The sequence below is a fragment of the Manis pentadactyla genome, chromosome 6 (genome assembly GCF_030020395.1).
Source record: "Manis pentadactyla isolate mManPen7 chromosome 6, mManPen7.hap1, whole genome shotgun sequence".
Lineage (NCBI taxonomy): Eukaryota > Metazoa > Chordata > Mammalia > Pholidota > Manidae > Manis > Manis pentadactyla.
Genome location: NC_080024.1, coordinates 12,547,572 through 12,835,929, shown reverse-complemented (window position 1 = coordinate 12,835,929; position 288,358 = coordinate 12,547,572). Strand labels below are relative to the sequence as shown.

General features: G+C 39.5%; 2 protein-coding genes across 2 annotated transcripts; both read right to left on the bottom strand.

The window, feature by feature from the left end:
- Positions 1–47,128: 47,128 nt before the first annotated feature.
- Positions 47,129–57,239, bottom strand: CCDC195 (coiled-coil domain containing 195). Its single transcript, XM_036913694.2, has 3 exons — positions 56,893–57,239; positions 52,078–52,324; positions 47,129–47,537 (listed from the first exon to the last, which is right to left on the bottom strand). Exons 1-3 carry the CDS (start codon positions 57,149–57,151, stop codon positions 47,414–47,416), a joined length of 630 nt encoding a protein of 209 aa, XP_036769589.2. The 5' UTR covers positions 57,152–57,239; the 3' UTR covers positions 47,129–47,413.
- Positions 57,240–86,019: 28,780 nt separating this feature from the next.
- DOCK10 (dedicator of cytokinesis 10) lies at positions 86,020–269,936 on the bottom strand. Its single transcript, XM_036913661.2, has 56 exons — positions 269,629–269,936; positions 221,873–221,992; positions 210,632–210,721; positions 194,631–194,713; positions 184,198–184,270; positions 183,782–183,904; positions 183,388–183,522; positions 174,594–174,777; positions 173,295–173,380; positions 172,951–173,034; positions 172,688–172,843; positions 166,890–167,111; positions 166,576–166,698; positions 165,236–165,318; positions 160,413–160,535; positions 157,350–157,429; positions 155,393–155,580; positions 154,822–154,887; positions 153,008–153,100; positions 149,144–149,267; positions 148,831–148,952; positions 148,378–148,464; positions 145,707–145,799; positions 145,162–145,280; positions 143,183–143,252; positions 139,740–139,853; positions 136,284–136,355; positions 130,963–131,109; positions 129,262–129,345; positions 126,967–127,063; positions 125,007–125,051; positions 123,043–123,218; positions 122,802–122,918; positions 121,638–121,749; positions 120,806–120,927; positions 120,599–120,713; positions 120,436–120,502; positions 120,170–120,217; positions 119,506–119,607; positions 117,244–117,356; positions 115,844–115,956; positions 114,122–114,259; positions 113,377–113,559; positions 112,737–112,847; positions 110,782–110,997; positions 109,183–109,240; positions 108,755–108,853; positions 106,267–106,373; positions 104,434–104,556; positions 104,181–104,294; positions 96,591–96,737; positions 94,236–94,446; positions 92,824–93,014; positions 90,826–90,926; positions 90,511–90,649; positions 86,020–86,769 (listed from the first exon to the last, which is right to left on the bottom strand). Exons 1-56 carry the CDS (start codon positions 269,926–269,928, stop codon positions 86,653–86,655), a joined length of 6,726 nt encoding a protein of 2,241 aa, XP_036769556.2. The 5' UTR covers positions 269,929–269,936; the 3' UTR covers positions 86,020–86,652.
- Positions 269,937–288,358: the final 18,422 nt, after the last annotated feature.

The window sequence follows — 288,358 nt, the reverse complement described above, 5'->3', positions numbered from 1 at the left end:
GCAGAAATAACTTGATTGAAAAATCAAGCCAAGAAGCCAAGAGCCATTCTACAAGAGCAAACAACAGCAACAATAGCTAATATTTATCAGGCTTCTTCTGTGGGTTCTTTGTGTGAATGGAACAGGGTAGGTGACTGAAGAATTTTAGTCACTATTTAGTGAACATTACCGTTCTCTTTCAATATTACCCTTCTCTTTCAAGACCTAGAATCACTGAATCTTAGAGTTGCAAGGCCGTTGACCTTCACGACATGGACAGGTTCCTGTAAATAATATTTACCTGTTACCAGAGTCTACCTGTTCACTAACCAAATCAGAATTTTTTTAAGCCCATATTACACAGCACTCCGAGTTTGAGGACTGGACAGGCAGTTCCAAGCACAGAGGTTCATTGGCTTGGGTCATGTATTTTTGGACTGAGAGTCCACATTAGAACATCAGAATGTTTTATAAATTACATGTCTCTGTAGAGAATACAAATTTACCCTAGCATTTCATAAGCCTGATTCTTGTTTCAAATTTAATGCTAATGGTAAACTGAAAAAGATTTCTAGTGACAGATAATTAGTGATAATGGTGCTTACTGGCCTTTATATATTCTTTCACCCAAACAGATGGTAAAGACCTTAAAAAAATGAACACTTTGAGGCATAATTTCTTCCCCCTCTTAAATAAAAGCTCCTCTAGGGTCAATGATAGTTTGTATTTAAGACACTGCATTACATTACCCATATTAAATGATTTCTGGGCAATTCAGTTAGTCTGTTATTTTGCCTAGCAATTAGCTTTGAATGGATTTCTACCCTGAATACATTACAAATGTATGAATACAAGTATGCCTTACTTATTTTTCTTGTTCACTTCTTTAAATTTTATAAGCCTCTGTGGTTAGCATGACAGAGATGAATCCCAGGTCATAGTAGGCTCTGGTCCCATAACCAGGCCTCTCTCAGCAGTCGTGCAGCCCCTATCTCCAGGAAAGAAGCTAGTAGCCTCCTGCAGTGCACAGGGAAAGAGCCAGGTTTGAGATATGCAGATATTCCTGGACCCCTCCACCCCCAGACCCTATATCAGGATGAATTTTCTGGGTGTCTTCTTTCTCTTTTTATGTAGAGTTTTTAAGACATATTATTAAAAAGCATCAATGATCAAAATTGATCAAACTATGAAAGAGAACATTGAGAATGTTCCCTCCTTCTCCTCAACTCCCTTCCCTTCCCTTGCCTCCTCTCTTGGGAAAGGTGATTTGGGCCTTGTATTGTTCACTGTTTGGTTTGTAAGTGATGCTGCATGACATGGTCTGGAGAAGAGGCAAGGTGAATGGTTTCTAGGCCTAATAAGACTAGGATATTAATTTGCAAGAAATAATGCCAAAGTTTGGCAAAGGGGAATGGATTTCTACTTTAGACCTCCAGACCAAGTTTCAGAATGTGTTTGGTTTTGCTTCTCAACAAGGGAGGTATAGGAGAGGATAGTTGAAGTGGGGGCGCTACAGCTTGGAAGAAAGACTCCCACTTCCCTCCCTCTCTTCAGCATCCCCCGCCAGGCCCCAGTCCTTCCCTCTCTGAGGCAGCCTTTGACAGTCTGAGTTGGAGCCCAGCTCTCTCCCTTTGCAGCAGAAGGTTCTGGATGTCTGGGGGAGAAAGCAGAAGAGGTGTGGTGGTTGAGGGCCCAGGGCAGTGGTCTGGGTTGGAATCCCACATGCTGTGGCACCAGTAACATCATTCAATACCTTTCCAGCTTCTCCAGATATAAAGTAGCGTTAATAATTCTCTTGAGCTAATAGAAAATACTAAAACACATAGTGTACACTCTAACCATGCTAACTATTTTTATTATAATCTTTGGCACTCACTGGATTATGGATTTACCTGCTTATTTCTTAGGGAGGGCTGAAAGTACTGGGAAAAGGTAAGGGGATGGGGTAATAGGGGTGGAGGGTTAAAGGGAGAAATTGCTGATGGGAAGCAAGGGGGACCCCATGGAAACCCCCCTGAATGCTTGAAATGTTTCCACATAGGGTTAATCCCCCTGCCCAGGACAGTGAGACCTGTAATCTCAGTCACAAAGAGGCTTAAAAGAATTGAGCGTCCAACTCAGACAGGGTTTGACTCCACGGTTTCCCCCTACACTCCCTGTTCAGGGCAGCTTTGCAATCAACAGCTGTGACCTGGCGGTAAGGACCTGCTTCCAAATTCAAATGTCTTCAGGGACCACAGAGGCGACACAAACATCACAGGCACCCAAGGGTAAGAAAGCTGGGGGTTGTGGCATGTGTCTTGCCTAAAGGTCCTTAGTTTCAAATCAGAAAAAAATAAATTGTCCTCCGCACCAAATGGTTCTGCAAATCTTCGTTCTGTTTGCAAGTATGGGATGCACTCTTCAAGCAGACCTCTGCAGAATCCCCAGCCTAGGGAGTAAGGCAGTGTCTGCAGGAGGGGGAAGCGCGGCTCTTTTTCCCCTTGACAGCCACTGTCTGGACACACAGAGCCCTCATCATGGGATCCAGAAGAACCATCCTGCAGACGGTCCCTCAGAAGGACCAAGGGAGGTAAAACGGTTCCTCCGTGGGTTACATTCACTGGGAAGAATATCATCAGTATGTCTTGGAACTGCACCGAGGGTAATGCATGCGATGAAGTGAATAACCAGGAAAAGCAGAACCTTTATGAGACATGGAAGAGAGGTGGTGTGTTGCCCTGATTTGGAATCAAGGATTCTAAAATTACTGGTGTCTCCAAGCCTCACATTTCTTATTTGTAAAACAAGACCATTACTATTACATCATGGAGATACAAGTGTCAAATGAAACTACATAGAGGAAAGTATTTTGCTAAAATTTCCACCATCCATTTATTTGCATATGTACTCACTGTCCGCATATGTTTCCATTAGACTTTACCACCAAATCATTACTTTTTCTGAAAGTTGAAGTTCAGCTCTTAATCTCCCCCTGAAAAAAAATGGCCTGTTTCCCAGATAATTTCATATGTCTTTGGCTTTTTTCATGTGATAAGGAAACTCCTTTCAATAATAACCCTTACGTTCCCTCACTCCCATGTCAGGAGTGTATATAAATTCTGAGAGTTTTATTAAAAACCTTTGAAATTGAGCAAAGACAGCTGCCAGTCCTGTTACATCTACCTCCACTGCTGCTTGACTGGTATTTTTGTCTGCAACTCACCTGCAAAAAAATGCCTGTATTGTCCACTGTCGTTGCAGTTACCTGCTATGGCTGGAAGGATGTGTGTTAGAATTCAGTTCCTTTTCATGGCCTAGCAAATTCATTTACTTATAAGCAAACCTTTATAACACAATTTGTATTTGTCCGTACACACCAGATGGAAGGAAACAGAGTAAACAGCAGCTACTATTTTATATGAAAAATTTGAACTTTACTTAAGAATATGTGAAACAAATACAAAAAAGGAGCTGGCATAGGTTTCTCAGTATTGTTTCTAGTAAAAGTGTTACAGCACATGACTAACCCATTTTCCCAGCCCTTCGACAGTTTTCTATCAGGAGAGGCCACTTCTAAGAGTTGATAAAAAGCATAATTTGGATTTCTCAGCTTCTCCGGGATCATATGTCCTTGAATCTGGTATGTGTGAGTGTCGTCCAAGCAATAGCACCAGTGGGATAGATACCTAAATGTGTGTATGTAGGTATGTACCTAAAATATGTATGTATTTCCTTAAGAAGATGATGTATTAGAAACAGAAAGTAAGTAATAAATAATATAAGAAATTTATCATAAAAAATTGGCTCATGTGATTATGGAGGCTGACAGGTCCCAGGGTCTGTGGTCAGCAAGCTGGAGACTCAAGAAAGCCAATGATGGTCCCTTCTGAAGACCCACAGGCTCAAAACCAAGCAAGAAACAATGTTTAAGTGCAAAAAAAAAAAAAAATGATATCCTAGTATGACGGCATCAGGCAAGAAGAAATCCCTCTTACTCAGGTGCCCAGCCATTTGGTCAAACAGTATGAGTGTTGCTGAAAGTATATTTTTGGGTGAGATTAACTTTTAAATCAGTAGACTGAGTAAACAGATTGCCCTCCCTAATGTGAGTGAGCCTCATCCAATCAGCTGAAAACCTGAATAGAATAAAAGGCTGACTCATCCCAGTAGTTGTCCTTAGAGGTATTTTTCATGCATAGATGTGCCTGTGTATATATCCTGTTAGTGTTTTACAGAAATGGGATCCTACAGTACATATTGGTTTATACCTTATATTTCTAACTTAATCTTATGTCTTGGAGGTCTGAGTCTTTTTAATGAGTGCACAATATTCTGTCATTTGGAGGCATCCTGCTTTAACTTAACCAGTGAGAATTGATGGATGTATTGGTTGTGTCCAGTTACTGGCTCTTTCCATCAGTGCAACAATGAATACAATTGTAAATACCAGTTTGTGTATCCGTGAGAGTGTGTAAGTAGGATAAATTCCTGAATAAATTCTTATTATCAGTTTTATTTAGTTTTTATTTATCTGATAAACTTTTCTGGTCATTGACAGTTTTTCTTTGTCTGATGCTAAAAAAAGTGGGAATTTATTATATAGGCAAAAGAAGATATGCTCCAATGTTTTAACAGATCACTTTCTATCAAATGGATGGTATCAGGGAAGACCGAAGTCTGCGTGTATTGGATGGCCTTTTATTATACTTTAATTAGTATGTTAAGAATCAGGTGAAATTACGATAGCTATACACATGATAGATTGAAACTTCTATGCTTTTTATGAAAAGATTTTATTAATGCAAAAATTGTGTTAACAAAAATATTCTATCTGCTTAAGAATAAACTCAAAAATCATCTGCTGTTTGCAAACAATGTTCTAATTATACATTATTCTTAAAATACCAGTTTGAACTGAGAAATAAAGCATTTCTCCAAAAATATTCTATAATTTAGACTGAGTCCCTAATGACCATCAAAATGAAAAAGGAAAGATCTAGTCAAGCAATATAAATGACTTAACAAGTTTCTATTTTTGAAAGGACTCACTTTATATGTACCCTGTTTAGCCTGACCAAATTGCCCTTGTTTTATATGGAACTTTTATCAATCTTCCTAAAATTGTAGAGAAGCTGGCCTTGTGTTGGAGAGCATCTTTTGATAAAACTGAACTAAAATAATAACAATTTACAAATAACTCCTTTTCTCTTATTTTAAAGCTACTTCATCTTTTATTACATCTTTATTACAGAAAAGTCAGAAAATACTGATGAGCACAAAGAAGCTAAGACCAGCCACCATTCTCTACTCAGGACAGCTACTATTAATAGCTCTCCATCTCCTCTTCTTTTTAAGTTTATTCACTAAAAATGATGAGAATGGGAACATCTTACATGTGTTGCTTTTTAATGTTTTCATTTTTATGTGTATACTTTTGCTCTAAAAGACATTTTAAAAAATACATTTTGCATGTATTACTCCATGCCATTCCTTTGGGTGATAAAATATAATAATCAATACAACAACAAATTAATTCTTTATGAAACTTATATTGTGTTCTTACTGAATATATTGTTTGATACGATGTATATTCTTTAGTTGTTTTTCCAAGATGACCAACTTGAATAAAGTTACATTCCCTTTTGTTTGAAAATAATTTGTGGATAGGAAATAAATATTAAGCCACATTTGGGGTTATGATATCATATAACTTTAGTGAAAGTTTTAAGATTATATTTTTTATCATTCCTCTTGTACTGGCCAATTATTTTTTAAAACAGTTATTCAGAATTTGGAGGAATTGAGAAACATTCTTCAAAAACATGTGAAATGCTAAGAATTTGGTGAAGTTAGTTGCAGGGTGACAGCCCTGGTCAAATTGTGCTGTGCCTTCACATTTTTCCCTTACATTCACATACACACACACACACATGCTTACACACAAATTTTTACCCAAGTGAAATTATTGGCTCAAAATAGGTACTAAGTGCAACTTGGAGTCAGAAGTGATGTCACAACATGTGTCTCCTCTGAGAGCATTGTATTAGTACAAGATTCTGCTTCTTTTCTTCATTACATTCAACTTAGAGAGGAAAAAGGAGTTCTTGTCATATGTGGTTATGCTTATGAGCTCCAACCTGTCTGCCCACCCGTGCTTTCTTTCTTTCTTTTTTTATTTAATCAATGTATCATTGATAACTTATGAAGATTTCATATGAACAACATTGTGGTTTCAACATTCACCCATATTATCAAGTAACCCCCAACCACCCCATTGTGATCACTGCGTAGTAGGATGCTATAGAGTCACTACTTGTCGTTTCTGCACTGTACTGCCTTCCCCATGACCTACTACATTGTAAGCGCTAATTATAATGACCCTTAATCCCCTTCTGCATCCCTCCCTCCCTCCCATTCCCAATTCCTTCCTTTTGATAGCCACTAGTTCCTTCTCAGAGTCTGTGAGTCTGCTGCTATTTTGTTCTTTCAGTTTTGCCTTGTTATTATACTCCACAAATGAGTGAAATCATTTGGTACTTGTCTTTCTCTGCCTGGCTTATTTCACTTATCATAATACCCTCCAGCTCCATCCATATTGTTGCAAACGGTAGGATTTGTTTTCTTTTATGGCTGAATAATATTCCATTGTGTATATGTACCACATCTTCTTTCATCTACTGATGGACACTTAGGTTGCTTCCATATCTTGGCTATTGTGAATAGTGCTGCAATAAACATAGGGATGCATATGTCATTTTGAATCAGGCATCTTGTTTTCTTCAGGTAAATTCCTAAGAGTGAAATTACTGGGTCGAATGCTTTTTCTATTTTTAGTTTTTTGAGGACCCTCCATATTGCTTTCCACAATGGTTGAACTAATTTACTTTCCCACCAACAGTGTAGGAGGGTTCCCCTTTTCCACATTCTCGCCAGCATTTGTTGTTGCTTGTCATTTGGATGTTGGCCACCTGAACTGGTGTGAGGTGATGTCTCCTTGTGGTTTTAATTTGCATTTTCCTGATGATTAGCGATGTGAAGCATCTTTTCATGTGCCTGTTGGCCACCTGAATTTCTTTGGAGAATTGTACCCTTGCTTTCTTTTAAGTATCAATTGCTTTCTCAGTTACTGTCCAGAAGTGTGGTAGGGCACCTCAGTATTTTAAAAAGAGATTTTAAGAGGGGGAAAAAAAGAACTATAGTATATTCTTAGGGAAGGAACCCTAATCTGGAATAAAGAGACTCTTGAATAATCATAATAGTAATTAAATATTTATATATCTTATTTGTATAATTAGCAAAATTGAGATATAATTAATGTACCGTAAACTTACCCTTTGAAAGTATACAATTCCGTAGTTTCTGGTGTATTCATAGAGTTGTGCAGCCATCACCATGATCTAATTTAAAATAATTTTCATTAGGCCTCTTCTCCCCTGCCCCTGCAACCACTAATCTACTTCCTGTCTTTGTGCATTTACCTAGTCGGGCCATATCACATAAATGTGGCATTTTATGTCTGGTTACTATCTCTTAGCAAAAAGTTTTCAAAGTTCATCCATGTTGTAACATACCAGAATTTCATCCCTTTTTATGGCCAAATAATATCCCATTGTATCACTATGCTACTTTTGTTTATCCACTCATCTGTTGATGGACATTTGAGTTAGGTATATTCACTTTTTGGCTACTATGAATAATGCTGCTGTGAACATTCATATACAAGTTTTTGTTTGTATATCATATTTTAGTATTTATGCTGTAATTTCAGATCTGATTTGGACCTCACAAATTCTTTGTGAGATAAGGCAAGTCTGGCTATTTCCATTTCAAGGTCAGAAAAGCAGATAATTGCCTAGTACCTGCTACAATCAGCACTCAAAATCCAATTCTATTCTTAAGAATATCTTAAAGAATGTCAAAAGAAGCACACTATTCCCAAATAAATAAATAATTTGTTGATCTTCTTTGTTTTGTGAAGATGTGAATGTACTTACCCATTGGAAAAACAATACTGAGACCAATTTACAGATTCCAGAAGCAAATGTTTCCTTAACAAACTATCAGAATTTCTTAAAACAGAATTAAAACAAAATGATACCTGAGCTGTTGTATAAGTACAGGCAGTTTTGCTCTTTGTTACATTGTGATTTTACTTTCAAGGAAAATGCAAAGACAGATTGTAGCTGTTCAAAGTTCTAATGATTTATAGAAAGAAACAGCTCCAGATTATTTTTTCTCCTAATTATCATGCATCTTATCTTGGAGACATGTTTATGACTAGATTTAAATCTCATCACAGTCTATTAATATTTCCATTTTGGCATCAGACACATGGAATAGTATTATTCATGCAAACCTTGCCAAAAGCGTTCTGAGTCAAAACTTGTCCAAATTAATATAGTCCTTTTTTGATCCTTTGAGTCATTATATATCAAAGTTTTGCAAGGGACTTTGGAAACAGTTTCACCTAAACTCCTTGCCCGATGCATATATTCTGGTATATGAATTAAACCCTCCCTTCCCCCAACACCTGCCCTCTTACTTTCAAAAGCAGCATCCATTACTAAGAAAAAACAGAAGCTTAACAATGAACAAAAAAGTCCTGTTCAATTTTTCCTTGCTTGGGCTGTCTTTCCCCCACTCTGTATTCTTGATTAATTCTGACTTTCCCTTGCCATTCTCTGGCTTGCCAGGGTTAATTACTCTCATCTTGTGTCAATTCTCATATTTCACGTATCATACTCTATTGCAATTATTTGTCTAAATAACTGTGTTCTCTATCAGACATTGTGTGTTATGAGAATCACATATTTTGGTTTCTTCAGCATCCAGTAGAATTCCAGCCATAGTCATGCAATAAAGATTTGTTGAATGGATTGACTTTTTAACAGGATCTCAAGAACTCCGAGTCCTGACTTTGACTACAGATTGTGAAGTCACTACTTGCATGATCATCAACCGACACTAACTGAGCTCTCAGAGCTAGAAGAACTGAACTTGACCTATAAGACTTACAAAGTATCTTGCACATGGTCCCTGCACTTGGGAAGTCAATAACATCTATACAAAGTAGACATCAAGCCAGACAAAAGTATATTCCAAATGAATATCTAGAATGACTACCCACACATATGCATGTAATTCGTGGGGTATCAATGTATGGGATTTGTAAAGGGACTAGATATATTGGGATTAGATCATAATATTTAAGTGGGTTTGGGTTATGTTATTAGACAGTTTCACAAGGATCCATCAGCCCTCTTTCAACATGAAATTACTGAGCAATTATCTTAAAGGTAGAACCTAAAGGACTTTCTGACTGATTGGATGTGGGTGTAACAGATAAAAAGGTCAAGGATGCCTCCAATGTTTTTGACCTGGGCCACTGGGAGGATAGAGTTGCCATCGACTGAGATGGTCTGTGGTGAAACAGGCTGTGGGAGATGATCAGGAGGAGCCAGTCCCATGTTCTAGGTAGGCATCTGGGACAACTCAGTGAACAAAACAGGCAAGGGTTCAGCCCTTGCCATTACATGCTCATGGAGGGTGGGGGATGAAAACATGATACATAAGAAAATTGCATATGTGTTACAAGGGATGCAAGCTAGGAGAAAGTACAGAGCAGGGTACAGGGATCGGAATGCTGGGCTGGCGGTGGGGGAATTCCTGGAAGAAGAGTGTTTCAAGCAAAAGAAACAGTTCAAATGCACTAAGACAGACAGCTCTTTCTAGGCCCTCCTGGGAGCATTGGACAGAGAAGAGTGTGTAGAACAGAGTAATTCTTGGGGTGGAGAAGAGATCCGATGGGCCAAGGGGCCAGGTCTTATAGGGCCTGGTAGGCCAATATAAGAACTTTGGTTTGTACTACTCTGGCTTAAATAAGGAGTCTTCAGTGCATTTCCAGGATAGTGGTGACATGATCTGACTTATGTATTTAAGGGATTTGTCTGGAGGCTGAGTTGAGAGTAGACCCCAGGAAGGTAGAATAGACTCAGATGAAAGCAGGGGGATTTTAAAAAATGCTATTGCAGTAATCTAGGCAAGAGATGATAGTGGATCAATAGGGGTGGTGAGAAGAGGTTGTATTCTGAGTATACTTTGAAAGTAAAGCCAACAGGATTTCCCTGCAGGTTGAATGTGGAGTATCACAGAAAAGGGAGTCAAGAGTGACTCCAAGGATTCTGACCTCTGAACAACTGGAAGGGTGGAGTTGTCACTAATCAAATAAGGAAGTCTGTAGTGGGGGAGTTTTATGGAGGAAGATCATGAAATGTTTTGCACATGTCAGCCTTGATATACCTATTAGATATCTAAATGATACAAGGCCTGTGGGAAAAGAGAGGTCCACTGGCTGAAAGGCTGCAGGGGAAACAGCATTCTCAGGGGAGATCCAGGTTACAGTGAAACTGAAAAAAAGAGGGCAATAGTTATAGACAACTTGCAGATTTTGAAATTATACAAAGGATGGGCTATGAATTGCAGAGGGCAGTGTGGGAAGATTTCCAAGAGTTGAGAGGAGTATAAGGTGGAGTTGAATAGGGCCTGGGCAGAGCTTTATAGGGCTTAGAGTGAGGAATATTCCAGATGACCTGAGAATCTGGGTTTTATGAAGGTATTGATATGCACAAATATATGGGATATAACGAGATTGGTCTTGGGGGATTCAAGACAGTGGTAACGAGGCTTTGAATGTTTGGGACTGGGCAAAGGGGGGGTATCTGGGGCTTCCTTTTGTCCCCATTGGAGGTGGGGATGATGCTTCCCTTTGATGCCTGCTGATGTGTTTAAGAACCTCTGGGGGAGATGGAAGTTGCTCCAAGCAGGTGTCCTTCCTTGACTCTTGTTTATGTAAGCAGCAGGCACAGGACACCCTATTATATGTAAAGCACTGAGCTAAGCAATGTGGGGCAAGAGAAATCATGTGGGTGTTGCCCTTCAATATTTGTGACTATTATGTTAAAATCGAAATAACAGTTTCATTATAGTCTAAAATAATGGCGACCTAAATTAATCAGTAACACAGTCTGTGTCCCTTGGACGTTCCTCAGAGGAATCCCTCAAAGGGGGCACTCTGTCGGTGATGCTCTTTCAGATGGCCAGCATTTTCACAAGCACATTATTTTTGAAGACACTGATTGGCTGTCAGAAAACTTGAGCTCAAGTTCCATTTTTTAAATTTACCAACGTTGAATTTTCATGCTCTGCATATTCCCTTTCCCTACCTTTTAATAGTGACGTCATGAAACCTACCTCACAAGACAAGTGAAAAATGAAATATGGTAATGATAATACAAAGAAAGTGTTACAAACAAACAGACAAAAGTATCCTAGAAATACAAGGTGGTATCATTACAGTGGAAATGTTGAGTATTTTCTTATTTAATCTGTGAGTATTATGAAAGACTTGAAAGCACAGTTTAAAAATACTCAGCGACCTTGTGTCCCATCAACAGCAGCTAAAGGCACCAGCAATGGTACTTCACAAATGGTGATCTCTTCTTGGATTTAGAAATATAATAGAGAAAAAGAAATTCTAAATGGAACTGTCAGCCTTTGCTTTATTTAGCAACATAGACTACAGAGAATGAGTTAAAGTTAAATATTTTTGCCTACATTAGAAGTGGATATTGAAGTATTTTCTTTTCAAAGGAAGATCATAAACATTACAGGGTTTTATCCTTAGTGCATTGTAATAAAACACTTCAGAAATTTTTTAAAAAGGTTTTTAAATTTTGACATTTTGTTGCTCCATTTTATCTACTGGCTCTATTCTCTTAATGTCCTGCAGTCACTGTTCCAAATGGATGGTAGATGTGTGTTGAAGACCCCAAGCCTTCTATTCCCTTTTTTTAGTTTGGAAACTTATCTGGTTGCTCACAATGAAGGGCCAGCAAAGTTAAAAAGGCCAGTATGGAATGGCATGTTATCCTGTTATTCCCATTTAATCCCTGTGTGGGTCTGGAACCAAACACAATTTTCCTTAAGTCAGTTCTGGAATATTTTCTCTGTTACCCCTCCCTCCCAAGTTTGAATCTATGATGGTTTATGCACAGAATAACATTCTTTAGAGCTGAGATCTAAATACTAATGAGTGAGAAACCAGAGCCACAGCTAGTTCAAGATGAGCAGATACTCGACATTAGATTAGGCACATGAGCGATGGGTCCCCATCCACCAACTGAGCCACCCTATGCCCCCTTCTTTGTTCAATTTCAGCCCTTTTCTACTGAGCGTAACAATGAGTACAGCTCAGCAACATTTCTGTTTTGCTTGCTATATAAAAAGCCATGCTTCACAGGTTTCTGGGGCTAGAACCATTTGAGAGATTGTCTAGTCTATTTGTGCCCACTCTTAGGGCCTGGCTTCAGCCGAATTATCCTTAAATAATGTCATATAAATGCAACCTAGTTCTAATTTACAATGCATTTTTACCGAGAAAAACTTTGATAGTTGAAAATACACCTGTAGAAACAATCTTATTTTGAGAAACTTTCCTTTGCCTACTTTAAATTTCTTAGGTTGTAGATTAGGTTAAATTAGCTGGGACTAAGGGAAGCCCTGCAGATACAAGGGAAAAGAGAGAGGACAATGTCCAATAAAGTCAAGTGTCTTGATGGAGACGCAGAAGCACAGTTAATGTAAGTGTCATGAAATGTTTGTGGTATTACATGTCACTATCATCACTGACAAAAAATGCATCTTTTTATGGGAGGAACTGTTGGTAAAAGCATATCAAATGATTTTATTTGCAACCTCAGAGAAACCCAGCTCAAACTGGCTTAGGTGACAAAGAAATCCATTGGCTTCCAGAACTGGAAGTCTAGACACAGTAGGACAGATTTTCAGTTGTCGTAACCCATCGACTCTGGCTCCATTTCCCTGTGACTTTCTCAGCGGTGTATCTCCATGTGGGTCAGCCCCATGCTCAGGCTGGTAGTGAACTGGATGCAGGAGTTCCAGACATGTAATCCATAAACAGTATCATCAGTGAAGGACCAAAAAAAAAAAAGCTTCCAGAAGCTCATTCTGAAGAGCATGGAATCAGCCCCCAGCATCCCTTTTCTCCTGACCCATTGGTAAGAGGTTTACCAATCCAATCACCGATGAGAGGAATTGATTTGCCCTGCAGCCAGAGTTGTCTGGAAGGCCTAAGGGGAGAATACACATTAGACAGACAATCACCAGTCTACCGCCTCTGTATCTTTTTGCTGGATTTTGCTGAGGGTGAGCACCAAGTGTTACTTTTCCTTTTATTTCCAGTATCTTACTGTGGTTGTTAATACTAAGTAGTAGTTCAATAAATGCCACTGAATAAATAAATTCATAAATGAGTATACAGAAAGGTGGCCAATCCGATCTGTACTTGTTCTGTAGTTAAAAAAAATAAAGTCCAAAAAATCCCTGGTTCCCTGAAATGAAAAAGGAAGGCATTTGTAAGAGCATTCTATTTGGAGGGGCAGAGGAAGATAGTGATGTGAGGGTTCTTGTTCACGGAGCCAAAGAATGAACTTCGTGAACAGTCAAGGTAGGAGAGCAAGGCAGAGGCTTTTATTTAGAGAGAAAGCGAAAAGACAGAGCCCCTGGCTCAGGCCAGGAGGGGACAAGAGAGCCCCGGGGTGGTGCGTTGTCTAGGGGATTTATAGGCAGTTGAGAGACAAAGGGCTAGGGATGTACACCTGCTAAGTGGTCTCAAATACTTTTGAAGAAATACTAAGTTTCTTATTAGTCTTTCTGGTTGTTTACAAGAATTTTACTGCTCTGATTTCCTCCCGGGATAACAGCTTCCTGGTCTGGGAGCTATCACTCAAGGCTGCCTGCTTTGCTCACAAGGTGGGCTGAGTTACTGTGTTTGTTAAGAAACTTTTTTTTAACGAATTGGGTTTTAAGATGGAATCCTTCCTGTTTTTACTGTGTTGTTTTGGGCTTGCTTGCTACATTGCCCAAGTTGCAACATATCATTTGTTTAGGGCTGGAGGAAGAAAAGCAGCACTTGGGTGAAGTCAGAAAAATAAGCTGGGCCCCCCTACTGAGGGTGGCAAAGTCAATACCCACAGAGGCTAGGCAGGTAATGTAAATGGGTGGGTCCAATAGGAGGTAGTGAGGCTCATGGTAAACCCAAGAGCATACCTCATCTCAGTCATTCAAACCCAAATATAGAAAGAAAGAAAATTTGTAAGCAAATCCACAATGGATTAATTTGCATTTGTAAGCAAATCTCACAGTGGATTAACTTGCTTTTGTTTTTTTTTCCAGAGGCCCTCACCCTGCTCTGTCTAAGCCCATGGTCCGTGTCTCAGTAGGATAATATAATCAAGACTCAAATTATGTAGGATTTTATAATAGACCAGATGTCAACCATTTGAATGACATTTAGCAGTAAACAGATATAAGTGCTACATTTTTTTAATGAACAATTTGGATCTTGAATCAAATGAGCTTCTGAATTTCACACAGTGGAAGCTTCCAGATTTTCAGGCTGCATTAATAGATTGAGAATTATTTTGCTTGCAAAATGAGGGGATGGACTCATGTGTTGGCAATTTGCAGGTATCTCTAATAGATACTGTGATTGTTGGGGTGTAGAACTACAGCGCTCCGCAGAAACTCAGCCGACAGCCACTGGTACCAGCTTTTAGGAACCACTCCCTGTTGAGGCAAGTTTTCTTCTGGTTTACTCTAAATCTATCCAGAAAAATATAAATGCTACAATTACTGGCATTGGATTACTGTGAGTGGGAAGGAACAGGATATTCACCAATGTTCTGCAGCCATCTTTTGGACCCTAATGTGCTCAATTTACTACTGCTGTGTTTCAGGGTCCTGGCCTATTTCATTCCATCTGTGGGTTTCATGCCAAACTGTTTTTAAAAACAGTTCAATCTGTGGGGGTGCCTTTGGGAGGAGGCATCGGTATGTCAGGGCAACAAATTGAGCACTTCCTTATTATGGCTGCCTCCTCACCCTGATTCAAAAGAAAACAAACAAGCCTGGCCTGCAACTCAGGACTGAACACCTGCAAGATTGTTTACCAAGGTGAGTGGTAACTGTTGCTCTGGGCTCTGGTGGTTACAAATTTGCTGGGCTGGTACAATGTGTGTGTTTTTTCTTTCTTTCTATATTTGGGTTTGAATGACTGAGATGAGGTATGTTCTTGTGTTTACCCTGAGCCTCACTACCTCCTATTGGATGCACCCATTTACATTACCTGCCTAGCCTCTGTGGGTGTTGACTTTGGCACCCCAGACTAAACTGCAGAAGGAAATAGACATTAAGACTGAGCTTATTTACGTTAAGTAAGGAAAAGAAAACAGATGCTTTTCTACCATCCTGGAATATAACCATTAGGATTTTCCATGATTGCATCCAGAACTGTGTTGAAACTAGTGACGGGAGGACCCTCAAAGCCTGGTTATCTTTACATCTGTCTATACAGAACTGTGACTTTGGGTTGACTTGGAACTCAAAGGAATTTCCTGGAACTGCCCCAAGAATGTGGTTCATCTCAATAATCTCTGTTAGATGGTCTGATTTTGGAGAGGACAGTTCTTGGTATGTGCACAAAGCCCAGTGGTGTTACGTGAGAAACATTCTCCAGAATTTATTCTCTAGCATTACAAGTTGTTTCATTTATTATTTTTCTTTCCACATTTCCCATGTAGGTTGCCTTGGTGATTTGTCATCTTATATACTTATTACCATCCACTCATTCATGCACTCACTCAACCAACGTTTGTTGATTAACTACCCCGTCCTTGGCCCTCACTGAACCCGGGGGCACCACCCTTTGTCCTACTAATGAAAACTGACTTGGGGGAGAACCTCTGAAAAATGAGAGCTGTTGTTGATAAGTCAGTGATTTAGGGGAAACTTTGTTCAGGTTATTTGTGAAGACAGAAACTTTTAAGTGATAGACTGTAAATCCTTATACTGATATGAAATTTTAGTTATTCTAATTACAGGAAAGTGGTCTCCTTCATACCAGCCATTTCCTAGAGACCCAGAGTGACTTACATATGCAGTCTAAAAAACATTTTTTTAAGTTATAATAGATTCCTAGGAAGTTGCAAAGACAGTACATTGAATTCTTTTATACATATCATTTAGTTGTCCCCAAAGGTTGCATCTTACATAATGAGAGTACAATATCAGATCCAGGAAACTGACACTGGTTCAGTGTGTGTGTGTAGTTCTATGTCATTTTATTACATGTGCAGATTTGTGTAACTACCACTGCAATCTAGGTGCAGACTATTCCAACACCACAAAGATTTCTCTCTTGCTACCTGCCCCTACCCAAAACATAATTAAACTCTGGCAACCACTGGTTCTGTTTCCATTTCTGTAATTTTGTCATTTTGAGGTAGTTATGTAAGTGCAATCATATTGCATGTGACCTTTTGAGACTGGCCTTTGCACTCAGCATAATACCCTGGGACTCATCCAAGTTGTTGCATGTATCAATGATACATTCCTTTGTATTACTGAGTAATCATGTCCATGATATGAATATACCACAGTCTGTGCCTATTTCAATTCAAGTTGTTATAAACAATCGTGGCCAGGTTTATGTGCACATGTTTTTATTTCTCTGTGATCAATGCAATTGTTGGGTTATATGGTAAGAATATGTTTATTTTTATAAAGATACTACCTAACTATGTTTTGGAATGGCTGGGCCATTTTACATACCCAGCATGCTGTTTTTTATTTTTTAAAAGTATAGCATCAATTCCTTAGGAAACTGATTCTCGATATAAATTCTCCAAATGGGAAAAGCCCATTGTGCACAGGTTTGTAATCATTATGTCTGACCATGTTATGTTTCTTTTGCAAGGCATCCTAATTGATGGGGAAAACTGAGATCCTAGTACGTGGCCTACCAGAGACCAGCAGGTACAGAAGCTAAGTGGGATGGGTATGAGTGGCAGTGGACACATCAGGCCTTCAATTGTTGACCTCACTTTATCAACGTGTTGCAATTCATTCTGGCATTCTAGATAATCAAAAGGCACTTTCATCAAAGAGTGCTCTTCTTCCAAGATGCTGAAACGATTTTTGAGCATTACCATCTTGCTTGGACCATGTTCCTAGTAGCAATCAAGTGAACTTGATGTGTTGGAGGAGCAAAGAAGGTCAGGATTCCTCACGTTTATGTAGTAGATGAGAGAGAGTGTAGGAGACGAAGGTGGAGAAATGGGCTTTCTAGGACCCGGCAGGAAGTTTGGATTTTATTCTAAATATGATGGGTAGGTTTTGAACGTTGGAATGCCATGATCTGATTCATGTTTTATAAGGAGTATTTATTCTGCTATTCGGAAAGTGGATCAGAGGGGTGAGGGTGGGAAGGGAGCATGCAAAGGAATGAGCTAGAGGCCTTGCAGTAATCCAGGTGAGAGATGACTGTGGTCTGAGCAAGCGTTTTAGCAGTTGAGAGGGAGAGAAGGGAATGGATTTGGGGTAAGTTTTGGAGAACAGCTGATAGGGATCGGACATGGGAAGTGAAAGACAGGGAGGGATCAAGAGGACGCCTAGGCTTCTGGCTGAGCATCTGTTGGGAGATCTGGGGCTCTCTCCACTGCTCCACTGTGGTTTTAAAGGAAGCAACTTCTTGGGTTGTAGGAGATGAGCTCGTTGCTGTCTATGGGCGCTGTATTCCATGAGTACCAAGACTGGCCTATAGATTTGGTAGAACTGGAGAGATGTTGACCACGTCCCAAATCCTTTAGGTTTTGTCCTGTCTCTGTACCTGTGGTGGATTACTTTGTAACTTTTGCTTCAATTATCCCCCAAATGGCCCAGTTTCTACCCGAGTACTCCAGGCTCCCACTTCTGTGGCTTCCTCTGCACCTCAGCAGAACAGGAACTGCCATGCAGGGCACGGAAAGTTCAGCCGACTTGGCTTGGACCCTGGTGGATGAGTCCTGCCCTTGGCACCATGCGGCCTCCTGGCTTGGCAAATCAGAAATGCTTTCCTGGTTCCCAACTTTCAGAGTTAGTATCAGAACTGACTTAATCTGAGAGGCAGCAGAGAGCCAAGGCACCTTGGCTTGGAGTCAGGCCTTCCAGGCTCTTACCCATTGGGATTCTGACTTTGGAACAAGTTTCTTAACCTCCCTGTGCCTCAGAGTCCTTGTCTCCAATAAGGGGATAATAATGGTGCCTCCTGCAAATGCTTACTGTGAGAATAAGATGAAATGTTTCAGGTCAAGTGCTTCAGACTGGGACATATGCAATTACAACACTTAAAAATAGCACTTGAGAAGAGGCACTGGGTGACTTTCTTATGAAAAAATGATATTTATGAAAAGGGCATTAATAGCATTAAAATGTTGGTTATTGTTTTTAATTTGATCACATCCTCCATTAGCCTTGCAGATTCCATTTCCCAGAAATAAGTACAGTTTTTGCATGTGAATCTCTGGGATTCAGATGAGAGGCTTACACACTCAGAAGCCTATGGGCCGAAGCAGGTAACACAAATAAAGGAGGGAGGCAGCCTGGGGTGAGGCAGGGAGCGCACACTCGGATCTCTCTGCGCAGGCTGGCTATGGCTGAACCACAGCGGAATGGTCCAAAGCCAGCAGAGACACGTACAAGTACTTCAAGAGAAAATAAGATCTGCAACTTTACGATAAAATTCCTGGGTTTATAATGGTGGCAGTTAAAGAGCTTAAAAACAACTTGCTGGCTGAAGAAATAGACGTTTTAAGGGGCAGACCCATGGGCCACCAGTTTAGAAGCTGACCTAGGTTATTGAAGATTACTTTGTGAGGTCAACAACGAATGTGATCCAGGAAAGGTACATTTAAAATGGTTTAAGCTGCAGAAAGCAGCCAGGCAGACAAGCCCAGTGGGTGATGTCCCAGAAGCTCCTCTGGGGTAGGAGACAGGTTGGACTTGTGGTGAAGGAGGATGCTGGAGAGATGAAGCAGTGACCCAAGGTGAGCTGGGAATGCTCCAGAACGTGCTGCAGGGCTGTCCCCAATGCCGCGGATGTCTGGGCCTTGAATGTACAGGTTGTTATTACTTCCTTGGCAGTCAGGGTACACAGGAGCCGTATTGTTCAATCCCCACTGCTTCCTGGGGCCTGGACTGCACTTGCTCTGCATAGCTATGGCATCATCCATAGTTAGGTCACTGCTTGCCTTTATGTTGAGGCTCCTGTGGGTCTGATACAGGCATTGCGAAGGGAGCAGAAACAGGAAGCCTGCTCGAATCCGATCAGGTCGGCCAGTACACAAAGCTCAACTGCAGAACAGGTGCACAGAGGATGCTAGAGTTTAGTTTCACTTCAATGACCTGGACTATCGCACAGTGATTTGGTTATAGTTTTCATAAAACCCAAAAATGCCGACTTAAGTCTTTATATTTATAGAATGTTCCTCCATCTGCTGGCAGAGAAAACAAACTGCCAAAACCTTAATAATCAAACATCTCATGCTATTTAAGCATTATAGGACAAAGCTAGTTGATCAGTGGTCCTTCACAAGATCAGTTTTTGCCTCCAGGGGACATCAAACAATGCCTGAGGACAGTTTGGATTGTCCCAGCTGAGGGAGGGGTTTGCTACTGGCGTCTAGTGGATAGATGCCAGGGATGCTTTAAAACATCCTACTTTACATAGGATAGTCCCCTGCCACAAAGAATTACTGGGCCCAACGGGTCAATAGTGACAAGGCTCAGAAACCTGCAATAGCTTGAAAGAAAAAAAAAAATTCATGAGTGTTAATGAGGGAAGGTAAGTTTAGAAATGAAATTAGGGGCATAAATTAAAAGCTGCCATGTACTGGGTTAAAGGTGTGTATATATGTGATTATAGCAAATTGCTCTCTTCATGAACTCTTAGCTGGATTAATCAAACCAATTATGCATTTTATATATGTATATACATACCTTACATATTTATGAAGCAACCTACCTCCTCTTATAATAAGGTTTTCACTATAAAGGAGCTTAGAGCTGCACATAGAACACCACCCCTCTCAGGCCCCGCCTCCCTCCAGGATGAATAGGCTGGTGTCTGGAGCAATAATCGTACAAACGTGTAGAGCCTGAAGAGCAAGACCGAAGGACCTTGATCCTTCCAAGTGGACCCGCCAGTTTTGTCTTCTCTTCCCACTGTTCCCAGGAGCTGGTAGATTTTAACTCCTTTGACTTCTTGCTTCACTGACTGATGTTCTCATTATAAAGGAAATCCAAAGGCAAGTAAATAGAGGCTGAGGAGTTTGTGCAATAAATGGGCAGTGGATTCATCACCCTTGTCGAGTAGAGTATTTGCTAGGCGGTACCCCCAAATTGAAGATGCAGGCCATTATTTCCAAAGGAGAGGCTCTATCCTGAAGTTCAGACTGAGCTCTTGAGGACAGAGGGTAACATGAAGTGGATGGAAGGGCTCAGGTATTGAGATGAAACACTGAATTTTGCAAAATGTCTGATGGAAAGGAAGTAAGATTGGTATAACTGATTTCTTTTCTTTTTCTGCAAGGATGGCTTTGGTTTCTGACATTTTCTCAAAGAGATAAGGCATTTCAGTTTCACTGCAAAGGGGCAGGGGCAGAGTCTGGCATTTGGAGGGAAGGATGCAAATAGCCAGTTAAACTAGGTGGCTTTTTCCCCTTGCCTAGAAACAAGCTCATTCTGCAACTGTGGGAGTCATCCCACAAATGAACCAAACAGAAACCAAAACCAAACTGGGTTTTGGTTTACATGGGGCCATTAAAAGTTTTATTAGTTCAGCTTCAGGGATGTACACATCCTTTTATGTTTTTTTCAGGTTGGTAGTCCTCTCTCTTAGTTCCCATTAATAAACCTCTTTCTCCTTTGACCTTAAACAAAAATACGAAGACTTTGTACTTCCTGTGTATTTACCAGACATTATTGTAAGCACTTCATGTAGATTCATTTATATAAACCCCATTTGTGAAGTATATTTATTACCCAGTTTCCAAAGGAGGAAACAGACCCTGAAGAGTTAAATAATTTGTTAAAAGTAATTCAGCGAGGAATTGAGGGGCTAAAATTTCAATTTAGTCTGTCTGGCTCCAGAACTTGCAATGCGAACATACTTCACTATAGTCTGAAATCAGGATTTAGATTTTTCAAAGCCATATGAGTCAGTTTGGCCAGGGGAGGAGATATTGAGAAAATCAATTCCTTGTTCATCTGAGATTTCTTTTAATTCTCCTTACTATCCTTGAAAAAAAAGGAGCACATAGGAATTTATAGATTTGGAGACATTTTAAGGCAGTCTTCTCAGATTGATGAGGTAGGAGTAGACAAGAAAATTGACTGTTAGTGGTTTGAATTCTAGTTAGACCTACTAGCTGAGTGATGTTGGGCAAGTTATTTACCATCTCTGAGCCTTGGGTTCCTCATTTGTAAAGTGGATAATAGCACATCTTTGAATTGTTGTAAGGAAAAAAATGATATAATTCAGGTGAAGTGCATAATGCAGTGCTTGGCACATAGAAGGTTAGTTCTTGTTTTTGTAGGGATTCCAGTTATGGATTTATAGAATGTGGGTGGATTAGCAAGCAGATCTCAGATAAACATTTTAAAACTGTGAGATTAAATTCTGGCCCTGCCACTGAGAAATAAGGTGACCATTAGATGACTATTTGACTTTTTGGAAACTTTAATTTAAAAGGGACACATACATATTAAATATTACATGAGTCCACGATATATGGCTATCTCTATCACTTGCTAGCTGTCACATTTCTACTCTTCAAAATAGTGTCAGGCAAAACAAATAAAACCCAGGAAGAGGAAGCTAGAGATGGGATGTGTAATGTGTCAACACTTTGTTACAGAGAAAACAAACAAGTGTTTGCTACCTTGGTGGCAAGAAGTAAAATCACACACACTAGGACTATGGTGAGATGTGTAGAGCTGAAATAGGTTTTTAGGGATTATTTAACTTGACATAACTCAAGCATGAGGGAATAAAAAATAAAAATAAAAGACTGGGCTGGTTGGTGTGTCCCAGGAAACGTGAAAGCAGCGATGCCCCCTCCCACTCCCACTGAGAGTCTTCAGAGAGAGAGATACCTCCCAATTCTGTGATTTGATTAGCTTTTCAGCTTTTTCCCACAGAATCATAAGCTTTTAAAATTAGGAAGGATCGCCCTCTAGAGGTCAAACTACAGCGAGAAGAACTGCAAAATGGACTAGATTTCTGCAGATGAGATTCCCACTCATGAGGATTTGGGAGCTGCTAAAGCAACTTCTTATTCATTGAGACCCCTCATTTGAGATGGCTTTAAGTTTTGCAGATGGGAGGAGACTTTACCATGTGGGATTCATTAGTATGATTCAGGTAATTAGGTAATCCAGTTTACCTCCCTTCTGATGCTTTCCCATTACACTAATTAAATAAGCAACAATCTTAAATGACAAATCCCTTTCATAAACAGGAAGTTCAAGAAAAGCAAATGAAAGACACAACAGTTAATCAGCAATACATAGCCTGCTTCTATTTATTCACTCCCATCACTGCTTTAACTAACTTTATATTCATAATTTGGTTGAATTGTTGACTGGACAGAGTGTATTAAGATAGATTCTGGCTGTGATCCTCTTATAGTGTGTGTTCATGAAAGTCATGAAATAAATTAATGAAGTGTGCTAATGGAGTTAAAGGTGAGAAAGGCTGTGGCACTTGGCTGGAGCACAGAATAAATCTTTTTGAAAATATAATTATGGTGATACTTAATAAAATATATTTATGAATGCTTAAGTAGAGTTAAAACTGGCATCCAAATTTAAGCTGCATATTTTTATTCAAAATTTCCTTCGCTTTGATTTCATCAAAGATATCTGAATGGGTCTACTTTGACCACTGAAGATCCAGTGCATTGATTTCAATATTAGTGACCTTTCAGCACTCTAATGCCATTTTCAGAGTGGTATAATTTACATCTAGTCAGCAACCTGGCAATCAAATGTTGAATTCATTTCATCTTTTTATATATGTGACTGCAAGTCTGTGGAAAGGAAATCCCGGGGCAAAATACCTCTAAAAACCAAAATCAGTCAAAGGGAGAAATAAAGTTTAAAACCCATTTATTGATTACAAAACTGCAGTCCAGCAGTCTTTCTTCTCTGCTCAAGCAGCAACCACACCCGCCATCCCCCTCACCTTTCAGATAAGCATAAGCCCTCCGTTGCCCAGGTAATTACCCATTGATATGGAGATAAACTTCTCTCCACCCCTGAGGAAAGATGCAATTACACTAAAGCCATACTTCTTTCCACCTCTGAATGCCTGTTGATATGCAGATGTACCAAAGCCAGGAGAGATACTCTGGAAATGTTACAATTTTACCCACAATCCACCCCTCCAGAAATCTCACCTTACAATTTACTCCATCCCCCTCTTCTGACCAATCTAGTAACATGCAATAGCAACAGCAATAAAATCTTGATAATCCTCAAGCCAGAGGATTCAGCCTATGCAGATTAAGCAAATGTACTTCACAGCACAATCTCTCACTAAGCACAAAATACGTTTCTACACTTGTTTACTCATTCCTAACAACCATGCTAGATTGCTCACAAAACTTTTACCAAACATTAGACAAAGTCAAGCCTCTCTTTAAACATTATTTTCTTAACAACAGCAACACAATCATAATTCTCAAGCTAGAGGATTCAGCTAGGTTCAAAGTCCCATGCAGATTAAGTCCAAAGCTCGTCCATTCCAGCCATCACATGGCAGCTGGAGCCAGGGGCGCATCCAGGACACAAAGACCGTAGAAGCAAATAACCGTGATTGTCAGGGGCCAATTTGCTGTTATTACAGGAATACACAGAAGGCCAGCTTCCAGGCCTTTTCCCCAAGGTGCCAGAAGAGCCAGCCATCATTGGTCCATGTGTTGAAATGTCCAGGGCCACGTCCATTTTATTCCTAATTGCTGCACCCATCCTTGCAACACATGTCCAATAAAGTGGGTACCTCGATCACTCTCAGTAACCAGCGACTGACCATAGGCTGCAGAGAGACACTCTAGGCTCCTCTTCGTGGTTTGCTGATCTGCACAACGTGCAGGGCCCTGCTTCTGGGCTCGGCTGACTTCTTCAAAGGTGAAAAACAAGCCACACCTATGGGCCCACATTGTCTTTTGAGGTGTCTGTGCCAGGGCACTCCATGGCCTTTTGGTCCAGTCTTGCATCCTCCCCGTGATGAGATAGGTGGTTATTACCTTGGTCAGAGCTGTTCCGGCGATGGGCTCTGTAGCCAGCAAGGCGTGGTACACAGCAGCCAGTTGCTTCAAGGTGACCCGGACCTCTGCTCCTTTCCATGGTTGTGGTCAGGCTCCAGCAGCAAGAGCAACAACAATGGCAGAAGCAGTAGCCTTAGGCTCGGGCCATGAGCCGGGGTCATCGTGGCCAGCAGCGGTGGTGGTGCCTCCACGACCACACAAGTGTAGACACATGTCCCTCGGTGCAAGTGCCTCTTCTCCCCATCATTTCTAGGGGCAGCCCTCCCAAAGGTCGCACCCATTATGACAGATTTCGGGTTCACAGGAACCCTGCCGACTTTTGCCAATTGTAAGTCTGGAGAAAGGAAATCCCGGGGCAAAATACCTCTAAAAACCAGAATCAGTCAAAGGGGGAAATGAAGTTTAAAACCCGTTTATTGCTTACAAAACTGCAGCCCAGCTGTCTTTCTTCTCTGCTCAAGTAGCAACCACACCGGCCCTCCCCATCCCCTCTCAGGTACAGATAAGCCCTCTGTTGCCCAGGTAATCACCCATTGATATGGAGATGAACTTCTCTCCACCCCTGAGGAAAGATGTAAATGCACTAAAGCCATACTTCTTTCCACTTCTGAATGCCTGTTGATATGCAGATGTACCAAAGCCAGGCGAGATTATTCTGGAAATGTTACAATTTTACCCACAGTGATTCTAATAAATTGGTAATAGATAAATAATAGAACTTGCAGACAGTGTCATTTAGTTCTATGCTGTTTACCAACAATCAGTTTAGAAAATTGTATTTAAGAAAAAGAAAAAGTATCACCTTTTTAAAAGATGTTACATTTCTGAATGGCTTTTCAGATTTTCATTGACAGTGAGCTGAAAGCTGATTGGATCTTAACTGAGAGCTCTTTTAAGACCATAAATTTTAGAACTCAGGCATAAAATCAGTAACAAGAGTTAAAGCTTCAGCAGTATAACTCAGAGAGCCTAGAGGCAGCATGTGAAATTGACTTGAAAGATACAGCACTTAAAACTCAGGGTACAGATGTAGATAACCAGGAGGAAAAGAAAATCATTGGCTAAGTACAAAATGTTGGACTACTGACTTAAATTTAACAAGATGCACAGAGAATACTTTTTGCATCAAGTATCTGATTTGTGTATAGTTTTAGGGAACTAAATATGACTGCAACTTAAATGGCATGTTGACAAATAATTTTCCCCGTTACATTCTTTATAAGGCCATGTAAATAAAGGCAAGTATAAAGTATCACTCAAAAATTACCTGGAATTGTCTTTGTTGATTTTAAGGAATGTTGTGTCAAGTGATTATTAACTTGAAATTTGTACACTTTTTTGGGTGATGAAATTGCTTAGCATTTGTGGGTAAAGTTGCAACATTTTCAAAAGAATATCTCTCCTGACTTTTAGTGTATTTGCATATCCTCAGGGATGGAGAGAAGTTCATCTCCATGTCAATGGGTAATTACCTAGGCAACCGAGGCATGTCTGAACCTGAGAGATTAAGGGGAGGGGCTGGTGTGCTAGCTTGTTGGCTTCTTCTGGAGCAGAGGAGAGAGATGGCCTTGGACTGTAGTTTGTAAGCAATAAATGGGTTTTAAACTTTATTTCTCCCTTTGACTAATTTCAGTTTTTAGAGATATTTTGCCCAGAATCTCCTCTCACTAGACTTACAGCATTTGTTAAGTGTTTGAAATTATGAATGATCCAATGGGTTGCATTTTGATATTTCTTTTAGAAAAGAAAGGATAAGTTATAGATTTAGTATTTGTACTTATGAAAGGACTGGGACACATTTTTTGAAAAATTAAGCTTAAGAAGCAAATTAATACACACACACACACAATACCCTTCATGTTACAATTGGACATTATTTTTTCTCTAAAACAACTCAACTAATCTAGGTTGCATATGTGATATTGATTGGGCAACCAAACAATAGTTTAAGATAAAAATACATGATGTCATAAATATGCATTCCCCAAATTTAAAAAAATATCTTTTTTCTTATTGTATAGGCTGTAGCCTTGGAAGAACTGTAGGGCTCTGAAATCAATAACAACAATTTAGTATGTTCTTATGACTAAAGTGGCACTCTATCATAATGGATAGCAACATCTGTACCAAACCAGAATATTTTATGTTGTAAAGACCTTTATTTTACAGGGCAGACTAGGGTCATATCCTGGTCTGATTGAGTTTGAGTTTCCTGCTCCTGGCATTGAACCCAGTGGTCAACCAGCTGCATTTTTCCTGAGGTTTGCATTCAGCCACAGTTTGGTTGAAAAATGATTTTCTTCTGGCTGTGTTTTTAGAGTTGCTCATAAGGTCAAGCTGGTAGTTTTAAGCTTGAGGGGCATATTGTAATGCTCCCCAGGATATGAGGAATGAATGCAGACCCCTTAATGATGGCTTAATCAATTCAGCATTGTGCTCAGAACAGCTCCTAAAATGCTACGGTTCAATTTCAAATTGCTAATTACTGTGGTTTGCACCAAGAAAACACATGCAAACCAAGTGACATTTAGTTATGGCCAGCAACTACAGGGATAGATAGATAGACAGATAGATAGATAGATAGATAGATAGATAGATAGATAGATAGATAGATAGATAGATAGATAGATAGATATAGATAGCTATGTAATTACACACCCTTTTATTTTAGGTAAAACAAATGAGAAAAGCATTTTAAATTTCTCTTGGATGCTTAAGAATCTGTTGATGTTTGCTCAGTAGTGGTGCAGTGAAGGTAGGAGTTTAGGAAGAAACAGTTAGTGAAAGCTAAAGAAATCAGGAAATAATGGAAAACTGTGACTTGCATGAAAGTGAGAATTAGCATGAATGTTTCCTAGAGTACCAACTGTGGGTAAAATTGAAACATTTCCAGAATATCTCGCCTGGCTTTAGTATATCTGAATATCAATAGGTGTTCAGAGGGGGAAAGAAGTAGGGCTTTGGTGCATTTGCATCTTTCCTCAGGGGTGGAGAAGCTCATCTCCTTATCAGTGGGTGATTACCTGGGCAAGAGAGGGCTAATCTGTACCTGAGAGGGGAGGGGGAGGGCCGGTGTGGTGGCTGCTGGAGCAGGAGAAGAAAGATGGCCTGAGACTGCAGTTTGTGAGCAATAAACGGGTTTTAAACTTCATTTCTCTCTTTGACTGATTTTGGTTTTTAGGGGTATTTTGCCCTGGGATTTTCCGTTCCCTGGACTTACACTTGGTGTAGTCGGCAGGGTTCCTCTGAACCTGAAATCTGTTATAATGGGTGCGACCTTGGGGAGGGCCGCCCCTAGAAATGATAGATGATGGGGAGAAGTGGCGCTCGCGCCGAGGGACATGTGTCTACACTCGTGTGGTTGTGGAGGCGCCACCAACGCTGCTGGCCACGCTGACCCCGGCCCGTGGCGCGAGCCTAAGGCTACTGCTTCTGCCACTGCTGCTGCTCCTGCTGCCGGCCGGAGCCTGTCACAACCATGAAAGGAGCAGAGGTCCGGGTCACCTTGAAGCAACTGGCTGCTGTGTACCATGCCTTGCTGGCTACAGAGGCCATCGCCGGAACAGCTCCGACCAAGGTAATAACCTCCTATCCCATCGCGTGGGGGTGCGAGACTGGACCACCCACTTTATTGGACATGCCTTGCAAGGATGGGTGCAGCAATTAGGAGTAAAATGGACGTGGCCCTGGACATTTCAACACATGGACCAATGATGGCTGGCTCTTCTGGCACCTTGGGGAAAAGGCCTGGAAGCTGGCCTTCTGTGTATTCCTGTAATAACAGCAAATTGGCCCCTGACAATCACGGTTATTTGCTTCTACGGTCTTTGTGTCCTGGATGCACCCCCTGGCTCCAGCTGCCGTGTGATGGCTGGAATGGACGAGCTTTGGACTTAATCTGCATGGGACTTTGAACCTAGCTGAATCCTCTAGCTTGAGAATTATGATTGTGTTGCTGTTGTTAAGAAAATAATGTTTAAAGAGAGGCTTGACTTTGTCTAATGTTTGGTAAAAGTTTTGTGAGCAATCTAGCATGGTTGTTAGGAATGAGTAAACAAGTGTAGAAACGTATTTTGTGCTTAGTGAGAGATTGTGCTGTGAAGTACATTTGCTTAATCTGCATAGGCTGAATCCTCTGGCTTGAGGATTATCAAGATTTTATTGCTGTTGCTATTGCATGTTACTAGATTGGTCAGAAGAGGGGGATGGAGTAAATTGTAAGGTGAGATTTCTGGAGGGGTGGATTGTGGGTAAAATTGTAACATTTCCAGAGTATCTCTCCTGGCTTTGGTACATCTGCATATCAAAGGCATTCAGAGGTGGAAAGAAGTATGGCTTTAGTGCATTTGCATCTTTCCTCAGGGGTGGAGAAGTTCATCTCCTTATCAGTGGGTGATTACCTGGGCAAGAGAGGGCTTATCTGTACCTGAGAGGGGAGGGGGAGGGCCGGTGTGGTGGCTGCTAGAGCAGGAGAAGAAAGATGGCCTGAGACTGCAGTTTGTGAGCAATAAACGGGTTTTAAACTTTATTTCTCCCTTTGACTGATTTTGGTTTTTAGAGGTATTTTTCTCCGGGATTGATTTTCCATTCCCCAGACTTACACAACTTTTTTATTAAAAGACTTTTTGGTTCCCAAGAAGGGAAGATCGCTCACCTATTGGCCTCCAACTGAAGTGTTGTGGCAGCAGATTTGTCTTTTAATAATACTGTTTTATTGACATAAAAAGCTGTGATTGTGTATGTAAAAGAGAAAGTAAGAAAGACAAAAATTGTGTTGGTATTCAGGGAATACTGTAATTGTCTTTTTTCTGGGAGAGAATCCCTTAAAAATCCTCTGTAAGTTTTAGAACAAACGGTCCATTAATCCTGAGTTTTGTTTGCAAATAAAGATTCATTCGTGTTACTATTGTGAGACTTCAACCTTAATTTCTATATTCCACAAATACCAATGCTTAACCAGTTGGCGAAAGAATACTGAGTGATATCTGAGACCCTAATTTGGTATCTGCTCTATATCCCGGCAAATGTATTTCCTTCCTCTCTTCACTTTAAGGAATCAGACTGCCATCTACTTGCCTCCTTTCATTCAAGAAAGATTTATCTAGAGAAAAGCTTTTTAAAAGAAGACATAAGATTTCTGCATGGTTGTGCCAGTCTAGCTCTGCCATAGACTATAAAGACTGAAAGCTGGATCTTTGCTAAAGTGTAAAGGATGTGCTCTTGAGGAGGAGAGACTCACAGGTCAGAATACTCCTACAAATCTGATAGCATTTTTTATCAGTTTTCTCCTATTTTCAGATGGTTATAACTTGGTAGCAGTGATTCACAGGCTCTGTAACATGTTAAAAGACTGGAAAATCTCTTAGGCATTATTTCAGTGGCTGAAAATATGCAGGGAAATTTTTGGTAAATCAAGGATATAGTCAATCTTTCTAATATTATGTCTTGAGAGAACTGAGAAAGAAGTATGATAAATAAGCTAACAAAAATTCATTGAATGTGGATGATTTTATATTAATACCTCGACATCATGGACAATAGACCAAACATGGCAATTATATAATGTTAGTACTTACCAGCTATTCCTAGAAGATGAGTGTGTGTTTAAATATACAAATGCAGATGTCCCCGACTTATGATGGTTTGGTTTATGATTTTTTTTTTTTTTTTACTTTGTAATGGTGCAAGAGTGACTCATTCTGTAGAAACTATACTTTGAATTTTGAATTTTGATGTTTTCCAAGGCTGGTGAAAAGATCTCTTGTTTTGCCTCGTGGTGGCAGCCAGCTGCAGCCACCCGTCAGCCATGCGATCAGGAGGGAACCACCGATAACTTACAACCATTGTTTTTCCCTTTCAGTACCGTAGTCAATAAATTACATGACATTTCACCACTGTCCTATAAAATAGGCTTTGTCTCAGATGATTTTGCCCAACTGTAGGCTAATGTAAATGTTCTGAGCATGTTTAAGGTGGGCTAGGCTAAAAGCTCTGATGTTTGACAGGTTAAGAATATTTAATGCATTTTCAACTTATGATGAGTCTGTTGGGATACAACCCTGTCCTAAATCAAGGAAGACTGGTACACACATTTATGTATCCCACACCAGATCATTATCGAGCATGACTATAGACTTAAAATATGCTCATCACCTAACATCACCATTAATGTGTCTCTCAGTTCCGGGTTTATGTTGGCTTCATTTTTAGGTAGGTTCCCCCTGTGGTGACAGATGGCATCATGCTGGCTTAGCACTGTCTGGAAAAACAGCTTCTTTTACTCAACAATTCTAATAAAGAGGCTAGAGCCAATTCCCTTTGAAACATCTTGAGTCACCAGTCCACCCCTGAATCAATAACTGTGGCCTGGAAAATGGAATGCTCCTGTTGGCTAACTTGAGTCACATGCCCAGGGTGGGGGTGGGGGTGTGGGGATGGGTCAGCTCATCAAAGCATGTGGCCTAGGAATTGGGCAAAGGATAGTTCCCTAGAAGAAGACCAGGTCTTGACTTACAGAGGGGTGGCTGGATGTCGGCCAGGCTAAAACAGTAGATGTCTCCTATAAGATTTCAAAATTTAATGGGCTTTAGAGCCTGTTTTTTAAAGGAAGGGACAATAAAATGGGCCTTACCTTACTTCATGGGATCAAATTCAATCCCTTGAATGAACTTCTTTGAGACTTGCAAAAAGGCAGATACTGACCATATGCTGGTGTCCCTAGCTGGAAATTTCTATAACTTCATGGAAACCTTAAATGCATTACATTTACCTGTCTCGGCCATACTAGCCAAGAAATGACATATTTTGAGAGCTTTCAGACTTTTGCAAAAAGTCACTGGAGAGGTAATGGTAGAGCAAGAATCTTAGCTTCACTCACCCTCTTTGACAAAGCATTTTAAATTTTAGCAGATAATCTGCAAAGTGGGTAATTTGCAGGGAGATATTGAGAGTAGACACTGTTACTCTGAGAATTTCTCTTATACAAGTTGACTTACTTTTTAGTGGGTCTTTTCTTTGTTAGGAGTACCACATTATAGGAGGACATGGAGAATCTAATTATTAAGTTAAACAATAAACTCTTTAAATTACTTTAATTTCCAAGGAAGTCAACAATTCCATTAGTGGAGGTACAAATAAGCAAATAAAACCTCAAAACAATCAGAAAACCCTGTACAAAAGGCAAAAGATTAGAAAAGACTTGGAACCCCAGGAGCATAAGTAATATAATTAAAAGCAGCGTTTAAAAAAAGAAATTGTCTCATAAAGCAGAAGGCACCAAGGGAGTTGCGCTGTTTCCCAGAGGCTTTGTGACCTTGAATGTATTAGGATGATTAGCATAGTTGTTATATTTTCTCATATTCCGTGAAAGATAGAAAACATATCAGATCATCTATCTAGCATATAAAAAAACATTTTGAAAAGGCCAATGCTCTTGTTTAAATGATATTTATATGTCACAACCTATAGTAAAGGTAGGAAGGGAACACAGTATTATGGGAGAAAATGGAATAAAATAATAGATAGTTGTGATCACTTTTTAGGGCTTATAAATGCCGGACATTGTGCTAAATATGTTTCCCACATTTTTCTTCTTAAAACCTCAGTGCAACCTTGAGAGATGTATCCTTGTTACAGGTTGAATCGTGTTGCTCAAAAATTCATATGTTGAAGTCCTAGCCCCAATACTTCAGATTGCAAAATTTCTTTGGAAATAGGGTTGTCATAGATGACATTTGATAATATGAAGTCATAATGGAGTAGCACTAGTCCCTACTCCTCTATGACTGGGGTCCTTAGAAAAGGGGGAATTTGGACCCAGGCACTCACACAGGGAGAACACCGTGTGGAGGTGAAGGCGGAGCTCTGGAAAACAAGGAACACCACAGATGGTCATCAACGGCTAGGGGAGCAGCATGGAACCTCACAGCCCTCTGAAGGGCCCAAGACTGTTGACACCTTGATCTGAGACTAGCAGTCTCCAGAATCGTGAGACATTTAACATTTCTGTTGTTAAACTCTCCAGTTTGTGGCACTTTATTATAGCAGCTCTACAAACTGAGACAGTGCTATTATTATCCCCATTTCATAGATGAAGAGGCTCAGAGAGATAAACTTGCCCGAGTCAAACAGTCAGCAAAGGGCAGAGCTGGGGCTGGCTTCAGCTTGCTCCAACACTGTTTTTAAACTCTTCCAGTGTTTTCCAGAAACAGACCCAAGGACCGCTTCCCTAAGAATCACTTGGGATGCTTGTTCAAGGTGCAGATTCAGGGTTTCACCCTAGACCCACGGAGCATGAAACTGGGGAAATGGGACAAGAAACTGAACTCTAAATAAGTACCCTTAATAGTTATTTTGTTTCTGAAATTAGAGCCCTTCAACCTCCTCCCTATGACCTATTGAACTTGGAATAATTCAAGTACTAACCCAGGGTTACTCATCATCAGATGTGGCACAAGTTTTTCTCTGGACTTAAGATACGGCTTTTTTTTTTTTTTTTAAGTGAGAACAATACAGTCTTTCCTGTCTTACCTCCCAGGTTCAAATCAAATCTCTTGAAAATAAAAGTTAAAAAATTATAAAGGGTTTTAGATAAGGCAAGGTAATATAAGGTATCCTTTTAGGTCACCTGATTGAGAGACTGTGGAGGAAGTACTACTTCAATGCAAATCCTACCCATTTCCCTTGAAAGAGTACATGCTAAATTAGTGGTTATGATCTGGGAAGATCTGCTTCCTTTTTACCACAACCAATGCTCTACCTATCTGTGGTGGGGAATTCCTTTTTTCTGTGGCGCACGATCATGTACTATGCTTCTAAGAAAGCTTTGCTCATATCTTCTAAGTTTAAGGTGAACCTAGAAAAGCAGACAGTCTTTTCCTTGATTATGTTAGTGTTGTTTATTCCTTCAAACATGGAATAATTAATGATGCCTTTTTTTTTTTAGATGAGTGCACTTTCTTTTTGAGCAAAGAAGAATGAGGACGGGCCTCTGTATTGTGCCAGTTCCCACTGATGGGGATCCTGACGTGGGGTTGCAGGTACTGTTGCTGAGAGGTGCTTCTACATTATTATTTTTGCCCTAATTATGGATTCTCAGAATCCTCCCTTACCCAGATTCACTGAAACATGCAGATGGCTGTATTGATTCAATTGTTGCTGCTAACAAAACACCCCAACACGTAGTGGCTTAAACACAATGATTTATTATTTCTCACATTTTTAAGGGTTGGCTGCGTCGGACCTCTACTGCTTTTGCCTGGGCTCACTCATGCAATGACATTCAGCTAGAGGTCGGCTCGGCTCAAAGTTCCAGGTGGCCTTTCTTTCACATCTGGCAGGTGCAGGCTCTTGGCTGGGGTGCCTTGATTCTCCGTGGCCTCTCATTCATCACGAGGCTAAATTATCTTCCTCACATGGCAATTTCAGGACAGTTTTCCAAAAGGGCAAATGTGGAAGCTGCAAGGCCTTCGAGACCTGGGGGCTGGGACTTGCATGACATCACTTCCTATTGGTTAAAGCAAGTCACCAGGCCAGCTCAAGTTCAGGAAGTTGAAGAGGTCTGAATCCAAGTAACTTATTGATAATTGTTACTCATATTTACCTGTTTCTACTATATATTTAAGAATCAATAATTGGAGATGTTATATTATTTGTACTAATTTGGGATTGGCAGCATTGCACAGGATTGTTTCAAGAGGGCACCTTATAAACAACCAGGTGTATTGAGCTTCGTGAGCATATGTAGAGCTCATCTTGCTTAAAGAAAAACAAACCGAACCTGGCAAAAATCCAACCATATAGCGTTATGCTTTTGAAAGGAGCTTCATGGCAGACAGCTGTCTTTGTTTATTTTCTAAAGGAAGGGATTTAGGCTTGCTCACAAAAATAAACACGGTATTGTTATTATTATTAATTATTATGTAGAGTCTGTTTTTTCTTCGAAGTAATGAAGAGTTCACTTATTAAAGTAAGGAAGACTTATCACAGCCAAGAATGTCCCTAGAAAAATAATTTTGTGACGAGATAATTATGGCGTTAATGGTAATAGCTAATTTTATCAGAAAATTCTTGAGAGGATCATCGTTAATTAAGGATCTGTATCCTTATTTTAAAGTGAGGTGTTTTTCTCTGATTTATACTTAGTTTTTCAGATACTGTTGCAAGTTCCTGTGATGTCCATTGTAAGTTCCAGCCCAACCCTGTCAAAATGTAATTTTTCACTCATCATCCAACTATTTGTAGGCTGTCTCTCCTCAAATATAGAACCATTGAGTATGACACCAGGCTGCATAGAGTTAACTTTCATTTAGCAAACGAATGGAGTTTGAAGATAATTTTTGATTTTTGACAAAGCTGAAATGGTAGACTCCATGGCAAATTGAAACAACACCTTGCCTCGAGCTTTTGTAGGTCCTCCCATCCAGAGGTGGAGTCAGTTTGTCCTCCAGCTGACTCTAGGCCGGCCTTGTGACTTGCTTTGACCAAGAGAATGCAGCGAAGTGACGTTGTATGAGTTCTGATGTCTAAATCTCAGAGACCTTGCAGCTTTCCCTTTGTTCTCCCTGAATACTGCCCTGAGGTCACTATAAGGGCAAGAAGTTCTGTCCTACTAGAGGGTGAGAGGCCATGGGGGAAAGAGAGGGCCTTGACAGACAGTCAGAGAAATCCACTCATCTGAGTGAGGTCATCTTGGACCTTCCATCCAACCAGCCTTGCAGGTTGAGTTCCGAGCATGAAGAGCCTGGGTAAAAAGTCAGAAGGACCACCCAGGCATCTCACAGCATTGTGAAAAATAGCACATTACTGCTATTTTAAGCCACGCAATTTTGAGATGGTTTGTTATGCAACAATAGGTGACTGAGACATAATCTTTGATGCTGTGATCACCTTTCCAGTCTCCTTCCTTCCCCAACATTTCTTTGAGCAGACAAAAAGATTTGCCTTTCCTTCTTTGCCCAGATACCTTGGGAGGGTGGCATTTCTTCACCTTTCACAGAACTCTTTCTCCTCATTTCTTACCCAGTTTTCCAGAGACATCTCCTCCATCTTCCTTGAATAATTTATCCTGGAGATACTTCTCAAGTTTTACTTCCAGTTCACATCTTACCATCAAATTCTCCTTGGATTTCAGTTTCAACAGGAATTTGGACAAGAATTGCAACTACCTTGGTTGGATTGATTCATGACAGTTGGTTCCCTTCTTGGATAATGATTTCTGCTTTCTCTCCCTCTTCCTCAGTCCTGTTCTCTTGAGTTTTCCCTTGTTACCCTACACTGATTCTGGCTGAGATTCAGTCCCCTTCCTAAGAGCTAATGGAAGAGACTAAGATTTGCAAATACATTTGACCCAGAATGATTTCATTTCCAGTGATCAAATGGTAAAGAAGGCACGCTATTAAGAAAATGTGTGCTGTACAGCCTGGGGTAGGAGGGAGAAATACCCAATGTGGACATCAGCACATTTTTCGATCCTGTCTATAAAAATTTGTTTTAAGTGTGGAAAGTTTCACTTTCTAGTCACATCTTTCTATTTCACCAGGTATTAAAGCAGCGACCTTGTGTGTACTTTTTCAACATGAAAATTTGTGTGGAAATTGTAAGCAGGAAAATGAAAGAAAGAACAGGACCAAAGAAACATTTTATTTTTCAAGACTCAAAGGCTCATCTTGTCTTTCAAAAGAAAACCAAAATACCTTCCATAACCCAATAGCTGACTGGAGGTAAATTGGATTATTTTATCTTCTTATCATTCCACTTTTCCGTTACAAAACCAATATACTCTTCAGTAACACTTCATTTTTAAACATCTAAAATGTTAGAAAGTTGCAATTGAGAGAGAGGGTATAGATAACCCGTCTAAGAAGCCCGTTTTTGTAGCTGCAAGAGCAGGAACCCTGAGGGGTCAGCTAACTTGCCTGGGCAGTAGAATTTCTGCCACCAGAGGTTGTGACTCTGGCCCACTTTTGTGGACTGACTGTGATTGAATTCAACGGGGATCTCGGCTGAGGCTTCCATATCCAAGATGGCCTCTTTTCCGGGGCCCTATCTGTGCGGTGCCTCCTGATTCAGTAGTCTAGCCAAAGCTGCTTTGCCACATGGTGGCTGGCCTCCAAGAAGGAGCATTCCAAGAGGTCAAACCCAAGTGTGCAAACACTTACAGAACCTCTGCTTGCATCATCCTTGCTTATTTCCCACTGGCTAAAGCAAGTCATATGGTCAAGGCTGGAGGTGATGTGGAAGGGACTTACTTCATAATGGCATGAGCACCAGTGGGTAAAGATCCTTGGGGGCCACCAATGCAGCAATCTATGGCACCTACACTGTGTCTTCTTTTTCCATAGCACCTGTGATCTTTGAATGTTCTCTATAGTCTATACTCTCTTGTTTTTCTGCTGTCCATTGTCTGACTCTCTTCATTAGAATGCAAGTTTCATGAGATGAGGAGCTTTATTTTGCTGTGTTTTGAATGAATGCATGTTGGAAGACGTTATAAAAATGATGTAAAATAAGAATGAAAAAGTCCACTCATAAATTAGAACTTTTTCTATTAGCACCTCAAAGTATATAAAAGATGGTGGGCTCAATACTGTGCTAATCCTCCTTCTTGTGAGATAATAACAATCATCTAACAAGGGTGTAGAAATCATGCACCCTTCACCCATTTAGTATTTGTTGAACCCTGCTCTGTCCTAGGAACCAGCAAAACAGGGCAGAGAACAAAATAGACACAGTGCCTGCCCTCCTGGAGCTTAGGTACTAATGCCAAGCCAGAGAAAAACAAGTGAACAGACAAAAGGATTATATGTTAGCATGACTGTCACAAAGTAAACAAAGAAAGGACTGAGAATAATGGGGGTGGGGGATGTACCTACTTTGTATCTGGGGTCAGAGCAGATACAAAAAAAAATTTTTTCCTGCAGAATGGCATTCAAACTGAGATCCAAAGCCTAAGAATAAATTAGCTACACAAACAGTGTAGGAGGAGAGTTCCCAGGAGAGAGAAGAGCTGGTGTGAAGGCCATGGGACAGGACAGCACTTGGGGCTGTCAGTGAGGGGAATAAGTGTGCTGGCTCTAGAGTCAAGAGTTCAAATCCTCCTTCTGTCCCTCACTAACCATGCAGCCTTCGTGGCGAGTTTCTTGACCTCTTTGTGCCTCAGTCTCCTTATCTGTAAAGAAGGGTACTCCATGAAATTTAATGCAGGCATTGGTAGGCCACAGCAAGCCGTTTGGGATTTCCCCCTTCCTCAAAGTATAATGAGAACCCATTCAAAAGCTTTTAAGAAGAGAGCAATATCATTTGTTTTTTATTTTGGAAGATCATTTTTTGCTGTTATACAGAAAGGGATGGGAGGAGGCAGGTAAGGAACAGGCAGACCAGGTGGGAAAGAGTTCAGGTAAGAGGAGGAGGCAGATTTGGACAATTGACGACATTTGTGGAGGGCTGGGTGGGGAAAGGTGGGAAAGTGAGGCATCTAAAATGACCCTAAGGTTTTGGGTTTTAACAACTGGGTGAATTAAGGGGACATTTACCTGGCTTGAGGATCATGGGCCAGGTCTGCGCCCTCCAGGACACCTCAGGCTTAGCCTCTGTGCTGAAGTGTGCACTCCTCGAGTCTGGCAATGACTCCGGTCATCTTTTGTATATATGGGAATTATATTTAAATACTGCCCTCTATGAACCTGGCGTTGTTTAGGGGCTATATAGGTGGTAACTCTTAATACTCAGACAACCCTCTGAGGTAGGTACTGTCATCATTACCATTTTATAGCTGAGGAAAGTCATGCAGCAGTAAAATAAGGGAACCCTAACAGAGTCCAGGGACTCAAGCTCCAGAGAATGCACCCTTAACCACTTAATTACCTGTGTAGATTGTGATACTAAGTAAAATATGAGGAGCATTTGTGGCTTTTTAATTAATGAACTTTAAGTTAAAATAAGCACACATAAGAGGAAGTATACAAATCCTATGTCTGGGGCTGGGTGAGTTATCAAGGTGGACACGCCTGTGTATAACACTGTGGTCAAGCAGTGGGACATTTTTAGTACCTAGAAGCCCATTTCATGCCTCCTCCCAGTAACTACCTTCCCTTCTCCAAAAGTAATCACTCACCTGACTTCCAACACTATAGCTAAGTTTTTCTTGCTTTTGACTTAATATAAATGGATTATAAGGTTTGCCTTTCTTAGAACAAAAATCATCCCTGTTTTGGAACAGTTGGGTTGTTCAGTGGGAATAGAACAAATTGCCTCTAAATGCTGCAGAGAAACCACTGTGCCCAGGCAGTGTACCTGGAAGCCAGGCTTGGAATAAACTTCCTTAGAGTCATCTAGCAACAGATGGTATAGTCTATTTGCAGATAAAAGAAAATGATGTAAAAGGGAATTCTAAAGACGACATCTTGAGCATACATAGACAAAAATGAGGGTGAGGGGAGGGAAATAGCCAGATGGAATTAATAATGTGGGAAAATGGGAGGTCAACTCATTACTAAGGACAAATTATAATGGGCAAGTGCAAGAGGTACATTCGTGGAAAACTCTTTTACTTGGTTGGGATGTTTGAGGTGAGGGACCATTTGGAGGGGACCCGTATTTCATTCATTGTGAAAAACCACAAAGGCAAGCTCTTAAACACCAGTAATAGAGAATAAAACTATGTAATATGGTATGGTTTATGTGATGCAATAAAAAAGATTAAGGGATGGTATAGGCTTGCAATTGTTAGTTAATGACAAGTTGCGTGAGTAATGAAAGGGACTTTGTAATCCGACGCCTGCAGTTTTTAGAAGCCCAGACTAGTTATGTGAATGGAGACACAGTTAACCAGGACACACCCTGAGGAAGGACAGAGAAAGCCAAGGCCAGAGCCTGGGTTTTGTGGATATTCAGGTCTTCACACTGTACCGAACTGTCTTCCACATGAGGTCAGGATGTCTATATGAGGGTGGTGTTGTCAGATCTTAAAAAGGGGAGCTGGAATCATATTCAGGGGTCATTTTGCTTACCATGTTTTTCTCCCTTCATGAAAGACCAAGGGGCACTGTTAGTAGAAAATGGTTCCTGTAGGTTTGAGGGCGCGATGACTGCTTGTACCAGGAACAGAAATGATTTTTTCCTCTCCCTGGATATTCTTCTCCCATTTCTTCAAAAGCTGGCTCCATCTCATCCTTCAATCTCAGGTCCTAAAAGGTGAACCTGATTATACTTTATTCAGCACTTAGTGGATTTACTTCTCAGTGCTTATTACAATAAGCGTTTATTTGATATGATGTCTGTGATATTCTTCTTACCTGGAAAGCTCAGATGTTCAGATTTAGTGTTGTTCTTAATAAGTGGAGAAGCAATACCACTTTTAATGAAAGATTATGGTACAATGTTTGGTATTTATTTTATGGGTTATTTTTATTTTTTGATTGCTTGCTTGGCTGGTAAAATCTCTGTGCCTACTTGCCTAACTATATTGTAAACACCAGCCCATGGGGAACCAGTGTGCAGAGATCACTGCAGTAATCCCAGTCCTGGCACAGTACTTCACCCATAGTGGGTGTTGAGTTAGATTGTCTGAATAAATGAGTGAACTTTGTGGAAGAGAGAGGTGGCAACCACCTGTCCCTGAATGGCAGACTCTTGTAGAAGCAAGTTGCTCTTGATATAAAGTGATACCATACCTTTGGGAACTTGAAAGCTGTGTCTCTATGAGCAGGTTAGAGTACTCTTGATACCTTTCACTGTACATGGGCCCCAAGTTTGGAAAGCCAGAGAAGCTGCAGGGGAATGAATCATTTTGATTCTATTTTTCAACCCTTCTTAAAGTCTGTCCAGTACAAAAGAGTTGACTTTCCCCATGTGTTCAACATCTAGGATATTTTCCTGAGTAGGCTCACACTGTGGAAATTAAGTATGCTTTTCTAGTGGGATTTTGTTTCTATTTTCTGGATCATCCCAGTGAATCTGGGGTGCTATATAATTGCCTCACTGGCTGGTTTACCTAAGTGTGCACTGGAAATTCTGGAGACACATGCAACTTCTTAGAGCTGAAGTCAGTCTGTGGTTGGACCCTCGCTGGCGTTTTGAGATGTCATCAAGCCCTGGGAACACTGGGCTCCTTCTCCCTGACTGGCCTACACATGCAGAGTTGGGGGTACACTTATTTTAAGGTGTATGTTCACATGGCCATGATTTCTGCAGCTCGGGAGGTGCAGAATAGTGCAGTGAATGGTATGAATGGTGGTTAATCCCAAGGGAGTCAGACTGTCTGGATTCAAACTGTGTTGCTTAGTGGTAGTGTGACTTTGTCCTATCTTGGTGACCGCCTACCAATATTTGTGCCTGGGTTTTTGCCTGTAAGGGCTAAATTCTTGCCTATAAAGGTCCCTTCTTCCTTGGAGTTCTGAAACCAACAGACATTTCCTATGCTCAGTCATGGTGAGAAGTCACCTGCAAAGTGGTATACGTGGATATTCTCCTTGCCTGGGAAATGCCAATGTCATGCTTAGTATTGTTTCTAATCAGTGGAGAAGCAATACTGCTTCTTGTGAAAGGTATTTGGCACCATATCCAGGCTTACGGGCATGCTGGAACCAAGATTCCCAGGTCTGTAGCAGGGCAGCAGGTGCACAGGTAAGCAGGATTAGGTAGGCAGATGGCCAGAGGTGTGGCTTTTCATTTTACATGTCTTTTTTTTTTTTAAGCTTACTGAGATGGATTCTTTTTCTTAAGCAAATGTTATAATACATGTTGGCAAAATAGTGCAAACATAAATGAGACCATATGTTGGAGTATTTATTTTCTTATTAGGCAAACACTGTTAATTTAAATAGTGAGTATCTGTTGTGAATATATTTTAATGTGAATACAGCAATAGCTAAAATACCTTAAAAAATAAGGCCCATACTACTTAAAAAAAATCTTTTTCATGGTTTTGCCACCATCTAACATTTGTGCATTTCAAAAACATTTCAGTTTCACAAACTCTTCAATCAGTTGCAGATTCAAGTAAGAGGCTCAAAAGAAAAACCCTCAAGACTGGGGTAATAATTTATCCCTTGGCTTGTTTATCTGGTTAAAAGTCAAAGTTAACTGGAAATTAAATGGTCCATACCATCAACTAACAGTTAATAGTCTCTTAGGTTAGTTAGGATACAAGGTAAAAGATAAACACAGATAAATTTGTTCTTAGGCTGCATGACCTATTTGTACACTGTATTATACTTTAAGTAGATTTTATGTATGTCCTTCAGCTAAATCAAAACATAAGCTCGGGCATTTGATTTACCCAATTTACCTAACTTGGACTGGTTATTTACATTAGACTAACAAGTGAGCTATGAAATAATGTTTAGTAGTTTGGCTTCTGTCCTAAATCTTGACAAACTGCTTCATAGACCTGACATTCTTAGTGTTTTTGTTTTTGTTTTTCATAATCATTTTTATGTAGAAATCTTAAGGTGAACACACATTAGGCCCAACTACCCTTAAGAAATGGGAAAAAAAAAAATAAAGAAATGGGAACAAAATAGCTTTGGGATGAACAGAACCAGAATGTTTGGAGTCTGAACTGGGCCAAGGGAAGTGGAAGAGATATGCTAAATTGGGGGTTGCAAATTTTGTGCCAACTGGTTTCAGGTATATAACTACATAGGTAATGAGGGCTGGTTGTGAAGGGATAAATCATGACTGATTCAGCCCCCTTGTGAGGGTACAGCACGGAGAAGTGGGGGCCGGAACAGCCTAGAGAGCTCAGTCCCAGCGGAGGCGGGGCCTGTCCAGCCATGTCACCACTCAGGTCTGCAGGAACAGGCTGCCAGACCTTCGGACTCTTGGAGACAGACAGGATGTATAGGATACACAGACAGGTGTATATGCTGTCTTGCCAATGAGTTTCAGCCCCAAACAAGTTCACTATGGATTCAGTGAGACCAAAGAAATGACAGTGGAATGTTCTTGGAGTGAACGGGCTCATACCCAACCCATTCTTAGTGTTTTTAATCAAGGTTTCTGCCCGATTTTTTTTCTATTCTTGGAAAACTTTTTAAAAAAATTAAGGTATAATTTATACCCAAGTAAACGCACACATCTTAACCACTGTGGTAGACAGAATAATAATGGACTGCCGAAGATATCCACACCCTCATCCCTGAACAAAGTGATTTGTTACCTTATATGGCAAAAGAGACTTGACAGAGGTACTTCCATGAAGGTCCTTGGGATGGGGAGATCGCTCTGGATTATCTATGTGGGCACAGTGAAATCACAAGAGTTCTTTACAGTGGAAGAAAGAGGTCAGGCTGATACAATGTGAGAAGGACTTGACCTCCATAGGTTGCTTTCAAGGGAGGGAACCATGAGCCAAGGAACACGGGTGGCAACTAGAAACAGCAGTTGGCAAGAAAACTATTCCCCCTGGAAGTATTCAGAAAGGAACACAACCCTGCTGGAACTTTGATTTTAGCCCAGTGAGACTGTTTCTGGCTTACAGACTATAGAACTGTAAGAGTAAATTTGTGTTGCTTTAAGCCACCAAGTTTGTGATAATATGTTATTGCAGCAATGAGAAACTAATACAACAGCTAAGTGAATTTTTACGTATGCATAAATCTGTGTGACCACTACCCAGAACAACACATAAAACATTTCCACCATTCTAGAAAGTTTCCTCCTGTCCTTTCCCAGACAAAATAACCCATCAGAGGTAGCCGCTATTTTGATTTCTAACTTCATAGATTAGTTTTACCTGTCCAACCTTCTTATAAATGGAATCACCATATGTTCTTTTGTGTCTGGCTTCTTTCTTTTAACATAATATTTTTGATGTTCATCAAGTATTACCATTCATTTTTGTTGCCATGTAGCCTTCCATTGTATGGGTATATCACAATTTATTCTTTTACTCTTTTTTCTTTGTTTTTAATTTTGCCTATTAGTAATGCTCTCTGAACACTCTGAACCAGGCTTTTAATGGGCATATGCAATTATTTTTGCCATAGATATACTGGGAGTAGAATTGCTCGGTCTTAGATAGGTGTATATTTAACTCTAATAAAACCTGTCAACAGTTCTCCCAAATGGCTGTACTATTGCAGAATAGTTTTGCACAGATTTTAACTAGCTGCCTATTAGACTCTCTCGGGAGGGACATTTAAAACATTCTGTAGTGGGCTGCCTTTTGTCATAGTTACTGAAGAAAAGGGTGTATTTTGTGGCACCATATTGCACAGGGCTCATTCCTAGTTAACTTGGAGGAGGGCAAAGAGCTACGTGAGCCCAGGGCTGGGATTCTGTGCTTTAGACCTTCACCTGCCATTTCTTTATGAAACCTAATGTAGCACTAATAATGTGTTAACCACTATTTGAAAAAAAATTTGGGTGGCAGATGCAAAAAAAGACCACAGGAAGAGGAGAAAAAAGACAGATGGTTGGGATGAGATGCAGCCATGTTGCTGCACAGCACAGCGTGTGCAATAGGGTGCTGGCCCCGAGTCAGGCAGTGCAGGCGTCCTAACAGCAACCCTAACACCAACTTCTAGAGACACCGAGGAGACATGTACCTGATGATCAAAATACATCTATTCAAAAATCTCAAAGTTCGCCAATTCTCTACTCCCCTAGATTTCATTCATCATCCTTCTCATCTAATGTTTCACTTGGTGATGAGATGACAGGTACAGCCGATCCTCATTATTCACAGCCTCTGTGACTGTGAATTCATCATCTCACTAAAATTGCCCATAACTCCCAAATCAATACTCACGGAGCCTTCATAGTCATTTGCAGACATGCACAGAACGACAGAACATTTGGGTTCCCCATAGCCCACGTTGTCTGCTGACCCTGAACTTGCTGTTGCTCTGCCTTCTTGTTTCAACAATCAGGTCAATTCTGAGGTTTGTTGGTGCCAGTATGTTTGCATTTTTGCTGGCGATTTTGATATTTAAAATGACCCCTAAGCAAGTAGTGCTGAAATACTGCCTAGTGCCCCTCAGTGCAGGAAAGCTGTGATGTGGAGAAAGCATGTGTTAGGTATTACCTTAGGGCATGACTTACAGTGCTATTGGCTGTGAGCTTGTTATGGAATAGCAAAGTATGCTAAATAAGGTGTCTTTAAACAGAGACACACATAACACAAGCTTATGTATGGACTCACTGATGAAAATTTTGTGATCAAAGGCTCACAGGAACCCAACTGTGTATTTCCCTCAGAAGCAATTGTTCAGTATTCACTCATTCAGTGTTTATAATGACTTTATAGAACATAGGGACCAGGAGCAGTGAGAATCCACTGTATATTGAACATAAACCCTCAATTCTATTAATATCCTTGAGCAATTCCCAGTGGTAAAACATCAAACCAACTTACCCAAGAGAAAATCAAAAGCTAGAAAATACAGAAGCTAGAAAATTTACATAAACATATTTATCAATTTAACACATTGATTAACAATTAGACAAATGTTAGGAGTCTTTGTTTTGAATGGAAAAAAACAAGTGTCTTGTATTTGTTTGGTGTCTTACGTAACATATTCACATACATGGTCTCATTTGATCCCTAGATACCCTGGACATTGAGAACATCGAGATCATCTTCACTTGTTGAGAATGCCTCACCTCAACTTACAAACATTTTTAAATTTAATGGCTGGCTTAGTGTAACAAATTTAGGGGGCATCATGGAACTTCTATATGTGGGTTCTGGCTCTGGCTTTGATACAAACCCTGTCAACTTCAGATTGTTGGAGTAACTTCCCTGAGATCCACTTGGTTTTTGAAATTATGGCCTGGAACCAGAATTGTGCTGGAAAATTCTATGATCTTCAGACTTCAGAATCTTCTGAAGGGAAAAATGTCAGGCAGATTGTTTGCTTTTGTGTATGTCTTATCTCCCACCCCCAAGACTTTTATACAAGTAAAAATGTAAAATAGGTTAAAGTAGATAATGAAAAGTTTTAAAACAAAACTCAGCTCATGCTTTCTCACATTATGTTTTGGTTCTCAAAGCAAATGTGTATTGGCTCTAGATTAAAGTACATTTTTGTGAGGATACAAACTTCAGCCTTTCAATCTACATAGACTTCACTTTTCGTACCACCTTATTCTCTTTTCCCAACTTCAAACTTCCTTCTCCTCTTTCCAGTCTCCAAATGGTAGCTTCCCAGACCCATCTTCTTGTTCCGGCTCTCTATTAAGCAACTGCACTTCAGTCAAAGGTTGAAATCTGGTATCTTAAACCTATGTGTTTGGTGTTCACAATGTTTTAGAAATTGAACCCATTGCCAGTATTTACGAATTAGGAGATTTTGCACAAAGATCCAGATCTTAACATCTCTTGAAAGACAGACCAAGTGACAGTACAGTGTCTGCTTTCTCCCATACCATCATGAAGGTGAGTGGCTGTGGCACCCTTTGGATGGGGCATGGCGTGTCTGTTCTGCCAAGTCCCCACTTATTTGTGTTAACTTCCCTGTCCCTGGCAGGCATCTGAGTTCCCAATGTACGAATGTTTGGGGCATAGAAGAAGACAAATATAACCAGCGGAGCAGAGCATGACTGAGGTACATTTCATGTTCTTTGTAGTTCATTTTATTTAAAAATATGCTCAGAGGGTTTACTATCAAACACAACAGGGAATAGAGGTGGGGCTTTGTGTTTTTCATCATAATATTAAATGTGACTTCACAGTTTAAATTTGATGGGGCCTAGTTTTTCCTGGGTAGTATTAGACTCTTGTTATTGTTAATTCAGTGTAATTCATGGACATATACGAAAAGCCTATTGCACACTTGGCGCTGAGCTCGGCCTTGGGGGTGATTTGCCATTATATAACTTTGTCAGTTATGACATTGTAATCTGGGTGGTTGTCATTTACTGCCTTTTTTTTTTAATGTTTGGGAAATGTTTCTTTAAATCAATGTTGACACAAAATTCTCTATTTTGAGAATATAATTGTGCATAAATGAAACAGGTCAGTCATCTCATAGGTTAATATTTTAGTTGTCTACTTGGTGTGTGTCTTTATTCCCAGGCCAGTGCATTTTGACATCTCATTTCTATCTTTCCCCTCCAGTTGTAACCTTACCTTATTGTATATTTGTTACAATGTTGAGAATATTATTAATCTTAAGTGAGTATCATAAATAAAAGAAGAATTTGACCCATGATGTGGCTTCTACCTCAAGATATTCATTGATTTATTCATCTCCCTTCTATAAGTCTGTCTCATCCACTTTCTTAAAAATGGGGGGACTATTCCTCCCATTTTCTTGCCTCACTATTTTCACTTCAACTTGGTGCCAGATTTTGGGAGCCCTGGACTATGTTTCTTAGTATTTGCAATAGCAGGTTGCAAGCACAGTTGCATGGTAGAAATCACCTGGGAAGGCCTGTTTAAAGTGTGAATTTCTGGTCTTCTCCCTGCCCACCTCCAACCTCTCCAGCCAGGTCAGTTGGTCTGTGGTGGAACCAAAGGATCTACATTTTAGCACTCTGGAGATTTTAATATGACATTTGTTTAAAAAGGGTGTTGGTATTAGAACATGATTGCTGTAAACCAGGGAGGGGAGATGCTCTCTTGTCTAGAAGTTCAGGAATTGAGGGAGTTCTGAGATTTCCAACTCCTAAGGAATGATCATCTGCACCTTATTTTTTTCTCTCCTACCAACCAGGTTTAGTGTCTTTGCCATCCCATAATTACTCTGAGCCCACTGTGTACGCTATGGGAGTCTGCTGTGTTTGTTCTACATACCAGACACAGGATATTAAAAGACCAAATGAGATAGTATCAGTGAAATAGCTCCACAATTAACTCTAAGGATAATCACTGTTGCTTCTATGCCATTAATAAAAATAAAATAGACCTTTTCTCCTAGATTTGTTATCATTTCATCTGGAAAGTGACACTTATAATGTAAACAGTAGCATTTCCTAATGGCATAACACTGATACTGAACCCTTAGCACAGAGTTTAATTTAATTATAGCTAATAGCTCACATGTAGCACAGAGAGACTACAATAGCCACTGTACTCACATCAACACTCATATTCAACAAGAACATAAAGTAATTGCTTCCATTTATTGGCCAAGTTCACTGACCCAGTGCTGGGTGTTTCACACATCTTCCTGGGCATCTTGCCACGGCTCTTTGCAGGGGAGGACACTGACCCAGGGAGGTCTCAGTGTTCCCATCTCTTCAAAATCAGCTCTTTCTTAAATTTCTCCACCTCACACATCCTATTCTGCAATGGTGTTTAGCTGGTTTGTAGTCTGATTTGGTGAGTATTTCAAAGAACTTGAATTTTTGGAATATGAAGACATATCCATGGGTAACAGGAAACTGACTGCCTTTATCTTGTCCCTAAAGAAAGCAGAAGATAAATACGACACTTTAGGGAGCCTCTATACAAAACATTTATTACTTTCCCAAGTAATAAATACTGCCAAATACTGCCTCAAGTAGTAAAATATATCATATTAATATTTCACATTAAATATAGCAATACTTTCTTTATTAAGTGGTTCACCAATAATGCAAGAAAATATATTGGAATTGGCTTTTAATTAAGCCCGATGAATAGTGCTGATAAAATGGCCATTTGAGACTACTGAGGGAGAATCTGTGTGTCTGAGGATTATTAGTTTGATGTTTAGAGTGGAAGGATGTCATGCTGTCTCAGGCAAAGGATCTTTCACACCAAAGCTTTTCGGTTGCAATGAAGTAGAAATTTGAGGCAATTAATTTATGACCTAGATCAATCTGCAGTTATGGACTTTAAATTAACTGAATATCAATCACGCCTAAACAATAAAGGGGAGAGGAGCAAAAGCAATGATGCATCTTGTCTGAGGGCTGAAACCTTTTCATTGTGTGCACTGCCTTCCCCTGTTATATAGAATTCTGACATAAACAAGGATAAACTGCTCCCAGGAATAAGTCTAAAGAATAGTGTTTCAGATTATTGCCTTTTCTCTAACTCTATTCTTCCTCTGTTTTGTTATTAGATAAGGCTCTAATGTCACTGATGGCATTTAGTGGTGCATCTAGGGGAATGCATCTGCACCCTCCCTTGGAAGGCCAGGGGTTCCATGTATTGAGAACAATAAAACAGTGATTACTGTGCCACTTGGTAGCACTCCCTTCATGGTCTCAATTATTCTTCCCAAGATGGTGAAGTAACTGCTGTTATGAGTCCCTTTTTACAAAAGAGTAAACTATGCCCAGGACAGACTAGTGACTTTTCCAAGGCCGTGTTGTTTGTAAATGAAGGACTTGGGATTTTAGCCATCTGGTTCCAGAGACTGCCTTCTTAACTACTTTGCTGTAGAAAAAGTAAGGAATTTACTTATTTTAATGTCTCTGGTTTTTCCTATCAGTAAAATGAATAAAACAGCATTTCTAATTTTAATTGTCTATATGGACACTTTTCCCTGATCTTCTCAACTGCCTGAGATTTTTTTTTCTCAAAGGCAACAGGAAAAAATTGGATTTCTATGTAAAAATTAAGGAAAAATTAAAATTCTATCTCTAGTTTCTGGAGAGAATGTTTCTTAGAAATATTTCCATTGGCATTATTCTGTAAAATATTTTCTTGGTAAAATGATGGAAAAGTTCACAAGCAAATTAGATATGATGTCTGATCAATTCAAAAGCAATTCAAACAACTGGTTCTTAAAAGATCTTTGTAAAATTCTTTGAAAGCTGTTAGAAAGTAAATGAATTTACTAAACATCAGAGGAATAGTGTGATGATATGTTACTTTACTAGTTAATTTCTGAGGAAGTAAAAGACAAAATAAAAAAGGATTTCAACAAAAAAATACATGCTTAATTCCTTCTCCCAACAGTTTTCTCTATCTATAGGATTTTATGCCAACCTAGCTATTGAATTTAAGCTGGTGTGGACTTGTGGTACAACAATCCTGCAAATGGCTCAATCTTTCACATTATTGTAGATTTTAAGTTAGAAATGGATTTGTTCTAAGTAGTTTACATCTATAGTGTTCTAAATAGTTTATTCTTTGGCAGCATGGAAATGGAAAGAGATTTCTGTTTCAGAGAAGTAATACATTAATTATAAACATCGGCTAGGTTCCCAAACTATCACGGAAAATAATATAAATCAAAATAGGAAAATTAGTAATACTATGTTTCTTAGTTAATATTGTTGGTCTATGAGAATACAATGGTTTAAGTGCAAAAAATAAAACATTAAAATATATGTACTGTCCAATGTCAAAATATGTAGATACAAGTCTGGAAAGATCTCCATCAAAATCTAAATAGTTATTCAGTTGGTGGAATTATGGAATATTTTCCTTCTTATACTTTTTACTTTATATATTACATTTATTTTTGTGATTTGTAACTTTTTTTCCAGTGGACATTCATTGGCTCTTATATATATATATATGTAAAATTTTTTTTTTAAGAAAAGGACACTTCTCTGCCTTTCTTGCATCAATATACCCATTGAAACACAATGGTTGGGGCACACTTCTTGTTTCCATATCCCACATCTGTGCTGTCAGAAAATCTTACTGACTTTATCTTCAAAACCTATCCAGAAACCACATCCACTGTTATTACTCCCATCCAAGAAATGATCATCTCTTGTCTACGTGATTATTATAGTCTTAAACCTGGTCTCCTTGTTTTCTTTATTGTTTCCTACAGTCTTTTCAAAACAGGGCTCCCAACATGATCTTTCTTTTTAAATGAAAAGAGTTTGTTATGGCCCCAATTCCCTTTGGAATAAATGCAGAGTGGCTGGAAGCAAGTGGAAGGCCACCCCTTGGCGCTCTGCCTGCAGCCTCGGCTCTCTCACTTGCTCACCCCATTGTATTCTCACCAGCTGCCTTGCCTTGCCTCAAACGCCAGCCATGCGCCCACCGGGATCTCTTGCATGTGCTGTTCTCAATGCTGGGAAAGCTTCCCCACCAAGTATCTGCCTTCTTTACCCAAGTGGCAAGGCGTTTTCTGGCCACGATATAGAAATTTTCAATGATGCTTCTCCTCTAATCCTTTGTCTTTCCTTCTAATTGGTTTACTTTTCTTTTTAGTATTTATTAAACTAAACTAATATAATATAATATAATATAATATAATATAATATAATATAATATAATATAATATAATATAATTAATACAATATATAATATAATATAATATACTCTTTATGCATTTTCATGATTAGTGATGATCATGTTATTCTGAAGGCAAATGCTTCCCATGGGCAGCACTTGTGACAATTTTGTTTCTCTGTGTCTCTCAGGGCATAGAATCCTGCCCAGCAGAGAGGGCACCCCCTGGGATTCATTTGTTGAATGAATGAACGAATGTAATGAAAATATAAACTGTAGACTGAAAGGATAGAAACAAACTCCACGATAACACTTGCCCCTAGGCAGGACCAGGGAAGAGAGAGGAGCTTTCTCTTTATTAGTAACACTTTTTCCTTTTATATATAAAAATACCTGAACAAAATATGGCAAAATTCTTGCAGGTGAATACACTGGTATTTGTTATGCTAGTTTCTGAATACACTTGCTTTTTAAGACTTTTCATGAAGAAGTTTTTTTACTAACATCCCAGTAATTACAGGGTAAAGCACACGGCTTTCCGAAGAAGGCCTTTTGTAATGGATCTGCTCGTTTTCTCTGTCCTTATTCACTTCACTTCTTTTGGATTCCTCACAGACACGGTTTCTTCTCTCGTCTTCTTTGCTTTACCTGGGATAACCTTTCCCTTTTAATTTGCCTGCCAAAATCCAGTTGTCCTTCATGATTCAGTCTATTTACTCTCTCTGTCCTATAATACAACTTTCTATAAGCGAAACACAGTTTTTCATCCTGTCTTGTAAAAGTCAAGTAAAACTGGCTCAACCTTTATATCCTGCATCCTGTGGGAAGTCCAGTGCTCTTTCCATTATTTATGAGAATTCCTGCAAGCCTATTACTTATGGTTGTCCCTTGATTGGATGACTCACTTTTCCTCTCTCTAGCCATATTTGTTCCATTTTCTTTTCCCTGTGATAAGCTGATCATGAAACCCAGGCCTCTTCGTGATTTTCGTCCTCCTCATAGGAGACAAAGGCGAAGAGACTTTTCCTAAAGCATCAGGGCCTACCTGGGAATGGGAAAGCAGGAATGCAGACTGTCTGGTAGGGGAGGTCATGCTCCAGCAACATGAGCGGAGAAATTATGCTGGATCTTGACAATCCTGTTCTGGAAGAGCCTCGTCTCTGCCCTCTGCTGTGGCCCCTGGCCAACTTTCCTCTGGAAGATTCCCAGCCTGCCTCACAAATGTTTTCTCAAATCTCTCTCATTCTCAGGCTCTTCCTAACTCCCTAAACACCAACTCAAGTATTTTGCAGAACAGGTTACTTTTCTTTTTGTCTCTTGGTCCTCTCAGATCATGCCTTTCTTGTATCCTAAAGAGTCCATGGAGGCACTTTTCTCTACAAGAACAATTCTCTCTCATAGAGAAATTCTGCGCTCAGCTCCTAAAGTAACTGTGTCTTCTCCCTGAGACACACTCTCTTCAGAGGGCAATTTTACTTGTGTGTCTTTGCCATTAAATAAAAGTTTCAATGTAACATTTGCTTACCCTGAGTCATGTATCTCCAGTGCCTCGCTCACAGTGAGATCATTAGTGCTGGGTGAGTGAAGACTAAGTGCGTTTCACTGATAAGAAGCGTCTATTACAGTGTCTTTTGATCTCAAATAAATTAGTTTCTTTTGATTCCTGACACTGGAACAAGTGAAATGGAAATGATTTTGGCCTACTAGCCAATTTGGTTTTGTTTCCTCCACTAGGTGAGATCTTGCTTATCCAGAAGAAAGTGTCAGTAGCGCTCACAGTAAGCACCTGTTCTTAGCTTGAGGCAGATGGTACATTACCTGCCACCCAAAACAGGCTCAGGAAAAGCTCTTTGGTTGGAATTGTTGCTGGCAAAAGAATCTGCTGCAAACATCTCTTCTTCATTGTCTGCCTTCTTAATTGAAGCACATGCCAGTGATTTTACTGTTCCCTGAGATTCTAGAATTCCATGATTTGGATGTCTTTTCCCAGCTTTCCAGGGATCATTTGCAGCAAATGAATGAACTGGTGAGGAAATGGAATAGCGTCTAACAATCATGACATTGCCTGTACAGGAGACACAAAATTCAAGTTTAAAAATCCTACCTTTGATGATGTCCACAATGGAAAATTATGTTGAAAGTGCTTTATCAAAATGAACCTAAACAAAATTATTGTTTTTGATTAGTTTTTTCACATAAAAATATTTATTCATTGGTTTATTTTACAAATAATTGAGTGCTGACCATATGCCAGGCACTTTTTTAAGAGAAAGGGATGTGGTAGAAAATAATACGAAAGTCTTGCCTGTCTAGAACTCACCTTATATGGCATACAGATGGTAAAAAATATATGTATGTAAAATTCAAGTAGTGATAGGTCTAGGAAGTCAAATTAGGCTGATGAAGGCAAGTAGATAGAGATGGATGAAGGAGGGGTCTGGAGGCTATTTAGATGGTGTGGAGAGGGAAGACCTTTAAGGATGCATCCTGTGAAAAGAGACCTGGACATAAAGAGATAATAAAACAAGGCTTTCAAATGGCCAGAACATGGATCTTCTGGAGATGCCAGTTCTGGACAGCTTCCTCACTGCTGATTCTAGAAGAACCTGCTTCTCACACTTCCTCATTACCTGAATGGTCATAAATAAGTGAACCAGCGGCTGCTGCTAACTGGCCTATAATTGTGTGTCTTGGCTTGAGTTGAGATGGTTATTATGAGGAAGCCTGTAGAACAAAAGATGAAAGAGAAGTGGACTTGTGGAACGAAGCAAAGATGCCTTGTGTGGGAAACTGGAGTGTTCCTGAGAGATGGAGAGATTTATGGTCTTAGTTTCTGAGGGCTTCCAATTTAATTTCTGTTCATAAGCGTCTTCTAACAAATTGTTTTCTTGAGGTGAAACAAATCTCTGTTCCTTGTAGCTAAAGCACCTTGATTAAAGAAGTTTTAGGGAGTCTAACTTGGTCTAAATGCCAGCTCTGACCCTGTAATACTCTGACCTGGGGTCTGTCTGACATCTACTTAAACATCCAATTATTACCAGTGGAGCTAACAACACTGACCTTGTGGGTTGGTTCCTATTTTCTGGAGCACTTAATAAATGTTGAATCTTTATTCTTTCTCCTCACAGCTTTGCCATTAACTAGCATAGAAGTATAAGAAAGGCTTGCATTGCATTTAAGTTTTGAGAGTGCCTGAAATACAACTACTTATTTAAGTTTGCTGTCCAGCTCTGCAGAACACAGACTACAAATTATTATGGCCATTGTAGAGTGGAGGCTGCCTCAGCTTTTTGTAGTTTGGAAGAGAGGAAGATGACATTTTAGTCAGGCAGAGTTTAAGTTCAAATCTAATTGCAAATAATGTTCATAGATTTTCTTTTAACACTTCCTTTGGTAATGATATAGAACTTCTATGAATTGTCTAAAAACAGGTTTATGACTGTTGACCAGCATAAATGATTCTGCTTAAAAGGATTATAAAACACTCTATACTGGATGGTAGGGAGACATAACAGAGGAAATCATGCTTTTGATAGCAAAGTTAATTTTATTCTTATTTGGGACCGACACTTCAGTTTGACTGATTAGCAAATAGGCTCCTTGTTCATTTCTCAGGTCACAAATGACCGGTGTCCATTCATTTCTTATCAATAAAGGGAAAAGATATTCAACACTGCATCTCAGGGGTATTAGCACAACTTCAAAGATCACTGCTGAGTGCAGTTTATTTGCCAGCAAAGGAGACGAGCAGATGGAAGAGAGTCAGGTGACCAACAGTGCTGGGGGCTCCCAGTAAGGAGTGGTTTCTTTGGTCTCCTGTGCACCAAATCCCCCCTTGCTGAATACTACCACAGTGAGATTGCGCAGTGGGGGAGGGGGAAGGCAACAGCCCTGAAATGCTGGTTGGATTTCCATCTACCAAATGCTTATACACGATTGCAGGTGTTTCCACAAATAATTTATCCAACAAAGATTCATTCTGAGTAGTTGTTCTGTATTCTCATTGTAATGTCTATATATATATTTCATATATAAAATGTATATATATCACCAAGGAGCTCTGTCCCTGAGCTATGATGTAACTCTGGTGATGCAATGCCCTCAGGTTAGTGATGGGCAAGCAGGCTTCTCCACTCATGAAATCTTATTTTGTGTCACTGCACATACCATAGAACCAATTGAGGACTTTTAGTTCCAAGTTATTTGCTCCCAGGTCCTCTTTAATTGTTCCCTTTCTTAAAATGAGACTTATACTCCCTATTTCACATGGTTCCTTCTCAAAGAATATGTTTCTATTATTCTGTTTTCAAGAAAGGATTGAAAACAATCTCCCTGAGTCCTATATCCTCAACCATAAAATAAGAAAATATCTCTATAGTTCCTCTCTAGTTGCAAATGTCCATGATTTGGTGGCAAATTTGAATTTTAATTGATATTGTCAAGATCTTATTAAAACTGCTGATAAAAAGCTTCTACTCAAGGCAAGTGATATTTTTCTGACATAGCCAGTGGTATTAAGACAACCACTACTAATCAGCTCATGTTGAGTCTTGTGTACGTCATATAATCCTTTCAACGGTCCAATGAGATAGATTCTATCACCATCTTCGTTTTACAGAAGAGGAGAGTGATCATAAAAGCATATTACATTCACAGAAGCACAGAATTTTACAGTTGGAATAGGCCATGGAAGGCTTCTAATCCAATCCATTCATTTTCACATGAGGATGCTAAGATCAGAAATTTTACCCGGCATTGACCAACTATTACAAAACTGGGACTACAAACCCAGGTGTCTCCATACTCAGGTCAGTGTTCTTTCCTCTAATGACACTTGCTTTCCTAATAACACATCACATATAAGATACAGATAAATATCATTTAAAGTAACTCCACTGGGCTTCCACGCACACATTTAAATCATATTTCTTTTTACACTTTATTGGTGCAACTGGCAAGAATTCCCAGAATTTCATCAACAGTTTTTTCATACTCAATGCTAATATTCTTATTGGAAGTTACCATCTATGTGCTGAAGAAGTATGAGATCAACTGTGTGCTTGATTCTTACTCAAACCTCCTCTCAGCTTGATGGCATTCAGGTCCTGAGATTTTAAAGGGTAATATTCTTTGTTCTTTGAACAGTGTAATATTTATTTTAGAATAATAGCATAAGATATGCTAAAACCCAGCTTATTTTTTCATTAAGATCAGCATCATAGAAAATAAATTTCAAGGAGTGCTGCCTTTGGAATAAGGCAATTTTTTTCAACTGGGGGAAAGTCCGTCCTCTAGGTGACATTTGGAAAGTCTAAAGACGTTTTTGATGGTCATGACTGGAGGGGGAGAACCAGGTGCTACTGACATCTAGTGTTTAGAAACTAGGAAAGCTTCTCAATGCACTGCAGTTATAAAACTAGTTCAAAATGCCGAGAGTGCAGAGGTCGAGTAACCCCAGAATGAGGATATATTACGGATGTCAATATCTTTTTTTCACTAGGAGCAGGGCTTAACCTCCTTATAGGTTTTATTGTTCAGTTTTATTAAATAACTAGCAGACAGGACCATTCAGATCCAGAACTGTACTTAAGAAACAGGAAAAGACTCTGGGATCTGTTCCCCACTTTGAAATATAGGGTCCCATATTAGAGAGAGAAACCTCTGTCACAGAGAAAACCAGCTGGTAAATATAACATGTTCCATTGCCAAGCTGTTCAGAACCTCTAAACAGCATCGCCTGAAGCCTTTGACAGATGATATTAAGAGCTTTGAGTACTTAATTATGTATATCAATTTTATTTGAATATGCAGTGTGTAGGCAAGCATGGACAAATATAGAATGCACTTTTCACCCTGCTGATTTCTGACTTAATGTATAGTATTCACAGTCAAAATTCCCATAAACACGAGAGATTTGATTTTTAGACTATATCAGACATTGACCATGCATCTTGAAGTCTTCAATGTATATAGGAGTTTGAATTATGTGCAACATATATTTCATGTGGGACAGTAAAGCTCTTTGTAAAACATGGACAAGAAATGGTATTTGCCATGTCTTGGGTATTTGTTAGGTGTTATATTCAGCACTTAGTCACAACCATGTGAGATAGGTACTTCAATATTTCTGAATGAAGAAAACAAAGAGTAAAGATTTCTAATAACTAGTTCTGAGTCAGGTGGCTAATGAGTGACAAATCATTGGCAACCATATTTGTCTGACTTTGCTAGCCATATACTGAGCTATCGTGCAACATCATTCTAGCTTAATAAGTGAGCCTGCCATTTGACCCATGCCCAGTCAGTGTTCAGTTACGTAGCATTTGAGTGCTTGAAGTCAAAAAGGAAAAAAACACATTGTTTTTAATGTGACTGATTCCCACAAACCTACCATGTTTATCTTTCCAGGAATATCTGGAAATAGCTTTAATGTTGCTAAAATATGTTGCTTGAAGAAGCTAGGAAATTTTTGCCTTGGGATTCAAGGCTAGTCTACCTTAAAAAAAAAAAAGGATGGAACTCACCACTGTTAATACCAAAAACATTGCGGTTATGGAAGAACAAAATAAACCTACTAGTAGGAGATACTTGCAAAGATGTGCCCCGCCCAGGAACGCTACAGGTGTTCGGTACCTTGGTGTCCCTGCACAGGGGCTGGATCAGTGGAAACACCGCCGTGAAGGGTTGCTGGAGATTGTCCAGGTGCTTTTCCGAGGTTACCAAGGTCTGTGACTTCTTCTTCCCCTTCGTCTCCTGATTCTGCCCCTGAGCCCAGGGTTCTCTGACTACTTGAGGACAGCTTCATCCGGAGGGCCTGATTCTCTTTCTCCAGCTTGTCCATCTCTGCCCGCATTTCCTGGATGACCCTCAAGAGCTGGGTGTTAGCTTCCATAGCCTCTTCTCAGGTGGCCCTGGTTTGCTTTCCAGGGAGACAGGTCCACGTTTGCTCACGAACCAGATGCACAGTCTACTCAGCAGAACTGGTTGATCCCGCCCATAATCCTTCCTGAACAATACCTGTCACTCTTTGTGCCATCTCTCAGCACCTGGGGAATTAGGCTGTCACAGGAAGTAAAGAATCTCCATGACTTATTCATTCTGGGTTTTGCTTTTCAGAACAGAGCTTTTCTTTATTATCTTTCATTTCATATCAATCCACAGTTCTGGAATATTGCTTTGTATCTGAAGAGAAGAGGACACTTCAAAAATTACCAGGGACGAACCGAGTTCCTTGTTTCTGTCATGGACTCACCGACCGACCAGCCCCTCAGTTTTTTCTCTGTTGCTCCTTCTGGGATCAAATATTTCATAGAATCACCGACTATCTCAAGTACATCAAAACTGGTGCCTAAAATTATGTTTTGTCTCTGTGTCTATGTCACAATTCTGCATTCTTTGGGTAAATTATTAATTTTGACATTTGTTGATTAAGGGTAATAGTAATCTTGGGGAGGAAGTCATATGAGTTGCAGTGATATTGTTTAAATAAGATGTTGATAATTATACTTACATCCCTCAAGGTCAAGAACCATATAATCACTTCTCATTGGGTTTATACCTCGCAAGCATTTTTGCTGTTACTTGGTTTTAGAACATTTGCTTGGGCAAACGCTGCCCAGGGATATTTTGGGAATGTAAAAAGATACAGGTTGGGCATTAAACTTGAATGAGAGGGGCATGCAGCACTTAACAGCTTTCATTACCTATTTCCTGAAGAGGTTTCTTTGTTGGGAATGAAAGGTCGTCATCTTAAATAGCATATCCTCTGATATCAGTATCTGTTTTGAAATTCAATTACTGTTTAAACATAAATGCTCTTATGCAACAGGGCAAAAGTAATTAGAAAATTTTTCATAGTGGTAGTTTTCCTACACATTCATTTCCTTCTGTTTTCTATGTATATGATATTTTTTGCCTATCCCAATAAATATTTATTGATTGATCCAAAGCTGTATATGGAAGGAGTGACTGGAGAAACTATTATTCCCTTTTTATTCACAAAATTTATTGTATCTATTTAATTAGGATTTACTTACTAAAAAGTCCATCTAAAAAAATAATGAGGCTGTTTTGATATACTACTTCTGTTCGTATCTAAATGAACTGCAGTAAACACTTCTTTGCCAGGCATTCTAGAAGCTTTAGATGTGGGTTGTGGAAATACGGAAGATAGAGTAAGATGGATCTTAAAGGTCGTCCAGTCTAACCACCTGTCAGAAATTCAAATCCGTTCTGAAACATCTCTGTAACAGATCATTGGCCCTATATTTGAGGGTTTCCCCTGTAGGATGTATGCTACCTACCTACCTAGATATGTGTGCTACTCACTTTTTAGTTTAAACTATTTACATTGACCAAAAACTGGTCTCCATGCAGCTTGTTTCTAGTTCTTCTCTTTAGAGAGGTTATGTATTATGTAACGTCTAATCGTTGCTTTAATGAAGACTCCTCCTGTTCCTTCATGTTCTAAAGAGTGGCGACCCTCCAGAATGAGCACCCCCTAACACACTTCCTTCAATTGTTCATCATCTAATGTGGCTTTAAGTGCCTTAAGCCCATCGTGGACACTTTCTTTTGAACGTGTTTCTGTTTGTCTGTAGGTCTCTGGAACTAGGATGGCCATGTCTAAAGGCCTTCTGAACGCATCTGACTAGAGCACACTGCTGCAGTTTCTGTAAAGAGTTTTGTGGGAAAACCATAAAAAAGAATAGTATTTGAAACCTGAAAACATTGAGTGAAAAAGTAATATAGCCAGCTGTATATAGAGGAAAATCAAAACCATGTAAAAAGAGTTGGGAAGAAACACACCAAAAGTAGGCAGTAAAAATCATTTTTGAAAGTGTATTCAGTGAAACAAAGCTAGAAATAAAAATAACTTGTGTAACTGTTTGAAACGACAAGATAGTTTTTATTATTTATATATATATATATATCATTATTTACATACAGACACTGTATATCTAGAAACTCAAGAAAATGAATAAAAAATTTTACTTTGCAATCCACCTTTATGTTATAAAATAAGCATTTAAAAATCAGTAGTTCTGTAAAGCACTATTAATAACTATTAATAACAGTATATAGAAAAAGGTAACTGAAAAGTATTCTACCGATAATAGGCACCCACATTTAAAAAACTCAGAAATTATCTTTAAAAAAGTTTGTAAGATTTATAATGAAGAAAATCTAGCATTTTACTGTGACAGAAAATGTAGGAGACTATTATCCTGGTGAGAGGACAATGTATTTTAAAGAAGTTTTAATTGAATTTGTAATTTATAGGTTTAGTGAAAGCCCAACCAAAATCTCTATGGGAATTTTTAAAAAAAGAAATCGATGGAATTATTCTAAAGATCCTCTGGAGACAATAGTTTTGAAGTGTGTGAAGATGAAGACTTGGGTCTTTGTCTTATTAAATTTTTCAATGTAGTATGAAACTGTTACAATAAAAGAAAGCAAATATTGGTCAATTTGTAGAAGGACAAAATTTCAGGCAATTGCAAGAAGGAATACAAATGGCAAAAAATTTGAGAAAACCCCAACTTCATTAGTAATTTTGCAAATTAAAACAATGAAATTATTTTTTTGGAAGGTCCCAACAAGTTACAAAGATTTTGAAAAATGAATAAAATTAATGCAAAGAATATTAATAACTAACAAGTCTTTTCCATAAGCAACTGAACAATAAATATCAAGGATATTTAAAAAGTTCTTAACTGTAGACCTTTAAATTTTACCTGCTAGTCTCTACCTAAGAAAGTATTTATATTTAGAAATTTTTATAAAAGGATGCTCATTGCATATCATTTTAATAACAAAACATTAGAAATAATCTAAATGTTCAAAAGAGGAAAATGAATGAACAAAATCCCAAATAGCTATAAAAAAGAATAGTATTTGAAACCTGAAAACATTGAGTGAAAAAGTAATATAGCCAGCTGTATATAGAGGAAAATCAAAACCATATAAAAAGGGTTGGGAAGAAACACACCAAAAGGAAAATAGTTTCTCTCTCTGTGTGGTAAGATTCTGGATTTTGATTTACCTCTGTAAGTTATCTGAATTCTAAAAAATTCTACAATTACACAAAAGACTTCCATAACTAAAAAATTAAGTAGTAAAAATAAAATAGATAATATGAATGAAATTGAATAAAAAGAACTGATATTACATTTTCTGTTGACTTTCTTACTGACTTCTGAATAAGTCAAATTGTGACTAAGACAAATGGCTAGTGAGAATTGGAATTTTTCCTTACTAAATTAATTTTAACCATTAATAGTTGTCATAAAATTAAAAAGTTTGATACATGAGCGAAAGCTGTTTAGAATTAGTATATTTGTGTATAAAGGCTAGGCCTGATGGTTCTATAATTATTTGTGATTTATCTTCAAGGACCTGGACATCTTAATGTGATAGAACATGCTGGGCTTAGAGAGTGCTGCTGTGGGAACTAACCTGTTCAGAGAGTAGACAGGGTATTGGGTCCAATGAGAAGCAGGGAGCAATGGTGGGTAGGGTTGATGGGTAACAATTCCAATGGCCAGATCTGAGAAGCTCAATCTCTGGTAGGTGGAAACTGGTATCGGCAGATCATGGCGATAGCTGACAGTTAACAGTCCAGGCCAGGACAGTCTTGGGGATCCAGCTTAAAGGATGGCATAGCAGGTGGTTGGCGGCATACAGCAAAGCTATGGTCACTGTCACTGTGATTCCTTGATGGGGCTTTGGGTCTTTTGCTTGAATTAGCAGAAGCAGCACAGCAGGACCTACTTCTAAAGCAGGGTCCTCAGGCCCTTCACCATCACCTGGCAGTGCTCGCTTAAACTGCATGTCCGTGGGCCCAGTCCTAGACTTATTGTAGACTCTCTCGCAGTAGATTCAGAAAATTGCATTGTAAGAAGCTACTCGGGTTATTTTTATGCATATTAAAATTTTACAATTGTTTTAGATCAACACCATCCAACAGAAATATACCGTAAGCCACACATATGCCATTACAAATTTTCTAGTATCACTTGAGAAAGTAAAAGAAACTGATTGAATTAATTTAATATGGTTTAACACAGTGGATGCAGAATATCATCATTTCAACATGCAAATTAAGTATACAAATTGCTTAGGAGATCTTTTACATAGTTTTTCTCTTGTTAAGTCTTTAAAATCTAATGTGCATTTTACACTTAAAGCCCATTTCCAAGCAGGCACTACATTTTCATTGGAAGTACTTGATCTGTATTTAGATTTCATAAAATTGAAAGTTGAAAAAGTGCATTTGCATGCCATGGGGGTTTCGAACATATTTAGATGCACATATGCATCAGTTAATTGTCTACACAGTAGCCTCCAGTGGTCTTCCAGCTTCACAGGAGCAGAAGGCAAGTCTCCAGAGTGACCCACAAGGTCTCCTGTTGTCCTATCTTGGGTCCTCTCTGATGTCATCTGCCACCCTCCCCGCTCCCTCACTCCATTCCGCCCCAGCACACGGGCCTTCTCCATTCCGTGAACATTCCAGCCTTAGGCCTCTGATCCTGGTGTCCCTGTGGTGGCAAGTATTGCCTGCAGATATCCACATGGCTAGTTCCCTCATCTTCTACATCAGCTATAAGTCTCATGCCTCCAGTCTTTGGCATCTGTGGGAATGTCTTTTGCTCTTCTCCCATCCGAGGGCAAGGTTTTAAAAATGAGATTAGCTGCATTAGGATGTCTGCTTTCCAGACAACAGAGATTCGACACCAAATGCCTTTGTTCGATCTTCCTCAAGTAATGATGACACAGCACGTCCTTTTCCTGGACGTACGATAATGCCTTGCTAGAATATCATATGTAGGGTTGACATGTGGTTTCCTTGTCTGCCAGAACCTTCAGTTTCAGTCCGTGACAGAGGATGAGCTAGGGGAGGATACAACTCCGATTTTGACGGAATCATCACCCCTCGACCAAGGGTCCTTCTGTGGTGGTGATACCCAACTCGAGAAACATGTCACAAGAAATCTATGCCTCACTCTTCAGGAAGGCATATGTCCTGCTGTTGCAAATTACTTAAACAGCTGCAGAGAAATTCTACTTTTGCAGCATTTGCTGGGAATTCATTTTGATCTTGAACTCGAAATGTAGCTATTGTCAGAGTGATTTCCCAGATGACCAGAAGTACCTGGTGCTTCAATGAGTCCAGACTCAGGAGCAGATATGACAGTCTGCCATTTCACCATTGTTTTGACATTTGAGTGCCACACAGTGGCAGAGCCGTCATGTGGAAAGGAATGAGAAGGTGAGAAGTTTCTGACGGGAAGAGCATCCACGAAATGTTGATAAGCCTGTGAGAGGGGTGTTTAAGAATGCCTTGAGTCAGCTCACATGCAAGGCATTTTGGCTGCCTTTCTGAGCAGCCAGATGTGAGATGATCTTGGCTTGGCCAGCTTTGTGTGCATGAAGAGACTTTCAGGGAGAAACAGGTATGAGAAGGAGCATGTACCACCTGATAGGCCATCACTGACCTGGGAGAGTTTCCAATGAGAATAAGAGTTTCAAGGCCTCCCTGAGACTGGTATGTGTGCAAAAAACTCAAACTGATATAATGGGCGGGGCCAAGACTCTGGGTCCTAAGGCCCTAACTTCTGCTCTGTCACTAACTCATTCTGAAATCCTACTCATAAAACAGGGTCTTTGCAGGAATTAGAAATCAAATATCTTGCACAGAGAGACTGGTAAAATGGATGAAGGAAGATGCCAAATTTGGCAACTCGTAGCTGCAGTCATTTGCTGCCGTGAAGGGATGTAACTCTAGTGTTTCTTGTTCTTTAGACTTTCCAGAAGAAGCTGGGAATCCAGATTTTATATGAGATTGCCACATTTTTTACGATGGGCATCTAATTCAACCTTTCAAATTTACCATGGAAATCCAACAGAACAAGTCAGAGGGCTGGATAAATTCTCTTAGTTTCCAGTGTGGGTGGCTTCCAGGAGTCAGAGTCCCTTCTTTTTCCCATGAGAAAGTAAGGACTAGAAAAGTAGGGAGCTTTCCAAGATCAACTTGCTTTAGTGAACATGTACGGAAGGCCAAGTTTAAGGCTTCAGGCAAGATATCCTGGAAAGATCTGGCTGCATCTAATTTCACCTGTAAGACCACGTCATTCCTCTTGTCAGAGCCTGTATCTTTATCTGTAACGGGAACATAAGGACAGTTATCTCCATATCAGATTGAACTACCAGATCAATCTGGTAGTTGATCCATAGAAGTCTTCCTCTTATTTTATTATGTGATACTTTGATACTTTCAACATTTAGCTCTAAATATTTTGTAATTTCTATTGTGCTCATCTCATTCATTGATCTTGCAAATATTTATTTGCTTCTTACCATGTGCCAAGCCCTGTTCAAGGCACTGGGCATTTACTAGTGCACAGGCAACAGAACTCCTCACTTCATGGAATTTATAGTCTCGGCAGGAAGACTGCAAAGAGACCCAAAAAATAAGCAACAGGTAAAGCATGTGAGGAGGGATACGGCTATAAAAACGAGTGCAGGACCAAGGGACGCAGAAGACCAGGTGAGGGCAGTGAGAGTTCAATTTTAAACTCATTTTAAAATAGAGCAGCTGGAAATGTGCCACCGTCAAGGTGACCTGAAGTGAGGGAGGGAGAAAACTGACGGGAAAACAATGTTTCCGCCATAGTGAGTGGGAAGAAGAACAGCGCTGTAGGAGGCTTATTCTTGTTATTTGTGAGTGTCAAAGAGGTGAGTCTGGTTTGAATGGAATGAGGAATGAAGGAAGTGCAATGGGAGTCAGGAAACAGGGAGCCAGATCACGTGGGCGGCCCCTGGGCAGACTGAATTGTGTTTCCAGATAATAAACTTATAAAATCCATTTATATTCACAGTTACTGCTGACATATTCGGACTTCTTTCTATTTTATCCTCTATTTGCAATTCTTATTTTCTTGGCTTCCGTTTCTTCCTCTACCCCTGTCATCAGATGGGCTTACTAACAGCACAGATGTTAAAGATCTCAGCAGCCTCTGAGAGCACGCTCTCTGGGCTTGAATTCTGGCTCTACCGCGTCCCAGTAATGTGACCTTGGGTCAGTTAACTTCACTAACTGCATGAGATAAAAATGGTGACTAGCCACAGTTATCTCCTGGGGTGCTTGTAAGGATGGCATCAAGTATTTCAGTGGTGGCTGGCATACAGTAAGTACTCAAAATATGTTTGCTATTCTTCTCTGGTTTGGCAAAAGTAACCAGGGCCTGCTCACCTCTCAACTTCAACATCATGTCACCTTTTCCTCATCACTATATTCCCATAATCTAGTCCTTAAACAAATAGAGGTAACCTCTTTACACATCTTGCTGGTTTTGGCCTGAAAACTCCCATCTGTATCATCACCTGCAAACTCCAACTCATCTCTCAGGTCCCTAGTGAAATGCCCCTTCCTTGGAGATGCCTGCCCTGAACCCCTGATCAGCTTAAGAGACCACAGCACATTGCCTCAAGGAACTCCACACCTTTCTTTGGCTTTTGTCAAAATGGTCAAGAAAAATGATCTCTTGTGTGTCTGCTTCTGGCCCTCTCATCTGAGCTCCATCAAGGCAGGGGCTGGGCTTAACCTGTTCACCACTGCATTCCCAGGACATGACTGTGCCAACCTGGTTCTCCCAAGAAACAGATGTGAAGACAGGTTAGATGTGCAAGAGATTTCTCAAGGGAAATGCTTGTGGAAGATAAAGGGGTAAGGGGACAGAAATCGACAGGGAGAGCCAGGCAACAGGGAGGTAAGGGTTGGAACAGAAGAGTGTCAGGATGCAGCACAATTTGGAGAAAATCTTGGCCAGGCCAATGTGGAGTTCTTAAGGAAAACTTGCTCCTTAGAGCAATCCTGTGTTGGGCAAGAATCTCCAGCACTAGTAACCCTGCTGGGCTGAGCACTGTCCGTGAACAGTCCAGGGAAGTAGGGCTTGGGCATGTTCCCCACAGTGGATCTGGAGGTGCAGTGGCTCAGCTGGGGCTGTGGGGCAACAACGTTCCCCCCCAAAGGTCCTTTTAGGAGAGGTCTGTGCGGGTCCTGTGTGCACCAGTCCAGAGTGGCACCTGGAATGGGTTAAATGGTGACCCCTCAAAAGATGTGTCTGCCTCTCAATTCTGGTCCCTGCCACTGTGACCTTATTTGGAAAAAGGGCTTTTGCTGATATAATTAAGAATCTTAAGGTCAGATCGATAGCTGCATGTGGCTAGTCCTGCTGCATGGGCAGTGCAGCTATAGGAAGAACATATCCATCATTGAAGTTCCTCTGGGCAATGACTTTCTAGGGTATGTTATTTATATTAGGTGACATGATATGTAGGTGTGTGTGTGCATGTGTGTGTGTGCACATGTGTGTGTGTGTACACTCACATCAATTAAACCATATTAAAAGAATGTCAGAAAAATGCAAAATTATTGCATCTGGCAGCAGTTGGCAGGGCTGGCCAGGCCGGCCCCCACAGCACGCAGTTCTCTCTCCCTGACCTGCACAGCTCTCCCCCTCTCCTCCCACCTCCCTTGCTAATTAAAAATCCTATAAGAAGATCAAACAATTCATCAAAGAGAGAAGGAACTCTCACCGACTGTTGAATTCCCTTCCTGATTCCATATTTTTAATGTCCTTTTTTGAAGAAAACTTCATTTCTCTGAACAGTGACTCTCAGTTTAGGCTGTGTGTGTGTGTGCTGGTGTTGTTAAGCTTTCTCTCCTCTCAGACTCGTTGCCACAAGGCGTCACTGTGACCAGTGGGAACCAATAGAGAGTCCTATTTGAACTCTCAGGTGTGTTGGGCTAGAAAAACCCTGAAAACAGTCTGTGGACATCGATGTTCTTTCTTAAGATCACATGATAATGAATGATCTTATGAGGCTCCACCCTCCTGCTCTGCGAGATTACTCATAGAGTCCGTGGAATGCTGTATCTTTCCAGGAGGCCATTACTCAGAAGTTCTATTCCTGAGAGGAAAGCTGCTATGGAAATACTGAAAAAAAAAAAAAAAAAAAAGTTACCCATTTAGAAATGCTCTGCTTTAGGGAGCCAATTTGCCAGATATGTGTCTGGTTTTCTATTGCCTATCCTATTTTATTAGATGAAGAGAAATCTGTGTATTGTGGCTTTGCTGAACTTTGGTTACTATTAATTATTAATGAAAAAGGACTTGAAAAGTTTCCAGTCTCCCTTTAGAGTCTTGCACAGCACAATGCTTCTGCTTTGGCCTCCTTTAGTCGAATAGTGTTAAACGGACTAAAATGTCTGTATCAGGCTGTCCTTACTTTTGAAAAGATGTTCTTTCTTTTCCCAGGGGTCAAGTTCCATTGGCTCATGTTTTACAATATTACCTGGTTTCCTTTAGGGCGAGCTTCTGCAATTTGAAGCAGTAAGGAGGGTAGTGTCACCTCAAGGGTATATGTCTGCTACCAGCAAAAGGCATTGCTTCAAAAAGCCTTTTGCTTCTATTTCCTGTAGGGAAAGATGGAGGCTGCTCTGTTGATCTATGTCCCCTCTGAGTATTGTCATGCTTCTCGTTGGCCAACATTTTGGACAGGAATATTTTTTGACGTTGAAGAGAAGAGAAAAGAAGGCAGGACCCCCCAAAGACAAAGAAAGAAGAAAAGACAGTGGCAACAAAGGTTTTTGAGGCAAGGAATCAGGTAAAAAAAGTGTTAACTGACCTGGCCAACCAGAGAAAGTGGGAGCCTGGGTAGATTCCCTGAAGTGGCTGATTTCGTCACTCCAAACCTGAGAGTTGGGAAGGAGCAGGTACCTGTACATGTGCAGAACAAGGAGAATTGGCTGAAGCCATTGGATTCCTAGTTGCTCTCTTTCCTCACCCCACATATCCTGTTGACTTACCCAAGTATTAATATAAAATTGGAGATATATTCTCTGGAGAGGATGAAGCAAAGAGTTTCGGAACTGGGCACCCCAAGTTGGAAATGTGAACGTCATAGGACAACAGAAGATTAAATGAACATTTAATTGAATGCTACCCACTGAATGGTGAAAACGCTACAACTGTTTTTTGGCAAAACAGGCTTATGACTCTTAGTTAAAATTTTCTCTGGTTTCTGGCGCAATGACCAGCACAATCAGAAAGAGCTATACATATTGTCAATTTCCATGTTGATGTTTCCACCCATGGAGAGGCAATATCCCTCTTTTTCTTTCTCTCATGACGCACACACACTCTCACGCATGCGCACACACATTGAGTTTATGTCAACTTGCAGCAGTTCCTCACTTTAGTATGAATGGGTAGTAAAAAATTAACAGACAATGGAGGAAATGATCTAACATGAAAGACAAAAGCCAAAACAAACAGAGTAAAGGTGTTTGAGGAAATAGATGATGTAGGGAGAGAAAATTCAAACAAATAATTATATTCTTGGAAAAGAATATGAAGAATAGCATTCGTGAGAATGTGTATAAAAAGAGAACATTTAGAGAAATACAGAACCCTTCAAAATTAAAAATAAGATAGCAGAAATGTATGGGTCATTGTTTTTGAAGACTATTAATAGTAACAAAAGGAGACCATCTCTAGTCCCACCCCCAAGATACTGACTTTACAGAAATTAAAAAAATATTTTCCTACAAAGGAAATTAAAACTATTAAAAATAAATGGCAAATCTGTGGAGTTGATTATAACTATCTTCAGTTGATATATCAATATAAAATAATCCAAATCTATTTTATTTTTCCTCCTGGGCTCACAATCTACATTTTCCAGCTTTCCCTGCAATTAGGTGGGACCAGGTGACTGACTTCTGGCCAGTGGAGGAAGTAATTGTGCTACATCCAGGCCTGATCAACTGTTCTCTAAAGCCCCATACTCATTCTCTCTCACTCTTTTTTTATTTTTCATGGACTGACCAGTCACAAGTGCCAGTAGATATTACCCACACTTCTGCTCTGCTTACCCATCCCTCTGTGTGGAGGTGTCTTTTATCTCTGGTTATTCAGTGCTTTTAAATCAGGCTGATGATAACAAGGAGCTTAGCATAAAGTGAACAAAGGTGCATTAGCTTGGAAAGATTTGTTTCACACAAGTTGAAACCCTCCTTGTGTGCACATGTATGATTCCTTTTGAGAAGTTGAAGCCACTCATTCAGTTATTCATTTTTTCTCTTATTTATGTATGCATCAAATACTTTTTAAGCATCTACCTATATAATGTACTATACCAGGCATGGAGACAGATAGGTTTCAAATAAGGGAGACAACCAAATAAACACAAAATAATCAAAACATAAATTGTAATTGGTATTATAATATGATTAGTATTAGACAGAAGCCACCCAGGGGACTCTTCTTTAAAAATGGTGATCAAGGGAGGCCTCCTCTTACAGCAGAAAGGTTGCCCTGCATGAAGCAGAGATCTGCCAGGTTATGCAAGGCCTTGCAGACCCCATGGAGGAATTTGGCTTTCATTGTAAGTCTTTAAATTTTAAAAAGATCTTTTGGGCTTTGGGTGGAGAATGGATTAGAGCAAATATTAAGTAACTGGTAATAATATGAAGAATGATTTATGAGAAAATCTTTGTAATCTATTGATAAGTAATGTGGTAAGGAATTTCTCCTACCCATGTTATTTTAGTAAGATAGTTTTCAATCCCAAGCTTGACAACAATGATCTTATTATGAGCTGTCTGGAAGAGTCCTGCTTTCTGAGTGACAGCTTTGCTCCTGGTAGAAAAAATAATTTTATTTATCCAGAAATATTATTTACTGTGTCTGAGTATTTTAAATGGCAGGACATTTCTTGGATTTATCTGGGGATGAAATGTCTTACTGAAATTTGTGATCTGTGAGCTGGTGAGGAAGTCGTATTCCAAAGAGGAGAATAATTGAATGATTACTTTTTGTTCTTTTATTAGTTTCTCCTAGAGACTGTTCAAAATAAACTGTGCTATTTTGACTACTGCCGTTGTGTCAGAACAAAGAGCGTCCTTTGTTCCTTATGCTATTAAGGCATGTTTGGTAGAGGAAAGAATGAACAGTAATTTTCTCTGAATATATTTTAAAAATAAATAGAAGGCACTCTGCTAATAGAAAGAGAACTAAGAATGCCTGTTCACTTAGTTCTTAAAAAAAAAAAAGGGTTAGTGTCCTTCCAGATGGGCCACGTGGCTGGTTCTTTTGTCAACATGAGTAATGCAAATGATGGGACTCTGACTAGGGATGGAACCTCTGTGAAGTCATTGGCATGTGGTTTTGTGCAGTCTGGCTGGGTCGGGAGGTATTGAAATAGGGTTCCCATGACCCATTCTATTCCCCAACTCCACTGCCATTACTGTGGACTGAGGTGAACCTCCTATTCATGGTAGCAATTCACATGCCAGTCATGGAAATGGGCTCACAGGGCAGAAGAGACAATTGTCTAGGGGTCTGTTACATACAATGATGGGGAGGGGCTGAGTTTTAATTCTTTGCAGATTTTTCCAGGATTTTTTAACTGAGAATCCAAACTATGGATTGTTTAATCTATAAGGAGCTTATTACATATAACAGTTGTTCAGTATCTTATTTGATAATGTAATCAAATTTGAAGGGCAAATTAATACTACTATTGACATCAAATACATTCTATGCTAAAAAATAACTTTATACCTATAGATGAAGTTATATGTATTTCTGATAGTAGCATAGTAGTAATAAAATATATAAATAAGGCATTTTTAAAATCACAAAGTGATTTTATGTACACATACAGCTACATTCATTTAATAAATGTGGCTGACACCACAAAATTTTGACACTTGATTATATGCTGTCATGCATTTTCTGGAATCATGTAAATAGCATTTATCTCCTTAACTAAGATGCAAATTTCTTGAGAGAAGGGACTAGTTCTCTTTTTTTTTTTCCTTCCTCATCCCCAGTGTCCCTTCTCCAAAACTCAGAACATTTATAAGAGTATTGTCATATCACAGTAATGTTTGTGGGAATGGTTAAGGTACAAGACAGAGATAGCAACTGTGATGCCTCCATAATTTTCCAACAAGTCTGTAGTTTGTATTTTAAGGATGGCCTAGCCCTAGAGCAATAAACTAATCTGTTTCCTGGATAGATCCCAGTTTCCATTTCATAGACCTGAACATTTACTATTTATAGCTCAATGGTATCCATAGAGAAGAGTAGTTCTAAGAGAGGAGCCAAATTAAATTTCTCCAGCGAACCAAACTCAGCCTATGAGTTACATTTGGAGCACTTGACAGAGTGGTTATTTCCTTGGCAGTCTTTAGAGACATTGGCAGTGTGGAAAGCTGGTGAGGTAAAATGATGTGCACACCACCCGCTTACAGGTGCCATCATTCAACAGACAAGAAGAGATCAACAGCTAGGAGTTTATTAGAGGGTGGTTTGCACTAAGGCTGTCTTTTGGGATACTGACACTGATCCTGCCTTTCATCAATGATTGATGACCCTATGGAGACAGAACTATTACAATAGGAGTAGCTAATTGTGTCCTGGCCATTAATTCCAGGAACAATTGATCTCTAGGATTAGTGAATAGGAATAATTAATCTATACCAAGAAAAGTAGTAAAATCCCAAAGTACACTGGTATATCCCAAAATAAGGATGGGTTAAATGCCACAAAATATATTTTCCACTCTCTCTATTTTACTTTTATTTATTTATTTATAGCAGTTCAATTTCTCACTTTTTTATATTACTTTTTAGAGTCAATTTGAAGCATATTAAATGAAAAAAAATTGTTTTTTTTGGAATGAGATAAAATTCTAACCTGAAAATTGATCAGCTCCAGCTCTAAACAACATTCTGTTCTTTATCATTTCAAGAGGGTCTTTTTTTTAAGACTGACTTTGTCTTTGAACTTGCTTAGCCGTGATGTGAAAGGAAGGTCTCTCCTCTCAAGTAGTATCAGTTCAGTCAGCCTCTACAACATAATATATTTCAACTTTGGATCCTACCATTATAACCTTTGAAATAATTGCACGAAATACCCTAAAACCTAGCAGATTTGATTAAGAAATTCCTTTTTCAAAAATTATTTCTTAGTGGGGTAAAAAATAGCATGAAATTTACCATCTTTACCTTAAATCAATGTACCATTGATATACAATCTTATGAAGGTTTCACATGAGCAATCTTGTGGTTACAACATTCACCCATATTATCAAGTACCTCCCTACAACACCATTGTAGTCACTGTCCATCAACATAGTAAGATGCTATAAAGTCACTACTTGTCTCTCCATGCTATACTGCCTTCTCCGTTACCCACCTACATTGTGAGTGATAATTATAATACCCCTTAATCCCCTTCTCCCTCCCTCCCCTCTCATCCTCCCCAACCTCTTCCCTTTGGTAACTGCTAGTCCCTTCTTGGAGTCTGTGAGTCTCCTGCTGTTTTGTTCCTTCAGTTTTCCTTTGTTGTTATACTCCACAAATGAGTAAGTCATTTGGTACTTGTCTTTCTCCGCTTGGCTTATTTCACTGAGCATAATACCCTCTAGCTCCATCCATGTTGTTGCAAATGGTAGGATTTATTTTCTTCTTATGGCTGAATAATATTACATTTTATATATGTACCACATCTTCTTTATCCATTCATTTACTGATGAACACTTAGGCTGCTTCCATATCTTGGCTATTGTGAATAGTGCTGCAGTAAACATAGGGGTGCATATGTCATTTTGAATCAGGGAACTTGTTTTCTTTGGATAAATTCCTAGGAGTGGAATGACTGGGTCAAATGGTATTTCTATTTTTAGTTTTTTGAGGAACCTCCATATTGCTTTCCGCAATGGTTAAACTAATTTACATTCCCACTGACAGTGTAGGAGGGTTCCATTTTCTCCACATCCTCACCAGCATTTGTTGTTTTCTTTGTTTTTTGGATGCTGGCCATCCTAACTGGTGTGAGGTGGTATCTCATTGTTGTTCCATCTTAACTATTTTTTAAGTGTACAATTCAGTAATGTTGAGTATAGTCACATTATTGTATAAATAAACTTTTTCATCTTACAAAAAATCTCTTTGCCTATTAAACAACTCCCTGTTTTCCCCTCCCCCAGTAATAGGCAACCACCATTCTACTTTCTGTTTCTGTGGTTTGACTCCTCTAGACACCTCATACAAGTGGAATCACGCAAATTTGTCTTTTTTTGACTTATTTCACTTGGTATAGTGTCCTCAATATTCATCCATGTTGTAGCATGTCTCAGAATTGCCTTCCTTTTTAAAATTGAATAATACTCCACTGTATTCATATACTGCATTAAAAAAAACCTATTCATCTGTTGATGGACACCTGGGTTGCTTTCAACTCTTGGCTACTGTGAATGGTGCTGCTATGATCACAGGTGTGAAAATATCTCTCTGAGAGTCTGATTTCAATTCTTTTGGATATTTACTGAGATGTGGAATTGCTGGGTCATATGGTAGTGCTATTTTTTATTTTTTGAGGAACTGCCATACTATTTTCTATGGTGGCTGCATCATTTTGCATTCCTACCAATAGTGTACAAGGACTTCAATTTCTCTACATCCTTGCTGACACTGGTTATTTTCTGTTTTTTTTTAAATAGTTCATCCCAATGAGTGTGATGTATAAAAACTACTTTTTAATGGAAAAAAATCACTTTCTTGCTAAAGAATTTGAAAATATTTGAGGTTACAAAATCCAAATATGATTCATTCCACACTAAACTTGTTGTGTGTGTCATTTCTTACATTACTCATGAATTTGATTTCCACCAAGTTTCTGAAATTAGCCGTATACAGCAATGAGCCACCTGCCTCAGCATTGGCTGAGCAGAATTTGAATAGTGAGCTTTTGCAATCCCATTTTCCTTGGTGAATAAAAGTCCTTAAGAGAAACTACTTTCTAGAATTGTGAAAAACTGACAAGGCAGACTTGGTCTGTTGCTGAAGAGACAATGTGAATTAAAGTTGGTTATCAGCATGAACTTCAGGGTTCTCATTGCTAAAACCAAGGAGTTTGTGCAGATGAGAGGTGGTAAACCTCATTACCTACAGGACCCAGGCAGGTCCTGTACATGAGTCAAGCAGGCTAGTTGTAAAACAACAGAGTGGAGTGTCTGCTTCAAATTGGGAAAGAGGAGCACATTCTCTTTGAAAGGAGGAGGCCACACTCAACTCTGCCTTCCTGTGCCATGAGGGAACACAGACTTTTGTCCACATTGTGTGCTGTTAGATCTTCCAACCTGTCAGAAAAAATGGAAAAGTTTTAAATATGGGAATAATTTTAATTAAAAGGAAAACACTGTTGCGCAGGATAAATGAAATACACTTCAGGTGGAAATGTAGTCCATTGTCTAGAACTGTTTGATTCCAGATTTGAAGAACAGATTGAAAATAGTGGCAGTTGCCAGGGTCTATGATTCTATTTTGTATCTTGAATCACTAAAAACTATAGGCTGCTGTCTTGGTTTCACTAGAATGGATCACAATGACTCAACTGTTCGATATCAAGCACTATATTTATCTGCAGTGAATTATACTAAAAAAGATTTGTGTGACAGCTCATGTCACATTTGAAATGATACATGGCTCTCAGTAGCCAAAAATACTCTTTGATTTGATTCCTCAGATCTGTATTGAATTTCAGCAAAATTGTAGAGACAAGAAAATCAGTTCATGTCTCAATCAATATCACGAACTGAAAGACAGATGAGATTTCTCTGTGGACTCCAGATTTCCCTGTACTTGCAGAATTGTTGGAGAGTTCGGTGGTGGCCTGATGTCTTCCATCAGAACTTTTTTCTTTTAATAAGAATGCAACTGTGACTGACAACTGCTCCCTGCCTACATCCTTTTCTTTCCTTCTTTTGATAATAGCATGTTCATTTCCCAATTAGCCACTCCTGTCATACTCTTAGCCTGGAAAGTGATTCTCAGAGTATGTTCCCCAGACCAGCATTGTTAGCATCACCTAGGAACTTGATAGAAATGCACATTCTCAGGCTCTGCCCTACTGGCTTTACCTAATTCTGATGTTGCTGACTGCCCCCCATCCCACCCCCACCACAGCTCCAGGACTGAGTATTTATGCACCTTGATTGATTTAAGGATGGGCATATGATCTAGGTCAGTGTTTTTTAAACTTTATGGTAAACCTGAATCATTTCAAGGGCTTGTTAGAACAAAAATTGCTGGTCCCCACCCTCAGAGTTTATGATTCTGTAGGTCTGGGGAGGGATCTGTGAATTTTTAAGAAGTTCCCAAGTGATGTTGGTCGTGCTCCTTGGAGGTGCTGATGACCTCACTTTGAGAACTACTGATCATCTGAACTAATGAGATTAAAACCTGAGAATTTTGTTGGAATGCCACATGCATCAGTTAGTGGATGCCTCATAAAAGCTATGCGAAAAACTATCCCAAACCTTAGTTTCGTCCAAGAATAAGTATTTATTTCTCTTTCACTTGTGTGATGATTGGTGGGTATCGACTGAGTCTGGGTTTGACTGGACTTGGCTCCAAGCTGCAGCTTCAGTCCAGCTCTGCTCCATGTGTCTTTCATCCTCCCTGAGCCAGTGGCTACTCAACTCAAAGCATAGTCCTCTAATAATGAAAGGAAATGTGCAAGAGACCAGGTCCTACTGTGCAAGCTTATTACAGCTCTAACTTGTGTCAATTACATCTACTAATATTTCATCTGCCAAAGCAAGTCACATGGCTAATACCAACATCGAAAGCTCTCATGAAAGTGAAAGATAATGAATATTTACTGAATGGCAATCTAATAATCTAATGGTAATCTAATATACATGAGAGAAAGTGTTTTCTTTCCACTGGTTTTGAACTGGTAAACTCTCATCTTGGGTATGTAAGTGCCTGACTTTGCAGCCGTATAGAAAAAGATTGCCTCAGAACACAGCCGATAAAAAGAAAGTCAGAGCTGAAAGCTGAAGACAGAATCCCAGAAATCCAGCCATTTTAGAAACCACATCTGTCATTGACATTTTTTGTTAGATTAAACCAATACTTCTGTTTTTCTTAGCTATTTCTTTCACTCAATGTCCTTAAGCCCATAGGCATCAGCCAAATATTTAATAGTTGTCTTTCAGTTTATAGATCTTCCTCAGTCCTTGAGGAGCATTTCAATAAATACTGTATGTAAGTTTTGTGTTGAAATATTTATTTGCCAAATTTTTTAGTTATTGGTTTTCTAGAAGTTTGATTCAAATTTACTTCAATAGAATTTGTCTTTAAGCAGCCTTTCAATATCCTATAACATTTCACTTGGTCACACATCAAAGGATTAGATAAAAGTTAAGTAGTTAAGTGCCTTTGGTGACCAAAGAGGACTCTATATTTTCAGGGGAGCAAATTTCTTAGAAGTTTGTTAGTAACTACAATGCAGGTTTAAATCAGATGAACTTTTAAGCTATCTTTTTCACTCTAGAAATAGATAATCTAAGACTGGCATGCCACTCCACCATCATCTTGGAACCTGAATCTTTTCATTTTTCTGCCCTGCCATCTTTAATGTGTTGCTACCAATCTCTTCTCATGATCCAAATTTGCAACCAGAACTCAGACTCATATACTAGGCTGGAGGAAGGAATCAAATAAGACCAAAAAAGGTTCGGGCCAGCTGTCTGTTTTAAATTAATTAAAAAAAATTTTACCCTTATAAAGACTTTTCCAGATGTGTCTCCCAACATCTTCCACATATATGTCATTGACCAGACCTTAATCACATTAGTGCAGCAAGGTTGGCTGAGAAACAGTCTTCTGGCTCAGTACCTACATCCCATGCATAAAGTCATGGTTGTGCTCCTGAGAAAGAACTGACCATCTTTGCTATCAATGTGGATTAAAGCAGTTAACAAGAATAAAGCATCTCTGATGGAAATAAACATAAAAGCAAAGACTCACAGGAGACAGACTGAAACAGCTATAGAAATTGAATGTGAACATATCTCAAAAGAGAACTGGAAAATGAAATGCAAATAGAAATGGGTTGGGAATGCAAATCAGCATGGTCACTAGAACTCCAGGAAAAAGGAAGGTGGTAAAAAAGATTTTCTTTCAGGGTTTAAAGTACACAGTTCTTGGAAGAGAAGTAAATGTGAATAGTTGGGTTTTTAGAAAAGTGTACCATTGAGAGGGAAAAGAACTTTTCAGATAAAACAAGTCAAAGTGCTTTTCAACAGACTTTGTCAGACTCAGCTTGAATGAAATATCTTAAAAAAAAATCCATTTTTGTTATACTGGACTCCAAGTCTAATATGAAGGCTTCTGCTGATAAATTCACCCTTCAGAGTAGACTTCCTCACCCAGCAAGGGTATATAACAAAGGCAATGCTAACATTTAAGTCTACTTAGAAGATATTTCTTACTATAGAACACCATTGGAATTTAGGTTGAAAAACATCTTTATGTGAATTTACCTAGAGTGAGGGAGGGGAGACAACAGCATCTCCTTAATCTCACTTGGTATCAAGGACCCTCGTACTTCAGGACATTGAGAATCTCCTCAGAAAGGGCTTCTGATGACATGGTGGGCAGTGGCGGCTAAGCATGACCAGAGCAGGTGGGCTCCTGGGGACCAGATTTTGTTTTTGATTCAATAAAATGCAAAAAGAGGTAACTGGCAGAACTGCAGCGGGCAGACAGATCGGATCACAATCGAGTTCTACTTCTTACTATACTGTATGGTGATGTTGAACCAGTTTCTTCACTTCTGTGGACTTGCATTTCTTCATCTATGAAATGCCGATCAGGATGTCCAGTCACAACGGTGTTGAGAAGATTAGTGAGACCATGTAGGAAAAGTTGCTTAGCATGGTGCAAACAGTGGGCGCTCAGTTAATGCAACCCCTGCCTCTGTCTACAGCTCAGCCCGTTGCCCTTCTTTTCCTTTCCATTCTTCTTTCCCCTCACACATCAAAATCTCCTAAAAGCACTGCAAGGAGACATAGCTTGAACATCAGCCTTGTGTAAAAGTAGATTCCATACGCTCACGGAGTCCCCAGGGGTGGCTGCTGAGTCACACTGGGCTATGGTAGAAGGCCTCCTGGCTGGAAATTCTGCCATTATTCTGGCTAGATTACATGTATGCAGAACCACATAGTGTCAATTCATTTACTTCAATTTGTTTTTAAAATTTTTTTAATTTAAAAATGTGATTTTTTTGATTATAGTTGATTACAGTATTTAATTGGTTTCAAATATAGAAGATAATGATTCAACAGTTATATACATTATTAAATACTCACCCCAATTAGTGTATTTACTTTCAACACAGAAAGAGGGTACAGAACTATTGACTATATTCTCTATTCTGTACTTACATGCCCATGACTAATTTATATCATGATTGAATTTTGTGCCTCTTTATCTCCTTCACCTGTTTCACCATCCATCCCAACCCTTCCTCCGTGGTAACTACCAGTCACTTCACAGTGTCTATAGTCTATTGCTGTTATGTTTTGTTTTGTGTTTAGATTCCATATGTAAGTGAAATCATTTGATATTTGTCTTTCTCTGCCTGGCTTATTTCACTTAGAATAACACCCTCTAAGTCCATCCATGTTGTTGCACATGTCAAGATTTCTTTCTTTTTTTATGGCTGAATAATATCCTATTGTGTGTGCCACATCTTCTTTATCCATTCATCTATTGACAGACACTTCGGTTGCTTCCATATCTTGGCTGACCTGAATAGACATTTTTCCAAAGAAGACATAGGGATGGCAAACAGGCACATTACACTCCACATTGCTAATCACCAGGGAAATGCACATCAAAACCACAATGAGATATCACCTCACATGAGTCAGAATGGCCACTATCCAAAAGACAAGAAGTTACAAGTGTTGGTGAGGATGTGAAGAAAAGGGAACCCTCCTACACTGCTGGTGGGAATGTAAATTGGTGCAGCTACTATGGAAAGCAGTATTTACGTTCTTCAAAAAACTAAAAAATCCCCCCAAAAACCATATGACCCAGTAATTCCTATTCAAGGAATTTACCTGAAGAAAACAAAACCTCTGATTTGAAAAGATACATGCACCCCTGTTTATTACTCCAATTAGTTTAATCTGGAAACAAATGTAGAATATGAGGCAGGTTTGAACAGTTTGTCATTTTTCGATTAATTTCTTCTGTTTTCCATTCATTGTGATTTGCATAAGTTCTTTCACTCTCAAAATTATCATACTGCTCCGTGCGTGTGTGTGTGCATCCCTGACTAGAAAATGAGCGGTTTAATTCAGGTTTCCCCTACTGTCATTTCCCTACATCCTTCCGCAGTTGGATTTTGTTTTACATTTCTTTAACAATATTATGTGTATAATTACATATATATCTACTTAATTATTTCACAGCATTGCTCTGAAAAGCTGTTAATTCCATCTTTTGTCATATTTTGAGCCAGTTTTTTGGTGCTAATGACAGTAAATAATTCCTGAGAACATTAATCGATTCAATGGGCTTTGAATCTCAACTTCTAAAACACATAGAAGGTCAGGGTTTCACATCACATTTCCTAGTTTCACATCAGTCTTCTTTTCTACATAGGGTCTAGGCATTTTTTTGAAACTATCAAACCTCACATCTTCTTAATGTTTTCCTTTCGCTAAGGAAGATCAAGTTGATTCTGTAACACATAAAGCAAATTCTATGCTAAGTTATTTAACATCACTGATAAAAAAAGGAAATGTCTGTGCAAATAATTATTTCATCCAGCTGGACGTTAGAAACAATGCCTTCTTTGTAATTGTTTTCTTTGTCGGCATTATGCTAATTTCATTTTCACCTTTTATGAGCAATTTCAGAGGGTTTATCCAAAGCCATGCTGATACATAACATCTTTCCTTAGGGTTACATGCAGATAGTAAGTGGTGTCTGTGTCCTTTCAACAATGTTTTCTGAGCACTTAAATGCAGTGTGCACTATGCCATAGTCTCTGAAAAGAGTAGGTATGTTCATTAGCGACCATGCAGGGAGGCAACATGAATTACTCATTTCCTAGTTTATGCCTTCATTAATTGTTCATTTATTTTAGGCATTCTCTTAATAAATATTATTTAAAGAGAATTTAAAACCGTAACTCCCAACTTCTCACTTGGGTTCTATTTGTTTGGTATGATAATTAAAAACTATAGCTCACAGATATTGAGTGCTTTGTGTTGCCAGGCTGTGTGGTATGTATTTTCTGTTCTTTATTTCATTTAACCCTAACAACCCTGTGAAATCAGTGTATGTATTGTTGCCACTTTACAGATGATGAGACTGAGGCTTGGTGAGGGTGTTTATTCCGCATCACACAGGTCATTAGTAGTGGAGCTGAGCTCTGTATCTGCTCCAGACTCCATGCTAACAACCACTACGCTCTTCCAGTTTAATACATTCCACCTTCACTGGTATGCTTTGGGAAATTAAAGAGTCATTTGTCAGTATGAAATTGCTCAAGAAAGTCTCACCTTGATAGCTTTTTTGATTCATTTTCTTGATCATTCACCCTATTACCCAGTGAGTGTTGATTGAGACCCTTCCCTATGCCCTGCATTTTTTTGCCAGGTCTCTGTGGAGTACAAAGGCACAAAGATGCAACCTTTGCCTTCAAGGAGTTACATGCTTGGAATCAACTATTTGTTTTCTGTTCCCCCCTGTGGATTTCTCTCTTCATTACTCTTGAGCCATGCAAATTCTTAGCTGTGTGAGGCCAGGAGCAGGTGCTGGTCACTCAGGCTTGGCAATGGACTGCTATAGGAAATCCTTCACATCTGATTTGAATTGCATATTCACATGTCAACATTCCACAGAATAGAAAATACAGGTGGGGAATTATGATAAGGAAAATGTTCCTTCCTAATTCTCAAAAAGAGGATATGCTCACATTTAAATTTCAAAAAGCACATAGTGTGATATGATAAACAGATTCGCTAAGAAGCTGCTAATTCCAATAAAGAGATGAAACTGACTAGAAGAAAAAGGATAGCTTTCACCCAAGATGAGCACTACATTCAAGGCCATTTCTGAGGTGAAGGGATGGGGCACTTTTCCATAATTCCAGCTAAGAGCTATTTCTATGGCCTCCAGAAGAGGAAGAAGAATTGCAGCGACACCGTCCTACAGTGGCCCTGCATTTTTGTCAAAGTCACTCTTTCTAAATTCTGTTGAGAGAAGTAGATAACGCTGCACACTTGATGAGAGTGGAAAAATTGAGAGTGGCCAAAATATTAAGACCTAATACTCAAATTTAAGGCGTCCTGTTATCTTATTGATAAATTGATATGAAAACCCGACTTTTCATGGTGTACATATAAATAAAGCCAAATGGAAGCCATGTTGAGAGGTGTAAGATAATGTTGCCATGACAACCTCCAGAAACAAGCAGATGCCTCATCATATGGAGCTTTTGCAAACGGGAAACCTCAGGCTCCCCAGGGCTGCTGATCTGTCTGGGAGTCAGGAAAGTGTTGGTTGACATTGCTGGGCTTGACTCATTTGTGTTTCATGCGTTTTTTAAACATCTCATTTCATTCTTGCCAAATATATGATAGGAAATCCCCACTTCCGGGGTGTGGCCCCTACCCATCCCCTCTTGGGGACCTGACTCATTCCTGGCAGGACTGACAGTAAGATGGGGAAGAAAGATGTGGAAAAAAGCTCTGCTTCTTTTAACAGATTCTCTGATTCCATTAGCATAGTCATACACCCAAATTATACTATAGAAAGCAGTGAATACGGGTTCATAAAAGGCTTTTATTGTGCTTTCTCAATTTTTCCTAGTAGTAGCTATAAATATCCATATTATCTGAACCAGGGTCCCTTAAAGTATAAAGATTGTTTTACATCATAATCTGAAAGTCTTGGGTTTGAAAATAGAATAGAAACAGTTTATTTCTGGAAAGGACTCTTATTTCCAGCCCTTCTAAATGTTAAAGTCTAAGTAAGGGGCCACACACCTCCCAAATCCTTCAGCTTAGGAACAACTCACTTATTAAACTCAGGGAGCTCATGTCTTTTTTGCTCCACTGTTCAGAAGGAAGAGGCTAAAAATTGGAAACCATTGCGAGGATACGATGGGTCCATTTGGCCCTAGCAGTCCAAAGGAGTGCTTCTGAACGGAGGTAGTGAAAGGCCTCTGCCCTGGTCTGGGGTGGCTGCTTGGAAATGTTTCCGTGGAACACCCCAGAGCCTTTCAGGATAGATTTTCAGTTTACTTGACTTTCATTGAAAAGTAAGGAGTCCTATTTATTTATTTAATTTTTGTTAAATTGATTTAAGTTGATTTCTAGAACTTTACTATTATCCTTTATTTCTGTTTTTGAAATTGTTCACCGAAAGGGAAAAATACCATTGTAGAAAATAAGTCCTTTCAAAATCCAAAGGAACTCACTAATCTTCATACAAGTTTTATGAAACAAACTTCCTCTGTTAACAGGCCATTCTGTTCAATAAAATATCCTGCAAATACCACTATCTTATTTATTGCTTAAAGAAAGTCGGTCTACTCTGGATTTAGTAGTTACAGTTGTATTGTTTTTGATAAAATACAAGGAAAGCCATCAACTTCAAAAGTAAATATCCTTTATATATTGGGAATATATCCAGGGAACAATGACTTTATAGCTGGGTATTAATGTTAAAGATGTCAGAAAATTGTAAGCAGATTCCTCTGGAGAATCCTTGACATTAGTGTTGCTTAAAACTTTTCTTTGTAAACCTTTGCTCAATTACTCAGGTTCGGTCACCATTACCTTCTCCAAATGACCTTCATGAACCACATTTGGGCATGTTTTGATCTATCCTCTAAGATCAAACTCTGTGAGCTTAGAGTAGTGTCTCTCTTGAGACTTGTGATTTATGATCTCGCCATCAAATTATTCTCTTACCTCCCATCCCCAACCCCAGGCATTCCTTACAGGAATATTAAGTGGTGAGGGAAAGGCAAAGGAGTTTAGAGCTTTCCTGGGAATTTCTTTCTTTTGCTGATGTATCCCCATCTCCAAAAATCACCTGGAGCGCTTTAATTCCCCGTGTTCTGAACCCAAACTTGTTTATCTGCCTATCTGTCCTTTATCTACAGCAGCTCCTCTCATGGGTCCGTAGGTGAATCAACACTTACTGTGTTCCATCTCAGGCCAATGAACTCCTGGCCAGCATGGAACTGTGTTCTCTAAGCAGACCAGGGATCTTGTTAAGTTTCAGGCTGAAGCCAGGGTAGAGCTGCAGAGGACATGCCATGTATGTTCTCAGATGCCAACTCTTACCATTCCTTAAGCTCATTTTCTCTTAAGTTCAAGATCCCACATACATTTTCACAAGTTTTCAAACTTCTTTTGTTGGCATTATATGCACATGGCTCTTTCAGCAGCCATCAGACCTTGAAAGTTGTCTGAGAATCAGGAGAATCAGATAGTGATTCCTTTACGATGATGTGGATAGAGAGAGTGGCCAGGATTGCTAATCAAAAATTTTCAATTAACAACTGATGTATGACATACATATACATAATTCTACAAAGTACCCACACATCTCTTCTCCTCATTTAATTCTCATAATAGTGGTTCAGTAGCAATCCTGTCTCTCTCTTAAAGAATTTAAGTGACTGGCCCAAGAACAAACCTGTTTGAGTTTTCAGACCAATACCAAGTATGGCTCTTTGTAACTCATTTATTAACTAACTATTTCATGTAGTTATGATTTCACTGAATATGTTCAGGAATGACTTTAGGCCTAGATGGAGGAGATGATTGCTTATTCAGTGAGATAGTGGAGAGGGGTGTGGTGGGATGAAGGGGAACTTGTGTGGCAGAATACCCAAAGACCTACAGTTCTAACAATTGAAATTCACCCTCCTGGGTTAAAGATTGTCCCTTGAAGATACTAATTTTCCCAGGGAAGCATAGAGCTCTTTCCCATAATCAGTTATTAGCACTATAGTTTGAGGTACACTGATGTGAGCCATTCAACAGGGTCTGTACAGGAGTGGCAAAGACCCAGCAGACAGGCTGCCACTCCTAACTCCCCTCCCAACTAGCAAAGACACTGCTAGTTGCTCATACCTTCTGGGAACAGGGGTGGCCTCACGTAATCCTTCCAACCCAGTATCCAAGGCAACATCTTATCTTTGATTGGAGTTGGCATTTGGATTGGAATCCATTTGGAAGCAGGGCACAGATGGAGAAAGTATAGGGGCTCTGCTTAAGGAAGACAGGACTGGATGGGGGGCTCCCATGGGGACTCTGGTGAGGCTACATTAGGGACCTGGGTGATGGGAAGGGCATGTGAATTTAAAGAGGCTGGGAACAAAGAAAAGGTGAGAAGCTTCCAAATGAAAAGATCATGTTGTTAATAGCTCCACCTAAGTCTGTTCCTGCAGATATACATATCCAGTGCTAAATATGTTAGTGGCGAAGTCCGGCTAAAGGCTGAGAACCACAAAGAAACCAAAAAGCAGCAAACTCTGATATTTTAAAAAATATCCCCTTACAAAAGAGATCCCAGAACACGAGTTCATACAATGACGTCTGACCAAAAACTCATCTTCCCACAGACTTATCTTTCTCCCAAGACTCCCTATTGCTTCTGGAGCTGCTCCATTCCCACAGAACTTTGAGACTCGATTCCAAAACTCTTGATGTGCAAGGTAACCATTTGAACTTCCATTTGAATGTATTGGGGATCCACCTCAAAGGATAACTGGGCAGAGGGTGCAGTTGCCCTGTGATGTAGTTTCAAGAGGCTTCTCAGCAGGAGCTGGGAGCCCAAGGGCTCTTCAGAGTTGCCCTGAATTGGGGCAGTGAGGCCAGGCCTTTGTATTTCCCACCATGATCCACTCATTGAATGTGAGCTTCCTTTGGGCTGGCATGTGACCTTCAGCGCTAGGGACTCAGTTGAGAGCCATCAGCTGCCGGGAGTGCCAGCAATTGGGGGAATGGGCGTGGTCTCTGGATCTGGATGTGGTCTCATAACATGTACCACAGGGATGGATTCAGCTGGGCCCTGATTTACATCAGTTGGATTTACATGGCTGAGAAAAGGGAAAGGGACCTTTCTGTCACGAGGACGCCCAAGGTAGGCTTTTTAAAAAAGTGAGCAGAACGTTGTAGCTCTAATAATGGGTATGTGAAGGCAAGCAGGCAGGATATGAAATGAGGAGGAGAAGGGGCTTCCTGCAGAGAATCCTGAATGCTAGGCATGCTGCACTTCATCATTTTCTGCATTTCATCATTATATATATATAATCTTTCACTTATACAAATGTGTAGGGTGGAGGATATGGGGGCCTCTTGTAATATGAGATTTAAATTTTGATTTAGGATCATTTTGTCACATTTTCTCTCAAATTTGTTTCATGTCCTAACTGCTCATAAGAATACTGAAGCTATATATATACACATGTATATGTAACTATATAATTGTTTTTTTCTTTCTAGATTTGACTAATATAAAAAAAATCGTCAGTCTGCAAACATGGTGAAATCCTGCAGAACGAAGTTCTGAGAACTGATACTTCCCTGAAACTCTCTCTCCAGCTTTTCAGATTTTGAAGGAAACAGGCTGATTGGTCCATTTGTATTGGTTTGTAAATGAATGAGAACATGGTTAGAATACAAGCAGACTTCATGACATTTGGGTAATGAGTACTTGTTTGTAAGGTAATTACAAATGAAGGCCCACATTCATTTTTTTTTTTACAATCTTGGTATTTCACACTTGGAAATAATGGAAACAGAGGTTGCTGCTAAGCGGATGATGAGTACAGACGGTAGGCAGAGCCAGGACTGACAGCTTAGGTCCCAGACACACTTACTCTGTCTTGGACACCCTCCAAGGTAAATTAGGGAAATAATGCCACTTGTCCTAATTTCAGTCTTTCCATTTACAGAACTGAGAGATTTACTACCATATTTTACTAAGCTCAATTTGAGGAGTTATTAATTTAAGTAAAATGCTGTAGATAGTTTTGAGAAGGTAATATAAAGAGAAAAAGAATATAAAGTAGGAATTCATGTCTTGGCAATTCAAAGTGAGGTCACTGATTTACAAGGCATTGTCTTTTGCAATGCAAATTTTTAGGGGGAGTTAATCAGCAGAGGACTCGGTGAAGCTTTTATACTCTTGTATGTCTAAGAATCTCATGAAGCTGGGAACCTCTCCTAGGGATTTCTGTTTCAGAAGGTTTGATGGATTTCAGAAATACGTATTTTAACATGTGTCCTGACTGATTCTGAAGAACGTGTTCTGCTGTCCCCATCTAGCGATCCACTTAGATCTATGTAAAAAGTTTGACTAAACGGGTCTGCACATGCCTTTGGATCTAGATAGGAAATATGAATAAGAGGGTGCCAACCTGCTGTGAGTCAACTAGGGCCCATTGCAGACTGTGGCATTTTGGAAAGCACATGTAAAGAACAGTTATGTGAGTCTTGATCAGAATTCCCATCTAGAATATCCTTTTATCAATTCTGTAGAAAATTGCAATCCTACCGCAAGTTTACAGAGTGTAGAGGTGGAGTATTTGTGAATAGTCCTAATAATTACCACAACCCTCAAAACTCTGACTTGTTATGTCTTCCCCAAATCTTTCTACTAATCTCCTAGGTTTGGAAACTCCTGGCTTGTCTAGCTAAACTTTGGAGGAGCTGCCCAGCAGAGGTTCAAATCCTTTCCTTGACTTATTGGTAAGGCATCCAAGTGAGTGTAGGACTGTATTCAGTAGGCATGCAGTCCAACGAACTACTGTTAGTAGCAACTCACCCAACTCTTCAAGAGGGAACCAAGTGCAAAGTAACTGTATTTTTTATTTCTATGAACAACAAAATACTTTCATAATTTCCCATTCCCATTGCTTTAAAGAGCACATATATTACAAATAAAAGAACTCCACAAACTTTAAAGATTAGTTTTTATCAACACTTTTGTACACATACACAAATATTTTAACATAACAGTATCTGAAATGTTATTCATATAATTTTAGCACTGTCATAAGTATTAACTAAAAAGGTTCTTTTAAATTTGGTAAAAACCGTATTTTTTTTTACAATCTTCTATTTACATTGGAAATGTGCTTAAATGTTACAAAAACATTCACTTTGACCTTTAAAATATGTGTACTAGGACTTGGTTTTGAACATATTGTAACTGACAGCAAATTTAGGGTTTGTTTTTGAGCTACACATCGGGATTTCATGGCAAATATTCAGCTTGGCTTAATCAACGCTACTCGAAGGAAAAAAACAAACTAAGAAATGTGCAAATCCGAAGGCTGGCAAAATTTTCAAGCTAGTGAGGTAAAAAAAAAAACATATTAACACCATAAAAACTTCAAATAAATTAAAACTTTCACTTCCCCGAGATTAGGTGCAAATTCTGATAGTTCTCTTAGAGGTGTGTCGGACATGGCGGATCTTCCCTCAAACTTCCGCACCAGGTGAGACCGAGATGGTGGGCGGAGCTGGGGTCACCCTGCTAATTGCTCGAGGGCAGGTGCGCTCCACTCCGCGCTTTGAAGGGTCTTCCCTGCAGGTAATCTTAAACCAGGACAAAACAAAGACATCACAGAGAGGTTCATGTTAACATCTCCAAACACAAAATTAAAACCGCAAACAGTGATTTTTAAAAAAATTCCCCAAAGGGGATCTGCAGATTTTGAAAATGCACTTAATCAAAGTAGATCTGAAGAATTTTTTCCCCAAACCGATGTCATAGCCATTTTGGCAAGATTGAGACCTTCACGATATTTTTCAACTATCAGATATAAATTTATAAATGTTTGAATGAACCTTATGAATGTATCTGGGTAATTTCAGAATTTCATTTTATTCTAAAAGTTTGTAATTTTACTGTCAAAATCTACAAAAAAGGGAAACATCTGAAGTCTTGTTTAAATGTTTGCATTAATGGAAATATAAAAAAAAAGACCCTTGACCTGATTTTCCTTTTGAAAGTAATATTAATATGCCTAAATAATACTCAGCTGTCAGATCTGTTTGAATAATAATATGCAAACACAGTTAGCAGAAACCCAAGACTCCTCTAAAATCTATCTCTGTATAAAAGGGACTTAAAGAATATTTTAAATTTCTAGTTATGAAGATTGTCCCACTAACTTCACAAGTGACCATGCTTTAAATCTTCCAAGATAGAATTGCCTCTTCTGTCCCCACAGAGCATCCAGTCCCCAAGTCTCCTATACTACCAATAAATTCTCTTTATGCTCAGTGTCACAAGTTCTGCTTAAATATTTGGCAAATAATGTTTCCAAAGAGTATCTAAAACTCTAAGGGCCTATGCTTTTGCATCTTGTCTAACTGGCACCATTAACAGAGTAGATTGGTTAAATTCTCTGTATTTTGTATATGATATCCATTACTGCCCTTGACTTGACTATGCTGTCATTCCTGTAAATATGTTGAAAGAGCCCAAAATAAGCATCTTATATTTATATTTTATCCAGACACTTATATGTATTACTTTTATCTCCATCAAGGATGCTTTTCTGTTTTTTGTCTGTTTATAAAACAGTGCAGCATTCTGGCTGCCTATGAAGGTATTTATTTCCTGCCTGTCACTTTAGCAACTCAAACTGCTTCACCTCAGCATCTCCATTAGCACCCACTTTATCCTGTTCCATCTCCTTCCTTATCCTGAAGGGTCTTTCACTAAGTATGGGGCTAAAAAGATACCCTTTTAGCTGAGACTTGCTGGCCACTCTTGGAATGATTGCATAATTAATTCTATTTCTATTTCTCTCTATCCATTGTAACTTTATTTCTATTTTAGTGGTAGAACTTTTCTTTACACTGTAATTACATATATGCCTATTTCCAGAATGTACGAGTGAGTATATAGGTATGTGCAGATATTCATGCAATATAGGTCATGGTTCATTCACATATTACAGGATTATGCTAAAATTTGACTACCCCTCCTTCCACTAGAGTTCAAACCCAAAGATTAGGGTTATACATCTTTTTATTTAAAAAAATTTGAGAAAAGAAGAAAAACTTTTTTGTTATAAATCTGAACTGAGAGAAATACTTACATTTTAAATATTTTATAGACCTTTATCCTTTGCTAGCTATTCCTAATTTCAAGAAAATTGTTATTACAACTCAGAACTCTTACCAATGGTTGTCATGAAAATAACTTACTTTGCTGTTGATAAGGTTTTGCTACAGACAATTATAATTGATAATTATCAGTTAAGTAGTTCCACCTCTAGATTCTCCTCTATGAAGTCAGAAGTTAATGTTTTGTCCTTATTTTAAGGTGGAAATGTGGAATGGCCATATAATAAATTCTTTTTAACGAAAACTTTTTCTGAAGATACCATGTATGTTGTGGTCACTGTCTATATATAAAGACTTGTGTGACAAAATTCCATAGACTCTCAGGACCAGCAGAAAGTACCTTTCCTGCCAACAGATCTATTTCTTTCACTGAATAGTAAGACCTGCACAATCCATCAGTTTCTTTTCCTTGCATCAGTTTCCAGGGAGCATAGAGCCCAATTTTGCTTCTCGTTAGCAAAGGTTTTCTGGGAAAGAAATTATTTTTCTCTCCCCTGAATCACCTGGGGAGATTGTCCTTGTACTTTTGTATTAGACTTCAGTACATAGTCAGTCTTAGTTTTGGATCATAATGAGCTCAAATACATTTTAGAAGTTGTAGAGTATAAATATTCTTTTTAAAAGCTAAGTTGTTAACTTTTGAACTTCAGGCTCTTTTCCCCCCCCTATATCAACCTACCTCGAAATGGAAATAAAGTTGTTCTAATTAAGTAAACACTTAGAGAACAGTAGCCACTATGGAGGTGTCTGGGGACAATGAACAGCTAGGAAGAGGTGGGTAGACTAGAAGGCCACAAAGGACAGAGCAGACAGACATAAGGAAAGAAGCACATACCGCTTTTGCCTATAGTACTGAGGGAAATACTAGACACAGAAGGACAGAAGCTGTATAAACATGGACCTCGACAGAGCTGCCAGGAAAAAAAAGAGAAAAGCATTTTTTGCACAAAGTTTCAAAGTCAGATACAATTTACAGTTGTAAACAAGCATTTCTTCACCACCTTCTCCAATTTTCAGGTCCACTGTTCTTTTGGTTTCACTCTCAGATTTATGATTTCCCCCCGCTTCTGAGCCATCACTCCTGGGCATTTAATTCCCATCAGTCCTTAATAATCCCAAACCAGCATTTCCCCTAGGAATCCCATCCAGGGAGATGAATTCTTTCCAACATAAGTCAATTAATCATTTCTTTCTCCAGCTACTATGGAGAGTTTAAAATGTGCGTAGAAGGAGATGGAAAAGAAGAAAAAAAGAAACATATGTGGGTAATGCAGTTAGAATAAATTATGTGTATGACAAATTTCGTGCTTTGTGAGTAGTTTTGACAGTGCTGGGCCATTTTAGGCAAGAAAGGGGAGCTAATATTTAATGAGTGGCCACTATGCATGAAGCACTATTAGGAGACTAATTCAAGTTCTCCCCCTCAATTATTCTGTAAAGAACACATTTAACCCTCCTGGAGGAGATCATGGGTGATGAGATGTCCAGCTAGAATGTGGGGGTTGATGGTGGGTAAGAAGCCAAAAAAACAGCTCCTGGCTTTGAACTATTTGATTCTCAGCACCTCAAAAAATACTGTGATTAGTGAATGTTCAGATTCTGTGCACAGCCTTATAGAACGTGCTGGATCTATGCCAGAAATCATGGATGACTTGCTTGTGGGGTGGTGGATTGAGTTTTATCCCGATTCTGCAAGTCTTCAGGAGGCCCAGCCTCTTCAGAAGCAGCCCCTTAGAAGGCCAAGGCCCAGTCCTGGTGTTCGTCCTGAGTTCAGTGCGGAGACCCCTAGGGCAGGATTGTGGAACCCCACGTCACAGCCCACAACACAGGGTTGTGAGGTCCTGAATCAGGGCCGGCAGGTGGCATCAAGCCCCAGCGGGAACGTCACCCAGTGTTCCTATGTGTTCTAATAGAGCCATTTGTTCTAAAAAGCCAACAGTTTGTATGGCTTGGGTAAACATCTCTGAAAACTGTGGAAAATATCTGGGTTCTCATTTTTTACATATTTTCCCCAATTCCTCTCCGTTTTGAGGCAAGGGATGCAGTGTGGGGGAGAGGGCAACTCAGTAACATGGTGTTCATGTAAGGTACAGTGATTTTAGCAGCAAGAATAGAGATCTCTCTAGTCCTTCTGGTATGGGGAATAGAATGGACTCTTTCCACGAACTGACAGCCAGGGCACCCCGAGGGAATCCTCACCTGCTCGTTCATGATGGCAGAGAGCTCGCCGAGCATGTCCTTATAATGGGACCTCAGCTCCTCCTGGTACTCCAGCTGGTCCTCTTTGATGAGGCGCTCATTCACATCAAGGGCCTGCCCACACGCGTCTGCAAATTGCCTTTAGTGACAGCAATAAGAAAATCAACAACCAGCCATAGCAAGTGACAACTCAAAGTCAGGCTGTTGATAGACTCTGCCCCCTGGAAGAGGGTTGGTCAGGTGGCTTCCTGGGGAAGTCATGACTCCCTGTCCAAAGGCGGCCAAGGAAGAACTTTCTAGCAAAGAGAAGCTTACCTGAAGATTTCCTTCAAAAGTTTTACTTGGTTGTCAGGGTATTTCTTTGCATTGGTTTCTTCCAGAAAAGCTCGTGCATAGGCCATTGGCCCAGCATTAACCTGTTGGGGAGAGGACAGGTGGTTGAGGATGACCCTGTCTCCTCTGTAGAGCCTGGTCCACAGCCAGGTGAGTAGCACCAATCACATGGTAGCCCAATTCCCCCACATTGTCTTGTAGTCTACTGATCTGATATCTGTCTTGTCTGCCCAACCAGTTGATCAGCTACTAAAGGATACATCTGAACTCCGTCCTTCAAGGCCATTCTTCCCAAACTGTATGTCATTTGCTCCCCAGTTCATGTTTTTGCCACATCCACATTCTGCTTGCACTATCATTTTCTAAATATCTTGGAAAACTAGACTGACTTTTATTTACTTAAACAAATTCAATATCTGTGAAATCAAATTTTTGATGTGTTAGTTTTTTTTTTCTACTAACATTAAAGTAAACACACAACTATGAATAAAAGACATTCCACAGTGGTAGTGGTGTAGGAACCATCCGGGGAATCACTATTTTACTGTATTCAACTTGACAGGTTGGCTGAGATTCTGGCCCAAGGAGGCGTGTATCAGATTTGTCAAATGAACGCACAACGCCAGGTCCTATCGACGCTCACACACGAGAAGGCTCACCCTAGTCAAGGGGTCCATGTTCTTTATAGTCCTTTAATGTGACCATGGCGCTTGGAAGGAAAAAGCTAAAGAAGAAGGAAGCTAATACTGCAGCGGAACTGTCTTCAGGTAGCTATGCCCGCCAGGTATTGCCAGCATGGAAGAATGAATAAATGATATTGGATGCTTTCCTTTGCTTCATTAGATCCAGTCTGCACTCCCCCTTACACAACTATGTGCTAGGGAAGCTGTCCCATTTGGAGTATAACAATGGTTCTCTTGCCTTCTGGCTTTTACAAGTTTCTTACGATAATTGTTTTATCGTAAGATAAAACTGACACTGACAAGAGGTGGGTGGGGTCGAGGGGAGCCAGCTCAGTATCAGCATCGAGATTGCTCATTTTTCCTTTTGCCCCAAGCTCCAAAATAGCTCCTCATGGCTCTGTTACTGTTGTACCTTTATTTAAAATGTTAGTTATTTGTTCATTATGGGTTTTTGGAGTTATTTCTGATGTTAAAAAATACGGCATTAAATATTATCTGATCTCGATTACTGAGTTTTTTGATGCTCCCTTGAATTTTGTGCCCGGGGTGAGTACCTGACTCGCCTCACCCTAGCTTCAGCCCTGTTAGGGTATTTAGCCCCAGGGCTTCCTCCTTGCAGTCCTTTTACAAAGGCCACCTTGTCCTTGGTCTGGGTCTGTCTGTCTGTCTGTCATCAGCTGGCTGTCCTAGCTCTCTCCCTGCTTCCATTAGCTTTTCCTTCCCTGAGCATCAGGTCTACAGAGGGTGAGAGCCTCTCAGTGTTGCTACATCCTGTGCCTGCCTATGTTGTTTTCCCTAAATACTGCTGATGCTTTTACAAATAGCCTATTTATTACACTGCCCTTAATCATCCACTGTGAGCAGGCCGTCTACTTCCTATCAGGACCCTGACAGTCAGATAAATAATGGTGCATGCTTTATGAGCTAATATACATTTAAAAATTGTTTTTGAACAGGCTTATAAGGCTCTTAATGAGAGATATTTATGAGAGAGTCATGTTTACTCATTCATTCATTCATGTGTTAGGATATAAAATATAGAACACAGCTTATCCAGGTGGGAAAGGAGGGCAGAGGAAGAAATTTCATTTCAGTTAAACTTAAGAAAGGCTTATCTCCAGGTATTTGGCACCATCAACGTGCATTTACAACAAGACAAAATTTTAAGAGTCTGTAAGTGTGTTGGTATCACAAACAGAACACATATCTCTTAAACCTTTTATAAAAAAATTTCAAGGGCATTTATTTATGCCAGGCTCCACTGGCCATGTGCATCTCAGCTCTGGACAATGCTTACTTTCACGCTGACACTGCCTTGGAGTTTCAGCTGCAGTCTGATCATGTCCACCTCTTCCATTGTGCAAAGCTGATTAAGCTCAGCAACTTTCTTGGACATCTCATCAATTGCCACTTCAATAGGATTCAGTTCTGTGCTCGACTGGCTTACGACTTGGATTCTTTTCTTCACATATGGGAACAAGTGACTCGCTGCACAAAAGCAATACCAGAGGGTTGAGGCTGAGGGTTAGTGAAGAGTCAAGCGCTCCCCTGAAGGTCCAGATGATATTGCATCATTTTTTTGCACATACGTCCCATCCTGCATGTTCTTCGTATACGTGAGTTATTCTTTCTCCTACATGCCGCACACTCTCTCCTCTCTTAGCTTTCGCCTCAGCTACGTTCGCCTGGCATGCTCTGCCACACCTCACCAGCAATGTGTCCTCATGCTCTGGGTTAGATTAAGACCTTTATAGTCTCTAAAGCCTGGAAAGATAATAGCTTCTACCACAACTTGTAATTCCATTAAGAACTACACTCAGCACAACAAAGAATGCTGCAGTGGGTACTAAATAGCATATGTTCTAATAGCTTTGTTCTAATTTTTCTTTTTATTACAAAAGTTCTGGAGGAGTTTACTGAAGATGAATGTTTCCTATCATCAGATGTCACTGCTCTTCATAGAGCTTTTGCGTAATACAGGACAGCTCATCTCTCCAAGCAGTTTTGTTATCACCCGTCCAGAATGCCTTTGCTCAGCTTTTCCCCCCAGATGCTGCCATTTCCTTTCTCATGCTGTGCTCGCCTGAAATGCTTGCTTTGCCTGATGCTTTCTCTTACCAGCCCGTGAGCCCCTTGAGGGCAAGAATCATGTTTGGTTTATCTGAATTGCTAAAACAGTGCCCAGTACCTAGCAGACACTCATTAAATGTTTGTTCAATGAATGAAAGGACAACCAGCTCATAGCAGAGATCCAGATGGTTCTAGGGGTGGTGCTGGAGGTCACCCTCTGCCTTCACTTCCCAGATGAGGAACCTGAATTCCTGAGGGATTTAGAATCTCATCCCAAAGCACACAGTTCTGAGAGCTGCTGGCCTAGTGGCAACTGACGGAGGGTTCAGGGAGAGAGGACAGGTAAGTTCAGAGTCCCTTTCCCAAGACACGGACACCACCACCTATATGACTCAAGATCTAAAGGGAAGAGTAAAGTAACTCCACTGGCCATGTCTCTTCTGGGCGACCTTGCAAGGGTATCCCTCTTGATAGAGCTAAAGGAGGAGACATCTGCTCTTCCTGGCAGACCTTTCCAAGTGAGGACATTTTGGGTTCTGTCTGCGGGACGGAACCGTGTTGGTCCCCACGACTCCCGCCTAACGAAGGGGCCTGCCCTGGAACGAGCGCCCCCCTCGGCCGCCGTACCCCTGCACCTACTTGTCAGCACAGTTCGCCGCTTGCACTGCTCCTCCACCCCACCGTGCTTCTTGCCCGACAGCGTGAAGGGCGTCTCAAAGACAAAGCGGTTGATGTTGTGGTGCATTTCGAAATCTGTCCTCCGGTCCTCTATTTCCTTTTCCTCAAAGAACGGCGTGACATAGGTGACCTGGATGTAGGCATATTTGGGGTCCAAGTCCTTGGGGTTCACCTGTGTTAACACATCATGGTGAGAGAAAGGGTGGCGAGCCATAAGGTGCTCCGGAAAAAAAGGTTAACTTGTGACTTGCATATTGTAACTGCATCATTCCCTCAGCAGGCATCCTGAGGGGGCTGCCCCTCTCCCCTGGGGGAAAAATGGGCATCATCATTTCAGAGCTGGGTGTAGCTGGAACCACAGAAAGAGCACCTGGCTCGTCTGGGGTCAAGCACCCTGATGGCGGCAGAGGTGGGATTGGAGCCAGCTCACCAAGTGGCTGAGGCACTTTGAAAAGTAAGTATCTGGTTGTGGCCTATTATTTTATCATTTATTTTCTTTCTCTTCTGTAATGAATAACCTCACCTCTGTCTAGAATACAAGCTTCTTAAGGGTGGAAATTTATTTCTTTGTCCCTCTAGGATATGGGCATGTACTTAGATTGGGCTGTCGGCTCTGGGATTGTGTGTAGAAGGAGGTTCCTGGTCTGCTTAGCAGACGATTAGCCTGTCACACGATTGTGAATATTTCTATTTTTCAATTTGTCTCATTCCTTCTATTACCACTCCACATAATTTCTTTACTAACTGCTTTTGCGAACAGGCTTGACAAATAGCAAGAAAGTCAGGTTGGGGGTCAGAAAAGCCAGGGAATTACTCTTGCTGTCCTTCAAGGTTGAAAGAGATGATTCTCAGCTAATGATTCTTTTTAGAATTTTCAAACTTTTCCTAACTTTCTCCCTCTGTCTACAAATCCTCTGCTGAACCCATTTCAGAGATTCTAAGAAGCTCCTAAACTTATTCGTAATGCTCCTTATAATTAAACGGTAAGATGAGTGTAAGTGTAGCTATTTTATGTATTAAAAAAAATGGAGATTCAGAGCGGCCATGTAATTTCACAAGATGGATCGCCAGCTGCTCGGTGGTACATGGTGGAATGAAGAAGCAGTCGCTCTGACACCAGATTGACATCTTTGTCATCCCCCTGGGAACCCCGTCTGTACTTCCTGTGTAGGAGAGGTGCCATGACAGCAGCTCCAGTTCTGTCCACTTTTGCAGGGAAGGGGGTTGTACTTTTCAAGCTAAGTGGAGAACGATGAACACACTTACAACAACTTCTGCCCAGACCCAGGAATCTCATGCTCAGACCCCTCCATACCAGCTTTGGAAAAGAGGACAGGGAGAAAGACAGAGGCTTATATGTTGGGTGCAAACCAGGTTTTCCAGCCCCATCTTCTGCCCCCCTCTTCTACTCAACCTGTGTTTCAAAGATCTGCCACTCTCTAAACACACCTCCCCCTCTCATTGCACCCTGGCATTCCATGTGCTGGGCTTCTGCCAGTGCCTCTGCTCCAAGCAAATGCCTTCTCGTCGCACAGTTCCCATCTCCAACATCGACCCTCTGTGAAGCATTGCCCAGCCAAGAACAAGGTGTTCAGGGAGTCCCCAGCCCTGAGTTCTCCCTGTGTGACTTATGACATGTCACCCATGGTACCTTATTGCACTCTATTTAATGAGCTGTCTGCATGCATCCTTCTTTCCTTTGCCTCAAGTGAACAGTTAGCTCTGCAAGGAGAAGACTGCACTAGGTCCTAGTTCTGGGCCTGACATGCAGTAGGTGCTTAATAGAGTTTGGCTAAATGAAAGTGTTACCAGCAGATTCTGATTAATCTAATCAGAGGATGTAAGCATTTGCTTTCTGGAGTCATGAGGAGGTAATTGGATGTTCACAGGTTAATACAATGTAATTGGCAAGTCTACTCTCACAGAGGATAGGTTTCAAAATTGGCATGACTCAGGAAGACCTCCATGACTGAATCAATAATGTTTTACTCTTTCCTCCAAGTCCACCACTGGCGCTGATCATTTTAACCCTTTAATTGCTTTTCAAATGCAAATAACCTATGGGAGCAAGATGGAGAATTTAGTGGATTGTTTTTAAGATTACCTAAAAGTTAACTCAAATACACACATATAATGCCTTTGACCAACAAATAAAATAAAATCACCAATTGACCAACCCATAAGCATATAAGCAAAAGAGCTAAGTGTAGGTGGTTTACTTTGTGTAATCTGGCATAAAACAAAAAATAAGTATAACTTAAAAATACAAACTTAAATCAGTTCTTCCTGTTTGCATGAATACTAAATCCCCTCTACCTTGTTGGAATCCTGGATTATCTTCACATTGTCTACTCCAAATTTATCTGCATATAGCTTGAGCAGTCTTTGGGAAATCTCAGAGAGACCCGTCAGCTTAGGCTCTTTATAAATATACTCTTTACCTTCTTCTTCTTCAAAAAAACCCTATGGAAGACACATAAGGAACCAACAGTTTTGTTAGAGGACTCTAATTGCAAAACACAAACAAGACAAAAGCCATTTACATAAACAATATATCCAGTCTTGGTTGTCCATCCACTGACAAGCATCCTATAAAATTCGAAACCAGGGAAAAATATCCTGTTAGAAACAATCATTAATGTAAGCACATTCATGTAAACAAAGAACCTCATGAGCAGTTTTACACACTTTCTCCATTTGTAGAAATTAGGGCTAATACCTGCCTGCATATATTTTGGGGAAAGAATGCCCTCCTGTGGCCGCGGGGGGTAGAGCACAGGGTCTGGAGTAATTTTTGGCATTTTTCAAAAAGCAGTTGTCATTTCTAAAAAGGCCTTCCACAATTTTTGAAACTCTCAAAGGAAACGCTGTATGGCATGGGAAGGCATCTAAATGGGTTGCTATGCAACCTACATCATGTTAGGTGAAAAGCCATAATACTTTGTTATCATTGTCATAATAAAATTATATTTGGCATGCTCCCCAGTACTGCAATTTAAAAAATAACTTTAATATACAGTCAGGGCCTTGATGCCACTTGGCTATATGCAACTTCATCATTCAATTTACTTTAATAGATCTTTTACATTCTTGCAAAGCTACAGCATATAGGACTGAAAATAGTAATCATGCCATCACTTTTATGCTGCAGGAGCAAGTAGGTTTTAGACTCTTCATTATTTGTTCGGTTTGAAATAGGAGAATGGAAGACTCCACTATGTGAGGATAACTAAGAGAGGCAATCTTGCTAATTTCTTTCTTTGAAGAGACACAAGCATTTTTCTTATGGGGTACATGTGGTCTCAGAATACCAGATTCATTCAGGAATTGAGAACTCTAGTTTCAATTATAAACTCTAATTACAAAACACAAGAATGTTAATTCTTAATATTTTGTTTCTTCTGATGGCAGAGTTTACATCAAAGAAACGGCTTTTAAGGGTCAAGTGAAGGTACTGGAGACCACATAGAATCTTAGCTGAACTTTTTTTGCTTTATCAGTTTTGACTAAAGAAAATATTCATGATAGCTAAAAAACATGCATAAAAGTTTCCAATGCTGTGTTTACCACAGCTAAGATGAGGTGATCTGAGAGTAAGGATCAAAACTCCCATCTATGTGGTGCTTTATACTTGTAAAGCATGTTCATCCACATAAATCTGACCATCCTGAACAGCATACTTTGTATTATAAATAGGCTGTAACTGAAGACATGGAATAAGGCACGTATCCCAGCACAATTCTTACAACTGCATGTTTCCTTGGGCCTCTCCCTAATTGACTATGAGCTTTTTAAAGGCTGGTAAGTGTCTTGTTCAATAATGTTTGTTCAATGCTTAGCACAGTGCATGGTTTTTAGAGGGACATCACCCTATATATGTTGAATGAATAAGTAAATGAATGACAGTTCTTGGCACACATTTTAAAAAGGCACATCCGCATCATGTATAACTGGAAAAGATTCCATTTCTTTAATAAAGATGCCTTTATTGAACAATTTCTTTAAGAAACCTTTGAAAGACCAAACACAGCTGATTACGAGTACCTTGATCCGTATGATGTTGGAAGCATGAAAAGCACTCCCTACTTCCTCCAGACTTAGTAGGGGTAGTGAGGCCTGGCCCCATTCCCACGTGACTTCCAGCCTGCTCTATTTTTTCTGTCGCTGTCCTTGTGAAATTTTGTCTGATTCAAGGTCAGAAGTTGGTGGCTAAAATCGACAGACTGACACATCAGAGAGATCAGGCTTCTGAAGCCGTCAAGCAGAATCCTCACTGGGCAGCAGCTAAAGCAACATTTACAACTTCCATTTCAATGAGAAACTGTCTCGGAGTTCTGGGAGAAGATTTTCTCACTAATGTGTGAAAACCAGCGCCAAGAGACCTTTTCACTGGGAACTTTTCCTCTAACAAGTTCCTGAGTCCAGCATTAGCACAGAAGGAGTGGTGGGAAGCAGGGGTTTATTGTCATTATCATGATCTTTGTGGCCTTTGTCCTGACCTGTGACTTTCTTTCATCCCTCCTTCTTGATCTGGAGGATGGGAAATACTAGGCTCGGAAATCTTTCAGGAGGCCCTAAGGACAGGGGCGCACAGCAGGCCCTTGGTGAGCGTTGGCTGTGATGAGGATGATGACAATAATACAAACAATTCCTTGTCAGTAGAGCAGTTTGAGTTCTGGCTAATATGGAGCGGAACAGCTTGACTGAGTTTTCAGTGGTTGAAAATAGATACCGTCAGCTTCTCGCATGGAAACTACAATTTTCTTAAAGATAAGAGGTCTATTGATGCTGATTTCAATATTTTGGTAAATGATCGGTCAGAAAGAAATTATGAATGTAGATATTTATTTTTATAGTTTGGAAATGTAAACCTATTGAGACTGTTTCATACTTAATTTTATAAAATCTGTTGAGAGTATTTTAAACATACTATTTTATGAGTAAAAAAGGAGTTGAAATAGCAGAATAAAGAATTTAATCTGCTGTCTGCCTGGGGTTGCATAAGGGCTTTTGGAGCCAGAAAAATGGCAGCTCTGAACATGTTTGGAACACACACTTACCTTTTACCCAGGGAAATCATAAAAACAATGCTCACTGAGCCACAGGACGCTATCTAAGGAGGTTTCAATTTCAGCACTGTCTACGAAATGATTTCTAAATAGGGACATCTAAATGATGAAAAAACCCAGGGACAGTTTCTCTTTTGCTTTAGCCTCAGGTTTTAAGTAGCCAGCATTTCAAGGCAATGGTAAGTGTGACCTTTGCATTTCTCTTGCTAGTTTAATTTTTTGAAGTGTCATTTTACAATTCAGTAAATGCTCTGATCTGTTAGGAAAGAGCACATATTCTAGTTAACAGAAAGTTGAGCCAACAGAGTTAACATGCATGGATCATGAAACTTTAAGGCAACAGATTATGATTGAAATATGCTTCAAGAAATTGTTAACTACAATCATTGATTCCTTAGATGTGTTTGCAGGTACTTCAGAACCCAGTGCCCCTGGGTCATTATTGGGATGTCAAATGTAAGTGCCCCTGCTATTATATTCAACTGATTTGCAGTTCACAAAGGAATGCATTCAAAGAGAAATCTAGTGCATAAAAACATGGGTCAGAAAATATTAAGAATTGATAAATGCTAAGAGAAAAGAAGATACACGAATGGAGAGAAATGGTTTTATATAAATATGATATGAGATACATATCAATGACTTCCATGCAGGTGGGGGCCAGAAGCATGTACCACATTCCCAAGTGGAGATGGTGGTTCACACTACACCTGTACCTTCTCTCTTCTCCCAATCACTTTTCTATTAAGATTCTGAGATGCATCTACATCCAAGCAGGCATAATTGAGAATCACGAAATCTACAGCCTTTGGTGAGCAGAATAAAATTCCCCCATAGGCCTTCACTTAATTTATTCCAGAGGCATCTGATGTTTTAAGTCATGCAGTGGGTATCCACTTGATTGCTTTCATGCTAAGTACCAGAGCCTAAGGTTGTCCTTGACTATAGCTGACGTTTGATCACTACTGCTCTTTCCCCGCTCTGGAAATAAGTGCTTCAGAGACAATCTGGGGATGCTTTATCTAGGCTGCTCTGTGTAAAATTTCTGTGGTCAGTGGTGTCAGGTGCTGCATTAGAAAATTCATGCTACTCAAGACTTGTGTTTTTAAAGCTCCTACCATGAAAGAAAGATTTCCAACTGGTGTTCTCATGTTTGGCTCATTGCAGGCATAATAATAACTATTCTAGTCAATGCTATATAATGAAAGCGCTGGTCTACATGAGACACTAAAATATTTACCCAAAGACATGCAGAAGCAAAGAGCCTACTGAATATTATATTTTTATAATCTCTGTAACATGATTGTAAGACATGTCAGTTTGGATATTACAAGGTGGATTTGACAGGAACATAAAGTCCCATTATGGAAAGGAAATTATTTATGACCCTGGAGGTTATGCTAATCAAGCAGTCAAGACTTTATCTGGGATCTTTGGAACCTTCATTCTGTACACGTGTGGGGAAATGTTCAAATCTGGTATTTCTTTGTAAGCAGGAAGTGATGTGCACTGTCTGCTCCTGTTGAATACAAAAGCTCACATTCTTCATTGGTGTCTCGGGATAGTTTTGAATGTTGTTTGGACAATGATGATGAGGCTCTAAACTATTGTGTATCAGGATGACCTCCGTTAGTTCTCCTTGTTCAATGGCAGCTGGGGTTTGTGCTTCTAGAAGATTTAACAAAAAGCTTTGCCTTTTAAGATCAGGTTGGCGTTTTCAATAAAAGACAATTGAGAATAGCGGCAGCATTAAAAAAAAAAGTACAAAAACTAGCACATGCTACTGAGGAATCTGCAAAAAGAACAAAGTTAGGTCATTGAAACAGCTCTCCCCAAATCTCGCCCATTGCCCCTCAGTCTATTTAGTACCAGGTTTTCAAGTATTCTTTTAGTGGGTGAGTTAAGGACCCAGGACCCGAAATTTATAAATGAAAGTAGAAAATACTGGTATGGTATGGCTGTGGGAAGGGATTTAAAGAATTACAAAAAAGTATGTACTGGTCAGACAAGGAGACCTGACTGGACAGACAACGTGTGGAAACGGGAAGTTTGTCTGTCTGGCTTAGCTCTAGGTACAGGCGTGTTATTTTTGCCATGGCTTATTTTCCAAAATTTCTTACATTACTTCTTTCTGCATCTCAGGAGACTTAATCTGCCCTACTGGGTGTGGATAAAGTGGAGTTCCTGTAGCCAGGATTCTCACCTGGCCCTGGATGGCTAGCTCACTGCACACATGTGGGCAATACGTCGTTATTGACTCCATTTAAAGAGCCCTTCCCAGTGCTTTGGGCGACATGGTGGCACGGCTGCAAGGCTGCAGGAGAGCAGAGACTGGAGTGGTGGCAGCACTGAGGACAGGGACTGAGACGGCTGCAGGGGCAGAGAGGCCCAGAGGGAGAGACCCGCTAGCTGAATGAAGACTTGCTCTGGGTGGATGGGAATCAATCTAGTGACTGACCTGCCACCATGGGAATGAAGTTGCGTATAACTCATTTACCCCAAGACTGTTCCACTGTCATTCTTTGGTCACATTGAATCCATAGTGAACTTGCCCAGGGCTGACACCCATTGGCAAGACACTGGGTAAAGATGTCATTCACTGTACATCTTTGGTGTTGGGAATTAATACCATCACCTCTGAGAATACTTAGAGCTTACCACTAAAGAGCACCCTATTTCCCCAAGATCCTCATTTGGACAAGAGTAGGATTCCTTCAGCAACTGCCCCAACTTCAGAAAATCTGATCACCATACTCTTCTTAATCAGCTGTAACTCACAGTAGCCTGAAACGAGCAGGCAATCTCCAATACTAAGTCTCCTGCACATATATTACAAATACGTAGTGCTCATTTTTATCTGTGTGTGTATGTCTGTGTAGGTTTTCAAACTACACCTATCTTTGTGCAGAAAGATATATGAAAAATGAAGGATACATTTTTGTAATTCAGATCACTGGAATAAATGCAATTTAGTTGAAGAAATGCAGGATGACTCCAAAATGAATGGAAGCAGGATTATCCCACCTTTGTACCAAATATTGACTTGCAGAAAAAAGTTAAGGTTCAGTAAAACCATACGGAGGGAAGTGTGAGGATTATTAGAGCATGCAAATGGAGAGAGAGAGAAAAAACTTACCACAGCCTGGGACAATCAAGACCAAAAGAAGAAAAGAGTAAACACCTGCATTAAAATCTAGTTAGCGAGGAGCATGATCCCCTTCCACCTGGTTAGTAGCTCCTAACTTAGATATTGGTTGAAGAAACCATCTGGTAGGTAATCTGGTTCTCATAACCAGAGTATTAATGGCAGTTCATTACTCTTCCATTGGAAAGATTGCCTGAAGGACTGCAGACTCAGATCTTGGTTAGCTGAACGCTAACCTCTTTGTGTCCTTTCTGTGCTGCTCAGCTAGTCCATGGCCATTCCCCGGAACCCTGCCTTTCCCCTATAATCCCTCAATGCCCACATTCTCTTCCTGATGGGGTTTTCTGTCATTTTTCTTGCTCCTGTTTCACCAAGGTCAAAAATTGCTTATTTTCCTCATGATGGTCAAGATACCATTTCCTTTTCTTTATCCTCCTGTTCTGCTGATTCCCACATTTCTGCCTCCCCAATATACACCATCATTTCAAATAGTTACAGTACTTTTCTAGAGATCCCAAAAAAGTCTAAATTTAGTCTCTTTCTGCAGACTGTCACTCCATGTATCTGTTCTTCACGCCACTAGCTTTCTCCATCTCCACCCTCCTGATGTGCTGTGCAGGGAGGGAAATCTGGATTGGATGAATTTGTTCACACTAAGTGGCTATGTGGTGACACTCTTCTTTCCAGAGAGTTGGCAGTGATCTTTACTAATTCAGAAGTTAGTTTTTAAGCTGTATTTGGTGATTAGAGGAAGTTATGATTTTCAAAAGACTCCCAGGGGAAATTATCTAGAATGACCACACTGGACTTGACTCCTTCAGCTGCAGCCTTAAAAGATTCTGAGAAGAACAAGAAGCTCTGGGCAACAGTGAAGGGACAAGAAAAAGAAATGAGAGCTGAGGAGTCAGTCCAACTGTGGAAATTAGAGAATGGAATTTTATCCACCAGAGTAATAGTCTGAAATATGTCTGCTGAAACAAAATAGTGTCAGAAGCCTTCCTGAAAAGAGATAGGATAGTGCCTGTGTTTGACCCACCAAAAGCACTGCCCAGAGACATTCAAATTAATACATAATATGTTCACTTTACTTTCAGGCCAATGCTTTGGCCAACATTTTAAATCTTATCCATTGCTCATGTGGGAAGCTGAGGAAGATGACTTTAAAGTTATGTGGACCTGCAATATAGGTAACAAATAACCATAGTGTGTTGTGCCTAGGAGCAGTGATAGTTTGAAAGTAGGAGAAAAGGAAATGCATGACTGTCAAGTCAAATCAGGGCTTTGATATAGCAGCCCCTAGGAATTCTTATTTCCTAGAATGCTACAGATTTCATGTCTTAAATATGTTCAATTTAATTTCACTTTAACATATGATGCAAAACTATAAGTAGTTATTTTGGGGTTAACTGAGAAGAAGAAGATGCAGGAAAGTTAAGTGCCCTCCTGCTCCAAGATCACTGGTCTAGATCCATCTGGATTTCTCTGCCCATTTGTTTCCCAATTTTTTACATTCCTATGGACAAGCACATAGACCCTTACATCCAGGGGAGCAACTCAAATGTACCCAGACACACCCACACTCACACCCCTTCAGTCTTTCGGCAGAGGCAGTTAGATGTCTCTTAAAATGTGAAAGATAAGACTCAATTGTTCATCAGAATTTATAGGCCACATGGCTTCTAGTGAACTTACTTGCCCATAAAATGCCACACGATAGTAACGGCCAAACAGCCGTTTCTCTGAATTCACCACCTCTGCAACTTTTAGGTATGACCGATGAATGTCGTAGTAGAGATCGGATAATTTCTGAAACCATAATAAACAAAGGGTTTCATGAAGACAATGTTGACATAAAAAACAGAGAATTTATACTTTTGGAATTAATAAGTAATTCACCAAATTAAAGTAGGACATTTTAACTAAAGTCTGGGTTTAGAAAACATACTTTGAAGTCTCTCTGCTTCTCAAAGACAGCGATGATAGGTTTGTTGACATCAGCGATGAGTTCATATCTCTCAGACTTCCAAAGGAACTCCACACACATGTACAGCTGCTCCACCAGGATATTCTGCAGTCCCCCAAATAGAAATAACATTTTACACCATTACCAGGTGGTTCATCCCTGAAACCTGGTTGCAAAACTGTTGTGCTGTCAATTTTTTTTTCATAATGGGATTTCTGTGTTCCCTATCTTGTTATTGGTGTTTACATTCATTCCCGAGGGAGTGGTGGTGTCTTCTTGGATTCTTCTCTTTCCATCACCTAATCAGTCCCTCAAACTTGCTAACTTAAGTCTATGAAATGCCTTCCAATCTATCTGGTTCTTTTCACTTCCACACTGTCACTGATGTAGATCAAACCCTTGTTTCTTCATTCCCAGTCCCCTGTCGTACTCTCCTAGCAATCTGTTTTCCCCACCAGTTGGTCTTATTTGTTGTTCTCCAGTAATCTTTCTAAAACAAGAATCTCATCATGAGACCTCCACTGCCCTAAACCTCTTTAGGAGCTCCAATGTCTGATCTCTTGCCCACACTCTCTGTCGTGGCATTGAAGGTGCCCCATAATGAGGCACTAGCCTCCCTTCCAGCACCTGCCATTGACTTGCCTTTGGCTACCCCAAAACATACCACTCCATCCTTAAGAGTACTTCCTCACCTTCACACCTTTGCCTAGGTTGTTTCTGCATTTCTAAGAACCTTGTTTTCTCATTTTATACCTTCAAGTCCTATCAAATGTCAAGACCCAGGGCAAACGTCTGGAGAGATTTCATTTGTGTCCCATCCATCTCTATTCCAGTCATTTTCATAGAAAAAATTGCTCCCCTTTTCATTGCAGCCATATATGATGCCTAGATTTATAGTTACTGGGTCTTAGACTGGTTGCCCACGACTATGAGGAGAAGATTCTAAACTCTTTGAAAGCCAGAATTATGTCTTATTGTTTTTGTCTTCCATTCTTAACTTAGTGCTTGACATATGCTAGTGGTTTAATATATGTTCAGTTGAACCAAATTACAGACTCTCTAAAGCAAGTGGATAACATCACTGGATTCTTTTCAACAATGTCTTTTCAGAAAAGATTCTTAAACATTTTTTGAAACAGTTAATATAAATATGCAGTTGCCTTTACTGTTTACTTGCAATGTGCATTAAGTTAATGTAGAACCATGTGTAAAATTTCAATAAAATCCACCCTAAAATTTGCTTCCTGTAACTTTATTTCAATGTGTGTAATATTAAGAATTAAAAAAAAATGAGCTTATGAAATACATTATTTACTTGATGAGAGGAGCTCTATTTTTTTCACCAAAAGTGTTGCCAAGGAATTCTTGGTCGAAAGCTTCTTTTTTATTAATGAAAAATAACAATGGCTTTCATGCTGAAGGTTTTTTGCAGAAACTAGTGAGCCTTTCTGTACAAATATGTTTGTAAATAAACTTTCTAATGCATTAAAAAAAAAGTTATGACCAGCTCACAAAATTTTCAGCATCCCTTACCACATTTAAGATTTTGTATCTTACAGAAGAGCTGATCATATACTTGCGTCCATCCTAGAGAAGTAAGGTTTAGTTTAAGTTTTCATTCAAAATTATGCTTTATCAATGGAATTGGTATCTATTAATCTTCACTTTAGCCTGCATTTCATTTTGCTTGAAGTCATATTATAGTGTAACATTATATGATTTCTGAATAAGATTTTATCCCTCCCTTCTTGCTTAATATTACAATTCAAGGCGTTTTTTACTCAATTACTGTACACTAGATTATTTTGATCTCACCTCATTGTATGGTGTGTCTTGCATTCCTGAATCTTCTTTCATTGCTCCTTCTTCTTTAATGTTCGGTGTAATGCTCAGAAAAGCTGGCCAGCCCATAGAGAACATGCCTTGAGAGGAACAGGGAAAATGCAGCAGTATTATTAGAGCCAAATCTTGGGTTAGATAATGCCTTTCTTCCTGACGCTACAAGTGGTAATGTTATAAAGCTCATACACAATGAGATGGTTAGATTATGACTGTTGATCAACACTCTCTCCCAGGCATACAATGTTCCCCTTTTATAATTTTGTATCAATTTTTCACTGTGACACACTTTTCTATAAGAAACTGGCATGGGGTTATGGACACAACACAGGATTTGTAGACAGCTCCAATACTCTGGTTCAGTTAACCTCTTTGAGCCTGTTTCTTTTATTAAAATGATATCTATCTCAAAGGATGGTTGAAGGGATCTAAAACAGTAATATTTGAGAAAACATCTGATAAAGGTTTGGTCAGTGCATTATAAAGACAATGCTCAATACTTGCTAGTTTTTACTCTTTTGCATTGTCTGGAAACCTTCTCATTTTTTTTAGTACCTTGGCCGCCAAGATAAAAAAAAAAAGGTCCGGCTCTGCAGATTATATGAAAACAGTTGAATGGATACTGTCCCTAAAGGAGGGATAGGATGTGAATGGTGGAATATGAGCAGTTAGGAGCACAGCCCTGAGTGACAGATCAGCCCTTGAACTTTGGCCCCATCACAAATGAACGGTAAGCTCTGGGGTGGGTTTGTTTCACGTCTCTTGGTTCTCTCACTTGTACTCAGGAGGTGACAATAGCACATAACTTACAGACTCACCTAACTAACTGAGGTAGTGTCAATATAGAGTCCAGTGCAGTGCCTTGCAAGGAACAAGTGCTTTTTGTTATAGCCAATGCTTTTGTAGGATGTTTCCATTTTTAATGGTCAGCTCATTGACTATGTAACTAGAATATTATAGAAATTATAATAATTATTGCAATCTAATCCTTACATTCAAATTTTACTTTTCTACTTTTTGAATAATATTCCTTGTGTAATTAAACATGTATTAAAATATATGAAAACTGACTGTAGCAGGGACAGTCATGACATATTCTATCAGGATGTTATCATCATTAGAGCTGTATTTTCTGGAGTTGCCTATTTTTGCCGATATTCTTGTCATGTGCACATTATAGAAAGGGATAGTTCACTCCTCTGACTTGGAAGCATCGTAACATAAAAGTATACTGAGGACTTCAAATACATGCCAATGAACTTCACATATATATGCCAATGGATATGAAGTTTCACACATTTTGGGGTATAAGTTTTCACAACTCCTCAAACTGACACTTAGTTTTATCAGGTTTCTTCAATTTTGTTTTCAGTTAGAGTTTGAAATAGCTTTTCTGGAAGTATATGGTGTCTGATTATGATGAAAAGCATTTGGAGGGGAAAGGCAGAGTCAATAAAAAATGATGCTTTGATGACTTGCATATAAAAATAAAGCTAAATAGGAAGTGTGAAGCCAAGGAAGAAGCTCCCTGAATTTTAGGGTGGACCTGAGCATGATGCCAGGTCTGGTCCCTTCTCCAAGGTCCTTAACAAGTGACCTCACGGTCTCACAGTTCACTGTGGTCATCTGATTCAAATATCCTATTTGAAACGTCCACCGAGATTCTTTAGACAATATATACATCTTTAAAAGGGAAAGGGACCAACTATATTTCCAAAATATTATAACTCAAGTCCATTTACCTTTTGTTTTTCCACTGCATTTTGAACGTTAAAATGTGTTAGGAAATAGATTGCAGTTTATAAACTTTGGGTTTGAACAAACTTTTGCAAGAGAACATTGATTAAATATGTTACCTACACTGCCAAATTTTTTACAGAGGGTAATTCCTTAGTTATTGTTACAAAACCCTTTTGCACTGGATAGTGAAGATGGAATTTTTTAGTTAAAGGAAATCAACACTGTAAATTATCGTATGTTGTAAATTGTTAGAATCAGTGTATGCTTTTTAAAAAGCATGTTGATTATATAGTCCTGCATACAAACTATATTTCTGGCACCCCTTATTTTGAATTGATAGATTTATTACATTTCAAAATGAAAATGAATTTCTTTTGAAAGTTTGAACAATTCATCAATTTCAGAATAAAATCCCAAGGGCCGATTAGCATGCAAGTTAGTAGCTAATATGGCCATAAGTCATAATCCTGAACATTGGGTAAGATGTCGTTCTATTTGCTGAGAACTTTTCAGTAATCTAAACTTCATAAATTTAGGTGGACTTCTGAATGGTACGAGTTTCAGGGTTTTCTAGAGTAAGTTACGTAGCTCTGAGATAGTTTTGGTTTTTAGGAATACATTTAATTTAAGAGTGTGGCTGAAGTAAAATGTAAGCAGCAATCTGATTGCCTCTGCACTGTTACATGGGGGCACAGGAGCTTTACTGGGCAGTTAGACCACTCACTTCCTCCACCAGGACTTGTTAGTAATGGGTTGCTATCACGGGGGTGGATATCTTCCGGAAGCAGGGATGCTGTGCAAATCTTTTCCATTTTCCAGTAACCTATGGTAGTGCAAGATGAGGTTAGGACATCGCTACACGTTTGTGTTAATACAAGCTTACGAAACTATAAATTGTTAACTAGTGAAGCATTCCCATTTGAACTAAGAAGCTGACCAGTTAGCCCTGTCGTATATAAAATAAACATAACAACGGCATGAAAGAGAGAGTTAACATTTAACAGTACAGTAATTAGAAATATCTGTGAAGATTAATGTTACTTAATAGCATAATGAATTAATAAAATAATAAAAACTGATAATAAATAAATTAATTTTAACTTAGGTTTCAACATGTTAGTTGGGTTTTTTCCCCCCAAATGGTCATCTTACCCTTTCTTTTTAGGTATTCTGCAATGAGGGCAGCTATATGGATGTAGCACATAGCAGCCTGCAATAATAAAAATGAAAACTGTTTCAGAAGAAGGCACACTGTAGATTTTACTACTTATCTAATTAGGACTAATCTCCAAGGTGAATCAGTATTCCATGTCAGAATATGCGGAGGAATTCTTTTCATTGCAGACTTGAAGATGAGATGCAATTAGATTTCCAAAATGTTCACAATCAAGAATAAAACATGTATTTTTGGTAGTTTCTGTTTGTTTTTCTTGAAGTAGTTTTCAGGTGGGAGAATGAGCTGACCAGAAGAATTTTTCCATAGCATTCTTTCCTCCTTAATATCTATCTATCTATCTATCTATTATCTATCTATCTATCTATCTATCTATCTATCTAATCTATCTGTCTATGATATGCATTATGTTAAGTCCACATTTCTCTTTTCTTGCTAAAACTATCAACTATAGCATCTGGATCTAAATTGGAAGTAAAAATAAGCTGTCTTCTTACATTTTCTACCTTCAGTAATGACCCCCCTTTGATTTTCTATTGCTTTAAAATGGTAACCTCACAAGGTGGCAACTGATTAAATAGTGTGGTCGAATGTAACATGCGGTCCTCACAAACTAGAGTGTATGGATGATATATATTTTTTTCTAGTATCTTCTGTAAAGCCTTGGACATTGCTGAACACATACTAGGCCCAGACCTGCTAAAGATTCTGAACAACTTCAGTTTTTCCCTTTTAAAGTTTTATGTGATAATTTCACTATTTTCAGGGCAGTCCGAGGGACCCTGGGTTTCTCATTCCTGTCTTCAGCAAACTGCTTTAAAATGAGGCCTCTGGTAGGCTTTATTTCCATTCCCAAGTCTTTATCATATGTGTTTAGAAAAGCTTCAGATTTTCAGACTATCCTAGATCAATTAATTTCTTCCCCCAAGGGGTGTATTTCTGGGCATAAGGCAGAACCGCCCCACTTAGTGTATAGAAGCCACTTGGGTCCCGTGATTTGCTGTGTAGAAATCCACTCAGTGTTTAAACTGATGTAAGGAAGTTGACTATTGATTTAGATCTTTCACACAGAGGATTCTCCTTATGTGGCTCTCATGGGTGTTAAATTTTTCTATTGCCAGTTCAGGGTAGCTGCATATGAGGACGGATTACCCCGACTTGCCTTTACTTACCTTAGCGGCGAGCTGCCCTGTTTAATTCCAACTGGAGGGAAGAAGTTTCAAAACAGAACATTAACTTAAATAACTCTCCATTTCCAGACACCCTTACAACCAGGCTTAGGCTTGGTCAAGGCCAAGGCTCTCCCTCAGCCTCAGGCTTTTAACATTCAGCGTTTCAATGATATCCTCAATACAGGTGCCTCCACTAAGTCTGGCCTTCATTTGATGTCACCTATGTGGAGTCAGACATCCTGGAATCCCACTTGCGAATTTGACACACACATTATATAATTAGGTCATAACTCTATTAGTGGGAAACTATGGTAACTTTTTATATGCCTGTTGTAAATGAAAATCCAAGTGTCCTGATAAAGAAGACAGTGCCACTGCAGAATGCCTGAGCCTTTTGCTAATCACCTCGGATAAATCCCCATTTCTTGCATGAATCTTGGCCATGCTTTCCAGCCAGGTCCTCCGTAGCTCAGGGGTGCTTGCGTAGGAGTTCGCCAGGCTGTACTGGAGATCCACAAGCATCTCAGGGTCCTTCTCATGCTCCTTCATCTGAGCTGTGGCCATCAAAACAGTCCTTATACGTTTAGTCAGATCTTTCACCTCTGCTGGGAAGTTGCTGTTCTTTGGACAAGAGAGAGCCTGGGTCATTATCTGTTTAGAATTCATAAGTCTACTTAGTTCAAGTTATGCTATTAATTATGGCTTGACATCACACTTTGGTACATTCTGTGTACTGCCCATAAATACAAACTTTCTTTATATATGCCTTCTATGTGTTGTGATTATGGTTGTGTATATTTGAAGATCAGAATTGTAGTAGATGCCATTCTTTTGCCTTCCAGCCTATCTTCTGTTTATAGTGTTCTGGTTGTCCTCTGAAATGCTCTCTGCCCTGGCTCTAGTTCACATGATTTGAATGTTTTTACTTCATTCTCAGGCACTAGCAGGGGCATGTGACACTGGCCTGGCCAATCATATTCTTTGATTCCCCCATGCCCCAGTGATTGATTTAGGGATGGGCATAAGATGTAAGGTTGGATCAAAGAGATTCAATTCTAGGACTTTAACTGGCACTATAGAATCAGGTGCTTTTTACAGTTTAAGAATACTACCAGGATCCTCAGAATTTCTGAGAAAGTAAGTTCATGGAATGATGTAAACAAAGAGGAAAACTGAACTTAGAGATAGAGAGGCAAAAACAGTGGCCATAGTTGGAGGGGATCTGAAAACATTATTATTAATATTTTTTTTATTAAACAAGTTTTTACTTGGAAATCTCTTTGAGTTTTATTGAGCACTGACACATATCACTATATGGTTTAAGGCATACACTATGATGGTTTGAGTTATATATATTGTTAAATGATCACCCCAATATGTTTAGTTAGCATCCATCTTCTCGACACAAAGTAAAAAAGAAAAAAGGAAAAAACAATGTTCTCCCTGTGATGGGAACTCACAGGATTTACTCTCAACAACTTGTTAAATATCACATAGCAACAGTAGGCATCATGTTGTACTTTATATCCCCTGTACTAATTTATCTTATAACTGGAAGTTTGTCCCTTTAGACCACCTTCCCCCAATTCTCCCTCTCCCAACTCCCTGGCTCTGCTAAGTACAAGTCTGATCTCTTTTTCTATGAATTTGTTTTTTTTAGATTCTACATATAAGTGAGATCCTACAATATTTGTCTTTGACATATTTCACTTAGCATAGTGCCTTCAAGGTCTATCTATGCTGTCACAGGGTAGGATTTCCTCATTTTTTATGGTTGAACAATATCCCATTGTATATATGTATCCAAACTCCTCTATCCATTCATCCTTTGATGGACACTTAGGTTGTTTCCATGTCTTGGCTACTGTAAATAATGTTGCTATGAATATAGGGGTGCAGATATCTTTTTGAGTTGGTGTGAAAACATTATTTTCCCTGGGTTCAGCTGGGCCTGATGCCATGCTCTTCCCCTGGACTCTGCCTGGAATGACTTAAGGGGAAGTCTTCAGAAAGTTCTAAAAGAAAGATAAAATGAATTTGACCAAGAATGGGATTATGGGAGAATTACTGTATTTCTGGATGTTTGTGGTCAGTTTTCTTGTTACGTATTATTCAATCACACATCTTGGAAATTCCACTGGACAGATTATATGCTGAAGGTGTAAAAGCTGATTATTAATTCAAACAAGCAAGTTTATGTAAGTACTCAGCTAAAGTCTCAACAAACAAAACACAGAATTTGTATTTTTATTATTTTGCTATATCACAAAAAAGAATCCAGCTTAGTTCTTAGTTTATTTCTAACTCTTTAAAAGAAGCCCTTCAAATTATTAAGAAGTTCTTTACAATGCATTTCTTACTTTCATTTGCTTGTCTCCATTAGCAAAATTATTGGTAATTGCAAGGGAATGTTGAAACCTAGAACCTCCGATCCCAGCATCAGCTATTAGCTGGCTTACGGCCTTGATGAGCTGGAAGAGAAAAGGAAAATGAAATCTCACAAGAAAGTAACTCAGAAATAATAGTTTTAAAGAAATCCCTTGGGTTGTATGAATATATCATTCATTTTGCCTGCAGGCCCAATGAATAACATCCTTATGTATTAAATCTTCATGTCTTTTAGGGCTTTTCCTATAACCCTAAATACTTGAGGGATGTTGTAGGAATCAGTTGTGGGATGCCTTGAACAAAAAATTATTTATGCATTTAGAATCTGGTGGGATTTGGCATCCTTCAGAGAGCCATGGATTCCCGGATTGCGTATTCTGTATCCTCATATTACCTGGCAGAAGAAAGGAAAGGCACAGAGTTATGGGCTCTGCTCACTTCTGCCCAGCTGCCCTCCAGCCTGTGAATCAGAATGGAGTGCGATGGGCATCTTTAAGCAGGAATCTGGTGGAGGAGCCGCGAACTGTTGCCCTGAGGCCAGTAGACTTTTATCAGTGCTGAAACAGAGGAGTGGTTTTAACAGCAGCATTAATGAAAATTGGTAGCACTTACTTGTAAGTGGGACCGGACAATTGACTTCTGCTTGTTAAATTCAAAGTTCTTCCTCATGAAAAAATAGAGAAGTGCTGAAGCTTCTGTCTGAGTTGACCGTGACCTGTGGTTACAGCATTTTAGGACTTCATAGCAGAATGAGCCACACAGGTCGGCAGGCCCTTGAAAGAACGCTGAAGGAAACTATGGAAATGAAAGCGCTGGTGAAATGAGCAACACTCCCTCTTTGAGCTCTGTTCATGCTCATATTTTAAAATTCCTCAGAACAAAATCATTCTTCTTTCTTTTTAACTTATTCTCTATGGTGTAAGTATCCCAGCATCAATAACTGATAACCCCGACCAAGTGAATGAGAGCTTTGAGATGTTTCCTTTTCGCCCAACCCTGGAAAACCACAGGGGTCCTCAAAGGTGATAACTGTGTCTACTTCAACGAGGAACCTTTAACTCCACAGGAATGGGCATCACCGTTGATGGTATGTTACCTAACTCTCTGCTGCACACACTGAAAACCCAAAAGAATTGGTGGCTTGATGCTATTTTTCCCCCCTTGATAACCAAGCAGATAGTCAGTCAAGGCTATAAACTTATTTGTAGACCATGAGCCAAATAGTTTAATAAAACCCAATAAATAGTCTGATAAAACCAAACTAACCAAAATAGAAGACAATAAACCTTCTTCCCCCCATATTGAGAGAGATAAGGATTAATACGTGAGCTTTCAGTAGAATCTGGAGGACCCTTACCTTGCATACAAACAGTCTCAAGGAGGCAAACACATGCTTTAGGGCTGTGGCAGACTGATTTACTTGGAAAAAGAGCATGTAGGTATCAAAGATTCTTTTCATCATTGAATTCTGACATTCAGATTGTTGGAGTTGTCTCTGGAAATTTAACACAGAAATTATTTAGGATGAGTGAAAGACACCTGTATTCTTTCAAAAGATACTAATTGTGGATCTACTCTGTGGTAGGCACAATTCTGGGTGCTGGAAATGTTGAAGAAGATAAGCTCTAGGCTCCCAATGAAAGTTACATAGCAGTGATTAACAATACTAATAAACAAGAAAATGCAGGGGAATGATGATATAACAGAAAGTGATTGTTTTGGAAGTGGGGACACTTTAGCAGGTGTAGTTAGTTAAGACCTCTTTAGTGGATGAATTAGCATGCGAGCTGAAGGAGCCTGCCAGATCTGGGAAAAACAGCCAGGACCAGGGATTTGAGTCAGAAAGGAGGTTGTGAGTTCCAAGTTCAGAAAAAGAACAGAGAAGCTGAGCATGGTGACTAGGGTGGGATTGGAAGAGAGGTAGAAAATGAGGTCACAGACAGGCAGGTCCTCATAGGCATTAGCAGTACCTGTGAGACGTATGGGATTTGATTAACATTTCCATTGAGCAATAGTTTTAAAATATGGCTTTTGCTTTTTCAACCCCCATGCTGACATTTCACCTGAAAGCAGGGTTTTACTGGTGTAATCATCCTGTTTGGCGTAGACTTTATTCAAGGGATCGAACTTTTCCTAGTTTAACCAGTAATATCTATAAGCTCATTAGGTTGAGCTAATGGTTTTAATAGCTTTATTGAGTATAACTGATGTATACTTTCTATAGTTTGCATTTTATAAAATTTTATATAAAAGGAACTGTACAGTATATATATATATATATATATATATATATATATTTTTTTTTTTTTTTTGGCTTCTTTCACTAAGAATAACTGAAAAGTACTCTTTGCTATGGATACAGCATTATTAAAAAAATCCTTTCACCTGTTGATGTACTTTTGAGTTATTTTCAGTGTCTAATTATTAATTACTAAAAATACTGTGCCAATGAATATTTGGGTACAAATCTTTGTGTGAACAAATGCTTTTATTTCTCTTCGATAAATTTCTGGTATTGGAATGGCTAGTTGCATGATAGATGTATGGTTAACTGTTTAGACTGCCATATTGTTTTCCAAAGCAATGGTACCATTCTGCATTCCCTCCACCAGTGAATGAGAGTTCCAGTTTCTACATATCTTTACTAAAACTTAGTATGGTCAGTCTTTTTAACTGTAGCCATTCTAACAGTATGTAGGAGAATCACTTCACCAAAGATTTACAGATAGCAAATTAGCACACAAAAAGATGCTCAACATTGTTAGTCTGTTGGATCAAGCTGTCATTTGTCTTTTACTTTGAGACTGAAGAGTAGAGTCATATTCTCACTCAGCCCAGCCTGCCTGACAGTGAAGGAGGAGAAATAAGGAAGAAAGAACATTTATGATTTGACAGTATGAAATACGCATGTATGTGCATCAATCAAGCATTAGTCAACTTCTGATAAATTTTGAATCTCATTTTCAAAATGTTTTCCACTCATACTGATTTATATAAGGTTAATGGATTTCATAAAATATCTTGAAAACATGTTCTTAGTTACCTCCCATCATGTTGCAGATGTTAAGATCATACTCACCTGGTGAATCTGAGTAAAGAGGGATAGCAGGTCTAGAATAGTCAGGCAAACCTCTGTCGCTATATTGGCCTCTGTGTCCACATGATGCACTATGTCTATTTCATTGGAGCTGCCTACAAATGACAAAGTGGAACACGCATAAATGTCTACAAACACTCTTTGTACCCTATAAAGGACTACCTTCTGTTATGACATATTTAATATTTACTGGTGTTATGATGAATCATTTATTAAACCACAGTACTTTTGCTTGTTCAGGTTCCTTACTGGCTGAATCAAAGCACTAGAGTGGTTTGAGTGGGTGCTATACATTGAATATTTGTGTCCTCCTCAAACGCCCATGTTGAAGCCCTAACCCCCAGTGTGATGGTGTTTGAATGTGGGGTCTCTGAGAGGTAATTAGACCTTGAGGGTGGCGCCCTTGTAAGTGGGGTTAGTGCTCTTACAAAAAGAATCACCAGAGACATCCTCTCTCCTGCCATCATGTGAATGCACAAGAAGGTGGCCATCTGCAAACCAGGAAGTGGGTCCTTACCAGACACCATGTCAGATGGCACCTTGATCTTGGGCCTCCCTGCCTCCAGAACTATGAGAAATGTTTGTTGAGCTGCCCACTCTATGGCATCTTGTTGCCCTGGCTCAAACTGCCTAAGACAGTGGTGTGTCCTTTTTCACGTCAGTTGGAGAGTGTCCCAAGGACCACAGTGGTCTGTTTTCCATTATTTCTTACTTTTCCATTGACTCAGCCACGGGTCTAAGTCACATTTTATACTCCCAGGCTAGTAAACCAAATGTACTATCTCAGTGAACAGTTTCCATTAATGACCTCCACAGAAAGGCACTAAATGTATTTCTAGGTTAAGGAATAGATCTTCACATGGTTAACTGTGGTCGCATGTCATGTCCCTGAAGCACAAACATTTACATGATATAAAACACTGGGTTGCATTTTTAACTCATTCACTAGCTGGAATGTGTGACTCCCTGGATTTAAGATGTTACACTTGCTACTGCTTCCAGGACATGGACAGCTTTCTCCTCTTCTCAAAGAACAGGCAGTAATAATCTGGTTGAGAGAACAACCCCTGTCCCACACCCCCGTCCATAACCTCACAAAACCAAAGTCACTTATTTCCAGTAGAGCTACATGGAGCATATTGTACTGAGAGCTTTGCTTTTCCTCCTTTCTCCTCATAAAGACACTATATTGTTTTAACCACTCCCTGGAGATTCTCTTCTCTCAGAAACATGCCCTGGGCTATGGGCAGCCTGAAAAGCAGAGGTCTCAGTGGCACAACATTCCTTACATTTCTGAAACATTATAATGCAATTTATGTCCTCCATACAGCAAGAGGAAAAAGTGATAACTATCTTGTTCCTATTATCTGTGGTTTACTTACTGGTCATGGTATTGTCTAACATCTGTAAGAGTTTGGGGTTAGAAAGCGCATTTTTGCCTCGAATTATGGGTAAAGTTTGTGATTTGTGCTGCTTATGTCCTTCATGACTGGACCTGAAAATTAGATAAGAGAAATGGTTAAAATAATAGGATGTGATATCTGAATACTCTTGATTGAGTCAAATGTAAAAAAAAATTTGAATACTTTAATTTAAAATATTAATTACAGGTGTCATGATGAAAGGGACTTTTAAAAGTACTTTTGGAGAGATTTTATTTAAGCCAAAAAAGGGTTCAGAAGGGTAAGAGATATTAAAGGATAACAGAAGAATAACAGATATTGAATTTAAATCTTTACTAGCATATTCATTATTATTAAATAAAAATCTGGGGTTCTGTGGATGTTAAGTTGGGTATTGGTTGATCAGGAAGGTGCAGTGCTAAACATTACAAAATTACAGTACTGTACAGGTCAATAGTGTGAAGTTACTTTTAGGAGATAAAATGTCAAGACATAAAATCTGGTCTAAAACCACCCTTGGTTTCCTACTTATCTGTATTTGGAAATGCTTCATAATTTGTTGTTCTGTTTGTGTCATGCCCACGAGGGCTGACATATGACCCTTGCCGGGGAGGGAGGTGAGGGGACCTCTGTGCAGCTCCTTTCCCAGGGCCATGCCAGTGGTTACAACGGCTCTCATTCAACGCCTCTTTGGCACTTCCAACCGGGGAATGAGCCAGTGTTGTAGTGGAAGGAGGAACACTTCCCAGTCTTGACTTTCATGACACTATCAGCTGGGGCCAAGGTCGTAGAACATGTATTTATTTGAGAAAAGCAGGCAATCGAAAACACGCTAAAGAGTCAAGCCAAAAAAAAGGCAATGTTTTCTCTTTGTCATTCCCCTCCAGGCTTACTTGGTTCTGGCTGAATCAAATGCTCTGGATGGATCGAGACCCAGGAGATCTGACTCTGACTTTCAGTAGCCAGGGAAGTCTGGGTCGTTCCTGAAGCTACATGGAATAGGGGGTTCTGGACTGTATACCTTGGACCTCTGGGACTGACTTCTTTCCAGGTTTTGAGTCTACATTAGTCTGCAACTCCTGGAGGGAAAACCCTGGCTTCTAAGAGAAGAGCAGGCATGGCTAGGATCTGTCCAAAGGGTGCAGGAGAAGCCTGAAATCTAATACACCAAAATTCTACACAACTACAGTGACCTCAGGTGAGTACTACTGTCATTTAACATGGAAAGTAATTGTTTATAGTGCTCTATCCATTACCATTAGTAAAATATGCCCATTACATTTTCTCATTTACTTTCTCACAAGGGGGCAATTTCAAGGAGTCTCCAAAGACAGAGAAGCAAAACTTACTCTATGATTTATTGGCTATATACCACTTTCATATTTCTTTCTAAAACTCTGTCTAAAATATAGCCATTTTCATATTATATATTATTATAGTACCTCTGGGAAGAATAAATCAAACAAGAAAATTTTAGTAAAGAGTTCTTATTTGCTAGATCTAGAGGAGGTTTAAAGTAGGATTCCAAGCAAATGTTTCCCACAGGGTAGGTTAACCAAGGATGGCTCCAGGTCCTATATGCTAATCAAATCAATGTAGTGACTAGAGAGTCTAATGTGAGTTTACGGGGCTATCCATGCCTCCTCACTGCCTTTGATCCTTTAAAAAACAATGTCAGCTCTAAGAACACTGCTAAAATATTGCAATTACTGAAAGAAATGGGGAGATATGATCTCGTATTTTACTTTGTCACTAGGAGATTAGCAAACATTAAAAGAGGCATTTATTGGAATTATGTCTTTTCAGGTTCACTTAAGGATAATCCCTGCCTCTTAGGTCTTTATAAACGGATAGGGCAGATAGGTAAAGTACCTAAGAAGTTTCTTTAGAGAAAAATACACAGTTGTTTAAAAATCTTCATTTGGCTTGAAATACATATATACATATATTTAAAATATTAATTACAGGTGACATGATGAAAAGGACTTTTAAAAGTACTTTTGGAGAGATTTTATTTAAGCCAAAAAAGGGTTCAGAAGGGTAGTAGCTATTAAAGGATAATAGAAGAAAAAACAGATACTGAATTTAAATCTGTACAAGCATGTTCATTATTATTTAATAAAAATCTGGGGTTCTGTGGATTCACATGCATTTATACCAACCCCCCACATATACATTCATATATACACATAGATGTACATGCACAGTGTAATCTTAAATATCCAGTAAATGTGACAGTACCATTGTGACAGGAGACCTGAGGACTGGCAGGAAGGGTTAGATCCTTTGAGAGTTCCATTGTTCTGGGTGGACTGCACAAATTTAAATGCAGCAGCAATTTTTCTGCAAGGAAAACTGATGTTTTAATCATAGTTCAGTATTTCTAATTCATGTGTAAATAAAGAATGACAACTGAAAAAGTGACTACTGAAAATGAAACAATCACTGCACTCTGAAAATCAAAAATCACGTTTTCTTCTGGAAATGGGAAATTGGGAGTTTAGAGAAGGTGCCGGGGGCTTTGCGGTCTCTTCTGAGAAAAGGATTACAGCACAAATTTTTTCCAGATTAATTATTTTTAGTTTACTGGCAATATTTGCTGACATAGGTATCTTTCAAGTTATATCCATATAAAGACAGATAAGTTAGTTCAGAAGATATGTGAAATGTGGATTCCTTTTAGAAATGTGTGTTTTGTGCTTTTCTCCCTAGACAGTTTTCCTGGACCTACTCGGTGGAGTGCCCCTGTCACACTTCTACATTTAACCTGAGGCTAATTTTGCAATCCTTATTTTCATCTAAAGATTTCTAACATATATGTATGTAAGTCCCACCTGATACATTAGTATATGTCATAATTCTTTTTAAAAGATCATGCTAACCTATTGGAATTTCATATTATTACCTTATGATGTTACGTTTTCCTAGGTATCTGAAATTTTGAAGACAAACACTAGAAAGGAAAAAAATTACACATTCTGATTATTCATGCCCTTCTACTTATACAAACTATTTAAGTACACTGAAAGAAAAGTGTTAAATTTTCTTTAAGTATTTCATGCATTATTATTAATAGATAATTCACCATATGGGTACTTAGAATGAAGGCTTGGATACTGAACTGTTCTGAAGGTTCCAGAAAAGTGTTAATCAATCAACTCCATAACTTACTCCAAGATGCTGAAGAAGTCAGACACCTCTGGACTGGGCGCTCTTTGCCAATAGGCAATCAGAGTCTCTGAAAGGAAACGCCACGTAACATGAGAGGTTTTTCAATTCAATCTTTTTCTTCTTTTTTTTTTAAAAAAATTGAATCTCAAAGAGCTTTCTTTACCTTCTGAAATTGTCTTCATGATGTGAAGAAAGCACATAAGAAGACTCCTGGTTTCTGCTTGATCTAACTTGTCAAATCGAAGAGTTGAGCCTATCAAAGACAAGGGTCGTGGGATCTAGGAATCAAAGAACCAACAAGGACCGAGTAAGAGACAGAGAATTTTTTGGACTCAGATGATGCTAAGTAATTCTGGGAGTGGCATCGTACCTTCTCACAGTTGTCGGTCTTCTCACTGCTCTTCTCATTGGTACTTGGGTTGGAGTCAAGACTTGCCAATGAGGCTCTGGAATCAGCATGGTTTACTGTAGAAATAGCTATTGATGAAAATGCTGTAAACACAAGCCACAGCACACAGATGATAATGAGATGTATGGGCACACACACAGAAACGGCTAAATTGATGAACCAAAAAAGTGTTGACCGTGAGATGGCAGTAGCATTGTGAAAGGTTGACATAATAAAGTCTGGGATTGGCATTAAAGATATGCCACATTTTAAGCATTACTACAGTGGCCATGCCAGCATTAAGGATGTAGGATAATTTAGACCATTATAAATGGGAAAAAAAGTGAAGCTTGTTCATTTGATTTCTTAAAAAGCTTTTAAAATAATAGTTTCTGTTTTAAAAATGCTTTGATAAAAGTTCATAATAAAGCTTTTGGGGAAGAAAGCTTTCAATTTTTGACAGCTTAGAAGAAATGAAGATGACATTTCCAAATGGTCTTTAAAAATAAACTTTGAAGTTGAAGGGCTATTACATTTTAAAAAGCTTATGCAATGAAAACTTAAAGACTGTTTCCAGACTGAAGCAATTTGATAACATCCAAGTAGATTGCTCCTTGAGCTAAGTAAATATGAATGCTAAGTGGGAGAAGGAGCCTCAGATGACATTCACAGAAATATGTAAAAAGACTCGTTAGCTGTATAAATGTAGTATACTCTGACATACAGATTACATGTCATGAATTATGGAGTGGGTAAAAAGCACAATGATACACCATGTAAACACAGACAAGTGTTCTTGGAAGGACTCAAGTACCTGCTATGGAATTTAAAACATCTTTAGAAAATGATGTGTCCACAGAGTTTGCATGCTTCATAGTTGACTGGGTGTGAAATCCCCCATTGGTGCTGAGGTCATCTCTAGACCCCTGTTTTCAAAGCATAGGAGAAATTAACATTGTAAACCTACATATGCCTTCTTTGTTACACTTTCAGTTAGAAGATATTTGATTTGATCGTTTGTATTTCAGCAAAGCTCTCTGCTGAAATGGGCAGTGAAAATGAATATAGTCAAAACCATACTCTTCATCCCCATTTAATTTCTTACATGATTTTTAGAAAACCTAGTGGAGACTGACTTTTCGATATAGACTAAGTGGCTAGCATGGTTATTGATATATTCATGGATTATATTATAGATATATATCATTACTATCATGGGTTATCTGAGGCATGTTACTATTACTAAAAACTAGATTTTAAGTACTATGTGCTAGTCTTATGATTAGTGTTTTCTATTACACAATTAAGTACCCCTAAGAATCCAGTGATGGAGGTATTCTATACCATTTTATAAAGAAGGAAATGGAAGCTTAAAGAGGTTGGATCACTTAATTTAAGGTTACATAGATAATAACTGATACTGCTGGGATTTGAACAGGTCCTCTCTCCAAAAAAAAATTCCTAAGGCATAACTTCTAACTTGTAGATGGCAACATCTTGCATAGCTACTGGGTTCAGCAGCGTGTTAATTCATCTGGGATTTGAACACAGGCAACAGGTCTCAGCCGGGTGGTTGTGCAGTTGCTGTGATTGCTCAGGGGAGGAAGGATGGTAAACAGGCCGCTCCTGGGCTGTGACTATAAATAAGGCACTTGGCTATATTAACCCCAGGTGGTCATAAGGCTGATGCAGAAAGGTGGGGCAGCGAGGTTGGGCTATGAGTGCGACAGAATTGGAAGGCACTGCAAAATAGAGGAAAATGAAAAAAAAAAACAAAACGCTGAAGATACGAACTGGTGGGAGACTTCTGGTACCAATCAGGATAAGAGGACACTGATGCAAACGTCTGAAACTACCTAGCAAGGAGTGCTGCTTGGTCCTCAGTTTGCTCGCAGCTGGGGGAAAATGGTGATCCAGGGCAAAGATAGAAAAAAGGCAAACTACTTAAATGGACATTTGAAATCTCATGCAAATGTACCTGGTTAGATGTATTGATGGTAAAAGGATACAGGTCCTTCAGGTAAATCCTTGGCATATTGTCCAGAAGCATGCCGTACAGGGGCATGTATAGACTTGCTATCTGGGCCTGCTTTCCCTAGGTGGAAAGAGACAAAAGAAATGATTCACACAAAAATCAATACGCTCTTAGGTTAGATATGCATTTAATGCAGTAAGCCATTAAACAGCGTTTGGGGATGAGAGAAACGAAGGTCACTCACTGGTTCTTTGTATCGATCATCAAATGAATGCTTAGCCATTAGATTTTTCAGGACAGCTAAAGCTAAGTGCCTGATATCTTGGTCTTCTTGCAGAGCAAAGCCAACTTCTCGGAGCAGAATTCCGATTAAGAAATGTTTTCGGCAAAATTCGTTCGTGACGGAATATTCAGGCATATCTTCATGAGGAAAGTAAAGAGATCATGTTACTGAAAATTAAGTGATGTACTCGAGAGAGATTTTCACACAACTATCAAGTCCTCTCACTGTGAGGAGGAATTCAGTAATACAGTCTTGCTACGGAGATAGGAAATGTGAGAGGAGCATTCAGTGAGCATTCTGTCTACCAATACGAATAATGCTCAATGTCGAATGTCAAAATCCAGAAAAGTGGCTTGTCTGTAGGAGAAGAGAGGAGAAAAATTTACTTTCTATCTGGAGGAATTAGGAGATATTATGGATAGGAGGATGTGTAAGGTTTGGAGATGCAGAAAGCCGGGAGCAGATGGAAGCAGTGCAGCGAAGGGGAGGAGATTGGAAGCGAAGCAATATGGTCTCCATGGCACAGACTTCTGCAAGCACAGGTATGTGGGAAGCACAGGGGTTGGGGGCGGCCAGTAAGCACAGCAGCCAAAGAAGAGTGGCAAGAACTGAGATTTCAATAACAGATCGAGATAGATGGTAGAGAAACTTTCGTACAAATTTCTTAGCTTGCATTTAGGTTTCCCCACCATTTGCACTCAATTCATGTTAAGTCACTATGGTTCAGAGATCAGGGAACTGACCAGACCTGTGCTTTACTGCTTATTAACATGGTGTCAGGATATAATGAATTAGACAGTAGGGAGAGAAAGGGAAAGGGCTACAATACAGGAAACTGTAGCAATAGGTGCAGACGGAGAGAAGCAAGCCACCAGCATCCTGGCCTGGGGTGGCAGGACTCAAGAAGTCAAAGTAAAATCCCCAGGATGAGGTGGCTGAAGGATGTGAAGGAGCAAGGAGAGAGGAAAACCAAAGGAGACTGCACAATTTTGAGCCTGAATTATGGAGAAAGGAATGTTAACATTTCCAGTAGTAAGGCATTTATTCAGAATTGTACAATGTGCTTCCTAAATGTAAATGTTAATAACAGCACTAGTGCCCACTTACAGAACACACACTGTGTGCCAGCAGCAGGTGAAGTACTTTGTGGGCGATATTTGATTGAATCCTCAGGACTACCTGTTAGGCACAAAGAGCTACTGGAATGTTCCAGTTCATAATTGACCAGGAGCAAATTAAACACAGTGAGTGTTTGAGTCCATGAAGATGCCACTGGGGATGCATAACAGGGACTGTGGAAATTCAGAAAACTAAGATCAAAGGTCTTAGGTCAAATAAATTTCTCTGTGATGTAGTGAGTAATAATGAGGGGCCAGAAATAGGAAAACACTTTTAAATTCCCAACCTATGGCTAAAAAAAAAGTTTTGCCCAATCTTTTGTAAGTTATCAGGTACAAATAGATTTATATGATTCTAATAATCTCAGTCTTCAGAAAATAGCTAAAACCAGGCTGAGGTTCATTGACAGAAACATATCACATAAAGCTAGTTACATTGAACATGCATGTTATTATATATATATTTGGGAATTTTATTTATGATACGGTCTAAGAAACCTTGAGATACTTTGGGAAATTAAAAAAATTAAATTAAAAGGTTTATATTTAAAATAAAGTTTTTAAAAAAATTTCAAGCTCTGAAGAATAAAATATGAAAGAATTCAAGTTGGGGAAGCATTTAATTATCTGTGACAAGAGAAAAGCTTGGTCACTTTTTTGAATCTTTTGATTACATAATATTAAATATAATAAATTAAAAATAAACCTGGAAGCTGGAAATGTATAGTATCTATACCAATCAACATTATCAGATTTTGATGTGGTTATTTATACTTAGATAATGCAACATAAAATATTATCATTTACCTGATGCATGTAACTCCTGAGTTGATTCTGAAGGTGTCAAAGGATCTGGAATTAATATAAATAAACAAAAAGATTCAGATATATACATACTTAGATACACATTATATTCATTAACAATGTGTAATTTACAGTGAAAAATTAAAATACATTGTCTTAAAATATAAGTGAATCTCTTCAATAAAGCTTTGTTTTTCAAGACAAATACCTTAGGTTGTTTGTTTCCTTAGAAAAGAATGACATGAACAGAATTATCTTAATTCTTAGAAAAACAGGTGTCCAAGTAAAAGGCTATCAGAAATCTGTATGCCATGATACATATATATTTTTTCTTAGTATTTATTAAAACAATTTTTTTATTAAGGTATCAATGATATACACTCTTATGAAGGTTTCACAAGAAAAACAATGTGGTTATTACATTTACCCGGTTATCGAGTCTCCCCCACATACCCCATTGCAGTCACTGTCCATCAGTGTAGTAAGATGCCAAAGAGTCCCTGTTTGTTTTCTCTGAGCTACACCATCTTTCCTGTGACCCCCCCACACCATGTACAACAATCCATGATACATATATTTTTATGGTTACTGTTGATAATTTCAGATCTACAAAGAGACTATCAGGCCTTTTTCTGAGCTACTGACAAATAGGAAACAACTAGAATCAAAATGACAGAAAAGGTTTGTTGTTTAAGCAAGATAACCACCTTGCTTAACCTAGTAATAACTTGGCATGAGTTTATAAAACAAAAACAAACACAAAACTAAAAAGGCTAAAAATGTTATTGCCCAAAATAACATTTCTACCCTTTTTACTATGAAAACATTTAGATTAAATTAGAATGGAATAATGTATATAGCTTATATTCAAGATTAAAATGACAAAACTTTTATTTTTTGAAATTTGTATTTACTCTCTTTTCCCTCCAAAATATTAGTGCAAATTATAATACATATAGGGAGGTTCTTTACTATCTTAGTTTCTGTTTTCCAGGAATATCAAAACTGTGCCTGTGATTTACTCACTGCTTTGAAATAAAGTGGTATGTATTTATTTATTTGAGTTATTTGTTTTATTGAGGTACAACTAACGTATAACACTAATTTAGTCTCAGGTACAAGATAACGGTTCAATATTCGCACACACTGTGAAAGAGAAGTAAGTCCCTACATCACTTCAGTATTGTCTTTGCATCTTGATGTTTGATTAGTTTCTGATATCTGCATGGGTGATGCTTAGTCTCTACCATGATCATCGTGGTGTGTGTGTGTGTGTGTGTGTGTGTGTGTGTGTGTGTATGTGTGTGTGTGTATGTAATTTTTTAAACAAAACTAATAAATGAAAACAATTTCTGCAGACCATGTACATTATAGCAATTACAGTGACAACATGTGAAGCCCCATTCTTACCTGCAAGTCCGTCTCTGCCTCTTTCTTGACCCAGAGATGTCAAATATTTACAAAGTTGACCTCCTGCCTGCCTTCCTCCCTTTCAAGGTAACTCACACACGTTTTCTTTGTGTAAGATTTGTTTTTTGAGGAATTGCATTGTAACATAATTACATATGTTAATTGATCATGTTAAATGAATTTCTACTCACAAAATATGACTTCTCCTCCCTGTAATTTTATGTCTTTCGAAATCAAAGGAAAACTGTGTTTTGGGGCCAGTATGATGAAAAATAGTATATCCCTAGGTAAAAATTCTTTGATTTATAATCACCAGTTTTTGTAGTTTTGTTGTCCTTCTCTTTTAATGGAAAAGGAAACAGACAGTAACTGAGAAATATAGACCTATGTTCTTTACCACATGCCACTAACTTTTTTTTGCATTTTAATCTGATTACCTGGATCTAATGTTCCTGTGACAACTTCAGACAAAACCAAAACTGTGGAAACAGGAGAAAACAACAACAAAAATGTTCACTTTGTAGGAACTGATAAAAATTCTGGGAATTATTACCTGGAATGTTTGCTGACCTTATGGGGAGACACAAAGGAATAAAGTGCTCATGCTGGCATACTTCTTGAAGAAAATCAAATTTATACTGACATAAGGTCTGAAAAAGAGGCAAATTGAATAACTATTATTTGCACACCAGAAAGTTAATGAGAAACATACACCTGAATCTTACACCTGCCAAGAAGATGTAGTTCCTTTTGAGTGATCACCAGGGTATTGTAAAGTTGAAAGGATTTTATCCCCTCTGAAGGGGGAAATGGAGTTAGGCACCCTATTTTTGGAGATTGGTCAAAGCCGCCCTCGTGAAACGATCCCGTTTGTAATCTGTGTGGAGCTTCTAGGAGATATGATCTTACTGAGTCATATTTCTCACTTCTTTTAACTCATTCTGGGAGAAATAGTGCCTCATCACATGTACAGAGCTCTAACACTACACTCAGCTCATAAAACAGACCCCTACAATCAACTCCTGTGAGCCAGTGCTAAGGAAGACAGCAGAGTGGATGACCTCAAGTTAGAGTGAATCTCTCTCTGTTGCCATTTGTTCTAAGAGTACATAATTTAATTCCACCTCTCTCCTGCCCTGGCAAACTGGTCTGTTTCTTCAATAATGTTTTGATTAAGACAGTGATAAATGGAGTCAGACATGGTCTGAGACGACTTAACACATGTTAGAAACAACCACATCAGGAAGAACACTTAGCACGTTCATAACTGTTCAATTTTCACTGTCATGCAGACTAAATAACCAATTTTTAAGACTTGGATCATTTTCACTGTATTCACTGAGATCAGCTATCAAAATAAAACATATTCCATTTATTCACATGTATTAGAATTATGGTCTTTGGCAATTTTAGTCAATAATTTAAAAATACTGCTGTTTTAAGCAAGGATAGTAATTGCCTTAAACCTTTGAATATCAAAGCAAACAGGAACATCATTAAACTATATGTTTATTATTCTTCATTGAGTATGTTCTGTTTGGTCTTTGAAAAAATATAATTTAGGTCTATTGGAATTATATCTAAAAGGATATTCTGCAAATTTTATGCATAATTGGAGCTAAAGAAGAATATTCTCTCAAAAAAAATTTACAGAGAATTGGATTCTTAAAACAAAATGACATAGTCATGCCACTCCCTTAGTCAAAAACAAATCTCTACTGTTAAAAAAGTAATGTTCAGATTCCTAAGCATGACATGAAAGGCAATAGGAAGATCACTACGCTCATTTTTCTTTCCCAATACCTAGATAATTTCCTCTTGGGGACTAACCTTCTTCCCAATGGGTGAAGGTTAATGGGAAACTATTAATTCAGGAGCCCTGTCTTTCTTCCTCAAGAGGCAGGCATGTGACTCATGGAGGGCTGGTCCCACACTTCCTCTCTGGAATGTAAATCTTAAGCAGAGTGTTAAAAGGGAAAAATGGCTCCGGTTGATTTATTGAAGCAGCAGCACACGTTGGCCACATACTCTCTCTTTTGCTATTATTCTTGTGTCCTGGAAGCACCTTGGCCCCTGCTCTTTTCCAAACCTAGTTTTCCTGCTCTTTCATTGAGCCTATTTACTCTCAATAACCTTCTAATAAATTGCCTTCTGTCAAACTGGAGTAAATTTCTGTTGCTGGCAATCCAAAGAAACTTAACTGATACAACTTTCATAATGTGGCTCATTTCCAGTGTTATTCCTCTGGCAGATGCCATACTTTAGCTCAGTGGTTCTCAAACTTGGAAGTCAGAACAATCACCTGAAATTCTTGTTCCAGTACAGGTTTCTGGGTCCCACCTGCGGCGGGTCAGTTCTGAGATCCCCGGTCTAGGAACCAGACTTTGAGACCCACTGCTCTCTAGACAGCATTGTTTCCTGTCTATCTCCCAACACATAAACCCTTATTTAGGTAGGATGATCAACCATCCCATTTTGCCCAAGACTGAAGGTTTCTAAGGAAAAGACACTTTCATTGTTAAAATCAAGACAGTCCGGGAACAAACTAGGGTGTTCTCAGCTACGAGAACTGCCCCTGACGGGAATCCCTCCTTTCCCCAGGCACAGGAAACACAAGTGAAATGCAAACACTTTCCTTCCACACTCCTCGTTCCCCACTGAGGAAGGGCTTGGAAAATTCCCTCGGCAGAGGAACCATCTTAAAAGGCTCCCTCTCAACTGTATAGAAATTAGTTTTTGATGCGGAGGACAGATAGGTTAGTGTTTTAGGCAGATAAACACAGACACCAGTTTATTTATTTATAATGCAATTGTTTAGAAGGCAAACACTCTTGCTCTTGGTTCTTACCTTTAGGTCCCCGGAGGAGAACATGCTGATGTAACTGTTGACCATCTTAAACACAAAGCCCCGGTCCATAAACGTAAAGCAGCGCTAAAAACGATACGATGCTAAATTCAGACTTTTACTCTGATGATCTTCAGGTAGTTTAGAAAAGATGATTAAGTACATTGAAATAAAATAACATTTAACCAAATATGTGGTATAATAAATGTTTTAAAAATCTCAACAATGTGTTTATGCATTCACCCACATATGGCAACCAATTAAAATACTAAATAAAGTACACATACCGGAAAGTTATAAACTCATATTTATTGATTTTACAAAACATCATCTGGAGCCTTGCAATTAAATATTATAGCCCTTTCCTTTTTATATAGAAAATTTTAGCTTTTACTTGTGAAACTTCTCAAGAAAGAGCAAGAGAGCCCTGGGGGTGTCTTGGTGAAGACCCAGGGGCCTTCTGATTCGATGCAGGAGGGGCCGGTGAGTCCTGTCATTGAACCACAGTAGTGGCAACTGCCATTTCCCAGGGCAGCTATGATCCTTGGCAGAGCAGATCTGTGAACTTCTGAAGGAGGCCAGATCAGCATTCATGAATGGGGAAGATGGAGAGAAGTCGGCCTGCCCTGGGGATCTACAAAAAAAGCCTCCTGGGGTTTCTTGAATCATTTTTCTAGAGTAATTTCTTTTTTCTCCTTTACCCTGTTCCTCCTTTAACCCTGACCATCCATTCTCTCTCTGGAAGTAAGGAAAAAGCAAAAATAAGGGGAAAAACATTGAAAGAAAGTAAATTCGAGAAGAAAAATATAGTGTATCATTTGAAATAGTGTTTAACACATTGAAAAACAAATTAGACTGAGTTAAAACTCACCAAAGACAACTTGAGTTAACTTTATGTCTACCTCTATAGCTTCTTAACTGTATATTATTAGTATTTATTTCTCACACCTATCCACCTGCTGTCTACCATAAAGAAACAAGAGAAGTGGCTTCATCGAGGTTATAATAATTAATAGTTGGGCAAAATAAAGAATTGAAGAAAAACATTATCTTTCTAGTTGAATGTATTATCTGTTAAGTGATACAATGTCACTCTATGTTAGCTTTTTTTTGACTAAGAATTATTTTCTTCTCAATTCAGTGTGAATGTCTGTAATCCAAAGAAATGTAAGTATAAATGTATGTCCAGTTTAGTATGTAACTACTCAGTACTTTAATTGATAACAATTCATTTGTGGGATTAGTGCATAATATTTTCATTATGTAAAAAAGAGTCTGTAGGTAATATAACAAAAATTATAAGTTCCCAAAAGTTTTGCCAAAGTGGCTGTTTAGCATCAATGTTAGAGCTGCAGGCAGGCCAGGACATCACTTCAAGCGCAAAAATACCTGACAGAATAATACTGCCACAATGCAGCTTCTTTAAAAATCTCATTTTTCTCTTTAAAAATATTTAGAAGCCCTATGATTTGGCAACACTCAAATGGATACTTGAATCATGGTTTTTGTTTTATGTGACTCCAAATTGGAAAAAATGTCAGAAAGTATTTCAGGCAGAAAAGATGTATAGATGGAAGAATTCCTCTAATAGTGCTAGTTGGGGCTCTTCATCGTAAATGAAGATGCGACTTGATTAGCATTTAGAACATCTCATATCCACTATCATGGGGGCTTGAACAGAATCGTGACCTCGCATAACTGTACCTTAAGAAATCTGGCAACGCTGTGATTTGCCCTTCTTGTTTCTTCAAATGCGTCTTTGTATTTGCAAGTCACATGGTCAGACAGGACCATTACAAGATTGTCCAGTTCACTGTGGTAAGACTCAGGAAATCTTTGAGCCCGAGAAAGCTAGGGAAAGAATGGATCATTTTTTTTATAAAGTGGCATGTGAAATACTAAGCCTGGAAAAAATAAGCTGAAAGACTTACTTCATTTTATATATCATTAAACAAAAAGAGTCCCTTTGAAAACTTGAAAACCGTAATAAAACAGAAACCCTTTTAATTTCAAGGTCATGAATTCCATCATTTCCGTTTCACGTTCCTTCTATTTTGGTCAACAAATTTTTCACTTTTTCATGAAAAAGTAAATTATACTGTATATTATTCAAATATTCAAATAATGGAGAAATGCAACATTTTCTATGACCTTTTGCATCTTAATTTCCCTCCCTTCCTTCTCAGGAATAACTACTGTTAATGGTTTAATGAACATTATTCTAGATTTTCTTTGACACATAGTTTTCTATTTAAGTTAAAAATCAATTAGTTTGACTTTTTTAAAGTAGGAATCCCTCCATAAACAATTACAAGGAATCAGTGAATGGGTAATTGAATGAGCACAGATATTGCTTTGAAATGTCCACTAATAAGGAGTAAGTCCCAGAGAGCCTTTTTCTTTTTAATTTATTTCAGGCTTATTGAGATATTACTGACATATAAAATTATAAGATATTTAAAATGCACATTGTGATGTCTTTGTATATGTATACGTTGTGAAAGGATTCGGCCCATTCAGTTAATGAACACATCTGGTACCTCATGTATTTGTCCTTTTTGTGAAAAAATTTAAGTTCTACTCTCCTAGCAAATTTCAATTATACAACACAGTGTTCTCAACTATAATCACTGTATTTTACATTAGATCCTCAGACTTTATTTCATCTTACAGCTGCAAGTTTGTACCAGCCAGTCTTAACTCCCTGGTGCCAGAATGGGGCACAGTAGGTCCTGGTGGGACCTCACAGTCAAGGCCACAAGATACAAAATGACTTGGCTATGGCTACGAGATTACATAATATACACTGGCTACAGTAAAACCCTAAGGGTCCCTACAAACCACCCTCAAAGTCCAGGAAACCACTTCGGTTTGAACTCCTGCACATGAGGGAAAAGTTTCAGGCAGCTGAGTTCTGTAACTCAGTCTCTACTTCACAAATTTACACAGCCCCTTTGCATGAGACAGCTATATGTGTTCATCTTTACAAGCTGGCTTTAAAATTAGACTCACATTTTCACTATAGATAGAAACACAAGATTTAGAGTTAACCTGAGCACCTCTTTCCAAAATTCTAGCATCTAGTCTTCCCTGCAGCAAGAATAAAAACCACGCAAGATGAACAGTGATTAACTGTGGGAATGATGAAGCTCGCTTGGACTGGGATTTTTTTTTATGCCCACTTCTCAGGACACCAATGTATAGATATCTTGAGGATTGCATGGTTACACCTTTGCATATATTTAAAGCTTATTGCTGGAGTCATTTTAACAACAAATAAACCTAATTTAATCACATACATGATTTTTCATTCTGCTCCATATACCTTGGGAAATAAGAATAAATGATTCACCTACATGAAAGCAACAATCACTTTTTCAATAATGACAGCACGTTTGTAGTTTTCCTTTACATTTTGTTAGTCCCCCAGTATGCATTAAACCTATCAGTGCCATAGAAGTGCATTAACCCCTTGGGCCTTGATAATCTCTCTGTTCTCCCTCTTTCTGCCTTCCTCTCAAACTCTCCCTGTGGCCATTCCCCTTCTTAGCCTAAATGTGTGCTGACTGATAAATACAGGAGTGATATTTTTAATTGTTCTCTGGAAGTACATCCCAAAGGCTTGAGGTGGGAGAATTCCTGTACTGGGGATTTGATTGTCTTTTTCAGGATAAGGGAGAAAGTCAGGGGAGGTGATAGCATAGTGGGGTCCCAGGCTACAGAGCCATAACCCACTGGAAAACCTGGGCTGTGGTTTGGCACAAGTCATGAGGAGCAGGCCCAGAATGCAAAGGATGACTTTCAGGCATTTGTTAAGAACAAGGGCATGATGGGGGAAATAAAGGTTTACCAGTACAATGAACCTTTTGCAACTAGAGATAAGCACTGAGAAGACATCCAGTTCTTAACAAACAGAAACTCACCTTGGTCAAGAGAGCAGGGGTCAGATGGAGGTGCTATCTACCTCTCAGAGGACTAAACCAGACGTCTTTCCTGATGTCCTCACATCTCCCACCCTCATTGATAATAGAAATTTCTTTAGTGACAGAGAAAGCTAGTCACTTAATAATTCAAAAGAAAAGATGAGAAAAGGGAGAAACTTGGGAGACTTTTACTATGAGTTTTTGATTTAAGTGATGGTATCTGGTCTTTTTCAACTATGACAAATAGAGGTGTGAGAAAATTGCAAAGTTATGGGCCCCTGACAGAAAGCTGGAGTGTGAGAATTGCCCGTGGAGTGGGGTAATGAAAAAGAATTTGAATCAGTGAGGATAAACTGTTAGACAAAAGGGTGTCCGTGCCATGCGGAGTTCCTTTATTCTTAGGCTGCTCATAAGGATGCTTTGTGACCAGCCTATTTGAGTAGATACATACTGATGGGAAACAAAGGATTTTAAGTCCAATCCACTCTTTACAGATGAGAAAACAGGGCTCTGAGATGCTAAGTGTCTTTTTATCATCTCACATGTTAGTGGCAAAGCAAGGATTATAGTGAGGTTTCTTGACTAACACAGCTGAATAACAGTTATGAATCATTCTTATAGTGTTAGATTTTCTCTTCCTCTTAAAGAGGAAGCTCTTACCTCTATAGGGAGAGTAGACACAAGCTGAAAAGCAAACAACTGAAGAATTGAGAGTTCTGGCCCTCCAGAGATGATTAAATGTCCAGCTAAGACAGGTTTGTTACACTTAAGCCAAGGACATGGTTAGGGAGACCTGGGGTATCTGGAAGCATGGATGGGGTCATTGGTGGATGACCCGAGGATGGTGGCTCTGCACACTTCCCTGAACTTTGAGTGCTGGAAGAAGTGTCCTATGCATCCCTATTAAGGGTCACTACTTCTCCCATGGGAGAGGACCATGCCAAGGCCTCTCCCTGCAAGGTAACAGGCAAAAGCTTCAGGAGATGTCCCTCCCCCTCTCCTGGAATTCAGCCTGGTAACCGGGGTCAAGTTCCAGTTTAATCCAGCTGTGAACTTGCTGGGCCTAATAAGGTAGGAAAGAAAGCACACCCCAAGGAGCTGTAAAAATTAGCTAGCACGCACCAGTAGGGGCCACGGGAGTATCTCTGAGATTGGATGTGGAGAACGTTTGATCAAGGGGGCCAGAACATAAGAGTAAGTTAAAATTCATTGACATGGGGGTGCTTTATCAGGACATGGGTTAGAAAAGACTTCAAGGATGAACCCTTCACTGTTAGAGTGGCTCTTAAAATCCTGGAGATGGCCCATATTAAGCAGAGTGAAAATGCTTGATTTGCCCTGGCAGATGACAGGGGAAGGGGACTGGGCACGTAGCAATGCATACATGTAGAGAAGACCCATCGGGGGATCAAGTTCTACAGGAGGGCCCAGAGGACATGCCACCCACAAAAACCATCAAGAAAGTGCCAGAACCAATATCCCTAAGCAGTTCAGTGGTGTCCCGTGTCTGTAGGCGGGAGAGGCAGCCAGTGTCGGCTCACTACAGCCGCGGGGATGATGGTCACCAAAAGCACAGAGGCCGTATGATTGTATTTAATCTTCCAGAACCAGAGGGCTGTGATTATCACAACAAAAGGCAAGGCTGGAGGGCAGCCAGGGGGCTTGACTCTCAGAGAGTGGTATAGCTCGTTAACAAGGCCTGGGGGGCCTAGGGAGAGGAGAGGAGAATATTCCCATATTTCAAGCACTATTGGACACAAGATCTGAATTGATACTGATTTCTGGAGACCAAAAGCATCATCCTGTCCATCGTGGTAGAGGGGGACTTACAGGGTTAATAAAGGAGTCTTGACTAAAGGTCTGTTAACAGTGGGTCCACTGGGCTCGATAACCTACTCAATAGTCACTTACCTGCTGCAAACATATTGTTTGTATTCACATAATTGGCATTTAGAGGAACCTCAAGCTGGGTGAGTGGCTTGTGCAGCTATCCCAGGGGCGAAGACGCTCTGACACTGCCCCTTCCCCACCAAGAGTGTAAATCAAGACAATATCGCTATTTACTGCTAGCCCCCACATGTGGTATTGTTTTGATTTACTCTCTTTATCTTTATTGTTCTGATTTAACACTTGGTGGGGGAGGGTCAGTGTCAGAGGCTCCTCCTTGGTCTCACCCACAATGGGACAGAGAAAAATATATGTGGAGCTCAGGGGATCCACTTGGTGATTCTTGGTTTTTCTTACTCAATATAACTAAAAATGGCCTGACTGGAATATGATTACCAGAGGCTGAGACCATTCCGGACCACTCTAGAGGGAGGATTTGAGCCACACCACAGGTAAGTCATCAAGAGCTGACAGGGTGGGGGGACTCTAGAATGGATAGTGGAGGAGTTGATGGTGAGAACCATGTAGGGACCTGAGGCCAACCGCAGTTACAGGGTCTCCCGTTAATCCCACTGGCCTCCCTCTTGTAAATTCCCTTTGAGGAAGGGAGGCCCATGGGAATGATGGAAGAGCAGATTCACAAACATGTGCCACACATGGTGCAAGCTGGGGACTGTAGCAGCCATGGACATATATAGCTCAGATGTCCCTTTAAGACAATATAAATTATACATACATTCTGGGAAGAATATAAATAGCAACTAAATCTTCAGGATCCACTCAGGCATTCATGCCAAGGCCACACTGTCCCCAGGCTGCTCATAACTGAGTGTGCAAAGGTCCTGAGCCAGACCCTCTGCCCAGAAGTGCCCATGAACATTCCTTGCTTTCAAACTACCCACCACCCCAGCTGAAAGTTTCTTACTGCAAAGCTCTTTCTGGTCAATCCTCCTTCCTTCCCAACCTCCTTTCACAGGTGTCAGACCTTCCTAGTCCTTCTGTCTGTCCCCCATGTCCTTTGTAACCACTTTGCACTTCTAATTCTGTTCTGGCATCTGCTTCTTAGGAACTTCTCTGAAACACAGAGTCATTTCTCTCACTTAAAAAGCAATTAACATAAATTGCTAAGGCTTACAAATTTAAAAAAAATGGAACTAATGAGAGGATATTTATTAGCATAATTGTTGGATAATACTTTATTACCAATGATCTTACCTGAATTTTATTTGTGTCGATCAAGTGCTGTGCCATTGATTTTAGGATAATTGCAAAGAAGAACCAAGAATGCTATTAGAAAAGGAAAAGACAATAAGAATTTTATTATCCTATATGAAAATATAATGATTCTGTTCTTTAGAACATGTGATATTATAAAATCTTTACCTTAAAATGCATTATTTGAAATTAAATGTATCAAAGCAAGACTATATTCTCCATTATGTTAAGATGATCTTTATCAAAGTTCTGAGGTTAAAGTAAATGTCAGACATTTCAGTGGCTCAACCATCTCACAGAATGTTCAAACTAAAGCAAGACATGAGTTTGCTCAACATGGCTGATTAGACAGTAATCGTCTGAAATATTTATTCATGGGTGTTCTATCTGTTTCACTTAGTTAAACAAAACCAAAATATATCATAGCAGGCCCACCCCTAACATTTCCAGGACTAGAGGCGAGAACAAAATGGAAACCATATGTCTAAATAGCTAACAAAATATTGAGTAAAATATGTTTGATCCTCCTACCTTGACAAATATTACTTCATGACCTCTTGGAAGGCAGTACCAGAATGTGGGGAGAGCAGGACCCTGGCTAACCTCCTCTTCTACCCTAAGGCTCTGTCCTACACCTTGAGGGGCCTGGTGCTCATGGGTGGTACCCAATCTACACATCCAAGGTCTGTCTGCAAACCAGTTCTCTCCCACTGCGAATGTGCGCTCATTGGGTCTAGGGTTGCATGAAGGCCTCAAGATTTTCCCTCTGAAGGATGGACTTAGGAAAGAGGTCTAAGCAGGCCCAAGAATAAGCCCATTGGCTCTTAAGGTAGGAGTTTCTGGGAGTCCTTTTAGGCCCAGAGGGGGAGGTATGGGCTCCCAATGAGCATTTCTCTGGGCTGCGCTCATACCTTTTCCTACGGGGAGGGGTGCAGTTGAAGACCGAAGCACATCCCAGTGTGCAGGCTCCTCTTTCTTGAGGCTCAGAGACAACTTATCCCAAGTATATCGTATACGTGGAGTTTAAAGAATACACTTCCCAAGGCCTCTTTTCTTCCCATCCCTGCCACCACAGATAAGAATTTTTCATTTTGTGCTAATCATTCCCTTACTTCCTAATTTTGTGACCAATATAGTCTTTAATTTTGCCTGTCAGTAAACTTCATATAAATGGAATCATCCTGTGTGCATTCTCCTGCAATTGCTTTTTTCATTCAGTAGATTCTGTTCTGAGGTTCACTTGAGTCATGTAGCTGGGGGTCCTGTACTGTCACCACATCACATATATAATCACTATTTATCTGCTCTACTGTTGATGGCATTTGAATCATATCCAATTTTAGGCTGCTACACACCATATTGCTAGGAACTTTGGAATACATAGTCCTACTCCAGAAGACTGACTGGGATGAGGAAGAGAGAAAGTTTAAGTTCTAAAGAGGCAGCTCTGGCTTAATGAAGGGATCACTGCTTGGTAAACTTGATATTGGCAATGAAATTCGTGTTGTTGAAAATAATTAATCCAAGGGACATTTAAAATCCTCTTTCCCTGGCTTGTCCAAAATGGTTAATTTTAATCGTCATGCTAAATGTTCCAACATTTAACATGCCTCTTAATTCGGCCAACACCTACACTGTCCACCCCTTAGCTCTCTGGCCTGTGTGTTGTTTACCTTGCATCCACCAGGAATAATCAAATTCAGCCTTTGTCTCTGCTCACGTCTGGAAACAGAAGAAGCCCCCACTCCTCTCCTGCCCTCTAACTCTCTTTAGACATGGCACATTCCCATTTGTACCCTCATCCACTGCTTCCTATCTCAGAAACCCACCCACCATACCTTCTAGAACGAGTAGCTCATCTGCAGCAAAATCTCCTGAAGATAAAATTTCTGCACCAAATACTCCCTTCCCTTGGGTTTTAATTGAGCACCGACTCTCTCCAGAGGACTCGGCAACTCCAGTAGGCCACCCTCTACCGCGGTCCCTATCCCCACCCTCCCCGTTACAGTCTACCATCACACAGCCGTCGGCGTGGTCCTCATCACCAAGGCCAGCTCATATCACTCCTCTGCTCCAAACCCTCTAATGGCTCCCAGTTTCACTCTGGGTGGAAGCCAAAGCCCTTTTGATGGGCCACAGGCCTTATGCTACCTGCCGAACCTCCCGTTGCTTCTCTGACGTTTCCTGTCACTGCTCTTACCCTCTCACTTGGCTCCAGCCACGTTCAAGTGCATCAGGCTTGCTGCTGCCCCCCGAGTCTATGCAGGTCTCTCCCCTCCTCCTCTAAGCATCCACATGACCAGCTCCCTCACTTCCTTCACAGGTTTTGCACAAGTATTATCTTCTTCATGAGCTCTGTTCTGACCACTCTATTTAAAACTGCACACCTCACCCTGCACCTGCAGAGTGCTCAATTCCCCTTACCTGCTTGATATTTTCTTTCTCATGCCTTCCAACATACAATCTAATTAATTTTGTTATTATGTCTGTGGTGTATTATTTTTAATCCCTCAGTAGAATATAAGCTTCCCAAGGGCAGAGAGTTTTATTTCTCTGATGCATGCCAAGTGCTGAGGATGGTGCCTGCTGCCTGGGAGACACTCAGAACATATTTGTGGAAAAAACTGAATGAATATACTCAGAAAACTAATTTAAACAAATTGCTTGGCCCAGGATAATTTGATTTTAGTGAAAAAATGTTGACCCTTAGTGATCCCACCTTCTCTTTCTAGCTACTTATTAATTGATTGGCCATCTGTCAAGTCATATAGATAATTAATTTCACTGAGGACTATAAGTTCACTCTTTTATAATAATTAAGAATTATCTTTTTATAAGCATCTTACCATTTCTTCTATATGTTCCTATAAATGCATGTGTTACAACTTTTGGGGGTCAAAGAGTGGTTGTTTCTCTGCTTCCTCTCTGTTAGTATATTCATTAATACACTGTTAACTCTTTTGTTGGTATATTTCTTCTTACTGTGCCTAAAACCCCAACAAAATTTATTTTTTGCTACACTTAGCATTTTTGAGGGTTTTGGATTATTCTTAATGGGTCTATTCTATTTCTTAAGGTGATCTTGACATAGAACTCTTTGGCTTAATATTTTCATATGGTACAATTTCATTCTGTTGATGGTGTCCTTTGCTGTACAGAAGCTTTTCAGCTTGATATAGTTCCACTTATTCATTTTTGCTGTTGTTTCCCTTGCCTGGGGAGATACATTCGAGAAGAGGTCACTGATGTTTATGTCTAAGAGATTTTTGCCTATTTTTTTTTTCTAAGAGTTTTATGGTTTCATGACTTACATATGGTACAATTTCAATATGAAGCTTCTGCTAGCAACCGTAAGAGAAATGATCTATGATACTCAATGAATCCTGTCATCTTCTGGAGATGAGAGGGAGCCATCGTTTAGACTAACAATTAAAGGGCTGTCTTTCAATTCTTTACCTTCAGGACATGCTTTATTGTCGTGAAGTCATTTGATTTCAAAAGACCAGTCACATTTTTAGCCAGTTCCTCATGTATAGTTCTCTCTTTGCACGCCTTTGTTTTGAACACGAACTGAAGAAAATCCAAAAAGTGAAAAAGTTAAATACTTAAAAAAGCCACAAAACTTTGAAAATAATATTTGCATGAATAACTTATATCTCAAAATTATCTGCTCATGCCAGATTTTGTCATGAAATAAATGAGGGCCCAATGGTAAGAGTCGTGCACACCTGTTCCTACTTAGGGCTTTGTACAGGAAGGGCCTGACTCACCTACACTCTCCTTGAAACTCTTTGTAGAAATCAAAAGAAGGAGTCAGAGAGCAATGTAGCAGGTTCAAGGAAACATGGAGGGCTTTGACCCACCTACTTAGGATACATTTCCCCTTCTCCTTCCTTCCACTGGTAACAGGTGGCATGGTAGTATTTCTTCATCCTGAAAGGGTAGAGCACCCACTCAAATAGCCAAGTGGGGAAGCAGGTGCTTTGTGAAGGCCACTAGGTGAGCTCCCACATGCCCGGGGTCTACCGTCTCGTGCTTGCACACAGCTAAAAGGCTTCATAAACACTGGCTGTCAGTAAGATAACATGCTGCTTATTATTTTCTCTCGAGAGATTGGTTTGGGCATGCACCACTGAGCACAGGTAATGGCTTTAGTTTTTGGTATGTCTTCATGTATTTTAAGGATATAAGTATTAATTTATGTATATATATGTCAAATATAAAATACTTATTAATGAAGTATAATATTTTACTTATGAGTTGGGTTTGTTGCAAGGAAGGTCATTTTCTGGATAATGTTCACAATTCAGACTTCACTATCATCAAGAGTGAAGGTAGGCAAGAAACTCAAATCACAGGCACATTCCCATTTGGATCTATAATCACTTCTTTGAATTTTGTAGCTCATGGACACCTAAGTTGTCCTGATGGGGCCTGACTTCAGGAAGCTCATCAGAGAGAAGAAAGAGAAAGCTAAGAGATGCATGAAACTGGCTAAAATCCAGCTATAGACTATGACTCATATGAAGGCAATATCATCAATTACCTAATCCCATGCATATTTAACCCCAAAGACAACTAGCTCTGAAATATTCTTATTTTAAAATTTTGGCTGGAACACATCAGTGCCGTGGATTGCTGTAAACCACAGCATTTAATTAGATTGGCTTTAGACATACAACTTTGAAAAAGACATGGTGTATGTGTACATTTTGAATATTGTAGATGGGGTGAGTTAGCAGCATTTAGCACCACTGAACTTGAAATGGTGTTTAGTTTGCTTCTAAATAAATATAAATTCCATTGAACATCACATCTTCTAAAGACATCAAAACACATATTGGGTACCAGCCTATTAGTTTTCATGTTTCTATGTATGAGGCTTAATATCTACCTATATGCTAAAAAATAATTTTTTCCATTGTGAGTTAAAAAAAAAAAAGACTCCTTGGTGAAGGTCAGAGTCAACCATGTACTGTGACAGCGGTCCAGGCACAGACTTACAGGGCTGGGTGTTTATCTGGTCCATCTCACCTTGCTTCACAGAGGAGAAACACGAGGTTGAATGAGTCTGATTGCTCAAGCGAACTGTTTAACCTTGACTAGCACCTAGTTTCCCACTTACTAGTCGAGTGTTCTTTCCAGAGTAAAATTCCAGTTAGTTCTATTCATTAGTCTGTGTTTTCTTTAGATATGTTTAAATATACAACATCTTTAGGAATTGTTATCAGCTTGAAACTCCACAGAGGTGTAATCCTGGATTTGAGCCATTTCAAAGGAAACTGACCAAGCAATCTCTTCTATTATAAAATCAAATGGTCTCAGGATATTTTGAACATCCTGGTGAACAATAAAGACCACGCCAGGATGCACCTCTGCAAAGACATCATAGACAGTCTGAGAACTGTTTAAGGTCCCCAGGAGGAAATAGCCTTGGTTGTCACAAATGTAGTCACAGGATCAGTGGGTTCTGAAGGTAATTCTCAGTGAAGCCACTGGGGCAAGATGAATAATGCTTGTGTTGATGGCTCTGTGTGATATGGATTGGGGAATTTTTTTCTTCTCAACCCCTCTGGAGATTGAAATAGAAAATTTACAGTAAGTGTTGAGAGTGCAAGTTCTGTAGATGACTGTTGAATGTAAACCCATCAGTACTCTAGTAAGAGTAAGCGGTGACTCTACCTTAAACACAGAGCAAACCAAAAAAGGCATTTGTAGCTGGAATTGGCTTTCTGAAATGGAAAGATAGATCTCACTGGGAAAAATTATACCATAGGGACCTTACTGTGAAGTAACAGACTATTTTTGGCAAATGGACCCTTTTAAGGAAGGGCACACATTCATACCTAGGTATTTGGGAAGACATCTAACATTGCTGGCTGGTAGAAAAATATGTAGATATAAAAATATAATGAAAAAATTCCTTGCTGATGGTATTTCAGAGAGGCTCACTCTGGAATGAAATTTCTAGTCTTTTCTTTTACAAGAGTTTTTTTTGTTTTTTACAAGTTTCTAGCACAAAAGACCTTGAATTCTTCTCTAGTCACCATTCTAGACATAGAAAATATATGGGTATATGTGTACCCATATATGTGTTAATGGAGAGATTCTTTTAACTAAAATAGATCCGTTTCTCAAAAAGATTTAATCTATGAATAGAAAAAAATAAAAATTTATATCTTCTAAGCGCTATAAAGTAATCTAAGGTACTGCTCTTTACAGCCAGATGGTTTTTTTCTTTACATTTAAGAAGAGGACATTCAGGCGGCAACTGCAATGTGCAAACATCATCACAAGTTCACTGGCATTAATTCACAGGCCAGTTGGAAATGAGACTATAAACACGTCCAAGTGAACACTGGACAAAGGACACTGGCAGAAGCAGAGCACACTGATGGGATGGGCTAGTGGTTCATGCCAGAGGATAAAGGGCTTAACATACCAGAAGCAGGTACAAATATACAGTAACTGGGAAAATGAAATAATGCCTGAGAAAACAATAAAAAGAGCTAAGAAAACATTACAGAAGAAACATAGAGCATTCAACAATCCAACAGGAAAAATCTTCTTAAAATTTACACAGGAATTTCATTTATTTGTAATGTTGACTTCAAAAAGACAATACGTTAATGTTATCCTCTATCTCTTTCTTTGCTCTTTCTCCCCATTAATATTCATTTGCACATGTACATACTATTTACACGTTTATATATTTAAATAATACATCCAGCCCATCAATGCAACGAGATGCCATTCTAAGTAGCTAAGGGGAATGTTTGATATTACTGTGGTGGGCGGGCACCATCCAGCTAAAGGGAGAAACTTCCCACTTGTTGCAGACAGGAAATGAGACAAGCCACACGGTGTGAGGGGGTATGACCAACGCCCACATTTCATACCTTAATGTACGACTGGACGGAGTGGTCCAGCTTCTCCTCATGGCACTTGGCCACAATGTCGGTCAGAACCCTGGAAAAACAAAGTTGTTCAGTGGCCTTTCTGGAGAAGACAGAAAAATACCACTTGATGTGTCACTGGAGTGTATGGTAAACTGAGTCCTAAATAGTTACTGAATGAATAAATGAACCAATTTCAGGCTCCCCCAGCCACTGCATATTTAATATCTGTATTCCTGTTAGCCATTTCCAACCTTGAAATGTCTAAACACTAAGATACAAGTAATGCCTTAGGGCTGCAGTATGACTGGAAGCCTTTGCTTGAGTTGAATATGATATTTTGGTCCACGTGTGTGCTGACATTGTCTTTTTGGAAAAGGGATCATTTAGTATTTGATTGAAACTCAGATCTTTAACCTCTAATTAATTGTCACATTCCATTTTAAACAGGTTCTGCTTCCAACCCAGAAGCACCCTATATCTTTTTGGGAAAAGTAATTAGGTCCAGATGTAGGTCTTGGGTCTTTTTCCCCCTTAGCTGGGGTAGGGTTTCTAGCTACCCCAGCTGTGGGTTGACATTTTCACATTAACACTTCCAGTTGCTCCATGGCTGTAGTGCTTAGGAATATCTCAGAATTTCAACAGATCTATCAGCTGAAATATTTAGGAGTCTTGTCACAGACCCATATATTCATGCTAAATAGATCATCAGTTGAAGGCACAGTTGGGTATTTTAATCTGGGTCTGGAACTGGCTGGTTGTGGAACTATTTAGGATACTTTAATTTTCCAGAGCTTTAGAGTTCCACTTTAAAGATGAGGCTATAGACTCTCATTTAGAAATAGGCTAATAATATGCTTGTGAATTAGGAAGATACTGGAAACATTTTAACACCAAAATTAGTTTTTTCCATAATTCTATAACTAATAATTAAAAAAATGAACATTAGGCATAGATGATTCAATAATTAATTCAAAACACTACCGCTATAAAGAGGAAACTGTGATTGCCCAAGTTACCAGACAGATTAGCGATGTTGGGAAAATGGAGGATAGACAAATATAAAATGAGAACAGTTAAAAAAAAAAACCCTGGATATTAAAGAAAAAGCTTTAATAGGAATCTGAAATGGACAGCCACTCTGGAAAACAATTTGGCGTTTTCTTAAAACCCCACATGCAACTATCATATGACCCCACGATTGCACTGGGCATTTATCTCCAAGAAATGAAAACTAGGGCTCACCCAAAATCTATCAAAAACTGGAACTAACCCAGATGTCCCTCAACAGTGAACTGTTAACTATAGTGTGGTATGAAATACTAGTCAGAAATAAAAAGGAATGAACAATTGATAGATGCCATAACCTGGATGACTCTCCAGAGAATCATGCTGAGTGAAAAAAGCAAGTCCTAAAAGGTGACCTTCTGTCATACTGTTTGAGTCCATATATATAAGTGATTATATATTCTTAAAGTAACACAGTTTTAGAGATGTGAACAGATTAGTGTTTACCCAGGATAAGGGATGGGGGTGGTGATGAGAGGGAAGAGGCTGTAGCTATAAAAGGGCACCTTTGGGGGTCTTTGGGGGGTTGGAAATGTTCTGTGTCCTGATTCTATCCATGTCAATATCCTAGAAGGGATATTGTACTATAATCTTGAAAGATGTTGCCACTGGGGTAAAGTGGGTAAAGAGAACGTGGGATCTCTTTGCATTATGTCTTACTACTGTATGTGAATCTAAATTATATCCAAATAAACAGTTTAATTAAAACCACAAAGAAAAAGTTAAACAGAAGGTCTAAACTTTACTCGAATGATCATAACAGATGATTAGGAGGTAAGAACTCTAGAATGAGGAATAATTAAACTTGAGATAGTGTCCAAATGAAATGCAAGCATACACAATTAGGTTGCCATTCAGTTATAATCAAAATTTTGTGTAGCCACAGATGATGAAACCTCCTCTGTTCTGGGTACCTGGTCACAGCTGCACTTATTTCATCTTCCTCATTCTGTACCAGAACCTTGAAGAGCTGATTCAAGATTATAGGCAGAAAACTCATGATTGCATGAATCTTTTCCACATTCAATAAGTTCTGCAGTAAATTGGCAGGAAAAAAAGGCAGTGATTATATTTAAAACACAGTCTGCTGAAGTGCTCAGAACCCGAATACCAACACCGTAGCTCACCTCATCTGGCTTTATTCTTCCTGGCATTGAGCATGGCTTATGGGCACGGGGGTCAGGTTGCGAGGACACTGCATTTAATTAACTAATTTAAAATCAATTGATTATGATTTTCAATCATTTTTATTTTGGAGAAACTGATTGCTTGTTTTTAAACAAACTTTTTAAGAATTGTGAAATAAAATCATTTACTCTGTGAATTAGGAAGGCATTTAAAAAACAGCGTCAGTGATGATTACCTCTTAGTTTGCTACTCAGTGAGAGATGTAAAGGGCTTTTGTGCTTTACTTCATTTCTACTCTGGACTCCCTGAACCCATCTGCCTGTCATGTTACCTTACAGGAGTGGACGAAATTCGAGGTAGGTGACCGAGACATATCTTTCTGCCTTTTTTGGCACTGTCGGAAGAATGCGTTCACATGCGCATCCTGAAACAGCAAAAAAAGAGAGTTTATGTCTGAAGACACATAAACCGTTTAACGACCCTGGTGATGAGAGGTGAGCATTTCTGAAGGGCAGCTGCCCCAGTGTGAAGCTCTATCAGGGAGTCAGGGAGCTGCTTACAATATCACTGGACATCCCGGCTCACTGAAGACCTGAATGAACAAGGCCCACTCAGCAACCCAGTCTCATAGGCTTGTTTTCTTTCTTGGCCACATGACAATGGCTGGGGAATTACTCCCCTTGCCTCTGTCTTTTTTTTTCTAAAATTATCTTCTTTTATCTTCCCACTCCTGCCTCTTCCACTGACTTCCAATATTTCTTCCATATTCCTCAACACACATGAGAATGTGTGGTCTTTATATCTCAGAAGTATTTTCAGATTTAAATGCCCGAGTTAGTAAAACATTAGGAAGTTCACACTAACCTTATGAGATAAGATTGACTCTTACCCTTTATTATGGGTTGAATATTGTCCCCTCCTTCTCCAAATCTAGATGTTGAAGTCCTAACTCCCAGTACCTCAGAATGCAACCGTACTTGAGATAAGGTCTTCAAAGAGGTAGGTGGGTTAAAGCAAGGCAGTTGGACTGGCCCTTACAAGAGAGCAAACTGGGACACAGAGGCAGATACTGGCCACATGTACGCACAGAGGAAACATGGTCTGAGGACTCGGCAAAGAGGCGGCAGCTACAAGCCACGGAGAGACACCTTAGAAGAAACCAAACTCGCTGACACATTGAGCTTAGATTTCTAGCCTCTAGAACTGTGAACAAGTAAATTTCTGTTGTTAAGTCCCCCAGCCTGCGGGACTCATATGCCCTTGAAAGCTCTTTCCTGAGAGGGCAGCACCTTGAGGGTTTTCTAAGTTCTCTGCTGACGGTCACGAAGAGAGATATAGAATTTTGGTGAAGATACACATTATGGATGTTTTTCTGGAATCTGTTGATGCTAGAAGGGCACCTGTGGTTTGGGTTCTGTGTGTGTGTGTGAGCTATCTTCAGTTTCTCTTCATTTATTCATCTATTTGACAATTATTCATGGAAAGCTGACTAACTGCCAGGTCCTTGGCAGGCATGAGGACACAGTAGAGGCAAGAAATACCCAGTCCCTTCCTTTGTGGGCCTCCTATTATGCCAGGGAGACAGGCACTATGCCAGCATTTCCACACATACCTACTTCATCACGATTAGATAAGTGCTTTGAAGAACAGCAGGTGCTGTATGGTGTATGACATGGCCCGGAGTGTCTGAAGGGTCAGGGAACAAGGAGGGCTTCCTTGAGGAAGTGACATTTGAGGGATGTGGAGGAAGAGGGGGAGCGACTCCCTTCCTCTCTGAAGAAGGGCTGAGTGTCCAGAGGATCACTGGGTCTTGGCGGAACCAAGCAGAAGGAGGGCGCGGTGCAAGAGAGAGCCTTAGCTTTGGAAACTCAGGTAAATAACGAGATGGAGGAAGGAAGAATGGATGACCCCGGGGGTGGAGTGGGTGGGAAGGGGAAGCAGATGTAGAGAAAAGTGATAGGTGGTGAGTCAGAGAGACCTGGGCTGTTGGAGGAAAGCAGCTGGAGTGTGAGAAAAAGAAAGTCAGGACATTCTGAGATACACAAAAGCAGGACTGGGCGGACGGTGACCATTTTGTGGGACTGAGGCTGATGGCATCAAAGAATAGACGGATTGCAGGAGTTATGCGCATAGGACTGGGGAAGAGGTTACATTTGGCTTGAGGCCCCAGAGGTTCCTGAGAGAAATTCTGATTCAATACATGCACGATACCTGGATTATTTCATTTTTCTTAGCAACCAAGTGTGGCTAGAGATAAAGCAGCATAAAGCAGAAGCTGAAAAGCAGGCACACACTGAATGTAAGAAAGGAGGAATACACAAGCCATGTACTTACAACAATTCGCTCTGTAGTTTATATTTGGTACCATAAAAGTCCTCAAAATGGTAAAAATAAGCTGTCTTGCTACAGAAGGGGTTTGTGGTAATTTAACAATGACAATAATTACATGTGTGCAGCATTTTATAATTCGAGAGATATTTTCACATGCAGTTTCTTGTTTTGATCCTCCCCACAACCTTAGGTAGAGAGATTTTATTGTTACCATCTCCCTGATGAGGAAATAAAACTATGGGGATGAGGTGACTTGGCTGGGGCCACTGAGGCAGGATTTGGCCGAGGTGGCTCAACCTCTTGACCTTCCACTTAAGGTCATCACTTAGTTTGGAGGTGAAGGTCCGAAGTCGTTATTTTTAACTTTTCAAGTTTTTAACACCTGGACGTTGTCAGGGAAAGCAAACAATACTTCAAAGGGGAGTGTCATCCTGATAAACACACTTGTGGCATTTCAGCCTGCACTTTCCTGGCACCTGAGTTTAAGGGTTAAGACAGGCTGTGTCTCCTGGGAGAATATATACAATTATGCAGCAAACACCTTCTTTTGCTATTTTCGATCACTGGCTCTTCTGACACCTTGTGAAATGGTGTCTCCTCCTGTAAATACAGGAGACACCTCATGCTTCTGTACCTTAGAGAAGGTGGGTATTTCAGGACAACAGGCTCACCTGAGTATTCACTGTTGATACAACAAATGTTGATACTTTGAAAAGTGGCTTGCCTCCGTCAACCCATTTCACGTCACTCCCACCATGCTGCAAAAAAGAGTTCATTACTCTCATATCACTATGGCAATTTGAGAGAAAGAAAATCAGTAGGTTATTTAGTTTATGTTAATTTGCCATCCTGATCCATTCATCTTGCATTACTATAGAGATAGAAAATAAGAAATGCAAATACATTTGCCATGTTGGTATATGAGACCAATGTGATATCAGGGATCATTTTTAATAGGTCATTTCTACTGGCCACAAACTAAACAAGACATTTGAAATATTGCAGGTACCCTCAATTCATAACTACACTATGGTCTTTGGGCTGATATAAATAGCACAAAGAAGATAACCTCATGCCACTTAGCTCATGTGTTTTTTTGTCTTAAATTATGTATCACTCAATACCTTTCCACTTGCAGAATCTTGAAAGTTTAAATAATTAGGAGGCAGGCTTGTTGCTATTGGGATATTGTACTCTTGAGAAGCTATCTGATCATGTTTCATCAGAGGAAGCCAAGCATATCCAACTGCGTAAAAGAAAAACAAAGAGGTAACTCTTGACTACAAACCTCTATGGTGAGGGGTAAAAATAAAGCTGTCATTTATGAATACAAAACTTCACTTAAAAATTTCAATAAATCTCAGCTTTTAAAATACTTTTCAGTTCAAGTCTAAAGGATGACACCTACAGATATCTCAGAATGCTTCTTGTCAGTACCTGATGTTTCCAGAAGCTCTTTCTTTTTTGCATTAGCTTTTGCATTTATGTCACAAGTGACATGATAAAAAGAAAACAAAATATGGTGTTTCTCACTGAGTTGCGTGGGTAGCTCAATTTTCACCTGCAATGAAAGAAATAATAGCTGGACTGAGTTTAAAATCATTTGCCCAGGACCAGAACAAGATGAGGCATAGGCCCTTTAGCCACTTAAAAAAAATTCTTTCATTGAAATCTAGGTCCACATTTAATAGTTAAGTGTTGGATGTACCGATTTAACACTCAATAGGTATCCATCTTGCTAGCAGTAATGGGTTAAGTTGTTGCTATTTTTACTTCTTTATCCTGGTGGATGATGATAATTCAGAATACCTAGTATTCCTCATCAGATAATTTATGCTACCAGAGTCTGAATTAAACACACACACACACACACACACACACACACAGGTAGGCACACATAGGCATGCCCATGCAGATATAACTGTAGAATATAAATAAAACACAGATAGAGGACTTACCATCAAGGGACACAAACTGAGTGAACAGTAAGCCCTCGCTTCCCAAAGCACATGCACGGACCAGTTGCATGAGCATCACTTGTGAGCTCATTAGAAATGCAGAATCTTAGACACTACTCCAGACATACGGAATCAGAATCTGCATTTTAATAAGATCCTCAGCTAATTCGTAACATTGTTTGAGAAACATGAGAGTCATATCACGTTTTATGAAGAGGCCATGCTGTAGCTATATAAATTCTTCTGAATAAACATAACACATAAAACTGATAGATACTAAGAATACACTTAATGAAGAGGATACTCCATATTCCTGGGATGAAATGTTTTGAAACCGTTTACATTTTATAGTGCTTTTCAAGTCCCAAACCTCTGCCATTTAATTCCCCAATAGCCCTCTGAAGGAGAACATATAGAGAGTTAGGAACTGAGATGAGAGATGTTACGGGGGCATTGAGTCACTAGGAGTATAGCCTAGTCAGTAATAGGATCTTCTGGGACAAGAACCCACATTTTCTGATAGTTATCTCATGCTGGAATCCCAAGATCCTGTGCATGTGAGCTGCTTTTAACTCATTGTCAGCAAACAGGTCATTTTTAGAATAATCAAGCAATAAGGTGATAAAGAGCCAAAAAAATTATCTACCAGCTTATTTATGACTCTGCATCAATCTAGCAATTTATTTTCATGTCGCTCAGGAAAGGCATGATCAAATCAGGAAAATATAATATTACATTGATTTTCAAAGTGTTGTCTCCGAACTGCAGCCTCAGCATCACCTGCAAACCTGTTAAAAATGCAAATTCTTGAGCTCCATTCCAGGCATATCGAATCCAAAAATCTGGGGTGGGTTACAGTAATCTGTGGTAACCAGCCTTCCAGGTGATCTTAAAGGTAAAGTTTGTACAAGTTTGCATATTCCTTATATGCAAATATACATTTCAAAATATACCATAACAATGCAACAGAAAGGAAGTTGCTTTTGTTAGCCAACAAAAAGAGCACATGGGAACACAACAAATACTCAAGAGCTGCATTGATTAAGTGCTAATGCAAATATCCATCACTTAACAAATAATATAAATATTACATTATTTTATAACAGCTCCTTGAAAGAATTTATTATCTGTTTTTTTTTGTAAAGAATGTAATCATTTTTGGCAATAAAAAAGAAGAAAATAAAACCTAGTTTTGAATCTGCTCGGGGGAGTTTATCAAGCTGTTCATTATGTACATGTTCTCCTGTGGAAAAGCTCATGGCTTTTACAAGGAATCTGGGAAGCATGTGGGAATGAGAGAGGTTAAAAGCCAGAGTTAACAGTGAGGACATCCTTTATTTTTCTTGAATCTTATATGTCTACAGATAATACATCTTTCACATGGGCTTTGCCAAGGGGTCAACCAACATAGGATATATTCTACGATGTAATAGCTCTTTCTCCTATGTTTTTTTTAAACTTCTGTCCTGCAGTTACAGGGAAAAAAACAGGACCATTAAATGGTTATGGAGGAAGGAGATAGTTAGGCAGGTCTGTGATTTCACCAATGTTCCTTTAATTAGCTTTAAAGTGTAATGTGTAACAAGGTGAGGTAGGCAAAATAACAGCCCCGCAAAAAGTCCTCCATGTCCTCATCCCCAGAATCTGTGAGTGTGCTACCCTACAGGTAATAGGGACTTTGCAGGTATGATTAATTTAAGGATTTTGCGATGGGGAGATTATACTGAATTATCCAGATGGGTCAATGTCATCACAAAGTCCTTATCTGAGCAGAGATGTGATGAGGGAAGGAGAGGACACAGCTGTAAGAATTCCAGAAAGGGGGGTCACAAGTCAACAATATGGGCTGCTTCTAGAAGCTGGAGAAGGCAGGGCGAGGATTCTCCCCTAGGCCCTCCGACACCTTGATCAGCCCCATGAGACCCATATCAGAGTTCTGGCCCCCAGAACTGTAAGACAATGAATGTGTGTTGTTAAAGCCACTAAACTGTGGTATTTTGTTGCAGCAGCAAATAGGAAACTAATACAGAAGATGTGACATTTTTAATCTCAGGCAAATCAGCAGGCTGCATTAGTTCAGACCTTTGCTTCATGTTTAGAAATTAAATTAAGTCGCTGACATTTGTTAGTCTGAAGCTGTTTGTAATACAAGCTAACATGTGTATAGTGATTTACCATTGACCCAGTGAGTATTTTACATGTGTTATAGCAGAGTGGCGAAGCTTTGGACCCTGGGAGTTGCATGGCCTCATTTGCATCTTATTACTCTTTTACTTGTGTGGTTCAGCAAAGGTTCTTGTCTGAGCCCCAGTTTCCTTATCTATGGAATAGGTAGGTGTGCAGCTTAATTGTTTGTGTCACCTTGACTGGGCCACAGGATGTCCAGAGAGCTGGTGAAACATTATTTCTGGGTGTGTCTATAAGGATGTTTCTGAAAGAGATTAGCACTTGAATTGGTGGACTGAGTAAAGCAGGTGGCCCTCCCCAGTGTGGAGGGGTATCCTCTAATCTGTTGAGGACCTGAATAGAACAAGAAAGCAGGGGAAGGTTGAATGCCTTCCCCCCCACCCCCGCCTGGAACACTGATCTTCTCCTTCCCTTGGTGATCCTGGTTCTCAGGTCTTCAGACCTGGACTGCAGTCTACACCACAGGCTTTCTTGCCTTCCAACTACACTGCCAGCTTTCCAAAGTCTCCAGCACGAAGATGGCAGACTGTGGGACTCCTCAGCCTCTATCGTGATGTGAGCCATACCTTATTATAAATCCATTAGAACACACACACACACACACACACTCATTAGCTCTTTTTCTCTGGAGAACCCTGTGGGGATTAAGTGACTGACATGTTGCATATATAGAGTATAGCATGGTGCCTGGCACATAATAAGAGGGTCTTGAGAGTTGGCCAGAGTGTCTTGCTCCATGCCACATTCAGAGATGAGAGGGTCCAAGGTCACTCAAGTTCATGCAGGTTGTAAGTATTCGTGTTGGCTCATATTCCATCTATTCCTTTGTTCTTTCCATTATGATATGAAATGTTGCTATTGATTGGTGAGAGCTATCTAACACAATCTTTACTGACTGGTGAAATAAAAGAAAAAACAATGACTCCCACTTGAAAAGAATGATAGCATAAAAACACCACATTTTAAAAGAGCAATTCTATTCTGAAATATCTGAATGTGCAACACTTTCCTGTAGCAACTGTCAGTGAATGTAGCTTCTAAATCTTGGTTAAGTAGACATCTGCCAAGGCGTCTCCTTAGTCTGAGGTGTGATCCGGAGAGAGTGCTAATCACTATGCGTTTTCTAACCCACTCATCCATCTTTTTAGGGGCTTACCTCATCTGAGAAATCTGGATTCTGGGAATGGTGCAGAACTGCTGTGTAGGCCGCTGAGGTGAAGAGGGGCCCTCCAGGTTTTCCATAAATACACTGTTTAAAAAGTTATGAGTTGAAAAATGATGAGTGTGTAAAATTCACCCTGAGCATAAAAAGGCCACAACTCTTCCGTTACCAGTCCTGGGACAAAGATGAATTTTGTTATACTTGCCGGCCTTAGCCGACATCTAATTAACCTTGAATTTCTTTGACCTGCTGCCCTTTATTTATTATATTATGGGGCACTGCTGACGAGAATTTGAAGGCTTTAATGCATCATGTAGTCATTACAGCAACACTGAATACCTGAACCAGTTCTACTGCCTGCTTTTGATTACTAGGAGAAAAGAGCCAATTCGTTTAATTCTGATTCTGGCAGGATGGCCTTTTGAAGGGACCCATGATATTCAGCTCTGGTCGAGAGTTTAAGACGATCAGTCCTCGGTGACCATAAGGCCTGGTGGGACCCCAGCCCCTGACATGCCAGCCCTCAAGCAAGAATGCTGGAAGGCCAGGTTGGGTTCCAGGCCCTATATACTGTATGACTAGTCTATGCCAGCCCCTACTCAGCCCAGGGGCTATGATAGGGCACTTCCTATCATGCAAACTAAAATCTTCCTCAGCCCAAGGCTCAGGGTCTCTCATCTGGAGCCTGCTTTTCTCTGTGTGATGCAATGAAATAGGGACTCATACACCTGTGATTGTGTCTCCTTCCTAGAATTCTCCCCGCAAACACTGCCCTAGCAGGACCGGTATGCTTCATCATAGCCTTTATTTGCCTGATAATTTCATTTCACTTCATTTTCTCTCCTGATGCTAATGATATTGTACAATTTGGACCCTGTGGATGCTGAGAAGGGCTCAAGACTATTTTAAAGAACTTTCTCCTCTGCATGATTCATTCCATCACTGAAATTGATTGTCATTCTTCCAAAAAATGCTACAAACCTTCTTAGCATAGAGAATACAATTGGTACCTGGCAGAGTGCTTTATCTCAGATACTTGTGGGGGTTACTCAGAAATTAGTTTTGATCTTTACTATCTCATTCCTCTGATTCACTGAAACTGGGAAGATCTGGCCACCGGTCCATTAAAAATAATTGTCCTCTCTATTTTTATAGTTTTTTTTTAATGTTGTTAGAACTTCCTAAAATAAAAACAATATGTATCAAATAGGAACTCTGAAAAATGTAATCCAGTTGCAGTTTTATAGGTTAAAGCAGCACAGTTCACACAAACTTCATAGTTTATTGGTCTTATTAAATCGTGTGATCAACAAAGAGGACCAGTTTCCCGGAACCACTTTCCAGCTCCTCAGGCAGCTGGCCACATGCACCGCCCCCCCACCCATAAATGTGAGGGTCCCACGGGCCCACGGCATTAGCCATCAGGCCAGTATGCAGCGGCCCTTCTGGACAGGCCACACAAAGGCCAGCTGGGAAGTGGCATTTTAAATCAGGCATGCTGAATTGAGACGCAGGCTAATCTTTGAAAAGAGCAAAGTCTTCCTGGGGGGCATCTTTGCATTTATTTCACGCTAGAATTGTTTCCTTTTTTTCCAAATCATGAAAAGCTAAGCAGAGCCACAAGACTGGCATTTCTAATAGATCTGCTTAATGAAGGCTAGTCAATCAGGTACGTTTTAGGAAATCTACAACAAATGTATCGAATTGTTCCTCTTTCCACCACACTCAAAGAAGAAGCCCCTCAGTGGGGGAGATAACCCTGCCTGTCTCCCACTTTTATGCCATGTCCCCCTGTGGACTGGGCTCACCTTCACGGGCTTGGCACCTTCTTCATCCGAATTTTTGAATTCAATGCATACGGTTATATTACGTGCCTGAAATTATAGGGAGGGAAAATCAAAATTGTAATTTTTTGTTAAGTAACACCAAAAAAGAAATCCCATTAAAAAACCCCAAATGCCTAAAATAAGTAGCTTCTAATTAAATATGAAAAATGTAGACTGTCCAACATTTTCTTGTGACATATCCAAGTGCTCAGAAATAGCAGAAATAATTTTAGAGAGATTATTTGAAAAGGTGGAAAAAAAACTCATCTTGAAAGAGTCCAGGCATGCTATTTGCAGAGAATCTTGAAGTCTAAAGCAAAATGATTTAGGGCTGTTTTCAGAAAAGATTATTAATACGTTACAAAACTGTGTATCCTTAAATACTTTTAAGCTGAAACTCATGACTTCCCCCTTTTAAGTATTTTCTTCAAGTGGTTTTTTTTATTCCAAAGTGCTGTCCTATGGCAATTTGTAGTTGAACTTCCACGAAAACATCTTAATATCATCTAAAAAGGGTGTAGAGAGAGGATGGTATCTCAGAAACACACCATACCTTGTTGAAACATTTCTGGCTATCGTACTTGAGGTGTCTGGGGTAAATGTAAGCCTGGTTTTTGTATACTCTGTAAGGACGGCAGTACTTTGTGGAGTCATAGACGAATTCTTCCACCTCCACTGTGGGTTCTGGTTGAGCCGTCACGTTGAAAGGCTTGACAGGGATAAAGGACGATGTTACACAGTCTTTAAAAATCAGAAAATAAGAGTTTGTCATTTCATATGATTGTTTTTAAGTGAACAATGCTTAATACAGTTTAGAATGAATGCACTTTAAATAGAAACTCCACCCTTGTATACCCACTTGCGTTCAGTTACACTAACATGAAAAATTTGCAGGTGGTAGGCATCAGAGATAACCAAGCTATAGAGTTAATATCAGAATTGATGCCTCAAAAAACTGGTAAATCTTTTGGATGGATTAACATCTATTTTCTTTTTGTATAAAGAGTCATATAAAAAGTCACATTAGCTAAAGATCTTCTGAACTGACCTTTACTATGACACTATAAAAATAATACAGATATTGATATATGGCAGAAGAAAACTTTGCCTAATGGGTCTATTACTGATATTACCAAAGGATTAATAGTAATTTTTCCCTATGGAATGATTTCACAACATAGGCTTTAAGCCCCCTTTGTATGTAGTTTATTTTTATCTTTAGTTTTTACAATCCTTTATGATTAACCTTATAAGAACAGCCTAAGGGGGAAAAAAAAGACCACTATGAATTTATAAATCCAAAGTTCTGTCACTAAACAGTTCAGTGGCTGAAGCAGTGGTACTGATTGATAGCAAGACTTTTACCCCTTCTGGAATCATCCTTTGTTCAAAAAGCAACATGGTTAGCTAAATAAGCTTAGGAATCAGATTACAGGTTACTTTTCAAAAATCAGTTATAATAATTTTGTTATATGCTCAGATTTCTCTAATGTCCTACAGTCCTTTCAGAAAGACTGTTTCAGCATTTTCTTTTGTAATTTTTATTTGCCATAGGTAATAAGAACCACATCCCACAAATCAGGTAGAGGAAATGCCTTTGTTTTTCCTCTGCTTTTTCACACCAATCAATAGAAAAGTGATTTGGAGCCATTGCTTACAGCAGAATGTTCATTTTTTTTTCATATTGAAATGTTTTGTGGAAAAACTGTAAGAATGAAAAACCTAACAGTGTTATTGGTAATTCAAATATCCTGTGGTAATGGTCCTCTCCTGTTCGTAACCCATTTTAGGATGTCTGTATCATTCTTTACATCATTGAGAAAGCCACTAAAAGGCATAATCAGAAGTGACAAAACAAAACAAAAATAAACCAATCTGACCACGAAAGAAATAAATTTTGAACTCTTATTCATAAGTTAATTAAAGCTCCTTCTGACATTCAAATTTCCACTGAGAGAAATGGGACTTTTGACCATATTCTCAAAAAGATGTATGGTCTCTGCATAATAAGACTCAAAATATTCCAGCTTTAATTACTGTGTGGCCATTTGAGTGCCTATGCAGAGTGTTCAAAGTAACCCTTTGCCAGCACAGAGTGCTAGAATCAGCCCTCTATTTTGAGTCAGAGGAACTGGATAGAATATAAATTCTCCCACTATGGGTTACTGGTTTAGCAATCTATCGGAACCTGACCTTCTTTATTTGCAACCCTCCAGGGTTTTGAAGATTAAATGATAGGATTTAATACTTTGTTAGGTGCACAGGTTACCCTGAATACAGTTCCTGTCCTACAATCCTTTGGACACATGGCAGTAAGACCATATGTCTGTCTTAATGGGAAAATAAGCCACGCCTTTCTATAGGATAACGAATTTCATTTATCCCCAGATCCAAGGAAACAAAGCCCAAACAAACCTTTGGAACAAACTAACTATGCAACCAAACAATCAGCCAAAAAACCCAACTAATGCTCAATACTCTGTAAGTAAACCATGACGTCATCATCATACTTGGATGCTCCAGAGGAATGTTGTCAACAGCAACATCTAGGCTTCCAGGGATGGTCTGCATTTTGCTTATTCTCTCAGCTCTGTGAAAATAGGCAGCATAGAAACACACACACACACACACACACACACACACACACACTGAATTATTCTAGTTGTCAAGAAAAAAAGCTGTCAACTGTAATTCTCAGCTTTGATAAGTTAAGCAGTAAGACCCTAAACAAGCTTGTGAGTGATTTCATTTAGCTAGTTTTAATTTGAAAACTAAAATTAAGTGATATTGCAAATAAAAATCATGGAGGGGTCAAGTTACAGATATTCTGAAGAACGTTTTAAATTTATTTGCACCTATGTCAGATAGCATTTATATAAATGGCAAAATAAGTACGATAGTGAATATACAGTTTTTGTTAATAAAGAGTACTAGTATTTGAATTGGTTTAAGTGATTCATTTTCTTTTTTTTTTATTAAGGTATCATTGGTATACACTCTTATGAAGGTTTTGCAAGGAAAACAATGTGGTTGTTACATTCACCCATATTATCAAGTCCCCCCCGCCATATCCCACTGCAGTCACTGTCCATCAGTGTAGTAAGATGCCACCGAGTCCCTATTTGTCTTCTCTGTGCTACACTGTCTTCCCATGTCCCCACACACACCATGTGCACTAATCACAATACCCCACAATCCCCTTCTCCTTCCCTCCTCCCCCACCCTCCCCCACCCCTCCCCTCTGGTAACCACTAGCCTGTTCTTGGAGTCTGTGAGTCTGCTGCTATTTTGTTCCTTCAGTTTTGCTTCATTGTTATGCTCCACAAATGAGGGAAATTATTTGGTATTTGTCTTTCTCTGCTTGACTTAATTCACTGAGCATATACCCTCTAGCTCCACCCATGTTGTTGCAAATGGTAAGTGATTTATTTTCATGAGGAGTTTTAAGAAGCTTTGAGTGCCAGGCTGGTCTCTGTTGCCATTGCTAAGTGGACAGCCTGCTTTCTCCCTCTTTATCAACAGTCAAGAGGACAAGGAGCCTATCCTTGATCTTGGTGTTCCTGCTTTCTCCCACTGTTGTAAGTGTAAGGTGAGAGCCGCTGATAACAGTTTCAAGTGTTGTATCTCCCAGGAAATCTACTTCAAATGGTGGAAGAATTGCAGGGCTGGATCAGAGCCAGCTCTTCCCAGCTCATGAGAGCTGCCTGTTAAATATTCAGTTATTTTGCCTGCCAGTTGTTAGAAACAGTCATTATTAACAAAGAAATTATAAAAACTTACCATTAAATGAGTTATACTAAAACCAGGAAGTACTCAAAATTCTTCACTTACTAATTATTTTACTACATGGTAAGATTATCCATGCTTCTCTACAGCAGAAATGTTATATAATGTTGTGTACATTTCCTCCCAGCTCCATGTTTAATGAAGCTACATTGGTAGCTTGAAATCAGAAACAGTAGGAAAGTTTATACCATAGAGACTGGCCATCAGTACGAATCATTTTTTCCCCTAATGGGTCAATTCATAAATGTTTATCAACACACTCCTGAGAATAAATGTCAAGAGGTGACCTTGAAATAATTTAATGTCTCATCAGTATTCTATGTGCCCACTAACTGGCACATAATAACTTTCTTTGCTAAACACTGATAACGTGGGTTTTGTGAGAATGTGGTCTTCTGTTTATGTCGGATTAACCCAAATCCTCCTGCCCATTCCCTTCTGCTCAGCATTATACCTTTTCATGCTTTTGTACTCTGGCAAAAAAGAAAAGAGGAAAGGTGCTCCTAGTTTCCACTTAGGGGCTGTAAAAACCTTGGGGAAGACTGGCAGGGGTTTGGCCACAAGTGGGATGAAGTCAACAAGGGGTATGCCCATGTAAGGAGGGCATTTGCAGGCTCACAGAGAAGTATTATTGATCCAGGGACTTCTCACCTGTATTTTGCTTGTTAAGGTTTATATTTACCCAGAACAAAAAAGAACACTGGGAAAACTTCCCTTCTAGTTAAATAAAAGCATATCTTCTATTGAAGATACAGAAAATATTACTCATGCTGGTTCACAGTAATACATTATTTTTTTTTTGGGTCAGCAAAGTTAATTGGTAAGAGATTACTGATTCTTAGATGAGAGAGGCAGAGAGTTAACATTTGGGAAAGGGGCAAAGGGTGTGAATTTGTCATGAAAGACCTTATCACCATCAGATGTTGAATGCACGGTGATTCCTTTAAAAATGTTGCGGCTTTTATGTTTTCCTTTTAGCACTAATCTCTATCATTTTCTCCAATTGAATGACAGAAATATTTTAAATTATTATATTCACAGCAATGAATTGCTTTTTGGAGGTTCAAAACATAGTTCTAAAATTCCTTAACACTCCTCCACGTCCTGTAGGGGTGTTCAGGTCCTCTTCCTTAGAATCTGGGCTCTGAGACAACTTGGCAGTGTGTCACGGCCCAAATGGCCCTGTTTCAGGGCCCCCATTTTAAGAAACTGACAACGATAATTTTCTGCCCCTTGGGACTTTTACCCCCAGGACCCAGCCCCCACGCCATTAGGAAGCCATGCTGTGTCACGGAGGGGCTCCCGGGGAGAAGACCCACTGCCTGTCCCCCACAGCTCTAGCTCAGTTCCCAGTCAACAGCCTGGACCAGCTGTTTGTTGTTACATGAACCACCCTGAAAGGGGGTCCTCTGGCTCCGCCTGACCTCTCCCTGCCAATACCATGTGCAGAGGAGATAAGCTCTCCTCACCAGCCATGCTCAAAATATGGACCCAAGAGTAAATAAGTGATACTGTTATTTTAACTAAGTTTAAGTAGGTTTTGGGGTGATTTGTTATGTAATGACAGGTATGCAACTGCTTTAGATTTTATACTTCTCCCATATAATCCTGGCAAATTTACTCTTGTGGCATCTTTTGGGCATGTGTGAAGTCATTGGCAAAGCATTTGGAAGAGTTTGGACATTTGAGAATCAGCAAATCAAGTATTATTTATGCAGAGATAACAAATCAATAGTAGCAATATAACTGATTTATGTTCATTTCAAAAGTATCCAGAAAAACCCTACCTTCTATAATCTGACACTAGTTTCAGTAGGTCCTCAGTTGAAATCTTGCTACTCTCTTGTCTATACAATGGTGAAAATCTTGAGTCTCTGTCCACATTTCCCTGGTTGTCCTTAAATACAGATCTGAAAGAAAATAACATTTGCTCAAGTTGGTATTTGGATATTGTTTCCAGAGTTATGTTTTTAAGGTAACTGAAATGATTCAATTTCCCATTTACAATGGAAGAAACTCCAGGAACTTAAAAAATAAAAAGATAAGAAGAAAATGCATTGGATGAAAGTTTCATTTATGTACTGTGTTTATCTTTAAGTTCTTATTTTCAACTTGGCATCTAAAGTGACAGCAGCCCATACCACACCTACATTTATTTATGATACAGTAACATCACAATCTTGATGTATGAAGGGAGTGGAGAGGAACAGGAACACGTTGTTGTTTTTTCATTATTTAGTGGACAAGGCAGGGTCACTTCAGATTGGGTGGTGCCATTAAATTTTACAAGTAGCAGAAAACAGATACAGTTGTGTATGTGGGTGTAGAGAACCAGACATATGGACCATTTTCATGGAGATAAATGTGCCCGTGTTCAAAATTTTAGGATAAAGACAAAAATGGGGAATGCTTGAGTGGGAATTTTATATTAAAGAGAATACCACAAACCTGAGCCCTTTATTTCCTTACTTGATCCCTTTCATTGGAATTATATAAATTTAGTTAAAATACATAAATTGTTTTCATCCAAATAATGTAAAAATGTCCTGCAATACTTGGTGACAAGCAACTATACAGAGCATGTGTATTGTCAGTTTCCTTCCTCATAATTCATCACACTCTCTGCCTATCAAAGAAAAATTAGAACTATGAGTAATGGATAGTTTTTAGAGAAATGCTGAATTTTTTATTTCTTCCAACTTAAGGAACTTAACTAGACTATATTATTACTGTTTAAATGAAGCAAAGATCTCAATATATAGGCTGAAGTGGCCATTTAAATAGATACCTGATCATAGAGCTTGGGTGTCAAATAGCACAGAAAACGGGCCTGGGATTTATCAGAATGACACTTTTAAACTCCTTCAACCTTACTCCTCATTTTTCTTTGTTAAATAGTAAGTAAGGGGGGAGAAAAGGTTCCTTATCAAATAACATTGGGGAAACAAAATGAAAATATTTAACTCGATGATTATTTTTATTGAAACATTCTACTGGGTTTTTGTTTGAGTGCATGGCACGTTGAAGGCATTATGACGTATTTCCTAACATGGGAGGAAGTTCAAGTAAAGTTGAACAGTAGTTTTTTAAATTAACCAGTCAGTTCAAATACATCAGTAGACGTGAACTGTGTTAACTTGTATGGACAAAGCTCTTATCCACAGCTCTGCCCTGGAAATAGCTCGCCTGCATTGCACGTATCATAAAGAATGAAGAGCACACACCACAGAGAAATACTGCTCACAGCGCCATATGCCCTGTCCTTGCTCAGTAAATATGCCAACTGGCAAGAGAACAGACTGACTCATTTACACAGATGGTTTCAGGACGGTTGGGACATTGTGCCTAGCTCCAGCTGTCACAGCTGAGCAATGATCAGTATGTGGTGAGGGCCTCAGAAACATGACATCTGTGTACGACTCAAGAAAATGTGGTTAAACCTAAGGAAATAGAAGCTTAGGTGTCCCTGAAAGCTTCATTCATAAGCAGCATGAAGAACTGTGATGTAGAGAGAGAGAACTGGGCACATTTTTTGTCGATATGGAAGACAAAACATAGAAATGATTGTCAGGCAGTTTAAAAAGTGAATAATGTTATCATTAGAGCTGTAAAAAGACAAGGAACCCTTAAGGGATACACTTGAGTTTCTGAGGTTGGACAACCATTCGTTGGGAGACTGCTGCTCTGTGCACCTTCTATGAATGCATATTTACAAACAATGAAATTTTCATTTTAGCCTCATTTAATTTTAAAGAAAATCCAGTGCTGTTTCTCTTTTAAAATGTCACATGAGATAGAGTAAAATGAATGAAGTCCTGGCATGGATTTAGGCGCATATGATTCTGGGTTGTATGGAAAGAGTTCCATTTAACAACACAACCCGTTTGTAAGCATTGACCTTCTCCCAAATCAATGAGTGTAAAATACCCTACGGTTAGCTGTCTTGAATGCATTCTCTTTACCTACCCCAAAGATAACCTTTTTGCTATAATAGGGCACTACTAAAGCTGGAACCAAAAAAAAGAACATGCACCAAATTAATTGATAAAATGTTCACAGCGATGAGCATCTGTGTGGTGTGTGCTACAGACATGCGATGATTAGATCTGGGTAAAAATACGGTCATAAGCTAAACTGTCAAGTGTATGATTTTTTGGTTTTAAGACCCTAAGTGTTTTAGTGTACGCTCAAAACTATCTCGTGAAACAAACTGCAATCTAGAAAATATAACAGGATGGCAAAGTAGCCAGAGAACCAGCAGTATCAACAGGGTATCGAATAGGTCAGCAGGCTAGCTTATGTCAAAACAACATGAATAACAAGCCTTCCTCTGATCCAGTCGGCATTTACTTATAGCAGTTTCCACACTGTAAAGGGGAAATTACTGAAACAGGTTTTGGTTGGATTCTATACTTATATTTATGCTTAGATACTCTAAGTGGTCTAACATGAAATCCTTAGAACTGTGCTGCTAACCATTTTTCCCAGTTGCCAATGATATTTATGAAAATGGAAATCTTATATTTATTTACACAAATTGGTGATGTACACTGTTTCCTAACCTACCACCAAACTATTACTCAAGCATTAATGTAGCACGAGCTTGTGATTTTGTTGGCTTTTCTGTCCTAGACATGATTACTTCAATAGTTGGTAATATTGTCAGCCTCCCTAAGAACTTCAGCTCTCTTTCTTCTATCATATTTTACCGGACAACTTCCAAGTAGGATTGTTACTTCTTCTCCTTACTGCTCAATAATGGGTGACTCTTCTGCTTTGTCCCCTACTTTATTTTTAGTGCCCAAAATTTACCAGAAAGGGGGACTTGTTGAGATGAATATGGTCTCCACCAGTGACTTAATAATGATCATATTAGAATAATGACATCTAATAATGGCTATCTTTTACTGGGTTTATATTTGTGCTCACTAATCCTGGCAGCAGTATATTAGGTGTTCTCTTTCCTCTTTTGTACATTTAAGAACACTGAGGTAAAGACAGACTATGAAGATTTGCATAAATTCACTTGGCCAGTAACTAGAGTTGAGACCTTGAACCCAGCTCTGGCTCTGAAATGCCTGCTTGTAAAAACTTTAGAACAACGTTGGATCCTTAAAAGAAAAATGGGTTCACTGTTGTCATGTGGCTATGTTGGAATATTTCACTTTTGTCAAGGGGTATCTCGCCTCAACGTGCCTCAGCAGGTTTTCTCATGGGAACTGAGAACACTTATCAATACAAAGTTTGACCAGTACATTAACCAGCACATAACCAGTACATACTAGTTATCCTTTCTCTTGAAGCTGATGAGAAATAAAAACAATTAAATTCATCATAAAATATACACAAATAACTCTTTAACATGCAGAATATCCTGGTGTGAGTTGTCTCTGTAGGGAGAGAGACACAAGGGAGAAAAATTGATATTTATCATTTACTTTATGCCAAGTGCTTTGGCATGAGATGCACTTACAGATGGGGACCCTGGGAACTGGACAGGAAACCTGCTCAGTGACAACCTATAAGTGATGACTCATCTGTCAGACTCCTGGGACTGGTCTCTCTCTCCCTTACTACAGGGCTACTTGAGGACAAACTAATTCCTAGAGACTGTGTGAGTCCATCTTGAATTGCTGCTGCTCAGATCTCCACATTTCTCTTCCCTGCCCCTACTTGTCCCCAACTTTAAGTAAGGATCATGAAATTATAACAAATATTGGTGAATTTACTCTTATGTTTATCACTGGATATTGTGAGAACTAAAATGGCATGAGTAACAGATTTTCTCCTTCTGGATTTTAAAGTTACTGCCATGGGGACAATGTTACCAACATTCAAATGAAAACTTGCTACGCGGTCTTATTTTGTAGTAATAATTAACTTTTATTTAGTTCATCTGGCTTAGACATTGTTGACTTTTTTTCTTATGTCTATGCCAGGCTCTTCCTCCTTTAAGTAGTTCTGACACTCATAAAGATGCAGAGAGATAGAAGACAATAGTAATTGATGTTTAAGCAAATCCAAAAAGCTGTATTTGTTCTTTATGCAGAGGTTGTATGTCTGGGAGGGTGATTCTGTCATTAGCATCTACATAACTCACCATTTCTAAAGGAGAGTCAACAGGTACTGACAAATTTGGGTAGGATAATCAGTACCAAAATCAAAGAAAGTTTAAATAATCAACTGGTTTCATCTGGACATCCATATATAGGCCTATGTTCTACACATAGATGAAAACATGCAGCTGCCTAAGAAATCAGTGCTTCCTTCTGCATTTTATGCACGTTAAACTCTCAGGATGGATGTAACATCAAGTGTTTGTTAAAGCAAAGATATATAAGAAGCAAGTGTTGACTCTGACTTGATCTTACCAAGAACCCATACAAACACTGGTCATACAAACACTGTATACATGTCATGGCCCCAGTCTATTGCAAGCTGTCTTGCTCAGTTGTCTTATAAAACACATGTTTCTGGGAATCTCAAGGTGTTTGTGAAAATGAACACTTGAATATTCTTTTACGAAGATAATGGGTACACAGAGGTGTTAAACACTGAAGCTTCCAGTGCAGACTATTTTTTGTTCTTTCGTTTGCAATTATCAACCTACCTCACTGCCCAGGCAAACGGCATGCGGTACTTTCCCAACTTGCTGCAGAGCTGTCTGTTGGATTTTAGTACCTTCTGTGCATACTAAGGAAAAAATAGAAGTATTTTCTTAGAACATCACTTTGCAAACTGTGCATGCAAAATACTACTAAATACTTTTCTCTGTTATATTGAGACTCAGTGGAATTCTGCCTTGATAGCCAAGAGATTCTACCTTGAAAAGAGCCACACAACATCCCTTGTGTTCAAACTACTGTATGTATAACATTTCTCATTCTTTTTAGTTGGGAAATTTCAACTGTAGAAAATACCCTTAACTTAGAATACCAACTTTTCCCCCTTTTCTGACTTAAAAGACCTTAAAATATTGAATGGAAAATTTACATTCACAGGCTGTCCTGTATATCCTTTTATTTGCTAAGGCAGAGATCAGCAAACTTGTTCTGTGAAGAGTCACACAGTAAATATATAGAGCTTTGAAGGCCGTGTGGTCTCTGTCCCGGCTTCTCAAGTGTGGTGCTACAGCAGGAAAGCAGCCGCAGACAATCCGTAAATGAATGTGACTGGGTTTCAGTAAAACTCCTTCAAAAACAGAGGGCAGGCTGGCTTTAGCTTGCATGCCATAATTCGCCAACCCCTGAATTTCATAAATATGTTAAACATTCCTCTGAACTGTCACGCACGCTCAATTTAGTTCTTGTGCATTATTTCCCCAGTATAATTCTTTTGTGAGTAAAATACGGACTTTTTATATTTATTTTCTATTAAAGAGTAACATTGGAATATTAAAGAAAATGTGGTAATAGAAAAGAGAAAAAAAGGATTTTCTGTAGTTCCACCATTCAAAGAACTTTAGGTATTTCCTTTCCTCTTTCCTCACTTAACGTGTTGTTTTCAGAGGTATGATTGTCTATCTTACTTTTTCAGTTAGCTCATCATCAACATTGCTGATGTCTTAGAAAACTGTATTCACTTGTTTTTAGTCAGATTAATCCTAACTTCTCATCATTGTTACAACTTTGAACTTTGTGGCTAAAGCTTTATCCACATTTAAATTTATTTCTACTAACAGGTTATCAGAAGTCAGAAATTGTTGGGTCAAAAAACATAAACCAAGAATATATACTTAAAAATTTTCCTGATGGATATTCACCTCAGTAATAAGCAAATATTTCAAGAGTTATATTTCATCAAACTCGATAATGTATCAAGGATATTCACCTCAGTAATAAGCAAATATTTCAAGAGTTATATTTCATCAAACTCGATAATGTATCAAGGCAGGCTGATTTTATTTCTTGACAGCCACCAAAATTATTGGTGAAAAAGATTATGCGTTACCTTATTGGAGTCTGGATTCTTAATGTAAGGTTCAGCACCACTTGCAATGTTTCCCATCAGTACCTTTTCGATTTTGGCCACCAAAACGATTTCAGAATGTGGATTGCTTACAGAAAATATAGCCTGTGTACAATGAAAACAGCTATTAAAGCATCTAAAAAACCACACTGATGACATTTACAAAATTCCACTTTTTTTAAAAGGACAGCTTTAAGCAGGGAATTATTATTTGGGATACTGCTCATCTTAAGTGATTTATTGGTAAGAACAATGAAACAAGCATTTTCTGTTCTATCACAAGTAAATAGTGCAACCTGCTTTGGAAATTTTAGCCATTCCTCTGGAAATCCCTTGACATGAGGTTCTTCTGATTGTCTCGGAGTGACAGTGTCGATGTTTCCATTTTCCAAAGCCACACTAGCTCCTGAGAGCATCTGCCTCACAGCAGTGTGGTTTAGATCCACGTGAAAATCAGCAGAAATCTTCCTGCTGTCTCTGAGGTCATAAAGTGCCACACTCACAAAAAAAGGTTCAAGCTACAAGAAAAAGAAAGAACAAGTGGTTTGACATAAAATCATTACACACGCAATAACCTTGTTAGTACATTATTTAGTAAAGCAGTAGATAAAATACTATTTATATATAGCATAATATTTATATTTACAGTGTATAATATGCATTATATCATGTATAATATATATTACATATAATGGCAGTGTATTATATTATTATATCACATATTTTGTGTTATGTCATATAATATATTTATATATTATATGTATACATAATACATAATATATAAACATATAATATTTATAAGGAAGTTCCCAGAATCCTTTGCTCCAGCAGGTGCTTCAGATCCTAATACTATATTTCATTGATTTCTTCATTCTGTTTTCCCTGCCAAGCATTCTCTTTCATATGTTGTACTATATGCATAACCCTATTTTACAAAACCTAGTTATTTCCCCTACATGGATGACAATGTCATTCATCATTATATAGGATAATGATACAAAGATGAATTCTGGGGGTACACAAAGAGAGTCATCTGTAGGATATTTCAGTGGCAGTTGGATTTATGAGTTTTAAGCCCAGTCAAGGAAACTGGGCTGGAGATCTGGACAACAGAGATTTCTGTATGTGGGTTCCTGTTTATGTCATAGATAAAGAGAAAAGAATCATAATGACATCCTGGGAAATGTCCACATGCAAAGAATACAGATATAAGTGGGGAAAATAGCTAATGGAAACTGGGGAGTGGAGAGAGATTTAAAAAATGAACTGATGAAAATTTTAAATGGTGCCAGAGTATCATAGAAACCAAAGAAGAAAGATTCAAGAAAGGAGGACTTTTTAACCAGAAAAATGTCAATACTACAGATATTAAATAAAACAAGGGCAGAAATAAATGCATACATATAATTATATGCATATTATACATATGTAAACATGCAAATAATTACATATGCACATATATGTGGTAACATACATATGTAATTAACTATACGCTTCTTAAGATGCATTCTGCTTATAAAAAACAGCATTTATACTTTTGTTTATGGTACTTAATTTTGAAGTGATGCCTATCATCCTCCAGTATTCTGTGGACAAGCAGATTATATACAAACACCATGTCGTGACCCAGTTCATTATTGTACAGACCCACTCAAGTGGACCTTATGTTGTTTGAAATGTAGTTAAATGGATAGCTTATAATAGGGGTATTAGTTTGATTCCTTAATATAAGTAATACTTGCCAGCTCCCTGTTAGAAATAGAATTGCACATATAAAATTAAATTTAATAATTATTTTAAATAGAAGACAACTAAAAAATAAAGTTTTGTATTTTACCAATAAAATTTAGTTGAGAACAATTCTTGGTTTGTGTCCATGGCAGTCTGCCAAGAGTTGAAAAAATAAAAAAAATAAAATAAATTACCTGAAAATAACTTGGGTAGGAACTCAAAACATATTGAAGGTCAAAGGAAAAAAAATTATTTCTGTGAATTGTTGCATTTTGATTTTCATTTCTGCTTTGTGATGGAAATAAATTACCTGCTTTGATAATCCATTAGAAATTAAAGCTCATATGGTGATTCATTTATTTCCCTCAATCCACCTTTTCAACTTAAATGTCAAATCTTTGAATTACTGGCTTTTGATAAGGATTTGTTTAATAAAGCACCTTCATAGTCTAACAAATTAAAACATAGTTTCTTATGTTTAGAATTCTGTACTTGTCTTTTAAAAAAATTCAAGAATTAAATGTAGCTCTGCTGTGAAGCAGCTTTGTTCAGATTTTTGGAATCAATTCCTATTTTCAAATAAATATTTTATACAATAAAATCATCAACTTGAATTTGGTTTTCAACTGACTGACTAAAAATGATATGCTGTCAAATAGTGTTTCCTCATCAGGAAAAAGTTCTCTTTTAGGGAGTCTTTTAAGAAGTTCATTCATTAGATGCAGTAGTTGGCTCTTCCGAAACTTGGAGAAATAGTTTAATTAGTTGCAAAACGTGCTCTCTGAATTAAAAACAATGAGTTTAAAATTAGCTACATTAATAATAGAGTGTCACATATACAAAGATTTTTAAAAACAATGCTGTTACATAAGAAAATGGTATTGAATTCAGGTGAGGCTGTTTGATTAGTTTTTTAGATTTTTGTTTGTAAGCAGAATGAGTTACTCTCTTAAAAAGTAATTTCCTAGTTTTTAAACATTTGTATTAACTGTAAAATAAATTAAAAACAATATAGACAGACAAAGTACTCCAAATCCACTTATCCTCCTGGCCTGACAGATATGAAAGAGCGTAATCAAGCTGTTTTCTGAACTTAGGCATGTTCTCTTGCTTGACAAGACTGGCCCAGATGCAAATGTTTAGCTTCTGAATATGGGTTTCAGTACAAAGAAAGGAATTCACACAGAAGGAGTCATATGCTCCTGGCACTGGAAAGTGAAGCCCATGATTGTTGAGTTTCAGTTTCTAAGCTGCATTTTACAATTACAGTTGAGGATGTGTCTATTCCAAAAAAAGCAAGTGTTTTTACTTAATAAGATGATTAAGTGACTGTATGACTTGTGTTAAATTTTTCTGGTATTTCCAAATAATTTCAAGAACCAAGTTTCTAGTGTTTTTTGTTTGTTTTGTTTTGGTCTTAATCCTGAATGAAAGCAGGTTTTGATTGCTCCTCTTGACACTTTCACTCCATGGATATTTTCCTGCTGGAGTCACTGCCATCCTCCACTGCCTCCTCCACTGGGCTCCTGTCTGGAGGGGTGTTACCCCTTCTCAGGACCGTTCCACACAGCTGACCTTTTCTCTCCTGATACCGCAGTCTCTCCTCTTTCCTGGTTCATCTCTACTTCCACGGCCATTCCTTTTTAGTCTTCTTTGACCACTTCTCTATTCATCTTTTAAAGTTTTTGGTTCACAGCTCCTCCTCTATGCACACATACATTCCTAGATGACTGACTCCAGGTCACTGCCTGCACTAGACGTCCGAGGTTATATTTCCGTTCCTGGCCACTCCCTTGAGTTACAAACTTGTATTTGGATCTGCCCAATGGACATCTTTATTTGGATATTCAATAGAATCTATCAAGCTTAACATGTCCATAATGGAATTTTGGGCCCATATCTCCCAAATCTGCTCTTCCTACAGGTTGTCCTCTTAGTAAATGACACCATCATGCATAGAAGTGCTCAAAGCAAAAACCAGGGACTCATCCTTGAGGTTTTCCTGCCCCTTACCCTGTATATTCAATGGATCAGAAAAAACTCATCAGTTCAATTTCCAAAACACCAGCCAAATCCATCCATTTGTTTCCCTCTTCCTTGTCAGCCCTGATCCAAACCACACAGTAAACTACAGTAGCAGCCTCTCAATTGCTCTCCACGGTCAACTCGTGTTTCCCCCACAAATCCATTTTTCTGATGGGATCTTTAAAAGCCACAAAGAAGATTACACTATTTTAAAATGCTTTAAACCCTTGAGTAGCCTCCACACACACTTGGGATAAATCCAAACTCTTCCCTGCACCTTGCAGACCTTACCTGACCTCTCCTCATACTGGTTCTCCCTCCTCAGGTTGGTGTGTCCTTTTCTCACTTTCTCCTTCCAGTTTCTGCAACACGCCAAGACTTGCCCATCTCAGGGCATCCACACTTGATCTTTGGTCTGCCTGGAATGTCTTCCCCTGACCTGACTTTTTCTTCTCAACCTTTAGGCCTCTGTTCAATGTCAGCTCTTCAGAGAGGCCTCCCATGACTACCCCATCTAAAGTAACCTGTCTCCCAGTTCCTCTGTGTCATGTCTCTCTATATTGATTTATTTTAAAGAACTCTGCACAGTGTGCAATGGTCTCATTATTAATCAACTAATTTTTAAAATTTACTCTTTTTTTTTTTCAAAAAGAATCTAATCTTCAAGAGGCCAGAGAGCCTGCTTTTCTTATCTTTTTCCCTGCTTTTCTCCAGTTATCTAGAACAAGTCTGGTTCCCAGAAGGCACCCCGAATAAGTATTTGCTGGAGAATGAATAAACTTGACTTTCAAGCTACTTTCGAGTCTATGTACACACCTAGCACACAGTAACATTGTAAAATATGAGGAAGTTTCATTTGGGGGAAGATTCTTACTGGTGACACAGATCAACTTTAGCTTACTTATCAATAACAATCTCATGTATAGCATGGACAATATCAACACCTTAGTGCATAGTATTTACAAATTTCAAAGCAATTTCTCATGTTAGAATAACAGTTAATATTTAATGAATGCTTACTATGTATCAGGAAGTATCTAAGTGATTTCCATCTATTACCTCATTTAATCTTCACGACTATTTGAAATAGTTACAGAAGAGGAGATGGAAAGTAAACCATTTGCCTAACATGGCACAACTCATAAGTGGGACAGTCAGGTGTTCTGATCTAAGAAAGGCATGTGTCACTTGATTCTCCTCATTAAACCTGAGGTCTGTAGCATTATCCTGCTACTCTTCCTGGGGGAAGGTGACTCAGAGAATCAGTGAAGTGTCTAAAAATCCAAGGGCAGTAGGTGTTAAAATCTGAAAGACTTCTACCTGTTTGCCAGCCTGTCCATCACCACGAGCAAGGCTGGCTTTACCACATCATAGATAGGGGTATGCATGGGACTGTGTGTGCATGGTTTGTAGAGAAAACTTAGTACTTTTCTGCCTTCTAAAAGCAAATGTGGTTTGTATCATAGTTCTGGAAATAAGCTTTCTTCTTTGAGGTGAAAGATGACAATTGAGGGAAGATTTATTAGAAATTAGAACAGAATGCATTAGAAAATAATGAAAGGGAAAATGTCAATACAATAACAGTGATTTTTATTGATGGTAGGATTATGAGTGATTTTTATTTTCTTCTTTATTGTTTGACATTTTGTAATGTTTGTGTTCACACAATGCCCCTTTCACATACACATATTCATGGTAGTATAGAATTGAGCTCTAGACTACTGAGAACTCTCAAGAGAGCCTACTTGCAGGAAAAGGAAACTTGTATTGATTTAATGGACACTGTGGTGTTTCCCAAATATCAGTGAAGTGCTTTTTTTCTGCCATGTACATGTATCACCTGTACTATTATTTATTTAATATTTACCTACTATTATTTTACATGACTCCCTATTTAGCTTTGTCTTAAGCAGTAATAGCTGTGAAATCGCAGGATGATTTGGTTTGCTCTCATTATTCTGTAATATACATTAAAATAAACATAAATATTAAGATAAAAATATTGATTTAAAAGCCATCTAATGTACCACCAGGAAGATACAAACCATATCTTAGGAAACTCTGCATCACTCTGCTGATTTAATGGAAAGAATCCTAGAACACAGTTCCTTTGATGTTTCTTTTTTAAATTAAAAGGGAAATTTTGCAGTAGTATATTGACAATTCCATTTCAGAATTTGTGCCCTTTTGTAATGTAGGGAAATGCTGCCAATCACCCTCCCTGGTACCCCAGATGGTGTGAACTCAGTACCTGGAATTATCAGGAATAGAAAAAATTCCAACCAGGTGGTGTGACATTGTCTGACAGGCACAGGATGTTCACAGAAGAGAAACTTACATTTGTGATTGGATCATTTTCATTCTCTGTAACACATCCCTTAAGATTGAAGTTGAGAGCTTTACAAACGACCATGATCCTCTTGGCAGGTTTTTCTTCAAATGGTTTGATCACAAACTCGGGTTCTAGATGATCTTTTTTTTGAAGTTTCAAGGTCTAAAAAATTTTTGAAAGTTTTACTTAATAAGAAAAAGAAATTATAAATTAAAAATCATAGTTGTATGGATCAAGTTCATGTCTGCTTAGAAAGAACTCTGACTTACATCAATATCTGGATCCAGAGAGAAAAGATTTAGTCTCTCTATGTTCCGAGTTGTCTTAACAGTTTCTTCAGTTTCCGTGAGGTACTACATACAAAGAGCACCGTATTAGCTCTTGGCATCCAAATATCCAGATAGTGACAGCCCAGCCCCACTCACATGGCCAGGAAATAGCCCCTTGGAATTATTGCTGTTTTAATATTGTCCATTAACACTTGGCCAATCTTATAAAAACATGCTTTTACTTTCTGAGTATTGTGTTTCTTAGTCCAAATCTTAAAAGAAAGCATTTCCATCTTTTCCATGAAAAAAAAACAACAACGAATAGTAAAGTGTCAGCTTATTACTTTTGCCAAGTCTGGGTGTAGGCTGTTCTCTGAAGAATCTGTTTCCTCTGGTGTGCATTCACAAGTTATCGATGCATCAAGAGAATCTGGAAAAGACACACAAAGTTATTAAACAGTACTCATGAATCACACATTTCTCTGGCTTGTGACACATCAAAACTAGGCTAGCCTCAAGAGCGATAAGGGATGGATGTTGGTGAGCAGATGCCTTCATTGTGTACTCCACACTGATGGAAGTTCTGGGCCTGGAAATTAGACTTCCAGGTGATCATTTTGGAATTCTTTCCATGATGCCATCCTGTGCCCATAAGAACTCTGGATCCTTAAAATATTACATTTACAGTTGGGATTGTCTTGACTTACTTCATTAGTGCTTACTACATTTTTCTTATTCATATTATATATTTTTGATAATTCTGACTCTCAGGCCACCAGTTAAAAATCCACATTCTAACTTCAGCTACTTAAGCTCTCGACTCAGTAAACATTAATATTCTGGTTGATTATTATTAAGTAAATCATGAATGTAAAACACTTATGATGGTATATAATTAAAATCAACAATAGTTCTTCATTATCCAGTGACTCTCACTTTATAGCATGTGATACCTAGACTCCTAGAACTTAAGGACTTTTTTGTCTAATGCACCATGGTGCTGTGCAAAGTGCCTTAAAATAGTTTTCCTTTGGGCATTGTGACTGGCTCTGAAGGTGAATTTGTCTTCCATATACCTAGAGTCTTACTTCCTACCTTACTTTCCATTCTTTCTTTCATCTCTCTTGCTCCCTTCTCTTTGCCCAAAATGCATTATGCTCTTATAAGGGAATTAGAATGGGCATAAAAAATTTTTTTATCTTATAAAAGTCTCTAAAACCATGCAGAATTTATGGAACATTCGCACATAAGCTGATCTCAATATGGTCAACGCATACATGAAAGGTGCCTTTCAACTAAAAGGAAGTCATGCTTGTTTGCCTTTAGAGTATAATGTTCGTTAATTAAATTTAGTGAAAGGCAGAGATTATTCCATCTTTGGTAACTTCCCATCAGACATGGGTACATTTTTGCTCCTGCTGACAAATGATTCTGAGCCTCAAATCATTGCCAGTCAACTCAAAATCGTACCTATGTGCTGTGATTCTCACTATTCATCAGTAAAACTAAAGATTTAAGGGTGATTTCCTAGAACAAATAGCTAAGGGGTGAATGAGCTAGTCCTGATGCTACCACAGTTAGTAGCAGCTTAAATGAACTAAATGGTCACGTCACACTTGGCAAAGGAAGAGAGGTGGGCGCACCCAGCCCCAGATCTGCCAGCTCTGTGCTCCTCCTCCCCTGAAGGGCCCCCTCAGGACTGATCTGCAGGATGCGGTTGAGGGTGTGGATCCATTCATCCATATCTGACTCTGTTTCGGCCGCCAGCACAAAATAGGTCAGGTCATTCATTTTCAATTCAAAGGCATATTTTCTTAGTCTGTTATTCTGTGGAGTAAAAACAAAGAAGGAAAGATAATATTAGATAATAAGTCTTAGAGAGTGAGAGATATTTGTTATGGAGTCGCAGTTCCAAAGACGTTCCACACAGATAGGTAATGTAAAGGAGGTCTTCCAAAGCTGGACAAAAATTTAGAAGGGTAAGGCTCCTGTACTAAGAGATATGTGTTTAGGATTTGGTGACTGGATGAGCATGTTCGCTCACAGATTGCATCCCCAGACACGTGTGAGAGTATATGCTCAACTTCTTCAAATAGCTGTGCTTGCTGCCCTCCCTTTCTGACCTGATGCCCTGTCCACTCCAATTGGACCTCTGACCCCACCACACCCCATGCGCAGCACCTGTCAAGGTCACTAACAAACTATGTATTATGCAAGGGGCATTGTTTTCTTTGCATGTTCTCTGACTTTTTAGTAGCATTGACACAGTGGCCCCTTCCACCTGCTTGAAACCTTTCTCGGGTTAGTACGACCATGCTTTGTTTTGGTTTTCTTTCTTCCTCATCGGCCATCACTTTTCAGTCACCTCTGCTGGCTGGCGCATATGGTGGTGACTTCTAATGCTAACCTCAGCTCTGCCTGAGGCTTATTTCCCTCTTGTCTGGTCCAGTGGCTTTCAATGCCATCCATAGGCACCCCAGTTCCTTTCTCTGGCTCTGGCTTCTCCATCAACCTCCAGACTTTTCTTTAACTTGACATCTCTACTTTGCATTCTATGACCAATCCACGAGGCCTTGTTCTGCTTTCCTGAATGTGCTCCTGTTTCAGGTTTCATTGCTGCCACAAGGCTTGAAGTAGCTACCTCTCTCTTTCCCTCACCCAAGCCTGCGCTTGCCCACGCACTTAGCACGATGTTTGCCCCGCATGTACTCAGGTGACTCGTACTCATTTAGAGGTCAACTGAAGTTACTCTTACTGGGGTAAACCTTCCCCAGTAACCCAGTCAGGACAAGATTCTTGTCTTCTGGGGTACTTCCACCAATTTGGAGTTACATGCTTGGTCATTTTTGTTTGTTTTGACCAATACATGCCTCGCTCATGGTTGCCTCCATGAGGGCTGAGTCAGTTTTGTTATATTGCCGCATCTGTTCTGACACACAGAAGGGTTCAATAGCAATGGGTTCAAAACCATCATATCTACAAATGGGATGGAATAATAGAGGTTCCTATTCTTGGGGAACTGACCTTCATAGGCAAGAATGAATAATGAACAGAGAAGAAAAACCAAACTATTGCAAAACAAAGATTCTCTGTTGTGCAGAGAATTAAAATGGGCTGACGGTGTGAGCAGCTAGTTTAGACTGGCCATTCTACGTCTAGACTGACAAGAGACATCTAAATTGTAAGCTGTAAAAAGCAGTAGGTTGTCTACAGATTGGAGAGGAACATTTGAGGTGGAGGAAACACAAGCACAGATTTTCATGGCTATTTAATATATTTCTGTCATGATATTAAAAATATAAACTCACTGGGAACTCTTCCCTAGGGGTATCAACTAATGTTATATGACCTGGGGTGGTTATGAGAATTACAGAAAATATTCCATCCTAGTTCACTGCCAAGTAATTCTGATATAGGTATTCAACTCACCCACATAGTTCTAAAGCCTTTAGAGCGCTCACAATTGTAACTTAAAACAAAGCCTACACACTTAAGATAATTCAATGAAGTAAATACATATATGAGAGTACCACTGTAGTGTGGGATTTTGACTAATTATAAAAGTATCAAAGTATAAAACTCTTTTTGAGAATAGGATTGTTATTCTTGGTTGCAAGAAAACATTTTTATCATCCTCCTGGCAACGTACTCTTTCTTTGGGATACTCTAAGAGACTGTCGTAAAATTGCTTTTTCTTTCAACTTCCACAACAACACGATTACTACCACAAATACGACACTTACTAAATACTTGTCATCTATATAGTAGGCACTTTGCTGAGCATTTTAAAGTCATTAAAAAAAAAAATCCTTAACAACCCCGTGAGAAAAACCATATCATTCCATTTAACACATGATGACATTGAAGTTGGGAAGATAAATTAAAACATGCTTAGGATTACAAAGGTAGCAGGTGGCAGAGAAGAGAAATAATCTTTTTATATTTTCACACCCACTGAGATGACCTGGGCACAAAGAAGATGCTCCCTCTCTTTCCTTGCCACTTCTCTGGCATAGTCATGCACCAAAGAAGTAGCCATGGCCTGAGAGGTCACGGGTTCTCTAAGCGGTGAGAATACACAGCAGGGCAGCATACATGCCTCCAGGAAAGGTAAAATTCAGGAACTGAAGGAAGAAGAGGAATTAGCTAAAAACCTGTTATTCTTACTATGGAGTTTCACAGTTCAAATGACACTTTTTGGGTTCTTCCAAAGGCAAGCTCTTGACTCTTGTTTGTACTTTGGTATTATTGTCAAGTATTATTTCTTTGCCTTGTGGTGACTCACTAACATCCTGGCTCTATTAATAAGACAAGAGCCTGATAAGAGCAGAAGCTCATGAGTTATCCTCAGCGCTCAGTGCAGTGATAGTATTCATTCATAAAGAGGAGCCTATCGTGTTTGTATTTTATGCTGGGCAAAAACAGACACAGTCGCTGCCCTGGAAGAACAGGGGAGAGAGGTGCTAACCTAACCTATCAATCATACAAGATGAAATTGGGAGATAAATGTACTTATTTTGTATGAATATATTGAATAAGATATATAAAATCAAGGTATAAAAATTCTGAGAACAAGATTGCTATTGCAATATGGTAATACTGCCATTCTTAGAGAAAGCTCTGTGTTCTATGACAGCACCAATAGGATGACTTTGCTTAGTAAAAGGGCAAAGTTCATTTCGGCTGCAGTAAACGCAGAGTGGGAGGTCACCAGTAAGTCAGTGACCACAAACTTTAGTATGCAAAGCAAATATCTGGGCAGCTCCTTTAAAAGTGCAAATTCTTGGAAGCCACACTCTCCCCAGGAGAAATGGGCACACTCGCTCCATACACCCTCACACACTCTCCAGGGTTCTGATGAAGGCGATGCATAAAATTGCTGGTGATCTGCACTGACACAAGGTCTAATGGCAAAGTTGACCGAGAGCAACTATAAAAGACAGATTTCCTTCAAAAGACAACAAAACAAACAGAAATAGACAGTAAGAAAAGAACCAGAAATGCCCAGAGCATAGCTTTGATGAGGATATTGTTAAGTATTTTAGTATGAAAAATGCAAGCAAATCTTAGTGCTGTCTTGGAAACAAAGATATTAAAGAATCTGCTGATTAATCTGATGTTGTAAGTAATCTGTACAGGGAGATGCAAAACTATGCAAAATGCTTATACTGGATCCAAATTAAAAGTGGATCAAGCAACAACATACTTTCAAATATTGATGCCAAGGAGCTAACAGCATTTTTTAGAAAGAAAGCATTACAAAAAGTAAACAAAATTTGGCTTTCTAAACTGTATTCTTCACTTTAAATAAATTGTGTGTGGTTGTCAACTTCAACAATGTTATTAAAAATATTTTAAAAATTTGGGCAAAGAATAATAAACCCTTGTTTCTCAAAAAGGGGTAGTTATAAATGAAGTACATATTCTATGTGCAACTTCTCAAAAACTAAATTATCTTTTTCTATTTGGAGTAAAATAAAACTACTTGAAGTGTAGAGAAGTTTATGTTGAGGAAGGTGAAGATGTCTGAGTTCTTTTCTATCTCATCATCTGTGATCTCCAAGATAATGACATATAAGATAGCAAAAAAGAAAGGACAAAAATAGAGAATCGATGGGACATTTTAATAGTCTTTAAATGCAACTATTAAGTCATTGAAATGATAATCAAGAAGTAATCATATTCTTTCTTCTCCCCCGATTGTCCCTTACTGCCCTGAAATCAGTGTTCTCTGTGCAAGTGCAACTACTTTGTTCATTCAAGCTCACCACAGTCCATTTCCATGGCTTCATAAATAGTAGGAAACTGTGACTATGTCCTAATGCCACCTGATGCATTTAATGAGCTGAAACAAACTGGTCTGTTTCCACAACATTCATCTGGAAAAGTTCCGAAATAGACACTCCAACAAGGCCCCCAAAGGCAATAGAGGACTGAATATCAAAATAGGAAGTTGCCTGAACAAACTATTCCTTTGCATTTATTATGTTGGTAGCATCTTTTACAGAATTTTGCAGGGACAAAAGAAGAGTTTTAAAAAGAAAGACACAACATCAAATCTAGACTATTGGTACTGGTGGCTGCCATCCATGCAATCCTCTCCATTCTCTGTATGTTTATTTGTTCATTCACTCAACAAAAATAGATTGGGTGCCTTCAATGGGCCAGGTATATAGCATTAAAAAAAATCCAAGTAAAGAGCTTGGCCTCAGTGAACTTACATTTTAGTGCAATAGAGTGTCTGTAATCAAATAACCTGAAATATAGCATATGTAATATGCATGTAATATATGTGTAATACAATATAAGCAAGCATCATCATGCTGTGATCAATGTAATTTCATCTTGCATATGTTATCAGAACCTGTTGTTTGAGACGAGTCCTGCTTGATTTGTACATGTTGTACTTGTTTCATTTTTGTCAGTGCATCCTTCAACAGACTGGCAGCTCTTTGAAGATGAGCATACCTAATTCATATTTGGCTTTCCACTGCTTTGCTTATCAAAAAATTTTTCTTCTGTGTTTGCTGAAACAGATCCTGCATCTTAAACTCACAGCTTAAAATGAAACATGAGTATGTCTTTGCAGTGTTTCTTCTGCCCCTGTGTCCTAGAGAATAAATATATGTATGTGTGCAGGTGTGCCTACCTGGTATGTGACAACCAAAGCATTTCCTCAGGCTTTTTTCTGTAATTTTGGACATTCCCACACCTCCAATCTAATTTTGCTATTTATGAGCTCTGTAATTTAGGAAAGCCATTCTCTCTCTCTGAATTTCGTCTTAGCAAATTGGGAGGATAATAATGCATACCGTGCCAACCGCTGCCAAATAATATATTAGGTGAAGAAAACTCCAAGGGTCATTTTGGGTTTTATTATTATCATGGGAAGTGTGATTCTTTAGACCCAGAGTATCTAAAGGATGGTTTATCAGTCGCATAAAGAAACAAAGGTTTCTCGGTCTGTTTTCCTTGACAGCTACACTTCTTCCCCTCCCATTTTGAGTGCCTTTATGGGGGAGGGCACATAAACTCCAGTTCTATACAGTCCAAGCTGCTCCCTGGCCCTACTTTCCTCATATAGGGTTTCCTGAGCTGCCCGAGAAGGAAGGCATCCAAGTTTCTAGATTTTGGTCAAACAGAAGAGGCCATAAGCTCAAGGAGGCAGATCCTGCAGCTAGGAGGAAATAAGTCCCACCCACTCCTATTTAAGCCTGTCCAAAGTGACGTCAGTCATTATTACTGCTGTGGTGGGAACCCTAGGAAGACAGGATTCCTGGGGACTCTTCATTCTCTTCCACACGGGCAGGACCTGGAGTGAATACATGCACGGCTAGATGAATGGATGGATGGAGGGGCCAATGAATGAAAACACTGAGGTAACAAGATAGGACAACATAGTCCTAATGGTCCTTTGGTTCTAGATCAAAACTGAAGCTGCAAAAACTGGAAGTTCTGCTCCAGATTGGGGGTGCAGAGGTATAAACTAGATTTAGTACTGTTTTACAGTATTACAAAAAAGTAGAAAACTACTGTTAGGTCTTTCTTTAGTTTTTTCTTAACCAAGATGCAAGAAATTTCCAATTAAACATCAGCTAAGTCTCTGTCTGAGAAACCTGAATAGGAGCTTCACTCTCCATGAGGTTAGCCTTGAAATATATTTCTAAGAATTCCATGGATTATTCTAAGGAAAACTAAATGATACAGATTGAGTCTGAATGAAGCAAATGAAAATGGCTTGTTCAGTAACGGCTGTTACGACCTTGAGCTGCCTAAGAAGGACGGAGGGTAGGTAGCAATTTCTAAGGCCATCTTTCCTCTCTTCTGTTTTATTCAAAGGAAACTGACAATAATTCTTGACAAAATAGGTCTGACTCATTCTACTATTCATTTGCTCTGTGCTTTTGTGTGTGTGTATGTGTATTATCTTCAGGCACATTTTGAGTGCTTGCTGGGGCAATGACTGCATTTGCACTGTCTCATTCAGAATCCTCTTTCCAGATGCAAAAACTTGTAAGTTGGGACAAGCTGTATGCAAATATGTAAGAACTGGGATCTAGACACAAGGTGACAAATGATCCAGATGTCTTATCTTCTCAAAGTGATCTCAAGAAGCTGGAGATCTCTCTATCAAGAGCAACAAGTTCTTGATAAAGAGGAATATATTTGAATGACTATCTATTGGAAAATGAAGTAGGATTATTTTTCATTGTGTTTTAATGTGCAAAATTTACCTTGGGGAATCCTACCTACAGGCCGGTACTTTCTGAGCAGCCTTCTAGCTGACCTGAGAGTTCACGATTATTCTGTGCTCCTAGAACATTCCATAGAGAGTGTCACTTATACCTCCATTATAACTTTTGTGTATTACTGTGTAATAGTTAGGGATGGACCTGCCCCTCTCTGGTTATGATTTCAGGAGGGCACTCCAATGCCTAAGCTCAGTTCCTAGTATATCCTAGGTAGTAAGTAAGCTTTTTGAATGAATGAGTGAATTAATAAATAAGGAGACAGATAAATAGATAAATTAGCCCATTGAGGTAGAAATCTCAGGCAGCACATTAAGATTTTCTAGGAAGGCTTTTCCACCACAGAATGTCTATCTCCCAAGGTTGTGACTTTTGTAATTAATGGGGACAATGGCTAAATCACACTATCTCCTAGGTTCTTTCATGTGTTAGCACATTTATTCGGGTTTTACTCATGAGGAACCTAAAATCAAAAAGCTTGAGTAACTTACTCAAAGCCCTCAGATAGTAAATGGTGAAACTAGGGTTTGAATGCTGACCTGTACAAACCCCAAACTTGTGTTTCCTCCTAGAAGATACTGTCCAGTCCAAGGCACTGCTTAACTAGAGACTGAAACACAGTCTCAAAGATGATGGAGAAGAGATGTCTGTTGCTCTAAGATGTGTTCAGCACAGAGTTTTATGGTTCTTTGAAGAAGAAATCACATACTAATACATATCTCTGTGAACTTAATAAATAACAAGGGCTACAATAATATTTCCTGAAAGATGCACAAGCTTTGAAATACATATGGAAAAGGAAATTTTTAAAAAGTTCAGTCCGATGTCCATAAAATATAATTATTGATCTTTAACTTACTGCTGAAGTTTCACTTGATATTTCTAAAATCAAAGAGTTTCCTCTGTGAGCAATAATAGAAAACTATCCCCACCCTCCATTAAGACCTTTATTGTCCTTTCCACTCGGAAAGTTGGCATCTGTGTCAAAATGCAATTATCTTTCTCTTTAGTGGAGTGCTCAGCAACACTTAATTAATTCTTTCTTTTTAAATTTCAGCACTATTACTTTCTGGAAGAATTCCAGATCTTAACAGATAAACCATCCAGAAACAGGCCAGGCCTAAGTGACTGGAGAGAACTCTATTTTGCATTCACATATTCTTGTGCCCCGGTATGAATGTGAGATGTTATGTCAGCCGTGCAGCAAGCTTTGTGAACACCAGGGGTTTGGTGGGAAGAGAACTGCTCTTGTGACCAAAAACAGTCCTTAACCTCAACGAGCCAGCATCTTAGTGTGAAATTTGAGGTGAGGTTGCTAAGACACTTCTTTGCTTTGGCTTTTATGTAAGAGAGAATGATAGCTATTTTTATCAGAGTAGAAAAAATAAATATTTTGATAGTAAGATATCCAATTAATGACTGTGGAATTATTCTGCTTTTTTTTTTCCCACAGTGGCCCATGTCAACTTTGATACTACGGGCAATAGTCTGAAGACAGAGAGCTTGCAGACTAGCATTGTCTGTTAAAAGAAATGTTTTAAATTAAACTCTTGAGAATCAGTGTAACCCTTGCCTTGAAGGAAACTGCCTCTAACAAAGATGATGTTGTATATGTACCCTGTAAATTTACTACTTCATTATTACCTAATAATAAATATAACATTTATGAAGTGTATTCTTTGAGCTATATGATTTACATATTATCTTAAGGAATTTTCTAGCTCAGTGGTTTTGTCTACTATAGCCACACAGGGGGTCATTTTCCTCTTCTCCTGGAATATATGAGACTTGCTCTCGCCTCAGGACCTTTGCACTTGCTGCCCCTGCTCAGTTTCTAGTCTTCAAAAATGGTTTTTTTTCACTTCTGGAGCATTAATATTCCTTCTAGTTTCACTATTTTTCTGTCTCCCTTCTATAACTCTGTTTATTTTCTCTATTCAGATTTCACCAGCCAATTCCATTTGGGTTATTTCTTTATGCTTATTTTCTCTCTTTCTTTCTTATTGAAAGTGAGTTTTATGAAAGCAGGAACCTACACTTCCTTGCTGTCCACTGAATCCCTAGAGTTTAGAACAGCTCTTGGCTAATATCGGATACTCCATAAATATTTGTGGAATAAATGACTGATGATTAGATGAACACCCTTTTTGATTAAGAAAACCCAAGGGGAAAAGAAATTTCTGCTCACCTGCACCACACCTGTACAGGAATCCAAAAAGATGCAGCCTTTGGGTTCTTTGGATATTTTTTCATCTTTGTAAAAGTTCATGATGTAGGAGTTGTCTGGCAACTGCGTCAGCTGAAAGTAGCGCTTTTTGAATGACTAAATAAAGGAAAAGATACAAAAGGAGGCAGTTCAAATTGCAATGTATTATTCTTCCCAGAAATCAGAACTTTTCTGATTCCTTCAGGAGCGTACCTCTCTAAGGCACCATTCTGGAGAAGAGCATTCTCCTTTCCCATAAATAAAATATGATGTGAAACAGAAACTCAATGCAAATGGCTCTCCCCTGTGCTTTGACCGAAGGAGAGGGCGTCAAGAAAGGTGGCAGGAGCACAGATGCGTCTTGCAGTCTCCTTACCCGAACAGTAACGGTATTGTTCACGGTGCTGTTGAAATTCCCCTTGTAGAGCCAGCCAGACTTGAAAACTCCAGCTCCGACTGCTCCGCCACCGCCCTTGGAAGATGAGTGGGACGTGGTATCCTAGAGAAACAGTATCATTAGCTCGGCCACAGCCTCGCCTGAATCCCTGAATCCCCGAATCCCAGATCCGAGGTGCGGCACTTAATCGATGGGCCTCTTTCTTCTCTCTTGGACTCATCTTAAGGAGCCATGTTCAATCTTAGAACAAGCGTGCCTCATTTTAACGAGAAGCCCTTGTGCAAACAGCTCCTGTCGCTTTATGAAAAAAGGGTCAGCAGGTGAACCGCTCTAGTGGAAGACAGGGACTAATTACCCTCATGTTCTAAACATCCCACTCGCAGCAATTTACTTACTTCATCCTTATCAGCATCTTCATGGTCAACCTCAAAGGAATGTGAAGGAAGTTTCTCTGGTTTGTATTCTGCTCTGATATTAAAAAAAAAAAAAAAAAAAAAGGAAAAGAAAGGAAAATTCTGATTTGTCATTTGAGACCTGGCTTTCATTTCCAGCTGTTCCCTGGGAAACAGCTATAGTGTCTTTAAATAAAATAATGCGGTCTTGAGATTCCATTTCCTGCGGACATATTAATGTTCCCCTACACCATTACATCTTAGCGACAGTAAATAAATCTCCGTTTAAAATTATGGGGTTGCTGTTTTATGCAGATTTACACATGTCTTCCTGGGTTAGATGAAGTCAAATAGGACAGTTTTAAAGGTTTGGTGGCTTACATTTTCCTTCCTCCACATTTTGAAGTGGAATATGTAGTAGTGACGGTTTCATTACCTTTCTCCTTTGTCTTTATGACATGCCCGCGGACACAGGATGGGTCTCTGAAGAACCGAGCATTGGGAGCCAGTTTTCGCTCTGCCCACTAGGCAGCGCTGCCCACCCCCCCAGGCATGGCCTCCCCCAAAGCTGCACCTGTAGGACTCAGTGGGAACTGTGCTCCCTCTGTGCACTTCCGTGGTAGCACCAACACCCTAATGCCATAGTATCACCAGCCCAGAGGAGCAACACAAACACTTGGCTCTACAAATGGTAAAATGAGAGAGAAATAAACTTTCCTTGGCTTGATTCTATCTCATAACTCGAGGTTGAATGGAACTGGATGATACCATCCAAAGCTCAGGCATTCCTTGATACCGAGCTAGAAAATCCTAGATGTAGAATTTGCAGAATATTTATTTTCTTTAAGTGATTTATATTGCGTACAAACAACCACAGAATCTGATTATTGAGAAAAAATGCCCAGTGGCACATTCAGTATTTTCATCACAAATCGTTTCCTATGTTGCTGGTATTCCAGACAGGAAGGTAAATGGCCAAGGACACGTAAGTGTGTATAAAATTGCCAGACTGTGCATTCACATAGGAATTCAAAATATTCTTTACCTTCCCTGTGAAATACATGAAAATGCACATTCCCAGTTCACAGCAGAGAAAGAGAACAAAAAGAGTGCTAATCTATGGAAAGCCCATAGAATCACAGAACCACATTCTCCATACCTGATGAGAGGTTTTATTCCTATCGTCATAAAATATATACAACAGAAGAACTACTATTTTAGCCATCTTAAAGTGTACACGACCATCACCATTGCCCATCTCCACACCTTTTTTATTCCCAAGCTGACTCTGAACCTATCAAACAACCCCCGATCCCTCCCTGCCCCCAGCCCCTGGCAACCACTGTTCTCCTTTTTGCCTCTATGTGTTCGACTATTCTAGGTATTTCGTGTCAGTAGAATCAGGCAGTATTTGTCTTTTCGTGTCTGGCTGATTTTGCTTAGGTTCATTCATGTTGTGGCATGTATTAGGATCACATTTCTTTCTAAGGTTGCATAATTCCTCATTGTAAACTGATAAGAGTTTGTGCTCCCAAAGTTGTTTCCAAAAGGCATCCTGGCCTCTACAGAATTAGGAGTCTCTCCCTGCAGATGCTGACAGTACATCTCTTAGCCATGCCCACCTGATTCTGTCCTTTGTGCACATGCCTTAGCCCTCCATCAGATTATACATTTCTTAAAGCCAGGGACCCTGAGGAAATCCCACTTACATCTCACCCGGCTTTCCCCTTTCCTATTGTAGAGAGGCTCAATATGCATTTGCTGATTGAATCAATGATAAGCAAGGTGAACAAGGATATCATAGAAGTGAAATTGGATAAAATGGTATAATTTAAAACTTAATTTTTGGAAGGTATCTTGGCAATGCTCTTTTTAGCTGTGAAACACATACTTTTGGTGATCAAAATTCTAAGAGGCACCTCCAACGTGTTAAACAGGTTCTTAAAAACTATCTTACTCTTATGAATTTATTTTGTGAATTCAAATTAATGAAAGTTATTTGCTACCAGAATCAATAACTAAGAAAAATAAAGCTGTTCTGGGATGCTTAGTACTTGATACTGAATGTTAAGGTTGATAGTACTGACTCACTCCAGACATAGTTCTGATTTATTTCTCTATTTTGTCTTGGTTGCACAGTCTGGATATGAAACCCCAAGACCCACAGATAAATAGTTGCCAAACAATCTTATTTAAAAGCCAGAGGTTTAAAAGAAGAGTGGTAGGAAATGTGTATTTTTAAGTTATCTCTCCCACAGTTTCTGGCACATGGTAAGTGCTCAAAAAATATTTGCTCTTGATGTATATGAATTTATTGGCATGGATATGCATTATTACAAATTTCAAAAATACATTAATACATTATATAACCTTTCTCATTCATGACTTACTTGCAAGTTCAAAGAAGCTCAAAAATATATACCAAGATAGCAGAAATTTGGTATTGAAGTCTAAACCTGTATAAATAGCAATATTGTTTTTTATTAAATTATCTGTGTGTGTGTAATCAAATGTTTGTACACAAATTCTGGGCATCCACAGTCTACTCTCATTTTGCTATTTTACTGAGAAGAAAATGAAGTCCATGACATTTATTCATACAAACACCCAGTGAAAGAGATGGGATTAGAAGGCTTATTTCTGCAATGCTACTTTCTGTATGTAGAATAGGTTAACCCAAACCATTTTTTGTAAGCATGCTGTGTAAAATGGCAGCCATTTCTCTCTCCCAAAGGATCCTGGTGTACCTATAGTTCTTTCTTCTTCTTGTGGAGCCTTGAGATACTCAAGTTTATCTGTGTCTGTTGCCCCTGACGTTACCTTGCTCTACCTCCTTGGTCCACAACTTTATATGAAAGCTGAGCAAGTAGAGGGGGATGCAGTGTTATTTGGGGATCACTGGGAAATTCTTCCTGTCCCACCAGAAATATCCCTTTTTCTTTATCAATATCTTGGCATTCCTGCACAAGAAGTAGTCACTTTCGACTTTTTCATTTCATTGGCAAAATAAAGCCCTTCAACCCAGCCCTTCCCTCTCTCCTCCCTCCTGTGAGAGGTGACACGTTGTCTGAGATTCAGAGGCAGGGCCAAATGGTGGATTTCAGAGCAATTACCCAAAATACTTTGTCTGCAGAGGAGGGAACATGAGTATTCCTGGATTCTTAAAATGATGGCAGGACAGTAAAGGAGTATTAAGGAAACACTCCAGGTGAAAGATAAAGGAATGAGTAGGGAAAAGAGAGGAAGAGGCAGAAAAGACCAACTTGAATGGGGTGTCAGCATTTGGCTCAGAGGTGGCCCCAGGATGTATGCTAGTCACTTCCTGTCAGGCTCCCTGTGACCTTGAGATGGTTCTGCTCATTTCCCAACTCCTAATTCTGTCCTCTTTGGCCAGCATGGCTTATCCTTTCTTCTCTCTGTGGCAAAAGAGTCAATCATTTTACAGGCACTTGTTCCTGATAATTGTGGATCACATAGTGGCCATGTTCCATAGTCCAACTCTCAGTTCCACAAAGATACTTACAAACAAAGTAATGGTATAGGAACAGAGAATTAAGGAAACGAAAGAAGGCTTTCATGAATCTCAAAAATAAGGCTAAATACTTGTGAGGTTCTTCCACACATCTCCCAGTAAAGAAGTGGAAATAACAACTGAGACAGCCTATATCTTACAACCAAAGCTTCACAGAGGTCTATGGATTTAAAGTGACTTGTGCACAACTCAGCTCAAAATGCTGCCCACCAACAGAATGGCTGAAGAAACCATAGTAGACCCACAACAAAAAAGAACATTGCTCAGAAAGGCGAGGCGCTCCTGATGGCATGGATGGCATTCAAAAGCATCATGCAGAGTCAAAAAAGCCAGAAACAGAGGAACACTCATGGCATGACTCCAACTGTGATGAACTTTAAGAACAGATAATACTAATCTGTGGTAAAGAAAATCCCAACAGTAGTTTCTGGTGGGAGAGGGAAGTAGGGGTGTGGATAGGTGAAGAAGGGGTAGTAATGACCTCTTTAAGAAGTGTCAGTTGTACAGGTGTGTATAATCAGAAGTCATTGAAAGGTTCACTTACAATTTGTGTATTTCCCTGTAAAGTTTCCCTCAAAAGAAAAAAAGTAAACTGTAATTATCTACAACTTGCATCAAATGGTATACATTCTAAAATGTTTAGAAAGGTGGTAGACTCTAGTGTGTTGAACATTTTAAGCTCACTTTGAAATCATCAAAAAACAAGATGGATGGATGGATGGATGGATGGCTAATGGGATGGGTAGATGGAAGGACAGGTAATGTGACAAAATAAGTATAGCAAACTGTAAATGATACAAGGTAGGTGGTTAGAAGATCAGTGTTCATTATACAAGTCTTTCACCTTTTTTGTATGCTTGAAAATTTGTGTAACAAAATATAGTGGAAATCTGAAAAAAAGCTTTGGAAGAATTATCCACAGTGACCAAAAATAATGTGTCTCCTGCACTATTCTGTACTAAGGAAAATAAAATTGTAGAAAAATATATGTAAACTATTGTCAAAGAAAATGTTGAATAAGAAGTTTTTAGCTTTCTTTCCCCAATGTTTTTGTAGGATGGAGTGTCATAGAAATGTTAAAATATCAAAGAAAGAAGGGAATGTCATCCCAATATTAAAAAAAATTCCCCAAATGTTACACTGAAGACTTAGGTAGGTGCTCTATATTATGTGAGGTCTCTGAACTTTTCCATAAAATAAAATTTTCTTTAAACTGGTCTCATCAGTTCATCAGTTCACTTAAATATTGATTTAAAATTACTCAGAATACATGAGAGACAGGAAAGACCAATAAGGTGAACTCAACCAACTTCATTAGTCACTAGCCATATTCATGCTGACATCATTGTTCATTAAAAAGTGTGCAGATTAGTGAGTGTCAGTTTAGGTCATATCTGAAGGCAGGGAGTGGGTGAATGTAGACTTGGCCATTGATGGCTGGTTTTTCTTAATTCTGAGTATGCTTGATCAAATGCCGTGTGAGTTGAGAGCTGTCTTAACTCTTAAAGGCCATTGTTTGCCAGTAAGTGAAGCAGGTCCCAGATAGTACCCTTCACACAGAAGATGTGCGATCATGCTAACCACGCACCAGGGAATAAACCCCTGAACTGATGAAGCTTGTGTTCTAAGGGAGGATAGAGTCGATAATTAACCATAAATAAGCAAGATAACTTTCGTGAGTGAAAATGGTTGAGAAGAAAATGAAAGAGGGGAAGAGAAAAGAGTGATCTGGGAAGGGGTGGCAGAGGCCAGGTTCAGAGAGGGTGGTCACAGATGGCCATTTCATGTGAGGATGAAAAGAAGCCAGTGGAAGGAGATGGGGGTACAGCATTCTGGCACAATGAACGGTGAGAGTAAGGTCTTGGGGACGGGCCAGACTCACAGCACCCAGGAGAGGAAGGCGGCTGGGTCTGGGGCACAGGGAGGGAGAGTTGGGCGGCGAGGGTCAGCCACGGAGGAGAAGGCTCTGGTAGATGGTGTGTGGACCGCCTCGGAGGCATGGCGGCTGCCGAGGACTCCTTCCCAGTCCTAGTCCCACTGACTCAAGAGGCATAACCTCCCTGCCTTTACTGAGCCACCATCGCCATTCAGTCTCCACTCTGCAGGGCCATGAAGCAAAAGCTATTTTCTCTTTTAGTCACTGACAGATAAGCACCTCTGGTTACTGATGTTAAAACTCTTGCCCTTTCCCCAGGAGCACCGCCTGGTCTCTGAGAGCCTTTGGGATCCTGAGGAAGAGGCACCACAGTAGGGACCATACCCTCCTGTTTTTGAACCCAACATTTGCTGTCATTTCTAGGTAGTCTCATTTCTCATTTCTACACTCAAATTACCTCCATTGCTCATTTAAGAAGTGAGGGATGCCTGAGTGCCCCATCAGTTATAGATGTGAGGTTAGGGGCAAGTTATTGGTACCTCCTTCCTATAGGATATTGGTTCCTACCCCATGGCATTATGTGTGTTAAATGGGATAATGTACATATGGCCCCATTGGCCCCAAACCCATTCTGGTTCACTGTCAACACTCTGGGAATGTTCTTTCAGCTCAACTAAACTGGTTACATTTTATTTGATCTTCAGTCACAAAATGTATTCTATGAAATTTTCTTCTTTATACCAAATCAGTGGTGGTAAAAAATTTAAATATGCTATACATCCCTGTATTTTACTCTGGATTAATGAAATCAGTGGTATCACATATTAATTTTTTTAAATTCAGGTATAATTGACAGATAACATTATATTAATTTCAGGTGTACAACATGATGCCACATTTTTTTGTAGATATTGCAGATGTTCACCACAGTAAGTCTAGTTAACAACCATAATCATACATACTTACCAAAAATACTTTTTTCTTGTGATGAGGACCTTTAAGATTTACTCTCTTAGCAACTTTCAAATATACAATATATTATTATTAGCTAGAGTCACCATACTGTACATCACATCCCCAGGACTTATTTTATAATTGGTACTTTGTATACCTTTTTATCCCCTTCACCAATTTTGCCCACACCCTGCCCCTGCCTCTGGCAACCAGCAATCTGTTCTCTGTATCTATGAGCTGGGTTTTTGTTTTTAAATTTCATATAGAAGTGAGATCATATGGTATTTGTCTTTCTCTGACTTCCTTCACTTAATGTAATAATCTCAAGTCCTGTCCATGTTGTTGCAAACGGTAAGATTTAATTCTTTTAAATTACTGAATACTATTCCAATGTGTGTGTGTGTGTGTATGTGTATCTATATATCACACTTTCTGTATCCATTCATCCATTGATGGACACTTAGGTTGTTTCCATACCTTAGCTACTGTAGATAATGATGCAAAAATGGGGGTGCAGATATCTTTCTGAGTTAATAATTTTGTTTTCTTCAGATACATACAGAGAAGTGAAATTGCTAGGTCATAGGGTAGTTGTGCTGTTAATTTTTTGAGGAACCTCCATACCATTTTCCATAGCAGCTGCACCAGTTTACATTCCTGCCAACAGTGCACGGAAGTGCTCTTTTCTCCACACCCTCACCAACACTTGCTGTTTTTTGTCTTTTTGGTAATAGCCATTCTCATAGGTGTGAGGTGACATCTCATTGTGCTTTTGATTTGCATTTCCCTGATGATTAGTGAGGTTGACTGTCTTTTCATGTACTTCTTGGCCATCTGTATGTCTTCTTTGAAAAACTATCTATTCAGATCCTCTGCTCATTTTTTGTTTGTTTTCTTTCTTTCTTTCTTTCTTTTTGCTACTGAGTTGTGTGAATTCTTTATATATTTTGGACATTAACCCCTTACCAGACTTGCAAATATTTACCCCCATTCAGTAGGGTGCCTTGCCTGTTCATTTTGTTGATGGTTTTTTTTTCTGCTGTGCAGAATCTATTCAGTTTCACGCAGTCCCACTTGTTCAGTTTTGCTTTTGTTCCTTTGCTTTCAGAGTCACCAGAAAAATCATTGTGAGAACTGATACCAAGGAGTTTACTGCCTATGTATGCTTTTAGGATTTTTATCATTTCAGTTTTTACATTTAAGTCTTTAATCCATTTTGAGTTAACTTTTGTGCATGATGTAAGATAGCGGTCCAGGTTCATTCTTTTGCATGAGGCTGTCCAATTTTCCCAATATTATTTATTGAAGAGTCTGTTGTTTCCTCATATATTCTTGGCTCCTTTGCCATCATATATTATCATGTCATTCTTATCTACTGGGAATCCCAAGTTCAGTGTTGATTTTTATTCCTAATTTGTGAAGGCTTTACATTTTACATTCCAGCCTGAAATATCTCTTTCCAGTATCTTCCTATGAATAGACACTTAAAAACAAGTGAAGTTGCTAAGAGTCAATTTTAAAGAATAAAAGTGAGGGAGATAAACACACACCTCTTTTTTATTTCACTTTTCCATCATTTCAAGTTTTTATTTGCAGCCTCTGCAACCCATAAAAAAGAAATGATAAAAATTTAAATTGGTAGCAGACATAGGAGAATTACTCTAATCCAGGAGCTGTGAAAATGATTTACTTCTAATGGCTTCAGAAGGTCCAGGTAAGTTATCTGTTTCCACTACTGACTTAAATATATGTAGTCAATAGTGAAAGGTGTTTAGCTTTGTAAAAATCATTTAAAAAATAATTTTGCTATTCAGTGTGAACAGTCTTCATTATTTCAGGGGATATGTGAGAATTATATGCTAGAACTTCTGATTTTCATTTTGAATATACATACAGTCCATTTAAGTTTCTTATTTTGTGGCAATCTTTTTCTTCCCCTTCTTGGTATCAACTTCCACTTCTCTAGTTACAGGCAGGGAAATTCTCCACATTTTGGTTATTTTTGTATTTCTTCTCATGAGATTTCTCCCCATGCCACTATGAGCATTCTAATTCAACAATAATACCACACCAAGCTCTTCCTGGAAGGGATTTCTCTTTTGTTTTAATAGAAGAATACCATGAATGTGAAATATTTTATGTATTTATTTTTCTTTATGGCATCATGAATGTAAGAAAAGAGGTTTGGGGACAAAGCCACTAAAGATTTCAATACACCTAAAGACAGTGGGAAGGCATTTGTTTCAAAGGGCAGCTAAATACTGCTTTTTACACTTCACATGCAGCCTTCCAACTGCTTGGACACAGCTTCCAAGTTGTAACCACTTCTCAGAACTATTTTCAGAAAGAGGAAGTCTTGATGTTAAAAAATGCTTTGCTTTTCAATTTTACCTACAGAAAATATGTGACTAACACCCAAACATTCTGAACGTAACAATTACTCATGAAAGCCTAGGGTGTGAAGGAACCTTCCCATCATGAAGTTATAGGAGGTCCTCTATTAGGAGTGACCTGAATCTAAAGGAATGTTCAGATGTTTGGTAAAAGTTAATGTTCACTGTTCTGAACATAGATTTGCTGTTCGGAGAAACCATTGTTTTGCTTTTCACAGTAATGCAACTCCAAAATAAAGGGCCTCCTTCCCTCCTTTTTTTTTTTTCTAATCTCAGCTCTACAATTCCCTTCTCCATAAAGTAGACCAAGTGCTCTTTGAAGGAGGTAAACCATATCATGCCACACTTCAGGTTAAAATTTCCACAGGCTTCTGTTTCAATGAGAATAGAATTCCAGCTCTGTTTCAGCACTCACAAGGTTCCCTGTCTTCATATTGATATTCCCTTTCCCACCCAAATACCAGCCTCCATGACCCATTCTCAAGTGGTCATGCTGGTTCCTACCTCAGGGCTCTTGCCCTTGCTTTTTCCTCTGGGAACTCTTTTCTTAAGATTGCAGTGCTGTTAGCTACTGTTCCTTCAAATTTCAGGTCAAACGCCACCTCTCAGGGCTAGGCCACAACTCCTCCCTCAAATTCTGCATCCAGGAGCTGAGAGCAGTACTTCCAAGCATGCACGTCTGGAAAAGGTTTCCCGGGGGCTCAGGAGATCTTGGAAAGTGGTACCCAAATATGAACCATGCGTCCATTCAAATGTTAGATGCGGTGTGTCTCATCTCACTGTCTCACTCCAGGAAAATGTTACTGAAAACTTAATTTTTGAATGTCTTAAGTGTTCTTCTGGATTATCTGCCTCATTTTCGTTTGATGAACCGATGCATTGGGAGATTCCAGTTCACTGAAGCTCTCTGGATTTTAGCAACTCCAATCCCATCAGGAATGTACTTTTAAATTTGCCATTCAGTCAGTTTACTTATCTGGTAAGTAATTATTGCACATCTACTATGTGCCAGGCATTCTCCTAGGCCTGCAGGGGATTCTACAAAGAGTCCCTGCCCTTTGGGGGTTTTTACTGTAGTGAGGACCCAGGCACTGCATAAATGGCCACTTTAGTTCAGGTAGTTGGTCAGTGAGCCTCTGTGCAGAGGGAGCATTTGAGTGGGTGCAGAATGAAGTCACCTTCCCCTAAAGGCTTCATTTTCACAGAATACCCCCCAAAATTAGGTGCTTATTTTTCCCTTTTGGCCATTCTTAGACATATCACTTCTGTGGAGGTTGTTTAACTTCATGACTTTTAATATCCCCACATGAAAATACACAAAGCCAGTGGCAACATAAATGCTACATACAGACTAATGTTGGAAAAAATTTTGGGTCCAAATTGTATTTTTTTAATCCTCTTCATACTGCTATTGAATGAACAGCTCACCAAAGAATGACATAATGATAGTTTAAAACTTTATTCAAAAACTAAATAGGACTATATTTAGATCTCACCCCGAATTCTGTGAACATACAAACAACACGTTGTAGGACAAATGTTCTATTGTGACTCATTTTAAAATTTTGTGCAATATACTTTGGCATCGATGTATATGCCTTCATAAACAATGGCAGAAATTAGGAGAACATATTTTGTATATATATGGAAGACTCAAGGATTACTCATAATGTGTTCTTACCGAGGTAACTGTTGAATGTCTCCAGAATATTGTTCATATTTGTAGTTGACTAGATACCACTGGGAACTATAAAATTTGCAAGCCTGAAAGAAAAACAAAAAGACAATAAAAAACTATCATGAAAAAAAATTGGCTGTCCTGGCAAAATACCATTCTCATAATCTCTGGGGCAGTACCAAGATGCGGTGTGTCTCATCTCACTGTCTCACTCCAGGTCTCACTCACTAGCGATTTTCAGGTAGACAAGGGGCTTGCTCATTGTAATCATTTCACATTTTCCAGTGCAATGGAAATCTAACTTTTCCCAGACTCTTGGATGAGGAACTATTTAACATATTTATTCTATTTTATTCCATCAAGGAAATCCTAATTTAATCACCAGCTGAATCATACCGGATATGCTGCTAACCTCAAGTACTGTCATTTTTCAGCTTTCCTTGGCAACATTATTTAACAGTTCTTCACAGTGGAAGATGTTATTATTTACATGTAATCTTTTCATATAATTTTAGCCCATTTCTTCTTCTTCTTGTGTAAGTAACATATATATTTCCACTTTATAGCAACCCTGTTGTCAACTTGAAATCAGTTTTTCAGTTTTATCTCATTGCCTCCCAAGGCCCAGCCCTCTCTGTGATTATTCATTGATTTTATGAATACATGTGAATAAATGACGACCACAAAGTTTTTAAAAAATAAAGCTGGTAGTACAAAATAATAATCTTCAAGTAGTACATAATGGCTGATTTCACAGTATTTACCGATGACAAATATTCCTTAACCACCTTCCATGTGCCCAGCCTGTGCTGACCATGGAGTGGCAATGGGGGCTTTACTAGACAGCTTTTAAGATTTCTTCTGATTCTAAAATTACATGAATCTGGGAATTTAGCAGCTAATACTAGGACTTGAAAGAGACCGGAACCTGTAGCATTAGTGAAAAAAAATGAGGAACAAGAAACTTATTGCAACATGAAAAATAAGGACCTATGGTCATCTTTGTAACCAAGGAGACAGGCAAGATCTCTTTGCAAGTAATCTCTCCAAGTGCAGGCATGCTACAGCAAAGAAAGCACTGGATGCCTTTGCAGAAGCAGAAGGTGGAGAGAATGGTCCAAGGATGGTGCAGAAAAGCTTACAGAAAACACAGGGCTGGACCCCTGGCTAAGATGCACGGAAAAGGCAGGGAGAAGGGAGAGGGGCTAGGCTCTGGATCTCCCTGGCCTTGAGCTTTCTCAGCGCCATGCCTTTCTTTGCTCCGGGAAGCACACCCACACAAACTAGGACTGAGGACTAAACAATATGTGAGGCAGGGACAAAGGTACAGGAGGAAGATGGTGGCAGACAGCACAGGAGATGAGTTTAAATACAAACAGCAGTGAGACAAATGGACATGGATAACAGTAAAAAGGAATCCAGGGGACCTGTACTGGCTGGAATGGATGGAAAATGGGTATGTGAACAAAAGTGAGCCTTTAGCTAAAATTAAAGTTCTTAAGTTGCTAACTCCTGAGCCAATTCTGTAAATCACATGTTTCTGGAAATAACAGGAAATCTGAGCCCTAACCATGCTCACTGGCTAAAAAGCTCCAGCTTTATTTTAGATAAAGATGCCAGGGATTCAGGCAGGTTGCTGGTAGGCCCCAGGCATCCCAAGGCATGGAGACAGGGCATGCCTGATTACAGTTCTTACCCTCTGTCTCTCCCTTTCCTTTCCTTCTTCTATTCCTTGCTATAGTTCTCAAGTGAAATGAAATGTCTTTTAAAGTGGAAAACAAAAAGCATAAAACTTACTCCCTTTTATCATTCTTCTAATCCTTTTTTTTCTGGTACACAGTTTTATCTAATTCCCCTGTCAAAAAATATGGAATTTGAATATTGTTTTTATTCACATAATGGCATATGCTATCTAAGTTTTATCATCACTCTAAATAAGTAGAATGATTTACTGATCCAGTTTCCTTGTTTTGGAGATCATTCATTTCTTAATTTATTAAACAAACCTTACTGTGTGCCCAGGATTGTTCTAGGTGATGTGAATTCATCAGTGAACAAGGGACAAAATGCATGCCCTCTTGAAACTTCTACCTTTGTGAAGAGCTGGTCAATAAATACAAAATAAATAAATTGTAGAATGTATTAGAAAATGGTTAAGTGTTATGCAAAATAAAGCAGAGGAACATGGATATTGCTGGGGAAAAGGGGCCAGCTTAAACAGAATGGTTAGGGTGGGTATTAAGGAGAAGGTGGCATGTGAGGCAGACAGAGGTGGACAGAATGAGTAGTTATTAAGGCCCCTTCCAATTTTATGCCATTGTAGAAAAAAAAGCCTTCAGAGTATTTCTTCATGCATTTGGTCTTCCCATCCACCCCACATCCGACCCATTTTGGGTCATTTTCTTAGGACAGACTACTCAAAGTATTTTAAAGATTCTTGATAAAAAATTGCCAAACCAATGTTCATTCTTTATACATTACATGCAAATGGAGGGTACAGCGCTGAACCAGGAGCTACAGGGCTTTATTCTTGTTCTGGAACTAGGACTGACTTCCAACATGACTTTGACCAAATCATTCTATTTATCAGGATTTCAGATTTAGCTACTGAACATCCAGAATGTTAGATGTGGTTAGAAATTTCTGTCCCATAATATCTATCTCTGCACTTCCCAATTTGAAGGTTTTAATGGGACAAGCTTGCAGAGACTTACCCACTGCCCTTTCTTGCTATGGATAATACCTGTTTAACCATGATAAACATGTATACTCATGCATACTGCACATGATAGTCACAGGATGCCACAGGCTTAATCGAATCTGAAATATATGTTAATCCTGAATTCCACTGACCAAAAACGAATGTGGTATGTTCTTGTATTAGTATAGTCTAATAAAGAACTACCTCCTCTTTATTCTGGAGTAGGAAGTGTTTTTCAGACACTCTACTCCTAGGTGCTTTACATATAATCTTAATAAGGACTTCATAACATTTTATTATTCCCATTTTATAGCTCACAGGGGCAAGGAGAGGCTCAGATCTTTGCCTAAGATACTACATATGATACAAGTAAAATTTCAAACTGGGTTTGTCGGACTCTAAAAGTCCATTCAGCTGATTTATGAGTTTTTTGATGACTGTAGATTTTTCTAAGCACATCTGGACCATCATTCCAGATGTTTGTATGGTGTTTCTGTTTCTGTCTTGGAGTCAGATCTGGTTTTGAATTTTGGTATTAGGTCTTGCATCTCAGTTAAGTAACTTAATACCTCTAAACTTCTTTGTCTAAATAGTACCAACTTTATAAGGATCAAATAAGATAATTCCAAAAGGCACCTATCCTGGGGCAAGTACTTAATAAACACTTGCTTTAAAAAATCATTTTCCCACCAAGTTTGACTCAATCTATAATTCATATTTACAATAGTTGGCAATAACTAATTTTTCTTGATTTATGAAAGTACAGTTTTGAAGAGATATACTATCAAAAGAACTCTGATTACCAAAGAGCCCTGTTTTAATCAAATTGCTTCTGAATTTATTTAGTAGGTTACATGTATCCGGTGGTGCGTAAATAAGGACCTAAATCTGTGATTTCTCTGGTTCTGAGAAAGCCAGTGCATTTTTCAAATGCATAAACATTTCTCCTACATAGTTATGGCATTTTGGAAAGGTTACGCATAGAAAATTATTCTCTATTCTTTGTTCCAGCCCACACAGTCACTCTAAACTAAGATCATTAAGAGCTATTATGATTATGACTCCAACTCTTCTTTGTCCAAAATGAAGCTGAAGGGACCTGTTGCAAATTCAAAGTCACAGGCTACAGCTCCTCTTTGACCCTAAGGCGGTGGCTCCGTTTTCCCCTTATCACACAGCCCACTACACCATTTCAAATGACTGACTCCTTAGCCCTTTTAAAATGGAAGCTGCCACCATCGACTTCAAAGGTGAAGACTGTGAATCCAACAGGTTTGCTGAGCTGCTGAATTTTTCCAAACAGCAATGCCATTTCATTGATCACGTTTGCTTCTTTAGCCTTTTGCTGGCCATCTCTGCTGTTACATGTTTATACAGAAAGAGACCAAGCAAAGTTAATATGGTAGCAGGCTTTCATGCTGTTAGGATAGTGTTTCCTATATTGTATTTTGTCCATAAATTGTTTGGGGTTGTTAATTAAAGTGCAGGTTTCTGGGTCCCACGTGAGAGCCACTGAATAGGACTCTCCACAGGCCCCCCCCCAAAAATCGATCAGTCCACTGGAGTGACAATATGGCTTGATCCTTGCCATGCTGTTGGCCTAGGAACTGAGTGTTGGGATCCTAGCTTCATGCAGAGCTCGCGAGTAACTGAGATTATCCTCCCAGCTTGATACACCCTTTTAAAAGAGCAGGATGCATATCAACTCCAGGATGGAGCTTTATTTATAGTGGACATTCAACATGTATTTGTTGAATGAATGCATCTCCTCTATCCTTTTTCCTTTGCAAGTAATTATACATAACACTTTGAAAGTTCTAAAAATCTAAATACTTCAGAAAAGATTGGGCCATTGTTAAGTGGCACCCAAAATACTGTAAAGAAAATATTTCATCTTTTTTTCCGTTTCCCCTTCTCCTTAGAGAATCATCAGAATCAATTCAAATCATGTTATATACCTCAAAGAGCAATTTGGGTGTGGCAATGCAATTTGTCTATCTCTTGAAAGGACTGATTATTAGATTCTGGCTACAGAGTAATAAGCAGGTAATAGATGGATTTTTTAGATAAAAATTATTTTTCTTTCTGGCTACCCAGGTTTACTTAGTTACACGACAACATCCTTGCCAAAAATATTTAGGTGTTCATTTTGGCCCTTAACCAAAGGGATTAATTCTATATTTGTAAAATAATGGTGGTGATTTTCATATTCATGCCATTCTTTATAAAGTTTAGAGTTATTTATGACTATTGTGTACCTATTGCGAATGTGCATCATGAAATTAAATGGATTTGGCAAATTATGTATTGAAAGTGTGCCTGGATAATATAGTGTCTATAATGAGACACTTCGAATTGAAGGAAGATGCTATTAGCCAGTCCAACAAATAGAACACTAGACCATTCCTCCAAACCAGGACATGCAGTCACCCAATACATTGGTATTTTAAAGAAAAAGAGAAAAGGCACAGAAAACATTTCTTTTTTAATTGGATCCCATTATATAGTCCTTTAAATGAAATAATTGATTTCTACAGTGTAAAGATAAGTTGAACAGTTAATGATTTTTTAAAACTTACACTACACTCTTGGGAGAGAAGTATATAAATGAGTTTGGATAAAAGAAACAATGTAAATATTGATAATGATCAGTTTCAGGACTCGTGGTACAATCTTATTTGCTGGATTTTGAGTTTGATTTTCAAAAAAATATTACTTGATATTAGATAGTGTTACTATGTATATAAATATGCATGTACAGTGTAAAACAGAATGTCATATCAAGTGCCAACCATAGGCAAAAATCAGTTTTTAATTATTTTGTTACTTGGAATTATAAAGTAGCCCAAATTGTTATCTTCATTGATTCTAAACTGAAAGTGAATCAAAATATTTGGTTTGTCTGTTCAAGATGTGTTGTATTAAGGCAGTTGAACAAACTGTAAAATTAGACTTTCTTAAATCACACCTGTGTCTAACCTGGGAACATGCACTAATTTCCCAGCTAGATCTTGCAAGTAATTTGTTGGGACATGAATAATAGATGGTACTAAAAATCCTTGGCAATATTATGATCTCGTCATTCTTTTCATATAAGGCATAAAATCTGGGTTGTAAGTCAATGTAACTGAAATTTTAGGTTCAAACTTAAAGGGTTCTTTCTTATTCTTACACTCCAGGGTCTCTAACTTGTACTTCTGTTTTCATTCACTTACCACCAAATATCATAGGGGTGATTTTTTGGGGGGCAGAAGAGGAATTCAATTTGAAATTGTAACAGTTTTGTGTATTTGGAAACAAGACTATTATTCTGGGATTTAGTGACTTGAAAATAAATTTCTTTAGGGTCATTAATGTGAAACACAAAACCATTTTGTTTTTACTGTTTCATCAGTGTTTCCATATACATTTTATTCTAATGCCACTAAAAACAAATTTGAATTTATCTTAATCAACTTTCATATGTTTATTATCTTTAGTGTTGCACATTAAAAAACATTGGGTGACTCATTTTGTTTTGGCCATGGCAGAAATAAAGTCATTACATGTAAGTTAAGAGTAGGCTAAATATAGGACAATAGCAGATTTTGATAATAATTTTTCCTTTAAATTCTTGAAGTTGCAAATATCTAAAAAAATCAGAAGTCCCTAAACCTCCAGCAAGACCTTCATTAGTGAATTAAGAGCCCCATTCTTCACAATAGAAACAAAAATCATTTATTTACACTAATTTTATTAAGGAAGGATTATGAATTTTTTTTTTAATTTGGAGACATTTTTATAGTCACATGTTTCCCAGTATCTGCCAGTAATTTAAACTGTACATGTAGTGCTGATGTCATATTGAACAGGGTCGTTCTAGAGTGAGAAAAACTACGGCCACCATTCTGAAGTCTAACATCAATGAATGCATTAGAATCTGTTCATTTGCTGCCCAATGATTCATAATCAGAAAACAGCACTCATTTTTACTTAATTTATTTATATATGCAGAAAAGCCCAGAATCATTTATTGAAAGACCTATTCTTATTTCTGGGTAAGTTTCAGTGCACATTTTTCTACATGTGACATTCAACAATCTGCAGAAAGTACAAAGGCATTTGATTAAAAGAGTGGTTTCTTTATCAATGTACCTCATATGCAGTCCAAAATTAAACATAAGGCACATAAATTAATTGTAGCCATAAAAGCAAGAAATGAAATTCTGTGTTTTCTTGACACAAGATGCATTTCAAATCTAGTTAGATATAGTTCTTTCAATTAACGAAAATAGGCAGCACAAAATACATTTGAAATCATGGCCAATCTCCCTCTTCCCATAATTTTCTCTGCTTTGTCTAGGAGCCAATATCATCTTTACTTCTCAACATGATGCAGCTTCTACCTGGAATATTTGTAATTTTCTCTTGAATTAGTTACATGCCGCTTATCTGGGTCCAAATGATGGAAGAGGAAGAAATTTATTTTTTAATGTTATATTCATTTAATTATACTGCTTGTCATGTTTGCAAGGTTTTTCTTCTTAATAAATTAAGCAGTATTTTGTACATCACTTAATAGCCTACTGAACTATTTTTCACTTTGGTGTGCATAGAGTATTCTACCTGAAGAGTTCCATTATTTTTCCTGAGTTTATTCTCAAAACACCTTGTAGGTAAAGGGACAATACACTAACAGCTTGTTTGATAAAATAACCCATCCTACATCTCTTCAGAGTTCAACCCACTGTAATCAGGCTAGCTCAGAGCTTCTGAAACTGCTCTGTTAAGAATCATCATTGACTCTGAACTACCAAATCCAGTGGACCCTTACCTGCACACTTCTTTGATATTTTATACCATTGACTCACTCTTACTATTGACTCTTCTTTGATTCTAAGAAATCAATTTTTTTTTTCTCCCTACCTCCCTGTCCACTCCATCTCCACATGCTATGCAAGGCTCTCTTTACCAGCCCCTTAAGTGGGAGGGTAGCGCAGGGACCTGCCTTTCAGCTCCAGCCCTGCCCTCATGGCATTCCTGGACAAGGTCTTCCAGGCTCAAAGCTTCAACTTTCAAACCCAGGGCACCTGCCCGCTCCTTCCTTCCATGTTGAGATCTGTGTATTCTTGGACATCTCCCTCTGCCTGCTGGCCAGGACATCATCTTATTTGCTTCATCCATCCCTGTTCGAGCAATCTTTCATTTCCTCTAGGCATCTTATTTAAGTCATTGGTACCCTATCTAGCTAAGAGTCCAAGCTGGAAATGTGGGAGTCATCACTATCCTGTCCTTCACTTTCTTTTCAGTCACCACCTCCTATCGATTTCTACATCCCTAGCTCTTTACTGTCCCCACAATCATGCTGCCATATCAGTACAGGTTGTTAACCCAGCTGGGCCACTGAAGTGGGCTCTTATCTGTCCAACTTCTCTTCAGTCTTACTCATCCCCCAAAGCCAACCAACCCATTGTCTGGTGTGCCTTTGGTTATATTTTTCTAACATGTGAACCTGACCTTGCTTCTCTATTTTATGGTAATACTCGAGGGTAATTGTCATGTTGTACTGCAAAAGTCTGATCACAAGTCTGTTACTGCCTGCCTGATGGGGTGCTCCTTGCAGGCAGGGGCTGTGTTACATCCACTGGGTACCAATAGTTAAGTAAGTGATAAATGTTGTTGAATAATAAGCCCAGTTCAATCTTCCACGTGGGGACAGGTCCTTTATTGCATACACTTTGTATGTGACCCATAGTCCAGTATAAGTCAATGGGAGAGGAACTTTCAGTGTAAAGAATTTAGCTCTCTGTAAAGATAGGGTAGTTAATTCCACTCAGGGTATATCTAAAAGAGCAGCTTGTTAAAGCCAATGAATTCACATTTACCTCAAAGACAGGGAAAAAAATAATCTGGTAACTAGCTAGGGGGTTGAGAGGAGAAAATTAAGGGCCAAAAACAGTGTTACTCTGACCTTTGTGATCATTATGATGAACTTCAAACTTTGAAGTTACCCATTTGTACTTACAATTTGCTGTGTGAGGATAAGTGCCTATAACTGCTATCGCTGGGGTATATCTAGGATCATGTCCTAGTTGTGCAAGAGGTTAACTCCCTCGACATTTTCATTACTATTGATAAGGACTAAGAATAATGGAGTGCATGAAAAGAAAGAAACAATTTTTTTGATCTTTTGGAGGTTTTAATATTACTTTCTCTTCATCACCATCTGTCTTAATGAAGTGCCTGTCAGGGCTCACCTAATAGCTGGCTCTGTTTCACGGGAGCTGCCCTGTGCGCAAGTTCTTGATGATCTTCCATCAGATTTACATCAGTATGCCTCAAAGATGTTTCTCAAGACAACTGGGGGGGAAGTGGACAGAATTTCTCCATGGCCAAATGACTCTGGGAAATATTTCATCATATTCCCTGCTAAGACTGTCCCAGTGGGTATGAGCAGGTTAAGGAGTTTGGGAGCGAGAGGGAGAGAGAAAGGGTGTCTGTGTCTGTGTGAAATTGGTGTCTCCTCTGATCTCAACCATTTGTTCTGTTGGCTTTTAGTGTGAATTTTCTATGGCAGCCTAGAGATTACAACATTTATTTTGTCTGATTTGTATTTCTCAGTCAGTCACGGGTCCTGTTTTGTGTGTGTGTATGTGTATGTGTGTGTGTGTGTGTGTGTGTGTGTGTGTGTAGAATTCCACTATTTCTGGTCTGGAATCCCTGCTCAAAATCTGAACCTTTTCTTGTCCCAGTAACCTAGTACTCTCTGAGTGAGGACATTACAGAATCATTATGTGTTTGTGGGTGTGTACAAATACATACAAGACATAGATAGATAACTGCTTCTGTTCTTTTAATGTTTCCATAACTCTCAAGTCTCCAAGTGTCCTATTTCTTGACCAAAATGAGATTTGGATTAAGTTTGTGACTCCCCCTCCCTGTTTTTCTACTCCTGCAGCAACTCGGTTACCAGAAATGTCAGGGGGCTTTTGTTGACAGAGTAACTTGCTGCTATAGTCCTTTGTCAGTATTTCTTTCAGCCATTCAGCCGAAGTGGTCCCTGGACCCTGGCTCCCTGTTGGGCCACTGGATCATTCTCAATTCTCTGCTCTCATCTTCTTTGTTAAGAGAGACCAAAGTAAGAGCTTAGTGTTAATTAGAGTTTTGAGCTGCTGGCTTTATATTATCCTTTCGTGCATATTAAAATGAAAACTTTGCTATAGAAATTTTGCTTAAGAAGTCTGCATCCTATTTATAGATCCCTTTAATTGCTCCCCCAAGCCCTCAGAGGAAGGGAGTGGTGCTTGTTTTAAAAAGGAAAATTTTTCTTTTTTAAAGGTTGTAGATGTTGATTTTAAGCCACTTATTAGGATCAGATAAAGACACTGCTCCCCACTTGTTATTTCCCAAGTCTTTTCATAGCATTGCTATAATTACTTTTAGAAACAGCATTGGGATTATTAAGATCCCTATTTAAAGATGGAAAACTGAGGCAGAAAAGTTAATGCTTGTCAAAATGAAGAATATCGTCCCTTATGAACAGTGGAAATATCCTCTTAAGGTCTGGATTTTAAGTGCATGTTTAAAGAATTTCTCAAAGGGCCAGAGGTAGCAAAGTGGGTAAGAGCTTGGAGCATGGAGTCAGAGAGATCAGGACCTTAATTCTGGCTCTGTGTGAATTTGGAAAAATTAGTTAATCATTCAGAACCTGCTTTCTAGGCTGTCAAATGAGGTAGCAATACTTATAATACAAAGTGCTCAGAGATACACATATATGTATAATACTGCTCAACTATGGCTTGATGTTAATAAATGTAACCGTGAAAGCCTAAGGTGGATGTGAAATAAGCCTATACTCTTATGTGGGAACTATTTAACCTTACATTTAATAGACAGAGAAGAGAATCGATAGCAGGTAATACAGAAAAGGGAGAGATAAAATATGAAGTCATTCAAAATTAAAAAAAGAAAAGAATGCCTACAGTCTTTCACCAGAGGCTGAGAGATGTCCAAGTAGAGTGAAATGAGAGATGATTTAAAATTAGTATTGAACTGGCTGTGTTTCAATTAGATTCATGCTAGTTTGTTGCCTAGCAACCATGGTGTTTATCACCCCATGGGGAACCACAGGGCAATTTGGCACAGTGTGGACCAAAAAGGTTGCTTAGGACAGTGCAGCCACCACTGGAAGAAAAACACGTGCTTCTACAAAACCCTACAAACGTCAGTGAGTTTGTTACGGCGCTGGCTTAATCTGGCTTCAAAAATCCAGCCAGAGTTTCTCAAAATGTGCGTAACACATCAGAGTTACCTGGATAAAGCTAGAGTGGGTTATTAGGACGAAGCCTGAGAGACGTTTTCCTTCCAGAGGGCAGCTACAGCCAAGCACCACACCTGCACGTAGCATCATGGTTAAGAGGCCAGGGACGAGTTGGCCTGGGTTGGGGTGATAGATCCTTCTCTTCCTAGTTGTATGATGCAGGACACACTGCTTTAATCTTTCTATGAATGTTTTCTCATCATGAAAAGATGATGATGACAGTGACGAAGGCTGTGTTTGTAATTACTGCAAGTAGAGGCTTAGAATCATATCTGGCACAAAGTACGCAGTCAGTAACGGCTGGCTGCGGGTAACCATTGGGGTCAAGACTTCTGCCATCAGAATTCTCTGGGGGTGCTTTTCAGTCTTAACGGGCTCTCTGATGACCCTTTCTTTTTATATACTGGCTCCAGACCTGCCTATTCATGCTCCACTATCATGGCGTGATCTTTGTAACTGGAGTTTCTCTTCTTGCCGTCCTGCAGGCAAAGGTTTCACTTTATTTTCATCCTTAAAACCAAGCACAAGGAGTTTCCACAGGATTTTCACTTCTGTTGATACAAAAAAATTAGCAGGAAATAAAATCCAGTAGTTTGTTCCAGAGTTCCTCCTCTACTTTCTTTTCTTTTTTTTTCCTTTTTTTTCTGTTTAAGATCCACCCAGTTGGGAAAAATACATGAAAGATTCATTCATGTGGCCCAGTCTATGCTCAGTCCTGAGATTTGCAACATAGAAGTTTGGCTGGTACCTGGGATCTAAGATAAAAGGAGTTGTACTTGACTTCTCCCAGGGGCAGTTCTTAGGAGAAAGGAGAACCTGAGGGTGGAGGTGAGAAAAGGGGGAATAACTCCGGGATGCAAGCAATGGAAAGGGAATTCAGGTAGCAACAAAGGTGAAGATGAGACATTTCTTCCCAGGACACACAGGCCGCTCCTCCGAAGCTGACATCCTCAGAGAACTACAGACATAAGGGGATCAATCTGGCCGTGGGAAGTTGTGGTGCAGAAGCTCATGAAAGCACAAACAAAACCAAAGGCCTCTCAGAAGCCCAGACTATCCTTAGGAGGCTCCAGTGCTGTTCTAGCTGCTTTTCGAGCCATCCTGAGGAAGTAGCTAAACTAGACACTTGGTTGGATCCAGAGGTTGGGGGTGGAGTTTAGGATTTGAGAGGACAAGACCCACCACCCCAAAGGCACCCAGGGCAATAAGGTGCTAAGAGCCCAGAGCTAGAGCAGCCTGGCAGCCAAATCCACAGCCTGGAGAGCCTCAGGTGCTGGCGACCCACACCGGAGAGCGAGAGTCTCTGGTTCTCCGCAGGGCGATTTCCACAGCTTAAAGGAGACTGGTGAAAACCTGGGAACACGCGAATGCCCTCTACACCCAGAAAGAGGCAAAAGGACCATACAATGAAAAGTCCCTCGAACGACGGCAATGTTTATAAATCCAAAGCCGTTAACAGTACAAACGACTAAGAATAGATTAAGTTAGATGAACTTAATTGGTGTCTATGATGGGCAGACAAGCCCAGCAGGTAGAATCAAAATACCTAAGAGATTCTGATGGCTCCATGTGGTATTTTCCTTATCAAACTAAAATACTAACAGTTACAAAGAATCTGATGTAATCTTTAAAGTGACTACTTAATGATTTGAACAACAAAGTTGGGTTTTCACTTCTGGAGACAATTTTAGTAGAGAGAGTTGGTTTACCTCAAATTCTGGCAGCATTTAAAGATATATTCTAATTAATTTTTTCCAAAATAGTTTTTAAGTACAAAATTTCATTTGGAACACCACAACAATACAGAATATATAAAGTGAAAATCAATCTCTACCTTCCCCCTACAATCCCAAACTTGTGATATAAGCAGTGTTCTGAGTTTGATGTGCATTTTAAAATACTTTTTCCAGGCTTATATAAACCTATTTACATATACATTTACAGATTTTATATATTCACTGATATCATATGATATATTCTGCAATTTACTTTTTTCTCTTAACAACATATCATGAGTATCCAAGTTGATAAATTTAAATACATGACATTTTTACTGGCTATATATTATTACAAAATATAGATGTGCCAAAATTTATTCAAACCCACCCTTATCAATTGATATTATAAATTGTACAATGCATCAAAACTCATGCTTACAATTCTATTTTTATGCCCTTGTATTTGTTTTTATAATGCACATGTTACACATTTATATGTCCTACTTAAATACATTTGAATTACATTTCAAAAGGTTATAGACATGTGACCATTATAAACATTGTGTGATAGCATTTATTTCCTTATATCTCCACTACTATTAAATTACACTCATCTTAAAACTTTTTTTCAGATACTACATGCCATTTTTGCTTTAATTTGTATTTCCATGACTACAAGTGAGGCTTTGTGATTTTTTATGCCTCTTGGCCAGTTACATTTCCTCTTTTTCAACTGCCTGCTCATGTTTTTTGCTTATAGTTTCCTGGGTTCTTAATTTATTTCTTTTCAACTTATAGGATTTTGAATTTTGGGAATGAGTGTGTGTTTGTGGCAAAAGACATAATGAGTTGCAAATAATTTATTTGATTTTCTTTTGGCTTTATTTATAGTACTATTCATCAGACAAAAATTTTAAATTTTTATTTGCTTAAATCTGTCCATTTTCCCTAACTTTCCATTTAAAAATGTTTTCTTACATTTTTATGATTTTTGTTTTTAAAATTTTGATTTTTTTCCAGTCATCTGGAATTAATTTTTGTACGTATTATGCGATAGAGTCCTAACTTTATCCCCTTCCAAAATGGATAGCCAAATGCTATTTGTTGAATTTTTCAACCCTCTCCAGAGTATTTGAAGTGCTGTATATTTATCATTTATTAAGTAACCATGTGTACTTGGATCTGTTTCTAGATATTGTTTTATTTCACTGATATGTTTATTTAAGAAGATAGAAAAAGATGTAGAGTGTCCCCATTTTTTTACAGCAAGGATTTATTTCTCCAATACCAAAGGAAAAAAAAAACAACTAGCACTAAACTGCACTCATGAATATAAATGCAAAAATTTGAAATAAAGTTTTATCAATTCTTATGCAGTAGAGTATTATGGTCATAAAAGAACCTGGACAAGGAAGCTTATATGGAAACACAAGTATGGATCCACAGGAGAGCAACCTATTAATTCATTAGAGCTAAATTCAAGTAGAAAAGCTATTATGTATCAGCAGACTGAGACTGAATATGCATTTCATAACAGGATAACCAGTCTTTACAAGCACTGTAAAGAAACCGAGAAAGACCCTTCTCAGACATTTCTTTTATGCTAGAAACTGTCATAAAACACTAAGTTTTATAAAGCATTAAAGATACTAAAGTCCTCTCCCAAAATCAAGGATAAGACAAGATGCCTAATAATACTATTATTGAATATTGTTATAGAAATACTGGATAATAAAAATAAGACAAAATTAACGAAACAATATACTTAATAGAAATGCAGAAATGTTTGTTTGCAAATGATATAGTTAAACACCTAACAGTTAAATAAGAACTTTTAGGACAACAGAATTAATTAAGTAAACTAGACATATACTTGAAAATCAATACCTTTCAGCAATGAACAGTAAGAAAAGGAAAATGGAAATAAATTTAACAACAAAGCTAAAGATATTTATGAAGGAAGTATAATATTTTAGTGAATACACACAGAAGAATTGGCTAAATATTTTCATGAAGAATTCAGTATCATAAACATTTCAAATCCTACTTAACACATATCACTGAAGGACTTTACTTATACAGCTGGTCTCAGTGATTCTGATTTTCTTCTGTAAGAAATGATTTGCCAACTCTTTTTTTTTAAACAGCAATGGCCTATTTTTAACTTCCTCGAAGGTGGCTGCAAATTGTGATGGTACTGATGTTATAGTTATTATTTTTATCATTAAATGTGAAAATGGTATTCTCAGATATCCTGATGTTATCTGAATCTGCACTTTATTCTTTTTTCTACTCCTTAGAAGGTGTTGCAATTCAATGTGAACTTTGGGAAATAAATATGAAAAAAAGGAACTGGAATAAAAATAAACAGGCTGATTGATGATAAAAGCTGATCTGGATTGAATAATACAACATAAAACATGTATGATTATACATGAAACCATAAGATTGTATATCAGTGATACTTCAATAAAGAAGTGTGATTAATCAGATTAGTATTGATATGTACACTAATCAGGCTAGCTTATATTCATACAAGTATGTTTGAGAGCTGAGAAAGGGTTGTGAAATTTAGCTTTAACTAAATCCTAATTGGGATATATTACGTTTTCAAAATTGAAGACTGCATTTACACTTTTCAGGGCAGCATGGTTTGTGCTGGGATAAATTTTATCATTGCATTTCCCTAAAGGAAGGACTGGCATCCTTTATTCATTCAATAAATATCTGCTGAAGTCCCTGGCATGAAGCAGCCCTATAGTCTGTTTTGATGAAGAAGATAAAGAAGCAGTTTGTAGGTCTCTCCTATACCAAGTGAATGCCAGTAGATGCTATACCAATAGTTTTATGAGTGCCTGAAAGCTGTCTACAGTGTCTTACCATTAACAAATTCCATGGTTAGTACTTGAAAGAAATATTTCTCTTAAAACAGAAACCCTGTTTTCCAAAATCCTCACATTGTACTGCCTTTCTTACAGCTCAGTCTGAAAGTAAAATAAAATCACATTTTTCTACTAAGAATATAAAAATATTTCTCAATGTGGGTAATTTTAAATGAAATAAAAACAGAAGGAAAAAAATCCAAAACTTGATTAGTCACCAGATAATGAAAAACAATTAACAGGAAAGTGGAAAGCATCCATAGGAGATGAAGGCGGACAGACATAAACAAATCACAGCATTTGGAATCCTCTATCCAAAAGGAGGGGGTAACAATAATAATAGTAAGTTGTATCGAGCATGAACGAAGCTTTATAAAATAAAGGATTGGAAGCATCACATTTACCTCCTTCACCAGTAAATTTTCTGCTTTGTGCTCTGCGTCTTCAGGCACTGTTGAGTATAAGGTTCGGATATCCCAAGATACGGTGGCGGTCTGAGAAGAACAATGACAAGAAATTAAACCCTCCAACGGAAAAGCGGAGCAGACCACTACCCTGAAATCCAACAGGGAAGGGTTTTAGATCTTAAGCTAAGAGAAGACAGAGGAACTGTAAGTCTCTAGGAGACAATCAGCCTTTGATTATCACTACCAACATTATTATAATTACTGGTTTTACTGTTTTATCTGGGAAGCTTATAATATTATTTCCTTCCCTGCAGAAAACAAAAAGCTGGACATCTGTATATTTGGCCTTGTTTATTTCTGTTAGTATCTTTTTCATTGTTGTTAGTGTTAAAACAAGTTTGAAATGAAGGAGAAAACTTACAAAACCAGCATTACTTTAATCTCTTGAATATCCAGAGGTAAATGGAGCCCTTATAAGAGGGCTGTGTTATGTGTGTGTGTGTGTGTGTGTGTGTGTGTGTGTGTGTGTGGCCAAAATTAGGGGTGGGAGGGAAGAAAGTGTTCAGTAAATCTGAACCTTGAGAAAATAAATCATGTTTTCAGTATCTTTATTTTTGTTAAACAACCAAGTTGAATTTGCAACTTCCATGCTCAACAAATACCTTTCTGTTAAATGAATATATGCAAACTAAAAGTATAAAGTATCTTTTTGAACATCTGAAATGGAACTTCATCAGTTATTTTCTCCTTATATACCTTCAGCTCCATCAGGCTAGGGCGAGAACAGGGTACAATCAGAACTTTCCATCAGCAGCTATACCAGCTCCCTTGGTGGTGACCAGGATTCTGGGATATGCCCTGTCCACATTCATGGTTCCATCAGTTGAGATCTTTTATTTTGCATGTCCCCAAATCCACAAATGACTCACCAGAGCTTCTAAAGCACCAACTAAGGTGGGTTTGAACTATTCTAGATGAAGGGCATTTTTTCTAGACTAATTATGGGAACAGAGGAAAATCTCAAAGCCCCTTCCGAGTGTTGGAGAAGATGTGCAGGGTCGGTTCCCAGGGGATTTAGTCTTCTGAGTTCACAGTTACTGCTATGCCACCCGGGGCAGTGCCGCGCTTTTCCCTCCAGTCCTAGACTTAAATTTTCTTCAGATTCTCCTTTTTCTTCATTCCTGATGTAAACTCCATGAGGGCAAGAGATTGGGTCTGTTTTGTTTACTGCCATCACCTCAGTGCCTGGCTGGGTGCTTACGTCCTTATTCGCTGACTGAATTGAGTGAGCACATGTATATGTGGCTCTGTGTAAGTATGTATGAGTGTGTACGTGGTGTGTGTGATTGGGTGTAGTGTGTCTGTGTCTGGGAGCATGTATGTAGGGGGCGTGCATCTGCGTGTGTGAGCATGTGCATGTTCGCACACGTATGTGTGGGTGTGGTGTATGTGTATGCATCTATGTGCATGTAGGAGCATGGTGTTTGGACATCATGACAGAGGAAGAGTGACACATGAATCTAACACAGAGGATAAAAATTAACAAGAAAACTATGTTCTAGGTGAATCATATAGTAAAATCTATGCTCATCCTAAAACACAGCTCTAGACTGAGCTCCCTTGGGCAGGGCATTTGACTGAAGTTGTGTACACAGGGTTTGGAAGTGCAAGGGGCTGTGGCTATCAGTTCATGCCCAGGGTAGTTATGTACACAAGGAGTATGCTTCCCACAGGGAGTATGACTGGGCCAATTTAGGACTTAGTATTATTTAGATGTTACAATTTTGATTCCTTTTGAATTTCCTCTTTCAAGTTGCTTGCTTTATGTTGTTCACTCTGATAGAAGATAACCAGTCAGTGAACTTTTAATAAAGTTTAGAATAGAAGATTAAATCCATGCCTAAATTGAGCTTTAGGGCGTATTGCTGGATTTCAATTATCTGGGGATAACTTGTTTCCTGTTTGGACAGATAATTCTCAGATACTGGTTTAAGAAGCTTTTCTTTTTTCTTAATGGTAACTTTTAGGAATATGGGCTCAGCTTTCCAGTAATAATAGTCACATGGCTAATTGATCTGTGCTGTCATATAGTAAAGACAGAGCACCAAATAACATAAGCTAATGCTCATAAGCAGTGTATGAAGTTGGGAAGTCATTCAGGTTGGGGTTATGAAAACTAATTATGTGTACAAACATGTGTACAATGGATATGACTGATTCGTGATGACCTTAAAGTATGAAATAATGTCGATTCTTTACTAAATAAGACAACTGGGGCTGAATCACTCTTATGCAACCATGTGATGAATCTAAAACATTATTTTGTACCATGCACATAGTTATTGCACATTTCATACCTTGCACAGAATAGATAAGAGATAAGAAATGGAATACAGCTACAATGAACACCTATAATACACTACTGTTCTCAGTTATACATTGTTAGAATACTGGAGAGTTTCCCTGTAAAAACAGACAGCCTCTATAAAGTTGAAGAATTTAAACCCAACTTTAAGAATTATGGCACTTCTACTCATTTTTAATTTCTTTTAATGTGTCTCTGTTGAAGCGAAAATAAACTGGTCAAATATGAAAAGTATACGGAGTGATATTTGTTAAGGGTATTTATATGGTTACAGAGAATTTCTTTTCTGAGAACTAGATGCTCTCAAACCACTACAAATTGCCTTGGCCACAACAGACTTCCTGTTCCCTTTATAACCTGTCTGATCAACAATTACCACAGCTCAATAGCATGAAATGGGTCTGAGACTGCACTGGAAACTGGCCTAGCTCCTCTTTTGGTGGCGGTTTTATAAGGGGCCTATTGTCCAGACAGTATGCACTTGGAAATGAACACCATCATTTTATTTATGAAACGGTGCATGTAGGCCTGTGTTTGTAATTTCAGGCCCATAATGCTCATCTTCCACTCTAGCCCTGTCACTTTCTGGTTCCTTCTGTGTTGCAGTGGGAAATCTCTGGAGCTCTGTGACAGCTACCATTCTGCTGGCTGAAATGACTATAGAAAACTTCATTCCAAGTACATCAGGGCCATTTCTCAGCTGGCCAAAGGCCACTGTTGAAGTTTAAAAAAGAGACTGCCTTTCCTTTCCTGGGGCTGAGCAAAGCTTCCTCTGACAGTATTGTAAATCTGCTCAAAAAAAGAGGACAAAAATTATGATGTTTATAGTAATCTATCTATCTGAGCTTGAGAACTTAACAAGCCTTACAATAGGGACTATTAACTAACACTTCGCAATCAATTCCAACCTAAGCATGTGTTTAAAAGTGATCACCTACATTTATCAAGTTAAAACATTGATATTGCCTTTTGTTATAGTAGAGCAGATATTTGTTAGGTGCTTGAAAAACATTTTTTAGCACAGTCAAAAGAGTGGCCAAAATTATCACTTAATACCTTCCCTGTGCTTTAAGAAGAAGGTCCTTCTTGTTTTGCAAAAGCTAAACTGTATGGGAAATGCACAAGAGTGAGCAGTTGCCCATAACTGGACAGTTGTCATCACCCACGATGTCAAGCAGGGGGACTTATGCATCACAGGATTTAAATAGGTGAGTAGGGAAATTTGGAGACCTGGTTCAAGATTTTTTATTCTTGGACTGACACACCACTATACTTTTTTTTTTGGGATTCATTTTCCAGGCTTCAAAATGCATCTTGCCTCCTCTAAGGAGGTGAAGATGAAACATTCTACACATGGAAAAATGTGCATGTTAATAGAGCACAATGCTCTAACCATATAAAGATACTTAGAGCACCAGCATCTCCCTTGGCAAGGACTCAGAGGCTGTGGTCTGAGTTCACTTTTCAAGGAGGCACAGTGAGGAAGCCTGCTCAGTGGGAGGCCTACAGACATGGCCCCGTGAGGGGCAAAGGACCTAAGACATGAGCCGGTCTACCACAGCCAAGCCGCCACAGAGTCTTTCCTTATGGCTGCATATTCCTCCTTCCTTGCTGAGCTCATTCCTGCACATGCCTTGTCTGTACACCTCCTGCTCTCAGAACACCCTTTACTTTCCTTGCTTTTTACCTAATCTCAGGTTTAGCAGGGGTGTCAGCTTCCTTTGAAAACCTTCTCGAATTCACCCAACATGTATTTTCTCTTCTCTGAACTGTATAGCTTGCTGTCTATATCATACCTGAAGTCTGCAGCTTAACTATCGAGTATTTTATATCCAAAAGCTCTGCTAGTAGTTGATTCAGCTACTTATTATATATGTGTGGTATATTTGGTATATAAGCAAGCCACACTAAACCTGCTTTGGGAATAAAATATAACAATAAATTAAATGTTTTGCCATGTCCTTTATTGTTTCTCTGGTATATTTTGTGCCTTCCTTTTAAATAATGAAGCACTTAAATGCAGACACATGTATTTACGATTCCTTTGTCCTTTGTCTCTGACCATCGAGTCCTATCTTAATGCCTAGATCCTTTTAAGGAAGATACAGTTATTCAGATACAGTTGACACACCATAAAATCTACCCTTGTGAAGTGTAGAATTGAGTGATTTTAAGTGCATTAACAGGGCTCTGCCACCACCATCATTATTTACTCGCAGATCATTCTCATCACCTGCAGAAGAAACCCCACAGCCACTCGCTGTTCCTTTCCACTCTCCCTCCTCAGCCCTTGGCAACTACTAATCTGCTTTCTTTCTTTTTGGATCTGCCTGTTCTGAGCATTTCATGTAAAAAGAATCATACCCTCTGTGGTCTTTTGCAACTGGCTTCTTTCACTTAGCATGGCATTTCCAAGGTTCATCCGTGTTGTAGCAGGTATCAGGACTTCATTCCTTTTTATGCCTGAATAATGTTTCATTGTGTGGATATACCACCTTTTGTTCAGCAATCCATCAGTTGATGGACATTTGGTTTGTTTTCATTTTGGAGCTATTAAGAATAATGAAGCTATGAATATTTATGAGTAAGTCTTTAAGTGGACATATACTGCTAGTATGATCAAGCCCAGAGCAGTCTCACACATTCTTACTGAGTTGAAATAAGCATTCTAAAAATCACTGCTCCATGGTACCAATTTTCTAATGGTACCACTGACTGTGGGACTCAGCGAGTTAATATGTCATCCAGTTGTCCACCTTTTTTTCTAAGAAACAGCGGTCCAAAAGCATGCTGTTTGGACTGAAACTCTAATAGCAAAAGTCAAGGTGCTTATGTTTGATTTCTGCCATCATAGTTACTCTACATCCTTGAACAAGAGCCTTTCCAAATCTCAGCTTCATTAGCATGTAAACACTAGGAATATTATGACTTAGAAGTAACCTAATTTGGCAAAGACTATTACTTAACTTTTAAACTGCAATTACAACGTTCTTGAATGAACACTATGAACCATTTAAAACCTGGTTTTCAGGCTCAGAAACTGAGAATTAAAAAGAGGTTGGAGATTCCTATAAAACATTAAGTTCTGCCTTGGTTAAAGAAGCAGGAAGCAAAAGAAAACCTTATGACCTTTCTGCTTTTCAATGTAAAAGATATTAACATCTTTCTGCTTCCTCTCACAAAATGACCCATGTGGTTGAGCCTGGAAGTCCCCACATACCAGTTGCTTTTGATAGCTAAAAACATACTATGAAAAGAACAAGCCACTGGTGTGTTAAGAGATCACAATTCACTCCATATTAATAGTAAGCTGGTGACAATGGCAAGGTGCATTGGAGGGCCCTGAGGCACTAATTCTGAGCTGCTGATATGAAGAAGGGATTTGAGAAGATCACGTAACTCTCCTGACAGTCTATTTCAGGTGGGCAGCATACACCTTTGACTTTGAAAATGGCACTGGCCAGCATGGAAAGTGTAACCTTTCCATATAAGTGCCACTTCTTGCTCGTGCTTATATCTTTGATACATGCAGCTTAGCTCACAGGTGGGCCATGAAGCTGGGCTGAAATGGAACAGTTTTATTGGCACAGGCAGCATTGAAATGCAAGTAGTCAGTGGCCTTCCCACGGCATGTAATGCTGCTAGCTTTCAGACCTCTGAACTCTCTTAAAGTTCTGTCCTTCCCAGAAATGATTCCACCTCAGCCTTCCTGTATCTTTTCCTCAAAAAGAAACTCATGTCTGACCTTCTCTCTTTTTGTTCTGCGTTTTATATCAGCCTCTCCTTAAACTGAATCACTCTACAACATGATTCAGTGTGTCCTTGAAACTGTCCTTCAGCTCTTGCTTTCCTTCCTTACTCTCCTTGCCTTTTTTACTAAGCCACAATTTGATGACTAAGTTTCTGATTTTTTGATCTTCAGTTTCTATTACTAACAGCTTCAAACAGCAAGATGAGAAAAACAAAACTAGTTACACGTTTTTGCAATGCATGAGTTAAATGCATCTAGACTGCTTGTTCCTAGTGAATCATAATGATGCAGGTAGTACAGAAGAGCACACTGCCAGCCCCCAGGACCCCGCACCAGGAGGAAGTTTCTACCTGGAGTACCAAAGAAAAATGCTTCTCCTTCAGTCCTTTATCCTGGAATAAAATGATTTTAATGCAATGTTCAACTATTTTTATTGAATACCCATGAGCCGGACATTGTGTTGGGTACTCAAAATCCAGAGATGAATGAATTTCTCCCTCGCCTGTTAACAGAAAGCAAATGCATTAGGTGTTACAGGGAGGAAATTAGCCTTTGTTGATAGTGACTAACGTGCCAGGCACTCTATCAGATGGAAGGAGTCCCTGGAGGGGGCAGTCATGATCTTAGTGCTGTTTTTCAAGGTGATATATATTGAGTTGTGTCAAAGAAGAAAGTATCATATTAATGACCACTTTCCTTATCATCAGGCAAAACCAATTCGTTCCTTCTGTTTATTCTCAAATTTCATTTAAGGATGGCCTTTTGGTTCCTAAAAATACTCCAAGGATTGAAGTGATATTCTAAATAACAACCTACATGTTTCAGAGAGATAATTGGTAAGCTAAATATCCATTTTTCACCTGCTTTGTGGCAAGTGCCACTGCAGTTGCTGAGGGTGTTCTCACAATGATCCAGTCAGAGACATCCCTGTCCTGCTCGAGGCCACAATCTAATGGCGAGAAACAAGTGACAGAGTGTGGAAAAAGCAAGCCAAGATCTTTTTAGGCAGTGATACGTCCCATAAAGAGAGGCAAATGGGGTGATGTGATAGAGCGACACAGTGTGGGAGGTGGGCGATGTTGGCTGAAATTCCAGGATGCTTCTTTGGAGAGGCAGCATTTGAACCACATTGTGAATGAAAAACAGGAACCAGCTGTGCAGGGAGGCTGAAGGCCCTGCAGAGAGGACAGACTTGGGAAGTCTGGGGAACAGAGGAGTGCCAGGTATCGATGAAGTGACCCAGGGACATGGGACTAGGAGATAAGGCTCAGAGATCATCAGAAAGCAGACGACACGGACAATAGCGAGGAGCTGGATTTGACTCTGAGGTCAGTGGGACACCACTGGGCGTGTGAACTAGAGGCATGATGGTGTCTGATGTGTAATCCTAAAGCTTCTTCTACATGAGGGCAAAGCAGCATGACCGGTTGAGAAAGGCTGCTTCTGGGGATCCAGGCACAAAAAGATGATGCCGGCTTGGGCCAGCAGCATGAATACAGAGAAACAATGAAGTGTTTCTCTCCTCTAAGGTGTACCAAGCACCGTATGAAGCCCCTGTGTCTTGGTATTTTTCAGCCACGAGCAGTCTTAGCCATCTATATTTCCATGCACATTAGGGCTCACTCCTTAAACTCAGGGCTTTGCTTCTCTTGTCACGCTCGCTCGCCTCGGAGGTGCTGTTCTAAATTCAGCGCCTCGTGGGTGCAGAGTAAATATTGATTAAACAAACCGAGTAATGAGTCATGTCTGTGGCAAGGGTGGGTGCCTGGTAACATGGAGCACAGAATGAGTAGGACTCTCTACTCCACAGGGCCCACCTGGGCTAAGGGCATTCGGAGGGAAGGCGGGGATCAGGAGCCCTGGGACTCCCATGGAGCCCTGGGACTGCAGCAGCCTCACTATGACCACCTCCTGGTGGGCGAGCGCAGCCTGTCCACGCGCATCCCAGGGAATCCTTACCAAGGACGAGCCTGGGAAACGAGACTCGAGCCAGGTGAGCACCCTCAGGATATCCCACAGGCTGTGAATGGAGCACACAGTGGCTGAGGGCATTTAAGAAAAATTCCACACAGATGGAGAAGAAAAACCCCAAAATCAAGCACGGTTGTATTATACAGGAAGTATCCCCCAATTCCTTCTGTAAATGGTCAGATGTAAATCACTGAGGGCCTCTGTTTCTGCTGCAGTTATCGCATCTCTGTTGCCCCTCTGCCATTATATCAGGAAAACAGCCATGAATAACAGGTGAATGAATGGGCTTCACTGTGTTCAAATGAAACTTTGTTTATGGATACCAAAATCTGAATTTCAAGTAATTTTCAGGGTTCCAGTATATTCTCCCTCCCCCAACTATTTAACCAATTAAGTGGAGAAAATAAAACAGCTTAATTAAAAAAACAAACAAACCATTCTTAGTTTATAGGACATACAAAAATGGGGAATAAGCCACCTATGGGCCATCGTTTGTCAGCCCTTACTCTGCAGAGCAGGAAAGAGGGAAAACAATCCACCGGAGCTGCTCTGAGAACAGAACCTCTATTTCTGAGAATAAGGATGAGGTGGCATCAAAACCTCTGAAGCACCTGCTAATTGGGAGCTACCCTCCCAGCTGGTCTCCCAGCTTCCTCTGTGCCCTCCGCTCGGGCAGACGCCAGATGAGAATTTAATAAAATAACAGGTCATTTCTTCCTGTGCTTGAAACACTCCAGCCACATGCACTTTGAGTAAGATGCAAATGCCTTTGCTTGGCCTTGCCTGACCTGTCCCTGACCACTCGCTCCGCGCACCCAGCCCACTCTTCAGTCTCGGAGCTCTCCGGGGCCTGCAGTCTGACACGTTCCTTCCTTCTTCAGGTGTTAGCATCGCTAGTCCTCCTTGGGAATTCAGAGCTCAGCTCCCCTGTCATCTTGTTCCTGCTCCATGGCCCTGTTTCATATCCTTCACAGATGTGGTCTGTATCCTAATTATCTTCTTAATGTGTTTACTCATGTTTTGACTGATTCCTCCCACCAAAAAGTAAGTTCCTTGAAATAAATCAACTTCTGCCTAATCACTGCTGTTTCCCCATTCTGAGATTAATGCTTAACACTCAGTATTATACATTATATACTTGTTGAATGAATTAAGGAAGGAAATAGTTTGAGGGATGACAAAATTTTGCTTAGAATTGGACTAGTATTTTACCCAAGTTGGGAATGAGGGTGACTGTGTATGATAGGGGAAGGGTTTGGGGGTTGGGGGAGGAAGGTTATGGCCTTGAGAACTGGGCAAGGACCAGAGCTGGGAAAAGCCTTCAGGCAATGGTAAGGTGTTTGCCCTTCATTTTGAAGGCAACAGGTGTGGCAAAACAAGATAAAAGAATTCAGCATACTTATTGGAATGTTCACATCGGGAAAATGGTATGTTATCTCTTACTATGCTGATGGACAGTGACTGCAATGGGGTGTGTGGGAACTTGATAATATGGGTGAATGCTGAAACCACAATGTTGCTCATGTGAAACCTTCATAAGATCGTATATCAATGATACCTTAATAAAAAAAATTACCCTAAAAACAATATATTATCATGTGCTCTGTTTATACCATTAAGGATGGTAAAAGTCACACAATAATCAATCCTTCACTTAAATGAGTGTGGAAAGATGCCAAAAAATGAATTCAATTCAGGGCAGAATTACAGCCCATCTATATGCCTCTATCCTCTTCTTGAGCTGGGGAACCTGGAGAAGCTTTGGACGTATTTCTGAGCAACAGAGATGAAGAAAAGGCACTCCGAGGTTCAAGTTTTCTAGGTGTTTAACAAAAAGAGGCTGTTCATCAAGGTTTACCTTCAGTCGGAAAGACGGTGAAGACGTGGAATTAAAAAACTTAAATCTGATTCAACTTTGTGTTTGCAGTTCAAGCCCCTGGGCCTGGTCCAACCATGGAAGTGAGATTTCTATATGAGATAAGCCTTCTAAGGTGTGCCACAGGCTAAAGTGGGAGCAAATTAAAACACTTCAAAACAGATTGGAAGAGCTCGTTTTTTCCAACCTACAAATCTGTCTGTTTTCCTCCATCATTCTTGTTCTCGGAATAGAAAATCATTAACTTCATTATACCTTTTCTCTTGTTACCATGGAGGAAAGTGAAAAACATTAACCTTTAGAAACCAGAAGGCGACCTGCTGCAAAGGTAAGAGAGGGTTGGAAGTTTGAGGCTGTTTTGAGGGACTGGGAGCACTGGGTCCCAGCGATCTGACCGAGGTCTCTGTGGACAAGCTTTACTCTGGAGCTGCCCTTCCGTCTGCTGTAAGATGGTCATGCTTGTGATGTCTAAAACTGCCTTTCTTTTAGGAAAAAACACGTCATGTTACCATCCATCCATTGAGAGCTCTGTTTACATAGATATTTACTGATAATCTCAAAATGTTTAAGAGGACCACAGATGGAATGTTTGGGACATGTGGGAACTCATCATCCATAACTTTACCGGGTTGGCCTCCAAACAAAATTTCCTTTTTATTCATTTTCTCTGCCTCCTGTAGTGCAGGAGTGTCCTATGTGCCAGTGAGTACTGTCCTGAAGGGGACATACCTGGGACCACAGAGCCTTCCTCAAAGATGTGCTTGCCTACCTTCCTTTGCCCACAAGCCTCAGCATTTCCTTACTAAAGGACAACCAAGATTAAGGGTGATGTTTAAGAATCGTGTATTTTGTGTCAAGCAATTCTTGATTTTGCCACTGGTTGGTTTTGGTTGCTTAGAAGCTTGCGGTTAGAAATAGCTGGGGGTGGGGTGGGGGGCGGAAGTGCTCTGGGAGACCAGATATGGCAGTGATTAGAAACCCAGACATTGGTGGGGACGCAAGTACCCCCAGGAACCAGGCAGGGCCCTGGGCTGCTCCTGACCCTGTCGGCCACTGTACCACAGAGACTGAGATCTTTCAACTTGAGGAGGCCCTTGGGCACTACCTGCTGCCAGATGTGGACTTGGCTACAGTAACTGTGATGTAAGGTGGCCACAGGAGGAGGGCTGAGCTCCCTGAGTCAATGAGGGAAGACAGCAACCCAGTTTGGGGGGATCTTCTATCCCCCCCGTGGGGCCCTCCTGAACTTAGGTGTCTTGAAAAGAGAACACTTACTGAAAAGTCGTCACTGGGGAAGAACAGGAGATCTCGAAGGGGATCATTTCTATAGATCTTTTCAAGTTCTTCAATGACAGCTTCATAATCCAAAGGCTCGAGAAGCCTCGGCTTTTCCTGCTGTACAAAAAGAAAATATGACATTAACTAATGACACATGCAGTCTCACTTCTTCTCCATGCTTGATTAGATTTCATTTCTTAGCATCACCGAGGCTTTGACATTATGCAGTCTTTCCACTGGAGCCACAGAGACTCCAGAGATTTTAGACCACATAACTACTATTTCCAGGCCTGAAGAAATATATGAGAAGATCCTGAAATACTTGACATCTCGCTCAGTAACTCAGGCTGTCTGCACTGAGCTTCCAAAGCTCTCAGAATTCAGCTGGTCACATCCACAGCAGAGGTATTTATGTACCCTTTCTTTTTGTCAGTGTAACGAAAAGCCTTTGTTGACTATAGCAAGGAAGCATGGCTGTCAAAAGCATCTGTGTGATGATTACCATCATTTTGACTGAATTAGATACTTCCTTGTGAGGTCTTCTGGGATCTGCTTTAGAATGTTGGCTCCCTGCTAGCCGTCAGAATATTCCAGGCTGTCTTAGCTGTCGCTGAAGCATGGATCTTGTGTCAGGATTAATTGCTTGGCTCTGCGCCTCTTGCCACTATAGAGAAGCTGGATAATTCTCTAATAGAACTGAGCAACACAACCATTATGGCTGCACTGTGGTGAAAATGGAGAAGAGTTGGAAAAAATGGTCAGATAATCACACAGTGTTAAAATCCTGAAGTCGAGAAGCTGCCCACAGCACCAAGAAGAAAAAACCGGGGGGAGAAGGTGCAGTTGCTTCATTACAGGGCTGACGTGTTCATGCCAAACTCTACAGAGCTCACAGAGTGAGAAACGTGGACCCCAAACTAAAGAAAAAAGCATTACAAAACAGAAAACTGAGGACACATCTGAGTTCTCTGGCCCTCTGAGGATGCATTTACTCAAACTAAATGAAAGGGATGGTCTTTGGGCAATTTTCAGGTTCTTAGAAGCTGGATTCATAGTCACCATGAAATCTGGACACTAAAGGGATCTCATAAGTGGATTTTTTTCTGTTTTCACATCAATGACAACAACAATTTCCCACCAACCTTCCCTCTCTTCTCTCTGCAGAGCATACAGAATTAAGCTTTGATTTCTAAGGCCTTCTTGGGAAGATCTCTGTTGGTAACCTCAAGGTATCAGCCAAGGTTTTTTCCAAATAGTAAAAAAAAAGTAACACACTGGACCAATGAAAAGATTTTTTGTGTACTTTCTGCATTAAAACAAAACAACAAAAACAATCCGACTTTACAAACGTTTAAGTAAACTGAGGAGGATGTATTGTGAATATTTTCTCTGGATCTCTGGCAGGGCCCTTCAAGTAAGATTGCTAGATTTAGCAAATAAAAACACAGAACTCCATGCAATATTTGGAGAAAAGAAAAGGTTTAGCTGTCTAACATAATCTATTTAGCAAAGGGGCTGTAAAACACTCAAAATCTTGAAGTAGAAGAGACAAAGACATTATGGCATGACTTAAGTAATTAAGAATAAAATCCCTCTAGAATCCTTGCCTTTTGATATGAGTCTCCTAGTTAGATTTATTCTAAGTTCCAATTTCCTTTTTTCCCAGGCTGAGGTTAATTCCAAGGATCACAGATTGATAGCTCAAGAGGCAAAGACAGGCTCCAGATGTTCGATTTGGCTTGAACATACATTTCATTTTATTTTTAGTTGGCTTTCAATGTCTTTAAGCCATGGCATTTCACTCTAGTTCAGCTACAAACCTCGGTAATCCTTATCTATTACCTCTCCACCTAACCTACAATGTCACACATTTGTATTAGCAGCCGCCTCTACAGGCACTTGGCTTATTCCAGAATCTCTTTTTTTCCCCCCTTAATATTGTGTTTGTGTATGAAAGGTAGCAAATAAAACAGAACATATTGCACAACTGTCAGGAAGCTCTTACCTCCACCATAGATTTGGTTGACTATTATCTCCTTCCCTCACTGTTTTCTGGCTGAAGTACATGATGCTCTTCAGAGCTCATATGCCAACAGCCTATGATGTGGCTGCTAACGGTCTCCTTCCCCCACTTCCTCACGCTAACATGAATAGAAGTGTGACAGCATGGCCTAGTGCGTGCTACAGTTTATAGGTTTAAAGGCAAAGCCCATAAAGATGTTTTAAGAGGCCTTCTACAGTCTTGTTCTCACTAACTTTTTAATTTATCTCCCATTAACTGCCAACTCAAACATTAATAAACAAGCTGGAGATAAGAAGACTTTCAAAGAAGATGCTTTACTAAGGCCTACACTGCACCTAAAATTAGTCCCACCTAAATTAGTGCCATAGGAAATCAGAGCTCACAAGTCACAGATGATTAGTAAAACCATAGAAAAACCAAATCCTAAACTCTCTTTGATCTACCGATGAGAGGCAAAGCATGTAAGCATCTTTTGGAAAGCATATTTTTATTTATTCATTTCAGGCTATGGCATACCAGCCAATCAATGAACGACATTTATTAAGCCACTCCTGTTTACAATGTTGCATTGAAGTTATTTTGACATGGAGCTGCAAAACCTGGCAGATCAGCTTTCTATGATTTATTAAGTTTTGACCTCTGGAGGATCTAGTAAAGTTCTATCTCACTGGGAAATTTGTTAATCAATGGGCAATTCAAGACACTGAATGTTTCATATTTTGAGAACATGAGGCTTAAAACTGAAAAGAACAATGATATATTCTATAGTACCTGGAGCCTGGAATTGGTGATGCTTTCTTTTGAAAAATAACACAAGTTTACTACATTCAGCTTTCTGAAAAACTGTCATTCAAAACTCAGCAACATCCACATGATACAGCTCCTTTGCTTGGGTATAAGTGGAACATACTACAGATGCTTTATGCATCTATGATGGTAGTTCTCTCCATCAGCAAGATGACTGCCCGCTCTGTGTTCTGGTCAAAGACACAGATGTATACAAGGATGGTGGGATCAGCTAATTTCTCATGACTGCTCTTTGTAGGGATGTTGAGTGAAACTGGGAACTGATGATTTACAGCTCTAGATGGTTGGGATGTCCTTTGTGAATTCAATATGCTTCTTTCTTCTGGAAATACACCAACTGGGATAAGGCCTATGCCAATAACCCTGAACTGGGCTGGATTTTTATAGAACTTTTTACTCTGACTCTCCTTCTTGTAAATGAATAAAGAATTTCCTTAACTGTTCTAAAATCACTCCAGGCATGGGGAAAGTCACCCAGCCATACCTGTCATTATGTAGCAGAGCTGGTATTACACTACAGGGGTAATAAGCACTATTCCCTATTCTTATAAAGTATAAGAGACTTATTTGATCTGCTTTCTCAAATCCACAGCTCACCTCCAATTCAACTTCACAGCCGAAGAATGGGCTCCTGTCACAAAAACAAATGCTTTCTTCCCCTCTACTTGTTCCACAAGTTCTCATGGATTACCAACCTAATATCTAAGCCATGGAGTTGGTGAACCTGCCATATTTGTAATAACTAGGGCTGCAGAGAGCAGTTGAATTGTTCTCAAGAAGCAGATTGTTCATGCTTTAGCTAAAGATTCTCATTTCAAGAACATAGTGTTCCATAAAAAAGACCTGAATTATTTTTATAACTATAATTCCAAATCAAATGGGTGAAGAAATGACATGGGTGAGCTGTGTTTGAAGTATGTAATATTAAAAAATTAAATGGCTAAATTATCAAACTAGACCTCTCTCCAGAACAGAAGTGCAATCTGACCAAGAAACAACCCAGACCACCCAACCTTCTTGCAGGGAAGCCCATGGTAAAAGGGAGAGGGTGGTTATAGGTTTTCTATGTTGAGATGCAACAGAGGGTTTAAGATGCACTCTAGAACCAGAATTCCTGAGTTTTAGTCCTGGCATAGCCACTTACCAGCTATGAAATTTTGGGCATGTTCATTAAGAATCTCTGTGCCTTAATTTTCTGATCTGTAAAATGGTCATCTGAGTCGGAGCTATGTCATAGGATTAAATGAGGTAATATCTGTTATGCTCCTAGGACAGTATCATACCCATAGTACTCATTGCATAAGCAGTAAGCAGATAAAGGCTGTGAGTTTTAAATCTTCATAGTCTCGGATTTAAGCACTTGTAAATTTAATGCAGACAAAAAGCAAATAGTAGACATCCAATAAATATTTGTTGAGTAAATAAGATTATATCCTTTCATCCAAGAATTCCTTTTCTGGGCTTCTAGTTCAAAGAAATAACCACACATAAAACCCAAGACTTAAACAAGAATGTCTTTGCAATATTATCTTTGTAACAAAATAGACCTTAATCCAAGAGGGATCAGAAAGGTAGGCAGGCTGGTGGAGGCCATTTCTAAAAAGTGAAGACAGTAAAGTTGTTGCACAAAAAAGTGGCTTCTATTTTTCAGAGAACTGTGTGTAGTGGACAGAGGCTTACTGCTGTAATGGGCTTTGGGAAGGACATTGAAAATAGGATAGGGGTTGGAAAAAATTATTGAATAATTGTACCATGATTCTTCCTTATAACTTCAATTCTTCAGCAAAGGTAGTGAACTCACAATGTTTTGCATGTTACTGGCTTTTGGGGAAGAACCTATGAAAGCTGGGGTCCATGAACAAGATGGCAAGCATTGCTACAAAAGGAAAGACAATGCTTCTAGAGTCACACAAACTACGGTATTAGAGTTTGAATCCGGAATACTGAGATCTCTGAGGGATAGTAAGGCCTGAAGGGCAAGTTCAGCTAAGAAAAGGAAAAAAATACATCACTGAAGATAAGGAATTCGAGGAAATGATGGAACATCCTAAGAAACAATACATGCCCATTAAAAGTAAGTTTTTTGAAGTTTGTAATAAGCAAAATCACTTATGTATTATTGTTGAATAAAAGTGGGGATAAATATTGCACATCAGAATAACTGCACAAGATTTTAAAATGTAAAGTAAAAGGATGAGATAAAGATGCAAATATTACCAATTATTGGGTTTGGATGGGACACCTAGGATTTTGCTATTTTGATTTTTCACATGTTCCAAATTTTCTATAATAAACATTTATTACTCTCATTACGGTGAAAAAATGAACCGATTCTTTCAAAATTATCATGCTTCCATGGAAACACTTGGGAGTTCTTTGATTTTAAATTTGTTTACCCTTTGAAAATCTACCAGAGAAAACCTAGAAAATCACAGTGGGGATTTCAAACACAGGTTCAACCACTCATAGCTTCAAGTAATTAAAAAGAGATACATAAAACGGAAAAGGAAACAGGATAAAATAACTATAGATTATATAGGTGGTTCTAGAAGCTAATATCAGCAAAAAGAAAAAGGGAAGAACAGTTAGCAATGCATTAACTAAAGTATTTTTAGCTCTGGGGCAAACCATAAACTGGTAAGTTATTTAAACACCTCTGTGCATTGGTCTCTGTTGAAAAGGAGTAGAAGTCAGAACCTCTAGTTGGAAGTTCAGTGTCCCTTACGTACCAGGTACCTAAGTTGGACAAGTTATTTAAGCTGAGACTTAGTGAGGCTGAATTAAATGAGTCAAAGGACCACTTCCTGCTTACCACAGCATTGCTTTAAGGATCAAGGTGATCAAGTATGTGGGGGGTGTTAAGTGAACCACCAAACGCCGGACAAATATAGATCTGTCTTTATTTGACAATGCCTGAGAATCACCCCATATGTTGTATCCAAAAACATAGCAAAACCAGTCAAACCAATCAACCAATCAAACCAGTTACATTAAACTCTTCACGTACCAGAAACTATGCTAGTTCCTCCAGTGATGTCAGTTGAGACTTCCTCAATCTTCGTCTATATTTAGTATCTAAATTTCCTTTTTGTTTTTTTTAAAAAAACAAACCTTAATAACTAATGATTCTATGGAGGCAAAGAGGTAATAACATAAGGAAAAGCAGTGAAATGTTTCAAAAAGGCAGTGTCTCCTCTGTGTATCTCCTGAATCACGCTGGGCTGCTCTATCTCCCCTAGGAGGAAGGGAGACAACCTACCTAATCATGTGTATCAGCAAATGAGAAAGCAGCTTTGAAATTCCACCTTTGGTTTTCCTTGAGAAATACCCCAGAAAATATTTTCATATATTTATACTTCAGATAGAAAAGGAAAGGATTAAATTGAGGATTAGTTTAAAATCGAACTCATTAACTTTGCAAAGGTAAATATCTTAGAGAACAAATCAAGTTGTAGATACTTACAGTTTCTTTCTGTAGCTCTGCGGTCCACACACGCAGGTCAAGCTTGCTAGCGCTGGGGAGTTAATCATCACTAAGGACTCATCCAGGGAAGGGCTTGAGGGGATGGGGAATGAAGAACAATCTCTACAGCAAATCCCTCATGTTTGGAGCCACATATTTGTGCTCTAATTTTTAAGTGGAATTAGAGAGCCAAGCCTTGGTTACTTACTGATAAAGGCACTCTAATAGTTTTACCATCTGCACTAGTTGCTCTGGGTTCTCCTTTTAGACAATCTGATCTTTTCAAGAAACATTATTATAAAAAGAGTATTTTACCTTACTTTTGAGAAGTTCTACACTCTTTCTGACATGCATGCCCCTAATGATGCTGAGACTTCCTCAGTCCTTCTCAATTACCCTTACTCTTCTCAGATACCTGAATATTCTAGTTTGAATATTCATAACATAATTTTATACATGAATGTCTTCCTCATCTTACAAAACTATTCATTCTGGTGAACGATCCAGAAAAACAAACAAAAAAATAGATATTTACTTTAGGACCAGGACACTCGGCTCTCTCTGGGCATGCCATGCCAATTATGTAACATCTTCTGCACATTTTGGCAGACAGACAAACAAATAGCTAACAGTGAGGATTCACCGGGGCTTTAAAAAGAACCTAAAAAGAATTTCAGGCTCAAAATCTCCAAAACAAATGAGAAACAACACAGCTGTTAACTAATTTGAGTGTTATCAAGATAACTGTTTAAATTTCTTAAAAGGAAATAAAAGATCTAAATGACACATGGATTTCTTAGACCTTAACGTAACCCAAGACCCTTTGGCCCTAGTGCAGTTGGAATGGAACCAGCTTCCATACTATTTGGGTTTAAAACAAATGAGAAAATTGGAGAGCTTGTTCAGCTGGATTCATGGCCACAGCTGTCAGCCTGTGGTTGTGTGACAGATTTAATTCAGCCTTTCATCAAAGGGAGTTCCACTGGACAACCTCTCATAGGTTTGGACTTCAGAAAACAAGACTAGCTTTTCTCACCAAGAAGGAAATGATTAAGTAAGGAATAAGCCGTCTTACGCTGACCCCTTAACCTTCTCTCTGCCTTGAACCACACAGTTTCATGAGAATGGAAAAACACTAGCTCAGTCAAAGTGAAGAGCTGTACAGCTGAGCAGGCTCAGATTAAGCTGAATTTGGAAATGGTTCCCTTGGTAACCAAAAAGGACACAGACCTCAGGAAAAAATCAACCCGTAGTAACTCTTTAAATGTCTTAGTGCATTTCAGTATATAATATATACTGTATTTTCAATAAATATAGCAGGTTAAACTTAGTAAGTTACAAAGCTCTTCAAAAATATAAAGGAAATTTCATCATTATATTCAACATAAATATAGTTAAAAAATCAGAATATTTGATTTGGTCAACCCTTGATTTCACTAGGAAAACCAAGGTCATAAATGAGCTTTATAGGATCTATGATGTAAGATGAACTTTCAAATTGAATTCAGACCTTTTCAGGTTTGTTTTCTTTTTAAAGAAATTTGACCATCTGTATCTCTTAAGAGCATGTCAAATTTGTACTTTTTTTTTGTATAGAAAATGACAAAATAAATGAAAGTGGCTGCTTCTCTAATACTGGTACTTGTTAAGGAAGTAACAAATACTAAATTATATGTCTCCTTTAGATTTTTAGAAACATTTCAAAGATAATAAATATAAAAAAATCACAACCCAATTACAGGTCTGCCTGATACCAGAGAAATTAATGCCTTAGAGCAAACTGCTGGGAATTTTAGATTAATTTATATGAAGTCTGTGATGAAAGCTTTCACTGGCTTAAACTCTGATACTAGAGTAGTACCTTAATGGTCACACAAATGAGCTTTCACTAACAGGTTGAGTGTGCATGCGTGTTCACATGCACATGTGCATATATAATGTCACACATGAATGCACATAGTTCTGTCAACAATAGGCATCCTGTATTTTCAATAAATCATTCCATAATGATAGCTCATTCTTTTATTTCCTTTCTTATCTTCAACTACTTGAATATGCATAGTGGGCATTTGTTGTCTTTTGGTCTATGCAACACCCACCTGCTTTCTTTAAGTTCTAGCATTCTAATTTCCTTCTGTGGACTTACTTCTTCCCTCGGGGACAGTCTTGGTGAGTCTGATAATTCAAAGGGCCTAGTTTTTTATTTGGTCAGGGACATGGAACCCTCGTGAGGCCCACTCAACACTGTTTTCTTTAAATGTCTTGGCGCATTTCAGTGCACTAAGTGCACAGAGGCCAGCCCTGTTTCCCACTGACCCAAGATGCTCTACATCCCTTCTTGCCCTCCCCCCAGCCTGCCTCACCACTCCTCCTGCTGTCCCCTCCTCTGGACTGTGCCTGTTTACCCACCCTGGTAGGTTTCTTCTGCTTGCAACTGAAAAAAATCTAAAATGACATAATACAAGGAGCAACACCTAAAATAAGAGACTATTATTTCCTCGATTTGTCTTCATTTGGATTTGAATAGTCTTAAAGGAGAACCTTTCCTAACCAATGACTCCTTGAGGTGCAGAAATTGAAGTAATAGTAAACTATTACTAGTGAATTCCAACATCATCTCATTCTATAAAAACAAAACAAAACGAAAAAAACACAGCAGGCATCATGCATCCTGGGAATGGAGGACAAGCACCCTCCTGGTTTTCCAAGGTGATAAATTCAGTACAGCCCTCATCTCTAAGCCTAATTCATCTGCCTTCTATGACACTAGAGCAATGGGTAAGAGGGGCAAAGGTTAAGTTTATGTCCATATTTGCTTTCAGTGTGGACAATGCACATACCATACTGTATTGGTATTAATAAAAGTTGTTTTGGAAGTACTGGCAGACCTGTGGAGTACACGACAGAATAGGCATAGGCACGTCTAAGCCATTGCTAGCCCCATATCACCGTCTTTTTTCTCCCATTTTCATCTTAAGAGTCACATTTGCTGTATTTGTTATATTAAAACTAATTCATCTATGTTTGCTTTGGAAATAACATAGTTACACTGAATAATTTAACACCAATAATAATAGAAACTACCACTTTTTATCATTTACCCCACATAGGCTCATAATAGTATTTTTCTACTACGAATATTATGATCAAATGGTGAGGAATTTAACACTTCCTCTCACGGAATATCCACATCAAGCCTAGAAGAGATCATCATTTTAGGTTACAGATGCAGAAACCTGGTATCTGAGGACTTGCTCAGCAAGTTGATGGAAAAACTGGTATTTCAGCCCAACTCAACGTGAGGGCTTGGCCCACTCCATTTTATGAGCAAAGGTCATGGCTTTGTGGGAATAGAAAACAGAAAAGCTTTATTTCTTGTTCTGTTGAGAAGATTCTGAAATCGAGCTGTAGTTTTGAGGACTATTCCTGTTCCCTTTGTGAGCCTCCACAGTGAAGGACAGTAGAAGGCTAGAGGCTGGTGTGAGGTCACGGGGCAGTTCAGGGAAGGAAGTGGCAAGGACGGAGGACAAAAGCATAGAAGAGGGCAAGGAAGACGAAGAAAAGGAGATAAGATACAAGGAACCGTATAATGAATGCTAGATAATCTCTTGTGTCAAAAACCACAATGGAAATTGCTACCAATTGAGGAAATCTCTAAATTCAGAAAGCTTTATCCCACTGCCACCATCTAGGAAATAAAAGGAGCTATTTGGATCACGGTGTTACTTCTTGTCCATTGAGCCACTTCCCCTCTCTGGCAGATGGCTCGCCTCCTTCTCAGATAGTTATTTGTAAAGGGCATCGTCATAAAGTTAACTCTGCCTGGCTTCCCAGTCAGTTCTCTTCCACCCTGCCTTACTCCTGGCTGACCTCGTCTCCTGCTCTTAGCAGTTAGTCTTAAAGAAAGTAAGTTCTTTCATGGTTAAGGCGCAGGTACCTTTCCTGGCACGTGAGCTGGCAGCCATGCTCAGAGTCCTGTAGCTGCAGCCATACCCAGAGTCCTCTAATTTGGCCGAGGTTTTCAGGACAGATCAAGGTTCAATGCACACTTCTCCATTTCTGTGGTCCAGACTGAATTCAGATCCCCCCCAAGCCCCACACTCTCCTGTTTCTTTGCTTTCTCCAACCTGTCTGTTTATAACTTTCATCCCTATTGTCCACTGGGTTTCAACTCGGATTCAGTCTCATTTAGGCCATCATCCTAGGACCCCTTCCTGTGCTTCCTTTTAGCTGACTGGCTCATTGTAAAATAGCCTAAATATGTAAGTATGAATGTTTGTGTAAAACAAAGAATAACAGTGAGTGAGGAAGCAAAGATGACCACGGAGAGGGGCTGTTCACATTAACATGGAAGAATAAAGGATCAAAAATGGACTTGAAAGGCAATAGCACAATACCTTTTTATAAAATGATGTATATGGGAGATACATTAAAGACATTCAGGTTAAGTCCTCTATAGTTTTCTATAGTTTTAAATTGTTTTTCGTTAAAGTGCTAAAAAGGAGAGCAATAAATTTTGTACATATTCAGAATTTTCCAATACTTAGGAATCCTGAGGATTAATGGTCCACAGCCATTAACAACTTAAAAATAACAACTCCCATTTACTTAAATAAATTTCGCATTTTTTTCCTGACTGCGTAGATGACTGATACAATAATTCAACTTAATCGCATGTTTAATCTTTCCAAAAAAGAACATGCAGTTTAGGAAGGAAGTGATCTTTTTACTGACTTCCTATGAGCTAGAAATCACACTGAACAATCTGGGTAAAAATAAATAAAAATAGAAAGGTAGCTGAAAAGAAAACCTTCAACTATAAACACCACACACATTTTAGAAATTAAAGGAAGTAGTGCTCCTTAAAAACCTAACAAGTAAGTTTCATTTTCCATGAACTTTTCATATAAGGCAGTTGCGTTCTCTCATATTGTATGTTGTCTGTGCTACGTGGGTAAAAACATATGAAGGCATTTCTTAGGCAATACACTTGAAAATCAGATTAATAAAGCACAGTTAAAAATTCCAACAGTTAAATAAACAGCTTCAAACAGCATTTGAAGAAAACAGAATAAACAAAACTGTCAGCCTGGGTCGTAGGGGTATAAAGTTTACGTTGTATACCTTTCAGGAAGTCACAGAATTCTGGTTAAGCATTCTAGATTACTAGGAAATTAAACCGCGTCTCAATTTGCCTGAGAGCAAGAAATGGTTTGTTGAATTCAAAACCCACACGATCATTACAAAAACAGATCATCTATGACAGTTAACCAGCAATCATTTTTTTCTCTTTTATATGAGAATATCCAAAAATTAAAGAGAAATCATTGTTTTATTTTCTAACCTAACTTTACACCTTGTCTTCTTTTGTTGGGCATTGGTCACTTGAACTGCTGCTTCTTATCAGCTATCAAGCCAGTCTAGAGATGCTAGCTTTGGGGAAGCACAGCTGGGGGTGCTGTGGAAGTCCAATCTGGCTTTGGTGGGGGTTTAGCTAAGCTGGGCTTCAGTGTACGGGGGAAACACGGCATCTCTAAGGCACACCCTACTGACGCACAGTGGATCCCTCGAGCACTCAGCTTGATGGGATACAGCATTTTGTCTGCTGAGTGGCTCTGAAAGGCTCCCAGGAGGAAGGTGTCAACTGTAGTCCAGTGGCTTCATTCAATGCTGCAGTCACCGAAAAGACAAACCTCGCTATGATCCCCTCTCTCTTCCCTTGCCCTTGGCAATGGAAATATTTTACTTGGTTTTATCAATAATATATACAACATCCTAAAGCCAACATCTTTATAATTTTTCCAATCACATTCAGAATGTGCATGATCCCACTGAATTGCAAAAAAACAATCAACAAGGCAGGTATTGTTATGAACATTTCTCTGATGGAAGACGAAACTGAGGTTCAGTGATTTAAGGTCTACCCTAGGTCATATAGATGGTAGGTGAAAGTCAGATAAAATGACCCCCTAGCACTCTAATTATGTGTTCTGCTGTCTTTGATTCACTTCACCCCATCTCGGGATAATATTTGAGGAGGCAATGAGCAATCCCCTACTCAATGGAACTGACAGCCTGGGAAAGTAGATAGGCCTGTCTCAGGAGGGCCACAGGCAGGCAACACTAGCAGGAGTCCCCAGTGCCTTCTGCAGAGGAAAGCAAATCACCGTATGAATGATGTTAATTAAATGTGAATGCATAGCTACCCAATGCTGTGGGAAAACCCTCCATCCTTACTGGCTGTTTTTCCCATAGTGCTCAACAGCAAAACCTTCAAATTCTATTAAGATAATTCAACAGAGTAAGTCGCTCCATTATATGGTGAGGCAGCAGGGACTGTCCTCTTGCCAAACTACAGGTGTGGTCTGTGTGAGATACTCATGTTCTTTTCCTGTGTGTTGACTCTTTTATTGGACACAAGAAGACATAAATCATACGGTGACATAACCCACAGAACTTCTAAATGCCACTGAGAGAAAGGCAGCAGGGAAACTACGTTTTTTGGATTGACTTAAATGCTGAAATCATCTCAAACCAAACAAGTTTTTCAAACACATCCTCTATAACAGGCAGATGATTAAACAGCTGATGAGGCTTTTATGGGGCCAGAAGATAAGATGCAGCTGGGCCTATGGGAACCAACCAAGAGGTTAGGTGCAGGACTTGGCATAGCTCGGTGGAAAGACCTGGGTATGTCCCAAGGGAACAAGGTCAAGGGACTCATTTACCTGTCTTCCAAAGGGAGACACGTACTGCTGATATTGAGAGAGAAACGACCAAGCAACACGGTGGCACCAATCCTGTGAATCAGGCCTCTGGAAAATTCTACTCACGTTAAATCAGCATCCAAGAGATTGTCAATATAAAGAGAACCACTATTATGTGAGACGCAGTATTCTTGCACCTGATTTTGGCCTACCAAGGGCTGAGGGATTATTCATTAACTTGATTATTCATATTCATTAAAAGACTACTCACAAATAATCATTATATTATCATATATATATGATAGAGCAGTGGTTCTCAACCAGAGTGATCACCCTCCCTGTCCCAAGGGACATTTGGAAATGTTTGGACACATTTTTGATTGTCACAGTTGGGGAGAATTTGCCACTACCTGGGTTGAAGGCCAGGGATGTTGCTAAACACCGTATAATGCACAGTGAGTCAGAGGTCAGCCTGGCACAGCAAAAAATAGACCCAACAAGACAATAGTGCTGAGGTTGAGATCCCTGCCCTGAAGAAAGCAAGCCAGACCTGACCCACCTGTAAAATGAAGATCCCCTGAATAAGAGCTGCCCAATAACGTGGCAGCCACTTACATAACAAGTGGACCTTTCAACATTACCTGTGAATCATTAAAGCACTCTAGCTACCTGATCTGATACTCAGCCACTGGTAGTTCTGATAAATAGAAATCTAATTTCTGTAATAAATTCATGATCCAGAGCATGCATTTTGTTTGCAAACAATAAGGCAGAAACACTTTAACCATAAACAAAACATCATTTTAACCTTTAAAACTTATCGATGTTTAATCTTTTCCTTGGCTTACTTATTGAATACTATTTACATTGTCTTTCAAATTTTGGATCATCCTTTCTAACAATTTTAAATAATGAGTGGTAAGTGATAAAAAAGGAGCACCAATTAAAAAAAAACCACAAATACATGTAAGATGTCAACTGAAGTCTTAACTGAGGTGGTTTCAGGCTTTTCTTTAAAAAAGAGAATATTCTAGTAATAATTTAACTATTTAAATCCTCTCTCACTATGTTTCAAAATAATGATGTAAGTTATTCTAACATTCCAAATATTCCAGTCATGTTTCAGTTACTTAAATCTTCTTTCCTATGTTTAAAAATAATGATGTAACTCAAAGATAACAACATAAGTAGAAGAGAGTATTTATGAGCCAAACTGAATATTCTGTTTCATCTAGGAGTTTGCTCATAGGCTATGTTAGAATACCACTCCAGAGCTAACCGTTTTCTTTAAGTATAGAAGAAAAGATGGAAAACAAACACGGACATTTGATACCTACAGAGCTAAATTTGTGGATTTCTTCTTGATTTCTTCTCCTCACTGTTCTTCTCTTCTTCCAGAATTCACTGGGCTCCCATTTGAAAACCTTTCCCCGGAAACTCATTGTATTGCTGTCATTGGAGTTGGAGAATATTTAAAAATATTAATTTCCGTAAGCCTCCCTCCTTCTGAAGCTTCACCAGGCCAAACAAATCGTTCCTCTCCTTGCAAGAGGGAAATGCTCATGCTATATTAGCATAATTCAACAGAAAGGAAAAGAAAACCAAGTCACCGCTTCCTGTGAGTAGCTACCAGCTGTTCAGATACGCTTTTGTGCATATATTCTCCCTGGTCACCTGTTTTAAAGGAAGACAAAACCACAAAATGACTTTGGACGTTTAAGAGAGTTGTTCATAGCTAAATAAACCATGTACGGTAAAACTGTCTTTGGAACCAAAGCAAGCTTGAATCAAAAAGCTAATTTACAGCTGGGTTCTGTGTCTGCCTCTGAAACAGCCGTCCAAACTTGATCATTCAGGTAATCTGTAGCAATAGACATGAGGTCCCAGAAGTCTGTTGAAAGCAGTTGCTCATGAAAATGTAGATTAAATGAGTGGTCTTTCTGGGGGTATGCCCAAGACAATTACTTCAAGCACAAGGCAAAAATAGAATTCCATCCATATTGCTTACCTAAATAAAAAAATTATACCTTACTAATATTTAATAAAGTTGACAGTAACACGGACACCTTGATTCTCTGTGTCAAGTGGTTACAAACAGCCAAGTAGTTAATTCCCTAATCTTCATTCACTTTCTGTGGGGCTATTTAAAAACGGAACTCTCCCCTCAAACCCATCTGAATGCTTCTTCCTGTTTTGTTTTTCTCCATGGCTCTTACTAGCAGGTAACACTACTACATATTTTACTTATTTATTTTACTTATGGCCTTTCTCTAGTAGACTCTATGTTCCAGGGCTTCTGTTCCCTTCCCAGTGCTCCACATATTCCGTGGTGCCTGCACACGCTGGCTGCTTGGGCTGATGCCGGCTTGCCACTCAGCAGTGACAGGTCCCAGATAGCCCGTGGCTCGCCCCTGACTTCTTTCAGGTCTGGCCTCAAATGTCTCTTCCTCAGAAAGCCACTTCTGACCATCAATTTGAAACCACGGGCTTCTCCCCTCACATTGCTACTGGCCCTCTCTTACCTTTTTTTTTTTTTTTTTTTCTGCTGTAGAGAAAATGGAATCAGACATTCCCATCTCACCTTTTGCAGCCACCATTCTGATTCTGTATTGAAGGCAGCGACCCTCGGGGAAGCCCCCTCTTAACCATCTAGTCTCAGCAATGGTGGCTTAAATAGATGCTATCTGTTTATTTAATACACCTTCCTCTTTGTCACTGCTGCTTTGTCCTGACATAGGCCATTCCTTTTCCCCTAATAATAACTAGAATTATTTGAAAGACACATATATATACCCCAGATTTGAGCTACTCATTGATCTCTACCTTGTCATGAAGCAATCTGTGCAAGATGGGTAAAAAGAGATACTGAGCATTCCTTGTGGAAGTATGGAGTCTGAGAAGCTGCTTTCAAAAACTGTGAGAAAAGTAGGAAGATGCTTTAAAACAACTGGGGAGGTAAGCTATATTATTTTTCTGCAATTGGCTTAAGTAAACAAAAACAGATTTCACCCCGAGTAACTCTTTGGCATCTGTTAGATGAGCAAGTGCATTATAGCACATGCAGAATTTTCAGATTTAACTTCGAAATTTGCCTTTATACAATATCATGACAATCTGCTTCTGGGTCACCTGATTTCCTGGGGTAAGATTATGTTTTGATTTTCATAGCTGAAAATAGTATTTCACAGCCCTTTTTGGATCATGGACCCATTTGAGAATCTAATAAAAACTATGGACTACTCACCAGGAAAACGTAGGTACTCAGAAAATGTGCACGTATGACTGGGGCTCACAGATCTCTGGAGTCCATTTGTGTACTCTCTAACCCATGGGACCCTAAATCCCAACTCACAGTTTTAGAAGACAGGCATGCTGTCTCATGATGAAGCACTTAATAATCCTGAGCAACCCTTACGTGACTTCCTCTCTTTCTAATATTTGCATCTCGTCTCTCCCCTATTCCTCTTTAGGTGCCACAATACTGTATCCTGGAGTCCCTCCCACTCCTCCACTTCTGCAATATGAGAATGACTCATTTCTCCTGTTGCTTAGCTGTTGATCACAGCTCCCTTAATTACTGGTATAAGGAGGCACTGCCAGGCAGCTAATGGGATGTCAGACAGACATAACTTGCGGTGACTGCAAAGTAGCTTGGAGTGCAGTGTTCCATGGGATGGCACTGTTGGGGACCTCTGCTGGGTTTTGCCTCCTGGATTTCAGACCCGGTCTGTTTCTCCAGCATTCTGTGATACCCCACACCATTCCAATAGATTCCTTTACTGCTTAAGTCCAGAAACGTGTTAGCAATCAAAAATCTTAACTAGGGCAATGGGAAAGAATGGGCAATAAAAGAAACCAGAGACTAGTTGGTTCAATTACAAGGAGTCAGTCATGGTCAAGTTCACTGGTAAAGAAATCTGATGCCAGAATGTATTAAGCACTCTACTCAAACCATTGCTGGGCTTCATGCGAAGTACATAACACCTTTCCTAGTGTCAAGAAGCTCGTTAATGGGAAAGGCGTTCACTGGTGTTTGAAGGAGTCTGGGGAACTTTATAGTAAAGACAGAACCTAAGGAAGGCTTTGAATCATAAGTGGGAGTCAAATAGTTGGGAGAAGGGTAAAGGACAGGCTACTGTCTAAGAAACGGGAATGTAGCAGAGCGAAGGCATATGACAGAATAGTTAAAATCCTGGCATCTGCAGTCAGCTTGGATTCAAATCCTGGTTCCACCGCTTCCTAAGCTGTTCATCCTTCAGCCAGTCACCCACCCACTCTAGGCTTCAGCTTTCTCTTCTGAGATAGCATAGCAGGTACCCCATGGAGTGTTTGTGAGGATAAATGAGATGAGACTTTTAAAATTTTCAACTATTTCCTGGCACATAGTAAGCATACCTATTAGTCATTGTAAAACCTAAGAGGCAGGCTAAAACAGAATGTTTAAGGAAAAGTAAAATGGTCTATAGCCAATTTTGTTAAGTAGGAGAGGAGGGGTAGAAATATTGGAAAATAGAAGCCAGGGGCCCGTCCATGGAAGGCTTTGAATGCCAAGACAGTTAAAGTTTCCACTGTATTCTGAAAGCCATGGGAAACCATTGAAGAATTCTTGAATTTCAAATAAAACAGTACCTTTGGAAGACTCATTTGGTGGCTACATGCAGGCTAGGTTTGGAGGAGTACAATCCAGAGGCATTTTGCATTAATTTGTGTATTAACAGAGAGGGGTAGAGGGAAGAAAATTTGGTGACAGAAACATAAATGAGGATTTCATCAAGATTATAAATGAAGACCTGGTAATTAAATGGAAAATGAATGATAGCTGAAATTTGCTAACAAGTACTAGGTGCTGACTACTGATCTAAATGTCTATAGTACTCTGTTAGAACCATGCAGCATCCCTGGGAGATGGGTGTTATTATTTTCCCCAGTTTTACAGAGGGAAGATACTTGGGTCCTGAGAAGTTAAGCAATTGGCCCAAAGTCCCAAAATAAGTAAGTGGCACAGCTGGGATTTCTGCCAGGCAGTCTGGCCCCAGAGTCCATGATCTTAGCCAGAAGGGAGGTCACAGATGCAAGCAACTTTCTGAGTTTGCCATCAAAGAGATACATAGTATGACTGAAGGTCATCAGGCAGTAAGAAGAGAGGCCTTCCTTTTCTGTTAATGCTGATTCAGACATTTGAATGTTGGGTCAAAAAGTTAGGAAAATGGGCATGTCCAGCACCACGTGGTTGTGTGCCTGGCACTCAGGAAAGAGTCTGGACTGGAGATGTGAAGCTGAAAGTCATTGAAAGAGTTAAAATTGGCAGTCTAAGAGTACACTAAATCTTTGGAGACCCAGTAGCATAGACCTGGGAACACAGTCTTGTTCTTTTACATATGACAGCAGGAAGAAAGTGAAGGAAATTGAGAAGGCATAGAGATAAAGGGTGAAAATTACCAGGGCAGAGCAGCACCCAGAAGCACTGGGGAGGGGAGATTAAGGAAGGTGGCACACGGTATTGGGGCAGAGAGGGGCGCAATCCCAGAGAATGTTCAAAAAGATTCAGTGTGGGAGACAAGTAAGTAAAAACTAAGGACTTTGCAGTCCTAGATCCAGATGGATCCATACTTGAATCCTCTTCTGCCATCTATTAGATGACCTCCGGCAAGTTACTTGACCTCTGTCTGCCTGTTTCTTAGATATACAATTAGTATATAGCTTGTAAGGTGGTTGTGAAATAATATAGGTTAGTACCTGGCATTGAGGAAAAACACATATATGGTTATATATAATAGCTAAGATTCTTATATGTGCATATATGTAAACTATTACTTATGACCATGACTGGTTTAAAGGTCTACCTAGGTGTGTATTTATGTATAGACAGACCTATATATGCATATACATGAACAAACAGACCATGCACAAATTTTTATAAATGTATTCAAAGTCTGGTCCCATGGTGTCCAGATAAGAATGTAAGTTTGCAATTCTTACTAGATAAGAGCCTGGAAGTTATTTAAGATGAGAAATCTTAACTATGTTTCGAATAGGAATTTGAATGCTAAGATGTCACAAATTTGAGAACAAGGTCTGGTAATCTGTGTTAGTTTTCTGGTGCTTCTATAACAGATTACCAGACATTGAGTAGCTTATATCAATGCCCATTTATTATTGCATCACTTTCCTGGTCAGAAATCTTGGTACAGTGTGGTTCAGCTGATTGTCTGCTGCCCAGTGTCAGCAGGCAGTGTCCCTTTCTGGATGTTCTAGAGGAAAATCTGGTTCCAGGCTCATTCTGGTTACTAACAGAATTAAATTCCTTGCAGTTGTAAGACTGAGATCCCTGTTTCCTTGCTGTCTGTCAGCTGCAGGTCATTGTCAGTGGCTGGAGGCCACCTGCATTCTCTGGCTTACGGTCCCTTTCTAAGCCAGCAACAATGGGTTGACTGGACAACCAGAAATTGTTTGGGGAATATCTTTAGAAAACTGTCACCCATACTATCTCATTCTGGATGACAGTTCAGTTTTTGTGCTTAATCTTTTAAAAACAATTTGCATCATGAATGTCCTGAGAAGAAGGTGTGGTAGGTGAGGACAGCACTTGGCCAGCTCATTTCCACGGAGCAGTGAGGTGAGATGTACATTGCTGGGAAGCTAAGAAGTGAGTGAGTGAGAAGAAATAGAAATTTGGCTTATTGATCATTTCCTGGAAGAAAATGGCAGTGTGATAAAGGTGAGAAAAAGAATGGTAGTTGTGCAGAGAGACAGCAAAACTAAAGGGGCAGTTTGGAAGATGAATAGAGGTGAAAAAGTAATCAAATCTTTTAAATGTGCAATTATTAAGTGTGCACAATACTTGAATAGGCTGTACAACTAGCAAATGACATCCTCGCTAAATCTAAGGAACCAGAGGACAGAGGCCTGGGTTTCATTGACAATGCATCTGAAACAACTTTGTAAAAATTACCCAAAAAGTACCTCTGGGAATGCAGAGTAACTGAAACTTGGGGGTTAAGACTTTAGACAGCTACCCATGATGTCGTACTTGACTCCACAAAGCCTAACTTAAGCAACTGGTAAGGCGGTTTCCTGTTCACTTCCACCTGCTTTCTTTACTACCTCTTCATTCCACCTCAACTTCAGTGGGGTTTATTTTACCTATTGAGCTTTTCAGCATTTGCTGTGATTACTTTGTCTTTGTTAGAGGAAGTTTAGATAACTCATCCTATTTTTTCTTTTCCATTGTCAGTAGATTTCCCTTTGCCTTCGGGTTTGTCTGCTACACAGCTTTCCTCCCATAGGACTCAACAGGCTGGTCCATGGTGCCTCTCAGGGTTCAGCGCACCCCTGCACTCCTCATTTAAAGGAAGTAAAGTGCAAGGGGCTGCTTCCTCCTTCACTGTGGTCTCCCCTGAGCCGCCTTCAGGCAGAAGTGCCCTTCAAGCTAATAGTCCTGAGCCTCACTACTTCCTCTACAAAGGTCAGGACTGAGCAGCTCAGTTACCAGTGAAGGAGGCTTACATATCTTGGTGGAGTTTAACTGAGTGCAACAAAACCTCCTGTTTCTAAGGGTAGAGCTTCCAGTGGACAGTGTCTGTGGAATACAACAGTTTTTCCTTTCTGCTAACTTCAAATCCAAATAACATTGGTTTCAGTATGAAGTATTTAGACATTTCATGGAAAATAGAGTGCCAGGGAATATGAATTGTCCTGAAGGAGAATGGAGACATGCCAAAAATAGAAACACACTGCATTTCCAGGTGTGTTTTTGGTGTGTACTGTGTTTGTGTGTGTGTGTGGTGTGTCCCGTGTGGGTGCTGTGTGTGTGTGTATGTGTGTGCACATGCATAGGCATAAATGATCTTGATTGCATTAAAATAGTTTACAGTACTTCATTCATAGCCTTCCAGGCTTGTATCAAATTGTAATGATATTTGTTTATATTATTGAATTTAAATAAGTCCCAGGAGATAAAGATTCCCACTTATTCAGGATTTGATGGGGTTTGGGGTCAGGGTAAAGAACTCATTTCTTAAGAGTTTAGTGAGTCCGGCCTAGAACCTCGTATCAATCAGTGGAGGGATTATAGTTTTTTACTCTTTGATTGTGGGCTTTATCACTGGTCACAGACTTCTACTGGGAAAACCGCTGCGGCCTGGAGACACTCACATAGCTTACCAATAACTCTTTCAATGCAATATTTAGGAAATGAGGAACAGTGATTTTAACGTTTACCCTTTTCTCAATTTCCTGATGGTAATTAGGTATTTATTACCCATCTGGAAGTTTTTTTCTGTCTTATGGTAAAAGCCTCCAACCAGCCCCAAGAAGTCAGCCTTAGCTTGGTCTGCTGCAAAGCCGAACTCCCTAAAATAGGCAAGCATGCATTCTTATGGAGAGCGACCTTAACTCACACCCCCTTGCCGCTAATATGACCATAACAACAAAAATACTACAGCTGCTATATGATGCTCTAAGCTTCTTTCATACAAATATATTTGGCTGGATTGTTAATGCTCTTCTAAAAAGTTATGCAGCTATTTCTTCATCTAGAACATAGTATGATTTTCACATTAAAAGAAATCACACCCCAAAACAACACATTTTCCATGAGACTATTATTCCTCTATCTTGCAGAGACTGACTGAAAGGCATTTTGGGCTGAGGCAGACGACTTTGTTCACAAATGATCAGGTGACGGCACACAAGTGCAGCTTTCCAGGAGACGTAGTTGAGGGACTCTGAACCAGTGCCATTTTCTCTGATCACATGGACTACTGCCCACCAGTCATTTCCCCTGGAGACATTCCCATTCTCTGCTGGCTGGCTTGGATCCCGTGCTAGCTTCCCACTGCTGGCAAAGTTAACTACACATCAGAGTTATTTCTTTTAAAATAAAGCAAGCACCCAAAATTGGCCTCCTGTAGTCACTCCAATTGCTAATTACCTTGCTTTCAATATGAGTGTCACCCACTGTTTAATAATTACCCTGAAAATTGTATTACTGTGTTTTATGGAGAGGCCAAGATCTTTGAAATCTGTGAAGTTCTAATGGAAAAATACGTTAATTTATATATAACATTGGCATTACATATGTGTTATTCTTGTGGTGGTCTTCCTACCGCAGAAGGAAGTGTCTTTACAGAGGGAGGGCAATAAAGTATTCTAACCTAAGCAGCCTGGATGAAAAAGCAAATTACTGTGTAAATGCACACCTCATGCATGCATGCAACCAACTAACTACTCAGACTAGCTACTGCTTGCTGGTGAATCAGACTGTTAGCCGAGGTGCAAAACCTCTGCAGCCAGTCCAGCCCACAAACCATGTTTTGAATGGCATCACATTACATTTGTGTCTTTTAAGGCCTCGGCCACAATAAGCAAAGCTCATTTAATACTTTGATTTCAGTGTTTAACACCTTCCATTGTAGAAATTCGACAAAAATGGAAGGGTCTTGACTTTTCAATCAAGAGCTTCTTTGTGTTTTGCACAGAGTTAACTGTTGGGTTTTATTTAGCTGTGTGCACTGCAGTCAATTTTTGGCCTTTTGATGTGCTGTAGCTCTAGGCCCCCAGGTAAAGGACAAGCTAACCTCTCACTATCTGTAAACAAGAATTGATGAGAACAACAGGGAAATGAGGACTGGTTAGATTGGAAAGGGCACCAGTATCTATTTACTCTGGTTCATGAGAATGTGAGCAAATGAGGAGAGGCTCTGATCTTTGCTAAACATTTCCTGGTCCTGGGCCAGTGCAGGGTGCAAGTAATAGAGGATTAAGGCACACTGCTGACCCATGTCCCTGTGGGGAGATGGTGGTGCACACAAAATAACCCGTAGAAATACAAGGAGGCAGAAACTAAGTGTCAAGTGAAGAGTATGAGTCAAGAACATGAGGCCTATGTCAAAGAGGACTTCACACAGACACGAGACTTGACTTGAGGCCTGAACAATGGCAGGACTTTAGAAATTGCCTTTGTAAGACCCCCAAAACCAGATGTTACAGAATATGCAACAGTCGCATGGGGAGGTTGGGAGGTTGTTAAGTGTGGATTCCCAGGCCTTCTCCAGGACCTTAGCAGGTCTAATGGGGGTCTAACAATCTGGTTTTATAACAAACATCCATGTGGTTCATTTGAAGGTATTATGCAGACCACACTTTCTGAGAAACAGTGACTCAAGAGTTGGTTCACCGAAGAGTTTTTTTAGGTAGAAAATCATATAATAGTTCCTTTAAAGCACCATCTCCCAATGCAAATTACTTTTTTATACTAGGCTGAAGTTGTATCTATGAAATTAAATATTTTCTTTCCTTCGTGTTTACTCAATCAGTCAGAATTCACCAACCAGCTACAATCACCCTGAGCATTTGGGCAGCCAAGGAGAAAACCCTGGAGAAAACCCAGCCATGGAAAACGGCCTCAGACGTGTGCCCTCCTCCCTTCAATTTCACTTCATTTCCTCTTCCTTGGCCGTTTCTCAGCTTGGACTTTTGTAACCCTGCTCATATTTCTCTTAGGTATTGTGTCCATCAGGTTTTCTCAGACTCGGTGTTATTGCCATTTGGTGCCATTCTTTTCCTAGGGGGTGCCCCCTGCATGCCGAATGGGTAGCAGCCCTCCCCGCGGGCCTCCACCCACTAGAGGCTGTGGCAGCCAACAGTGTCTTCGGACACTGCCAAATGTCCCCTGGAGGGTGAGGGTGGAGGGAAACAGTGCTCCTCCTTGAAAATCTCTGGTCCGAATCCTAATGTGCATTATTCTGCTTCAGTATTTCTTTCGTGATGGTTTTCAGACCCAGCAATCTCCTGGCAGATAACAGTTGCCCTTCAGATGAGGGCCAGCTCCTCTGCAAAGCCAAGTAGACAGTCAGTCACTGGCTGGGAAGAACCTCAGGGCTATGAGGCCTTCAAGTCAGTCCCCTCTCCCACTTCTCTATATACTTCAAAATTCCTCTACGGCAAGCAGTCTGAGTCTGGGTTCCTGCTTCTGTTCTGGTCTGCCCCTATTAAAACGCAGCTGTCACTTGTCTGGAAAAGATCCGAAGCCATTATAATCTTCAATAGCCTAGCATGACCTATCGCACGATGCAAGCTGGTCACCTAGGCAAAGCCCCCAGGAATTGGAGATGAGGATAGAATATTAACTCATGAAGGGTAAAGCTGGGGGTGTGGTGTTTGCCAGCTGTGGGTAAGACCACTGTGCTGGAGTCAGTTGGCCTGTGTTTGATGCCAGACTTCCCACTTGCTTGCTGGGGTTCTCTAGACAAGTTACCCTACCTCTCTGAACTTGAGTTTCCTCATTTCTAAAATGAGGACAACAGTTTTCATAGTACCCGTCTTATGAAAGCCTCACTCATGCTGTGAGGCTTAATAACAGCATATTTGTAGAGTGCTTGCCCATGCCTAGAAAATAAGGAAAGCTCAGGCGACGTTAGCGGTGAGTTTGATTCGGAGGCAGTTGGGTGGCGGAGGTGTTCTTACACTGGGCTGCTTCAGGGTGTGTACTGGGGCGGGGGTTCAGATGGTTCTAGAAGCTTGTGCCCTGAGCGTCAGGAGGAGTGGCGGACACAGGGGCTCCAGCTGCTCTGAAAGTGGCTCTGAGAAGGAAAGAACATTTCAAAATGAAGGGAGAGGCCCGAAGACCCTGGTGGCTTGGATGCGGGTAATTAGGTTCAAGAGCCCCTCCTCCCATGCGCACTCGATCCTTCCACAACTGACCTCTTTGTGCTCACTGTGTCTTGCAACACTGGCTATTTCATTTTTTTAAATCCCCATGTGCACAACTACAAAAGCTTCCAATTATCCTATTTCTGTCTTCTCCCTTCAGCCCACACAAAAGACCCAAATGCCAAGGAAGTTAAGAAAGCCAAGATTTAACTAATATCATATGGTTTTTTATCTTCTGGTTACTTTTCTGCCTAAGCAGGACTGTAAATTTCCAGAGCAATAAACAATATCATCTTTCTGTCTGAAATGTACTGGGTCTCCTACTGACATGTGGCAAACACCAACATTATAATTGCCAATTTTAAGTTGTGAACAGAAAAAAAGCAATTGCACTTTCTGTCTTTTCCTTCTCCCTTTCCACACCTTCCCAGGGTCACACCAAGGTATTAATATACACTGACAAGGGGGCATTGAACCTGACATTGCCCTCTTTTGCAAAGGTGTCACAGACTGGGGAGATCTGTTACCTACATTGTAGCAAAAGATCTTTGGCAGCATTTAAAATTGGCATCTCTCTTGTTCTGGCTGGCATTCAGGGTTATATTTTCAGAAAATGGTCTTGAATTTGCCTTGACTTCTTTCTCTGTGCCTGTAACTACTGAGTGAAGACCAATAACTTCATTTCTTTTGGTAAGTCATTTGTTTTTATGATTGATTAGTCATCTGTTCTTCTTCTAGGCAGAGTGCATCAGGGTTCACAGTGAGAAGAGCCCTGGACGGCAGTCAGGGGGCCTGTATTCAAGAATCAGTCCATTCACTGATGGCCTGAGTGACCTAGGACAAAACAATAACCTCTCTGGACCTCCTGGTGGCAAGCGGTTCTTAATCATTAAAACGCTATGCTTTTGTATTTTTAAATAAAACAACTTGCATCATCTATGTTCAGATAGACTAATGACAGGGCTGACAAAGAAAGCTTTTTGCTTGTTTGTATTAACTACCAGGGCCAATTGGGAAAAAAGACGATGTGTGATCAGAATGCCTCTTTCTAGACACCTAGTCCAGGTGGTACACCCCGAAGACGCTGCCTATCCCTCACTCCCTATTCCCGGCCACATTCCGTTTCAGAATTAAACAGCTGTGCCTCTTGCTAGATGACATTGTCCTTGACATGGTTTGCAAGTGGAGCATAAAAAAGAATTTTGGCGCTGTTTCCACACCCACTCATTTGTCTGATATTCCTTGATTTTCCTATGGGGTACATCTCCACCCCCACACCTTCCAGTGCACATCCCAAGTGTCCAGACAACACCTGGACCAAAAGAGACTCTTTTCTCTGAACTTGAGCCTTGAGAAGAATGATGTGTAGGGGCAGAAAATACCATGATTTATGCCAGACTCTATCCTTGAATCCTGCACGTTACAGTTCTGAGTCTTCCCCTGCTACCCAATTCTTCCTGCCGTCTTCTGGGATCACCCCACCTTGGCTCATCATTGCCCTTATTTACCTAAAGCCACTTTCTGTTCCCAAGAACACGACATTTACCGACATTTATTTATTTACGATGTAAATGGGTACAGATAATGTGCTAAGTATTTAGGATAATCAGAAAAATAAAATAACTTGCTTTTGCAGAGCTTAGAGAAGCTAGTTTGGCAAGTGGTATAATAGGAGATTTGCTTTAGAAAGCATGAAAAATCAAATTTTAAAAATCTCATTTTTTTCCCAAGTATTATTTTAAGTGATTAAAACCAAACAAACCCCAAAGAATCTTATTACCTTTCTTTCCAAATACAATTCCACCATTATTAACATGATGACATTACCACCTCATTCACTGAGGTGCTAAAATAGGGACCTGATACTCACTTTCAATTTCCCTGGCCTCTCACTTGCACAGCAGCCTATCACTACATTCTAATGATGACATATTTCTCTTAATCTTGCTTCTCACTGCAGCGATTTTCCTGTCAAAAGCCAGGTCTGACCATATCATTCCCCAGCTTGGAAGCATTTAATGGCATCCCTGATTATCAATACTGATGTTTCCCAAACTGTGCTCTAGAGCTGCATATGATATATGAGTCAGTGTTCCAGATAAGACATATCCTATGTCAAACACTGGGCTGAGCAAAGCTGAACTGACCTCCTCACTGAAGACCTTTTCAGAGGTTTAAATTCCTAACATGCACTGTGAGTCTCTTGAGGAGTATGTACTGGGAAATATTTCCCCACACTGATTTTTGCACAGAAGCTTTTCTTACAGAGCATTTATTATTCTGTGTCACACAGTCTTGGAATGATTTCTGCATCCAGCATACTTAGTGAGACACCTGGTGAGGCACAATTTGAAATATTTTAGAAAACAGTGACAGCGTCACCTTCTCGGGTGTAGCCAGAAATTGCAAGAATTTATATGAGGAAGCAGGGAAGTCTGAATGAGGGCAGATGCCAGGCCTCATAGGTGCTAAAACAAAGAGATGACAGCACAGTGGATGGCTGACAGGACGGCTGGTAGCTTCAGGGCAAAACCTTTGCAACTTTCCCAATTTTGGGCTTCCCCAGAGTAAGCACCAGCCATGTCTCAAAAGAGTGACTATTTAGAATAATATAACCAAGATATTTGTGCCCAGGAGTTAGGGAAATGCATCACTTAAAATAAATATTTAAAACAACTTGCTTAAACTGGACAAAAGGTAACATCCGTTTAGGTAGGTGGCTTTGGGTTCACTTGGCCTCTGAAACCTCAGCCTAATAGGATGAGGTGGGGACAGATTTTCATAGCTGATAGTAAGCCCTGAATGAGCACTGTAGTCAGCATGGAAAACAACTCATGACCCAGTTAAGGTGAAAATATGGGACACCTAAATGCTCCTTCCCTGCCCTCCACGTCTTCCCTTCAAGGGCTGGTGATATCTCTCGTCTGGTTTGTAAACAGATTTACAAAAGGATTTGTTGCTTTCGATGCATTAGTATCCACATCTTCCACTTGCATTATGTTGCTGAAAATTAAATTTAGTAACAGATACTTATTACCACATTCCCCTTTTACTGTTTTATAGTCAGAAAGGATAGTCTGACTTGTTATTATTCAATTATATTTGTGGAAATCTTTCTGACACATTTCTCCAAGTCAAAACATAACCTTTAGCCCTACTTTCATATTTACACGAAAATCACTTTCCACACTTATCAGCCAACTATATTTGCATTATAGGCAGTCTAGTTCTCACTGGCTCACTGAAGTTGGAATCCTGTACTAAAGTGAAACTCAAACAAAAATTTATAAGAGATGGACAACCCAACAGCCTATGACTCAACTTCATCCTGCAATTTTTTCTCCCCACCAACAGTATTTAAAAATATTTCAATTAGTTGCCCAGAATTTATAAATGGGAAGATCTTATATAAAAGTCCTGGTTACTAGCTTCTCTTGGAAAATTCAAGATCTGATCATACTGCTTCCCCCTTCTGACATGGAAACAATTGCCCAAACAGAGCAGTGGCCATACCTTTTGGGCGGGCCATCCCTTCTTTGGTTTGCTCTGCTCCCCACCACTCCCATTTGCCTCATTGTCTAGCCTGCTTCACTTGTTCTCTGCATGGTCTGTAGACATTTGAGTTTGGAATGCTTGGCCTAAAGTCACATTTAAGATTTTATGTCTTTTAGGAAGACTACTAACAGAATCTGTTATAAGCCTTACTTGATCCCTCTACATTAAAAAACAATCCTAAAGCTTCTTATTGTCAATGTATTTGCAGTTAATCCAGGTCTATATCAGATTAATAATTTACTCCTAAGGATTCACCAAATGTGAATAATATACCAGTATCTTCAATGTAGTAATAAAATTGTGTTTCTGTTCTAACTTTCCTACCAGAATGCCCCTTCCTTGAATATATGGGACAAAAGAATATTTCTGGCATTGATTAGGACTTAGATAGCATTTAATAGCTTACATTTCTTCTTTAACTTCTCAAAATAAAAAACTATTTTGATGGAGTCAGCTCAGGTGAGAAATTGGTGTGGCAGTTAATGGCATGGTTCAACACCTCTGCATGTAAATGATGGGAACATGATGCTAAGCAAAATTTCTAAGAAGTGTTAAGATATTTGTCTTAAAGAGGAAACAAAAAGTAGTACATTGTTTTCTTCATAGAGGGTCCCTGAATTGGTAATCATGTAAATCATGTTGAAAGGCCACAAGAGTCTTTCAAATTATTTAATGATTTCATGGTACTGTTTCTAGATATGCTAGGGTAGTATTTTTCTTACATTTTAAAAGATGTTACAGAGATGATTCTGCCATAGCTCACAGTCTTCAGTGACTACACACTTGTATTCACAGTTCTCCTACTAATTATGTCAGAGGAGATTATTTAGCAATGGATCCATCCCAGAAATCCTCCTTCCAAAGACAAATGCCATCTTCTCGACTATTCCACCATTTCCAGAGTCATGGCTCCCCTGCCAGACAGCCGAGGTCAGGCAGTGAACCCCCTTCACTGCACCCAGCCAGTCTCCCAGTCAAGTAAGAACCTTTTTGGCCTCCCTGATCTCAGCGTTTAAACCACACAACTTTAAACTGTCCTAGGAGTACAATCCAAATCTGATGCCAAGACTTTTTGTGCTGATATCTTTTGTATTAATGACAAATGCTTACAGCTTAGCCTCATTGTTCCAATAGTCAGTTGGACTGTACACCAACTTCTGCCTTGCCTTCTGCAAAAAAAGACGAACAAAAAAAAAGGGATGAAAAATGTAAAGAGTCATGGGAAAGATGAAGAATGCCAATAGGAATTTGGTGTTGCCCCCAGCTTTTCTTAAACTCTGAAAGACAATAATTGAAAATTTTGAGATAGTGTAACTATAGAATGGGACATATTAAATTTCAAAAACAGTGATTACAAGAGCAGTGGAAAATAGGACAGAGAAGTTTAAGAAGGCGAGAAGGCACCAGAGACATGTGACTGGTGTGACATACAGTCAGATGAGCCCCAGGAACATAGATTATTTGGTCCAGAATTATCATGCCTTTACGATTTGGTCTGAAATTCAAGAAGCTATTTCTCACATACTGCATTTTGAAAATATCTATTCAAAAGCTTATATTTGAAAGGAAGACTAAAATGTAGCATACAGAGGGTTTGAATAAGTTAAGCCTTTTGTGGGTGAAATTTGAAAGACTATCTGTGTTTAGATAGATATCATCAGAAGTATGCCATAGAATTTCAAGTGAATTAAAAAGCTCTTTAAATGATAAGCTGACATAAAAATAAAAGATGTTTGATCACCAGTCAAAATTTAATGTGTCAGTCATTTCCTAAATGCAAATGAGTCTTCAAATCTAGCTTGAGCTTTAAACAGAACCTCTTTGAAACAGATACTACCTGACTCGTCAATAATTCTTCCTGAAGGACTTCAAGAGACACAGGAACCAAAAGGCCAGGAATAAAGCATGATTTTTTTTAAATTGGTTTAAATCTTGGCCATTAAACATTTCTAATAAAAGGCCGAATCTCATTAACAAATTAAAGTTTAAATTTTCCCTTTCAGCCATATGCCATCAAAAAGGCAGAACTTCCTCCCTTCGCTTTTTCTTCTTTTTGTCCTCCTTTCGTAGGGAAGAATAGTGGTGTTATAGAAACCCATGCTTCGTAGACACAAGACTAGAAGGGATAATTCAGAATGACTAAAAGCACAGAGGCGCTGGGCAGCACTGTCCACTGTTATGGCCAAGCTATGTCTAGTGTGGGTGTCCATAGCTTCTTCCTGATGCTTCTTCCTGATGTTCTATGTCAACATCACTACATCAAATACAAGGGAAACTCTTTCGGTAGCAGATAAACTCTTACTAATCAACTTTTCAATTGCTTGAAAAAATATTAAGTATTAGTTGGTTCTGAAAATAATTATACTCTAAGAACGAAGCAAAACTGAAGGAACAAAATAGCAGCAGACTCACAGACTCCAAGAAGGGACTAGTGGTTACCAAAGGGAAGGGGTGGGGGAGGGAGGGTGTGGAGGGAGGGGGAAGGGGATTGAGGGGTATTATGATTAGTACACACGGTGTGGGGGGTCATGGGGAAGACAGTGTAGCACAGAGAAGGCAAATAGTGACTCTGTGGCATCTTACTACACTGATGGACAGTGACTGCAGTGGGGTATGGGGGGAACTTGATAATATGGGTGAATGTAGTAACCACATTGTTTTTCATGTGAAACCTTCATAAGAGTGTATACCAATGATACCTTAACAAAAGTAAAAATAAAAATAAAAATAAACCAATTATACTCTGACACTGTGCATTTTCCCAGAAACATAATCATTCAATCTCTTTATGTACATGGAATAAATGGCCTAGTCACTGGGCAAGATCTTTAACTGCACAGTGCGCGCAGAGTTTAAGGAGGCCTAGTCAGCGTTCTTAAAGTGCCTACATTTCATGTGTAGGAGACAGAGCAGAGCTTGGCCTGTCAGAAATATGAAGTAAATGTTTGCCGACTGCATGTCCAACAGGAGGCACTGTCAGACCCCTTCCAGCGCGTGGAAAGGTCAATGTCCAGACGCAAGACTCTGCCACTGCTTTTCGGCCCTCATCTCCCAGTGTGATTCTGTAGACAGGCTATGATCCAGACCTTCTTGGACGGGTTCTTGCCTGCTTTATCCCTCTGTTGCCATCTTATGGCACTTTCTTTGAGCTTCTCCTGTGGTAATGACCTTATTTCCCTTTAGATTGTATTCCCTCAGTACAGACTCAATGCCCTACGCTGCGGTAGCTTCTGACATACAGATGCAGTTGCTTAATTACATTTCTATTCTTTAGAGAGCTTGGTTTCAGAACTCTAATATAGCATGTGTGCCCTAATTATTGAGAATTTAACTGGCTTCCCTAAAACTTCCATAGAGCACATTTAACTCTGAAGCCTAAAGCACTGTGTCTTAAGGATTTGTTCGAAAATGCTTCAAGAAGGACCTTGAATTGTACTCATTCATGCAAGAAGGTCCAGAGGGCATCATATAAAACTTTATGATGTTTTCCTTCTCACAGCATTATTTTTGGAGAAATAAAATTCAATTCAACTATGTTTTTTACTTACAAAAATGTACTTTTCAAACAGCCATGTTTACGTGCTGAGTGAAATGCTACTTTTGGAAATTGGAATGTATTATTAATCACATTCACTGCAGCTTTCAGTGAATGTGATTACTTACTATATATAGAATTGAACTGATTGATTAACAGTACCCTGTAAAAATCAAGCAGACACAACAGACTCTCTGACGCCTCAGATACTTGGCAAACTGACAGTGCCCAGCCTATATACATCATCCACTCTCAGCCCTCTCCTTCCCTCCAAATTCTTTTAAAAACATTTCTGGAGGGCCTGCATATTCCTAATACCTAAAAATGATGTGGGCAGCTAAGAAAGCATAGACCGATGACACCCATCATGGCTCTAGCTCTTAGCCTTATGCTCACTAGAGAAAGGTAACCTTATTTGATAAAAAGCATGGCCTTTTTGCACTAGCATGATACAACACATGCCATTTTTGAAAATCCTGGCCTCTTTGCATTAACACAAAGTACTATGTGCTGTCTCGAATATACACAATAACTATTACATGGCTACTGAGATTTTTTTTAAGACCAAATTTCTCCTTTACTGGAACTATAAGTTCCCAAATGTAATTCCCAGAACAAAAGAGAAATGTCTGCTCTATTGTTATTTTCTAGAAATCTTAAGTGCTTATTTCTTCCTACTGAAAGTCAGTAAGACTGCTGCCTCTGATACGTGAATCATAAAACTGATTGCACAGTCTTTAAATGTGAGTACTTATCATGCAACATTCCTGAGACAAAGCAGAATAGCTCTCATTCTTAGATGCAGAAAAATGCTGCGTGACCAAGAGGATAACGGGCTGTATGACAAGTTTCTTTGCAACCAGACCTGAACACCTGCTGGGTTTATGGTTGATTATGTTTTATTGAGCCTGTGAACAAACATGGATAAGCCCTTCAGTGTCAGCTAGCTCCTGGATATAAAGTTGAATGTCTCATTTGAAAGCAGGTATTCAGGTAAAAAAATGTAGAGGTTGACATTTAACTGTATCTGTGGTGAAAAGGGCAGAGACTATTCCCATGTTTGGAAACCCCTTAGATCGAAAGGATTGCAGGTACTAAAACAAATTAAGAGCTCACAGGCTGGTCCTGTCCCACTGGGCATGAATCATCAGGATCAAACAGACAAAGTTCTGTTCATCTTCTAGTCTCACCCAGTATTAAAAAGTTTGGCTTTGAATGGCTTGATAAGCCACATCATAGGTAAAAATGTCACTGTTTGCCTGGTGGCTTGACCCTGGATAGGACACATCCAAAATGTTATTTTATAATCACAGATCTGAAGTCACCATTTTATTTGGTGACTCAGACAGTAGACTATGATAGGAGGATGTCTCAGTGACTGTAAGAGGCCTCTTTACCAAATTACAGTATGACTTTAAACCAAAAACTGACTCTTGGTAAGCCACATACTGCAAGTCATATAAATTCGTTTTTTTAAAAAATAAAATTACATGTAAGTAGGTGTTAATGATGATTACTTGTCAGGGTGTGGGAGGAATGTGAGAATGTTTGGAAGAAATTTGAATAAAATCCCTCGAGCATTTTCATTTTTTATCTCACACCAATAGGCAGTATTTACCTGGTTCTTTTACAATTTAAAAAATGTAAAAAAGAAACTGAGAAGGCTTGATTCTGTCTTGGTTTTTACTCTTCAGCAACTGCAGTTTTCTAATACCTATTCATTATATATTTGGGGGAAACATCTAAAGAGGAATCACTAGCTGAATTTTGAATGGATTCATTTAATATCTACCTTTGAACGTGGAGTCAGATAACCAGTGGGAAAGTAAAAATGTTAAATTGTGACCATCACGATGGACATGAAACAGAGAATCTCCTGGGAAATCAAGCATGTGTGAATCAAAAAAAGGTGAGGAGAAAACTAACAGAAAATGATATGTTTAGTATTTCTACTGATGGAAATTATTCCCATGTGGTATTTAAAGAAGACCACTAGAAAATAACCTCTAGAAACTAAGAGTAGTGTAAACTCTGGATTCGTTAAACCACGAGGAATATGAATCTAATCCCAAAATAGTCCAAGGCAGGGAAGGTTCTGGGACCACAAAGCCCTTCCCTACCAGAAAGGGCTTTGCCATAGAAGATAGGAAGCCTGCGTCTCAATTCCACCCCACAGTCCTTGGCACCTGACACTTACCCATCTCCCCTATTCCTACGTTCCCACTGCCTGTGTGATCTTTGGTGCATTTCTTCCCTTAGTGCGTTTGGTATTAGAAATCCACACATATCGAGTATTCGGTATTGATATTCTCTGTAAAATGGTGACAAACTGACATTTGTTGCTAGAAAGTGAGAGATTAAATGAGGTAATATTTGCTGAGATTTACAAACTTTTTAAAAATGTTGTCCTCACTGGTTTTACCCTCACAAGGTTTTTGAAAGAACAGATTCAGTCCTAAATGGTGAAATAAGGTGGTAGATTACTTTGTACATGTACACAGGACTTCATTTAAAACTCTGGTTACCAGGCTAATAGGTATAATATCATAGTTGAGCCCATATTCAACTTCATAGCTACACGGCATGCATACAGTAAACATTACCTAGGCTGAATGTTCAAAGGTACAAGGTTGGAAAGTCTCTTTGCAGAATGAACAGAGCCACAGACACACACATGCCCCTAGATCTACCTCAAGTGAACCTCAAGAGGCAAAAGGTTGGGAGGGTAAAATGAAAGTAGGGTTGGCTGAAACCAAGCAGTGCTCCCTTCGAGAAGTGCAGTGTCCTCCGCAGGACATCCGGGCAAAACTGTCCAGCCACGATTTCTTGACTTCTAGGTGTCAGTTTGAGACAGGGCGCTCTGCTTTGGAAACAGAAGTACAGCTCTGTTACTTGACAGAACTCGATCCCAAAATGCTGTGCTGGAACAGAAACAGAACTGTATAATGACAAAACATGGGCTGTGATGTGAGGCTTGTGCCATTTGAAAACTAGGGTGCTATGGGAGAGTTCCTTGCGTTCTTTAAACCTCAGGATCCTGATTTGCAAACAGGGGTTTTTCACAATGGGAGATTTTTTCACAAATCTCCTTTTAGTCTAGAAAAGCACTGAAAGAAAACTTATGTGATTCCGAAGGTGCTGACTGTCTCATGATGAACCCGTGTATGGTTCATACTTTCTTTTTTGTTTCAACTGTGCAAAAAGAGAAATTTGTGATCAGACTCTTTATTCCCCACTTCTCTGCAAATCAGTACCCCGGGGCTGTTCATCAAGACAACATTTCTGGAAATGTTCACTGGTTCATTTGCCTGTCCATCAAAACCAAAGTCTCCAAAGTTTATCACATCAGATCTTGAGGTGGTTCCACCCCCATTCCATCAGGGACCGATCTGCCACACTCTACTCAAATTCAAGCTGAAAGAATGACGTGGACACACTCAATCTTTAACTTGAAACCCATCAACAAGGGCAAAAATGGGATAAAATATGATAGCAATAAAAGAACAGGTATCTTTAAAGGAAATAAAATCTAGAGTGCAGGGATGACATGGGAGGAAATGTTCCATTGTTTTAGGTACAAAAGCAAAGGGTTTGAAAGCAGTTCTTACAAGTACCTCCTAACACCCCACCCCTTGGCCTAAGGAAGGAGAAGGCATTTCACACTTCATTTCGCTCACTGCTCGGGGAGGCTCTTCCTCCCTGCATCTCTCTTGGTCCTTGACCCCCATCTCCGTATTTTGACCCATTCATTTCTTCCAATGGCTTTCATTTAGGGAATGTCAACTGGTGTGCTGGCTTTTTCACAAAGTCTCTGTTCGAATAATTCTTGTTTATGTCATGAGTCCCTTAATATCCTAGTTTCCTCATCTGGTGGAGAAGTGAATAACAAAATATCTCCTTAGAATTAACACAAAATAACAAACAGAGTGTATTTTCACTTTCGGAAATCATTGTTTAACTCCTATAATGCCTATGGGCAGTAGGTATTTTCTTTACTTCACAGACGAAGAGACACACATTGCCTTGTGAATGAGGCTTTGAGCCAAGTGCTTTTCCTCAGTTTCCTCAGGTTTGGGGCCCCAATGGCACGATAAGGAATAGTTATACACGCTGCTAATCGGGAACCTGAGGTTTAAAGAATGCAGGGAACTTTCCCATAGCCCCATAGTTTTCAAATGGCACAAGCCTCACATCAAAGCCCATGTTTTGTCATTACACAGTTCTGTTTCTGATCCAGCACAGCATTTTGGGATTGAGTTCTGTCAAGTGACAGAGCTGTACCTCTGTTTCCAAAGTAGGACTCTGCAAACTCTTTGATCTGAAGGAAAGTGATTTACCTTTTTAATTCTTTGCTCTCTCTGCAGGGGGACCCCTGGAACCCCCACTATTGTATTCTGCATCTCTGCCATACCTGCTCTTCTTACTGGTTTACTCTACAGATGAACTGGAAGTCATTATTTTTGTATTTAATCCTTAAAGTCAAGAGATTAGTTTGGAGCAAGAGTTCCTTATTTATAGAATGGCAGAATTGGTTTTCATCCTTATATAGATTTATTCCTCTCCAATAATCAGAAACTGGGTAAGATTAGCTATGCTACAGATGCTATTGTTATTTTGCAGTTAGTGTCTCCATGGTTACACTTATAAGTGTGCCCATATTCTGGACCTGTCACCGGTTATCTCTGGGTTATGAGGAGGAGATAGTATGTAGTCAAAAACAGTATGGGTCTCATCATTTTAAGGCCCAGGTAAATGTCCTTGTTCTGCCACCAGCACTTACGAAAGCCACAGGCATGTCCTTTACCCCTTTACCTCTTTGGTGTTGAGTTTCACCTTGCAAGTGAGGCAACGGGATTCCATGACCCCAGTTCCTAATATTTTACTATACTAGATGATCTACGTGGAAAACCCTGAAATTTTTTTTCATTTTTTATTTTGATATCATTAATGTACAATTACTTGAACAACATTATGGTTACTAGGTTCCCCCCTTTACCAAGTCCCCCCCACATACCCCATTACAGTCACTGTCCATCAGTGTAGTAAGATGCTGTAGAATCATTACTTGTCTTCTGTGCTATACTGCCTTTCCCATGTCCCCCCAGCTATATTACGTGTGTTAATCGTAATGCCCCTTTTTCCCCCTTATCCCTCCCTTCCCACCCATCCTCCCCAGTCCCTTTCCCTTTGGGAACTGTTAGTCCATTCTTGGATTCTGTGAGTCTGCTGCTGGAAAACCCTCAATTTTTAAGAAAAGTTACAAGCAATCTGCCGTGTTTGGACATTAAGCAGAGGAATGCCATGGCAAGAGATCTCAGACTTGAGTCCACAGAGTCAGGAGGGCAGGAGGGTTTAGGGGGAAAGGGGGGCACCCCCAGGCTGCAGGAGAGGAAAGGAGGTGGGTGGGGTGGGCGGGCTGGGCATGGCTGCCATAGCTGGACTGGAATGGGGTGCTGTGAGGGGGTGGGTGGAGTGGAAGTGGTGCACGTGTCTGTCTGGGTAGTTACAGGTGTGACAAGGGCCATGCTGGGGTTGTTCTTAATTTCTAGCCTTGGAAGTCTTTTCATTTTTACTTCTTGTTTTCCTTTTTAGACTCATTTGCCAGCTTGATGAAGATTATATTTATTTACTTTAGAAGAACTTTCTAGGGGTAGGTAAAAAAGATAATTCTTAATTTATCCCAGATCTTCATATTAATGGATACTCTGGTCTCCCCTGCTCCCTACCTTAAATAAATTAAATGACTTAATTTTTGTAGTTTAGTTTTGTTTTAAAGAAACAAATGCTCATGGGGAGGCCATGAACATACACTGATAAAGTCAAGCAGAGCCTTGCATCACATACCACTCTGCTGTTTTGATGGGACAGTGTGGCATAGTGGCCACCAGCAATAGCTCTGGGTTCAAATCCCAGTTACAGTTCCTTCTAGATGGGTGACCTTGGGCAAGTTCAGTAACCACTATACCTGCACCATCCCAACACAGCAGCCCCTAGCCACATGTGGCCACTGACTGTTTGAAATGTGGTTAGTGCAATGGAGGAACTGAATTTTTAATTACAGTTAAATTTTAATTAATTATTAATTAATCTTAAATATTAGCTTAAGAACTGATATCTTATCCAGGTATTTGAGAATGCTGCACTAGTTTTGAAACTCAGATATATGAATTTACTCTTTTTTACTGCAACTTTTATGAAATTTAAATACTGAACAAATATTTGCTATAAATATTTAGCATCAAGATTAAAATGGGTTATCACCATAAACATAGCATTTTGAACAGAATGTAAAATATGTCATTAATAATTTCATGTGTATTATATGCCAAAATAATAATAGTTTGGGTATACTAGGGGTTAAACAAAATATAGTATTAATTTCACCTTTTCTTTTTTACTTTTTAAAGTGTGATTCCTACAACATTTTAAATTATGTGGCTCATATTATATTTCAGTTGCACAGAGCTATTCTCTATGCTTTAATATTTTTCTTGATGATATGAGAATAAAAACAATTCCCATATCATCAAAAATTCACTGAGTTTTAGCTATTATAATTTCCGGTTTTATCACTAGTTGTGGTAAAAACAGCAAAAAAAATAACTGCCAAGTTCTTAGCAAAGTGCCTGACAAATAGCTGGAAGTGCTCACTAAAGAGCTATTATTTTGTGGACACTATTTCCACCTTGACTTCCTCTGACTTGCAGAATTTGAAGATAGTCTGTGGGGTTTTCAATCAGTTCTCGTCAAGCGCATGAGAGCAAAGAAGGCCACTGATAACCCAGAGGGACCAAACGCTGGGAGGCTGATAACAGACCAGATGAATCCCTATTTTCTCTTCACCTCACAGATTCCTACTTTGTAACCTTTATGACCCATAAGATACGATTTGCATTCATTTACCAAAAATTTTATTGAGCATCTATTTCTAGAAAAATCAATTCCCATAATTTTTGAATTCTTAAGTTTCTTAACTCTTATAAATCTGTCATAAAAAAATCTACTCACCTCAGAAAACACTGAACTAACTTTAAAGTGATGGGAAACAGACTAGTCTTCATTTCTAAGTTAATAACTTCAACTGTCCTTACTGAACTTAAAATGCAATCTTTCTTGCTCACACCTGATTTTCTACTTTATTACTTTGGTGGTTTTAAATTCTAAACATTTCTTTTAAGATTTTGTTTATTTTTTCTGTTCTTTATCATTTCTAAGTTTGGTATCATTAGAACTGGAAATAAGCAATATTCATTTATAAATGATGAAGGGAAAACAAGAAAAATGAAAAGTTAAATCTCAGGAAAGTGGCAATTGGTGGATAACAAGGCAGGGGATCTCAAACAAATGTAAATGTTCTTTGAATCACCTATTTGTGTGAATAATCTATTCAGTAAGTATCACAGCACCCCAGTAAATTAGTTAACCTTGGATTTCCATTTCCTCACATTCTAGGAAGCACAAATCAAGTTTCTGTTTTAGCAGTTCAATTCTTTTTCTTAAAATAATTCCTTAAAGAATATTGTTTGTGAACTTCTGTTCATTTCAACAAGACAATAAAAGAAATTACAATAGCTAAAACTCAGTGAATTCTTAGTAAATTCCAGGGACATTTATAGGTCCTTCACTTGTATTCATTCACTAAATTCTTAAAATAAGCCTATGAGATAGTGGGGCAGGCTGAATGAGAGCCCTCCAAAGATGCCCATGCCCAGAGCCCCAGACGAGGGGCGAGGTAAGAATGCAGACTTGAAATGGGGAGAGCAGCCCGATTCTCCAGGTGGGCCCAGTTAATCCCAAGGGTCCTTTTTTGAAAGAAGGAGGTCAGAGAGTCAGGAGTCAGTCAGAGAGATGTCTGAAGATATTATGCTGCAGACTTTGAAGATGGAACAGGGCCGTGACCAAGGAATGTGGGCAGCCTCCAGACACTGGAAGAGGCCGAAAAGCAAAAACAAAAAAACCCAAAACAGACTCTCCCCTACAGCCTCCAGAAAGGAATGTACCCTTGACAATTTTGCCCAGTGAATGTTTTGGATTTCTGACCTCCAGGACTCTAAGGTAATAAATGTGTATTGTTTTAAGCTACTAAGTATGTGGTAATTCGTTACAGCAGGAATAGGAAGCTAACAGATAGGAATCCCCAATACTCCCATGTTGTAGGCAGGAGAAACAAGGCACAGAGAACAGAAATATTGATCCATGCATCACACAATAAGCAAGTGTTTTTTGCAAGGGATTCAGATTCATACGCTTGGGCTCGTAACCCAGGGCAACATAATTGTAGTTACTGGCACACGGCATCTTCTTCCTTTCCTTAGCATCTGTTCATCTCCAGGTCTCAGCTCCATTGCTATTTCCTTATAGGAAGCCTTCCTTGACTGCCTTTTTGAGGTCTGATGCTCAAAGGATACAGTCTTAAGGTAAAATGTTAACTCTCATTTGAAGCTCTTATCGTGATTTTGCATTTGTTGGAGCCCTTCGTGCCTCCACCACCACACCGTTAAATTCCCTCTTAGCAGGGAAGCAGCTATCTCTTGCCATTGATGTTAGGTGCAAGGCCCAGTAGTCTTTCTGTTGTCTACTGAATTTCTGATGTTTAGACCATCCAACCATGACAAATTCACCTGCTGCATATTGAAGTTGTAGGACATGGTCTTAAAGAATAAAATGCACTCCAGCAGAATAAAGTAGATTATGGGAAATGAATTTCAAAAATCCTAAACTTTAGCTTCTACTTAAGTAAATCAGTTCTGTGGAAATAAAATCTGAGAGAAAGAAACAAAACAAAACAACTATCCAGAAGAAATTTGTTGCAGCATGACAAAAATACTGTATTCATATTTGGTCTGCCAAAAGATTAATTTTATCTTCAATTGTATTACCTGGTTTTCACAAAATTTCATTATACTGAAGGCTGGTACTTGGGGATAAGCTTTAAATCTACCCTTCTAGAAAGCAAAGACACAAACAAAAATAAAAAGAAACATGATCAAGTTATTTTACATTTGATTATTTTTAAAAGTTATGGGACTTTTTAATTACCATTGATATACTGAGTGTAAGCTTTTTCTGGTCATACAACTATGTATTTCTACTTGGTAATATAATCTTTTAATCTTCATATTATGGCTTCCCCCAAAACACTTATATCTACTAAGAGTATAATGTTCTATGTATTTTAAATATATATTTGTATCTATCTATCTGTATATAGTTGAATTGCTAATTGTTTTTGGTATGAGTTTTTGCACCTCCCCCACACCTGTTTTTCTGCTGTTCTTTATCACTGTGGTGCTTTTAAATTTTGAACATCTTTCTTTAGATTTTGTATATTTTTTTCTTTGTTCTTGATCATTTCTAAATTTGTATCATTTAGAGGACTAGAAAAAATGCAATATTCTTTGGATGAGATGGTACCGGGTTTGACTTGAATTTAGTAAACTTTGCCTCAAAGATTTGTGGTGGTAATCACTAAGCCTCGATAATAATCAGTTAATTCTTGTATCCATGGAGAAGCTCTTTAATTTATTCATTTTCTGTGGCTTTGAAACTCAGTTCAAAACCATTTCATAAGGAAAAATAACTGCCACAGATTCTCTGTGCTTTTAAGCAACACATTACACCACCCATGACAAACCATTTGAAGTTACACTCCATTACACAATGGAATCTTCTATTAGTATATTCAAGATTCAGCCTCACTAAAATGAAATTAGAACATTAACTTGGGATTTAGAATGTTTGGAAGATGTTTCTTCCTCATGCATCTATTCAAAAAGATGAAACTGGGCAAAACATGTTAAAATCCCTTTGGTAATACAGTTTTATGCCATGAGAATATTTATAATAGAGTAAGAAGAGAGATCATTCTATTTCCTTTGAAGCAGTTCCCAGAGTATACTGCTCTCTGGCTGTTCATGGGACACATATGTAAACAAATGTGTGTTCAAATATATGGCATTACTATTTTCATAGAAAGTCATTTCCTTCACTTAGCCCTTCGTTGGCCCAGGTTCCCAAAGAACTTGAGCAGGAAGGGAGGATTCTTATGCCTATTCCACATGAGGGGCCCAAATGAGGAGATCTGTTGAAGATCAGAAAACAAATCAAGTGAAAGTTTTACCAGACCCTCTGGTGTCTCTCTTCAAGTCAGACTCACTGTTATCACCCTTTGGGGTGGACATGGGACAAGTATAGCAATATCCTAACATATACGGCCTCTTCACATTGCTGCATGAGTCCCCCAACGGCTAATGAATGCTATTGGCTCCGTGACCCACAGGGGACCCCTGGTACTGCACCCTGGCCTGCCTACTTGCAAGACTCCCTTTGCATAACACTCACTAGTTGATAAAGTGATTCCATAAAAGCAAACATTCTGGTGCTTCCAACCGACAGGAGAGAGAGTAATCCCTATTTAACAAATCCAGAGAAATGCATCAGCACATCCAGTCTTACAGTCCTTTAGTAAGTGACAGACTTGAGACTGACACTGGGCCTTCCGCCGCCAATGTAGAATTTATCACTGAATCACAGTGGTTCCCAGACACTCAGGAGAGCAAAAGGCACCCAGGAGAAACCAAAGTTCCTTTGTACCGAGTTCGGCAGAGGAGCAAATGTACTGTAGAGGTCAACGTTTAAAAAAAAAGGCTTCCTTGTTGGCGGTGCCCGCCTCAATCACCAAAGCAGGGCGAACTTTTCCTTGTGAAGGGCCAGAGAATGCACGTATTTTAGGCTTCGTGGACCACAGATGGTCTCTGTGGAACTGGCTTCTTCCTTCTTTTGTTGTTTTGTTTTACAAAACTTTAAAATTGAGAAAACATTCTTAATTCAGGCCATACAAAAATAAACTGTGAGCAGGATTTGACCCATGCCCCGTAGGTCATCAGAGCATCAAAGGATGACTTGTAATGCAGGTCTCCAGGAAGTAAGTGAGGTTCCCTGGCTCTGAAACATTTATCATATAAGTGCACATCCTTGACTCACAGAGATTTCACCTCCCTGACTTACCACACATCTAGGCCAGCATTATTTTTACTGTCTTTAACCAAAATAAAAGACAAAGACGTGTTTGACTTGCTGTAGACACTAGAAGCTTGCATTTCTGAATTTCAATTTCATGGTTTCTACTATTTCAGAGACACTCCGAAATGCTTGTTGATTTTAAAAATGTTTCTCTTTGAGTTGAGACCCTTGAGTCTGGTATGTGGGAGAGTGGCTCATGTAGCCAGAGAGAAAAAGAGAGAGAGAGGGAGAACAGAAGCCTGCCCGGCAGTTTCCTGTCCTTCTACGTCATCTCTACCCTCCACCATGTGAATGCATAAGTACTCTTTTTGAGGGAAAGGAAATAGGTCTTAAAGTGGAAACCAACTTCTAGGGTTGGTGATGAGTAAATGACATAAGAAATTATAGACTTTTCCCAGAAAATAGCAGATCCATATAAATTAAATTAGACAGTGTCTGAGGCCTTTAACAAAATATGCTATAAAGGAAGTAAGAAAAAATAATTCACAAAAAGGTTTCTGTTAATTCTCCCATCAGAGCAAAAAAATAAAACTGAGTGAGAGATAAATTAGAGCTTTCAAGGAATGTCTCCATTTATTTCCCAATTTATTTCCCAACTCTTTGACTGCATTTAATAGGCCTTTGTAATAGTCTCAGGGGTTAGGATTCATGGATCCCTTGGAAATGTCAAGGGCCTACAATAATTTATTTTGATGTTTATCAAGCCTCTCCACTTTGGGTTACACAGCTAGACTACAGTCAATGCCAGTCCAAAGCTTACATCTCCATGAAGATTCAGAACCTGGGGTGCAGGAATGAGATTCTTTGGTATAATGTTCTGGGTGCCAAAGCCTTCTGAAGGGTACCAACATTCAAACCCTTGTATTTATTGTGTAGCTTTCTCCATTCTTAACTTACTCCTGGATATTTCAATGAAGAGTTAATAGGCAGCTTTATCAACTAAGTTTTTCATATCAGGGTCAATTGCTTAAAAAATTCCAAATGATCAAAGATACTTAGCTTTTAGTCTATAAAAGGGATTGTATGGGGCACCACTGGGGCATAAAGATAATTTAGTTCCTATCTAACTGGGGTTTCCTACCTACCAGTGATAGAAGAAAAATATATGAATAGTAAGGTAAATAAACAAAACTTGAAAGAAATAGCTCAAGATATGGTCAGCTACACATGGACTGACACTGGATTATAAGGAAATTATAAAAGAGAGATCAATTCACTCATCAATCATTTAATTGGTATTTATGTTGTTCCAGGAATTATATCACCTTTGTAGATTGTTTCTTGGAATTTAGACTTGTATATTCAATTTCCTATTTGAAATCTTCACGTATATAGCGAGTGATCAGGTATTTCAGACTTAACATATCTTATATTAAACTTAGATTCTCACCAAATCTTCTTCTCCTGCAGTCTTTTCCATCTGAATAGCAACTCAACAAACAAAAAACAAAACCAAAATGCCATATATTCACCCCTGATTCCTCTTTCTCTCATGCTTTATGTTCAATTTGTAAGCAAAACCCTATTGGTCTTACTTTTGAAATATATCTGAATCCAACCACTTCTCACAAGCTCAACTATCATCCAAGTCTTTTGCTGGGATCATTGCAATAGCTTCCTGATTAATGGTGTCCCTGCTTCAACCCTGGACCCCCTGCACAGATCCCATTACTCCCATGGTCAAGGCCCTCCAAATCAATAAGTTTAGTTAATACAGCACTTACCATGCACCAGGCACTGTTCTAAGCTCTTTGCAAGAATTACCTTGCTGAATTCTCACAATAACCATACATGGTAGGTACTATGACTGTCTGTGTTTTATCAGTGCATAAACAAAGACGCAGGGTGGGCAAATCATTCGTCAAAAGCACACAGCTGACAAGTGGCAGAGACAGACCCAAAGCCTGACCTTCTGCCTCCATGGGCCAGGCTGTTAACTTCCATGCCTGCTCCTGCAGAGGGCTTGCCTCTCACCCCTGGCAAAATCCCCAGCCTGCAAGACGTCCTGCCAGCCTGACATGATCTGTCCCTGTCACCTCAAGGACCTCACCTTCTTCTACCTTCTCCTTGGCTCACTGGGCCACCCTGGCCTCCTCACTGTTCCTCAAACAGTCCAGGCTTCCTCCCATAGGAGGGACCTGCATGCTGGCTAGTCTTTCTGCCTGAGACATTTCCCCACAGAGAGTGGCACAACTCCCTCTCCCACTCACCTCGCCTGGGTCTTTCCTCCGTTGTCACTTTTTCAGTCAGGATGTCCCTGATGCCCCTTATTGAACATCTTACTGATACATCCAGAGATGTTTCTAAGCACTTCATGTACATTTTACTTCATAAGACCCTCATGAAGGCTCTGAGTTGATGGAACTGTTACCCCCATCTCACAGATAAGGAAAAGAGGCACAGAGATGCTAAAGAGCATGCAGAGGGTCACACAGCTGATGAAGTAAGATTCCAACCTGACGCTCTGGCTCCAGAATCTGAAATCTTAGGCGTGTGTGTGTGTGCGTGTGCGTGCACACACACACACACACACACACACACACACACAATCAATATACAGAATTTGGGACTAATGGGTGATAGGGAAGTGGGAGAGAAAAAAAATCAGTTTGTTCAGAAACCTAGAGCCACACTAGAAGACGATTAGCAAGCCTATCAGGTTAAAGAAGGCTAGAAAGTGGAGAGGGTAAGATAAGCAGTTTTCAGTGTGGGTTTTTGAGTGTCATCTCAGGCTGCTCCATCGCTTGGCATGCAGATGCCCAGGCTGCACTCCAGGTCTTCTAAAGGTAGCATCTTTGGGGCCAGGAGCCCAAAATCTTGTATGAATAAGAACCATTAGGTGATTCTGAAACCCATTAAAGTTTTCAAACCACCACCTCGGAAGACAGAGAACAATTTCATTGATTTAAATTTGTACACGAAGTATCACAAACCTAATACAGCATTTCCATAACAACAAGATCTGCAAAATATTATTATTGCCATGAAGTTTTGCAGTTTAGGGGAGGGATCTTTGATGAGTGTGCTCATTGGTGGATTCCATGTATCTAGAACAGTGGGCCAGCAATAAATAGTTGCTAAATGTGTGAATTTTGGAATTACACTAAAGGCAGATGGAAACAACAACAAAAAAGCAGGTATGTCACTTTTGGGTGGAAAAGCTCCAACCTAACATCATCAAGTGAAGACACAGCTAGCTTAAAAACAGCACATTCTTCTAGTATTTTCTTTCATGAAGTACAAAGGTAATAGCAATAACAATTCATTTCAAACACACTGTGGGATAAAATAATTGGAAAAAAAAGAGGAATCTTTCAAGAAGCACAAGTATTCTCTATGACCATATTTTACTCTGAGGAGTCCAAGATTTCCATCAGATGTCTCACAAAAATTCAGTTTTACCAGTGGTATCATTACTTCCTTAAAAGTGTGAATAGAGTGGAGAGTATACTAGCTTTGGCAATCATTGACCTAAGTGTGACTAGAGGCTCTGGCATTTAGCAGCTGTGTGGTTTAGCAGCAAATAAAAGATACACAATCTTTTTGAAGCCCTGTTTTCTTCATCAGTAAATTCATTAGCACCTTGTTTAATGTCAATGAAAGTATTGTATACATTAAAAGAGTTTTAATTTTCTATTTTATTCATTTATTATTAAAGTTATGTATGTTTATTAAATATTGTTTAACTTTTGCTGTATACATTAAAAGGATCTTTGAAAAAATAAGGTTACTTTCAAATTTTAAAATTTCACCCTTCAAAATTTTACTGTCTAATTAGTAAAATTAAAAAACAAATGAGAAATGATTGAGATGTCACAAGCAATATACATAACCAATAGAATATGTTAATGTTATTAACGAGTTACACTTGGTAAACAAACATCTCAAATCCTTTTAAATGTAACTTGTGAAAACTTACGGGAATAACTAGTGTAAATTATAACAACGTAGTGTTTCCTCCTAGAGAAAAATCATATAATAGCCCAATAGTTCAAGAACAGTATTGCCTTTTGAAAATCAAATATTGATCTGTTGAAGACACTGACACAGAATGTTAGAGCTTAGTATTCTGTCACTCAGAGTTTAAGCCAAATGACTTTCATTTAAAAACTTTTAGTGTAACAGGTAGTTTGTTCATTCATTATTTACTACATCCTTGATAGCTGAACATTGAAATATAAGAGAAAAAAGTCGATTGTGCTGAAGCCACCCGGACTTCAATGCCTGCCCAGTTTTGGAAACTTTAGCATACCACCTCTATCCTAACGTGGGATTTCAGTGACTAAGCAGAACTCTCCCTGAACCTACAGTCAGGAAAGACTCTACCCTCCACTTTATTCTTGCTGGTCAAACAGATGCACAAAGAAAGAATTACAATGCTTATCTTAGTCAAGGCACAGACGTGAACGTAATTTGACAAGTGGCAAGAAACTGTTTTCTGATTAGAACACCATGCATTCCACAATATTCTCAAAACTTTTGTCTGATTTTATGCCTAAGTTAAGCAATTTGGAAAGGCATGGCTACTGCAGTTAGAAATAAAAGCCCCAAATACCGTGAGGTTAAGAATCTAACTCTCAACATCTACACAACTTAACTGGTTACATGTGATATAAAAATATCTATTTGGGGCTTTTCTTTCAAATTAGAGTTATAAAACAAAATCCAGTTCATTGAATCAAACTCCAAAATGTTCTCTTTTTCTCTCCACAGAAGTTAATAACAATATGCAAATTATTAGGCAGAAGAGAATTTCTAATAAACCAATAGACCGCACACTTTCATGACAGGTCTAAGAGAAGAAAAAAAATCAGCTCTCTGAATGACAGAAATAGTTTTGAAAGATTTCCCCCAAACGTAAAGCACAGTAGCAAACTCTAGGGCACACATTTCTTTATCTAAAGCCAAACAGCTGAAACCCTAAATCTCAACTTCATTTCTATAAACACAGTTCATTCAACTAAGGCTGCTTTGCCACAGACACCATACCATTATGATGAGGGTTCTGGGTCTACTCATTCCATCGTCACTTTCCAGAGGCAAAATTTCATGGGATGGTTCCTCCTGGCGTCGACTGCAAATGTGTGGACAGCTCCTCTGGACCACAGAACGAAATGCCTGAAGCAGAACAATGCTGGCAGTGCAGCCCATCGCTGCATCCTGGGGCCTACAAAATAACTTCTGTGTGGATGCTATGTTTGAAAAACAGTGGCTCCTTGTCCCTGCAAACAGCCTACATTGCAGCTGCAGCCAGCTCACTCTCCAATCACTTCCTTGGGCTCTGATCATCTGATCGCCGCCAAATAGCTTGGATGCAGAGATGGGAAAGATTTGATCCACTGAAGCTGAACACACTCAGGAATATCAGAGCATTTTGCCGAGACGGTATTTCTCAATTCATTTCAAGAGCATGTTTCCTGTTCATTACAATGACTGTCGTCTAGTTTCAGAGGTCTGAATAAACATATCTTTCCCATTTAGACACTCAAAGAAATCACTTTTTCAAACTGAACAACTGAAAATCTGATTTCACACCACACATTTTTTCCAAGGCAAATGACTGTCATAGAAAGAGTGAAATGGATTGCTTTTCTTTTTTTTTAAACCTAAATGCTTCTGGAAGGAAATTTTGCTAGATGCCTCACTTAGTGAGTGGAGTTTTACTTTTCATAGCTCGTGAGCTCCAGAAATGAAATGGGCTCATAGGAATAGTTGAGTCCGCTAAATCCAAATGATTTAACAAAAGTATGCATGCGTTAACCAAACCCATGTGAGCGACGCCAGTGTTCCCCTGTGATTTCCTTTCAATAGTATGCTTGTTCTGTTCCCACACATGCGGTTCTGCAGCCTAATACATTTTTATGTTTACATAGGCGACTTGCAGGGCTGAAAATATCTCCATTACGGAGGTTACTCAGCGAGCTCTGCCAAGCTGACCTCTTAGAAAAAGCAGCTGTAAAGCATTTTCACAGCCTATCAATGAGAATTCAAGGCTTCGGGAAGGACTTAAAGGTTTTGGTAGTTAAGAGTCTAGTATTCCCTGACTCCTGTGAGACTAGTCACTTAGGAGAGAACCAAAGAGAGGCTTAGAAATCACATGACCTGCTTGGACAGGCTTCAAGATCTAATGGTATACTGTAAGAGAATAGGACAGCAGGGGATGCTCGTACTAAAAATATCTCAGGGAAAATGGCTTTTGCTTACAAATGAGGAAAGTAAGAAATCCCCAGTAGGATTTTCAATGTCAGGATCTTTCTGTCAAGCTGATCCTTCCAGTGTAACTCTGAGACTCCAAGTAAAAATGTTTTCTCTGGTTTCTGGGCTCCTCAGTTTTGGGAGGGGCTGGTGGTGCCACAGGAAGTGTGCAGAAGGTTTGTTTTGCTATGAGGTGTGGCCGCTCCATCCCAGTAAAGTTGCTTTCACAGAAGCATCTAGCTGAATGCTCAATTAGGCATTATTTGCTCAGTAATCTGTCACAACACAACATTATTTAACTGGTATGTTTGCCAGAGAAGTAAAACATTTTTTTTTTTTCTTTTAAGAGGTCCTGGCTGCCAGTTGGTTTTCATCTCCCTCTGTTTTGAGCAAACATATTTTAGTGCCGCTGGAAAAAGAAGAAAAAAATGCTAATCATGCTGGCAAGTACCCCAACTCCCTCTGGACCTTTGTCAGAGTGCCCAGTGCTAATCTAAACCATTTTTTACTCCAAACAACTAGGGCATTTACTGAAGAGAGGGTACAACTTGCCTCTCTGGCTTGTGTATATTGAATACGTGGATACACAGATATAAATGATGCCCACCAGAGACAAAGCATAGAGTGGGCTTCCATGCTTATGAATGTGTCTTTTCAAATATGATTGCTCCTGCGGTCTCCCTAAGTCAGTGCCTGCCCCTGCCCACCCCTTCCCCCATGGGAGAGCACCCTTCAATCATTCCCTTAGGTTTTGGTTATCCGCTCATGACCAAATAGGTCAAATGCAGTCAGGCACTGACTGACTAGAGATGCCTAAACACTCCATCAGCTCCAGCCAGCCCTGGAATGGGATCCATTAGCTGTGCCCCATGGGCTTGGCAGGAAGGAGGCAGTTCGCATCCCAAACTCCCTGTCTAGCCTCCTCTCTCTAACTCTGGCTAACCTCTAGAGCGGCTCTGGAGTCAGATGTTTTGGCAAATGCCAAAGTCTTTGGGGGAAACAAATGAGAAGCTTTTTAGCTATTAGAGTCCTGTTTCTATCGATCCCTCCTCGCCTCAGAGGAATTCATCCTTATCGATGCACTGCTGTGGGACTCTCAACATGCTCTCTCACTTTCTCTTTCAACTTCCCTCATCAAGGAAAGGGAACCTCCAAGAATTAGTTTCTTGGGAATTCAATACACACTAGAGTCACCCAATGGACAGAGGCCAAAAGAATGAAAACAGGAATAAGAGTCCAACATTTTCATACAGTCCAACATTTTCTTCTGAAAAATTTCAACCATGCAGCAGTGTTGCAAGAAAGGGTTGGGTTTTGAGCTCTAAGTTTTACATAGTAAATTAAGCTGGGGGTGGAGTAGGGTGGGAGAAGAGACAAGGCCTTTTTTCCCCTCATATTTAGCATCCATGTTTTTACACAGGAAAGAGGTATGAACTCTCCGCAGGTGTCTGCTACTTCTATTTGAAGTGTTAAAACGATGAATCACTAATTTGGCCTTCAAGCATCCAGGGTGCTTGACCTTACTAACTGATAACTTCTGGAGACTCCTTTGTTCTTGTCTGCCTCTGTTCCCTAGCTGAGTCTTATTTCAAGATGCATTAAGATATTTATTAAGTGTAAACTGTTAGAAGCAAGATTTTAAACTTATTGTTGTAGATAAGGAAATAATGCCATGAACACTCGTAAGACTAAAGTTTCCAAAGAAGTAGTGAGAACTAGATTTCATTCTGGGTTACTAAATGCATACCCATATATGTACAGGTAAACACATACACACACATATATATATATATCTACACACATACATAACATTATTCATGTACACACATAAATATCGTGTTACTTCATATATATGTTCATTCATTCAGCACTTAGGAATCTTAAATGCATGTACAGTGAAAAACTTTCTTGCTTCAAAACAGGGATGGCCATGTCATGGAGGCATAAAGCCACCTCACTGCAGACAGGAAATGGGAAGAGTGGAGGGAGATAACTAAGTTAAGGTATACCTGGGAGGATGTTAAATGTGGGGGAAAAGTAAGGCATTTCAGAGAGTAAACGGGAGGATAAAGAGAAAGAAAGGAAAGAGGAGTGAGAAAGGAATAGATATAAAACATCTCCCAAGTATCTCTGAATACTGGGTTCCTTCTGCTTTCAGCTGCTCATCTCTTTTCAAGTCCTAACAAATGAATTTAGCTTTTAGAACTGTTTCCTAAAATGTTTTGGACTAAATATCATTTGATTCCAGATGTTGATTTTTCTGCCATTGGAATAATACATCCGAAGATCTTTTGGCAATGGGAGAGGTAAATCCATATTTAATTTAAAAAAAAATGCTTGTTTGAAAGTGTCAGACTCTCTCAGTTTTGTTAAATTATTCAGGAGCTGTACGTGTAAAGGTGTCTTGAGATGCGGGCGGTGTTGAATTGGACTGTGTGGGCACAGTGACAGGCCTGCTTGGAGGGAGTGAGGTTTTCCTGCCATCTTCATTTGTCGAGTGTGCTGAAAGCTACTGCTATGTTATTCTGCGAAAACAAACATAAGTTCAGATGAAAATACTTTGATTTAAGAATGAAGTACAACAAGATCAGCCTTACTTGCTTCTTGGGTACCCCGATACTGCATAGCTTCATCTCATTGTGTAACATGCTATGGGTTGCTGGTTATTACTTCAAGAGGTTAACAGGGCCATGATTAGAACTTACTTATGAACAGAAATGTCTGGTTGAGATTTTGAGAGTGGAGGACCTTGCCTGGGACACCATATACCCACAATGAAGTCTCAAGGGAAAGGTTCTCAGCTGCCCAGGTTAAATTACCCCTACGGCTTTCCCTGCATCAGACACAAAACTCCAGGAGCCCAGGGGACCCTGCTTTTCATTGCACTTGCGTGCTGTGTGGCCCAGGGCAAGGGAACATGGTTCCCACCACAACTGGAGTCTGTGTGCCCTGACTGCTACTAGCTCACGAGGGTGGACGAAGTATGTTTATTTTCTTCCCTCCTTCCCAAAGGCCAAGCACCATGACACTGAAGCAGTGTGGAGGGAATATATCGATTATAGAGAGAGAGAAAGGGTGTGGGGGTAGGGGCTCTTTTCAGCAGATGAGAGTTTTCTGAAACTATTTCTGAAAGATGAAAGGTGGATGGGATCATACTGATCAATAACCAAAAATAAAGCATCAGCAACAACTTACAGAGCAGTAGGATCCCATGGAAACAGGAGCTGCTGCTCTCCACAGGGCCCAAGAAGGGCTCTGGGCTCGGGGAATGCAGGCATCGGATGTGAGAAGGGAATTCATCTGCACCCCCGTTCACGCACCCCAGCCCCGACAGAGCACTCGAGCACCTGACCACAGGCCCTGAAGGAGGGCAAACCCTTCCAGAACACCCAGCATCGGTGTCAGAACCTCCAAGCATCCCCCCTTCTCTCGGCGTAGGTCTGTGGAGGTGCGGTGTGTCTGGGGCCAGCCTGCTGGGCTCTAACGACAGGAAACAAAGGCTGTAATTGGCACACCTGTCAACGTCAGAGCTCATGGTTCAGGTGACAGTCTGACCGTCTGAAGAAAGGCAGCCTACACGCCCTTCTTCTCCCTGCCCCCGACCAGAAGGTAGAGTGCTCTGCCTACCCTAAGTAGCTCCCCCCTTACATTTGGTTTAATTTATAGAGAAACTGGACATGTACTGAGCAACACGGTCCATATTTACCTATTTACCTTGTGGAAGGCAGCCTGGTGGAAGAGCAGCCAGAGAGAGAGCAGCAGAAAGGCTCACATAGTGAGATCTGGAGTCCGACGGACTCCTGCTCCCATCAAGGCTCTGCCACATATAAGCTGTGTGGTCTGAATCAAGTCACTTAACCTCTCTGAGCCTCCATAGTATCTCCTGGAAAATGGAGACAATCCCTCACACTTGTCAGGATATTGGTGAGTGGAGAGTAACTGAAAGATCAATAGAGAACCTGCCCCATAGTAATCAATGAAGGGGACAAGGGTGATGCTGCACTGCTAATGGCAGTGATGGAAGCTGGGTCTCCTCTCAGCCTCCAGGTCAGCTCAAATGGGACCCTGCCCTGGAGAAGCCGCCCCCGACAGGCCTTGCCTCACTGCCCTGGACCTCAGTCCTTATTATACATCCTGTGGGTTTCCTTCCAAACACACGTAGGGGCCAAAACTAGGCCACCCCAAAATGTGCCACTTACACAGGCAGGTTATTTTGGGCTCAAAACAGTGAAGACCCAGAAGATTCAGGAAGAAGCACTGGCCATTCCCCTAAATGCCTAAAAAGAACTTAGATGGAGGACCTGCTCCAGGAAGAGAGCTATGGCCATATATAACCACATTATAGTATGAAGGAGGGATGGTAGACGGGGAGGAATGTGGCTCCATCTGTTAAAATTCCTTCCGTCCTGTTGTTTCTGGGTGGCCCAGCAAGCATTTGTTTACTCTTTCATATTCCTGTGAATTGCTTTCCTTCCTTTTGAAGTCCTGGTCCCAACCCCCTTCTCCTTAATTCAGGATAATATATGTACCTCATTTTTCGTGACTGTCTTTGGACTCTCATGTCCACGGGGATTCCCCGTACGTAACTAAATTTTATTTTCTCCTGTGAATCTGTCTCATGTCAATTTAATTCTTAGGGCCACTAGAAGAATCCTTTAAGGTAGAGGAAAATTCCTCCTCCTCAAGACACATAAGCTGAAATTGTATTCTGATGGATTTAATTTTTAAGTGATGTTGTTCTTTCTCTATAAAAGCTGGGCTATGCTTACTTGGTTCCCTATATGCCTCCTGCTCACCACATAGTGAATAATAATAATAATAATGGTGATAATGTTTTATTATTTGTATAATAAAACCAGCCCTTCCATAGCACTTACTATGTACCAGGCATCATTCTAATTAATACTTACCCATACTGATTCATGGACACTTCACTCTACAAGGTGGTGCTCAGATCATCTCCATCTTACAGTCGAGGAAACTGAGGCAGAGAAGTTCAGTGACTTGCTCATAGAACCACAGCAAATCAGCGGTGGCAGAGCTAGAGTTTGAAACTGGCTCCAGAGTCTGAGCTTTTCACCAATTCCCAAGGTCAGATCTGTGCCAAGTAAACCTTGCATCTTCCACAGGTGGATTTATACCAGAAAAATCTTTGGCATCCAGCAAAGTGGAGTGAGGCATCCCTGGAAAATCCCCGTTGAGAGTTGGTATGTCCCTCGTAGGCAAATTTGTGATGTTTCCTTGGATGACAGTGTCAAAAGGTCCTGAGCTATCATAGCAGATTGTGTTGGGGTGATCATTTAAATAGCATTTCCATGGGAATTTAAAACATTTAAAAATATATGTAATAAATTTGATGATAAGAGAACTTTAAAAAATATATGTATTTTTTACTGTGTGAAATACTTATTGGCAAAAATGACTCATTTACCCAAAGTAGCTGTTAAAGCACATGGTCAGAACTCGGAAGCATGACGACTCCCTTTGCGACTCCTTCATCCAGAGGCTCAGCAACTGTTCCCAAGGGAAACTGACCCCAAGGAGGGGAACCCTCATAGATTAAAGGAAACAGGGGAGTTAGCCCCACGCAGTGTACAGCCAGGTCATGACTTGGCCATTGTCCAGAGCAGGCATTAGTGAGAATATTTTTCCTTGTCTATTTCCAGATGGGTAACTCTCTCAGGTGTATTAACTCAATTAAATGGCTAGGAGGGAGTTAACCAGGGCTTTTTAAGCTAAAAAATGGAAAACACAACCCAGTGAAGTGACCCAGAGGCCCACTTGTCCTTTATCAACTGGGCACCTCTGCCTCTCTTGTTGCACTTCTACTCTAGACCTTGGGACACGAGTGTATTTTAATAGTAACCCATGACCTCTTTTCTCCACATCTGTGATCTGCCGAGTTCTCTGCTTTCAGTTTCTCTCTCTCTTCATTTTCACTTAATTAGAGTGGCTTCCTCTTTGCAGGCATCTTTCCCACTTGCTGACATTTATTGAGTTGTACAATTAATCATTTTGGAAACAAGCACACTACAAAACAAGTCTTTCACTTCAAAAACCCAGGTGCTGTTGCCAAGCTCTCCTTCATCTTCGCTTTCCCACCTTGAGCACTGGTGCAGCCCAAGCATAGAGCACTCTTTGGTCGGTACATTTAGATGCATCTGAAAATGACCCTTCATTGCTCTCCAAGGCAGCTTCCTCATCAGCAGCTTCCTGCAGAATGCACGGATCACTTAGATGTTCCATTAACGTCATACCTAACATCTCTCAGGCTTCTCAGTCTGACTGAACTCTTCTCAGGTCAGAATAAATCATTCCTATTCTTACTAGAAGGTGGTAAGTGTAGTAGTTAGGCAAAGGCTCAGGAAGCAGACTGCCAAATTTAAATCCCTGTTGAGACACTTACTACCTTCGTGAGTTGAAGCAAAATTTTTAAGCCTGTTTCCTCACCTGTTAAGAGGATGAGTACCTATGAGAATCTTATAGCCCTGTTAGCGCTTGGCACACAGTACCAGACACATGGTCAATATACAATACGTAGTACTTATTACCAGGAAAGAGAAGATCTAAGGGTTTTCAGACATGGCTTGGTTATTTTCCCGCCTCCTGCACAAATGTATTTTTTTAAATCTCTAGACTCTTCCTTGCTCAGGGACACACAAGTTTCCCTGGGTGATGAGGAATGGGGGTGCTGGGCATGTTCCTCTGTGCTTTGAAGTTAGCAACCAGAGTAATATGAGACATTTCCATAACCTCTCTCCTGTCCTCTTCTATGAGTAAACACATTTGAAACAATGTAATAACTTTGTTACCTGAGGTCACTCATTTTGCAACCTCAACTATTCTCATCACAGCCAAGTCCTGGGCAGCCAGAAAGAGATACACCAGATGCAGCAATCTATGAAGCTTATGGAATGGCTCAGAGAAGGGGTCTTCATACCTTCACCATTTATAGCCACCTCAGGCAGGATTCTAAAGAGCTTGCTAACCTCAGCTTGCAATGGCTTTTGATCAGAAGCAAAATAATTCCCACCTGCCCTGGCTGGTGGGCATAGGGCATAGCTGATTAGAACTGGAAGGGAGTCTCTGGTGTAGGCAGGAGTGCTGACCGCCGTCTGACTTCTCAAGAGGGTTGTGGTGGGCCCAACCACGGAGGCAGCCCACCACGACTCAGCCACCAGGTGGGGTTTGGGTCTGAGGCACTGGGGCAGAAACAAAGGTTCACTATTGTAGCCTGGTACCTAGGGAGTGATTCCAAGCAATGAACATGAGCTTTAGAGTTGAAGAGATGCCAAAGTTGAAATTGTCTGAGCCTTATTTTCTTCACTTGTACAATGGAACCAAGATGACCTCTTTTGTAGAGATATTAGAAAAGAAAGACACTAGGTATGAAATATTGGCATAAGTGGTAAATGTGGTCATTCTTTTATCACTATTACTAATACAACTATTATGTTTATTATCATTGCTTTTCTAAGAAAGTGCCAAAGAGGGTAAGAGTCTTTAGGTCCAGGCTCAAAGCTAATAGAGTCACATGTAAGCAGTAACTCAAACAAAAGAGAAAGCCTTGATATTAGAATGAAATAAATGGCAAGGTCAAGGGTGAGATGAGACAGAGGTGTCACTGGGCTCCTCTCCACCAGCCAGCCACTCCAGGACACATGCCTGGGCTGGACTAGCTTAAAGGCCAGAGCCCCTCAGTTAGAAGGGAGAGACAGTGACCATCTGACAAAAAGAAAATCAATAACCACAGTTTCTGGAACTAATCTCTGCTGGGGGCCAGAAACACCATAAAGGACATAAATGGCACAGTTTTCAAGCCCAGCACCCTAAGCAGTGTTCACAACAATGATGCTCATGCATCAGGAAATGTCAAATTATTTCAGAAGGAGGAGAAACCTGTGAAACAATCTAAATAAATTTCCACCAACTGCCTTTTATTTTTTAAAGATGATGATAAAATGGGAGTAAGTTATGTAATCTTCAAAAATTAGCTATATAAAAAACAGTCCCAGCCGCAGCTAGATAAATGAGCTATTAGCTGTACTTTGAGTACTTGTTCTGTTTTATGTGCTATGTTCATTATTTCCCCCCTTTGAATTGTGGCAGGAATTAGCCACCCACATGCTAAACATTCCAAGTTAAATCCAGTTTACAATAATCACGAATTGCTTTCCAAACATGAAAATGGCAGTCTTGTAAGTCACTTACAAATGCGTTCCCCTAAATTAATTCACAAGATAAAAAGGATGGTGTCAACGTGGGCCAGTCTCAACTTGACAGTCTCTGCCAGGACTCGGAGAGGTAGCCCAACATAACATGTTAGGGTTGGTGCACAGCACCCAGCTCAGGCTTTTGAAAGGAAATGAGGACAAAACAAGGTTTAAAGCTAGCCTGAGTAGGAGGGGCAAAAGATGAACTTGTTAAGATAATGCTCGACTTCTCCTTAAGCCCTAACCTGCAGGATGTGGAGTCTTACAAGGTTGTGTTCCTATTATCTCCAGTTTCTGCTATGGACAAATGAAGCCACGGTAGTTCGGCCAGACAGCTTCTGCAGCCTGCGTTCCAGCTGTGGTGGGAGATGCAGCAGATGGGGCTCGAGCTCTGGGGCTAACAGGACTTTGGACAAGTCCTGTCACCTCTGTCTCTGGATCTCAGTTTGCTCATCCACAGAATTCGAGTTAGCACTGACGATCTCAGTTCCTTCTAGGTGTGGGGTCTAACAGCTTTATCTAATCACAAGATTCAGAGACAGGCCTGGTAACTGAGGACTGGCCTTTGGGGTGGAGGAACAGTTGTTGTTGCTGGTATCCCCCTCCCTACGTCTTTAATCAGCTATAGTGAGCATCACAAGCAGTGAAGAAAATGATATGAACCACTCTGAAGAGTCAGGGGAAGAGGAAAATCTTGGAATTGAGATGGTGGAAGGAGATCTGACCAAACCCAGTCCCTTTTCTTGAAGAGTAAGTCATTGTTAAGTCAGAAGCCAGTAGGACTTTATCCTATCTGCTCTCTGCCCTGACACAGACAATAGCCAGAACCATCACCCCACTGAGCTCCAGTGTGTTTACAGCAATGCCCCGCGGAGCCAGAGCAGGTCGATGGGATATAACCATAAGACTCACCTGGTCTGTTTTTGGAGGTATGATCATTTGGCTGTGAAACAGACCTGCGCTTGTGACTGAGCAAATGACCTCTCAAGTTTTATTTGCATTTCAGTGACATGGGATAATAGTCTACCTTACATGATTCTGAGTAAATTAGATACAAATGACGTACTTAACACAGTCCTGGGACATGGTAAGGACCCAAGAAATAGAGAAGCTCTATAGTTTATGAATGCAACTCAGGAACTTCCATAGTTGACAGCCACACACCAGGCGAGTCTGTTGTGCCCTTCAGTGCTGGGAGGCATTAGCAGTTGTGGAAAACCAGTAACCCTCCTTTGGAGGGAGAAATCTCTGGGTTCCCAGCATTTGAGAACACAAGAATGCAAGAGAGAATGTAGGATGTTCGTGTTTTCCCTTCACGCAAAGTATTGTCTCCTGTCTTTTATCCCAGAGCAGAAAGGAACAGGAGGAAAACACATATTTCGTAACAAAAGGGAACTGAATTCTGACTATAGAGTAGTTGCCCGCTCCCTTCACCCACTCTGACCCCACCCAACAAGGACACAGGAGCCTGCCCTGCACTGAGGGACAGGCTACCAATTTCCCACTGAGCCTGTGGCCAGCTTCCCATTCTTTATTGCAGCAGAGAGCAGGAAGCAGCCCAGTTCAGGTGGCCAAGATGCCAGAGGGCAAAGCTGCAGGCTGAATGGCGATTTTCCTTAGTGCTGCTGATTACCTGGAGCTGAGATGACTGGTGTTTCTTCTACTTTGAAAAGCCCTTACACCTGGCCACACACGCAATTTCCCAAATTCAGCTGCATGTGTCCTTGGGTCTTTAGAGAGATGCATGTAATCAGGATATGATTCTATTATGTACCTTAACAGGAATGCAATACATCCTCATGCAATCTTAATATTAAGGTCTAATCCCCACCCAACAGATGGTTGAAGAGAAGGGATTTCCTATGAACATACTTTGGCTTTTAAAGAGCAGTCTATCATTATACATCAATGAATAAAGATACTGGCATTTCAGAGCCCTTTGTAATTCATTTAATGTACACAATTTATGTTTAAAAGAATAGCCTATCTATTTATATTATGGCCCCCCTTTATAGCAGCTAATGGTTACAAAAACTGGAGAGGCAGTTTTTTAAGGAGGACTGCAAAAATCAGCCTGGTTTTAAAAGTCAAATCTGTCTCTTACTAGCTTGGTAATTTTCAGCAAGTCACTTAACTTCTCTCTGCTTTCATATCCACTTCAGAGGACTGTGGTGAGATTTCAATGAGCTAATACACGTAAAAATACATATGTGCTGTGTCAACAGCTATTTTGGAACAATGCTACCAGGTAACATCATCTGATGTACAGCCCTGGGTTCAGACTGCTACCTATTTCCATTTAAGGGCTGATCCACACATTTTTAACAAACTCAGGACAAGATGGTGTGCAATCGGGGGGACTGTCAGCACACTACTTGTAGTTTTAAGAAGACTTGAGCATTGCTGCACTGGTGATGAAAGCACAGTTAACTTTGTGAATCTCAGTAAATTCATTGTTTTCAGGATGTGGAAAGTGGCCATTGCTGCATTTTTAACTTTTTTGGGTTTTTTGTTTTGTTTTGTTTTCGTTTTTGAGAAAAAAGGTGTTGCATCAGCTTGAAGGTTTTAAAATATGGATTGCTCACACTCTTGGCCATAAACTTGCTTTAGCATGAAAAGGACACTATTGATTTTCAAAATTCAATTTTTGCAAAAACCAAGTCTGTTTATATTAGGTGAACTTGTCCGTGGCATAGCTGTACTTAGGCATTTTAGCCAGTTCCATAATCGATACACTTTGCTTCACTGGAATTGACTTGGCCTAACCATTTCTCCTTCAATAAAAAATCTCACTCAGGTCTTTTGTACCAAAGTGCTTCCATCTTCTGTTCCTAAAAATAAATTGTTCTTAAGTTCCCCACACACTCAAGCACACACCTCACCTCTCTCCTCTCCCTTACAGCCCTGTGGTCAGAGCCCACCCTATGTCTGATGTCTCCAGTCAGGCACCGTGGGGTCTGATGGCCGCCAGGCAAAACGAAAGGGTGAAAGGTGATAAGCTGCCTAATGTGACAGAACATATCAGCACTAAATTAGTAGCAGAAATGAATCTTAGAAGGTCAGGCATCCATCAAAACTTCAAGGGGACAAGTAAATGTGAATTCAAACACAGCGGTTTATATGTTGGCACTGTGGGCTTTGACACCTGTGCCCAAGTCTCAGCTCAGCCATCTATCAGCTCTGTGATGATGGATAAGGCACTTACCTTCTCTGTGTCTCATCTGCAAACTGAGAAAAGCAAGTGTAGGAACTGTTTGGGTGACCATATTAACCGACCATCCAAACCCAGACCCTCTAAAAGTGAAAGAGGGTGCCATCAATAATTAGGCTAAGACAACAGGCATAAATAAAGGCTGTGTATAGGCAAAACTGAATGCAAGGCCATCTTGGTAATAATCTTTAACTTGAATGGTTGCTGTGAAAGTCAAATAAGGCAATCCATGTAAAATCACTTAGCCAGATATTTAGTGTGATGGTGTCAGTAAATGGTAGCAACATGAGTGGGGCTTAGGAGTCAAGGGGTCCAATAGGAACCACACAGAGGTGGGAAGGGCTGGGCGGCTTGAGAACCTGGCTCTGCATGGAGGTTGGCTGACTTGCAGAGAGACTAAATCTCAGGGTGGGAGGGCATGCAGGCCCCAGACATCGGGGGGTATTGAAGTGATTTTCCTGCATGAATGGGGTGCAAGCAGGCAGACGCAGGTTAAGGTCAGGTTGCAGTCCAGAGAGAAGCTGGTGTGAGGGCTAGGAACTAGACCTGGAGCTTCATTAGCCAGGCTGACTTCAGATCATGGCCAGATGAAGGAAGGAAAGGAGAGTTCCAGCTCTCTCTTCATGTGGCCTCCCAAGAGCTTGGTTTGCTCTATACCTGAGATCCCTAAAATCTTCACCTCTTAGCTTCAAGTCTACTCCAACCCCAAAGGCCTATTTCTACATATTCACCTAGATATTCTGCTCCCTGCCCAATTCAACACTGCCTTTCTCAACCAGCTTGTTTCTGAACCAGCTCCGCCTTGCAACTGCCCCGTTGTTTTTAAGACAATGGACATTTTTCTGCAGACACTGGGGAAATCTTTGATACTTCCTTCTTCATTACCATCCATGTGCACCAAGTCTAGCTGATGAGTACAGGGGTCAGAAAGCAGCCTGTGCTGGGAATATATGCAAAAACCAGCGCTTGGTGCCATAGGTGGTTTAGCCCAAGAACTTCAGTCCAGAGATAACAGCAAGCCAAGAAAGGCCAGAACAGAATCCGGAAAGGGAGTCATTACCACGTGCAATGTGGTCCCAAGCCACCCCAACCACAGAGAGGATTTCAGAGCTGAAGGCAGATTCTCAGAGGAAAACTGGTGGCCAAAAGAGAGTGAAGAATGCAAAGGGGACCCCAGAAGAGTAAGCAGGACGTGGGTGAGCAAGGCATGGACAGCATTATGTCAAACACGTGTCAGCCAGCTTTCTCTTGTCCCCAGTGTAGATTCCAAAAGCTGTGAGACCTATAGGAACCCTCAGATCTCCTAGTAACTCGTGAGCAGGTTCCCATATTTCAGCTCCTCACAACACCCCCACCCCATTATAGTTCTTACCACTTTCAATCTCCTGGTACTCCAAGTGCCGGACAAAGATGAATTGCAAAATAGCAATCTATTTCCAATTTCCAATTAGACTCATGCCGGTTATAAATGTTTCACATATTTTCTTAAATTTTCTTAACATTTTGCCTCTACAGCTGCTTGTCTGTGAGGCAGCATGAGCAGATGAATAACAATGAATGAGCAAGTAGCAAACAAAGTTACTGAAATGATTCAGAAGCATCTGGTTTTTCTTGGCTCAGCACCTTGGTGTTACTCGTATTATTTTTGGTCTTTTAAAATATTTACTCACATCCTCCCGCCATTCTCCTCACTGTCAGAGAGCAAGGGAAGCCTCCCTTTCCAGATGCTCTCTACATTCTCATCCATTCCAGCATCTTGCTTCACCCACCACACTGTGACTGCTACTGGCTCCTGACCCTCAGCAGCACAAAAGCTTCTCCCACATGTGAAACGAGCAAATATAAAAGTCCTTCAACCCCGCAATTCCTAGGGTTACCACACTGTCTTGGCTTCCCTCACAGGCAAACAACTGGAAAGAATCATCTAAAGATCCTGCCACATGATTTTTATATGGGAAAAAGATGGCTGGAGTCCTTTGATGCTCTTTTTTCTCTTACAAAAGTGCTGTTCTTGAATCCTTCATAGAATGAAATTCCATGTGGAACCCTTCTTCAGGGTTGCTTCGGCACCCTTATCCAGGGAGTAGGTTCATCTTGATGAAGCTTTAATATGTTAACTTTCCTTCCTGCCTCCCTCTTTTCCTTCCTAATAATACATAAAATGAGGGAAGGAAGGAGGGAAGAAGGGAGGAAAGGAAGAAAGGAAAGGAAATTTTCTTTATTTATTGAATATTTCTCCATTGAATGAGAACTGCCTGGAGGCTAGCCTGTGCCAGGCCCTGCCCCAAGCTCTGAGGAACACGAGACAAGAGCCCTCGGCCCTCGGAGCTTACATTCTGGTCTCATCTCAAATAAAATATGACTCCTTCTATAGAAAACATGATTGATAAACACCTTAATGGTGTTTTTTTGTGTGGCATACTTAGCCTCAAATGAGTAACATCTGGTTTAATGCCCATAATTTCAGATAAGAAAAATTAAGCCCAAGAAGCAAGCCCAGGTCCCAAACCTAAGAGCCTCAACTTGACTGTCGCACCAGTAAATATCAGAAGTTATTTTATTGCATGCAGAATGCTTAGAAAAGCTCAGGGATGGATTGGGAGCTTTATTATGTGTGGTGTGAGCAGCTCCCTCTGATCATACTTCAGCCTGAGTCATGACTGATACCACAAGGCACTGAAGCAGTCGCTTAAATTGCTAAGCGGCCTCCAATTAGAAAATTACAGTATATCAACGCATTTGAGAACATGATTTTTTATTTCATTCACCTCGTATGCAAAAATAAAGCTGGCTCCAAGGAACAGATTCATGGCAAGTCAACTGAGGCCACAAAGGTTATGTCCTATCATTTATTTAAAAAAAGCAGAGATCACAAAAGTCACAAACACACACGATTACTAGCTTTACACGTCATACATCATCTTGTTCTGCTGCAGTTTCTACCGGTTTGAGTGGCTGGTTTCTAAAAACGCGAGGTAAAAAATCACACCCTTTGAAGAACTCGTAGTGTCCAGGTATGTATTGTGTTTTTTACAGTCATTAATGGAATTGTGCTTTCCACGTGTGGAACACCAAAAGTGAGTGATGTAACAGAGGAAATAGAGAGGGGCAGAAGATGGCGGCATGAGTAGAGCAGCGGAAATCTCCTCCCAAAACCACATATATCTATGAAAATATAACAAAGACAACCCTTCCCAGAATAAAGACCAGAGGACACAGGACAACATGCAGACCACATCCGCACCTGAGAGAACCCAGCGCCTCGCGAAGGGGGTAAGATACAAGCCCCGGCCCCGCGGGAGCCGAGCGCCCCTCCCCCCAGCTCCCGGCGGGAGAAGAGCAGGCAGAGCGGGAGGGAGACGGAGCCCAGGGCTGCCGAACACCCAGCCCCAGCCATCCGGGCCAGAGTGCAGGGCCCTCGATACTAGGAAAACAGGGCAGCAAGAACAGTGAGCGGGCACTGGAGGCTGGGCGACAGAGGACATAAGAAAAGCGCGCGACCATTTTTTTTTTGCTTTTTTGCTGTTATGTTTTGGCGAGCGCTTTTTGGGAGTTTTAAAGGGATAGGGACCCCAATACTAGGGAAACAGGGCAGAAAGACCGGTGAGCAGAGGCCTGAGGCTGGCACCGGAGAATAAAGAAAAACGAACGACCACCTTTTTTTTTTTTCTTTTTTTTTTTTTATTAAAAACTTTTTTTTTTTTTTTAAATTAAAAAAAATTTTTTTTTTCTTTTTTTTTGGTGGTCGTTGTTTTGTTTTGGCGGGTGCTTTTTGGAAGTCTTAAAGGGGCAGGGCGGGACACTTAATCCAGAGGTAGGGAATCCGGGATCTCTGGGCACCCTAACCCCTGGGCTGCAGGGAGCAGGGAGGCCCCTTACGGAGATAAATAGCCTCCCAGCAGCTCCTGCTCCAACGCGACTCCACCATTTTGGAGCAGCTGCCCGAGCCAGGCCACGCCCACAGCAACAGCGGAGATTAACTCCATAGCAGCCGGGCAGGAAGCAGAAACCCTGTCTGCGCGCAGCTGCGCAGCACAAGCCACTAGAGGCCGCTGTTCTCCCAGGAGAGGAGGGCCACAAACCAACAAGAAGGGAAGTCCTTCCAGCCGTCACTCGTCCCAGCTCTGCAGACTATTCCTATCACCATGAAAAGGCAAAGCTACAGGCAGACAAAGATCACAGAGACAACACCAGAGAAGGAGACAGACCTAACCAGTCTCCCTGAAAAAGAATTCAAAATAAGAATCATAAACATGCTGACAGAGATGCAGAGAAATACGCAAGAGAAATGGGATGAAGTCCGGAAGGAGATCCCAGATCCCAGAAAGGAGATCGCAGAAATGAAACAAACTCTGGAAGGGTTTATAAGCAGAATGGATAGAATGCAAGAGGCCATTGATGGAATTGAAATCAGAGAACAGGAACGCATAGAAGCTGACATAGAGAGAGACAAAAGGATCTCCAGGAATGAAACAATATTAAGAGAACTGTGTGACCAATCCAAAAGGAACAATATCCGTATTATAGGGGTCCCAGAAGAAGAAGAGAGAGGAAAAGAGATGGAAAGTATCTTAGAAGAAATAATTGCTGAAAACTTCCCCACACTGGGGGAGGAAGTAATCGAACAGACCACGGAAATACACAGAACCCCCAACAGAAAGGATCCAAGAAGGGCAACACCAAGACACATAATAATTAAAATGGCAAAGATCAAGGACAAGGAAAGAGTGTTAAAGGCAGCTAGAGAGAAAAAGGTCACCTATAAAGGGAAACCCATCAGGCTAACGTCAGATTTCTCAACAGAAACCCTACAGGCCAGAAGAGAATGGCATGATATATTTAATACAATGAAACAGAAGGGCCTTGAACCAAGGATACTGTATCCAGCACGACTATCATTCAAATATGACGGTGGGATTAAACAATTCCCAGACAAACAAAAGCTGAGGGAATTTGCTTTCCACAAAACACCTCTACAGAACATCTTACAGGGACTGCTCTAGATGGGAGCACTCCTAGAAAGAGCACAGCACAAAACACCCAACATATGAAGAATCGAGGAGGAGGAACAAGAAGGGAGAGAAGAAAAGAATCTCCAGATAGTGTATATAACAGCTCAATAAGGGAGCTAAGTTAGGCAGTAAGATACTAAAGAGGCTAACCTTGAACCTTTGGTAACCACGAATTTAAAGCCTGCAATGGCAATAAGTACATATCTTTCAATAGTCATCCTAAATGTTAATGGGTTGAATGCACCAATCAAAAGACACAGAGTAACAGAATGGATAAAAAAGCAAGACCCATCTATATGCTGCTTATAAGAAACTCACCTCAAACCCAAAGACATGTACAGACTAAAAGTCAAGGGATGGAAAAACATATTTCAAGCAAACAACAGTGAGAAGAAAGCAGGGGTTGCAGTACTAATATCAGACAAAATAGACTTCAAAACAAAGAAAGTAACAAGAGATAAAGAAGGACACTACATAATGATAAAGGGCTCAGTCAAACAAGAGGATATAACCATTCTAAATATATATGCACCCAACACAGGAGCACCAGCATATGTGAAACAAATACTAACAGAACTAAAGGGGGATATAGACTGCAATGCATTCATTCTAGGAGACTTCAACACACCACTCACCCCAAAGGATAGATCCACCGGGCAGAAAATAAGTAAGGACACGGAAGCACTGAACAACACAGTAGAGCAGATGGACCTAATAGACATCTAGAGAACTCTACATCCAAAAGCAACAGGATATACATTCTTCTCAAGTGCACATGGAACATTCTCCAGAATAGACCACATACTAGGCCACAAAAAGAGCCTCAGAAAATTCCAAAAGATTGAAATCCTACCAACCAACTTTTCAGACCACAAAGGCATAAAACTAGAAATAAACTGTACAAAGAAAGCAAAGAGGCTCACAAACACATGGAGGCTTAACAACACGCTCCTAAATAATCAATGGATCAATGACCAAATCAAAATGGAGATCCAGCAATATATGGAAACAAATGACAACAACAACACTAAGCCCCAACTTCTGTGGGACACAGCAAAAGCAGTCTTAAGAGGAAAGTATATAGCAAT

Bases quoted from the DNA above. Each gene is read 5' to 3' on its own strand.
- CCDC195 (XM_036913694.2), bottom strand. From the start codon at position 57,151: ATGGAAGCTAACACCCAGCTCTTGAGGGTCATCCAGGAAATGCGGGCA. The intron at 52,325-56,892 runs GTACCGAACACC...TCTCCTGTACAG, and splicing joins CCCTGTGCAGGGACACCAAG to GCAATGTCATGATTGTTAGA. The intron at 47,538-52,077 runs GTAATGTACCAT...TGCTTTCTTTAG, and splicing joins GAGCCTGTTTTGGGTGGCAG to GGACAAGATAAAGGCAGTCA.
- DOCK10 (XM_036913661.2), bottom strand. From the start codon at position 269,928: ATGATCAGAGCCCAAGGAAGTGATTGGAGAGTGAGCTGGCTGCAGCTG. The intron at 90,927-92,823 runs GTAAGCATTGTC...TCTCCCCAACAG, and splicing joins AAGGCAGTGTCAGCGTGAAA to GTTAATGCTGGGCCAATGGC. The intron at 90,650-90,825 runs GTAAGCTTCTCT...CTGTCACTAAAG, and splicing joins CTTTTGAAGGAAATCTTCAG to GCAATTTGCAGACGCGTGTG.